The 243793-nt window shown below is 39.7% G+C and overlaps 4 protein-coding genes and 3 long non-coding RNA genes across 21 annotated transcripts; 2 read left to right on the forward strand and 5 right to left on the reverse strand.

Annotated features, from left to right (window-relative positions):
• Positions 1-81434: 81434 nt before the first annotated feature.
• Positions 81435-86263, reverse strand: DUSP6 (dual specificity phosphatase 6). Its single transcript, XM_064419676.1, has 3 exons — positions 85353-86263; positions 84352-84789; positions 81435-82935 (listed from the first exon to the last, which is right to left on the reverse strand). Exons 1-3 carry the CDS (start codon positions 85753-85755, stop codon positions 82628-82630), a joined length of 1149 nt encoding a protein of 382 aa, XP_064275746.1. The 5' UTR covers positions 85756-86263; the 3' UTR covers positions 81435-82627.
• Positions 86264-86406: 143 nt separating this feature from the next.
• On the forward strand, positions 86407-99818 carry LOC135300330 (uncharacterized). Its single transcript, XR_010362197.1, has 6 exons — positions 86407-89714; positions 92086-92159; positions 96389-96565; positions 97561-97666; positions 98989-99130; positions 99768-99818. It is a non-coding gene; the product is annotated as an uncharacterized LOC135300330 (long non-coding RNA).
• Positions 99819-102137: 2319 nt separating this feature from the next.
• LOC135301350 (uncharacterized) lies at positions 102138-106104 on the forward strand. 2 transcript variants are annotated; one of them, XR_010363109.1, is made up of 3 exons: positions 102138-103851; positions 104527-104710; positions 105870-106104. It is a non-coding gene; the product is annotated as an uncharacterized LOC135301350 (long non-coding RNA). The 2 variants fall into 2 exon arrangements; XR_010363110.1 differs by lacking the exon at positions 102138-103851 and adding an exon at positions 104016-104271.
• Positions 106105-122866: 16762 nt separating this feature from the next.
• Positions 122867-167099, reverse strand: POC1B (POC1 centriolar protein B). 6 transcript variants are annotated; one of them, XR_010362198.1, is made up of 13 exons: positions 166967-167093; positions 158642-158813; positions 157698-157877; positions 156326-156433; positions 155347-155462; positions 154857-154990; positions 154033-154101; positions 150957-151109; positions 143750-143836; positions 135508-135672; positions 131984-132112; positions 131064-131099; positions 124247-124368 (listed from the first exon to the last, which is right to left on the reverse strand). XR_010362198.1 is itself a non-coding variant. In XM_064419679.1 (12 exons), exons 1-12 carry the CDS (start codon positions 166979-166981, stop codon positions 122884-122886), a joined length of 1395 nt encoding a protein of 464 aa, XP_064275749.1. In that variant the 5' UTR covers positions 166982-167099; the 3' UTR covers positions 122867-122883. The 6 variants fall into 6 exon arrangements, 4 of the variants coding, with proteins under 4 accessions (XP_064275749.1, XP_064275748.1, XP_064275751.1 ...); XM_064419679.1 differs by lacking the exons at positions 131064-131099; positions 131984-132112; positions 135508-135672 and adding exons at positions 122867-122985; positions 166651-166735 and having other exon boundaries at positions 124195-124368; positions 166967-167099; XR_010362199.1 differs by lacking the exon at positions 135508-135672.
• LOC135300333 (uncharacterized) lies at positions 128261-131049 on the reverse strand. The gene is made up of 2 exons (XR_010362200.1): positions 130930-131049; positions 128261-130338 (listed from the first exon to the last, which is right to left on the reverse strand). It is a non-coding gene; the product is annotated as an uncharacterized LOC135300333 (long non-coding RNA).
• On the reverse strand, positions 161536-166171 carry GALNT4 (polypeptide N-acetylgalactosaminyltransferase 4). Its single transcript, XM_064419677.1, has one exon. It carries the CDS (start codon positions 166169-166171, stop codon positions 164420-164422), a length of 1752 nt encoding a protein of 583 aa, XP_064275747.1. The 3' UTR covers positions 161536-164419.
• Positions 167100-181160: 14061 nt separating the features above from the next.
• ATP2B1 (ATPase plasma membrane Ca2+ transporting 1) lies at positions 181161-241350 on the reverse strand. 9 transcript variants are annotated; one of them, XM_064419690.1, is made up of 22 exons: positions 240964-241121; positions 214902-215313; positions 209967-210164; positions 208893-209147; positions 208687-208812; positions 208165-208308; positions 205817-205855; positions 205313-205474; positions 203755-203969; positions 202283-202525; positions 199687-199928; positions 196793-197030; positions 195738-195917; positions 195562-195649; positions 195114-195220; positions 193393-193584; positions 192981-193194; positions 192638-192849; positions 190672-190779; positions 188668-188850; positions 188211-188364; positions 181161-184080 (listed from the first exon to the last, which is right to left on the reverse strand). In XM_064419690.1, the coding sequence occupies exons 2-22, from the start codon at positions 215104-215106 to the stop codon at positions 184055-184057; spliced, it is 3531 nt and encodes a 1176-aa protein (XP_064275760.1). In that variant the 5' UTR covers positions 215107-215313; positions 240964-241121; the 3' UTR covers positions 181161-184054. The 9 variants fall into 9 exon arrangements, with proteins under 9 accessions (XP_064275760.1, XP_064275761.1, XP_064275755.1 ...); XM_064419691.1 differs by lacking the exon at positions 240964-241121 and adding an exon at positions 240640-240861 and having other exon boundaries at positions 188251-188364; XM_064419685.1 differs by lacking the exons at positions 188211-188364; positions 240964-241121 and adding an exon at positions 241211-241350.
• Positions 241351-243793: the final 2443 nt, after the last annotated feature.

The following is a 243793-nucleotide window of genomic DNA, read 5'->3' on the forward strand; positions in this document are numbered from 1 at the left end:
GGAATTTTAGGGTAAAATAGTCATTTACGTCACTTCTCAAGCCTTAGGATAGAAAATTTCACTGCCAAGACAGTCCTAATTGTAAGGGGCTGTAATGCCAGCTCACTGCACTCTCTACATAGACACCAACCTCCATGGTAACAGCTGGAAAAACTATTCAGTAAAGTCATCTCAAAATTCTCCCTGGGCTGTGAACCTTGGAAACCCCTTGGGAATGCAGGACATAATCCCCAGCAGGAATCCTTGCAACATGTTTGTTGTGTATGAAGTATATGTGTATAAGCCCATCTTAGATGATAATATATGGAATCAGTACTGCAAAACATCAGTGACACTAATTTCTCTGTTAGACTGCAGAACCTCTCAACATCTTCAGTTAGGCTTTATGAAATTGAATGAGGACAGAATTTGGCCTTGTAATTCTACTCCCTAAACTGAACAAAGCCCAATTACGACCAGAAATATTAATATTGTTACCCTTATTCAAGACATCCAGCCACTAAGGGGCGTAGGGATTACTATTCATCATTAAGGCAATGTATATAATTTTGTACAGTTATTTGCCAAAGTAAATATTTTTAACTCCATGTGTGCATGTGTATGTGTGTACATGGATTTTTCCTTTCATATTGGCTGGATTTTCTTCTTTCTTATTTTGTTTTTCCTAATGCAAATAACTTGCAGGAATAAAATGGAGTAACTTTAAAGAAAGTTTCACTTCTACCTTCATAACAGACAGGAGTTCTCAGAACAGGCAATACCCCTACACAGGACTTGTACTTGCACATCCAGCCTCAAGTCCCTTCTGTTCCCCAGGCCTGTGAGGTAATGAGATGAAGAGCAGTTGTTGTTAGGATAAAACCCAGCAGCAGAGAAAGATGCAGTCCCCTGTCCCTACCCCACATCATGAGTTCCCAGATCCCTGAAAATAGTTAGCATCAGGCTAATAGCCTAAGCACCAAAACCTTTTGTCCTGTCTGTAAGCTGTGAGCAGTTCAACAGCTGCCTCCACCTCCTCTATATTTATCCACAGAAGTCTCGTGGATGTCCCAGGATGCTTCTCGGTTGGTTGTGCAACACTCAAAGCCCCTGTTGTTGCAAAAGAGACTCTTTCAGTTCCTCTCAGCATGCTGTGGGCCTTCAAATCAAAAACAGACTTATCTGGGGTTCCTCTTATTCTTTTTAATGTGCCTTCTCCCTAGAGATGCCTCCCCACATTTAAATTGCCTTTCTTCTTTTGCCAGTGTTAATGTTATGCATTGGATATTTGGCACAGATGCAATATATATTTCCTCCCTCCTAACTTCAGCCTGTCTTTTGTTCCTGAATGATAGCAATCTTAACAGCATCCACCCCATGTGGCCAATCTCTCTGTGCTACACCTGCTTTCACCTCATGCAAAACACAGGGAATCATGAACAAAACATCTCCAAAAATGCCAGTGTGTAAGTTAGAACACCTTTAATAAATTACCCATGAAAGTATGGCACTGCTCTGGGGTCCCTGCTCATGTACAAGCAAAAAGTGTACCTGACATGAAGGTGTAGAGGAATGGGTTGCCAATACTTGAGAAGGATTTTTCTGGATCATATTTTTTCTGGTTTTCAAACTGTTCTTTAGATTATTAAGACATTTTAGTTCTATTTCACCTTTCAGAACATGGGCAACATGATATCCTAAGCCTCTTTTTAAAGTCTCACAACTCTAGAAATAAGGTGATTATTCTTCACAGAACACTTTGTTTAAGAAGTTACTCCCCTCTTCGTGCTCCACCTGTGAGAGAAAAATGAGTAGGGGTTGTTGCAAAATGAAGCTCAGACAAGAAGAATCTGAGGCAATATTGACAGCCACTGTATCATACCTCTCCACGATATCACTGCCAACCTGGCACGTGCAAGACCTCCACCACATTTACCACAACTGAACACATCAGGATCATTACAGACAGATGCTGAAAATGCTGAAATTCACCTAAACTTCAAGATTTCTTATGAAAAACAGTGTTTTTTCTTATCCCCTACCTCCAGCAGCTTGCAAAAAGCTGGACACCTAATACTTGCTTTTGGTAGACTCTGCAAGTGTGTTTAGGTATTTTCTGTTGTTAGTATGGTGTTTTGCTTTGAAAATGAGATCTGCACTATTATTTTTGACTCTTACTTTTTGCCTTTGAGGAAGTTCTCACTGCCTTCATTTGTGTGAAGCAGGACATCACCATGTTGTTCATGGGCAGCATGTAAAAATTAAGCATTTAGTACACAAATTGACAGGGTTGCCAATGTGTAAGAGGAACTATGCCTCATTTTGCAGATGGGGAGTTGAACTGTAAGAAAATTGATTTAGCCAAAGTGCAGTTGAAGCCTGATCATATTTTCCTTAAACAGTAAGAGGAAGTGGTTTCATTACAGATGCATGGATGGTGCATCACAGAATTAACTAGATTGGAAGAGACCTTTGAGATCATCAAGTCCGACCTATGACCTAACACCACCTTATCAACTAAACCATGGCACTGAATGCCACATCCAGTCTTCATCAGTTTGTACATGTGCCCCTTGTATTGAGGGGGTAGAAGACATAAAGGTCCCTTGGGGAGCTCTAACACCAAAATTCTAACTTCTGGAGGTTAATACTACAGCAAACTGATTTCACCAATAATATAGAGCCCCAGTGAGTGCATATGTCCACTTGAGCTGCTAGAGGCAAGGCTCAGGGGGAGCAGTTTACTCACAGCTCAATGGGAAATCAGGCTCAAGCAGCAATGAGTCTGCAGCAGTGCTCAAGGATGTGGTAAATGATCTGCAGCAGCTGGAAACTGGAAAAAAATAGTGTTGATTTCAGAAAAAAAAAATAGTGACTAGATTTCAGAGAAGTGTTTTAAGGTGGAATTTTTCATTATAAAAATATTCAGATGTTTGGTTTATTATTTCTCATTTACCAAGAAGGACATGAGCAGCACAGCTGGTTAGACAGCTTTTCTCAATGTTTATCAGTTAATAAAAATTCATCAAATGTGTTTGATGTTTCCTGTTAGTGTCTTCGTGTTTCTATAGGAGATATCCAAATCTTGCAAGTCTTGAGCCAAATATTATCTGTATAAAATCTTTGTCCTAGTACTTCATCCTCCCTTGCAACATCATTCACATGTTAGTTGTTCTGTTGCCAAATTCTTCAAAACTCTAAGTAACATCCCTTTTACTGACTCTCAGCCAAATCAAGTAACTGAATGCTTGCTCTGTTCTTTGGATTCAGATTGTAAACTGCCATACAATGCTACTGACTAAATTTATTTCAGTTCTCCCATTTCCCCTGACCCTGTCATATGGGCCAAACTTCCCTTCCTTTGCTGCTTTCCCTTACTCCCTGGGTGAATAACAACATATGTCTCAGTGAAACACAAACCCACCTGTTTTTAAACACTGTTTGTCACACCTCCTCTCCCAAACTCAATGTCCCAAAGTCCACATGTTCTATGTAAGGTAAAATCTGGTATTGATTTTGAATGACTGGTCACAGATCTAGGCTGTCTTTTTTTTCCAGTGGGAGGGATGGAGATCCATTATAGTTGAGACCATTGGCATAAAAAAAAGGCTTATAAAAAAATCACAAAACACTGACAAAACTTTGCCATCTCCAAGAGCACAGGAGTTGAAGGGAAATGGAGAAAAAAAATCAAAGGTCATTGAAGTAAAGCGCAAGTTTTCCATCAATTAAAAGACAGTCAAGGCTTCAGAGTCCAGAACAAGCTCCATTCTTGGAAAGAAAAGCTAAGGCTAATTTGATGAGACTTTAGATATAAAAAAAGTCTCAGACCTAAAAGAGAAGACAAAATAATTTTTCTTTTTTCCTGAGATGGACACAACAACAGTAGCAGTCCAACAAAACAGGGTTATTTCTGGAGTCAAGTTCACCTGGGAGGAATACCATTTACTCAGGTGTCTGTGACTTCTGCAGTTGCTACATTAAATCTGCCCCAAAAATATAATGAATTCAAGTGGTATCAGTGTGTTCTAATAAAAGTCCATTTCTAAGATCTTCTTGTAAGAAAGTATCAGTGATAGGGATCCTAAAAGGACAAACCTTTTCCTGATAATTATTTAAGGAACAAGGAAATACAAAAGCTGCAGATGAGGAGGTAAAAAGAAGGAACTAATCTCAGAGCATTACAGCACAAGTCTGTTGTGGAAAGGAATATATGGATCCAGTTAGGAAGTTTGCCTCTGCAGATATGCCTGAAATAAGCACGAACACTAATGCCATTACAGTTCCCCTCAGATTTAAACAGTGCAAAATAAAGCAGTTTATTTTTTTCCTCCAGAAATACTGCTACTATAGATTTGCAAACCAAAGAGGAAAGGGTACTGTTGGAAAAGGCAAGAAGATAGACATTTGTAAAATACTGGCTCCAGAAAAAGGAACACACATTTTTAGAAATCCCTTCAATTAGAGGGTATAATTGTGGATTACATATATTAAGGCACAGGCTGAATCTGTCAGGACTGTAAATGCGTCTGCACTTCAAGTTCCTAAAGACCCATGCATGCTCTACATGTGGAACACATCTCTGAGATTAGGCCTTTAAGTTTTCATTTTTGTGAGCAGAGATAATATACGGAATTGTTAGGATGTGATGAGCAGATATTTCAATCATATATTGCCAAAGTGTAAATGATTGTAAGAGGACTAAAGTGGTAAAAAGCATGGCTGAATTATGATAAGTCTGAACACATATACGAAAAAGCCACCTTATACAGGAAATTCATACTGAGCTTAGTGTTAGTGAGCAGAACGCAGTATTGTTCAAGCTCTAACCTTCACGAGTACACAAATACACAGATTTTAATGGTGTCTACAGCTTTCTAAACACACCTTGAAAGATTCAGCTTCAACCATGCTACATCCAAACTCTAAAAATTCTGTTTGATCCAACTTTACTGTTACAGAGCTGTTCGACCTGTATTAGCCTAATGATTTTCATGCTTCAAAAATATAACTGTTTTAAGAGGAATGTGGGCTGTTTGCTCACACCTACATAAAAACATGCAGATGAAAGAGAAAATGATATCACATAATGTATCATGCATCATTCCCCCTGTGATTATTAGGGTTTTTTTCCTGTTTGCCAGTCATTCAGGTACCCTCCCTGTCTGCCTGTAATTCTGGAGGTTCACTGAATGATTTAGATGGACATATCCCAATCTGCAGATAATCTGCCAGGAGAGCACTTCAGCATTAATCACTGTGAGCTGTTAGTGGTAAGCAACATGCTATTTAGGCTATATGGTTTACTTTGTACTATCTGGTTGTGCAATGGCAATGTTGAAATAATGAATGATGAACATACTTCCCAAATGAAGTTTCAGATGAATGACTATTCATGGTAGCTACCAAAAGAATTTCATTATTTACTTATGTTTTCCATGAATATGTGTCTTCTCATCCAAACAATAAATTCAATAACCAGAAGAACAAACTTGTTCTGCAGATTCTGAGAAACAGATTCAGGTCAAAAGTTCCCTAAGCTTCAAGCCCTTTTCAATAGGCAGAAATTAATTTCAGCAATTACAAAGCAGATGAGTGCTCCATTTCTCCCTGGTTTTTCGTGCTTGGGGTTTTTTTGTGGTTTTTCTCTTTTTTTGTTTGTTTTTTGTTTTTGTTTTGTTTTGTTTGGGGGGGTGTTTCTTTTTTGTCCCTGGGGGGAAAAAAAAAGTAATTGAGTGAAACTGTTGGGTTTTTTCATGAAGTTTCACAGGAAATGAAGTTTATGAACAAAGAACTGGAAGACAGAAGCTCCTGAACTTTAAAACCAGCTCCGATAACAAATTTTTCTGTGACTGTTGGTCAATTATGTGGTATGACACACCAAGAGTGTTTGTTTGTTTCAAGCTATTAATGGGTAAAAAATAGCATCTCTGATAAAGTCGGTCTTTCATTTGTGGAAAACCTATCATCTGCTTTCAGTTTGCTCGCACTATTAAACTTATGCCTTGCTCTTTTCTGGATTTCAGGGGGAGTGTTTTTGTAACTGTGAAAGGAGCACAACATAGCCTTTGGAAGGCTTTGTGGTCAAAGGTGTTGTATAACCACCAGTTATTTATTATGAAATGAATGCACTCTTCTTCTAGTGAATTCCAGCATGAATATCATATGACATGACTGAGAGGAAGTTTGTTTATTCTACAGACGAAAGTAGTATTTGTCTTAATAAAATGATAACATTGTTCATTTTTCTTTGGAAACTTAATCTGATATATCTCTCAGTTAAGATTTAGGCCAGATTTTTCCACCCTGATTCACCTTATCAACTATATTTTTATGTGAACAGGCCTACATAAAGTCAGGTCATAGTGTGTGTGAAAGAAAAGAAGGAACAGCCATGTCTCAGGGTCTATTCTGGGCAGCCCTGAGTCTAGCAATGATATTGATTGGGAGTATAACTGAAATAATCTAGACAGTAATATTCTTACACTGGAAATAAGATACTATCAGCCAAAAGAAAAAACAATTAGATTTAATTAAGCTAGTATATGAGAAAATTAGAGACAATGGCAGTTTTTCCCTTTGAAAATATTTCAAAGTGACCCTAGCAAAAATATACATAGAAATAGCTTGAATAAAAAGATGTTTGGATTATTCAAATATTCTTCTAAATATTTAGAAAACTAGATTAAACAAAGAGTAGTAACTTTGTTGTCAGCCTGCAGTGAGAGTGAGTTACAGAACCTTCTTCAAGTGTCTTTTCTGTGTGGTAGTGAAACAGACTAGTGTGTAGAGGGTAGAATGTACTTTTCCTCACAAAAGTGTATTCTAATCTTCCAATACTGCTTGTGCAAGATCTGGAATGCTGTACCCATAATACTTCAATGAATGACTTTCAATCAACAATCATTGACCACGATGTGAGTCCGAGCGCCATGGCCATCACAACAGTTAGGAAATGGCATTTCTCACTAAGTCTTGGCATACAAATCACAAAGGCATGGAACACATGATGATCAAAACGTCTTTCCACTTTCCTCTGAGAGGCCATGTCCAAGCCTGTGCTTGAGCCAAGACATAAGACTAGACAGACCAGCAGGGTCCAGCTCATGTAGTAAATTCATGTTGATCTGGATTTGAACTGTTTTTTCCGCACACAGCCTGCAAAAAAACTCACTCTTAGCACAGTTTGTTACTGAGTTATCAATAACAATGGCATCTTGTATGTGCTCTCTACTCTCAAAGCATCAAATTCAAATATAATAGAAAATAAATATATCAAAACAGAAAGGAAAGCAAAGCAATCTGGAAGAAAGCTTGCATGATCTTCAGTAGGGCCAAGTTTATTTTTGTATCTTAAAATTCGTTATATGAAAGTCTCAAGTCTTTCTGATTCCTATGCATGTGTGCAACATATAGCTCCAATTGCATCTTACAAAAACACCCTTCTGATAGCCTCCAAGCCAGTCCCCATGTTATTTTACTTTTTCAACTGAAAAAGCCCCCAGATAAAGCAATTATTTTTCTTTGATATTATTTTGCAGTTATTTGCTCCTCCACACTCCCAGGAACTTCACCAGAACAATCCTATTTTATTCAGCATTACAGATACAGTCCCCATTTCTCTATTCTCTATTTTGAAATTGAGTGCTTACAAAAAAGTGACTAGCACAGTCATAAACACTACATTTGCATGATTTATAATAACTTAGCAACTCTCTTTTTGAGGAATATCTGGATGCTGCTGTAAGTCCTGGCAAGATTCATTCCAAATATTTACAGCACTACAATTCAAACTGTGGCTTATGATTTTGGTTCTGGACGTCCCAGCTTTGGCTCTCTGCATTTTGTCCACCAGGTGACTGCTGTGTTGTAAATCCACCTGGAAATTTATGGCCATGCAGTGACACAGTCATGAATGTGACTATAAATCTAAACCTGAATGCTGTCAGCAAGCTTCCCTTCCTTCACTGCTGCATTTTTAATGCCTGAGCTAACTAAGATTATTCGAATTGCTTCAACCATTTAAAATATTTATGCTGCTACGGAAGTCTTAAGGTCATAAAGAAATGGCTACTAATAGAAGCAATGTATTGCTAGAGTCAGTGTTTGTGATTCTTAACTTTCTCCTGCCACATGACTCACCCCATTCAGTTATTTAGAAGTGAACATTTTTTAAAAGGACTGGCTCCCTTACTGAAAGGACTCTTTGCTGAGATACAGTCACTACTAAACAGATCCAAGGTTTTGAACTGAGGGAATGAAACAAAAAATGAAAGTATAAACACTGGTTCCTGTACGATTATTTGTAGACATTGGTATTGCACTATATGATCTGCCAGAGAAAGTCAAGGGAAAGACAACAAATACAAAAATGTGCATTCAAAATCCATTCAAGACCTGGCCTGGAAACTCAGTTTCTAAGATAGCCAAGGTCAGAAACATCTCTAAACTTTAAATTGGAAGCATCTGTGAAGAAGCTGCTGTTCATTCTACCACACTGGCTCAGGAGGGAAAGAAGGGAAAATTTGCCTCCTGGTGCAGACCTGCATTTCCTAGTACTTTCCCCGATTTTTACCTTTATCAAACCTAAATCCCAGAGCCTAGGAGGCAAGCAGAAACCTGGCTGTGTACAGATTCCAGATCTAGGTATCTGCATTATTTGCAGTTTGTACAGATTTCTAATTCCAGGAAGAAAATACTTGGGGTAGTTTTCAGACATGCATAACACTGCAGGTTAACTTATCATAACCATTTTCCTGAGGCTTTTCAGGGTACTTAATCTCAATTTCCTACTTTGTCTGTCTTGCTTCAAGTCCCTGCTCAGTAAGCAGGGCAGGGCACAGTTGCCCTGTTCTGCACCTCACTATCAGTACAAATCAATTTCTAGTCAGACACTTTGCAGTGGGACTCAAAGTCCTAAAATATTTTGGTGCTTCTAAAATATTAAAAACATTTGAGTAGAATTCTAGAATTATTTGTTATTAGTGGAAGTTTATTTTTATTGGAGAAATAGAATTATTTCTGACAGTATAGTGAACTTTGTTAATCAGTAGATTATTTTTGAAGCAGAGGCTAAAGAGGGCAAAATGTGGTGCTGGTTTTTTAATTTCTTTTACTAAATCTAAAAACAATTGTGAGATTTTTGATTCTACAATATGTAACTTATGGAGTTAAAATAGTTATAGCACAGACACTGCCACTCAGTGTAGACACTATTTCATAATTTCAAATCTGTTTCCTACAAAATCTTTCAAAGCTCAAAAATGTGGTACATTGGTGACTTTTTAGACAGTCTGACACGAGTCATTTGCAACACTGTAAACCTTATTAATGTTGGCCTGTAAGGCTCTGTTTATTTTTATTTAATAATGGAAACCAACATGGAAATATTTAAATTTTTAGAAAATATGCCTGGGTTTTTAAAGTCTGTAGCATAAGAGATAGTTCATGGTATATTTTTTCCCGGTGGCACTGCTGTTTTTAATGAATGCGTATGTGATGCAACCCATCAGGTTGCTGAATCCCAGCCTGGCTTGAAATGTTTGCGCTGCTGGAACTTTAGGACCGTATGCCCACAGGTGATCTCAGAGAGCTGATTACCACCGTGACCCAACGTACCCACCTCTGGAAATAAAACACATTAACCAGGTCTGACTGTGCTCCTTCCTTGCCTTGCAGAATGTACAATATTTATGATTAAGCTTTGTAAATGAAAATCAGAGCAGTTTCTTTGCTCATTCGAGCTGCACAGCCTTATTCAGGGTGATTCATTCATTGAGTCAGGCAGCCATGCATGCAGTCATTCATAAGTAATGCCACGCTTCCCTTCAGCATGCAAGAATGATTTACCTCCCTGCTGCCTTTCAGTGTTTGTTCAGCAAACACACTAAGCTAGAGAGTTCCTTTTTCAGGCTTTGTTCTTATTTTAAAGAAACAGGGCTACCTAAACGCATGTGTTCAGGGTGCTGTACATGGAAGTGAGCACATATGTCTGTAAGAAATGGTTGCAATCCATAGCATCCCTCAAAAAATATTCTGTCTTTTCCTGGTATCCATGAGAAGATGCTTGTATTTACAAGTAAGATTTCAGCTCTTTTTATACTCATGCCTTGCCACAAGTAGGCCTATAAAAACAGAGTCTTTTAAGCCTTCACCAGGACTCCTAGAAGAGGACCAATAACATCCAAGCCTCATACAAAGAAACCTGAGATTTTCTGCATCAGATTTTCTGTTACCAATATTTTTTTGCTAATTTCAGCACCTAACAAGAAATAAAAGCAAAGGCTATTAGGAAATAAAAACATAGGATATCACAGACCAAGGAAAGGCCTTTGACTTGTGCAATTTTTAAGGACCTATAAAGAATGAAGATCTGGCAAGAGCTGAAGATGAGCAATAATGTGTGCTTGAGTCTTGTAGATTCTCAGTGTAGGGGATTGACCTCACTCAACTTTATGCAAATAGAAGAGAGGTGATAGTGTAGGCTAATCATTTTAATATTCTCCCCACTTCAAGAGGGGAGTGAGAGTAAGCTTATGTGGAATTAAAGCACTATGGGACACTGCCTGTATGATTCCTTACTATTCTGCCACTAGCTGATTTCTCTTTATAGTGAAATTACAAGGTCAATGCAAGTAAATATCAACAAATACACAGCTCAGGGCAGCCCTCACAACTACCAAAATTCAGAGTGCAGACACACTGGGTGAAACAGAAGGGTTATGCAGCATGGGTGCCTCCTCCCCTTTTGAGGAGAACAAGGGACTTCTTTTTCCTCATTTCTAAATAGACTTCTGAGCTGTTGAGAAAGCTAGCCTTTGAAAATGTTGGTTTCTTTTGTTTGGGTTTTTGTTCATGTACATCCAGAGGAAAAAAAGTAAATGAAAGATAAGAAGTTTTTTAGATGTTACATGTTCATACCTCCCAAACATCTGGGGTATCACAATTAGAAACCCTTTGCGAACATATTTTCATTAGTCACAGAAAAAGACAACTCATTTTTTCCCATTTTCTCAAGGTTTCAAAGCTCTACACTGTACCCTTAAACATTAGTCATAAACTATGTCTCAAGCTAAAGGAATTTCATGCTTTGAAATTCTTTTGAAGTCGGTAGATTATTTTGTCTCTTTTCCTTTTTTAATTTTGGTTCTTAAAAAAGGAACTTCAGTTTATCTTCCATTATTGTTCTATTTTCTAGCTCATCAAAGGACACCCTTATGAAAAGGTACATATTCACATTAAAGAATAATGTTTTGAAATTCTCTGCTGTATCTTGCAATACCTGGAAACAGCAGGACTTTAAAAATACCTATTTAAATTATTTACCTTTCTTCTTTTTAAGTAGATTTTCAAGGAAATCAGAATTGTTTTCTTTGAATTTTTGCTTCTTTACTTTACAATGTATGTAACATATTGAACTAACAAAAAAGCATTAATATTGGATGTCATTTTTCTGCTGTCTTTTAAGTTCTGAAGCATTTTAATTATAAGAATTTTCACTATTTAGGACACTGTGTGGCCATTATTTCAGGTAGAAGTCTATTGCTGACCTTAACAGTTTATAAGAAAAGAAATAGCATTTGCAGACAATATAGGCATTGCCATGATATGGATTTAATGAAATGTCTGCCTGAGAATTATTTTTAAAGAAAAAGTGAATTTTTCACTAAGCTATAATTTCTATAGAGTGGTTGGTTAGAAAGTAGTGACTGCTTCTCAAAAGAATCAAATACCCCAAAATCTGAAATACTTTTTTTTGGCATTGTTGGGAGTTTCAAGGAACAAGGCACTCTCATATTCACTCTGTTTGTAGTATCTCACTCCCTGCTAGTCTGTATCAATTTGTTTGCTATATTACCATTTGGTTTGCTTTATTACTATTTGCTTTGCTCAGTTCCCTTCGCTCAAGGAGGAGCCAAACCCTTATGGCTTATCTGAAACATAAGAACATGCCCCATTTCCTAGGATTCACCAAGACAAGCCTTCATTACTTGGTTTCTCTGTACTTAAGAATTTTGAGTTACATTTTGTCCAAGTAATTGAAGGAAAGTTGCATGCTAAAACTGTGAATGTTTCATTTTTTACTTCAGAGAATTTCATCCTGGCATTGTGCTGGAAAAGTAGCCTTCCATTGCAATCAATAAATAGACTCACTTCTCTGAAAAAGGTCTCCAACTCACACACAGTGAAGCAAATCAAGGGACATGGCAAAACCAGATGCTGATGTGGATAGAGTAGGAGGAGGATAAGCCTTGTAGTGCAGCCATGACCATGGGATTTGACTAGTCGCACTTGGACTCAAGATTTATAACCCTATATACCCTCCATAAACTTCTCTGGACTCTGCATATTCCAAGCATTAAAATCCATTATACTTTACCACTTATCCAGGACACAGTGCAAAAACTTGCTCCACATAATTTATATGTTTAATTCAGTATTATCTCATATAAAATGACAAATGCCACAGTAAATGCAGTAGGTCCTTTCCTACCCTGTGTTTTTTACCCAGCCTGGCTACTTTTCTATGTAGCTGGGTACTGACCTACAGTCAGAGCATGGAATGTAACCTCTTCCTGATTAAACAACATTTGTGAAAAAAATATTTACCTGAGGGGTTGACACACTGGTTTTACATATCTACCTGATCAAAGAGACTAATGTTCTCTTTTTGTCTGAGGCAGAACAGTGGACCACAATCAGCTCTCAGTGTGTCTCCTTATGTTATTTGACACTAATGCAATTATTAACTGATAGAGTTAATAATTGTGATGATCAGTTCTGTGGGTAAGTGTGAGACTGGATCGTCCCAGCATGGGAACAACTGGACATGATTTCAGTCCTCAGCATAAACCTCAGAACCATAAGTTGCAAAAAAGCATGAGTTTTTTAATTGAATTCATTTTTCAGAATAGGACGAGACAAATGAACCTAAAGTGTGTGTCAGCATCAAGAAGTGAACACAGAGCATGTGATTTCACTAAATCTCTACAGTCTCACTGTAGGCCAGTGCAATCTTTTCTAATTCATTTTTATTTCTTTCATTCACTTTTCTGAAACCTCATCAGTGACCCCCTCCCTCTGTTCTGACCTTGTGCTCTCTGTAGTATGGATGTCTGAGAAGTTGTCTCCAAGTTAGCTGAATGCAAATCCACTGTTTTTTTTTACACAAGAGAGAAGAAGCCAGACATGGCTGAAATGTAAAAACAGACAATAATTCTTTCTTCACAAAGGACCTGCTCCTGTTCTTTATGGGCAAATTAGACTGTCTACACTAACCTCTTATGTAAAGTAGAATCTCTGATTTCCATATACTGTATAAAGGTGAGTATTGGAAACAACAAAGTCTACAAGATACCATTCTTTGGCAGGATTGAGCTGATGAGAACTACTGGCTACTAAAACTGCTCTAACTCTTTAGTTTGTCTTTGTACTTCAGCAAGTGTCCCTTTATTAATTCATTGCCTACCATCTAAATCTCAGGTTGCAAGACTTGTGGAACAGATGTTGGTGTAGGATTATTCCTCAGGACAGCACAGAGGACATCACATCCTCTTCAGTAGCCTGACCACAAGAAATATAATCACCATTCTGAGTCTACAGAATGAGCGTGGTTCATATGTTAACCTCCACAGAAGCACAAACAGCTCAGTCATCAACATGCTGTTCATCAAGGCATTTCCAAATAACAGCTTCTGTAAGAACCGGGATATTATGGATTGAATAGTGTTTCTGCTCTACTTTTCCCTTTCTCTTTAAATTCATTTAGGCACCTTGAAGCCACATGTAGAAGTCGCAGTGACACTCACTGGAGGAGGCTGAGCTGATTAGTTTCTGCTTCATGGTCTGCTGAGACTCCAGGCACCAGGTTCTTTATGGTACTGATCACCCTCACATTTTAGCCCATTAAGCATTGCATATCTGCTGAGCTATCCAACTTTTATTCAGAAAGCTAAAAACCTGTGCCATCATCCAGCACTCTGCAGATGTCCCAGATATTACAGCAGCACAATCACTCTACTGTTTAGAGTACTTTGTTCCTGTCTGTGTGAATTATAGGGTGTCACATCATTGCATGTGTGCTAAAGTAGGAGGTAACCCAGCATGACGTGACATAATGGGATACAGCCTGTGGGCTCTAGGAGAGGAGTGGGAAGGGAAATACAACTAGATCCATATCTGATGAAAAATCAGTGACCAAAAATTTAGCTAAGCAGTCACCAGTATTTTATCACATTATTCAAAATAGAATCCATTTTTTGTTGCACAGAGTCTTATAAGCAAAGTAATTTGATTACAGAGCTATAAAAAGTAGACTCAAAATCTTTATTTGTATTTCAGTTAGCTCATAACTTCTGCTGATTCTAAAGATGTCCCACTTAGCATTAACAGCCTCTGTAATTTGAAATGTTCTGCAGAAGCCCTTCAGTTTCATCAGTCTGGAAAAGACATGGGATGGGGTTCAAAGCCTGTATGTTTCTGTCAAAAACACGTTTATAATTTTCTGTCAAGCTCATCTCTACCCATTCCTCCCAGGCTTACAGCTCCTTGGCATCAAAAGTCTTCCAAAGTCCACCAGTCTGTCCTAGGTTCAAAATTCCTTTGTCTTCAAAAAATCATTTTAGCCCTTTTATTTCTCATTCTACGTCAGAGCAGAACCCAATGTTACAGTGACAAAATTATTTGTGGAAAGGCTATACCTCTCTCCACACAACTCCACTCAAAAGCTATAGAAAGAACCAAATTAACAGCAAAACTGCTGTTGCCATGACACATAAAAAAATTTCTTTGGGGATATTTAAGGTTTAGTCACACGCCAGGTTCCTGTCCCTCTTTTTGTCTCTCTACCTACACCTAAGTATACTCAGCAACAGCAGTGAGGAAGAGTCTCTCAAGAGAGGGGTATATTATCCTGCAGCCTTATTGTTCTCAAGGGAGAAGTACTTTCCCTGTCCTAGAGTAATTGTTTGTAATTGCAAAACATCCTCTGACTAAATAAAAACAAGATTCCCCTTGGCAAACTCAGACAGGCCAATGGTTATTTATTGTTTACAATATCATTACACATTTGAATTCAGGCATGAATCAGAATCCTAAGGGCCAACCTGCTCCATATAGATGAATCTAAATTTATGGTTTTATATCCCTCCATTTATGACTAAGATTTTTATAAGTGGGTCAGTGAATTAGAGAAATGCAGACAGCAAAAAAAGCACTGGAAAGCCATTCTGGGCAAAGTACTTGTCTTTTATTAATGTGATACTTGTTCCATTGAGTATTTTTTGAGCAATATGAACAGGGTTAGTTTCTGAAAGCAGAAAAAGGGAGCAGAAGAAATATTTTGAATGAAAGTTTCAAAGAACAAACAACAGTCTTTCACCTGCTAATTAAGAAAAAGCATTATATACTGAAACCTTACTGGATGCAAATGATTATGTTCTTATTTGGTGCAACCCTTGTTTCAGCTATGGTTTTAGTATTTTCTGTTAAAGTCCTGAATATAAATCAGGATTCCCTTCCATGATTTATCAGGTTGCTGGTATCCAACCTTTCCTTGCAGCTGTTTTCTTGTTTCTGAAAGGTGACTCACAGAAAAAGAGCTATGTGTTGGTGTGTCCCTGCACAGTTAATGAAGACCTTTATTCCTCTGTTCCAAACTTGCTGGCTCCATCAGGTGCACATCAGAAGGATTTGCTCTAGTTCCCTCTCTAACTGCACCCCTACATCAATAGAAAAATCTCTTCCTAAACATTGATTCCCTCCAGAACAAAGAGTTTAGTCACTGTATGCTTTCCCTGCAATCTATGCATTTATAAAAATCAACCTAGTAGACCCACAAAGTCTATCTGTAAGGGCACTGTCTGATAACTCAGTGCATGATACAGGTGAGAAATGAGATGGAACAGAATCAGCAACTCACTACATCTTTGCTGAAGGTGTCATACCTCTGAATATGAGAAAACACAAGTAAAAAATTCAAAATATATCTCCCTGCTCCCTGTAGACAATTAACTCAATTCAATTTTAAAGAAATATTAATGGATGTCTTCCTAGATGCATTTTAAAGAATAAGAGGTAAACTCAGCAATGGTTTATGCTTCCTGATTTAACCCCACAACTCTTGACTTTGCTTTTGTGTGAAGATAGATATAAAAGTAGTAGATATAAAATTTGTTCTTCTATATTTTACAGTCTATTTCCCAGTTTTTATGTGAAACTTTGCTGTGGTTTGAAAATATTATCAACCAGAAGTTCCTTCTGGGTTGATTTTTCAGTCTGAACAAAGAGAGGATGGATTTTGGTCTCATGGCTCTGAACATGTTTCCTCCAATGGTGGGGAAAGGTTCTCTCATCCCCACAAGTATCTGAGACACACCACAGAAAGGGGAGGGGAAAGAATCAATTTTTTTCAGATGCCCAATCTGCAGGTATTGCTGCAGGCCCAAGGACATACAGCTCCCCAAATTCTGAGTCAGGGAGGAAACTCCTTATTTCATGTTCTTCTGAAATTTGAGAGGTTGAGAGGAGTAAATTCATTCACCCTTTTGTGCAGCATGGTTCATCTGCCGCTATGATCTAGGCATCTTTTAAATGATACTTTTCTTTTTCAGCACTAGTGACATTTTGTTCACTTGTATCTTCAGACAATGACAAATCTGGAGGGGTGTTTAGTTCAGTTGAATTTTGAAGTATCAGATCTGACTGAAGCTTTCATAGGAATGGAGAGTGCTGTGTTAGACTAGGTGAAAGTGCTACTGAATGAAAGCCCAATAGCCAGTTTCCTGCAATGGCCCATCATGGATGTGTAGGTGGGAGAATAAGAACAGCATAAGCATGTGTAGAGATATTAACCCACAACATTTTCCCAGCCTGCAGAATTCTACCATACAGGGGCTTCTGATCCAGAAACACTCTTTTCATGTTTAGTAGCAGCCCAAGCTCACTGGAACTTCAGTTAATTAGATATATCCAGCCACTTTAACGTCTCCAACACATTCACAAGTGGCAAGGAAATCTGGCAGTTCCTACTGGAGCAAAGAGTATTTAATTTAACAATTAGATATTTAATTCGATAATCTTTAGTAGGTTTTTGAATTTAAAATTTGAGAAACCTCTCCATGTCACTATTAATTGTCATCTTACATCACTCTCCAAATTAAGGAGAAAAATTTTCTGCCATCAAAATTCCTGACATTCAATTTTTTTTTTTTTAATATGTAAAGAATTGTGTGTTGTCTCTGCAAAGCAGTATAGAGGAGTAAAGGCTACAATCCTTCTAAGGATTGTATACATATACTGTATTTGTTGTTTTTCACATTCTCATGGCAGGATAATATAACTGGACCATTCCCCACTCTTTTCTTTTGGTCACATGCAGATTCTGAATGGACTTCTCTTGGATCAGTTGGAGGAAATATTAATTTACCAGGATGTGCCCTTTCCTCAGGGTGACAGGTTATATAGAGAGATTATTCGTCAATGTGCTTTATTTCCTGCCAACCATATGGAAAGCAAGAAGAAAAATCTGGACTTAGTGACTCCTAGGAGACTTAAAATGGAGACAGAAGGGAAAGCACATCCATTATAAGTGTTGTTTTTAAAACATAGTTTTACAAGACTCTCAAAATGTAAGAAACTTAAAATTATATTCAAAAAACTAGGTAGTCAGGTATGTAAGCATATGCGATTTCAAATATGATATTTTGAAGATAGATTTGTGGGTTTTAAGTTTAGAATGGGCTTGATCACTTCTCTGCTATCCTGCATACTACAGATGGACAGATGGGTGGGGGGAATCCACTCCTTCTTTAAATCTAAATTTATTCAGTGTGACAACAACTGGTCCAATGCACCTGATGATCTGAAGGGTTGGCCAGTTTGGAAAAAAAAGTGTGTGAAATTTTACAGCTGGTTTTAAACCAATCTTTACAATATACAAAGTGCCTAAAATAATTTTTTCCCCCAAAACCAACCAACTTTATCTCAATTGTTGGTGATAGTGTTGGATCTCTGATATCTTCACTTAAATATGTATGTCCTGCCAGTTTTAGTGGTGCAGCCATTATTGGGTTGAGGTTTTTATTTCTCAGTAGAGATTTTTGTTTTGGTAGTTCAGTATTATTCTTAGTATATAGTACCAATGATGGAAAAGATTTCTAACTATCTGTTTGGGGACTCTTTCTCTGGGGTTTAAATGCTTGCTATAAATTTATCCCAAACAGTGTGGAAGACATACATGGCAAAAGATAAAAAGCAGATCACATTAGTAGGTTTGAGAGGGTTATGTGAACTTCCCTCCTTCTATATTTTGACCAAATAATTTTGTTTGGTTTGTTGTGTAGTGTAACGGACTTGAAAAAATTTAACCGTGCCTTGAGAAAAGAGGAAAACAAAAGAGACTTTTAGATCAATCCATCAATTATACAGCAAATGTCATTGCATATTCTCTGGAATATTCTTGTGTATTCTGCTATTAGAATGAAAGTACACACAAAAGTTTACAGATTCTTATACAAAATCAGTAACTGTCCTCACTCTAGGACTTTCCTTTTGAGAAACTAAGAACTCTGGACAAGCAGCATACACATGACCCTGACTATCACAGTGAAACTACACCTCAAACAGGAGCCAGCAGAGCTTGGGTTATGAAGGGAGGAGACAAGGATCTCTAGCTTCTGGTCATCTCTGGCTCAGCATATGTGATTCTTCTACATTTGAGATCTTGCTCTCACATGCCAGGAGGGCTGCTCCATTCCTCCAAGGAAGACTGACCCAAGAGGACACCAGCAGTGGGATCCTCATAGTCCCTCTGCATCTTTGACCCTCTGTTATGGTTTGACCCTGGCACAATGCCAGGGCCCCCATGAAAGATATATTTCCAAAATGGTTACTGTGAGATGTGACCTGGAAACAGAACAAAGCAGGCTCCCAATTGGGGATGGAGGGAAAAACACAACACTTTAATAATCTACAACACAGAAACATAAGGGAAAAAAGGAAAAAAACCACACACAACAATCCACAACGGAACACTCCCAAAACACTCCTCCTCCCCCCAGTCCTCTAACATTCAAATCTCAGTCCAATACCCTCCTTCACACAAGCTCCCCCCAGTTCGTCAGGAGAGAGGAGTCTCCCTCTTGCACCATGGGCCTCCCCCGGCAACACAGTGAAACCTCCTGTGCTTCTGCGTCATACGCGGCAGCCGCCCGGAGAGAATCTGCCGTGGTGACCATCTTCCTTCCATGTCCAGTGCTCTCACCACCGGCCATGGATCCAAACTGCTCCTTAGGCCCTTTTAAGAATGCATCACCCAGTTCCAAGAAGTGGCCGTCTCCTACCATTTGGGACACCTGTCCCCCCCATATTTTACTCCCTTAGGGCCTGGGTCTCAAGAACAGAGCTCCTTCGCTGAAGGCAGAGGGCTCCACCACACCCTCCCCCTCAGTCTCTGTTCTCTCTACTTCTCCTCGCGGCCTTATCATTCCTGGCCCACGGCCAACCGCCTCCCCCAAGGATGCAGTCTCTGCATTATCGGAAGAAATTGTTTTCGCCCATGGCTATGTAAGAGAAAAGTCCACTCCAATCATCTCCTCCATCTAGGGCACTCTCATCTGCTGGCATTTTCTTCAGCTACTCAAACTCTCTCTTCTTTCCCATCCTCCCCTCTAGACTCTCGGCTGGGGAGGATCAGTGTTTTACAGCTTCCATTGTTTCAATACCAAGAGTTAAAAGCTCAGCCTGGTCTGCCAGGGGCTGGGCACCTTGCCCCCCTTCTCCTCCTGGCCATGGTGCCGGCACGAGATCTCAAATTTCAAGCCAGCACAGTCTCTATCATTCTCTCCAGGGCGGGGCTGACCAAACCATCCCAGGTCTCCTCCTCTCCTCCACCCCTGCTTCTTGCAGGGCTCCGGCCTCCCTTCTCTCAGGCCACATGGCCTTCCCCTTCCCCACCCAGATGCAGCTGGGCAGGGGGAGGAGGTCAGACCAGCTCACCTGCCGGACTCCAAAAAGGAGGTTTCTCTCGGAATGCTCTGCTTTTAACCCCTGTGTGTTCTCAGAGGCGTATCCAAATCCTCAGTGGCCACATCAAGTGCCAATTTCAAATCTCGCCACTGATTGGTTTGACCACAACTTTTCCAGAAACTCACTTCCAGGTCAAACCAAGACACCCTCCCAACCTCCACAGATTCCCCTACATATCAGACATGAAGCAACTTTGCTCTGCTCAGGCACCTTGCTAGACAAGTGAAACCTGGCTGGGTGAGGTTGTATTCTGGATGTCTGGATGCCATCTCCCCACCACTTGAAACAGGCACTGTACAGGAGCAGGGATGCAGTGGGGCTACTGGTGCTCCTCAGGGTCAGGCTGGGTAAAGTGGCACTAAAGAGAAGGCACTATCACACTGCCAGCCTTGTAAAACTGTTTTTTTGGGTAATGTGCATATTGTAACTCATGGGACACCTGACCCAGCAAATACTGGCCACATTGCCTCTCTCCATTCTGCTTCCCAGTTATAAGTGAAATTTCTTGAATCCTTCTATAAGATGTTCTACAAATAGAAGTTACCCTGTGAAACAAATGTTTCTTTCTTTGCTCTATTTTTTTCATTATTCAGATCAAAAGTTGTTTCTCTTTCTCAAAGGATCAATACAATTCACCAGGAGAAAAGTCCATAGCAAAGAAAGTATAACCTCTCAGGTCTAAGTATGTGGTGGGCTTGCAGACAAGGCCATTTTCACTAACAAGTGAACAAAGATCTCACTTTTCAGAGTATCCCAGCAATCAAGGGGAAAAACTTTTCAGAGACAGCCTGTTTCACTAACTTCAGTGGGAGGTGGCACTTGCCTGCATCTGAAAAAAGTGAGGGTGGATTTGAACCTTAGATAGCAAGTGGTTTAAGTCACCTCTGTTTATTTTGCACATAGACCACTATCTTCCTATGATCTGTACCAAAGGCAAATTGTTTTTCTGTGAGCACACTATTTATCTTAACAGTATTGCTCAAAACAACCAAAGTTCAAATAAGAAGGCAACAAAATATATCAAGTCAAATAACATTAGAAGTTCAGAAAACCCAAGATATGGACATCTGTGGATGAGCACAACATTTGAGGTCAACGGTCAGAATTGTGTTTGAAATTCCTCTATTGGCTCATGCACTGGAGCAGCAATCAGAATTTATGAAAAATTAAAGGTCAAAATGACAAATGTTATAGTGACAGTAACTCATGCTCAGTGGTAAGCTAACTAGCTATTTTAAAAGCTTTTTTTTTTCTGTTCCCCATCAATATGCAAATATTAGTCTTAACAGCTTTAACAGTCCTAACAGAGCTGGAGAGCCATAATTCTTAACAGAGAAATTTTCCCAACATGAGAAATTGCCCACATTATGTTCCAAAAGCCTTATGAACAGGAACCATGAAAATTTTTATAGTAATCTACAAGCAGTCAAACCCCATTAATTTATTTTTATTTCTTCAATGTAAGGCTCAAACTCACAGTATTTTATATTACAGGGGTTTCTGAGGGGTTATGGTATCAGTGCCACTGTGTCTGTATATGCTAAAAGCACAAAAACTACAGGGAGTCATTGACCTACTAAAAGGCATAAGAATACCTGATATAAAGTGCTTTAGGGCTTTGAATATTTTTCAAAACCAACACCCAGATCTACCCTCAGCATGAAAGCCTAAGGCAACAAGTTGTCAATCCACATGGCAGCAGTGGGAAGAATGATTCCTAATAGCAGCCTAAAAACTGGGACACAGACTTTCGGAAATCCTTTCCCCTGGGATACCATGCTAATATATCTTTATAGCTCAGCTTTTTTGGGTATCAGAGAAGGTCCTGCTGAATAAATGAAGCCACAATAGCATAGCCCATGCACAAAATCCAGCTTGCTTGCCCAAATTATAAGGAACTGGGCAAGGATAGGGGCAAGATTTCTGAATTTCTTCCATGGAGTAACATGGAAGAAACTCCAGGCAAATTTCCTGAGGAATATCCTTGTTACTGAAGCCTGTTCCTGTTCAAGATCTTCTGTTGGAGAGGGGGTCAAAATGTGTACCCAGAGCTGCATCACCTATGTCCTGATTTGTCTCCCTGTCCAGTCTGTGTGAGAAACCTCACCACCACAGACAAACCCACCCAGCAGGCATCGTGCTGTCTGAGAAGCTCAGTGTGGAAGGAGCCAATGGGGCCAGATGGACACAGTTTGAGAGACACTTCTTCAAGGCAGCCTTGTGTTGCCTGAGCAGCTTTTGAAGAGCAGAAGGACAGCCTGCACACATGCTGGGAGGGAATGGACAGCAGGACAGTTGTGGTTTTGAGAGCACCAACAGACACTGTGGTAGTGACAGCTGTTCACATCTTTCAGGACTCAAACAACTTGACCTGGTTTCAGATAGGGATGACAAACCTCACTCTTTGTCCTCAGTGCTAAAAAGTCCATGCTTGTAGGTAGCTCCCACATGGTAGGATGTGCTGAGCTATCTTGCAGCATCGTCTGCATGAAAACAAAACATTGTACTTCCCTGCCCTGAAATAAACCAGGCCCCACCAATCACAGATCCACTGTTAACAGCTCCACACTAATAACAGGTTTGTTTTCATGAGTGACAATGTTTGAGGCTTTGAGTATTGGTGAAGACAGAGAAATTTGTTTTACATTGTTTCACATAGACAAAAACAGATGCACTAGCACATTCAGGCTCTTAGTTTATTTTCAGGTCTTTTGGAAAAAAAAAATTTAGGAAATAGTTGGAATTTCAATGCCGCAATTTTCTAAAATGCTTTCTTTCTCCTGGCTCATTCCTATGCCAGGGTTACTCTGCCTGCTGGTAAAAGAAATGTCATCTCAGTCACACAAGTAAATTAGCAGTCTGGTTCTCATCTCCAGAAGTGGTTTTCTGTGTCTCTTAGTAAGTTGTGCTCTATCATAATTGTAAAAAGAAGCTTTTTTCACAACTGAAGCCCTGGTGTACCCTCCTCTGCCACAGGTGTACCTCTGCAGCACAGTGTCCTGCTATCTGGCCTGCATTTTCAGAGGGAGAAAAAGGAATTATCTGTCAGCAACAGCAAAATATATGGGAATGCTGGAACAGGGACAATTGTGCTAAGGACAAACAAATTTATACAAAGTTAGTGTATTCATAGATGTACTGTGACAAGGATTTTCAAGCCAAAGAGGACAATGGCCTTCCGGCCTAAAAAATGCATTTTACCTTGTAATCAGCACTGGAATATTTCCTATAGTGTTCTGTGAGAAATGCTGGTGTTTGAGCATGAGGGAAGATAGCAATAAGTAAAATATTCTGTTTGGAATAGAACAACTATTTATGCTACAATATGGTGACATTATTGTGGCGACTGGATAAATAACCCATGGCATTTCCAGAAGAACACCTTTCCAGTCATCCAGACTTGTCTTAAATTGGATGAGCACCATGTTGACAAAAGCTCACAATGTCCCTTTGAAAATCAGCCTCGAGTCAATGGCTTCCAATGAGTTGCAGACCAAATTACTGCAGTAGCAAGTCCCTGTACAATACTAACACAAGACAGAATTTTCCAGATTTTTTTTTTTATATGCAAGCACTTTTGATTGAAATTTACTTGGAATATTTTTGATATTATTATCATTTGGACAAAGTACTGAATTTATAACGTCTGTAGCACTCTCCCTGCCGCACAAACTGATGTTTGATCATTGGCCCATGCCTAAATAGCAATGTTAACCTAAAGCCCCTGGGTTCTTTTCTCTTTATGCATAATTCTTGCTCACAGATCTTCATGCAGAGGTGCTGAAAAGATGATTTCCAATAGGAAAAAAACCCAAAAGCCTTCTAGAGGCAAACAAACCCAGAGTTTTTAATAACAGAGCTGTCATTATAAAATAATAAACCAAATGAACCCAGGAATATTTTACACAATTTACAGTCTTAAAGTTTCCAATAAGGCCAGATAGTGTTAAAGAGACATGGTCCACACATCCAGTGTTTTAGTTAACCTTCTATGAATTATTAGCTCACTGTTGCCTATAAGGAACCTATCCAACTGGTCTACCCTAAGTAATTTACATTATTTAGTGTATTCTAAGCCATGGCTAAACGTACATTGAATATCTGATTAAACTCTGAAACATACTCTGGTATGATCTACTAAATAAAGCACAGGACCACGATCCAACAGAACTGAATTCTGCTCTTGGCTAACTCCAATGTCTAGCTCTCACGTCTGTGCCTCAGATACTCAATTGGTAATACAGGAGAACAACTTTGTCTAAATTATACTCTTTAATACAAACCAAATCTCAGTGCTGCAACTTGCAAAATATTTAGGGTGTACCTGCCTTTGCTAGTCAGAGAATGGCAATGGGATGTCTTTGTTTCTGGTGTGATCATCATTAAGTGCAAGTGCCTCTTTACTGCTCCCCTGTGCATGAATGACTAAGCCACTGAGATACCAAGAGATATAATTAGCCTCTTCTGCTCTCTATCAACAATGCAACCTTTTCCTTGTCTGTCAGTAACCTGCTCCTTGTTTCAGGAAAACACCCTCTTTCTGCAGTGCTTATAAGATCTCTTGCAGAAGCAGTGAATGGAATTTAGCGCCCAATTTTAAGCATAGTGATATTTTTCTTCCAAAGCTGTTGTTTCATGTGTATTACACCTTTTGTCCATCCCTTCATTTGTTCCTCTTTCTGTACCATCTCAACTCTCCAAGTTTCTTTTTTTTTTCTTTCAGCCCTGCTTTCCCAATACATCTCATCCATTTTAAAGACTCCTGATTTAGTCAAACACAGGTATCAGAGAATATCAGCAGCTTTTTACATTTTTTAATCAATACTCTTGGGTTTTTTCCTCTGTCCACTGTGTTCCACGGGGTGGAGCTCCTTTAAAACATCCCACAAGAAAATTCTTTATCCAACCTGAACTTACTTTTGATGCCTGTAAAAAATGCCACACTTACTGTGCCCTTCATACCAATGCCAGCTTGAGCTTGCCATAGAGAACACCATCACTAAGAAAGGCACTTCCCTCCCACCCATACAGATCACTACTTTTCTGGTCCCCCGACATGTGCCAGCAGAAACAGTTGTTGGCAGCACAATGAAGAGTCAGGAAGTTGACACGGGTAAAAATAACTATATTTTGCTCTGTTAGCTCTTTTCTGCTTCAATGCTTGTGCTGGGCTAAAGTAGCTGGTGAAGGGAGGGTGTATAGTGGATGCAGAAGCCAGAATAATCAACCAGAGAAAAAGACAGGGCAGGACTGTCTTTTTTGGCAGTGGTACTGGTTTCTGCTGGCTTAAACTGCTTGTAATGTCATGGTACCAGGCCACTGGCCCCACTGCCTGTCATGCAAAGATGTATTACTTCACTGTTTCCTTGTACTCTTTTGTCTACTTCTATCTTGCGCTCTGACCTTTGTTACAGTGGAATTTCAGAACGTGTTGGCTTTTGTATACTGATTAGAAAAAGCAATAATAGTTGCATTCATAGGAGAAAATGCATACAGTAAGAGAAATTAACTTAAACTCCCTCACAAAGCAAGAAAGCTGATTCAAGTTTCATTTTTGGGGCATAAGTATACCTTGTTGGGGGGGGGGGTGGAGTGGGTGGGAATTGTCCAGGAATCAGATATGCCTGCACCAAAAACATTCCTAACACATTGCATGTCTCTGCTCATTGTAACATATGGACTCTCCATATATGGACTGTTGTAACATATCACTCTTGCAGAACTTTTTTCTGAATTTTGAAGGAGCTACCAGCAGTTATTCTTCTGAGACAGAATATTATCCTTCTAAGAGTGACAGGCAAGTCTTGTTGTCTTAGAAAGCCCTTTCCCACAGGCACAGAATCCACCAGTCTGAAATGCTCCCGAAAGAGCTATAGTAAAGCAACACCTTTTGTCACTTCCCCTCAGCTGTTTTCTCTCAGCTGCCTGAGGCTTTGAAGACCCAGAAGGTGAAATAGTATCTAGAAGCACTTAGACACAGCTGTGGCAAGAGAGAAGGGACTTTTCAGGCTGAAATAACAGAAGAGGATGCACGTAGACGTGATGGAAATCCTGCGTAACTTGAAGCATCTCTGAGTATCTTCAGTACACTCTACTCCCTTCCTTCCTGATGAAGGGAACAGAGATTGCTCAGGTCCTGTAGTCCCTTGGGAAGATTCACAAGGCTAGAAAGTGACCTATAAAATCAGCACCGACAGGCTTATCAACAGAACTTCCTCATTCCCTGGCAATGACGCTTGGAGAATGATCCCCTCCTTGTCTCCTTTCTTCTCCCACCTACCTACCACCTTTCTTGTACGCTCTCACCTCATTGTCAAATAATCACAGAAATGGCCAGCATGAGTGACACCAAAAGACGACTGTGAAGCTCTTAGAGGTGTACAGGAATTTCTTTCCTCTTTGTCTTCAGGGGAGAGGTGGACACAGGCCACTTTCTTTGGGTGTGTAAAGAGCCCATGGCATTGCTGCACCCCAAATAAATCAGTATAAAGAAATCTGCCATAATGTTGCCAATTTGGTGTGTACTTTCAAGTGAAACTTGAAATACATTTCAAAACTTACTATTAAAATTTTTCATGTTCTCATTGGTATCTTCCACTAATTGTTGATAGTCAGTAGGAAAAAACCTTCTCCCTTTCACATTTATTTTGATGATTTTAATGGCACTCTCTTGCTTTGTTAACAACCAATTTAAAACTTCAAAGGGCAGATTTAAGCATGGGTTACGCACACCTGGCTCTGTAATCAGTGTCACTAGGACTTAGTGATTACTTTTCCTGAGGTTTTTCCCTTGTTTTTCAGAAATCAACAAACTCATTTCTAATTCTTCTTGGTTTCATATAAATATCTGATCTATGTTAGAAAACTCTCACTTTTCTGTTGTTACTGGAATGTCAGACCAATACCTTTCCCCTCTAAGAAGTCACAAGCAACAGGCAGAGTACCAGGAGTGCAAATGATATTTGTTTAAGGACTCTATCTCAGTTGAACCAGAGTGATAAGGCAGCAAACAAAATGAGCACTCTGGCAGAAAGCTTATCTTTGAAGGTATATGATGTCACGTAAAAATCAGCTACAGAACATTTACTGATGGCTCAGAAATAATTCTCACCTCTGTCTAAACGTAGCACACTTGAAACAAGAGAAGAGGGACTACCTCACCAGCAGGAAACATTACATATATAATTACTTTTTTTTTTGCACAAACAGTACTGACCCAAGTTTCTTACTAATATATAAAATAGGGTACACCTGTCATGTTTTGAATGAACATGAAACCAGGACTTCCAAAGTTAAATACATGTGAATAAATTGTCTCAGTTTCAAATTGGAAGTTATATTTGTAGTGAATAGTCATATAGTAAGATAAACAGTTTATGCATATGTGTTGTAAGGCAGATTTCAGTCTCCATCTTCTGCCTCAGAAGCAGCAATAGTATTTTGGCATAAGAGCTTTTGCTGAGGGTAAGGGAATCAATATTTTTAACTTAAAACATGCCCATGGCCCCATATTCTTTATATAACACATTTAAACATCTTTTGTCCTAAAGGTCACAGGAGTGAGAACTGCTGGCGCTGGGCTCCAATTCTAGCTTGCATCCACTGCAAAATCTTGGTCAAGATAAACACAGTCCTTTTACAGTGCCTGAATCTGGGATTTTTTCCTCTCTTGAAACAAGGTACACTTTGAATAATTTCTCTGTTGTTCCATTCTGTTATATTTTCTTTTTGTTCTCCGGTTATTTCAGTCTGACAACCCTCATTGTGAAATATGAATCCTTCCCAGGGAACACAATGAGATTCAGAGAGAAATAGTATAGCAAGTTTTCAGAATATTCTCTTTGCAAAATAGGAAGTGGTTTCATAGCTTTTTAAATAATACCATGGAAAAAACATTGCTTCTTCTCCCAGACAGTAGGGTCTTGCTAGAAGGAACTCACATACCATCAGCTACAGAAATTAAATATTACCAATTAGCCAGCCTGTGACTTCCTAAATAATCAGTGGGAAGAAATGGCATCCTCCAGTCTTTGGAAAAATAACAAGAAAAAAAAGTATTGTTAAACTTATTTTTTTTATAGCAAATGACACAAGACTGACCAGTGTTTAGGATGGAGAGAGCATCACTCTATTTGTAAGATTTCTTAATGCCAGTGAACCCAGGAAGCTGGTCCACTCCTAATGTTAAAAGTTCTAATGCCTGCTTTGTCAGAGTTGTCTGGCTTCACAACTGTCTTGCAATTTGGCAGCAGTGTAAATTAAATAGGGGTAAGAGTCACCAGAAACCTGGACACCCGTGGCAAGGCAGGAAGCCAGGATAACTTGTGCAATCATCCAATTTTAAAAGAGAAAAAATTCATCAGGAAATGGGAAGGCTGGGATCTGAGAAATGCCTGTGGGGTCTTTTTTTTTTTCTGAATTGTTATTATTATACTTCAAGAAGTAAAAGATCACTGATCTCTTAATTCATCAAATATGCTGAATACTCTGTTTTAGTAGAAATGCTTATAGCTCAGCCATTACTGAGCATTTGCTGCCCTTTTCCTCTATTGTATCTCTCAAGTATGTTTCAATTCTTTGAAGAATAATGAAAGCTCTCTCCTGGGAAAAGGAAAGTCATGAGTGATAGAGCCACTGAAATGGTACCTGAGGTTGGCTTGGCAGCAAGCACAGCTGGTGAGCTCATAAAGCCAACATTTCTTACAGATTTTTTTCATTGTGGCCATGTGATAAATGTCATTCTATATCATCTCCAATTCTTCACAAGGCAAATAGAAGGTTGGAGTATTTTTGGAATATGCCTCTGTCAGAACAGGCTCACTGTCTACTCTAAAAGTCCTTAATGGAATGCACCTTCAAAGCTTGGAATATACGACACAGTGCACCTTGATTCTTTGGTAAGAAGGATGATTACAGGCACAAAGAAAAGGTGCTGATCCATTAGATCAACACAGATGACAAACACTATGGTAGGGAGAGTTTCATTACTCAAATTTCATTAAGAAAAATATTAGGGCTTTGACTCTTCTTTTTAGAATAATGTCAGAGTGTTCTCTCAGTTTCTATGGCATTGCTAGCATTGATTAGACAGAGAGCCTGGGTTTTTGAATCATAGATTATTTAGCTTGGAAAAGACCTTTAAGATCTTAGGTTCAGCTATTAACCGAACACTGCCAAGTCCATCACTAGACTGTGTTGCTAAGTGAAGTGTCTACACATCTTTAAATACCTTCAGGGATGGTGACTCAACCACTTCCTTGGGAAGGCTGTGACTATTAGGAAGAAATTTTTTCTAATATGCGATTTAAACCTCTCTTTGTGCAGCCTGAGGTTAATTTTCTCTCACACTATTTCTCGTTACCTACGAGACTGCCCCCCACCTGGATACACCCTCCTTTCAGGTGGTTGTAGACAGCCATAAGGTGTCCCCTGAACTTCCTTTCCTCAGGTTAAACAACCCCAGCTCCCTCAGCTGCTTCTTATCAGACTCATGCTCCAGACCCTTCACAAACTCCATTTCCTACTAGTTCCATGCTCTAGCATCTCTACTGGGAGGGGTACAAAACTGAACAGAGTATTTGAGATGCAACCTCAGCTGAGTACAGGGGGACGATCCCTTCCTTTGTCCTGATACGGGCCAGGATGACATTGTCCTTCTTGGTCACCTGGGCACACACTGGCTCTTGTATAGCCAGCATACCCAGGTCCTTCTTCTCCAAACAATTTTCCAGCCACTCTTCTTCCAGCCTGTAGTTTTACTGGGGTTGTTGTGACTCAAGTGCAGGACCTGTCACTTTATTTTATTGAAAGTCACACAACTGGCCTCAGCCCACCAGTCCAGCTGTTGCATATCCTTCTGCAGAGCCCTCCTCCCCTCCAGCAGATCAACACTCCCACCCAACTTCATGTCATCTGCTTACCAAGGATGTCCTCAAACCCCTCCTCCAGATCATCAATAAAGGTATTAAACAAGTCTGACCCCAACAGTGAGCCCTAGGGAGCACCACTGGTGACTAGTCACCAACTGGTTTTCCCTCCATTCACCATCACCCTCCAGCCTCAGCCATCCAACCTGTTTTTCACCCAGTGGAGAGGGCATTTTTCCAAGCCACAAGCAGTTTCTCCTGGAGAATGCTTTGGTCAACAATGTCAAAGGCTTTACTGAAGTCCAGACATCTACAACCCTCTTCCACCTTGTTATAGAAGAACATCAGATTTGTCAGGCGGGACCTGCCTTTTATACATCCATGCTGGCTGGTCCTGATCCTCTGGTTGTCCTGCTGCATGATGGCACTCAGGAATATCTGTTCCATGAGCTTTCCCAGCGCTGAGGTCAGACTCAAAAGCCTGTAGTTCCCTGAATCCTACTTCCAGGCCTTCTTGAAGATGTGCAACACATTTTTTAGCTTCCAGTAAACTGGCACATCCCCAGTCAGCCAGGTTTGCTGAGAAATGATGCTGACTGACTCAGTGAACACTTCCCTCAACTCCCCCAGTACCATTGAGGTGGGTCCCATCCAGCCCCACAGACACGTTTGTGTGTATAAGTATAGAAGGTCACAGAACCACAGAATATTCTGAGTTGGAAGAGACCAACTTATTATTCTGCTGTTCCACACATTCCCCACCCCCGCATTGTTTTTCCAATAAACTGAGGAGTCTTTCAGATTATCCACAAAGTAGATCAAATAGAATGGCTTGAAAAAGCAGACTGCAGCATCACAGGGTTTGCATCAGCGAGTTTCCATAGTCACAATCAGGTAGTGAAGAAAGCTTTTGTAAGCACATCTCAATGTTCTTTGTCAACATCTCCCTTCCAGTGTTGTATGGCTTTCTTAAACATTATTTGTGTTTCATTCTGAATTCTTTTCACCACCCAAGTGAGGTTACAGATAGGTTAAAATTGATTAATGTATCTTGCTCAAGAGTTAACAGGACTTATATTTGTAGAATGCGTGACAATCTTGGAGAAGGCAGTGACTGTTTTTGGCTGCCCCAGCTCAGGCTGCCTAGAAGTGCTGGAATAGCCATGCATGGATTGATATCTTCAAGTGACTGCACAGCAAGACTGCAGCTCAATGCAGTGTCTACCACCCCTTTGACCCAGGTGCTGGATTTTTCTGTGCTGGAAATGTAGTTCTTTCTGTACAGGAGGGAACTTGAAATCTGCAGCAAGTTGTAGGGGCATTCACTTGCTCTCTCTGTGTCCACATGAGTCAGGCCACTCCACCACCTGCACAGACAGTTTCTGTCGTTCACTGTGTGGTGTCTTAGTGCTCAAACACAAACGTCACCGGCTTTCTTGCAGTGGCCCCTTGAATACACACAGACTTTGCCTGCCTCCATGAGACAAGGAAATGCAGGTTTGAACCTTCTTTGTACTTGGAAGGAAAGTGTCATTGTTTTCCTGTTTTGAAAAGGGTGATCCACCATACAGCACTATCAGAACTGATGTTTTTTCAGATAATGAAGATGACTATAGACATATTGTTTCCACCCAAATCCTAGTCAAGAAGTCCTAAGCCCTCATCTGGTTTAGGCACCGCACCTTCACACTCCTTGTAATGTGAGGAATGCAAATAAGAAAAGGACAAGGCAGTGTAAGAAAAATCAATTTTGCTGCCCAATCAAAATGGATCATATTTCATTGAGGAAACTGCTTGTCAACAAAGTAGAGCTGGGGAAAACCCTGGAAAATCAGATTTGCTGATTCTTTTGCAAGAATAGGAGCAGTAACTGCTGCCCCTGGAAATTGCCATGTCCCAGCAGAACTAATGGCTTTACAATGTTCTGGCATCCACAGAACATGGATTAGTCACAAGCACTATGGCCAATTTTTTGTTCTGAGGTGCTGCTCTAAACAACTGCCTATGTCTAGAGGAAAACCAGTGGCAACCAGTGCCTGACACCAGTACAATTCTTCATTAAGAGGCAAAGAAATACTTAAAACTGTGCTGGACAGATCATTCAGGCCGTTTGCATTCTCTGTATTTGTGAAAGATTAGCAAAATTTTTCTTATTGAAAAATGCATTTTCAAGTTAAAAGAAACAATCTGTAAATCCATGTGAGGTTCTTCAAAGCATTTTAAGCAGATGAACACAGGTGGAATGTCCAAGAACACTGTCTCTTGGGTTTGATTTTTTTCAGAATGAAACATTGAAATATCAAACTGTGCTCTTGAAATGTCTTTAAATATAATTAAATTTTGAATTAGAAGAACTGACAACCCTGCAAACAGAACATTTTGTTTTATGGAATTTGTAGAGGCATTGCCCTTGGGATGCGAACCAGAGAAGCAGCTCTCTGTCACATCTAGAAGCATGGCTTCCATTCTCCAAAGATCAGGATTTTCTAGAAATTTGGTGTGTAGCTCAAAGTAGCTATAATGACCCAATTCAGGAACTGCATACCTCTTGCCTGGGCTCAACCATGGCTGTGGAAAGCAGTTGAACACAAGTTTTCAGAAATGCTGGCCATGAGTGTTAAATGCAGATGTAATCTGGTCCCTGATACAGGAGACAGGCAGTACAGAGAGCAGGAATGTGCTTGTGGTAGTGGGAAGAGTAGCAGTGAGACTGCTACTTTCTTATAACCTAATCTGGGAAAAATTATGCTTTCAAGATTTCCGCACAAATTTTCTTTAAGCTTTCTTCAGGTATTTCAGTGAAGTAGTTTAATATTCAAGGATGCCTAAATTGAAGGAATTCCTTCAGTTTTGAGTGATCTCAATGTTTTGGTGGGGTTCAAAAGTAAGGTTTTCCCTACAGATTTGAAATAGCTCTTGGAAATGTTGAAGCAATTTGGGTGTGCTAGACTCTAGCATCAGACTCTGGGATTTACACTGAAGGCTTAAAATTCTTCCATGGAATGCAAAGGGCTATAGGAGAATCTTTATATATTTTTTAAATTATTTTTCATTTTTCCATGTTTTCTTTTTTAATTAAAATGGATATAAGATATTCATTCTTGTTGAACTAAACACATTAAGAATGCAACATAAGCTGGTTGTTTTGGGGGAGCAGAAGGAAATGACAAAAAATAGAGATTTTTTCCTTAAGTAATAAAGTATACAAACCCCAAAGTCTATTGTGAATTCTCCAGATGGATAAATTTCTTTTTGCTATCCTGCACACAAACTCTAAGAGCTACTGATAATGAGTGCTAACTTTGTTATACCACATTTTAAGTCTATAACATGCTATAATTCGCTAATAAACTAAGAAAATAGCATATGTTCTTTCCTCACCTGCCAAACAGATGGCAAGGAGTGTAAATTCATTTATTTGACTTTCTTTTTTTAATTGCTTTGGGCATCTTAAATTTAAATAATCAGACTCAAAGTACTAACTTCAATCTAAAACAGGCATCTTGTGGAGAAAGGAAGGATCCTTTTTCAAAGGAAAAAAAGCTCTGGTAAACAGTAAGCAATTAGCCACAACATGCTGCTAGGGGCTGTTTAATTGAGGCTGCCATACTAAATTAACCAGATACATGCCCTTGAAAGGACTAGTAAAGCAAAACTACTTACAGATGTTTTTTATTATTCCATATTAAACCATGTGCTTTTTCTTTGATTTTATTTGTTTTTCCATTCCAAGAAGATTAAAATGCAAATCAAACTAGCCCAGTCCTTCTTTCTCCCTAAATGGTAGGGCTTGAATGATTGAATATTCGCTGCCAAATTCTCTCAGGTCTACTCTCTGTGGGTGGATTCATGAGACAGAAGTAACTTACATTTCTTGTCTGTCCTTAATGACTGTCTAATCAAGTTAATCTGCCCTAGTTTCAGGCTTTAAAGAGCAATTATGACTGCTTAGCTCTATATGTCCCATAGATGTGGGGAGCATCTGGAGAACTGTAAATGAGTTCATAAAGTAGTAGGGCAAGTGTCCTTGGTTTCACTTCCAGATAGAGTATTTCAAGTATAGAGAAGCTCTTTCCCAGCACTGAGCTAGAGGTTTTTTGATTCCTGGTTAGGACTGCTCCTTGGACAGTGTTGCAATCTTATCTCTGACTTTCCTTGCTTTGATTTTTTGGGTTTTGTGTAGATATCATTTTCAGGAAGTTATCATCTCATGAATTCCTGAATACCATGTGAACTTCATTTGCAGGCTAACAATAAATTGTCTGTCCCTCAGGGCAGTGTGTAATTAGGCAGTATATGTTTGCACTAAGGCTACATTTAATACACATAACCAGACATAGTTAATAAAGGAAATTATCTTGCTTCAATAAGTCATCAATGAGATGAGCTCAAATCTTATGCTTTATTTGGAAAGAAAAAACCTCTCATTTTTAACTTCATTAACAGTGGTGTAGCTGGTACCTAGAAAGGCTCCTGCAGCCTTATATGAGGTACCAAGGTCCCTGAGCTTATGTCCCAAACTCTAGGCAGCCCAGTGGATAGAGGTTCTGAGTCATCCTCTGGGACACCACACTATCTCCATGCACCACCATAATTTCTATAGTTTAAGGCTATGCACCTGAAATTCAGATATTCCAACACCCAAATTTTCTGTTTAATATACATCATTCCCAGCATAGTCCTTGAACACTGAACTAGAGGGTCACTGGCTGAGAGTATTGTGTGCAGCACAGAATCTGAAGTATATGGGGTCAACATGTGAAAGAAGCCAGCTGGGATGTGACTGTAACTCTGATATGAGCACTCTGCAGGTGGACCCTGGACTCTTAGTTCATTCTCAGTCCAATTCTGTACATTGTCTGATGGCTAGTAAATATAAAACACCTAGGCTAAGCAAAGTCTAAAACTTTATATGAAAATAAATTACGTCTTAATCCACAGTTACTCAAATCAAGAAATGATCATGTAAATTTGGTACAGACTGCTAACCTACAAGCTCTTAGAGGAGTACTAAATTAGGAGTTTATTTGCAATTGTCTTCTCATCCAGTCAGTGGTAAAAGTTTTGCACTTCCAGTGTAGAGCAGGAAATCACCAAGAGCAGAGATCTACATAAACACAGGACAGGCATGAGATGGGTCTGGCATGGGGCACGATCCAGCAGAATCTATCATCAGAGTGCTGTGTAAACTTATCTAATACGACTCAAAGTATCAGACTGTCATAAGCTGTTAAATGTATTATTTAAAAATGTTCATGAAATTATACAGAATCTAAAAGAATGTAGTACATAAGAAATAAAATGCTTTAATTAGGTGTTTAATATTTTGCTTCCTATGACTCCAGAAATACATAGTACTAATCTCTAGAATGAAAATATTTACACTATCCATTTTTAATTAACCCTTGCTCCAGAGTCCTCTGTTTCACCAAGATGGTAAACAGACTAATGATCAGTATATGTACTATCTGACAACCAGAATATAATGATGAAGGATCAAATGAATTCCTGTAGAATTATAAAAGTTGTGTGTCCCGTTATTTAGTCCCATTCTAGTGCAATATCTCAGCACTTTAACTATACATTGTCAGCCTAGGTTTTTGGGTGACTTACCACACAGCTGTCTAGCTCCTGTGGGCTTGAGTTTATCCCTCGTGTTATTTTAATGTAGGTTTGTGGACTCTCGTTTCCTTTGAGGATTTTATAGAAATAAAACTACTACCCAAATGCATTAAAAATATTAGACTCTGCAGAATAGGTGAGGGGGTTGTCCTGAAGCCTGTAAGCAGCTCCTACAAAACAGGAAGCCATTAACTGCCATGAACCTATATAATTGTGGATATATTACATTTATAAGATATTTACTGTTGGAGATAAGGGGTTTGGAAGCTGGCTTTGATTATAGAAATGCTGACAGCAGCTGTATTCTTTTTTCTTTTTTAAGACCTTATTAAAAAATAGAGAGAGGGGGAAACCTATGCTTTAGGGACAGTTGTGAAGATTTTTAGAGCTTGCAGTTTTAAAGAAGCCCACAAAATGGAAGGGGCCTCATACGAGTTATGAACGTGTGCAAGCTTAATTGCCTTTGCAGTTCCGAGATTCACAGCTAAGGCATGGCTTGTCCCTGGCTCTCCTGACCTTCACTTTTAGGAAAACAGATAAATCAATGTCAGTGCATGAAACACTGGGGATGAAACACAAGCAGCCATTGAAGAGACCTGGGAGATTTATGACTTGAAGGTGACTGGAATTTAACCTAAACGTGAGTTAGTCACTGCAGTGCCACAGGGTTAAAGATTCTTACTAACCTCCTATGGGCAAAACACTGGCATCTGCATCCACTGCACTAATTTAACTTTCTGAATGGCCAGAAGCCAGTTAGCACTTTCCTCTGACCTATAGCAGAAGCTTGAAGATGACTATTCACAACCATTATCATATCATGGAAGATTACAGTTGGAACAACACCTCTACAAGCTTGAATTTGTGATCTATTCCCTCACAAGGGATCCCTGAGTAAAGCAAAAAAGAAATAGACCACCAAAGCTAGACTCAAATTCAAAGAAGAAAATGGGAAGCTTAAAACAAGAGAGAATTCTTTTAAATATATCTGAAGTACAAAAAAAATCCAGAGGAAAAGTCAAGCCAGAGAAAAGACCATGTAGATCAATGAAAAGAAATATGAGACCTTTATAGACAGTCAGAAGATCATCAGGCTGTGCAGTCCTCCTGGCAGATTCTCAGGTTGAGATAGCTTGTCCTTTTCTTCATTAAATTTCCATTAAGGCACTGTCAGACTCCAGAATTTTATTAAGCATTTCTAAATTTAAGAGAGCAATCAAACAAAAAGCACACAAAGAAATAACAGCCTCATGACCCCTGGAAATTTAGTGCTTGCCATCCTGATTCTCTGAGCAGACAATGTGCTCCTGTTTCAAAGGATGTTTGTGCTGCTTGTTTACACCAGACCTCTGTTGCATTTAATGCCACATTTCAAGGATCTTCTGGAAACTTAGAAGAAAGAGAAGAAATTGCAGTCTTTCACATATTTTATACCTATGTTGGTGGGGTGAAGGAGAAGACAGCATTCCTCTGAGCATTCTGGTTTTGCAATAACTGCACATAGGATTTAGGAAAGGAGTGATGAAACACATGGTAGCATTCGGTTCCTGCTCTACTCATAAGACTATCATGTTCAGGATCTGACCTGTAAACTTATCTGCAACCAGAATGTAATTTTTCCAGGTCAGGCAGGAGCCTTGCTTTTCTTTGCTTTCTATGTCTGCCTTATAAATTAGCTAATGGAAGGTGGGGTGATTGCAGCCAGAGGGTAGTGGTCAGTGGTTCACAGTCCCAAAGGACATTCATGACAAGTGGTGTCCCTCAGGGGTCTGTACTGGGACCAGTGTTATTCAATATCTTCATTAAGGACATAGACTAAGGGATAAAGTGCACCTTCTGCAAGTCTGTGACAACACCAAGCTGAGTGGTGTGATTGCCACACCTGAAGGATGGGATGCCATCCAGAGGAACCTGGACAGGCTTGAGAAACGGGTCCATGGGAATCTCATGAGGTTTAATAAGACTGAGTGCAAGGTGCTGCACCTGGGGCAGCCCCTGGTATCAACACAAGCTGAGGGATGGACTGATGGAGAGGTGCAGGTGGATGAGAGGCTGGACACAACCCAGCCATGAGCACTCACAGCCCAGAAAGCCAAACGTGTCCTGGGCTGCATCCAAAGCAGCGTGGCATGCACAGGAGGGAGGGGATTCTGCCCCTCTGCTCCTGTGAGACCCCACCTGCAGGGCTGCATCCAGCTCGGGGGTCCCCAGCACAGGAAGGACATGGAGCTGCTGGACAGAGTCCTGAGGTGGGAACTAAGTTGATCAGAGGGATGGAAAACCTCTCTTATAAGGAAAGGCTGAGAGAATTTGGATTGTTCAGCCTGAAAAAGAGATTTACCTAAGACCCCTTCAGGGCCTGAAGGGAGCCTAGAAGAAAGATGAGGAGGGGCTATTTACAAGGGTATGTAGTGACAGGACAAGGGGGAATGGTTTCAAACTGAAAAAGAGTAATTTTAGATTAACTATTAGAAAGAATTTTTTTAGTGTGAGGGTGGTGAGGCACTGGAACAGGTTGTCCAGAGAAGTTGTGGATGCCCAGTCCTCGGAAGTATTAAAGATCAGGCTGGATGGGTCTGAGCAACCTAGTCTAGATGAAAGGTGTCCCTGTCCATGGCAGGGTAGTTGGAATTATGTTATTTTTAAGGCCCCTAGCTACCCAAATCATTATATTATTCTATGATTCTGAAAATGCTATTCAACCCTGTCAACTAGACAAAGTGATCTGAGAGGAAACATTTTTCCTGGTCTGAAACTGGTGCATGCACTTTTAAGGCACCAACTGCCTTTTCTTGTATCTACTCCTTCCCATTACTCTTTTAACAGTGGGTATGAGCTCCAAGTGGCTTGGATTTTGTATAATGTGGCAAAACCGTGGCATATCCACCCTTGTGGCAGCTCTTTTTTCCCAAATTTGGCTGCATTTTAAGACTGACCAAATCCATTTTAGATATTGCCAGTTGATTTGCTTAGTAGTTTAGAAAAAAATGTAGCAAAATTATGAGCAAACTGCAGGTTTGCATACCCAAGCTATGTGTAATCCATCCCCTACAAAGTCAATAAAGACAAAAAATATAATTTCTGTAGTCACTGCTCCCAAGGAGGAAGTAGGAGCTGAGAGTAAACAGCTGCCGCTCCTCATTTTTGGCAGAGCAGAAGCACACATCAGGAAGCCTCCTCAAAAGGGTGTAAAAGAAAAGTGAGTTTTCAACTTGCGTGTTCCTGTCCTAGCAAATATTCACAGAAGCTGCTGGTAAAATCTATGCCTCTTCCTGTTTTGATGATGGTCCACAGAGAATTAAGCAACCTTCTCCAACAACTCAGGTCTTGTTCATCTTCGTACAGCACAGGGCCACTTAAGATTTACTTGCTGTAACCATCCAGAGCAACAAAGCCTTCCAGTGTATGAGGCAAGAGGAAAACTGAAAACAGGAAGGAGATGGGAAGAGGCAAGCCATGATGTCCCTCCCAGTTCTGTGTTCTTCAAAGGGAAGAAAATGACAGCATCTAGATAGAATTGCCACTTTATTTCTGTAGGTTTTGTTGGCATAAGCCCAGTGAAGGAAGACAGAACCTTAAATTTGCCTGCCTTTCAGTAAAAGTAAGGTTTTCTGGAAGTATATATATATTGCTAAGATGAGACGTGGAGACAAACAGACGGTTCCAGTTTTCTCCAACAAGATTGTAAAGCATTTTGGATTGGGTTGACATTGCTTACCAAGGAACTTGTCACCACCAAACAACACAGCTATTAAATTAGAATTAAAATGTGAAGTGTACCAGCTTCTTTCAAGTTCCAGCATTACTTAATAATCCCAAGAATTAAGGACATTTTTTCAGGTTGTATTAAGTCAACCAGAGTGTCACCCTTTTTTAGGCTACTTTAAAACTGGTTGTATAGAATGTTGCTGTAAAACACACCCTGGTAGGACACTTCAGAACTAAAAGCACAAGGCTCTGTGTCCATAACACAAGGAAAATTGACTACAGGCCAGTAACAAAGGCCATTTTAACTCATACCTATGCTGACTGGCTGCCAAATCCAATTACCTGGCAGTGGCTTATATTTTCAGGTTATGCATACACTATTAAAATGTATGAATGACTCCTTAAAAGCAGGGTGCAGCACTTCTTATTCCTAATTTATTTTCATTACTGTCTGAAATGTCACTATTTTTTATAACATAACTGTATATTTTGGTTGTAGGACAGTACACCCAGAGACATCATTCCTGGAGAACACATTACTGCTGCAAATAGTCATATTTATAGGATTTCTCAATGGTCTACATTTCAGAGCATGGATTTTGGCAAGGAATAACCTGTGTAAGCACCCAGCACTTACTCTTGACCTTCTTAAGCTTCACCACCATTTCAGCTTCATTTGTCTTGTAACTGGGACGTCTTCAGCATAGATGGACTGTGTAGCTCATGTCAGACACAGACCCCTGAGGTAGTTGTGGTGAAGTCAATGAATGCACATGATACAGCATAGCACAGAGCAGGTTGATGTAAACACTTTCTTAGGGTGAAACAACCTGTGGATCCAAACTGCCTTCATTGGACAGGTAAACTGCCATCTTCCGTGTTCTCCCTCTGGCATTCAAAGTCAGTTCAGGATCTGCTATTAGGTTCTATCATAGGGATTGGTACATTACTCTACATGTAATATAACAGTGGTGGCAACAAATCCGCATCTCTTTTTTTAAAAAACTCTTCTAATCTGTTCAAAAAAACAAAGCAAACCATTTGGCCCACACAAGCAGATGATTAACCAGCAGCATTTGTTGTTCAATATTACAAAAACCTTCACATCTTCCAATCTATTTCCCCAGGATCTCCAGCTGAAATTGCTTCTTATGCCCCTATTTCATGAGTCACTAACACACTGGTGGCCAGGGATAGGATGTGGTACAGATTTCAGTGTCTTCTGCAATGACCATTATCTTCATACCCTGTCCTCCACTGCCACACGTAATGTTCAAGATGAAAAAACCTTTCTAGTGGAAAACTGAATGTCTTCCATGTGGCAAGCCAAGTGGTGTTACTTTTTTCAAGTATAAAGAGACTTCAAACAAAATGTTTCCTGCATGTGTGTCTGTTCCACAATGAACACTTCTTCATGCCTTCTTGGCATTGTCAATCCAATTTGTTATGTCTTGTGCTGCCCTGACAGCTCTTTGGGAGAAGCCAGAGACACAACTGTGCAATAGTCTGGGCACTGTGGGGGATGGACCACTGCTGAAGTGAGATTGATCAGAAAGGAACAATTAAGGTAAAAATAAAACCAACCATGATGTTTTGTAATGAAATAAGATTTCCTAATGCTGATTGGGCTGTGATGTAACTTCAGTTTAATTGAAAGCTATTTCTCTTCAAGAAGACCATTTAGAGTCTCAGTGTTGTGTTGATAGTCACTGGCTAAAACTGAAGAGGGGGTTAATTTTTTACATGAGTGATTCAGACTTACCCCTGTGCTTACAGAACAACTGACTACGCAGTTAGATTAGGCTCTGTTCAGTTTGTCATCCTTTGTTACTGTTTTTGTTGTTCCGGGGAAAGCATCACAGACGTGGGAGAGCTTTGCTGCGCAGTGGGATGAGAACTCTCTTCAAAGAGAGGAACTTGGTAGGAGACAGATTTGAGGTGGTGTCGGGAAATTAGTCACTCTGTTGTCTGGAACATTTCTGTTAACTGAGATTTTACAGATCTTGCTGCAGAGAGCATGGAAAGTTTCTCGGTCTCTCTCAAGAGGTGATATAGCAGCAGACCAATGACGTTTGAGATAGTTTTCATGCAAACACCAAGAACTGGGCCTTTCCCCTTACTCATTTGCACATTGCCCAACTTTTGTCCATTCGATTAATTCCTCTACAAGTCCTAAGTTACTGCCTCTACTAAAAAGTCTTACCTATGATGATCTATTCTTATCTCTATGTTTCAAATTCTGCTTCTGTATTTCTCTTTCCAGTCCCTCCAGATTTTGACTTCCAGCAGGGATGCTCACTGGGTAGGCTGTCACACTGCTCACAACCCACAGAGCTGGAACACTGGGTAGGGCAAAGTACAAGGAGTATCTGGACCAAGCCTGAAACATTAAAGGAAGAAGAAAGGGATCCCCCAAGCCATCAAGTCCCCACCCACCCACCTCAAGAAGGTCTGCCGTGATGGGCAGGTAGGAGTGCTAAAGGTATTTTTTCTGTCAGCTCAGAAAAACAAGGCTTCTAATTATCCAGCTCCACAGATATAGATTGAAAAGCAGAGCCCTGATCTCCATTTCTTCCATGTCAGATGAAGTCCTCACCACTCATTGGGCATCTTACTCCCTCTTTTTCCTTAAACATGCAATTGCATTATTCAGGTTAGTACAGTATTACATGCTTTGATGTGCCATGTGGGGCTCAGCTAGTTAAAAATCCAGAAGCACACAGCTGTGTAGTATGAGCCTCTACAAAGAGAAGATCATAGAGCATCCCACAGACACACCATTACTGCCAAATCCCTCAGTTACCCTCATGCTGGCTTGCTTTTTAGCCATCCTTAAAAAGACATTTATTGTGTAATGCAGCACTACCACATCTGAGCAACATCTCTCTTCTACTAAAAGGGGAGGTAAATGGAGGTTTTTTAAGTCAACTATTCTTGTCTGTTCTAATAATACCCTTCAGACTATTTCTATGACTTGAGGAAGCTCACAAATATTGTCAAAGAAGTAATCTCTGTCTATTTCACTTCAGGTACTTTCACCTGATGCTGCATCCTGATTTTATTTGATTTCAATAATTGTTCTCTCTACCTGTCACCAGTGTTTACATATGTAGTCCTTTTTCTGCTTTTGCTGTTGACTGACAAGCTTGCAAAGCTTACAAGAAAAGAAATTAATATCAGTTACTGGAAGCCCAGTCCCCCTCATTTTCCCTTTTGGGTTTTTCTTTAGCCTTTTCTTTTTGGGTATGATTTGGCAATTTTGTTGGTTGGTTTTGTCTTTGGTTGCTTTGGGGTTTTTTTTGTTTTTGTCTTTAATTTTTTCCATTGAGTGCTTAGGTTATAAATGTGAAGAACAAGTGCTTTAAAGATCAGCAATAGAATAATTTCTTTCTGTGTTCCTATATGTTTTTATCCTTTTGCATTCTCTGTGAGGATCGCTTTTTTCTCTTTGGTCAGCTTTGATTCCTATGACCTTAACACATCTTGGATAAAACCTGTTCATTTAAGTATCATCCAATTACAGAAGAACTGGTTATAATACAGAGCTCATGTTCAGCTTCTGAAAGTTCCTCAAGGGTCTTTTTCTTCTAGTCTGGTTTTTTAGATCATCACCCCTTGTATTACTCATATTGTTACTTTGCAAATTTTTGTTGTGGTTACTTGTGTTTGATTTTGGTTAAATTAGATCCATTTTTCATTCAGGAATTAATAATTTCAGTTGCTCACCTTAAACAACACTTCTAGTTTCTCAAGGTGCTTGTTATTATTTCAGTATAAATCAGCTTTTTATTACAGTCAAGTGAGATGATCCAATTTCCTTGCTGATATACTGAATTCTTGTTATAGCAGGAAACAAACATTTTCTTGGTAAGCTAAATTCATTTTTTACAGTGATGAATGACTCACTGAGCAATTGCTCTTGAATATGGCTGCAGCCATTTTTGAATACTATTTTTCTAAAAGAGGAAGACAGTGTTTAGTTGTTTTGGTTTATGGTATCTATGAGTATTATTAACATTTTATATCCTCTAGAAGAGAACTATGACATCCATACTAATATCACAGGATCTCATTTTATTTCCCATGACAGCTAGCAGGACATTTTGATCTCTTACCAGGCAGATAAAGCATATTTGTTCCAAAATGAATTTACCAGTTCACAAAAGAAAGAGTAACACTCATACTTACAAGGGGATGTAAGCAAATCCTTACTGTTAACAATTGTGGAGTGAATGACAAGAGCTGTTTTGGACTGAAACTTCTCTACAGTGTCTTCAGTATCAATATTTTTCCTCAGAGGCTAAACATTTGGAGAAGTGTTTAGATTTACGTCTTTTATGGAGCAGATTTCCATTCTGACATTTTCTGTGCCAAGACTTGTCTCTCAGAGGAGCCATCCATGCCCCTAAAATGTAAAGCTAATAGCACAGATGCTGACAGATCCTGATTTGTCCCACTATTCTCCTTATACTGTTCCTTATGCATGTGCCAGCATGTGCTAAGCCTGAACAGAGAGGAGAAAAAGATTCTGCAGCCTAAAAAGATTATACTTGAGAGGTTATTTTCATGCAAACTCATGCATCACTATATGATCTACACCACAAGTGTTTCCATACCTATTTGTAGGATTGAAGCTGTAGAGTCTGGCCACGATGCTTCAAGATGCCTTGTCAATTTGAAATAAATCAGTTTTACATTGTTCCTCTCCAGATCTCTTGAACAGAGCTGAGAGGCAGAAAGTGAGCATGACTTCAAGCAGCTGGGCTGAAATAGCCCAGAGGTGAAGCTTCAAAACTCTCCAGTTGCCACTGTGTTTCTAACACAAATGTGACTCAGGTGGACCTTGCCATGTCTCCAAATCTGAAGAATGATGAGCTCTTTCTATTTTAATGGACAGTTTTCAAAACACCAAATACCATTTACTGAAGGAAATAGCAAGAGGATAGTGGCCATGGCATCAGGACAGAGAGAGAAAGGGAAATTTGTTTGAGCCTAGGACAGAAGGAAAAGTGTGAAGTCTGAAACTGAATGAGGAGGAAGTTAAAAAAGGGACCTAAAAGTAAGGAGATGGAGTTGAGAGAGAGCATAGAGAGAGAAAGAGCAGAAAGGGGCAGCAGAAGTGGGATTTAGACTGGAAATCAGAGGACGGGAATGCCCTTGTCAACAGGCTAGTCCTCTGCTCCAAAGCCTAAAAGAGCATCTTTCCCCTGTTGCCACAGAAACAGTTCTTAAGCAAAAGCTTCATCCCTATCAAAGCTAATTTTCAGAGAAAACTACATACTTCATACCCTGACAGCCTGGTACCATTTATTCTATTCATTCCGGAGGCTCCACTTCCACATCCATTTGCATCAAGTTCCATGGGATGATGGCAACTGAAGGGAAGCTGAGCATGTTTGCAGTGGGCATTGTAGATACTATCTCTCATCATGGCCCAGTAGACTTTCACCTCATCGCCTTGTGCAGCAAACACTTCTGTGTAGATGTGACTCGCCTCTGCAATTACAGTACATGTGGAAGTGTCTTTACCATTTTACCACTTTATTCAAACCTTCTTCTCTGTATCCTGCTCGAGCCTGCTGTCCCCTCTCTCACAGTTTCCAAATCTGAGAATGGGCAAACTCTTATTGTTCAGCTAAAGGAATGACACAAGCACACTGCAAGAGAAAGCCAACATGCAACTGTTGTAGCAATATCAGACATCTCAAAAATAGCCAACAACTCCATTCTAAAAACAGTACCCAAGTCTTTGCCTTATTCAGAGTTTTATCTTGTGTGATTGTATGTCAGAACTGGCAAGGATAATCTCTGTGTGGGAGTATTGTGGGGGTTTTGAATTAAATCATATGAATTCCTCTCTTTTTTCACATTATTTTTATTTTCCAGAAGAGTAAGTGGAGACACAGTCAAGCTGGATGGAAAAGGTGTTACTGACTCATAAGGATGAGAAACAGCCAGCCTTAAGAAGACATTCTGAATTTATGCTTGCTGATTCATAACTTCCTACATACATGTGAGGAAAAAAGTGTGGATTTTGCCCTGAGCTATATTCTGCAGGAAACCCGCCTTCCCTTCACTAAGTGAGAAAGTAGTTTCAAAACTGTAGGACTTCAACTCCCAGAAGATGTTCCCTTGAAAAATGTTTAGAATAAAGAACTGAAAACATTATCTCCAAGCACCAAGTTCTATTTTCTCTGCCTTCACAGAGACGTTGAAAACTATTCAAAGCTCAAATTTCCCAGTTAAATCATCAGGTGAACCAAATGTACCAATCAAACAAATAACAGAAGAGAGTTGCATAAGGAAGGCATTAAGGGATTTGTGGAGAAATGCTTTTCCTTTTCCATGTGAATGCTACTAGATCAATATGTCCCAAGCAATTAAATAATATAAGAATATAAACAAAATCAAGAACAATAAGAAGATAGCAATTAAATAAGTTTTTGCAAATAGTGTTTAATTTCAAAGGGACTTTAAACTCTACTTATATCCAAACAGTTTGTTGATTATCTGTGTTTTGTATAAGGACCCAATACACAGAGAGTCCAGGTTAAAATTTTGATTGTAACAACAACTTTTTATGTCATTCTTCTACCAAGAAGCCCAAAAGAATCTGCTTGTCTCCACAGAATTGGGTGACAGAATTAATGGGCATAGTGAGCAGGGTCCTTGGCTTAGGATGTTGACTGATTCCCCTGCTAAATGGTATCTATTGCAAAAGGGTTTTATGGAAAATGGTTGGCAAGTTCCTAAGTGAGATAAGGAGTCACTAAGGGCAACAAGACACTATCTGAAAGCCTTAGTGAATGAATTCAGTAATTGGAATGATATGTGTAAAATAAAAACAGAAGACAGGAAGGGATGTGCTGCCTGTTAGCTGCAATATGAAAAATTGAAAACTAAGGGGCTGAAAGGTTAAAAGAAGAAATTCAAAAAAGAAAGAGTAAATTTTCAACAAAATATTGAGAACTAAAGGTAAGTTAAAGGCTAGCAGCAAGTCTGGGAAAAAGGTATATTTAAAAAAGAAAACTCCACCAAATAAAATTAATGCCACAGGATATAAAGAAAGCAAGAAAACACCAAGAAACTGAATTACTGAAGGTAGCAATCTAGACCTCATAAAAATCTGCACAGATACGTATGATACCAACTGAGATGGAGATGTTTGGCTAGATGGGTCTAATGAGGAAGCCAGTAAAGTCAAGTCAGTAACTCTGTACCAAACCTGATTAAACAAGAAATCATTACTGATGGCACATTTGGAAATGAACCAGAGAGATGGAATACTTCTAAAGTTCATTATTTTAATACAGATGCTCTGTGAAAAATACACATAGCCTGGGGAATCAATCAACATTTGTACCAACTGTGATGTGATAGGGCAGAAAGAGAATCTATTTGTGACAGAGGCAGAAGATCTTGCAAATTTCCTCAGCCTCCAAGAAGATGTTAGTCAAACGTTATCAACTGTACCTATTAAATGGGCAAGAAAGGTCCAAGAGCAAGACTGGGGTGAGGAATCCATGTTACCTAGGCAGGGCCCGGAGGAATTTCAGGGAGACTGTTACAAGTGGCTGTCCTAACACTCCACTGAGCCAAAGCTGAATATAATTAACCTCATCCTTGGGATATTTCTGCTGCCTCCTCCAAACTGAGATCTGTTGGAAAAGGGAATGTGGGGCTAGGCAAATTAGTTTTTATACATCTATATAATGCAATACCTGTGGAAACCCCCTTTCTGCAGGCGCTCCCATAAACTATTTTGTAAATGCAAGAACTATGCCCTGACACTTCAGACTCTCAGTGGTGCCAGGTCTTAATCATTTTGGCCTGACCCAGAAGTTGTGCTCCATGAGACCAATGAACTAATACACTCAAACAAAACAAGACTGTTAGAGGAGTTAGCAGCCTGAGAACAGGGGTACCCTAGTAACTTACTTCATGTTTATAAATGGTAGGACAAGAGAAAAAGGCCTCAAGATGCCTCAAGAATCCTTCAGATTGGATATTAAGAAAAATTTCTTCACTAAAAGCATTTCTAAACACTGGAACAGGCTGCCCAAAGAAGTGATTATCTCTGGAGGTCTCTAAGAAATGTGTAGATATGGCGCTTGGGGATAAAGTTTCATGGTGAACATGTCAACTTGTCAGTGTTAGGTTAATGGCTGTACCTCTTGATCAAAATGTTTGGACTTCATGATATTCCAGCCTATATGATTCTATGAATACAAATACAGAAGACTTTTTGTCAAATTCTTGTTTTAATTTCATCCATGTAAATCTATTATTCGCAATCTCTGCCTGCAAGCTAAGTGAATCAGGTCATGACTAGCCTGTGGAAATTTATTATTTATTGCTGTGAAGCCTGCTACAAGTTCTGCTAGTGCCTTTGAAGTCCCCAAGGGACTGCATTTTTCTCATGGAGTCTGATAGAGTCTTGGCTCCTATCACCATTTTAATGAGTAATCTTTTCCCATATGTGGTTACTCTTGAAGAAGCTAGAACAGCTAAACTATGTTAACTGCATTGAATGGCTTTATGAATGAAGACAGTGAAAAGGATCTGTGATACCACTTCTGTTCTGCAGTTTCTCAGAACAGCATTGTCCTTTACAAAGGAGGAAGGTCAGAGGCAAAATTCAAGTTAGAGATCAGGTTTGCAAGTTGCCACAATATCTGGGATTGTTCAAAGACGAGGTTTTCTTTCAGGCACCTCTAGCTAAGGAATTAAATTGTTTACTTTCAATGCCCCTGATGTCAACAAAGTAATTTTGATGTTTAGTGGCTAACTTGAAAGATGTACAGTGTGCCAACAAAACATTTGAAGTGAACATGGTCTGTTTCAAAAATAGACATGCATCAATAGTGCCGGATTTCATCAAGAAGACAATTCCTTTATTATGTTAGGGAAGGCATCGTAGTTTCATTAGTAATAAAAGAAAGACTCCCTTAGATTTTGAAGCTTAATGTATTAGTGTTTATATTACTCCTAAGGAATTGATATTTAGGTATTTTTCTTGGCTTTATCATAGTTGCTAGGTAACAGAGATGCCTGTGACATGATAATCCTTAGGGATCAAGATGGAAGAAAATTTTATCCAACAAAGTATGTGCAAATGATTGCCTTTTTCTAAGCCCCACTCTAGGAAAAAGAGGAGCTGGAAGAACACACTTCTAACTGTTCTTGGAAGGATGCTGTCAAGGCTATGAAGAATTCTTCCTGGTCCCCTCTACTAAAGTTTTAACATCAATGGAAGTCATTGGAATAATCAAATTTTTTTCTCATATTCCTTGAAAGTAACTGAAAGCAGCACAAAGGCAAATGCCACCCCATTTGTCCCTCTGTAGTAAGCACTGGGCTCGTCCCCTGTTCTTTCAGCTGTCTTTCCAACCTCAACGGCCTCGTCCCTCTTGCCTGTGGCAGTTTCTGAAGTTCCTCCTCTCCTTTGACTATGGAGAAGAAGAAAGTACCAAGGTCAGAGGTCAGGTGGCATGGCTGCATTTGTGCTCCCTGGTATCCAGCTGACAGTTTAGCTTTCAGATTTACAGGTGAGGCAGGCAGCAGGGGGATGTTCTTTTTCCACTGTGCTCTGGTGACCTGTCAGTCACCCATCTAAGCTGATGAAACAGTGCTAGAAGCAGGTTTTATTATCATCAAGCACAAGCCATTAGCCTTAACTAGACAAGAGGAACAGCCTTCAGGGACCCATTGTTATCTCTAAAGGAGACAGAGGAAATGAAAATGTAGCATGTCTCTGTGGGGCCTGTAGAGATCTGTGTTCATTTCTTTTAGTGCCTTAGGAAAGGAAAACAAGGATGGATTTCAGCTTTTAGTGCTTTGCTACTAAGACTAATGGCTTCTAGTGCTTGTAACAACTATATTATTCTTGTAAAAATAAGAATTATTATCTAATAGTTTTTTGCATTGTTCTCCCCTTGTGCTTGAAGCTCTAGTGTGTCTGTCACATGCTTGGTTGAAATAAGAATAATGTATGGGTTACTTGACAAATTTCAAATTTCAGCTGGCAAAGAGCAAATGTCTTTCTCAGGTAAAGGGGTAAACACAGCATTTGGAGGGCTATCTCAACTTGTGTTGATTATGAATTATGTTGTTCCTGTCCCCTTGTTCACATGGTTTTCAAAGGTTTTCACAAAGTAAAGCAAACTCATTTCAGCAGACATTTGCTTAATTTGCACAGAGACATCTTAATTTGCAAAGAGACATCAGCAAAATGATCAGACTAAGACCATCTCTGAACAGTTTCTTGAAAATACTGAAATGTGGATTCCACCATGTCCTTGTAACAGGTTACAAAAGTCAAGTATATCACTTTTGTTCCATAAAAATAGCAGTGCAACTGCAAGAATTACACTGCAGTAATAAAGATTATTCTAATTCAGGTAAAAAGAATTGTATCATTATTATTTTATAACATCCTGTATGTAAGGATTCATGCTGATTTACAAGTAAAAAAAAAAGAAATTAGGCAGATAAAAAAGCCAAATCTTTTTGTATTTATACAATTTTTTTGTATTTATAGAAATTTTGTAGCGAAAATTTATACAAAAATTTAATACAAAAATTTATACAAAAATTTTGTAAAGAACCTTATCTAAATAGAGGATCCAATTCATAAAGTGCCAAGGCACATTAAGTCAGGTATGCAATGCCTGTGCTGTGTTTTACATGCCTGCTTCCCAGAGGGAAATCCCAAACCCAGGATTAGGTATTTACCTCTCCTAAGCAACTGACATTCATTAAGATGAATTCCAGCTCTGATTAGGCAGTGACATAAATCCAACCTATTAGAAACTGCACAGAAAACTGTCTCAACTCCTTCTGTTTTCGGAAGCCGAGATCCTACTTCAGAGCTAACAGCAAACAGAATCTGGAGCCTCCATTTTTTCTCCTACAGATCTCTTTTCAAAAACTGTCTTGGTTCTGGCCAGGACAGAGTTAATTTTTGCAGTAGCCAGGACCAGGAGTGGAGATGACCTGTATCTTATTCTATTCCACCTCACATATTTTCTGAGGATGGGGAAAGGGCTCTTTTCCAGGTCTGGTCACCCTCTGTCATTAGTCCTGTTGCTCTTACTGTTCATTTTCTTATCTCATTGCTGTTTCCAGTAAATTGGTTTTATCTCAACTAAAAATTTTTCACACTATCTAGTGCAAATACAAACAGTGACACAAAAACCAGATTGTCCTGCTTATATCTTACCCTCATTTTTGCAAGGGACTAGGCATTTCTTACCTAAGGAAGCTGTTAAACAATTCTGTATTTGTCATGTTATAGGAGACCAGTATTGCTGTCTGATGGCATCATTCTAAGGGCTGCTGAACCAAGCTATTCAAACTTAGATTCACAGTGGTTGACATCAAAAATGCAATGTTTCAACTGTTTTTGTAATAATTAGTAAACATTCTGCAATCTTTTTCCTTGGTCTAAATCTTGTTTTCCAATTTTGCACTTTCATAAACATTCAATACTGGTCCTCATTTTTCTTCCAGGCCATTGAGAACAGTGATAAATTTGCCTTAAGATTTGCTCTTAAAATCTTACACCTCTTTTTCTTGAGCCTAGAAGTGTAGGCTAGGTTGCCATGCTGGAGGAAAAAAAGTCATTTTATAGAAGGCAGTGTTGTCTGAAGTAGCACAGGGGTGAGTTGGTGAGCATCATGCTGACCAATATGCCTAACAATGCTCATCCCAGAAGAGCTCCCTTAGTCTCACTTAGTTCCTGAATTGTAGATTAGTGAATCATAGCAGGTGCTATACCCTAACCTGTGGTAATATTTTACCATGATTTGAAGGACTAGATTATTTCCTGAATTGATTGGGAAAGGCTTTTGTTATGACCTGAAATGCTTTTGTGCATCCATAAGCTACCCTCCTCACAAGGGGAGATACATTCCCACCTGCAGCTCTGTGCGTGGTTCTGCGGCTTTGTGTTCTCTGCAGCATACAAAGGGCATGAAACTGTTGGAGTCCAGAGGAGGGCCACAAAGGTGATCAGAGGGCTGGAGCACCTCCCCTGAGATGACAGGCTGAGGAAGTCAGGGCTGTTCAGCCTGGAGAAGGGAAGCTTGAGTGGAGACCTCATGGTAACCTTGCAGTGTCTGAAGGAAGCCGACAGGGACTCTCATCAGGAACTGTAGTCATGATACAAGGAGTAATGGGTACAAACTGAAAGAGCGGAAATTTAGGCTACATATTAGGAAGAAATTCTTTACTGAGAGGGTGCCAAGATACTGGAACAGGTTGCCCTGGGAGGGTGTGGATAACCCAACCCCGGCAGTGTTTAAGGCCAGTTTTTGGATAAGGCCTTGAGCAACTTGGTCTAGTGGAAGGTATCTCTGCCCATGGCAAGGGGACTCTGAGTAGATTATCTTCAAGGTCCCTCCCAACTCTGAACATTCTATGATTCTATGACCTGGATAGAGGAGATTTTGCTCTTAGACAAAATGTTCATGCTATTGTTCCTCTGTGATTAGTGACAAACCTGTCAATTAATCTTCTGAAGTACCTAGTAACAACAGGTCAGCATTCATATGTGACACTGGGAAAAATAAAATTCAGTGAGAAGCCAGAGGAGTTTTCATGTTCATAAGTGGGAAATCATTTTAAGCATCCTGGAAAGTACTTTCACCTTTTCCTTTTCACTTGCTCTGATTGATTTTGTGACTTTCGTTCTCCTAAGGATGACCAGAGGCAAAAGCAGATGACAGAAGATTCTCATGTCAGGCAGAGCAGGTTCTACTGTCACAGAAGAGAGACATAATGAAAGCCCTATCACTAGAATGGTGCTGTTATTTGTCACACTGGAGAGATTCTTCAACACAGAAACATTTGTACTGTCCGTTTGTCTAAGTTCAGGGACAAACACTCAACTGTGCATCTGCAGGCAATTTTCACAGCAAGTGTTGATGTCAATTGAAATATGAATGCACCAATCAGTAAACTAGCAAAGTCCTGTTGCCAACAGAGAGAAATTTCTGGCTTGAAGGAAGAGAAAATTTATAAATTCTAGATTATCTGATCCTGGAATTATTTTTATACCTTGCCTGTGATGTTGTAACTCAGGTTATAATTTTCTGATAAAGAATGAGATAGTTACCACTCTCTCAAGTGTGAACTTCAAATTAATTCTTGAATTTAAGTAATCCTGCAACTAGCTTTAACTCTTCTTTGAATTTTACAGGTTTATTACAGTAATGTATTTAACACTGGTTTTAACCAGCAAGTTCAGAACCTGGAATAGTCAAAATTTTCTTTTGGAGGGGTGGCTTTTGGAGTTTGACTTGCTCAGTTTGTGAAACTTGCATATTAAGTCTGTTTAATACATTGTTCTAGTTACCATGACTACATCTAATAAATGTTTGTATACCTCAGCAGTGTCTACATCCAGTTAAAACCACTTTACTGACATTTGCTTCCTGCTGCATTTGGCACAATAAACTGAAGTCGGGAACAATTATGATTTTAAAGGAAACAGATATTCCATGTTCACACTTTTGAACCTGTTTTTTTCAAAATCCCAGGTGGTTAGAGTAGCACATACACAGTTAAAGCATCCACAATTACTTCAGTCATTTATGGAGCAGCTGGTAGGAGCTGATTTGTGCCCACAAATGCATGCTCAGGCGAGATTCAGTATCCGGCTTGGTAGTGTTAATTGTGATCAAGTACAGATTCCTATCGACCTGGAGCACAAAAGGTTTTATAAGTTCTACTTCACATCTAATTATTTTCCCTGGAAATATCACAGGTAATGGATACAAATTGAGACTGACTTGGAGAAAAATGTTCTTTGCAAGAAGGGCAGTAAAGTACTAGAGAAAGGCTGCCCACAGGAATGTGGGCTCTTCATCCCTGGTGGTTTTCAGTCATAGCTGACCTGATGTGGTGGCAACACACAACCACAATGGGAAGGAATACACATGGACCATCAAATCCTCTTCTAAGCAACATTTTAATGACTTCTTTTTGGTTTTTAAACTTCAGATACTCTATTATATGCATTGGATGCTGTAAGTTTAATATTCCAGTACATTCACATATGCCTCTATCCATGCACATACGTATATTTACACATATAAAAATTGCTGGTAGAAATACAACCTGTACTTTTAAGAACACTAGCTATGCATGCATTTTCATTCAAACCTCTGCAGACAAGTAGGTCCCAAAACAGGACTTCTAAATATCCGCTTGACGTATGTGTGTGTATTAATTTTGCACAAATTGTGGTTGTGGCCTCCTCTGGGGTTTGCAAGATGACTCAGGGAAGGGAGGATTGCAAAACATAGAGTGCAGCTGTCAGCAGCAGCTCAGGTCCTCCAGGGTGGAGGCATGAGCATAACCAGCTGCTGCACACATTTTAGCTGGTGCTTCCTCTCCTGCCCAGAAGGAACTAAACATCTGCTGGCTCAGGAGATGGCACAAAGTTAAGATAAGATAAAAGTGTGTCACATTTTCTAGGGTTTTGAGAGGTACCGATGCTATCTGCCTCTTGAAATGAAAGACCTTTAAGTTTAAATGTTAGATGCATTGGATATATTTATTAGAACTGGATTCCAAGCCTCCTTCCATGAGGGTAGGATGGTTTGGACAACAAGACTAGATTGTGAGTAAGGAATGCCTAAAAAGGAGCAGCTCATATGAGCAACACCAATAAATCTTTGGGTATCTATAATGCCATGAGAAGGGGAGTAAGCCTCTGTGGAACAAGACAAATCTTCCATTAAGTGAAATTTGCTGAGCTGGGTTGACGCCAATTTGTCGTGCACATTTTGATGGGAAGAAATCAACATTTTAAAAGAAGAGTTGGTTTTGCTCTACGTTTTCAGGTACAGCAATGACACTTGCAGACAAATTAATCTTTGGGCCACTACTTGTTCTTTAGTCAAAATCAAATACTTCTGAAAGTTTGATAAAGTCTACTTTAGGAAGCACAAAGAACAGACAGAATTCTGCTTTCAGAATCCCTACTTTCAGAAATATTTACTAGTCTCAAAAGATACTTTTTATAAAATTTACAGTAAAAGAAAAATGACATTTAGCACACTCACTAGCCACCATATTTGTGGCCATTGTGTCTGTTTAAGGATGAGTTTTGGACTTTTCTTACGCAGAACTCTTCCAGCTGCCCAGTCAACAGAAGTGGCAATGTAGCATAAAAATTTTTCAAACAATGTCTAGCATTTATTCTTGTAACTAAAGTGTAACACTGGACAGAAATATATTATAAATATATTTGTAAAATTCAAAATTTACTTCCATTGTTCTAAATACTGTTTGTTCCCATCTCTAATTCCTTCCTCTCAAATCCTTCTGTTTCCTGTGCTCTACTCTCAGCCAAGACATCCTCTGCAAAAGTGAAGCTTGGCCTCTCTGGTGCACACCAAATCACACACCTTTTCGTTCACCTCTCCCTGATCCCTGTTATGTCTGGCTCACTGCCCAGAGCCTGCTCTTTCCCAGAGCTTGGTTTTCCAATACATCTCACCTACCTCAGCTGGTTTTTGGCAGAAGGGGGACAGTGGGAACAGACAGCTGGCAAATAGCACCTCCCAGCAGATGCACGGTGCAGGGAAGGAAGGAAATTCTGTAGCAAATGGTGCAGATGGAGCCTGACCTTATTGTGTTCACATGGCCCTGCCATTCAATGAAAAAATCCTTTCCTTAGTCCTGAGCAGCTCTTTCTGTGGCTGCTGCAGACCCAAGGCCAGTCAACATCTCATTGCACAACTGAACACTAAAATTTGCTTTCTTAAATGTAAGGCGTGCCACAGGTTTAGTCTGTCATGAGGAAAAATAAATTCTGCATGTGTGAAGTCACCCTTAGAAACAGTAAAATTATGTGAAATTCCTAAGATTTACTTTAACAACATAGGTAGGAAAGCATTTCCAATGAAAATGCCTGAACATCTCTTTTTTGTTTGTTTTTTTAAAATTAACACTAATTGTTCATTTTTAATTAGCACTAATTTTTTAATTGCAATAATTTTTAAATTAACCTTATTGCCACAGACGCTGACAAGCAAGGCACACAAGACTATATGCAACAAACTGTGCTAGCAAGCAAAAAACTATCCAAAATCTGTCTTTAAAAAACATGTTGCATCTTCATAGAATTCCCTCTAGGACAATTTATTAAATTATATTTTCTATCCAGTCTCAGCCTACAACTTCCTGTTTACTTGGAATTGTTGTGTGTGATTTATTTTCAGTCTTGGGTTTGTTTTCTTTTCTATTTCTTTTTTCCAAATTATTTCAACGACTTGTAAAAGCTGATAGAGAAGTTCATTCCAAGACTGAAGTTAATGAAGGCAGCAGATCTTGATTCCTCACAAAATTAGAAAGCTGTGGCCATGGAAACAAAAAGAAGTAAAAGCTGAGATTCTGGTTTTTTTCTCTGCTGTATGATGTGATGAGAAATAATCAGTTTAGTGATATCTGAGGACAAATATTTCATTGTAGAAATTCCAAGACATGAGGTGCCAGGAAACTAGCACCAGACAAGCTCCAAATGATGACACACACTGAAAAGTCACACCTGCCATTTCCCCAACTTATGTGTCTTGGAGTGCAGCCTTCCAGCAAGTAACCCTAATCTATCTATGTATCTGTAGGTTTGTAGCTATTGCTTCAGCACAAAACCCAAAATTAGTTTTGGTACTGGCTCATGAAAATATGTCATGATAGCTCTTTATGCCACAAGCTAATGCATTACCACAACTTGCTAATGTTGCTATTGTCCCAAGCTTTGTTTGGGACTTTATCTCCCTCACACAGCTACTTACATGTTATTTATTGAGATCTAGAAGGTGACAGCACATTTTGTGATGATATGTCAGCAAGCCTGATCTGGGGTGGTTTTTTCACCAACTGTGTCTTTATGCTCACAGATTCTTTAATTTTCTATTGAGAACTATGGGCACATACTAGTTTCCTCGCTCCAAAGAACATTATATTTATAGTACATACTTTTTAAAATTGTTTAAAGAAATATCATCTTAGCAGGATAACTCTTCTTTCTCACTTCCCTCCAACATGACTCTCAAAAACCTTGTAATATGTTTCTTACTTGTTATTTGGAAACATCAGCCTCCTATCCATCCACTTTTCCCTAGAGAACACAGACCTTCTTTCCCTACTCTTTTTTAATAGGTTTTTTTTTGTATTGCTTTTGGAGCAGTCTACTGAATCTTCTCTTGCCACAGATAGAAGCCAGCCTCCTCATCTTTAAACCCATGAAAGTTTATATCTATTTGGTAAAGTTGGAGGAACGATTTAACGGATGAAGTCACAGCTATAAAAGATGAGTCACACAGAGGTGAAATACAGCCCCCACCTCCCCCACATATACCCATGCATACTGGTCATGAACAGAGCAGTTACTAAAAATTAAGCCTCATCACCTACTCCAGGTACAGTTTTGCTCTCCAAATTTTCAGTTCTTCTGAGCTGGGTCAGCAGAAACAAACAGCCCAAACACGATTTTGATCAGTAACTCAGACTCCACAAGACAACTACACATCTACTGGTTTTCTCTCTATCTTTTCAGCCAGTCCACCCAGTCCAGCCATTCATTCCCTCTTTCCTTCCATCAACTGTCTCAGTACCTCCTATAAAAGCAACTCTGCCTGTTTCAAATACACAGCTCATTTATCCAGGTCTATTTTATTAATGCCACTCCAGCAACTTTTTGAAGCCTGACTGACTCTACCTCAGAATAACCTGAACAACTTGATGATGAAGTATAAGTCCAGCAAATGGTCAGTACAAGAAAAGCAGTAAGGTCTTCTCTGGTTTAAAAATCAATTTTTAGCTTGACCTAACTTGGAAAAATTCCTGTACTCATCTGGAAAAATCCCTAAAGCTGAATCTAGAACCAACAAGACAACAGAAATATCTTCTAGGAACACAGAAAAAATCCCTGTATATGCCATGTCACTGATTAATTTCCTTTGCATAGACTTCAACATATGTCTTACCCCCCACCAAAAAAAACAGAGACAAATACTTTTCTTGTAGCAAGAACATATTCTGCTAAAAATGGCCTATAATCATACCTTAAAGAGTTCACCTTTTAGATATCTTTGGGATATCTTCTACATTAAGTCCTTTAATAGAAACTACCCAAACACATCTTCACACTATCTGAACGTATTTCATTTCTATCCTTAGAGAGTCATTACCTTAATTGAAGAGTCAGTGATGTTTGGAGGGGGCTAAACAGCACACCTCCCAAACTGGAAGCAGCACTGTATGCTAGGATACTGCAAGGCTCCCCTTGGGCTAATTAACCCTGATTCAGGAGCGCAACAGTGTGCTAATAGCTGTGCTGCTGGTGGGGTCCCCAGGTGAGTCATACAGAGCTAGGTTATGTACCTGTGCTCTCTAGACAAATCTGTAGCATAATTTTTCACTCACGTTCCAAAGAAAGATTTTTAGAAGTCTAGGATTATGAAGTCCTTGGCTTTTCTTTAAAATTCTTTCTAACAATTCCTCCTGTTAGTCATATGTCTTCATATTTAAAGGCTACAATTAATTAATAATTTATCCTGTGCTTTAACTGTGATCTATAGGACCAATTTAGCTTTTCCTGGCTAGTATGGCTACTCCAGTCAATACTTTCCTCATTATTCCATAAAAGCAATTCATATGGTAAAAGAAAGATTAACTTCCGGAGAGCGTTGAAATATCCCTCTTTCGAAAGAGTGGTTAAAGTATTTAAACTTGTTTCTTTGCCTGGGGACAAGAAGAAATCTTTCTCTTACAAGACCTTTATTTCTCCTAGTTTGGTTTTACTTTCAGCTTGCTTCTAGTAACGTCTCAATTTTTTTTTCTTTTCTTTCCTTCTTCCTATAGAGGAAAAAAAATAATCCTATATCTACCCCTTTATTTTTCCTTATATGGTGAAAATTGCTGTAATGTTCTAGCAATGTCTTTACAAACAAAGACATTGACACCTTTTGGAACCTTGATAGTCTCTTTCAGATGTTTCCTGTTTTCCTATAATAAAATGACATGATGTGTTTTTGATTCCTGTGCAGTCTTGTTTTCTGTTAGCACCACCTGGTTTACAGCTATGCCACCATGTCACTCCTAAAGTGACAGTCTGCTTGAGCTGACTGGTGGTCCTGAAGTACAAACAGACCACACACACAGAGTACCAAAGGCTAAATACACTACAAACTTAATTGTGACTACTCAGGAAAGTTCACTCAGAGCAACCCACAACCTTAATCCATAGAGCATGCTTTCATTGTACCATTGCTCTTTTTAATTTTTCCATCTTTAAGGTCATTCCAGAAAAATTTCAGTGCCTTCCTTTGTCCTTTAACATTTGGTCCCTAAATTGTGATTACAACAATCTGAAAATCAACTTTCAAATTTAGCATTGTTCATAGTTTTCAGCAAAGGCACCAACAACATAGAATGTAGAGTAAAAACAAGGAAGTCAAGTCTTCTTTGGCTTAATTTTTGCATTTTTTCTTTTTAAAAATCTTGTTAGCTTTTTTAATTCATCACAAATTATTAATCCTTTTCTCCCCCAGTTGCTTGAAATGGGTCTTCTCTAACTTCTTTTCTCGTCCTGCCCAATTTTGCTGCTTTTAGAATTCTCTTTCATGTATATTTCCCCACCCTTGAACAAAATGGTTAACAGTATTAAGTTAGAGATTTGCTTAGCTGTAGTCTTGGTTTATTGGGATACTCTTGATCAAAGTCCATATTTTAGCTTTCTTGATGACTTCACTAATATCCCATTATCTATCTAACTGTTTAGCAACAAGTCATCATGTTATCAGCTTGAATGACAGTTATTTCCTAGGCTCATAAGTTTTTTATGGCGGGACTCTCTGTCTTTCAGTTTTCAGTCTGCCGTTTTTCCACATTTTCTTTGCCACTTATAAAAACATTGTATGGGTAAAGTTGATCCTTTGGCAGACAAAGAATAGAACATTACAGTATAAGAAGTGATGTGCTTTGGTTGTTCAAAAGTCAACCAAGCCAAATTTACCAATCATCATAACACATAGCAATTGTTGTTTAAAATAGCAGAAGCATATGCAAATAATTCAGTGACCTTTCCCAAGGTATCCAGCCTGCTTCTGACAGTCAGCTTACAGATTTCCTGAGCCAGAGGTTCCATCTAGTAGACAAGAGCCTAGGTGCAAGGTTTTCTCTGATTCTTTTTAGAACGCTTGCAACCATTTGGCTTTCAGAGTATCCTGTGGCAATGAGTTCCACTATGCATGCATGTGTTGTCTAGAAACAACATGGTGTGGGGAAAATTCCTTTTTGTGTGTGTTTTAAACCCAGTCACTTAACTGGGTATGCTCTCATTTCCAAATTGCTACACATTAAATTATAGTTCCAAGTTTTTCTTCTCTTTGCTATATATATTTGAACTTTGTCCATAAGCCCCAGCTCCTTTTTAAACTCAAACCCTCATCCATCTTCCTTTACCTGGAAGGAGGTGAATAACCATTTCCAAAAGGCATCCAGGAACACTTCAAGTGAACCTACAGAGTATTTGATTTGGGGACCAATGCTCAGGTTCCAAACACTACCTCTCAGCTGTAAGACACATAGTGATGCCCTGCATCACTCTCCAGCCACCTGTATGGCTCACTTTTAGACTTTTTACAAGCTCAAAAGAGTGGGGTTGCTTTTCAGTTTACCCTGTCAAAGGAGACTTGCAGCTTTAAGCTATGAATCAGAACCTTTAGCAAAAATTTAATGCAGCACAACAAGGCAAGGTCCTTCAGACACAGGACTTTGGAGCATAACTGAGCTTTTGGGACACAGAAGTAAGCAGCCAAGCAAGAACTTACATAGTACTCAACCATCTCTCTACTGCCACATTGCTAAAGAAAAACGTGCAACTACTCCAGCAAGAAGTTTTACATGATATGTAGGCAGACTGTCTGTGCTACGCTTTAACAGCCTCTAGCTATAAATAACATTATTAGGAAAGCACATTGCCTTAGAAGGAGAGAATAGAGATAATCACCTTTCTGACTGTCTAGAAACATATTTAGATTTCATGTTTAAAGATTAAAAATAGACTCAACAAATGTATTCAGTTTTTGACACTGGGTTAAGCTTCTTACCCAAAATGATACAACTGACACAATAATGCCAAGAGTTTATTATAAGTTTTAAAACTCATTAAAATTCTAGTCAAAAATCTGAAACCTTAAACGGCTTTTTAATTAAAAGGTGAAAATTAGGACCATGACACGTGTCACTTTGTCCCAAGAGATAAAACACAGGCAGCTGACACTGCTTCTCCCCTGCTGTGTGCATTTACCACCCTCTCAATGGACACTGCAGCCCTGAGCCTCAGACAGCTCAACTGCCACAGATTTCAGCCTGGGTTTCCATTCGATATTGAGAATGGTCTATGTAAAATGTCAGCCTGCAAATTCTGTCTGACTTTAAGGGACATTCTGCACGAGTCCCTGACACATCAGGGATATTATGGGCGGAAGTCATGTTCCTGCTATATTCAAGGATCAGATGGTGGGGTTACTTGGTATGTGCTGCACTGTGCTCTTTCTGAAGCAAAATATGAAAGCAGTGGCTGTAGCCTAACTCTCAGATTTTTTCTGCTCTCACAGCTTCAATTCTTCCTTCTTAATATGGTAGAAAGAAAAATCGTGAGCCCTGTGGCTCTGCTTTTGCACCACTGTGCCACCTCACCCCTGTTCAAACACCATTGGCCCATGGACATGCTGGCCTGCTGGAAAGGCCAAGTGTCCCCCATGGCAGAGCCTGTCCTGGAAAGCCTGACAGTCATTTGGCCATCAAGCACTTCCCCAGGAAGCTGTGTAACCACACAGCATGCAAGATAGATATTCTAGCATACGTTCTGACCCAAAAAACTGGATACAGCTTTGTGTTAAGTTAAATGAGCCAGTGCTCACTGAATCCTGATTAACCCAGCCACTCTCCCCTCTTTGCAGTGTGTGGATGTTGATGCCATGGCCTTCATCACTATTGTTAGGATGCACAGAAAGCTTGTGGCACATGCCATTGAGGCCATTACAGCCCTTTATGTCGTTTCTTTTTGTTTGGTCCATCAAAGCTCCACGTAGCCTCAGAAATAGCAGTATTGCTCCAAAGCCTCCCAGCCTGACCTGTGGCCAGCTGAAACCAGCAGCAGGTGGTCAGGTGGAGTTTGGCCAGGCAGATATGCATACCTCTGTGAAAAAAACTTCATTGGTCAGAGTTATTGAACTAGTGAACTACCTATAAAACTAGGTCAACTAAGCTGGACTTCCACTTTCTTTTTGCAGAAATGCAAAATAAACAAATGCACACACTGAGCCCTATCACTTTAGGAAATTACAAGCCAAGGACGTAACTGGTCTCCAGCCCACACAGGGTTTTCATTCACACAGGATACCTGTATTGAACACTCCTTGCTATAAATTTCGTTTTGGTTGTTTTCTTGACAGAAGGTTAATCCCACACCCAGGCACTCCCCATATGTTCTCAGCAAAGTTGTAAAACAAGCTCTCTGAGTCAGGAGTTACACACTGAGAGTAAATACACCCAAAACAATACATCCTACAAGGATATTTGGTATGGGACTTCATTGGCATGAATGCTCTTGTGTAAGTGTCAAATCTAGGTGGGATAAATAATTTTTATAATTTATAAGGAGTATAAACAAGGTAAAACAATCTTTATTTTTGTCTTCATAATTTGATTCCTCTGAAATCAAATATTTGCACTTTCTGTTGATTATCACACACTTGCTTTTGCCAGTTCACCTACCTAGGACAACTGATTCTTGATCTTCATGCCTTTCCAAACTTTATAGTAGCTGACCAATTATGGTATTTTATCTCAATTATTTCAAAGAGAAAATGGCCACAAATAGAGATGTGTCTAAACAGAAACACTGAAGACATAAAGCACCATCTTTATTATAATGACTATTTCACAATGCTAACTGAGTAGTTGAGAATACAAGTAACATCCAAGTTAAAAACAAACAGCTTCATTACAAGCTGGGCAGTAAACAGACAGCTGGCTTTTAAAGGATATTCTACTTCCTGCTCCTTTCCACGTATGTAATGTTTATTTTAAATTTCTGTGAGCTTATGCAAACTGGACAGCTCTACAAACTTCTGATTAGATTGTTTAACTTTCTGGTGAGTGAGTGGTACAAATCTCTCTTTGTGACAAAACCCAGAAGTTAAACATATTGCAGACTCCTGCCATAGAGATTTGGCATCCTAATTTGTACTGTAGCAGCCCAAGGTCCTGGTGTGATGGTGAAGAAAGAATCATCATCCTTGCTTACTCACAACATTCAGCCAGTGGATAATATTTGCTATGTTAAATTTTTACTCATGTGATTCTCAAAACATCCACTTTGCAATTACTAAACAACTAGTTTAGTAACTAGAAGTTTCATAGCAAGACTTTTCTTTAGTTAAACCAATTTCTCTCCAGATGATGAGATCATTTTGACAAAACACCGTACCACTAAAGCAAGGTGGAATACACAGTGGTTTTTAGCATGATCATTTCTAATAGTGTTTTTTAATTAGTTTTAGTTGTTATTCAATACTATGAATATTTCTGATCTAATCCCCTTTCTCACTTGGGGCATGATCCAACACTCATCAAAATAGATGGGAACCTTTACATTAATTTCAGTGGGAACTAAAATGATCCCTAAAGATCAATTAGAAGACCCTTGTTTAGTTATGTGTGAAGTTCTTCTGGGATAGATTTTACAACTATTTTGTTGAAGCATCCAGAAAGTGGAGATTTGTTTCCTGTAATTTATAGCCCCATTGGGCAATGCAATAGAATGCATTATGGGTGCTAATGTGAGCACCAATATCTAGACAAATATCTTGTTTATTCAGTGCCATCAGGGCTCTTGGAAATAACACCCCATAAATTCTTAATGATAAGTACCTAAAATAAGTGTCACTGAGACATGCTGGCTCAAAGCAGAAAACAAGCATGGTACTATATTCTGAGATCTTTAGAGCAGTGTTTAATTATTATACCTGAACAGAGTTCTCTCCTCTAAAGGTGACATTTGCATAGGTCATAAAATAATGGCACCCAAATAGAGTAGATGTGGGGAAGACAGTGCAGGGAAAAGGTTGTCTCATTTTTTTGTACTGCTTCCCAGCATAGGGAGTTAAACATATTCCAACATCTGGATAATCCACCTTTGTCTAGAACCAACTACCAACACTTCTCATGTTTTTCATTGAATCAGCAATGGTATCTAAATAGTATTTTGAAGAAACATTGTTAGCTATGTGGGGAAAAATGAAGAGATCAAGTAAGGCACAGCATATGTTTACCATGCCAGTCTACTCAGATGTCTTTACTTGATAACTGTCTTTCAGGATGAATGAAAGGTGGATAAATTATTGGAGGAGTGTCACAGGGAAACTATTAATTCAACAAAGAGATAATGGGTAGTGTTGAAAGGGGAACTTCTGGCTAGAGGATGACTAACAAAGGAGTTTCTAAAAGATCAGTCAGGCCCTTCTAAAAGGGCCTATCTTCAATACTGTCATCAGAGAATTTGGCACAGAAATAGAAATTACCTATTGAAATGTAGTTACAATACTAATTTGAATGTATTTGTTATTACAGTGAGGAAACAGGCTATTTTAAAGGAAGAGCTGGACAACTTTGAGGGCCAGAGTATTAAAAATGACACAAAATGCAATATTATTATTGCAAAGCATTTCAATTACTAATGAGATTTTCTTTTTCTTAAACACAGTATACTTGGAAGTAAATGAGACAGAGAAATAACTGAGAGCATGAGTTGCTCACAGGATGACTATGATCTGTCAATATGATCAGACTCTGAAGAAGGCAATACCCATAAATCTTTTTTTCCAAGAGAGATAAGAAACCATTAATGTCTTTGTACTTGTGAAACCTCCAATGACTTCTTGACTTCAAGAAAGTTGAATGCAAGCTGAAAGAAATATAGTGAACAAAGTAATGACAAGGAACTGAAAGCAGTTAACTTTTCTAAAAAAACAAGAACTGTGACATGTTTGCTGAACCTCATGGGTTAAACAGAGGAAAAAGAGAAAAGTATTAGAGCTAGACAATGTGGGGATGATTAAAATCGAGTATAAACCAGCCATGGGTGAACACAGCCTAGAAATTAGGAAAAATTTTGGAACCATGAGAATGTTATCACCTGGAACAGCTTTCTTCATGGAAGTGTGGAACCATACTTTTGCAGCGTCTATAAAGAAGAGAATATAATGTGGCCACCTGAGGTAGCAGAGATTTGCACTTTCTTGCCAAAGTTTTATACACATTGATTTTGCTCTTCCCTTCACTTAAGATCTCCTGGAGTGGTTTTGATTTGTAGTTAGGTGAATCTGGGTCATTCATGGGCCCAGCTGTAGTTTTACCACGAGCCCTTGAGGCTGATGAATGGTTATAGCGTGTTCAAGAACAGATTAGCAATCAGACTGTGAGCCAGAGGTGGGATGGATGCAGCTTTTGCTGGAATATTTTCATTTGCTGCAACACCATACAGAATGAACTACATTGAACAGATGGAACAAATTCTTTTTTCATATTTACCTTCATAAACGTAACCCATTACATGGACTCATGCACAAGTATTTTCAAAGGAGACAAACAGGGTAATTCATACTCTCATCTTATTCCTGCTAACACATGAACCTACATTATTCTCTGTGAACATTAAAAAAGGTTTATAAAGGTAGAAACTGTAGTGATAATGGGGTTTTTTTAATAAACTCTTCTTGGTATCACTAATACTTCAGATCTATAGTTTTGCTGGGGTTCTGTGTGGTTTACCTGTAGAAGCAAAGCATCTCACAGGTTGTTGGAAGGATTCAAATACCAGCAGTGATTTTTGTACATTTGTACATTTTACGTTCATTAGCAATCTTCTCTTTTGCTGACCTTTATGTCAAGTACCATTCATAGTGTTGTGTGAAGTACATTTCAGCCATTGAATAAACCTTCACTTTCATCTTAGAAAACTTCAGCTGAGGCTACCAGGGGTTCCTGCATGTAAATGCTAATGAGATTCATGCCTGGAATAGAAACTATACAGTGAAGCCAGGTACATTTCTCACCTGTGCAGCTGAAATGACAAACAAAAAGCCATCAGTACTTCCTACAACATAGAAGAGATGTAGCTACAGAAGGACTCTTGGCACTGAAGCCTGTTAATTTTGGCTTTCTGAATAAAGGCTTGTGCTGTTGTACAAAAAAAGGTATTCTGTTTCTGTTGTACAAGGGACCACATAACAAAGGACCCAGGCAAATACACAAGAGAGCTTAAAGAAGGAAACCTCTTAGGCACTATGTGTTTCAGATCTTATCAATGATTTAACTTGTCTGTGGCAAGGAGCTGTTGTTTATAGACCTCATGTTCCTCTCTGATGAGTGATTTGGGCTGTGTTGATTTATAGAGTGAATGGTCTGACTATGTTTTTGAGTTACCTGCTTTGCCTATTTGCCCTGTAGGAATCACCAATAAGTATTTCCACTGAGATAGATACTCTTTGTCACTTCTCAAGCTTTGGTTTATGTCCTCTGTTCAGGCTTAAGCACCTATTAGAAATATGGGATAAGGTTACACTCAAGCTCCTTTTAGGGTCATGAGTCTGTAAGATGCCTAAATGTCCAGGACCAGCTGCTAGAGTTACACACCTCGGACAGGGAATCCAAAGAGCCCACTTGCTGAGCCAGTCATTTATAGTTAATTATTAAGAAACAATGAAATTGTTTCTGTATTTGAAATCACCTTTTCATTGAGCTGTGTCTGTGAAATATCTGCAGGCAAAATTCTTGCAATATCCTTGAGATCCAGCTTCTCACCCATGGACAGGGTGAATATGCATTTATTTCTTACATGAAGAAGGAAATTATCTTTTCTATTACTGCCTAGTTGTTCTAGTGTCTTTTTTTTTCTTTATCTGCAGAGGATTAGAGCCATATCTCCCCAGCAAAGTGGAATTACATGGGTAAGCATGTTACCTATTAAGCTGGACCTGAGAAGATTCCTCTCCACCTCTACTAATTATGAAGCAAGAAGTAAAGACTGGTGGGAAAGGGAAGGAATGGCTCTGTGGCCCTAGTAGTCAGCCTGTCCCTTATAGGAGAGCTTTGCAAAGTGACCATCATGAAGTCACTGCAGTCCTGGTCCCTTGCAGAACGGTGGCATCGACATTCTCTTCTTGTGAATGGGATTTAAAATCTCTAATGCTGAGACAGAATCCAGATCTAGAGGGAAAATGTAAGCCATTACAGAAAAGCTGGACTCCTATATCTCTAGGTTTTCAGAAGAAAAGGGCCAACACTGTTTTCTGAAAGCATTTATGCTACCAGAGTATATTTATCAGCATGACAGTCTCACGAGGAACTTGGACTGTAGAACAGCTACTGCTGGTCTCAGATGAGACTTCTCAAGACTTCTCATCTGAGAAGAGAGATGTCTCATTTTCTCAAATGAGATATCTGTGAAAAAGCACAAGCATATAACTCTAACCACCAGGAAATTTCAGGTTAAAGAGGTAAGGACATAGCAACAGCATTTTTTCTACTATCATGATTTTAAGTTAACCTCCTCAAAGGAATTTTGTGCCAGAGAGAATTTTAATCCTAAAGAAGGAACAAAGATTTTGGTCCAGGCATTGCATTAGCTGTAATATCCAATATCAAAAAATAAGCACAAATTGTCAGCTTTGTCCACAGAAAAGGTGCAAATGCAAAAGGTCTCTGGATAGTGTTCCTCTGGAACTGTGTCAGATTTTGGACCCTGCAGACCTCAGATGCATGTAACTGATACCAAATCTTCACCATATGCATCTAAATGGCTTTGCTTTATGTGCATTATCATCAGTTAACTCACCTCAGCTGACTTAAGTATTGAAGATGTAAGTGGGGCTAAAGTGGTGAATAACTTTTGGCTACACAAAAAGCCTCTTGGCTTAACTGTTTGAACTGGGTCCTTTGGTACTGGGGATGTCACAGTGTTGTTTTCTTCTGGACACTGTGGTGACATTCATTGCAAATACACAAACCTGATAGGAAGGCATAAAGAATCACACTTAGAGGAACTTCCATTTCACCCTGGTCACACTACAGTGGGAGAAAGCAGCTTTGAGAAACATCTTTCCCCTGCTTGGCACCTGTGTTATCTGCCAGCTGCCAGTAGAGATCCAAGGTGATTTCACCACCACTTTCTTTATAGCCTCATTTCCTGAGGAACCTGAGCTTCTCTATTGTCTTGTCTTTCCATTTATATTTCAGTTTACTTGTTATTTGCCTCCTACCCTAGTAGCTTTTAAATCTGACAACAGCTCACAATCACACTGGGCAAAAAGGGAGAATTTCCTTTGAAACTTGAGTTCCTACATGTCTTGTGAAAGCCAACAGGTGTGTAGAAGAAAATAACTAATACAAATTGGAGAAAGGAGATCCAGAGAAAAGTTTCAATATGAGAGTCCCAAAACCTTCTGGCTGGACAATCACCTTGCATGTGTCTGCTTTCTGATCAGCATGCAGATGGTCACAGCATCTGCAGCACTGCGCTACCTCAGCCCATAGTTAATGGGCAGGGGCCTGAAATGAGGTGAAGAAAAAACGGGGAGATGGAGGAAATGGATTAATGTGAGGATGTATAGCAGACATGAGGGAACTGGGGAAGTCTTACAGACTTTTGACAGAAACTGTGATTATCATGGGAAGGTCAGATGAAACTCCATAGGAAGTTGAGCTTCCTTTTTCTGCTTTTCATGAAACAGGATATGGAACATATTTAGAATTGAACCAGCTCAAAGTACAGCAGCAAAAATGCAGACTTTCAAAGTATGGCCAAGCTATACTTTCATTACTGTCTTCATTCCAGATTAGGCCAAATTTGACAACAGATGTAGCTGTGCCTGTGGAGTAACCATACTTGAAACAAAAGGGACATGCAGCTAAGCTTCCAATAAAGGCCCTTGCTGAGTGGCTTCACTGAGTATGCTGAAAACTGAGTATCTGAACTTAACTAAAGAAATGTTGGCTGCATCAAGTACTGAATGTTGGTTACTTTCAAGCATAAATTATACCCTTCCCATAGTTGAAACAGACTCCTGTCAAAGATCAACAGATGTCTCAAGAGTTACATACTTCAGCTCCCTGTTTGCTGCCAGCATCCGATCCACTAATCATTCATGCTGCATATATGCCTACTCCCTCCCAGGCTCCCTTCTGAAGCAAAATGACTCGTTTCTTGGAGAGGAAGTCTGGACACAGTTAACAGAATAGTTTGCTCCAGGCTCTACTCCAGACAGACAAAATGGACTTGAACTGCAGCAAGTTTAACTTCCTCAGTCCATGACAGTTGTCTGATCTTACACCAATAGGCATTGTGTCCTCAAATTCCCTACACACTGTCCTGGGATAGCACAGGCAGGCAATACATGCTTTGAATTAGTAAATCACAACTGCTTAATAATTAGCTTGCAGAGTAATATGGGGCCAGCAGAGACCTGAGCCAAATACTACCCCAGATCTGGCCATGCTGACCTAAAGAGAATAGTTACTTCTGAGCCATGTGGACAGGAGCTGTCTTGCACCACCTGGTCTGGGTCAGAGATTAGCCTTGGGGCAGCTGCTCTGGTAGCAGTCACGGCCCTTGAGAAAGCCAGGGCAGAGGCCGGAGCTCTCAACAGCAGGACTTTGCCTCCAGGCTTACAGCTGGAATTTGAACTATTCACACTGATAGGTGCCACCCCTCACCATCAGCTCTCACCCGGGAGACTAGCGTAGCCCCTTCAGCCTTTTTCCTCAGAGGCCAGTTAAAATATTCTCTCAAAATAGATAATGAGGTAATAATTTTATTTTCCTAGTTGCTTAAGGAGAGTGTTAGAAGAGTTAATCCAGGGATCAAAGGTCTTTGTTAGCAGAGAGTCTTTTGAATCCCATGTGTGCCGGTCACAGAAATAACAGTGAAAGTGTACAGACCTGGAAATGACAGCCAGGACGAAAACCAAATCTGCCACAACCTTCTAATGGCATTTAGTGTCTTTTAAATGTTTGGGTCAAGTATGATTTTGCTGGTTTATGTAGTCTGTTGTGAGATTTAGGCAGCTGTTTTAGCTTTCCATGCAAGTAAAACTTTCCAAAAGGGCCTTAAACTAGTGACGGAATACAGTTATTTGTATGTCAACTGCAGCTTCTATTTATAGGATGATGAAAATATCCCCCAATCAGTAACTCTCTAACAGAGAGGCATTTCATAAAAATAGATTATAGAATACAAACAAAGATGAAGGCATGCTTTAGGTTAATCAAAACACTCATATTCAAAACTCAAACACTCATATTCAAAACTCTTCTCATAGCCCGTATATTTAAGACATTGGTAAATTCAGACAGTAAACCCGTTCAGACACAAACACACCAACTTTACATAGGATAAGGAATTTGGCTATTCAGGGAAAAGGGATATTAATGTATCCTACAGTGAATGAACACAATAATAAATGGAGGGGTCTAATGACTCAAAATTAACTGTTTCCTGTGATACCCAGTAGAGCTTGCATGAAGGCACTTACCAGAGGTGAATGTGCTTTTAAAGGGCGTTAATTTAAGACCTGAATTGTTTGAAGATTGACTTGAAAGAATTTCAAAGGATGTCGTTTAATTAAAAATATTCCAAACTTTTCATTCCTGGCAAAACCTTTTGACCTCTTACGATATTTAATGCTCAAATGTGAGTTGACTGACTGCTACTCACTTCACTAAAGGCACTCAGGATCCTTCCCCCCACGCCACAACCATCATTAATTGTTGATAGGTGCTCATTACATCGACCTAAAGCCAGTACCCGGAGAAGCAGCAGTTCGGGAAGTGGCAGGCACCCATCTGCAGCACCGGGGGTACTTTCCCTGGCTATGCGTCAAACGCGGCTCATCCTTTCAAAAAGACCCAAGAATAGAGTGTACACCGGAAGGTCTGCTCGCTGCAGCCATGGCACAGCCTGGCATTCCCAGGAGGATCAGCCGGAGCCATCCCCAGAGGCTGTCGAGGAAGCCTCGCAGAGACCCCTCGAGGCGCGCTGCCTGTGAGGAACGGCCTGCTGTCACCCGCTCCCAGGGGCCTCGCGTCAGGCTGTTTGCATTCAGTCAACACTCTGCTTTTATAGGCCTGTGGAGCCAAAGATTGCTAGACTTTTGAACCCCAGGCTAACTCCTGTCTGGCTACAGCCTCATTTTCTGGAGCCAAAATCTTTTTTAACAACTACACAATAACAAGTAATTAGGGTAAAGTCTGCTAATCTTCTCCTTTGGGCCTGGAGGTTGTGTATTCAAAACCAGCTGAAGGTAGAATTACTGCCATCAAAGCCTGAGGTTACTTTGTGAAAGGGGTTGAACTCTAGGTCAAGGAAATGTTAACTGGACAAAGAGAGATCAGGCAGATAGTGTTAAAATTAAAACCGTCCTACTGAGATAATGCAGAATTGACTGCTTTTGCTCTGAAAACTAGCTGAATGAACAACATGAAGGAAAGGCTAGAGCAGTTCTTTCAGAAAGTGAAAACATAGCAAATAAAGGATTTATTGACTTTCTTTCATTTGGGATTTTTTTTTGTAGTCTCTTTATTCAGCAAGACAAAGTAAAATATATTTTTTTATCTTATGTCACATAGCATTTAGGCCACCCTGTTTCCTAAATCTGTTTGATTTACTAAATTGAATAAGTTTCTTATTATTAAATTGAATATTTCTTATATATCTTCTCTCTCCTCTAAAAGCCCCCATGCAACAATTCACTAGAAATTTAAAGTTTTCTGCTCTTAAGAGTCCTGGGGCAAACAGAACTTGCTGGCAATAGGAAGGATAAACAAGCACAGACACATGCTTGAGAAGGAAACATGCTCCAGAAGAGAGTGGTGTCCATGAAGTGCCCTGGGTAGGGCACAAGGGTGGATTTTGTGTCTCTGGTACTTGCATATAACAGGAAGAGACTCCCGTTTTTCAAGGGATTAGAGCCCAACCACTTAAAATCTTCAAATGTTCAAAATAAAATCACAGTTTTTGGCTGCAAATTCGTCACAGAGTAGGACAGCCCTCATTCCACCACATGGAGTCATTCCAAAATTAAATCCACACACTGCTGTCAACAAATACACCGCTGTCCCCTCGCCAGTATCAAAGCTGACAGCTCCAACAGGACCGGCAGCACTTTGTTCTCCCCGGTGCTGTGAGGAGGCTTTTCCCTGCTGCTGCCAGTGGATTTCAAGCCTGTCTGTGGGAGTGGAAGAGCAGAAATGTTGAAGCCAGCTATTTCCCATGCCAGGTTCTACTGGGCTCTGTTACAGCACCACTGCAACCTCCCTAACTCTTGGGAAATGGATGGAAATACTTCAGCTGACACAGGCAAGGGGCATCTTTGGAAATGTGATGGCAATTACCACAGCAATGTAATTACCTCACAGGACAATTCTCAGGGCAAGATGTATTTAATGGTGTTGCAATTGCCAGCTGGATTAAGCCAAGCACAGTAAAGTGGACACAGCTTTTTACTTCCAAGCAGAGCTGTCAGAAGAATTCTCTTGTGGGGTTACTCCAAACCTGAAGGCTTTCAGAGCAGCTGGTACAGCTACCATCATGGGAAGAAAAAGTGTTTTGCAGAAGATCAGTGGTAGCAAAAATAATCCTCAGCTCTGAGGTGGGACACTTCAATGCATGGAGAAAGACAGGTCCAGCCCCACATTTTCCTCCCAAGGAGGTAGCATCCTGGAGCTCTCCCCTGAGCTATGGGTAGAAGGAGAGTTTCCAGCCTCTCCAGGAAAAAGGCAATAGCCAGTGTTGTTTACTGCACATTTTATTGGCATTTCCAAGGAGTCTTAGAAACACCAGGTTGCCATTACCTTCATGAGGATGTAAACTTTCTCCATGCGTGAGCTATAAGACACAGGCTCATCAATATTAGCTTGTTTTCACGATGTGTATGTTTTGCATGTATTTTCCTTTAATTATATCAGAAAAAAAAAATTAGTGATAATGACTAATCATGGCATAAACATTTTTTTTTTCCTTTGAAGCATTCTTCTACTTTCTGGAGACAAAAAATGACAAGTGCATTTTTATGTTAATTATGGCCATGTGAATTACCCCAGATAGATGTCACAACATCAATGCTAAAATGCACCAAAGGGATGCCTGACTTTTTTTCTAAAACTTAGCACAGGAGTAGTGTTCTTGGTACAAGAGGCATTGGAATCTATTTCTTCACATTTCAGATTAGAAATAACTATTCTCTGCTGCACTAGCAACAGTACCAAAACTGGTTAAATGTTGCCTGGTTTAAATGCTTCACAGGTTAAACTAACCAGTGTAGCTATACTATGAAGCAATCCTGTATTTGTGCAAATATTAAAAATCGGTCTTTAGTCAGATATTTATCAGACTAAAAGGCAAGTCTGTCTCCTAATTCAAATACCTCCATCCACACTCTTTTCTGTTTCAACTCTGCAAAATGAAATTTTGTAGCCACTATTGAAAGCTGCTTATCAAAATACCACATAATAGTGTTTCAATTAGGACAGCTTTTGGTTTTAGGATAAGCTATGTGGAAATATTGTGGCTGTTTCACAAAATTCTGTTCAAAATGGGAAGAAAATGATGCTACAGAGTAAAAACCTGGCCACCTTCTGTGAGGAACTTGTGGATTTGCACATAGATGTTACCCTGTTGGACAGCTGGCAAACTGGTTTGGGAATCTCCCTGGTTTCTTTCCTTTAAGAAAGAAGTCAAGTATGTGAGTCGGGTGCACGCTCTGGTAGCATTCCTTTTTAATTCTAAAAGATTTTTTTCCATGACCCCAACAGAAGCAAACATCAGGAAGCACTTTCCTTGCTCAGACACCCCACAGTTTCTTTCCAATTCTATCCACAGACATTGGGGCCATAGTTGGGTTTTATAGCTATACCAATCACAGCTCAAATGAATGCCAAATGATTCATTTCTATCCATTAGTGCCATTAATTCATCCTCCTCTTCCCAACATTGCACTGTGTCTGAAGCTTTTCTGACCTCATGGTTTGCCGTGCCAGGGCTAGATCGCCAGAAGAAATATTGATACATTTCACAGAGCTTTGCAGACAAGCAAGTGCTTAAAGCAAAGGAAGAAACAAGAGCACATAAATGAAAACAAAGGAGAAAGCAAATAGACTGTCTTTTCAGAGGCAGCTGGTCATCTGATTGCCTGGCCTAGCCTCAGACTGTGCACTCCACCCTGACTGTCTGCTCCATCTCAGTGTGATGACCATGACTCTTTCCCTTCTAGGCTGGTGAGTTTTTTCTTTCCTGTACAAACAACAGCTTGCCCATCATACTCTTGTTTTTGCATGCACAGAGCAAGTATTTTAGTACTGCTCAAGCTTTGCCATGCACTCCTTGCCTTGGGCTATAACCCACATCTGCTTTCTACTATCACTGTATGAAAGAGCAATTATTAAATGCTCTGGTACTGAGTCTGAATGAAACAAACCCATTGTCTTTATCCAGGTCTGTGATTATTAACAGTTTAAAAATTTGCCTGTCAAAAACTGAGATTTCTAGGTAGACACACAAGACACCAAACCAACTAGAAGCTTCTTCAGAGAATGAATCAGTCTTCATCCTCACTGTAGGTAGAAGGTGCAAGGAACAGAATCATCTGACATTCAGTTTGGAATAATACAGGTCCATTTCTATGTTTCTTGACTAACAAGAATACATTAGAATTTTTTTTTTTTCCCTAAAGCAATGACATTCACATGCACAACTCCTGGGCCTGATTCATCGCTGCATTACTTCAGCTTTATTTCAGGAACTCCATTTATAGTGCAGCAACTACATGAACCATGAGTCCTGTCTGTGACGCTCTCAAAAGCAAAAGTGTAGGATGGTCTTTTAAGTGGCTCATGATATAGGACTCAATTGCCCCAGTTCCCTGTTTGATTCTCCCCTGTGGAACCAACTCACGAGGGCGTGAGGGCTCTGCACCTCCCCAAAAACCTGCTTCTTCTTCCCTTATACTGAGCAGCCAGAACAAAAGAGCATTTAGCTCCTCAGTTAGTTTGGAAATCTCTAATAATGTGAGAAATTGCCCTGCCCAAGAATCCCCAGCTTCTTCAATCATTAGTGGATATTATCAATTATTGTGCAGCCAGTGGTGTGCAGTGTGTTTTCACATGCCCCAGCATCTGATTTTGCCAATGGTTAAACACTTGAGTAACTTTGTTAACCAGGATTAGCCCACTAAACTCTGCTGTAAGACTCAGCAATCCAAGGATGTAGACCAGTAATTATGGAATATAGCAACATGCACTTTGTTTAAGTCAACTTGCACACTGTACCTGGCTGTGCAGGACTCAGGGAAAAAGGAAATTTTCTTTTGACCTCAGATAATTATTATGTTTATGATTAACATCACAGTAATATCCCATAGTTGTAACCAGCTCACAATAGCCAAGGCACTGTATAAAGATACCAGATTGATTAAATCCTTGCCAAATGAAGCTTACATACATTTTGAAACACACACACACACACACAAAAAAAAAGGAAACCTGTTAATTTTATTTCACCATAATTGGATAATTGGCAGAGACTTTTAAAACCTTAATTCTGTAATAACAAACACTGCTTGAGTGTGATCTCTGCTACTCTTGTGTAAAGCCATAGGAATGTCATTCATTTACATCTCAACAGAGAAGTTGAAATATTATTGCTGGCACAAAACAAAAACACTATTAAAAGAATATTATTAAGGTTGCAATGTCAAGCACTTTGAATCTTACAGAAGAATGTATAGACCTGGCTGTCACTTGAGATGCTTCAGCACATACAAAATTTAACTGACAATGAAGCCCAGAAACAACTACATTTTCTCATCTCTTGCCTTTCCAGCAACATCACCAAGGTGCTCTGCTTTCTGTCGGTTGACATGTGTTTTCTTCTCTGCCTAACACCAAAATTGTTCTTAGTTGACTGGCCCCATTAACATTTTATTCAGGGAAAACAGAGATGTAAAGGGTATTTATACTGCACAGTGCAGGGATGCTGGAGCCAGATGTGATTGATACTGCTCAGGTAACAGAAGTACAGTATAGGTCTCCAATCAAACCTACCAATTTTGGGGCAGACTTACTGCACAATCCTGCACCTCACAGACACAGCATCACAAATCCCATCCCTCCTCAGAATGTGCTATGCTGTCCCTGCTTGCAGGCCTGGCAACTCAGCACCAAGAGCAGGCTCAGATAATTTTATCACTGCTAACTTATAAAGAAAGTTGCTAATGAAGATTCAGTTTCTTGGCATGTTCAAACCACCATCTTCCAACAGCTCAAAATCTTGGGCAAGAGGAGCTATTCAGGGGAGCAGCACCAGGCACATCTCAACACACCCTGCCAGATTTCAAGTTCCTTCCTTCAGGCACAGAAAGCTGAGGATGTTCAAGGAAACAGTAAAAGATTTTGTTACACAGACAAAAAACAACGGATTTTCTTCAGGAAAAAAGGGCCAAGTCTTTTAGGATGACATATTCAGAGGGATATTAATTTCTTTTCATCTTTTTAGACTAGCCTGAGGCATTTATATTCAAGTCCAAACAAAGTCTAGCAAAGCTGTAAACCTCTCAGAAGTTTCTTTCAAGAAGAATTGGTGCACATTAATAGAATTGGTGCACATTAATAATAGGCATTTTCTACTCTCTGCTCTGAGAGCAATTTGCAAATATAAAAACATTTTCTTCACATACAGTAGCCTGCAAAATTTCACTGAATCAAAAAAACTTAAGTGAAGGATTGTAAAGGTGTGTGAAAGCCTAATTTGTTGTACCTGATTTGTATTCAAGAAATCAGACACATTTAGTCTTTATTTATAACAAAAATATCCTGTACAGAACCCAAGTGTTACTCAATTCCTAATGCTTAAATAGAATATCAGCTCAGTGCTGGGCTGAATTTCAGACTAGATGAGAGGTGCTGTACTAATGTTTCTTCACAAAGAGCCAGGCTGGCCTAGAAACCTCTCAAATAAATTCATTTGACACTGACACAGAAAATGCAATTTAGATCATTAATAACACAGGAAATCCTAATCAATCAGGCAGTAGTTGATGTCTCAGTGGTCATTTTTTTTTTTAATGTGAGTAGGTCCCCAGGACACTAAAATTCTCTTTTTTTATAAATTAGGAAAAATGTTCTCTCTCACCACATTGAGACATCTTGACTTTCTAGCTCTATATCTGATTCAGAATACTATAACATTACTGTATGCAGGGGAAAAATGAACTAAAAACCCCACTTACTACCTTAATGGTCTCCAAACAGACATAATGTCTTCAAGGGGTTCAAGAGTGTTATGAACACCAGTCTGTGGCAAAGCCTAACTGGTAGTCTCTACTATTACACTGACTCATATAATTTGGGTGTCCAATGTACCTACTGAGCAACTGACATGATTTCACTAATACTGAATACTAGTGTTTCAGTCTGGTTTTGGCTGGATGTCATTTCCCAGCAAAGGCAAAAACGACCTCCTTCAAACTATAAAGAACTTTTGCCTTGCTTAAACTGTCTGCCAGCAACGTTTTTCAGATGGCTTCACTCACAGATGAGAATCCATTTCCTATAGTGTTGAGGTCAGCAAGAAAAAAAAAAGATGAAAAAACAGACTTCCATAATGCCCCAAAACATAGTTTTAACAGAAAACTATAAAATTTAACAGAAAATTTATTAAAATAAAAGTCTGGAAGTTAAGCAAGGACACTGCCCTTTTGGGAAGATGAAAGATCTTGGGAGAACTTTGCAAAACACTTGTGTCTCTGGCAAAATGAGCAAAGTGCTTCACAATGGTCTCCACATTATGGTAAACAGACCTCCCATGTAGCATCATTTTGGTGCTGGTATCTACAGTGCTAGAACAGCTTAGGGATGGGAGAGCGCCAGCATTTTCGTGTGCTTCCTGCATCCTGGGGATCGCAGCTGTGAAGGAGAGCAGGGCGCACTTTCTGCTGCATCTCTCAAATATAGTCCTGAATGCAACATCTGTCATTAAGAAATATTTCTTAAGCAGACTCCATACCCCCCTTTTCCATCTGATAATCATCTCCTTGTGTTTGTGGTAAGTCAACATCCTTCATCTTTGCCTTATGAGGAAAAGCTATGGCTGTGAGCACTTCAAAATTCCCTCAGCGCCTGCAGATCCCTACGATAACAAACAACAGAAAGCATCTAACACAGTTTTTTCCTTTCCTTACAGAGACAAGCACTTTGCTCAAGAGGGCAGCTCCCATACCAGCCTTCTGTCTGTACTATCTGCTAAGTTCCAGCACATGTTTATCTCTCAAATTTGGCAATGAAGAAAGGAGATGTATGATGCTGCACTCTCCGTTTCTGGCTGTTGCAGGGGCAGGAAAGGGCAGCCTTTGTATAACCCAAGTCATCACACTCCATGGAAAAACACTAATGGGTAGCCCTTATTTCCTTTTGGCTATGAGGTGTTTGGAGCAAACTGAGACCTTTCCTGAATGCAGCATCTCACTGAAGTCCCAGAGCGTCCCATATGTGCTGCTACAAAATGGAGGGGGCTGGCCCCATATTTGTGTCCATGGGGTAACTGAGCAATGCTGAGCACGCACACCCAGGGTCCAGGGGGGCACAGAATTGAGCTTAGCAATTTGTTCCACCATCTTCACTCAGGCAAAGCTTTCAGTGATTTATAGCAGTGTGGAGAGAGGGCTTAAGCTGTAGCTTTGTTTAAACATTCACATACAATTGTTTTTCCTGGAGCTCTGAATAAAGTGTCATCATGCTTCTCAACAGGAAAAAAATTTTGGATAAGCTTTTCAGAGAAGCTGAAGAAATGTTATCCAGACACGATTGTTAAACCTGGCTTCAGTTTTGATAGCAGAGCTGCCTTTGTTGGATACATTTTCCATCTCACCCCACTTTCCCCACCACTCCCCTCTCTTCAAATGGGGAGTCAGTGCCCTCTGACATTGGATAGGCCCAAAGGAAATGCTGCTTCCTCATGCCTGGCTTCTCTGTTAGCAGCAGCTGCAGAGAGAACCCAGGGAAGCCATGTGGGGCCAAATCTACACAGAGACATGGCACAGAGATGAGAAATAATGTCATCTGCTAGGAAGTGGCAAGAGGGCAGCAGTACTGTTTTCTTACTTTTTCCACTAAAATATACCTTTCCTATAGCTCACTATAACTGACTGAGTCCATAAGTCCATGTTTTTCACTTTGAAAACAAAGACAGGCTTAAAACTGGCAGAAAGATGAGTTGATTTAGGAAATATGAGGAAAACAGAACAGAATAACTGAGAGGGGAAGAATACAAAGGAAAAGTTGGAGCTACGGAGCTTAGAAAAAAACTGGAAAATCAGGAGGCATAGGAGGAAGAGCAGCATTTTAAAAAACACAAGAAAGAATATGGGGAAAATTATGGCTACTGCAGCAAAAACAGAGAGAGTTAAGACATTTTGAAAGGAAGCATAGAGCAGTTTGAAAGGGTGTGAATGGGAAAGAGGAAATGCAAAAAGGGGAACCAACACAATGAGTTACATAGTGTTATTGCACAGAAAATGAAAAGTAAAGTGTGCACACAAACACAAATGGAAACCTTGACCTTGCCACAGCAAATAGGACAGGATGCCACAGGACAAAATTTCATCCTTTATATTGAAGGTAGATGGGTCGTGAGAAAGCTCTGATCACTCCTAAGAGTACAGTTTTCCTTCCTAGAATCTCCACAGCTACTGAAGCATTTCCTTACCTCACATTACTACGTTATAATATGAAGAGGCAGGTTATGATCTTGTTAGCTGCAAAGGGCGGACATTTTTCCTCTTTCCTCCTATACACACCAGGCCTGTCCCTACAGGCACAAAGGATTTATTCTTCCCTTCACAAATTACTTTACCAGCTGAGCAACTGTAATGGCTGCCAAACCCCTCAGAAGTCTGAGACCTCTGCCCCATCCCAGCAAGGACTCAAATGAAGCAGGGGACAGAGGAAGTGAATTATTTTGAAATAAGTGCTGTGGAAGGGATAGATGGAGTAACCAGGACACATAATGCAGAAGCAAGCAGAACCCAGGCTGAGGAAAGCTGGCAAGTGCTGATGTAGGATGAGCCATTCCCTGCACCACGCTCAGACAGAGTTATTTGGAAACCTCTGTGGGGAGGGTGAACATTGCAGGTTAGAGTTTTCATCAATTTTCCTCCAAACCCCTTGTAATTCGGAGCCAGCCTAAGACTGCAAACACTCCCAGCAAAATCAGACATTGAACCAGGTTTTGGGTTGACTCCACTTGTGATTTGGGGTTGCCTGTGACCAAAGTTGCTGTGACACAGTCTTGTTCAAGTTCAGCCGAGGGCCTGAAACAGCCCTGCATCGGGCCTCGCTCAAGGAAAAATCTGGAACAAGTTTTCAGCCTCTGCTGTGTGTGTGTCTGTCTGTGAGCAAAGCTCCTCTGTGCTTGCTTGTCACAAAAAATGATGAATTGCAGAAGTACCCATTTGGTGTTAGTCATTCAGTGCAGCAGGAAGGAAGCAGGAAGCCCTTGTGAGCATTAACTTTTCAAAGCAGTTTGCAGAAAAAGCCAAAGCTCTCCTCCCCTGGGCTACACAGCCACACACTGATCTTTACCTCCTCACCTTAAGGGGCACCTAGTCACAACTAACATTCCCAACTCCTTCAGCCGGAAGTATTTGCCCGGTGCAAACAGCTGAGGCATTTGGTGCCAGCCCTTTCTCTGTGCAAGGCGTATGAAAAGGGGGGAGGGAAGAGGAGCCTTACACTTGCCAAACGGGAGAGGTCTGATTGCACTCAACAGGTTCAGTTCACGCTGTGACCCTGCCCGGCTTCCTGCTATTCAGATGTGTTACTTCCCCTTTGTGGTAATGGCCTGTGGCAGCCGGCCAGAAAACACTATTAATTTCAGAAGTGGCCTGACAACAAACCCATAGCGAAACGAGAGGAAGTGGCGGGGAGGCCATCTGTTAACTTCAGCAGAACAGTAGGGACACAGCTATGTAGATTCTACAAGGAAAGCAGATTAATAATCCACAAAGAGGAAACTGGCTAAAATTATCCACAGACCATATTAAAAAAAAAAAGAAGAAAAAAAAAAACAACCAGAAAACCAAACAAGGGAGTCACTTGAGCTGCAGCTGGACAGGAAATTGCTAGAGCTGCTTGCAAATCTCCACTTTGAACAGAACAGCATAGGGAATGCCAAGAGCGGAAACCGTTCAAAACTGGATTAGCACAAGCCAAGTTTAACTGCAACCCACTTCTACTTTCACAGTTTATGCACTCAATCTAGGCCACTGCATGAGACACTGACTCACTTTTTTCCCATGTTTTGTTTGCATTTCATTTCACACACTTGCAGTTTCTAAAATTACTTCAAATGTGCTCTGGCTGCCAGGAGTTCTGCAGTACCTCAGCCGACAGCCCCAGCCCCTCACTGTGGTACTGCACACAGATTTTGGCACCACCCTGCCTTGGGCCAGTTATCATCGGGAAGGATGTTAATGAATGTAAGTTGCAGCAGGAAGTTTTGCAATTGCTATAATCCCCCTTTTTCCTTCTGCAGAGACAGAACTGCTCCAAGGGTCCAAAGAGGAAATGAGGTGACTAAGTGTATATATAGACTTTTCCTCCTTGCCTTCATTAAGTTGCAAGGTGGCTGAATGGCAGCAGAAAAATCATTTACAGGCTGCAGACTGTTGATGAATCTCTGTGAAATGAGTTCCTGCCAGACAGCTAAGCAGAGCATGAACCCATCTCCTGGCATCTGTAATAGAGTGACCAGAATTCATAAACAAAGCCAGAAAACAACACCTCCTTACTCTTAGTAATAATGAGAAAAAAAATTATGGCCCAGAGTCAGGTGCATCCCTAGTACAGCAAAGAGATGCTGGAATTTTTTGTAATTAACCTACAGGCCCTCAAAAGCATTCCCTTCACCAAAGCAAGATGAGAACCTAGCACATTCACTGTTCATTCATTTAGGCACCAGTGGACCGAAGGGGAAACCAAGGTTTTATTGTCTTAGGGGATGTACAAAAGCTATTGAGAGCAATTATTGCCTTTAAACATAACCATATGGGTATGTGCAATTAACCACAACTACACAGAGGGGAAAGGGGGAATAAACCAGCCAGCTTCTCCATAGCCAAAAATAGTTATTTATTTATTAATAATTTAAGGTTTTACATTCTTATAATAAATTCCATCTTAAAACTTTTACACTGTGGATTAGACTCTCCCTTATTGGCAACCATGTGCAGGTTCACTGTGCGTACACACAGGTACAGATGCTCGCACATACTTCCAGTTTTATACAAAAAAAAGACGCAAAATATTGCATTTGAGGTGAAGCTCCCTGAAGAATTTGTACAGAGGTAATGCACTGTTTAGCACATCTGAAAGTTTTAAAAAGTCATCAAAAATCTTTCGCATTCAAAGACAAACCTCCTCCCAGATGATCTATTTACAAAAGGTAAGGCAAAAAATTAATTTAATTTAAATATATATATAGTATATATATATCATATGGAACCTACATCAAAAGCATGTGGAAAAAAAAATCACCAAAAGGAAAAGAAAGATATATGAAAGAAGAGACTCTACTTGCTCACGAAACCTGATCTGCAAACTTCTCACCATTGCCATTTCTCCCTCATGGAAAGCTTGCTTCAATAAAATTCAGCATGCTGCAAATATATTCTTTGCAATTAAAACAAACAAAGCAAAATTTATGAAAAGAACAAAAACACAGGTGTCCCTTGGATTGATTTCTTGAGTACATGTGAATTAAGAAAAAAAATAAAAGCAAATAAATTTAAGGTTAAAATATTTACATTGATCAAGTAAAATACTACCAAGCTCCTAGCAAACAAGTACTCCAAATACACTAAGCTGAAATCTCTTTCTTTGGCTCCTCTAAATTAAAACAAACAAACAAAAATAACCAGTCTTCACTGAAGACAAAGATGTGTGTCACAGATCTGAGAGCAGAGGGCAGAAGGACAGTTCCAGCCCCTAGAGAACACGTGTCCAGCTTGTCCAGCCTCACCTACCACACGGCAAGTCCTCGGACCCCGGCTACTGCCCAAGCAGGGATGAGCGTACTGCCCACCTGCTGCCGGGCACTACGGTGCTGCCCAGAGAGCTCGCCAGTCCCCTCCCTTTGCAATAGCCCATTCCATACTGTGTAACCTTTCCTTGCCTGCACTGGCAGCTGCTTGTTAACAGCAGAGGCCAGAAAAAGAGAAAGCTGCATTTCTTTATCACTGCCAAAGAGAAACCATTGAGGAGTGATCCCATGAAATGGACAGAAGGGAGGTGGTGGGAGCTCACGTGGACTGCAAGGAATCCACCTGGAAGACGTTCTGGTTAGAAGGGGTGGTGAAGTACAGCTGCTGGTTCGGCACCCGATTGTCACAGGGGCTGCTCAGTCCCAGAGTCCGCTCAAAGTCTAGCAGCTGACCCATGAAGTTGAAGTTGGGTGAAATGTTGGACTTCTTCATCTTGACAATATCATAGGCATCATTCATGGACAAGTTCAGCTTCTGCATGAGGTAGGCCACCGTCACTGTGACCGAGCGGCTGATCCCTGCTAAGCAATGCACCAGGACACCGCAGTTCTTCCCCCGTGCTTCATCTGTACAAAGAGGAAGAGAAGGACACGTAAGACAGAGGGTTGATAACTGATCTCTCAACACAAATGAGATTAGTATCAAGTAGGAAGAAAGTACAATTCTGATCCCAGTGGCCAGCAGTGCAACTCAAGAGTTAACTTCAGCGGCTTAAAACCAGGACAAGAGAGGAATCCACTCCCCCTACTACCCAAGTCCAGGAGCTGAGAAAACTAAGAATGAGACAAAGGGAGCAGGACACGCTGCATGACACTGTTTTAAAAGTCAGGTTTAAAAGACAGGCTTTTGCCTGGAGATTTGCCTTTAAATTCTTACAGTCCCCTTGCCCCAGCATGGAAATCCTGCAATATGTCACTGAAAGGCTTTATACAGACCCGCAGACTGCAAAGGTCTATTAAATTATTCTCCCACTGTTGTGCAGCTAACAATGGAGGTATTCAGGCATTTTAAAAGAATGAGGGAAGTCACAGGGGACAGCCCATTAGGAGGAACAGGATGTCAACATTGGTTGAAAATGGGTTCCTTTGTAATAGGAAATGCATTACAATGCCTGGAGATTAGTTTCTTTGTGGCTTCTAGCCCACATTTCTTCCTGCTAGGCTCAGATTACCTACATTCTCCACTATTACCGGTATCATTCAACCGGATTACAGCACAGCTTCCCAACAGATAATGCAATGCCCACCCCACGGTACCCAGATGGGGCAATTTGAGTCCTCCCCAAAACGAAGGAGAGCTCAGATTTTAACCAGAACTCCTTGGGCCCAAGGGTACAGATTTCCGTCTGAGGGACGCCTGACCGAGGCACCGAGCCCGAGCGGTATATCATTATTACCACGAGATTTAATTTAAATTCCGGCAATATATTTGCCAGGGACACCGCTTATTCATAACTTGCATTTAAAAGCTAAAGTTAGATTCCCAGATAGTTTCTTTTTATTATACTGCTGTTCAGTAACCTCACGGAAAAAAGGGGAAAAAACCCAAACAACCAAAAGCAAACAACCCCAAAACCCAACACCAACAAAGCAAACGATCAAATAAGCTATCGACCCCAGCCTTATTTGCCCCCCACCCCATCCGCCAGGAAGTGGTTTAAGAAGATCCCCCAACATGCGCAGGGCTGAGTCCCCAGATCCGACACCAATGACTCAAGGAGGAATTCCACAGCCAGACAAATCAGGTATGCCTGTGCAACCCTGCAAAGGTCGCTCACAATTCACCGGAACTTCTCAATAACCCCCCACAAACAGTCCCCAACAGCCCCTCAACTTAAGCCGGCTTTAAAATCAGAGAACGGGGCATGCCCAGAGACGGCCATAAATGCTGCTACCGCTTCTCGCCCGAAATTCACGAATTCTGCAAAATATAACGAATTCTGCCCTTTGACATGTAGATGTTAGCAAGTAACCGGCTCTTACCTATAAAGGAGATGGCCTCAGGAAAGAACTGAGACAGATTTTGGCTCCAGTGGTCAGAGATCGGGATCTGTTTGTACTTGAATTCACCGGCGTTTTCGAAGAGATTAGGCAGGTTAGGAGTAACATTCAAGATATATTTAATGCCGAACTCTTCTAAAACATCCAAATTAGTGGAGTCCTTGGCACAGCCTAAGTAGAGGTAGGGTAAAATCTCCACCGGAAAGGAAGGCTGGTTGTTGGAAAGAGGGCTGCCATCGGAGTCGGTGGCACTATTGGGGTCTCTGTCAATGTCAGATTCAATGTCGGATGATGAATCGGAGCTGATTCGGAGGCCTCCCAAGCCCAGGACTGGCAAAGGAGGAGAGCTGCTGCTACACGAACTGTCTAGGTTAGTTTCACAGTGCAAGGCGAACTCGGCCTGGAACTTGCTAAAACCACCTGGAGAGAAAAGCAAAGAGGAGAAAATGCAACCTGATATAAGATGGCATGTCGACTTACTTCCCTGGTACAGCCCTGCCTGCAAAGGAGCGTCTCTTTTGCACCCTCTCGAGCTCCGGGAAAAAGGAGAAAAATGTCACACTCTCAACGCAGACAGACTAACTTAAAGGAAGGGTTAGGAAAATCGCCTGCTGCGGTGGAGGGCTCAGCACATTCAAGATTAAAGCTCTGTACCGCTTTGCCCTGCGGGGACCGCTGGAGAGGTGTCTCGGAGACAATTCCTTCTGCCAGGCTCATGTCGGAATCCCCGTTAGCCCTGTCCTCCCCACGCTACCATAGCGATTTCAAACATCAAGGTTTCTTTAAACAATGATAAGGATAAGGATGGACCCGGGGTGGGGGGGGCGGGGGGAGCGGTGTAGAGTAGGAGGAAAAGCCCCCTACCCAGGTCGCTGCTCTCCTGGCGCATCAATCCACTGCCCGGGGAACGCTGCAGACCGCATCCCCGCCTCCCTCTTACCCGGGCAGAGATCTGTCCCCTAACCCTGGGCAGCCCTTCTCACCTTCCAGATAAAATGCCTTGCAGCCTTCATCTTTGAGGCGCTTGAGGAGCAGCCCCAGCACGGACTCGCCGCTCGTGTTCTCGTTCCAGTCGCGGCTGTGCTCGTCGTACAGCACGACGGTGTCGGTGCCGCACCGGCGGGCGAAGCGCTCCCGGTCCTCCTCGCTGCTGGCGACGAGGGACCGCAGGGGCAGGTTGCCCTTCTGCAGCCGCCGCAGCATGATGCCGGGGATGGCCACATTGATGGCCGACTCGATGTGGGACGACTCGTACAACTCCTGCGGCCGACAGTCCATCAGCAGTAGCCGGTCGTTGCCCATCTCCAGCTGCTCGTTCAGCCACGCCACGGATTTACTAATCGCCATTTCCGACGCGAAAGGGACGGGTCTGAACGTATCTAGCATGAGGAAGGACGGGGGGAGCGGAGCGTGCTCTGGAAGCGCCCCTGTCTCTCACAGAGGCATGCGGCTGGCTCGGCGGGCGGGCTGCACCCCTCTAACTCCGCACAACTTATCTCCCTCCGCCCCAGGAAAATGAATCACGCAGCCCCCCCGCGCCGCTTCCCCCGCGCCGGGCGGCGGTGGAGTCACGGGGAGGGAGAAGCAGCCCCGGCCCGGGCGTGTGTGTGAGTGTGAGCGCGCGTGTGTGTGTGTGTGTGCCTGCGTGCGCGCAGCCAGCCTGCCCTGTCTCCTCTCTTTTCTGTCAATGAATCCCTGAATGAACCTGCCTAATCGCCGCTGCAGCCCGAGCCCTTGGGCTTTTCCTCCGCCACGAGTGAATGAAATCCAATTAACGTGCCGCCGAGCGGGGCTCCCCGGCTCAGCATGGAAGCGCTGCGGCGCTGGCGGTGCCCCTTGCCTGGCGGTGCCCTCCTTTGCTGCGCTGCCCCTGGGCCGCGGCCCCGCGCAGCCCGGCGCCCGGCGGCTCCTCAATGGGTACAACCGCGGCTCCGCTCAATGGATACATTCTCCGCCGCAGCCAATGGGGGCGCGCGGAAGGGGCTGTTGCCGCGGCGACGGGCCGGCTGGAACAGGTTGTGTTGATGAATCGTTAATGAGTTTGTCATTCACAAAAACGGAAAGGAATTTCCGCTCCGGATAAGCCGAGTGCAAACAAGCGGCAGCCGCGGCGCGGCGGGCGGGGGCGGCGGGGGCAGGTGAGGGGGCGCGGCCCGGCGCTCCCCCCGGCGCTCCCCCCGGCCCTCCGCCAGCACCAGCCGCGGGGCGGCCGTCGCAGCCGGCGGAACAAATGGCACTTTTTCTTTTCTCTCCCTCCCTCCATATTTTCGCTCCCTAAGTCATACCCCGTGGGGGGCGGCCGTGTTCCCCCCAGCTCCCCCGAGCTGATCGTGGCCCGGCTTTTCATTAGGGCGTTCTGGGAATCCCATTTTTAGGGAGGCGGGTAGGCTCTGTCCTCGGCTGATCCCTACGGGGGTGAAGAGTAAACCCCGAGCTAATCTCTTCCTACGCGGCCCGGCTTTATTCGCTCGCGCAGCGCAGCCGGGAGCCGGCCCCGCCGCAGGAGCAGCCCGCAGGCGCTCCCGCTGCAGCCCGGCGGGCCGCCCCACAAACGCGAGCGGGGAAAGTGGCCCGGCCGGCTCCTCCAGGCAGCCTGCGGCTGAACCGCGCTCGCCCGGCCGCGGCCGTAATCCGCCGCCAGCAAGGAGCCCGCAGCCAGTCCCGGGAGCGCCGGGGCCGCCGCCAGCTCGGCGGGGTCCGGTGCGGGCCCTCGCACCTGGCAGCGCCCGCACTGGCGGCCCCGCCGCCGCAGCGGCTCCTCCTGCGGGTGCGGCCCCGCCGCCGCCGCCGGCCTGCGCTTCCCCCGGTCCGGCGGGGCGGAAGGGCGCCGCAGCCCCCGCCGTACCGGGAGGCGGACGGGAGGGCTGGGCTGCGGTGCCCGTCCGAGCGGCGCCGGGGTAGCCGGGGACGGGGACACCTGGGGCCGGTGGGCTGGGGGCGCCGCGGGGCCGGAGGCTGAGCCGGGAGCGGCGGTTCCAAGGTGCGGGTTAGCAAATGGGTAAGAGAAAAGCGAGGAGCGACAATAAATCAGGAGAAGCCTGGCCTCAATGCTAATCCTGCCACCAACATCTGCTTTGAAGCAAAATTGTTGGGAGAGGCTAATCTCTCTTCAACTGCTGCTGCTTTTCAGGGCTCACTGTTTGTAACCCCAGCTGAAGGAGGTTCTTTAGGTACTGAGTGGCTGGAGAGTGTGACCCTGGGAACAAATAGTTGCATGGGCAGTCCTGTGTGTTCCACAAAGAAAATACCCGTGATGTTAATTAAAGTTGGCACATCAGTCGCTGCAGTTTCAAGCAAGGCTGACACCCAGATGGCATTAACAACGTCCTCCCCAGCAGGGATTTTGAGAGGTTCCCTTCTTGCTACCTTTTTTGAGGCTTGAAAGTGGGACTGAAATGTTATGCAAACCTTGCCTCGCCCCTTAGTCGTGAGATTTCCTTGAACTGATGTTCAACTCACTGGGCCCGCCACACACCCTGTCCCATGGCTCAGCGCGGGCAACTTGTCCAGCTCACCTTGCCCACTATGGACCTGTCCTCTCTTGTTAAAGGCTTTCCAGCCTGTTCTTACCAGGTGCTTCATTTGCTGCTCTGATGTGTTCAGAGTATACTATTTAAATGTCCAGAGCAGTAGCAGATCAACCTAGAAAGCAGAAGCCTTAGGTTTTATTTATTTAAGCATTTTTTTGGATGGTAGTTGCTAGTTGCCTAGTAGTATAAAAATACTATTACAATAAGTAATTATAGCATTTAAAGACTTTTTTTTTACCATTAGGACTCTCAATTTTGATGGAAATGCTATGAATGTTCAAGGGTAAATTTATGAAGGCATTAAGATGTTAGCTAAAGCATACTGCACTGAAGTGGAGCTGGAGACAGACTTGTAATGGTGGTAGCTGTAGTCTGCTCAGTGCATGGCAGCAGTCTGAGGGTGGCATTTGGTGATCTGGGACCCAGGCAGGAGATTTTGCACTGCAGCAGAGTTAAACCAGTCAAATACAAATAGCACCCTTTGAATTTGTAGTAGTACCTTCTTCAGCACACACCAGCTGAAAAACTTTAAAGAGAATGAGAGCTGTGTGCCACCTTGTTGTCTTTCTGTTTGCATGCATATATGCACTCCCTTTTCCTCTTTCTGCCTGCACCACTCTGTCCTGTGAGTCACTGAGGGATGCTGAAGCAGATTCAGTTAACCATGCTACCATCTGATGCTTTGTCAGAGACCAGATGTACAACCCAAGCTTCACCGGGAGACTAATTATCTTTCAACTTCCAGAAGCTTTTGTAGTTCCTCAGTAGTGAGAAGAGCCTATTCCTGTCAGCCATGATCCCTTCATTCACCCTGCCTCTAGCAGTTAGGTTTTCAACTCTGAAATGTTTATTTCTGGATAGGAATGGACATGTGTTTATTTATTTTTATTTTTGTGGGTTTTTTTCCGCTTCCTTGTCTGCAAATAATTCTTCAGTCCAGCTCAAAGCTTATTAGTAACAAATAGCCTATTTTGCTGGGCTTTTGGACCATTTTTCTCATTTGTAACATGTGTAGAGGACCCAATAGATCTCCATGAGTGCTTATGACCTGAGCTTGTCTTGGCCAGACATGTAGGACAAGAGCATTGCATGGATGACAGTGATTAAAATTTAGTTTTGTTTTGCCCAATTTCTTCATACCTCTCCCTGTAATAGAAGCTCTGGCCCTGAATTCAACAGACAGGCTATCTACATAGTGTAATGGGAGAGAGAAGCACCAAAAAGGCAGGTATCTATGACATTTTGAAACTAGGCCAACTGGGTCACTCTGAGACACTTCACAGTCTGGAATACTAAGGCAGCAATGTAGAGGCATCCTCAGAAGGCTAGGTACTGATGAAGAAGTTTCTTCTTGCATTAGACATCAGGGTATGAGAATTTATTTTTTTTTATATAGGTGCTTTCTTCCTCTAAAGATTTAGCTTCATGCTTCTCTTCTACTTAATTGAAGTAGAATTTTATGGGAGTCTGTCTTTCTATGAGAAGATAGGCATAAAATATATAGGAAAGGGTTTTCTGCTTCTTTATTCACTCCTTTCCCATGTTGCATTAATCAATATTTATAAAAGCAGCCTTCATTTTCCACATCCCACTGGTGATCTGAATCAAAATAGCAGGGACACCTTCTGTATCTGCAGTGTTTAACTTCAGGCAAGCAAAGAACACTCTGGGACTGACAGCTGGAGAAGACCAAGGATCATAACACATGCTGGCATCGGGATTTTGGGTGAGATGCCAATTCAACTCAACTCTGGAAGTGCAAGAGCTTGGAAAATGTAGTGAAGACAGGTTTCTCCACTGGCAGGTCATACTTAGGTATGAATTTTGAGGATTATGACTATCAGCTTTGACTGAACCAGCAAATGCCTGAGATTCAGCTAAAAATCATTCAGCTTTAGATGGTGGAAGTTAGAAGTTCACATTTTAACCTGCTATTTTCCTCTCATCACTTTCAGAAGGTCTTCAGAGAGGACAAACTGCATTCTCAAATAGCTCAGTTCCCTTTGCTGTGTCTAAATTGTGCCTGGTGTAACCTGTAATTGTTTTAGGTGGAACATAAAAGCCTGTACTTTTACATGCAGTCTGTGATTCTCACCTTCAGGTTTATCTCTAAGTCCTTTATACAGTCCCTTTTAGTTTCAGTAAAAGTGAAAAATCAATGTATGTCTGTGTTGGTTTCTGTTAATGATCTGTTTGAAAATAGAAATACACAAATCATCCTAGACCAAATTGTCCATAAAGTGGAGTACCATTGGTGTAAGTGTAGTTAGTGCAAGATGTCTCAAAGAGAGAACAAAAGTGTCCTATAAAACATTTTATGTATGTAAAGTACAAACAATTTATGGAAATGACATTTAATGGGTTATTCAATGTCCAGTTATTCACATCTAAAATAATCCCTGAAGTTGGAGAAATAAAACACTTCAATGACTCCATTTAGGAAATCCTTTTGACTCAAGTGTTTTCCTTGAAACAGCAAATAGCTGGATGACTTCAAGCACATATTTAATTGTGCCTTGTAATAAAGTAATGTAATTAGCAATTACTTAGGAATGATGCTTTAAAATACTTAACAGCTACTACAGACACGCAGCTTTTTAGGAGGACTCCTTGTGGTATAAACAAGGTTCCCTTTTGAATGCAGCTTGTGAGTTCTCCAAATTGTTCCTTAGGGTGTGCAAAGGTGAGCAGTTTTGTTTGACAGCAGATCACTACTGGCTGTTGGATTCTCTTCTTAGAGGAAAAAGCTAAGCTTGTGGAGGGCAGTGCAAGGCCCACGTTTAGCAAGACTCACAGTGTATTGGACAAGCACAGAGGCAAGTGCTGTAATATTTTTTTCTTCTTTTTTTGCTTCCCACCACATGCTGCCATTGCTAGTGACGCTTTTGGTGGCACTGACCTGTGTATCACTTCGCAGTGATTTACAATCTTCTGGCAACAGAAACATAGCACAGGTGGGCAGCTGTCTGTTAAAAATAATAAACATGAAGAGAACAGAAGGCTACGTGTCTGCACACTTTTTTTATAATTACATGTTAATTTGATAGCTTTCAAATTAAAAATGGACTGTATAATAGCGGCAAAAACCAGAAGACTAAATTATAAAAGCAGACTAAATTCTAATTTAGCAAACTAAATTATAAAAGTTGTACTGTGTGTGATTGCATGAAAATACAGATATGCCATTATATTTGGTGGCAGTGATTAAATTAATAAATTTTCTTACTGGTTGGAATGTAGATTTATATGGTTCTGTTACCTTAGCTAAGGAATAGAGCAATTCCTATCTAAAACTCCTGATCCGTGGTGCAGAAATATCATGCTATTTGTATACAGATAACAATGTGCTTATATTATTTCTTTGCCAATACCAAAGAGTTCAGTAGTGTCCAGAGAGTGTTTTCATGTTGTGCAGGCTGGTGTTTCTCTCTGCTGTTGTCTGCTGTTCAGTGGCAGCGTGTATCACACTATACTGGGCACATACATCACACCAGATGAGGCTGCTGAGAAAATGCTATAATGTCTTTACAGTGCTGCCCATTTTGATTGAAGGACTAACTAGGGACTAAAATGTGGACTTACCTGGGGAGGCATAGTGCTGTCACCAAAGTATGTTCCTTCAATAGCACTGTCCCATTTTCGTCCTGTTCACTCATCCTACAAGGAAGCAAACCTGACAGCATCAAGGAAGCTGTCTCTTCCCAATGCTAAAGATTTCTTTTCCTCTGTGTTTGCAAAATCCCCTGCTACCAAATCTCTCTGTTCTGACCATGGGAATAAACCCTGCCCCTGGGATGACTGAAGGCTTGTTCTAGACCATGAAAAGAGTAAACAAGGGCTGCGTTTGCACAGTGCAGGGTAAATCAGCTGTGCAGAGAGCAGAGCAGGGACAGAAAATTACGTAAGAAAAAGATTTTCATCCTGGGACAGGCATATACAGGAAAAGAAATGCTATGCAGCTATCTTATATTTTGTTTCCAAAGAGGCAATTAGTAGTTCAACCAAGGGATGAACAATTTACTTTCCACTGTCTGTTTTCTATATGGCCACTGAAATGTGTCCTGGGGACCCCATGGAGCTGAGCACACAGTTTGGCTCCAGGATCTCACAGGGGGAGACACATGGACAATTATGCATCCTGACACCTGCAAACTTCCATTTAGCACTTCTGCTTTACTCTTCACAGATGAAAAGTCCCTCATGGGGACTTCTCCTGGGCTAGGCAGGCCTGCACCAAACTAGATACACACAGTGGCAGAGGTAAGAGTTTCCTTATTGCTGAGCCTGGAGCTTTCCCTTGTGACCTGCTGCTGTCAAAAAAGGCTGGTAAAAGCTTGTGGAGGGGGAAGTATCAAACTGATGGCTAGACCCAGGTGCTAAAATGTCCTATTCTGTTTAAAAAAAAAAACAAAGGACTCAGTCACAAGCTGAATTTGAAGCACCCGTGGTGCTGTCTTCCAGGACGTGGAATGTGATATAAGTCACACAAACCTTTCTGGTTTAGTTTGCTACAATTTGCACCTCCATCCCCCCAAAACAAACAAACAAACAAATAAACAAACCAGAATATAAAAATAAAGTTGCCAAACTACAGTGGTCGGTCACTACAACTCCTAAGTCCCACAGATCAGATAGGTTATTTCATTTGGAAGCTTGAGAGACTTTAGTTGGTAGGAGAGGGAAACCAGTAAAAAGAACTTCATGTAAATAGAACAAGTGTTCAGGGCAATATTGGGTTGTTTACATTACTAGAAAAGTATATATTGAAGGAACAGAGTCCTTTTGAAAGGCATATATATCAAAGGAAGCCATAAATGGGTGTGGTAGTTCTTTGATTTGGTATTTAAGAGCTTTGCAGTATAAAATATACCTCGAAGGCTGGGTGTGTACAAGTGCAATCTCTGCAAATGTTGGCAAGACAGTTACTGTTGTCAAGTTTATTCTGGCTTTAGTGTGCTTAGGTATTTATGAGGACTTAATAGCAGAACTGTCACATCCAAATACCAGGTCATCACTGGGTATGTCAGAGCACAATGACATGATGATTACAGTACTGTTCATGGTCACAGTTTTTGTCACTTATTTGGTACACTGGTGTCACAAACATACCACAAAGGTAAATTATATTAAAATACTGTGTTATCTGAGTAATTTTTGTAGCAGAACTGTAAAGTATAAACCATTTTCACAACATTTCCTATTCTGGCTAAATTGAGGGCACAGATCTCTGTTCAGGGGTTTGCAAGACACTGTTGTAGAGACAGCTACAGCCCTATGCTTTCCAGTGGTACACTGCAGCCTCCCTGCTCTTTCTTAGAGTTTTTTTTTGGTTTTTTGTTTTGTTTTGTTTTTGTTTTTTTTCCTGGTAATCATTGTATATATTAGTTGGTTATTTTCTTTTTGCTTCTAGTCCCAGTTTGCAGCAATCTGCTTCATTTCATGTGGTAGTCCCCTCAGACCAGAGAAGTTAAGCATTTCTGGATCACAACAGAATTTGAATGGGAATAAGAAAAGTGCAGGAAGCAGCCTTCAGTGGTTACGTGCTCCCTTTCTAGTCTGTACCAGATTAGTGCTTTATCACAAGGTTATGATGAGCTGCATGGAGACATGCATGCATGCACTTTTCTTCAGATAACAAGGTTTATGGCTAGCTGTGACAACTGGATTCAGAAAGGTGAATGTTACACAGCAAGAAGGTTAAAACTAAGTGGGTTGCAGGTACAATTGCTTCTGTATTGTGTTTCAACAAGGAGAATCCTGCAGACCATGGCCAGATGCATCTAATCCCAGCCTTGCCCTTGTATGGGGCTCAGGCAAGTCTTTGGAGAGTAGACACTGCCTTCAGTGCTGCCATTTTTGGCTGCTTCCTCTGTGATTGGTGGACAGGATCCCAAAGATATGGAGAGGTTTAGGTTTTTTTCCTTCCCTGAGTGAAGTGTAACTTTATTTAATCAGGGAAATCACATTAGAATTATGCTATAGATGATGTATCCTAGATGGTTAGGTCTTCAATACGTAGATGAACACTCAGTGAGTCAGCCCTGCAATTTTTGGTGGAGTAGGTCTATTCCGGTGTGTGGGTGTTTGCAGAACAATTACGTAAGTGTCAGGGTAACGAGGAACTTTTGACATTTCTGGCAGCTTAACTGAGTTCTTTTCAGTCAAAAATACACTAATTGTTGTTCTCTTGCATTAAACACACATCATTGCCTTAACTGGATTTGGGAGGCTTTTTTTTAAGCATCAGTTGTCAGGGCAAGACACTGGAGCAGTTTTATTCTTGAGAAAAGATGAGATTTTTCACCGTTTCAGTGAGACAAACATTTATGAGAACAATTTAAATCATGTAAGAGGGTGTGAAAGTTGATATGCCATATGCCTGGAATTTACTATGGTAAAGCTAATTACTGCCACTGAATGCAAGGGCCCATCAGCATTTTCATTACACCCACTCTCAACACATAGTCTTTTTTTTTTTTCTCAATTTTTTGAGTTTTAATTTGCCAGTGTTTTTTGCCTATATAATTTTTTCAATGGAGAATGATAATGCAGCCTCCAAACTAACCCTTGCAATATGTTATATCCTATATTGAAGGTGAGTATGTTCAGTACCCCACTGAAAAATGGTGTATTGCACTGCAAAGGCAAACTGCTTTTCTACATTACAGAGGGACAGAAGAGCTGGTTTGTCTGCCAAGATCAATATACCGAAGTTAGTCAGGCCAGGTCAGTGTCCAAATGACACTTTCAGAAAAGATTTCTCTCTGCAGATTAAATATGAAATAAACATAAACTGGTAACTGTTTTCTTTCTCATTTAATCCAAACTGTGCCTTTGGTACTAAAACCTGTAGTCCAACAGGTCAATGGGATTTTATTTTTTATCTGGATAAATATTAAATATTTCAAATTATCATAACCTTGATATACTGTCTCTTCTTCTACATGGAACAATTAACGAGCCAGATCACAGCTCTGAATAGCGCTGAGCATCCTGCTGACATGCCTGAACATCTAACAAAACAGCATTTGTCAGTGGGTTTTGGAGAGCCAACTAATAGCTGCAGGATGTTTTTAATCTAAAAAAGTGTATTTCCTGAAGTCAGTCAGAGAGAGTGACTCTGTTACATGCTGTGTACAGCATGGTTCAGAGGCAAGCAGCCTACCAGCTGTGTTGGTGCTTGTCCACACTCAGTGTATTGGCTGTGTTATCAAGTCCTTACTAAGGCTAGAAATATGTAAGGTGAGAATTCCACCAGTGACACTATGTGGTGAGGAACCACCAAAGTACCTGGGTTCTTTGGGCTCACATCAATACAGTTTTGGTCAGGAATTTTTCTAATTAGTGAGGACAGCTTCAGCCTAGACATTCTGTCTTAATATCATTAAGATACACTATGTGAGGGTAATAATTGGATACAGGGGAGCATGCATGTTCAGAGGGTGTGTTGTTTATTGCTTCTCTTTAAAACAGCAGAATCAAAGTTTGAATCTGATTTTGCTGCAGTCCCATTTGCTTCCCCAAAACTTAGAAAATTCTAGAGGTCTGCAGCGTGAACTGATTGCCTTATATTGCTTGTAGCCTGGTAGACTGAAGGGATTCATTGTTCTGATATGTGCAGGAGGAATTGCTTAAATCCAATGAGCAAAAACAAAGGAACTCTCAGTGCCTCATATTTCTTCCCCAGGATTTATGCAAAGAGGAACCAAGTCTTCTGCACTGAGATTTCGAGATGAGAGTGCTCTTCACTTTAGCTCAGTGCCTTCAAGTGCCACCCCTGTTGATTCATGTAGTTATTCAGAGAAAACTGGAGGCAAATAAGCATGAGTTTTCGCATTCAAAGGGCTCTCTACACTCAGTAATAAAATTAATCTCTTTTGGATTCAGAAACTAATTATTTAAAAACAATTGCTCCCACTCCTTTAAATACAGCAACAACTTGTGATGCTTTTGCTATTACATGTGGACAAGAACTGTTAGAAACAGGTAGGGAGAGGTCACCTACCCACATCACTCAGCTTCAGAGCAACTCAGAAAGGTACCACAGGGATTTTCTTTGAGCCATTTTGTTAGCTGGAATTTTTATTTACTGAAAACCTACAAAGGTAAATGTACAGATACTGCGTTATTAGTTGGTAAAGCTAAGAGATACATTGTTATGGGAAAATACTGATTATTACCTGTTAATCATCCCCCTCTACTGAGGACATACCACTTGATTCAATCACTTTGAAGCTATTTACCTCATCTAAGTAAGACCATGAGTGGTGTTACTGCAGTTTTTCAAGCTAGGTGTAGCTGACACAGCAAGGCAAAAGCAGTGCCTGGGATAGGACCTATGGTGTGTGTTGATTGTCTTTTTGCTCTTAAAAGCAGAGCCTATATTGATTTTGCAATTGAATCCCTGAAAAAAATATATTGTCTATTACTTTAGAAGGTAAATGAGGCCAAAATGGCAGAGAAATTAACCAAGGACTTTTTATTCTCAGGGTTTGGAATTGATCAGTTACTCTGATCATCCATTAAGCTGGGTTCAGCACATTGCCTTCGGAAAGAAGGGGAAGATGAACTTCTGACCACAGAGACAGTAGAGATGAGACAGGAGAAACAAGCCAAAAGGAAAGGTCCAGCTGCCTGGCAGGCTGAGCTCCAACCAGACATTGCAAGTAAGGCAAAGATGACCCCAAAACTATCTGTATGCCAACAGCTGCCCTGTGGACTTGTACAGGTTCAGCCCCATGTCCCTCATCTCCTTGCCTCCCATATTCCCACCTGACCTTCATACTCAGGTCTCCAAAAACATGAGACTATTCACTATGGTTTGAAAAGTTTGCCTGTGAGCAATTCCCAGGCATCTGATGCGTGTCCTGCATGGCCTGTTGTGAGGCACAGTGATGGGAGGGCTACATGTGCTGGGAGCTGGGCGCGGCATTTGCTGAGACTGCTCTTGCCTAAGGCCACCCCTTAGAGCAGGAATATGTTTGGGAGCAGTCAGGAAACTTTCTGCTCACTTGGGTGGTGTTATGGACTGTGGCTGAGGACAAAGAGGAAGGAGCAAGGTCTAGACAAAATGTGGCTGCCAAACCTGAGAGAACAGCTCCCTCTGAAAAGTGCTGCCTCTGCTCTCTCTGAGAGCAGGTTGCTCATCAGGTCTGAGCTCTTCTTATTGGCTTGGGGAGAAAGTGCCTTAGCTGACATATTCTTAGATAGAGACTGTTTTCTTTAGCTCTGTAATTTGTCCAGCCAGGCCATTTGTTGGAACTCAAGGGGTCTGTTTTTGTTTCTGCTGCTGGGTGAAAGTGCACACCACACTTCTTCGTGGGCATGGCCATTTGGAGGAAGTGAGAAATGCTTCTTGAGAAGTGGCAGAGGGGACTTTTTCCTGACTCCTTTTCTTCCCTCAGGTCAAAATAACAGTTTTTAGGAAACAATTTATTGTTGTCAGTTTTGGGTTTTTTAGAAGACACAGCACTTCTAGGAACTTACAGTCACCGTATACTTGGAATAGAAAAGATGGGTGTGTCAAGTGTTTCAGAAGATGGATATATATATATTTCATTCATTCAAAATGAATTTCCAAGATTGGTATGTCAAAGATTTCTTCCAAGGATTTCCTTAGCACAAGGTACACGTTTTTCTGAAATTTTGCATATGTTTTCAGAACCTTCATAAGAACATGTGGCTATATTTTCTATGAAGTGGCCCTTGGACCAAGGTGAATTTTACCTTCCAAAAATCAACTTCAGCTGAAGCAACTCAAAGACCAGGTAAAAAAAAAAAAATTTTGCCCCGCTGTCAGTGACATTTGTGAATGATGGAAAACCATCCATATGGCTAAACAGACTATCTGCACTCCCACAAGTAGTCACTGAAAGGATGAAAGTAATATTCAGCCAAATCATCTGGTTTGTAGCAGGATATTTATCTCAAGCTTTCAAGAATGTCATTGTTATTGGGGGAGGAGGTGAATGGGCAGTAAGACAGAATCTGTAATAGGTTATCAGTGTTGGGAAGTGAATAAGCTGGAGGGAAGGAAACCTGCCTGAAGCCCATCATCCACCAGCCCTGCTTTTGCCCAGAAAGAGGCCCGTGATAATACAAGGGGAAGGAGAAGGAGGAAGTTTTCCCACAGTGGTCAGTTAAGAATTCAAGGAGAATGAGTGGGGTCTGAAAAATGGTAGAATGCTGAAAGGGAGGGGTAACACATTTAGTGTGTCTGAAGAGAGGATTGGTTAAAACAGGGAATAGGGACAAGTCTGTAAGATTGTTTCTGTAAGCACATCCTTGAAAGCTAATCCAGCTGCCCTGCAGGGAGGCTGGCAGTGCCAGGGGCTGCATCTCAGCTCAGGGACTCTGGTCCAGTTAAGCAAATGACATGGTTCTGACTGATAGTGGCACAGAGTATGACAGCCTCTGGTTGTGGCCCGGTGGTTGTGGCTGCCTAAAAACCACCTAATTTAAGCTCCATTTCTGAACTAAGGAGCATGAAAATTTCAAAGCTTTTTTCTTCCAGTAGAGACTTCCAGGGGTAGTATTAATAGCTTTGGTGAACTGTGCTCCATTGATTTAAAGCACCTGTGCTTCTGAAAGTCAGGATTTTATCAATTTTTTATCACTTACACAGGAAGCAGTGCTGGGCTTAATGCTATTTATCCAGCTGGACATATTGACTTTGACTTAGGAGATCAAAGCATTTTGGTTAGGGATTGTGTAACATCTTCCTATAAGAACTGTCAGGGGTAAATTTACCAAAGCCTGAAACTTTGATTGATGATCATTCTGCATGAGTGTTCAGCGTCAGGAAGCACACAATAAACCCTTTCTCTTAATGGAAGTACAGGCTATGGCCTCTTTAAACACACATATTTTGAAACACATTTCATCACCTCCTTGAACATAACAGTACACAAAACCCTGGAGGTGCACTTGAAGGTGAGCTGTCCCTCAGCTCCAAGGAGGTTACTCAAGATCCTTTATGATGCAGCTTTGTATAGTGCAAACCTGGAGCCAGTAAGGAGAGTAAGTTGTCTTGGCATTTTTTGTTTATTTTCTTGCCCTTTGCCATTATAATAACAGCATTTTCCAATAGGAAAGAGGTTGGAAAGTGCTCCCTCAGGAGCTCAGAGGTTCAGTCCTCTGCACCCGTGAGTCCTCCTTGCAACACTGGCAGATAGATCCAGCCCCTCCTTGAGGCTACATGGAAGAGACTTGACATCTTGGCTCAGTTTAAGGTACACTTATCACCTTCTGTGAACCAACTTTCCCCAACTATTTCTATCTGAGTGGTACTAAATACACTTGTTAAACACTTTGACATCTTATATCACCAATTACTGAGGGCTTTTTCACATACTCTAACTTTTAAAGGCAGGACACTGTGCCCCTTCACTAGGGTAATGAGAAGAAACTGCGGAGACAGGAGCTCAGCAAGGGATTCTAACTTAGGGGTGCTAGCTGCCCCCTAACAGAGAATACCTTCTGCTGCTGACTGTAAAGGGAAGCATGAACATTGATCTCCCACCTCTGTCTCACATGAAGCCATGCAAAATATCTGTCTCAGCCTAAATGTACATGAAACAACAGTTGTCCCCTCATCAGAAGAGGTGTTGTCAGCATGGATGTACTCTTTGAATAGTGGTCCTTAATACAGTAGCAGGGGGCATGTACAGAATTAAAATAGATGAAATATGACAGATGGTTGCTTGAGTTTTCCTCTCATAAAATTAAAGCCCAATAAATAATGTAGTATTACACTGGCCTTATTGCTGTCTGTCAGTGGGTCTCAAAGTCAGGCAGAGCTTTGATCAGACTGAAAATTATTGCTGTTGCACAAGACAGCAATAAAAAACACTCCTTTTTTTTCTCTAGGTGCTCAGACTGCAGATTGGGCCCAAAAGATGGGCCAGCCCTCCCATGGCCCAGCACATCCTCTGCTGTGTCCTGCAGGTCTGCTCCAGGGCTCAGCGTGGCTGTCAGAGCCCTGCTGGCTGGCACTTACCCATGATCCAGGCACCTGCTGGCAACTTGCTCCTGAGCACCAAGGCATTTTGAGAGATGGTGAAGTTGCTGCTGCCACTGTTTTGTCTGGTAGTCACAGCCTTTGTCCTGAGCATGCCACAGCCTCTGTGCAGCTGAGCTGTGCTACTGTAGTGCTCAGGGGTCTCCTTCTTGCAGAAGGAAATGTTCTCTGGGCTTTTCCTTTATTTTCCTTTTTGTTTTTAGCTACAAACAAACACTAAATATTTTGAGTGTGGATCGCATGGCTCAAGGACTTGGGATGATTAAAAGCAGGAGACCTAGAGACATCCAGAAATTATTGTTTTTAACGAGACAGGAACTTTGTCTGAAAACAGGATGACCTGCTGCAAAAGACGCCGACAAATCCCTGTAGAGCTTTAGGAAAAACAAGCAGGCGCCTGAATGTGCTTTGAAAAAAAAAAAAATCCTGCCTAGTAATAAAAAGGGATGTGAGGGTAAACAGGAAAAGAGCACTCCACACTGTGAGCAGCCTAGAGGAGGAGAGGCTGGGAAGAGCACTGATCTGAAAACCTGATATGGAAGCTAAAGGGAAAGATTTCTTGCTATTCCTCAGGACAAATTCCTTGGAAAAGCCGTGATGCAGCTTTAGTGGCAGCTGCCCACTAGTTCTGTGTGCCTTTGTTCTGGTACTACAGAGGGTGTGGGAGGGTAACACATGCCCCACATGTTTTGTTGGCTGGATTCCATGGCTGTAAAGTGTCAATTCTGACTTGCTTGAAATTCAGGCTTAAGAGACAGTTCTACTGCATAACTGTATTTCCTGAGGATGAAGTGACTGCAGTTCTGCACACCTGTGCAGTTATACTGCAGTACAACTCACTTTTCTAATTTTAGCGTGAATCTCATCACATATGTTGTTTTCTGATAAACCCTAGCTCCTCAAGTTTTTCAGTTTCATGACAGTCTCACTTTTCATGAATCTGAATCCAGTCTTTCTGGCCTTCATGCCTAAGAAAGAAAAATCTTGAAATCAAAGGCAGCATAGCATAACATGTAAAAAAACCCCCTATTATTGCCATGTTTTGGGTGGTGATTTTTAAAATCAAGTACTACTTTGAGAAATTAGTGTATTGATATTTCGGCTTGATCACATTACCTTTTCTGCTTTTTTGGCAGAATTTTCAGCCTTAAGTACTCAGCAGGTTTTCCATTGGAGCTGGCATACTGTTAGTGGGACACCTACAGCGATAAAGGGGATGGGATAGGTGTGCAGCAGCAGGCATAGGCCCAGGTGTACCAGAATCATAGGATGGATTGAATTAGAATCGACCTTAAATATAATCTAGTTTCAATATCTTTGCCATGGGCAGAGATGCCACCCACTAGACTAGCTTGCGTAGGGTGCCATCCAACTTGGTCATCTTGCAGGGTTGGAGGGCATCCACAGTTTCTCTGGGCAACCTATTCCAGTGCATTACCACCCACTGAGTAAGGAATTTCTTCCTCGTATCTCATTTAAATCTCTCCTCCTTTAGTTTAAAGCTGTTTCCCCTGGTCCTCTTACTATCTGTCCATATATTCACTCTCCCTCTTTTTATAAGCCCCTGTAAGTACTGGATGGCCACAATGAATGGCAAAATTCTTTGCAAAAAGTTTCTGCTGCTCCAAAGTCAAACACTTCTGCAGAACTGAAATAACACCTTAGTGGTCAAAGGGGGATTCAGGGTGACATAAAATGCGCTGACAGTAAAATGTTCATCCTCTCAAATGTAGTTTCCAGTACCTACCAAAATGCAGGTGAGTGGTTTGGGCTGGTGTCCATAGTTTGGCTTCACATTGAGGCTGTTAGGATGGAAGTCACTCCTCTCTGACCACCAGAGAGTTGACACTGTCAGCTCTGCCACAACAGCCATGCTGCTACCATCGAGGAAAGAGCACAGCTTTTCTCTTTCTTTGAGTCCTGCGCAAAATACAGCAATTCAGACAAATGCCTGTGACCTTACAGGCACTGATGGGAGACACAGAGAGGCTTTTGGATCATCTCCCCTGGATGCAGCCCTAAATCCCCAGGGATGAATATTGGGTCCTCTGGCGCTCCTCAGTCTCCCCGTGGGTGTTTACCAGCCCTGGCCTGGGAGTGCCTCCGTGTTCCTCTGTACAAGGCTGTTTTCCAGAGAGTGGCAGGGAGCAGGGAAGCAACGCTTGTTTGTGAGCTTTTCTGATAATGGAAAATACATTAGTCTCCACCCTTTTCTGGGTATTGCTTGAAGGCAGACAAAGAACAGCTTCTCCTCACCCAGGAGAGCAGGTGCTGGAACAGCCCAGCACGGGGGCTGCCCTGAAGCTGGGCATCTTGGACTGGGGGCACTCTGCAGCCTGTCACAGGGGTGACAGCTATCCCTGCACACTTCCTCATCCCTGTGGCTGATGCCAAACACCTCCTGCTCTGGAGCTGTTTGCTTTCAATTTGCAGTTGGTTCACCAGAAGCATTTTTTTGGTTTTGCACCAGCTTTCTCAGGCAGCCTGGTACATTGGGCAGGGGTTTTTATCCAGTCACTTTTTTATTATATAATGGACTTGGGGTTTTTTTCTTTGCTTTGGTATAAATGAAAGGTGGTTTGCTATTCTTAATGTATGTGGCTGCCCATAGATCAAACACTGTAACCTGCACCCTCCAGCACTGCACTGCTTGGGACTGAGTTACATAGTAGAAACTTTGATCAGAGAAGTTTCCAATTTCCAAGAAATGAAATTAAAGCCAAACAAATTTTTATCTCCTCAAAATGAATAGAAATACCAGCTGCTTACTCCACTGATTACCTCATTATTTGATACTCATACGCCTGCTCAGAGGAACACGGCTATAGCAGTATGCTTCAGTTTGCCTCTCTAACTTTCAAATTCACAATGAATACAGAGTACAAAAACCTACTGGCAGGGTGTAGATAAGCGTGTCTGTGTAAGGATTTTGAGAATTTTATTTTTACAAGATGTTAATTTCCTCCTCAGACAAGCAAAGACATGATATCATTTGTATTGGCCTAAGAAAAAATAATTCTAAGTAGACAGACATGCCAACATGGTGACAGCTCAATTCACAAATGTTTGTAAAATTAGTGTGCAAGATACCGAACTACATTATTAGGGGGAAAAAAAGTTAATTCCTTCTCCACAAGCAAGAGATGCTTAAACTCTGCCCTAAATGAATCCAAACTTAGTATGATGTCCCAGGTTCCAAATTCAACTCACAAATTGCCAAAAGAGCACACCAGAAGCAGAATCACTGAAGGTGATAGCAAAAGATCTCTCATTTCTGTTAAAAAATGGTGAGTTCAGGGCAGCTACTTATCTTTCTACATTTTTTTCCATAGCTCTGTCCTAAGTTAGACCTACCGACTTCTGTTTGTCACTTTTTATTTGAAGTGAGCTTTTTTTCCTGGTGTTGGCATCTGAGGACATTTTAACTCTTGCAAATGAGTGGTCATCTCAGCCTCTTGGAAGGGAGTCTTCGAAGACTGATGCCATTAGTGCAGGATAATTTTTAGGCTATTCATTCTTTAATGGACTATGAAATAATTGGCTATTTTGGTGTTGCCCAGCAGGGTTTCTGGCTTGGCCCAGTGTTGCTCCCTCAATGGCTGCCATGCCTGCACCCCACAAATGCTTGGAAGAACAGACTTTCTTCACTGACAAAAAAAAAATGCCATTCAAACCAGCTGTTTTTCTGTAAAGAAAGCTCACTGTTCTGGGCAGTGAAAACACAGCCTCGTTGCAATACCACCCTCTCCCCAGGGGAACAATGCCACTGCAAGAGCCAGCCAGGCAGTAGGAAGGTTGTGCTGTCACAGATAGGAGCAGCCCAGTGGCAGGGGACTGTGGTGACTCCTATGGCCACCTGAGCTCTCTGTGGCAAGGCACATTCTGGGGAGAAGACAGCAGGAGGAGAGCAGCAGGGAGGCAGTCTGTGATAAGGTGTGGAGCAAAAGGGGCTATTTGAGCAATAGGACAAGGATGGCAGGGACCTCTGGAGACCATCCAGTCCAAGTCCCCTGCTCGGAGCAGGGTCAGCCAGAGCAGGATGCCCCGAGCCAGATTCTGTGCCTTGAGCTCTGAGTCTGAAGTTGGAAACCTTGAAGGGGAAATTTGGCATAGCACAGCTTATGCTAGACTTGTGCTGAGAGGTTCTAAGCTATATGGGATGGTGCTCTGAAAAGATCATTTCAATGAAGTTCTTTGTCTTTGTATTCCAATCAGTCACATTATTTTTTTTCTTGCTCCAGATATTGTTTTGCATCATCCTTGCCATATGGAAGAAAGGAATGGTGCTGTTCTGATCAGCTGCCATAAAAATATGAAATGTTTCATAAAAGTATGAAATGTGTGATCTTCAGGGTAGATTAAAACTGGGAATTCCGACTTAAAGGGAATTTTCAGCATGTTGAATTTTATTTGCCTTTTAATCTAGCAAGGTATAGTAGTGTCAAATTTTCCTAAAAATTAGAAGTCTTGTCAGAAATGGATTTGTATAATATATGTTTTCTTAGTCTGTATAAAAACTGCTTCAAAATAAGACATTAACTGATAATTTCCTTTTCTTATTTTAGATATTTCAATTTGTAAAACTCAATTTTTTTTTTCACCATCTAGATGCTGAAAATATTCAGTGAGGAAAGTGTCTCAGAGACAGCCTTACTGCTCCCTCTGAAGTCCTTCTGGACTTCTGGGAACAGAACATGACAAGATTAAGAGTGCTTTTAGCAAATCCAACACTGAAGGATGCTATTTAGCACCAGGAGTTAAAACAGAAATCCTCTGCAGATGGGAGCTGCAGGTAAGCATCTCTCCAGTGACACGTATCATCTGTGCTATGGTTTAGCAGTGAACAGCGGTTTTGGTTTACAGTGATTTCGGTTTAATGGCTGGGCTTGATGGTCTTAGAGGTCTTTTCCAACTTCAGTGATTCTATGATCAGGTGCACCTGAGCTGCAAGGCACGGTGATGGAGGAGCCAGTGCAAGGGTTACTCTGTTGTCTGTTTGTCAAACATTATAAAATGACATGTGGATTTCCTTTGCTGCTCCTGGTAATGGGAATAATGCAGGTTATACATAATTCCCACAGAGGGCTTAGGTATCCTGTCCTACTTTCCCAGTACTCTGGTTTCTGAAGAAATTGAGTGGCGTGGTGGCAGTGAGCCAGTGGTCCCCAGGCAGGTTCTGTGCTCCAGCTAATAAATCCTTTGGGAACTGGGCCGGCAGCACAACCTAGTGAGCTGGCATGTCTGGCTTGAAGAAGAGCTGGCTTGGGTGTATGGTTCATACTCCAATGGAACCACACTGGAGACAGCCTGTCTCTCTTTTCTGTCTCACGAGGTGATACTCTCATGTCCCAGGCAGCTCTGTGTGAGCTGAGGGTTTGGGCTTAGCCCCATGGGGACACAGCCACCCTACTTCTGGCTTCATCTCTGGAAGCAATACAGGCATGGCTGTGTTGTGCTGCCTACAAGCCAGGAATCCTGGCTGCTTTACACCATCATCCTGATGGCACTGTTTGTCCCCCAGAGAGATCAGCAGCCTGGACACTGGGATGGAAACAGATTTGAAAACATTTGGAAAATGATTTGTCACCATTATATCCCTGTAAGAATTAGAAAAATTCATTATTCTTATGGGGGCACCTAGAGTACAGGGGAGATTGGACTTTGCATCACTGCATTGACAGGCTGTGGCCTGTACTCTGGAAGCCAACCCCCACATGGGAATGGATTCTTACTCTTCCCATCTTCATTTCTTAATCAGAGAGAAGCAAAGATGCAAAGTAAAATATAAAATTATTTATTAGGGTATGTTATACCAGTACTTAAAAACAATGCAGCAAACACTACAAATAGCATAGAACTTTATCCCTGTGTATTTTGGATAAGATTTTATGGTAGCACAGGAAAGTTTCTTAGGGATTTGACATAAAAAGTGCATCTTATGGCCTTTCCAGGTATGAAATTCAGAACATTTTCAAGGTTTGTTGGCAGTGCAAATGGCAAGTTACTGTGGACTAGATGAAGTGATGCTGCCACAAGTGGGAAGAGACAGATGAGGAGGCAACCACAGCTCTCAGGGTGCAGACGGAGGCACTCCACTGCAGCACAGGACAGCTGTATTTTGTTCAGTCCAAAATTGCTGGTAAGTCATCCCGAGTCACTGCTGAGTGAAATAAAGCTGAACTGATTACTGACACTGAGTGTCTAGTCCTTTTCTCATAGTCTGAATCTGTACATCATAGCTCCAGGTTAAATCATATCTGTTAGGAATGAACATAAATTAGGTACAGAGCCCAGAAGTGCAGATGACTGGGGAATCATATGTTAATGAGATAAAAATTGTGTTTTTCATCCCAAATGCAAGTGAACTATTTAAAGAGGAGAATTTTCCTTGGGGGAAAGACCATTTCTGAGAGTTTTTTTCCATTGATTTTCAGCATCATTTCATCCCAGTCAAGGAAGCCAAGCTACCAGGAACAGGGCAACCACCTGTGAGTGATGCAAAAGCAGCTGGAGAAGATGATCAGGGATTAGCTGCTATGGCATTTTGGCAGGGTATTGAGCTAGCTCCTGAAAACAACCAGGCAATGTTCAACTGGAGTTGAAAGCTGCTGCATGAGGGACAGGAAACTGGGGTGGATTCTCTTTCCCAGAAATGATCCTATAGTAAAAGAGGACCAGTAACTGAGAAGAAAAGAAATATAAGGAAAAGTGAAGAAAATTCTTAGTAAGGGACAGAAAATGCCAGGTCTTTTTATGGTCCACTTACTCCCTTGCCAAGCAGCTTTGCCGTGCTGCAGAAGGATAATCCTGGACAGGGAACGGCCAGCCACGGAAGGCATTTCAAGAGCAGGATATATATGATGCCAGTACTTCATCTCCAGACCTTGGTGGAAGAAAAGAAGCAGAGAGAGTGTCCTGATGGTAGAAGCAGGCAGAGATGGAATGTTCTTTCATCATACTTTTTTATGGTGTGGCACCTGGGCTGAACACATTTGTTTGTATTGCACTGCACAGTGTGTGAATGCTTAGCAGACATAGGCATGTATCTGAAATCAAGGTATTAATGGAGATAGGAGCAGAATGACCTAAATGTAATCACAAATAAGCTTTAGTATTCCACTGCAGGACAGTGACTCCCACACTGAAGCAAAGAAGGGATTGGAATACGTGGGCTGATGGCTTCATGCACTGTGGCAAGGATCTACACACTGATGTTTTATAAAACATCCTAAAGAGTGTCTGCAAATAGCACTGGGCTGCAGCAAGGGCTGACTAGCTCTCCAACACATTCCATTTGAATTTAGGGAGTGAGGGACTTGAACTGGGTTTGGGCCAGCCAGCAGCAGTTCAAACCTTGTCAATTGTGCCAGGCTGCACACATGTACAGACTTAGCTTGAGCAAAGTACTGCACTGGGGCTACCACAGCCTGGGCAGCCTTTGCTGGTGGGACTTTCTGAAAAGAGTGGAAAAATACTGAGCTGGACAAGCAGGGCGAGCAAGGAGGAGACATTGAAGACTATTCTGTATAGAACCCAACTATAGCAAAGTGCCTGGAAACAAGCTTCCTGAGAGCAAACTGTTGCACGTGAAATGCTGTGCAAGGATAGGGAGTCGATGATTATTGACTTTGCAGGTGAATGACCGAAGTGCCAGCATGAGAAAATGAGCTCTTGGTTTGCCATAGAGGTATTTGTTAAGCTTTCATGTGTTGAGCAACAGGAATGCAAAACTTCTTTCAGTATGGTGACAAGAGGCATCAGAAAAGTAGGAGTACTCATCTGAATAAAAAAATCAACTTTTGCTGTACTGGTGTTCCTGGCAGGTTACACCTGCTTCCCACCCCATGCCTCGCTGCCACTCTGTCTGGAGCAATGTGCTCTTAACAATAGCTGGTGGCTGGAAGGTACAGCATGTGCTGCATGCTCATTTCCCCTTCCTCCCACCCTGATTGTTATTGCAGCAGTCGGGAGCAAGAAGGGCTCTTTAACACCCTTAAGCTGTGAGGAACCGCGGCAATGAGGACCTGACTTCATGAAATCTGAAGTTGAAGAAAAATATTTAACTAGAGAAGATGCCTTCCTGTAAGTACTTTGTACTGTAAAGTGTATGTATACACACAAATACTCACATGCACGTGCATCCAGGAGGAGGTGTGTGTCCATGGGGGGAAATCCTGCCTGCACCACTCAGTGAACAAATTCCCACTGCCCTTGGCAGAGCAAAGCTTCTGCAGCTCTCTATGCATGTGGTGGGATCTTGTGCCCACTGTGAGCGCCTTACTCCCTGTGGTGCTGGGGGATGGCACCTGGGCCATACTGGCCGGGCACTGAAATACAGTGGGAGCCTGCCCTCAAGCCCAGGCCCACCCTGCATCACCCTGCATTCAGCTGCCTGCCTCACATCTGGGCTGGGGCAGCTTTGCCTGCCCCCAGGTCACAGGAGCTCTGCCAGGGAATGACCCTGCCCACCTCAAGGAACCGGCAGGGGTCTTTGGTTGCCTGTTTGGTTTTGGCTTGGGGACTTTTTCTTTGGGTTTTTTTCTTTCCCCTCCTAGTCTGTCTTTTAACATGTGTTTGGATTAATCTAAAAATTGGTGAACTGCCTTCATTTAGTCTGTTCCCAAAATAGGTAGAACAGTTTTTGAGGGTCAATTAGAAAGGCCAACAAGCCTTTGGATAATCCTGACACTAGATTCACTGATTTCATCTAGCTTATTTTACCCTTGGGTCTGCCTTTGGGGAGGCAGAAATTCAAGAAACCCACAACTGACTTTAGTGGTTACTGACTTGAAAACTACTATTTTAAGGTTGATTATAATTCTGTTCCAGTTAATTTTTTTCAACTGCTTTGAATTTGTGCAGCTCCAAGCATATTTCAGTGATAATATAGATGGAAATTTAAGATACCAGCAAAATGAATATAAATCTGGGTTTCCTTAGGCACTATTTGGAGATTCAGTAAAAGCAATTTAGGGCACCAAGGTTTAAAGACCTGCTTTAGTATCTTTAGCTACAGTGTGCCAAAACTGAAGATGCTATTTTCACCTCAATCCCTGCATGCAGTGAGCCAGCCACCTGATTTTAGCAACATAAAATGAGTGTTCATACCTATCATTTTCTAATAGCTGGATTCTCCTTTGTTTTGGCCTTCTTTTGCACCACAAGTATCACAAAACAGCATCACCATGTGTGACCAGCACTTAGCTGCCACCTTCATCCTGACTGCCCACTCCAGCTCTCGGAGCATGGAATTTGGGGGCTCCCAAAATCAGAGCTGTGATTCCTGCAGGAAAGCATTATGTATCCATGTCTGGGACCAGATCTGGGGCAGTATGCCAAGCTCTTTTGTGAATTTAGCCTAAACTGTAATTACCATGACTGATGGCTGCCTGCTGCTGAAAATCTGCTGCAGTGTTACGGGTGCTGAAAATTTGACAATCCCAAAATAAAGGCCAGCCAGTCAGTGCAGTGCTGCCTTGGTTTGAGGGTGACATGAAGGACAGCAGGACAGGGGCCAGAGCTGCTTGTAAAGGAAAGCAAAAATGTGTTTAGAGTAAGAGACACTCTTTGTTCAAGATTCCAAATATCTGGTGAAACCAAACCAAAACAGGAGGATTACTGAAAAATATCAAGCATACTTATTTTTGTGTAAAAATAAGTATAAAGTACTAAATCACTAAATCACTTCCACAATAATCTGGGGTACCTTTAAGACTAGCATGTTTCCTCAGTCCTCAGTTTCTCTGGAAGGGCTTTGAACCAAGAACCTTCCAGTTGCTCTAGACAAATGCTTCCATGTGGAGCTGGAAGCATTTTAGCCATGCTCTACATTTCACTGGAATGTTGCTGGGAACTTTGCAAGCTGATGAAGAAGAAAAAATGCAGAACTGCTTTGGAGCTCTTAGTGAGTGAAATTCATTATAATTTAATGATTTTTTCCCATTCTTTTTAAAAACGTGTATGAACTACTTCAGGATGTCATTATCATCTGCTTTTTAATTTTTTTTTTCATATTCTACTATACACTCTCCCCTTGGCACACCCTATATAGGGAAGTTTGTACAGGATAACACATAAAGGACTGTAATAACCACTCTATAAAAATGTAAATTGCAGACATTGCCACAGTACCTACAAACTATATTCTATCAAATTTACCTTCAAACAGTAATGTCAGCTGCCCCCAAGTGTGTTTGGATGACCCCACATGTGTTAGCAATACACTGCAATGACACACATGTGTTCCCACACAGCCCATTCCTGCACTGGCACAGGTTTCTTTGTTCAGAATCATATTATGCATGTGTTTGTTATTCGTGTTTCTGCTCCCCCAGCCTTCCTTTGATGTAAATTTAATACAACTTTTTTTTTTTTCTTTTTTTTTTCCCCCTGTCATTATTTGAAACAGAAACTCTGGGACAATAGCAGCATTAAATATTGGATATATGGAAAAACATTAGGCAGTGTGTTATACTTTTTCTGCAAGTCTAAGCCATAATAAAAAATACATATTTCTCAAAAGAAAAATAATAGGCCTGACATTTTTCCAGGAGCTACAGACTTAGAGTTTGAGTCAGGCTGTGATGCCATGGCACTGAGGTGGCCAAAGTCTACTGCAGAGCCTTTGTGTCAGGGGTGCCAGGAGGAGACTGATTGCCTACAACACTGTTAGAGACATTTTATTTGAAGTGGGCATTGGCTTGTAAGTCCCTTGCAAATCCTGTACTGTGCCACATACAGTTTTGGAAAATGAGTGAAAAGACTTATGTGGAGGTTGAGAAAGATGCTTAGCCTTAAGCTTTGCATTCCTCTTTAAATGTTTCTGAGCAACACTTTCACCCATTATTAGCTTTCAAAGTGTATGAAGATCATGCTACTCTGTGCTTAACCTTTAAACAAAATTTCTGTGATCACTGGCCCTGGTTCCCAAAGCGACTGTGAGAAATGAACAGGACAGATGGTAGCAGCCTTCCCCGGTGGATGCTACAGAATATTTCTGTAATGATTTAAAGCCATGCTAAACAATAGCTTGTTCACATTCAAATGCAGAGCATCCCAAGATGCTTCATGAGACAGGGGAAAGAGCTGAAATTGCTTTTGCGGTAATGCTGGGCACAATTAAAGGCTTATGTCTGAATCTTACATCTATCAAACTGCTGTACAAGGGAAACAGCTCCCTAAGTAGCTTTTTACAAAACACTAAATATACTATCATAACAATAAAACCTAACTATCCAGCTGCTGGTGAATTATGTACATGTGGTACTGTGTCCATCATGTCTCCTCTCCCCCCTTTAATCCCTCCCTTCCTGCTACTGGAAAATAGCAAAGGTCCTCCAAGGAGCAGCTGAAAAGTTTAATAAAAATAAGTCAGAGCTGCTTAATCTGTTTTTGTGATCTGGCTGCACTTTTTCTGAAAATCATGATTGTTCCTTTGGTAAAGTTCAGTGCAAAGTGAGAGCTTTTAGTGTGGCCCCAAAAGAAGGAGGGAAAAAAGCCAGTTGCTGTCTTCTCTTTTGACATGGCAAATCAATGCAAATGTGTGAAGGTATTAGAGCCCCATTGCAGAGCAGGAAGAGGAAAACAAATGACACCACGCCATATGCCCATAATCCCAATTAAAATGCATTCAAACACATTTCTCTTCTCCTCAGCTTACCTTTTCCACACCAGTGAACAAGCATGTTTGACAACAGAGTGTGGGAATTTCTAGTTCACTGAGCAGGATTCCTTTCTCTTTGCTCCTGCATCTACCTGAAGCTGCAGCTCCAAACCCTCACCATGTGCTTTAAAGCAAGCCCTGTCTCCCCTCGCCACACAGCCAGGCATGCACACATTGCCAGGGACTCCAAGGGAGCCAATTGAGAAGCAACAGACACAACTTGAGGTTAAACATTCTCAGTGGCCATGCTGGGCTTTGTAGGAAATAAAATCTTTTAGGCTGCCTGATGATGCTGTGCTTAGCTCAGCATTTTTCCTAGGTATGGATCTTCCTGTGCTTGAGCAATAGAGCAGGAGAAGCATTGAGAAGGTGAGCAGGACCTTCTGCCTTCAACAGGCATTGAGAAGCAGGCACAGCAGCCAAGGCACTTCTCAGTGCCACTGCTGAAGAAGGGGGCAGGGGGGAAATGCTGCAGGGTGCTTAGAAGACTGGAAAATACCTTGGAGTCAGTGGGGACATGAGTACATGAGAGGAAGGCAGCATGAGCTACTTATTAGAGGCTGAATAGATAGAGATGGGGAGAGAAGGGGAGAGAATATTAGTGTGGCAAATCAATCTGCAAGCACCAAAATTATTTTGAAAAATGCAAAAGGATGCACTTGAAATTATAAAATCAAATAGGAAGAGCAACAAATAAACATGGTCTATGAGTCATAAAACCATTGTTAGATAGTCAGCAGAATCCTTTTCTCAGGCAGGAGAACAGGCAACTTCAGCTTTTCCTCATTTCTACTTTTTACAAGATCCTTCCTTGTCCTCCTCATCTTCCCATTGACATAAAAGCTATTGACTGGACCTATAAGCACGGCATTGCTTTTCATTGTCTCTTGATTTAAACTCTGTTGCTTTCTTCCTTGGGTATCTCAGATCTCAATGAGAATACAAAAAACTTCCTTATAACTTTGCAGTCTCCAGGTTTTGGGTTTTACATCCCCCTCCTTTCCAGCCTTTTCAGATCTCCATCTCACTGCTTCCTACACAGAGTACAGCTGCCAGGATGATGATACAGATGCAGAGATAAAATTCAATTCTCAAACGCTGGCTTAGTAAAACAATTTAAACATACAGTTCCAGATAGTTTTCTCTGTATTCATTTTCTTTATGATTTTAGATTCACAGCATTGATCTTTGCCTCAGGAACAGGTGAAGAAATCAACAGCACAAGCAAGGTGTTAGCCTCCATGCTTGCTCATGCCACAGGGAAAGTGAGCAATTGGGGAAAATACTAAGCAAGTGGCTCAATAGTTGTTTAGTTGAGCAAAAGGCTGCTCTACAAAGTGCTAGGAAACAGGATCTAATAGACCAGACCATTACTTCCCTTTGCCCTGAGCCTGACTTCTCTCTCCCAACACTAAGATCTGATCAGTCCTTCTCCAGACTTCTTGGTGTCTTGTCCAGCCCCAAGCCACTCTGTTTCTCAGATCTACTCTTTCTTCATCTCCTTACCCCAGTCTCATCTCCATGCTGAGCTGGTCTTCATCCCACTGTAGTTGCATTTGGTCTTGGCTCATTCACTGTGACAGCTTTCAGTGAGCTGTCTGCCTGTGTCCTCATAAGAAATGTCTCCTGCACTAGTTATTTCCCATCAGCTTTCTGATGCCAGAAAGGCTCCAGCAAAGGTCTAAAGGGGGAGGTCACATATTATCTTATTCTTTAAAAAGGCAGAGAATTTCTAGAAATATTCACCCTGAAAAGGATACCAAGCACGGAAAATGTCATTCAAATATTGTGAAATGTATGCAAACAGCCTCTTACAAGAAGAAATGAGGAAAAGGATGGCTATTTGTAGCACACCAAGTCTGTGACTGAAGTAATTATGTGAGCTTTTTTCCACTGCTTTCCTAACCAGGAGTAAGAGCTCCCAAATGAGTTAAGTGATTCTCTATGTCAAGCCATATTAGCATTGTATGAACTGTAATATTTGTTTAAAATCCTCTTACAGACAATGTCCTGGTTCAAACTGGATTCCATAGCTGTTGCAAACAAGGTCATTATTATACAGCTTGTTATATCGTGACAGCTGGCAGAAGTGACCTTGGTAATTCACATGCAACTTTGAAAGTGTGGCTACACTTCTGTTCACCCACCAGAACTTCTCAATGGCTGCTTGGACAGGCTTCTACCAAACAGGATTGGTACTGATGGTTCAGGCCAATGGAAAGAAACACGTGAACATGAGGTAGGTTTCTCCTGGCATATGTTGAGGTTATGCCCATGGTCAACTTTTTGCTGTGTGACTGTGAAGACCATGCTGACTCTGCCATGAGAGAAATCTACAAGAAGGTACAACATTTTGAGGTTTCCTCATGATATTCAGGGTTTGACAGGCCCATTGTTTATATAGCATTAATACCAAATTGATGCTTTTGGGAAACTCCACCCATGAGCGATCCAGAAAATTTCCTGATATGCCCAACAAGACTTCAGCCAAGTGCAGTAATTGTAGGTTGCAAAATAATTTTTCAGCGGAAAAGGATGGCAGAGAAGAGAGGGTGAAAACACAGAGCAGAAGAGATAAGCAGAGAACTGATGGGCTGCAGAAGGACGGACAATATAGGCATGACAAATATTAGTGCAGAAGGAGGCAGAGTTTGTCAGTCCATTTGTGAAGACTGTACAACCATATCATCAGAGGCTGCATTTAAGCAGAATGGAGTTCATCTTATTCCTCTCCCTGTCTCTCCCTCTGCCTGCATTCAACCTGTGCTGGCATTGTCTCTTTCTCTCACACCCTGAAAGCCTCTTCTCCTTGGAAGTTTCAGGGTCTGGCAGGACTTAGAACACTGCCTAGAAAATTACACTGGAGCACATAACTTTCTTTCCCAATTCTTTCTATAGCTCCTGGTCATGCTGTGACAGCAATACAAGGCTGATCTTGTTGGCTGTGCCAGCCTCTTGAGCAATCCACTTTTGGATATAATGGGTCACTGATTGAGAAACTAAAACTCAGAGGTCTGGAAAAAAATTATATATTTTAATGCTTAAAGAGAATATTAAAATGATGCTTGCAGCTGGATTTTGTTTGGTAACACCAAGACCAAGCCAACTTCAGAGGTTAAATCACCAGATCTTCTTGATGTTGACCAAATGGTTCTCCTCAGACAAATGCTTTTCAAAGCCAAGGTAACCCAGGCACACAGACACAATTAACACACTGATGCTTATGAACTGAAGTCAAAAAACAGATATAGGATGTTGTTAAAAGTTAAGAGTTTGGAGTACAAAGGCAGATAAAAGTGACTGCCTATGACATGAGCCCTGAGGTGGAAGTTATCTGCCTTCCACAGCTTGCTTCGCCCATTGAGCCCCCAGGATTCCAAAACATGCCTGCACAAGGCCCTGTCCTCAGATAATTAAACATTAAAGAGAAGGAATGAAACATCCGGCACCCCAGGTGATTCAGACTGAAGTGCAGAGAAATATCTCTGGCTCCAAGGGAAGATGGAGCAGATAAACCAGGCAGCAGCAGCCAAACCACCACCAGCAGCTGGCCACCAAGGTGGCTTTCAAGAATATATCTCTGTGTCCCAAGAAACCACCTCACATCCACAATTCCAGCAGCCAGAATGACCAGAAAACAGCCAGACTCTGTCCCAGAAACTGGCCTGGAAGAAGTGAGTGAAGGAGACAGAGCTGAAGGGCACTGCTAGCATGAAGAAACCACAAGGCAAGAGGGCATTTTTGAAAATAGAAGAGACAATATTGGCACTGGGAGGTCTCCTGAAAATGCTTAGAAATGAAGCTCAGTGTGATATGAAAAATATTTCTCTTCCAAGGCAGTTTAACTGAAAGCAGCTTCTCAGGAAGAGAGGAAAGCTGGGTCTCCCACATAATAAAACATGGGACTGGGCTATGCAAGGTCCTTAATATCAAAATGCCTAATTCAAGACAATCAGAAAATGCCAAGCAGAGCCAACGTGTATTTCTGTCAAGACCTTTTCCCTCTAATTAAAAAAAAAAAAAGTCAAAAAATAAGTAAAAGAAGTCAGGAAGAATGACAGGTTCAGTCCAGAGCCATCCTGGAGCCGTGGAGCCTGGAGAGCTGCCAGGCAAGCTGGCAGGAAGTCAGGCGGGCTTGGGATGGAAACCTGCCCTGTGTTTCATCGGAAGTTCATTCAAACAGAGACACTTCTGCAAAACATTTTGCTTACGACAAATCGGCATTCTCTGACAAAAACCTGGGCTGACAGAAACCTCCTAGCCCCTGTTCCCAATGGCATAATCATTCCTTACATAATAATAATAATTAAAAAAAAAAACTAAGGAAGGGGAAATAAACTGGGTGTGTCATAGCTAACGTTAACGGGCTACATTTTATATAGTTTTGTAAGTGTCTCCTTATATGGAGCAAATCTTAAAAATGAGTTCTTGAGCATTCCAGTCTGATCTTCCACAAGTGCTGAAGGCTCAGCTTTGTTACCCTACAATGTACACAAACATAGAATTAACAGTGAGATTTTGGGTGAAGATGGAGAAATTTTATTGTATCCATCATCTTTCCTTTCTGAATAGCATTTTTCAGATATTACAGATTTGTTAGCTATTAATTCCTCCTTGTTCCTACTACGTCCATTAGATAGGAAAATATTGATAACTTCTCCCCTAAACACAGATTCTGTAACAAGGGCATAACTCTCTCACTTTGAAATTACTAACTAGAGCATTTAGAGTAAAGAAAGAAATGTAGAAAATATATACACAACTTGGGTTACCTGCATGGTTGACAGCATTTTCCTTCTTCAAATAAAAAAAGACAGGATGAGGCATATTTCCTCTTTTATGGTTTTGAATCATATTGGAAACCTCTCTTGGTCTAGCATCTCTTCCAAAGGAGAACCCAAAAGGTGTAGGAGAATGTCTACATACAAACTGGGGGCCTAATCCTACATTCTCTTCATTTACATGAGAACCAGAGCCAGAGCTGGGAGGCTCTAATCCAGATAGCTGTGAAATAAATAGCAAAGTACCCTTTCAAACTAACCAGAAGCTCAAGTTAAGTGGCTGTATTTGTTTTTCATGTACCTTTAAAGGAAACAGACATCAGCTGCAATTCAAACTTTCTTTCTTTGCCCCCCAGTTATGTGAACACAGTGCACAAGATTAAGACATTTCCAGCATGTAAATTCAATCATGTGAGAAGTCCTACTGATTTCAGGCAGTGACTTCCTATTGAGTCAGCAGAGCACTTCTGTGATTTTAAGATGACTAATCTCCCTGGCTGTGCCAGGCTGGCGGGGAGGTGCATCACAGGATGTCCTGCAGCCCTGGCCCCCAGCAGACGCCCTGGCGATGTCCTGCCTCTGGTTTGGGACAAGATCGGTGTGACCCTGAGTTCCCACACTGTGCTGTGCTTTCGTCCCTGTGTGCAGAGCCAGCAAGAAGTGCACTGTGCTTTGTGAGAGCCTGCAGCCAGGCTGACAGGGGGATGCTCAAGGGGGGCATTGGTGCTGCTGCATGGCCAAAATCCAGCTTCGTGCTTAGGCTTACCCACATGCTGAAACTCTTTGGTAATTTGGAGTGGTACTATATCAGCCCTGGCTCAAAGGAGACTTTCACAACTTCTCTAATGAACCTCTTACAGTCTTTCAATAATGCAGCTATTTATAGGCGAGGTCTATACTGAATAGATTGCAGAAGCTGCACAAAAGCTCACAGTGTTTCAGCAATGAAGCTGCAGAGAAACATCAGAGCAGACTGAAATCACTCAGTATGGTTACATACAATCAAATATCATCTGTGTTTTGCATGATTAGGCTCATTGCTTAACTGAAAAGTTAATGGCATTTTAACCCATGCATATAATTTTCTTAGAAGTGAGAGCTGTTTTTGTGAAGTATAAAAATTTTCAAGTCTTAGACTAAAGGCTAAACCCTGCTCTTGATCACAATGTCAAATTCTAGGTGTGGCACCACTGAAGTTTAACAGAATACCCCCAAGCAGTCAGAGCAGAAATTGGACATTGTCAGAAACCATCACAAACCATCTCATCTTTCTCTTACAAATTACTCCTTTTAGGCTTTAGCAAACATCCTGGGTCTTGCAGTTCCAGTATGTATCAGGAAATGAAAATATTAATTAAAAACTGTTCAACCAGTGCACTCATAGGAAAGCATTGCTGCTGTTCTTTTTATCACTCAAGCCCATTTCATCTTAAATGTTTCTGAGATGTGCAAGATGAAGGTAGCACAAAGCAGCAGGACTTTGTGCATATGGCTTGCCTGAATCTTTCTTAGAAAAAATCAGAGAAAAAATTTTACTGCTTTGACCTTCCCAGACTTGTGTCTCTTTGACACTTGTTCATGAAGTCCCAGTAAACAGCAGATTTACACAAACATACTTTGCTTATGAATGTTATAAATCTTTTCCTGAATCTTAGGGGAGAATTGACATTCAATGCAGGTGTTGGAGTAAGCAATGCAGGCCTTTGGCTTTCACTACTGTGGCCAGAAGAGGGTTTAGTGACACCCTTTAGCACAGAGACTCCCAGCTCTTGCTACCTTCTGTGAGCTAAGGTTTTATCTCTCTAAAAGGAGCAGGGATTTCCTCTGGGGATTATGAGGAGATAAAAACCCAAGACAGAGCTACTATTTCATTACATGACAAAGCACAAGTGGATGAAAAAGACAGTCAGTGATTGTCTTTCCTTTTTGTCTTTTGGCAATTGATTCCTCTTTAGTGGCTCTGAAGAGAAATAAGGTCCCTCTTTTTTCATGCAGGTCTCTAAGGACACAGGCCATAGATGGACTTACAAACTCAACTGCTACTGAGAGCTGCAGAATTCTATATTTGTACGGCATTGAGACTCTCAGTATTTCTTCTCAGTCCATTCCTGCTTCTGCAAGTGCAGTGAGCAGGTCCTTGCTACAGGCATGGGAAAATCATATAACCCCAGCCACCAGCAGTCTCAGTACCCTCATTAGTGCCAATGGGCCATCTTGAATAGATTTTCCTGCGCTGGTTTAGACTGTTGATATACTCCAGGCAGAGGAATTTCACATCCAGCCCTCCTCAGACTTTTGACGGATGAGGTTAGGCTAGGCATGTGGATCCAAACCGAAGTTCCCGTTGCAGTGGACTTGTATGAGTAGCCTAGAAATTCCCAGAGACCTCTGAACAGGGCTATTAAACTATCCAACAGCAGCTCTTTTGACCTTGACACACCCAGATAGTTTTTTTTTCCCACCTGCTTCATTAACTTTTGCTTCTGAACTGTGGGAAAGAAGCAAGGCAAGACCTTGACCTGATTGTGTAGCTTCATGGCAGGAAATGTGTTGGCGAAAAAGCCAATATTTCTGCTTTAAGTTTTATTTATAATTACACTGGTGGTACCTTGTCTAGAACTGCTGACTGTCTTAAAAAGAAATAATTTGGAAAGGATGACACATTTTGTCTCATGTAAGGTACCAGTGCTCACCAGTAAAATTTGACAATATCAATAAACAATCAAAGATTTTATTTTCATATTAAGATGTTTAATTGTAGGTACAATATTAAGTTATAAATATGCTCTGTGACAGAAAATAAAAGCAGCTTATCACTCACTGACTAGTTTAGAAACTCTTTTTTTCTGCTGGATTTAAAATTTCTGGTGAAATTGGTGAGCAGTGCACTCAGCACATCCTGTTAGCTGAGTCAATTGAAATTGCACCTGTTCTTGGATGCAAGTCCTAACAAATGCAACCCATATACATTGTAAAGAAAAGGACTTGTATGCACTTTTTCCAATTAACATCTGCCTTTTGGCAAGTCATTAACCTATTTTCTCACAAAGAAACAGCTTCAATTGTATTATGCATCCGAAGCGTGCAAAAGTCCCTGAGGGGCTACTCTGACAAAAACATACTGTTCCTGGATCCAATGTGAACATACATATTCATTAATTGTTTAGGGCAATGAGTACAGAATTTCTGATTTTTACAAGTCCTACAAGGTAAACAGGTTACATAAAGCTATGTCCCTGGAAATAGCCACATCCTGGCCACTGTTGCTCAGTAGAAAAATCAAGAGTGATGCTGTGCTGTGATACGGCAATTAAAATAATTCAGCAACACTGTAAAAAAACTTCTAGGAAGAGAAAAGAACATTGTTTACCCTAAAAATAGTACAGCATATTTATTTATTTAAAGAGACATAAATAAAGATGGCAAATTGTATTTTTCAAATCCCTCATGCTATATGGATCTGTTCAGGACATCGTAAAATGGCAATGAGAACTTATTCTACCACCATTTTTCCAGCTAGAAGATTAATATGATCAAGATTTAAAACTACAGTTTAGATTCCTCACCATGAAGATGATGATGAAAGAACTAATTATTATCTTACATGTGTAAAAGCAAGAAACAACAATCGTCCAAAGATAAGGGAATTGTTCAGATGCATTCACCTCTGGGAACTGATTTTCCAAAACTCTAAATTTATAAAAAATATATCAATAGCAAAAAATGAATGCTGAAGTAACAACTGGTAGCATATCTTCAATTTGGAAGAGCATTTTTAATTTGAAATGTCTGCTGAAGTACATTGCAATGTGCTGCTGAGCTGCTGCACAGCAGCTTTGACACTTGAGGAATTTGAAGTTGGGTTTCTCCAGAGACAGTCTCCCAGCAACAACTATTCCTGCCACCACCTTCTCTCTCTCAACACACAAACCTTGGGAATCTACTACATGTCATTCTTTTTAATAAGTAATTGAGCCATTTTTGCAGTAGCAGGCCTGAAAGCTGGAAGCAGACTTTCTCCAGCAGGGGGGCCTATTTATATTTAGTATCAGAGGGATAATTTAGCCTGAGGGAAACTGTACTGCATCAGGAATATTGTTCAGCTTGTTTAGAACAAGTTTGGGCTATCAGTACTTCAATGCAGTCTCCAATACAAATATAATTTTAATAATTTAAAGATCCATGCAATTATTTTTTCACATAGTGCAAAAGCACAACTAAGACTAAACAGCAGTGATTTTCCTCTAGTTTTATAATTCAAACTAGTCAAGTACACTAGTTACTTGACAGAGTACAAACCCTAAAGTAAATGCTTCTGAGAGTTTAACAGCCTTGGCAGGTGCTTTTAAAGGAAGTATTCCTGTTCCAAAACTTTATTAGAAATTATCTGGATTAAGAGAATAAGATAACTAGCCCACATCAATGCTTTTTTGAAAATAAACATCATGTTAGATGGTTGTGGCTGTGTTCTAGGAAAGCCATCACAGCTTGAGGAAAATACATCCATCCTGTTTTCAACCAACCATGACCAGACATCCTCCCAAGTGTTATCATGTTGAGTTTCAGTATCAACAGAATGACAAGAACATGTCTTAATTTGGGAATGTTATGTTGGTTCACCAGATGTGCAAACAATGGAGGAACAAACTGGATTAAATAGTAAATGCTCCAGATAATAGGTACTGAAAAGGTAGAGGGAATAGTAACAGGAGCTAAGGCAGAAGGGAAAATTTCAGCAGAGATTTTATTTAAAAATGTGGATGTAAAAGAAATGTCCAAATCTTATTGATAAATAATCCTGAAAAAACTCAAAAGAAAAATCTGCAGATTTAAGACATATATATATATACACACTCCACCAAAAACAAGAAATAAGCAAAAATTTTAATAGCTACATGGTTTTGTGTCTTCTAATGGAGACAAGAAAAGGCAAAAACCACAAGAGTATTTGCAAATTCATAAAGTGAAGTACATTTGATCCAAAAGACAGCATTTACATAACTTTGTGTTATGTAGTAGTATAAACAATTGCATAATCAAAGGTCAGGCTGGAATACATATGACCATTCTTTAACAAAAAATCTGTGGTTAGGATGCTGCCTAGAAACAGTTGCATCCAAAAATTTTATAAGAGACTACTTCTTTGCCATAACCAGTAGAGCTCAAGACTGAGCTGCAAATATGGAGTACCTATTGGTAAAAATCAGAGTTAACAAAGGGAGTGAGGTGATATCTGGCTATCTGAAGGTGGTTGCTGAGAGAGAAAATAAGTTATACAAGAAAAATTGACTGCACATTTCTGTGGCCTGAGCTGCAGTCATATTTATACAGTGAGCCTGTGTACTAAAGTTGAGCTCTGCTGATGTTAATGAGGTTCAGCCTGGGAAATGGGCTTTATCTATATACAGTCAGTTGCAGAATTGGATTAAAGTGCTTCCCCATTTCAAGTGTCCTATTTTTCAACATACATGTAAAGTTACAGAAACACATGATTTCCTAGTGTTGACTGTGGATTTACAACAGGTGTTCTGCACTTGTCATTTAAAAAAATAACAGACATAAAGAAAATAAATGTTTTTCATTAAAAAATAAGACCCAAAATCATCTTTCTAAGAATTGCATTTTTATTTAAAAAAAAACCCAAATCATCATACACTGCAAAGTTTTTCCTGACTTATGTCTGCATTCACAATGCATTACTTGATGGGGTACATTCACAGCATGCAAAGCTTGAGCACACATGGACATTCTTACAATCTTTTGTATTTATGACCTAGATTTTGCATATTTTTCTGTTTGGTTCAAATATATTCTTCAGAAGTATAAAGTTGATTTTTATTTTTGTAAATATGAAAAGTGAATTTTGATGGGGATACAATAAGCAGAAGTGTTCAAGTGCATGAAAACTCATGTTTTGCAGCTGGATTCACACAGATGCAATTATAGCTTCAAAGTTTAAGTGACTTAATTTCTGCATTTGTAACTAAATGTTTTCACACTACATCTTTTTGCAATCATTACTAAAATGTTTAGAAGATACAGAATAACACACTACTTTTTGGTAAAACACTTGAGAATATGTAAGGGACAAAGAACACCTCTGGCATATTTATATTATGTCTTACTTAATTTAGGTGTTTAAGTAATGATGTCTTAGCACAAAGAACATTATTTTCACAATCATTGACTGAGTTTAAAAATCTGCACAGTGGTAATCTGCATAATAACTGCTATTCATCTAAAAATACATGGTTAATGCCTTACAAATATCTTGTTAGGTTGAAATAAGAGTTCTGGAATGTTCAATGGAAATTATTTAGAAAGTACTAGTTTTGATTGGGTTACACTTCATTGAATAGATAACCAGAATACCTGCTTGCTACCAATGTTTGAATTTTTTTAAATTCCTTCCATTTTTATTACTTTGATTTGATGCTTCTGCTTATAGCAAAATCCAGTGAAGAAACATTCCTTCTGATTTTGTGAAACATACTCATCAACACAGTTCACTTTCTTATTTTATTAGTTCCATTTTCCCTTAAGTAACATTTTTTGCTGATCTTTTACGCATTCTTTCAATTTATCTTCCGTAGAAGTAAGACGCTGTTCCAGGACTGAAATAGTCTGCAAGAAGAAGAGAATAATTTCAGTTTGATTTATATTATTCACACAGTATTATAAAAGCATGCAACATAAGAAAAGGGATTTTAACTCAACAGGAAAAAAAAACTTTAAGATGGCTTTTCCTTAGCTATTCCACTATTTACAACTGTATTTAAAAATTATGGCTTTGCTTCCATGGAGATTGTCCAAAGGCTTTTGTTTTCACAAAACATTTTCACTGAGAAAGAGAAATACATACATGTATAATGTAAAGTACTCTGAAATACTATGTGAAAGTTGCATCCATATTCCAACAGAAAAACAGCCATCACTGTGACCACAAATGATACTTTCAAAAAACTAAAAGAAACTTTTAAGGCATCCCCAAGAAAAGTAAGTGAGAAAAAAATATACTATTACAAGGCATTTAATCTCCATGATATTATCTTCAGTGGAAGAAGTAGGTTTTTGGACCTAGGTTGGCAGTTTCTTTTACAACTTACTACACAAATAACTTACAACTCATGACTTGACTCCATACTTCCCAAATCATGTTTCTTCCTACTTAACATGTATATTGCAAAAGAACGCAGGGAAAAAAAAAAATAAAACTTAGCTGCTCCATTTTGAAGTGATTTAATGTCAATATATTACAGACTACAAAGAAGTATCTGAAAACATAAGCTAAATCTGGATTAAAAAGATGTATTGAGCACTTGCAAACAAGTGACTCAGAGTCACTGACTGAGACTGAGTATTTGTGCAGTTTCATTGGCACAAGGACTTACTGCACTGCTTGGATTCCTACCTAAGCCAACACCTCACACACTAAGTTGGGAAAGGGATTTAATGGTACATTGCCAATTTACTTTTTTCATCGCCTGTTAGTGTGTGATTGCTCCAGCTGGAATGTCTGCTAAACAACTGGCTCCCGACAAAACTCCTTAGATCTCACTACTGAAAAACAGCTATTCTCTTCAACCAGAGTTAAAAATATAGCAACAATCTTTACGATTATGTACCAGGAAGCTTTCACTTTGGCAAACACAATACATGCAATCAATATTTTCTGAAAGGAAAACACCAAAAGAGTCACTTGACTATACAGCTGTTCAAAATAACCCCATAGTCTTTAATGTTCTGATTTATGAACATGGCTCCAGGGTACTGTTGCCCTTTGACAGCACTGTCATTTTGCACTGCAAGTGTCACCTGTTATTGCATACTTACTAGAGTTAACATCTCCAGCTGCCCCACAATGTGGTCCAAAGCACAGTCCACGGAGGAGGAGATGCCTCTGGGCTGTCCCACAGCTGACCCACTCTCACTCTCTGCCTTCCTTTTTGAATTTCTTGCTGAGGAAGAAGCAGAGGGACTCGGCAGTTCTTCACTTTTGCCAACACCCTTGAATACAGAAACATAATTTGAAGATTCAACTGCCTTTGTCTTCATTTAAGTAGAATCACATCATAATACAGACAAGATAGCCAAAAGTCAGGCTTTTAATTTTAAAAAATCTACACACACACACACATATATATATGCATACACACAAGGACCCTCAGATTTGCTTTTTGTACCAGGTCCAATTCATAACACTTCAATTTGTTCTGACCTAAGAGAGAATTCCAGCTGTGATGGACGAGGCAATAAGGGAAATCTTAGCAGTCTTTATGTTTCAAGTACATATGACTGAAGAGCTACATGCTGTACCACTAGGGCTTGAATTAAAGCTTGGATAAATACAATTAATGTGAGGCATCTTCTTCAAAAAGATAGCTCTGGTTGACAAATTCACTCAAAGTAGTCATATGGATGAAAAATCCATATGTGACTAAACAACCACAAGTGCTTCTTCCAACTTCATAGTATGAAACCTTTGTTTAGTAATAATTAACCTCTTATTTCAGCTTTAAAAGAAAGTAGTTTTCAGTTGTTTGTTCAGTGATGGTACTTTTTGAAAAATATTTTTCAAAAATATTTGAAAAAATAAAATGGGAGAAAGAAACAACAGAGAAGATCCACACAATGCAACATTGAGAGAAATAACTTTGATGTGTAAACTTTGCTTCAGGCTAAGTGAGAGAGCATGATCTTCCCCATCAATTTAGTTTTGTCTGTGCCTTGAAGTTCTTCATGGTATTTTTGAGTCATGAAAGGTTAAATCATCACTAATTCATTAGAAAGTCCTTCACAACAACTTTACCTGAGTAATTAATGACTTATTGAGATTTCTTTGAAAATTTCTTATATCTTCAGACAATTTCAGTTTACTTATACACTAAAATAAATTGTGGTATTTCTAAGTACATTTGATGTATCTACATTTACAAAATAAACCTTTTAAATGCTTACAACTAAACTATTTCTCTGGAATTTACTCACAGCCCATGAAAATATCCATTAGCTATGCAAAGGGGAAATTTTAGTCTCACCTGATGTATTTAAAATACACAATATTTACAATGTGTCCAAAATATATTTATATTGTAAGGCTCAACAGATTTTCAAAAGAGAAGGTATTAAAATCATTGTCAAACATTAAAAAAAATATATCTCCTAAGTCTCTAAAATAATCTTGTAGAATGTAAATTGCTGGCCAGAATTATTAGCAGAATTTTACAAGATCACCTAGATACGTTGATGAGTTTCTGTCAAGAATGATTTACATGTAGTTGACCCTGCCTTTGAATCACATAGGATCAGAGACTGATGGATTAAATACTGCCACGATGATAATGTAACTATTTGAAATTTAAGTAATACTAAATCATATCAATATTATTGTGAACTTATACTGCTACATTATCCACACTAACATTCCTGTGTCTTCAGTGCCATCCTGCATGGTCCTGTGTGGTGGGAAACAGCTGAAAGCAGACTGTGGTGAGGTAAGAGAGCAAAGAAGAAAGTCTTACAACCTTCTCTGGGTTGAAAGTTCCATCGTGCAGTTACATTCTGCAAGGACAGGTCTCAAGCCCACAGGCAAGAACCCATGAAGTGCAGAGCTTGACGTTAGTAGAGACAGGGACACACACCCAGGGATGTATTTCACACCTTTAATGACAATGCTACAAAGCCAGAGGGAACCCATCTCAAGGTCTGATAGTACCATGGTATTCACTGACATCACTTCCACTGATTTTTTTATCCTAGCATTGTCAGGTAAAGTTTGAAGTAAGAGAGATTATTTCAACCCATGGAGGAAAGCTACCAATTCAGTAAAGAGAGCAAATGCTAAGCTACTAAAAGTCTTACCACTTTTTTCCTACAGTAAAATTGATCCAAACTTCAATATATCAGACAAATAGACTGTGAAAAAATGTTTTGTATCTCAGTAAACTGCCACAAGCATTGCAAGTCAGAGTAATGGAAAAATCCTCTTGTAATTTACTGGGTTAAGCAGCAAATTGAGATTTTTCTGTTACATATTCAAAGACTTAGAAGCACAATACAACACAAAAGCATTTACAGAAGTAAGGCAAAGACCTTGATGTTTGTCAAAACTCAAACAAGATAAGCAAATAACTGAGCTTTCAAAATTTGTAAGAGAAATGAAAAAAGTCCATTTCAAATTTTCAACTTATCTAACTTGTGTCCAAAATGGTTATTTTTATCATATTCTGGAAATCTGTAGATACTTTTTTAAACACTGTCAGACATCAAGTATGTTGCTATAATTTTAAGGTTATCTGCTTTATATTTTAACATTTTCTAATATCTAGCTTTACAATCTCCTCCAGCTCAGCAAAGGGTCCAAAATGGCTGAAATCTAACACAACACTCAAATGCCAAAACCTTGCTGTAAATGAGTGACACTAGTCTCAAAATATTTTCTTTACTTTTGGATACCAGTTAGTTCATGTCCAACACTTTTATTCAGCACAACATTTCACTTTAAATGAAGTTCCTTTTAAAGAAAGTCTTTCTACTCAAAGTCTATTTCAAATGAAAAGTTTCAAAAATTAAATGTCTTTCCTTCAAATTAGCCCTTTTCTAAAGTACTTCAAATGCTACCAATTCATAAACAACAATTCTGTATGTCACCAGCAATGCAGTAAAAATGTTTAAAAAACCCTCAAACTATTCTGAGAGTCATCAGAGCTATAGCTTATTTTGAGAGAATAAATTTTAATAAGGCAATCAATTTTAAATTGTTACTTCTGAGCAAAGCAAAGAAGAAAATTAAAATGTGTACAGTGTTTCCATTCACAGACTATTAGCAATAACATAAACTCACATTTGGGCAACTTCATACAAGTTACAAATAAGGAGGAGAAGGAACAGATTTAATTAATCAATAGGAAGTTATTACCATGACATTACCAGCGGATGTTCAGCAGAAAATTAAATTTAGCTTATAAAATGATGTCACAAACAGCAAACCATAATTTCTCATCTTTGGATTCTGTCAAGCAAAATAGCCAAAACTCTGTGGGTGGTACTTGATCAATTTGTGAAAAATCCTTACACATAACCTTATCACCTCTGCCTGTTCCCAAACATTTTCCCATGAAACATTCACACAGCCCATAGACACAAACACTGCATCCCAGTCTCCCTTTGCTTCATAACTGTTAAGAATAGAATCTGAGTAAAATGCATCCATATATAAGGATGCCTGAGCAGTTTTATTTATAGAAATAAAAAAAATCTCTCGAGGGAAACAAGAAAGAAAGAAAGAAAAGATCCAAGTCTCTCTCACACAATTGCCTATCAACAGGCTTCCATCCCCTATGAGCTCCAAATTTGGAAACTACAGACCAGAGTTGCTAAAAGCATATCTCAGAGATCTTATAATTAAGATGGGCTTATAAAAAAGCGACATTGGTAAGCTTCCTAATGAATCATAAAAATTGGCATGGTCTGCTTTTTAAAAAGAAACCTTTAAATTTTGAACACATGGTACATTTGCCTACTAATAGTAAAATATTTCTGATACTGTGATTAAAACAACTACAAATAATTAGTCATTAGTAGGACATTAAGCTCAAACAGATCAAAGAGCAAAGGCATAACAGAGTAGCATCCCACCTTACCAGATATTAAATTCCTGTGTCTTTTGGTCATTTGAAATCATGGGAAATTTTCAGGAGAAATAGTACTATCGCTATCATTACTTTTTTCCTCCTCTTGTGAACCTACCCTCATATAAAAATGGTTCACTGTGGAAACGCTAAATTTAACCATTCGTTATATTTTCCTTCTTTTTTTGGGGGGGGGGGGCTTTTTTGGTGTTTTTTTTGTTTGGTTTGTTGGGGTTTTTTTGGGGGGGAGTTTTGTTGTTTTGTTTTGGGGTTTTTGTTGTTGTTGTTTTTTATTTTTAGAGGGTTGGGTTTTTTTGTAGGATATAATTACTCACAGATCACTTCTACTGCTTTGAAATTATTTTTTCAGTCAATGAGTGATCCACATAAAACAGCTCTCTGATCTATTAGTCGAACACTGAGTATGTTAAATCACAATCTGTTTTATCAGCTCCTACTGAAGAAAACTTCCCTCTAAGTTTCAGCTGATGACAGCACTCTTCATTTCCTCTCCTCTTACACGCACATGAATCAGCACAGCAACAACTTGCCATGTGTCAACTGTGGCTTTCTGCCCCATGTCATCTGATGAGGTACCTCTGGAATCATTTATTTGCAAATTTTAATTAAATTTTGCATTCAAGCAGTAAAATACAGATAAACTATGTGGTGCATCCAGAGCAAAGTTCTACTAAGCATTTCTAGCTTGAAGCTTGAACAGTCTGCTTTCAGAACTTGTAACACAGACTCGTACACTTCAGTCGAAGTCTTTCATGTTGTACACATCAGAGTCTTCTCCAGCTTATAAAAAAATGCCCAAGCTGAAATAAAAAATTTAAAGTGCACTTAACAGAAGTGCATCACATCCAGTCTGACATGGAAACACCTTGAAGGACCCCTGAAGGTAGTAGCACACCCTTCAGTTTAGAGCCTGATCACAAGCAGTGGTACCAGGTTACAAACTCATGGCCAATAAAACAGGCCAAACTATCAGACTTTAGCAAAACAGGCACTTCCACCTTAGATGGAAGAGCATAACGCTTTAAGTCTGGAAAATAGCAAATTCAGCCTGAAGCTGAGTTTATAGAGGCCAGAAGGCCAGTACAAAGCAATGAATACTCATAGCTTACTTTGGTGGGGTTTTTTATTTAATTATCTGCACAAAATTAACTGAAATCCTGATACACTTATAGCTATGGTCCTATTAATCAGATTTATTTATTTCTATCAGGATGACAGCTATATTGAATTTAGTAATCCTGTGACAGCATGAAATAATAAACTCCCCTGTCCATAGGCACATCTCAAGGTATCCTGAAAGTTCTAGGCAAAGAAATTACATCACATTTTACAAGTATCCTTTAACACACATGATGAGAAACTGACTACATAGTTTTCTTAAGTCATCTTTTCCCCAGAGTGCTGCTTCTGGTTTGAGAAAACCCTGTAAAACAGAGTAGAGCTAATGCACTCAGTATTTTATGATTCCACATATACAAAACGCAGTGCAGAACAAAAATATTTTCTCTGTATTCCATCCATGTCAAGAAAGCACTGAAAATGAACACAGAATAAGCCTTGTTTTCTCCAAGAAACATAAAAAAAAATATTTCTATTTCCATAATAAAAACCTTTTAGAAGTCCACAGATATTTGAGTGCATCCAGTTAGAAATAAATAATATTCCTGAAATACTTCTTTCTAAACTCTCAGATCATCAGTTATAAACTTTGCTTAAAACCAGGTGATTTTTTCTTTCTAATTTGCTCATTGATGTTAATTTCTAGCATTAATAGTACCCTGTACAGAGTCTGCATCAGTTTAAACTTTTAGAAAAAGCTAAGGATTTCCTCTCAAAAAATAAGCAATATGGTGAAAAGTTAGGAATTGATAATTAAAAACCAAATGAACAAAAAAACCCTAGAAAACAACAAAGAAACAAACAAAAAAAGCCCCCAACAAAACAACTAAATAAACCCCAGACCATATCATGAATATACTAAACAAACCAAGCAGAAACCATTGGAAGCTGAATTCCCAAAGGTGAGAATCCCCTGTCAGGAAGTCAATTCTAATGTAACAGCTCAGGAAGACAATCTACTCAAACACTTTCATAAGTTATAAAAACTCTTGCACCACAGGCACCAAAATATAAAAATGTACCCTGTAGAAGAAAGGTAATCAATTACCTCCAATTTATCTTCAGCTTCAGCAGAAAGCTTTGGTAAACTAAGGAGAAATAGCATGACACTACAGAAGCATTTCCTACTATTCACGATTATGAAATAAAGTGGCCAAGTTTAATTTAGGCAAATTACTTTGGACTGCTTGTGTGCATACCCAAGAGGCTGAAATGAAAAAAAAAAGGTTTCCATGATGGCTTCTTTTTACCTACAGAAAGTCCTAATAAAAATTATATTACAGACTCTGCTTGAACTTTTTATCCATTCCAGGGCAGAGAAAAGCTAAAGGAGGGCAGGAGGAATACTTGCAACAGAAACTGGAAATATAATGAAATGCTTACTTGAAGGAAGTAACAATAGAAAATTAATAACTCTATGTAGACAAGGCCTCTTTTCTACCACTATAAATAGAATATTCTGCTATTTTTGATATTACAAATGTTAATTAATAAAAACAAAGGTATAAAAACCCTAGGACTTTCCTAGCATGTGGGCAAACTCCCTGTACTTCAAATAGCAGATTGTGGGGGTTCCCAGAGGGGATCAAGTACATGGGAGGAAGGAGGCAGGGTGTGAGTGAGAGTAGAGCATCCTCACCAGGAACATATTTGATCAGAGATATGACAGCCATTCTTCTGGCTTGCCTGCTCATGACTTCTTTCTGTCCTCTTTCCCCTACCCAGAAAACCTGAATGAAAGCCTTTAGACCAATACCTAGCTAGAAAAGTCTAACTGAACTTTACAAAGAAATAATACCTGGTAGCAGTGAGTTTGTTGTACAGAGTCTTAAATTATATATAAAGGACAGCACTTCCTCTATCTCATTCAAAGTCACCTATTATATCCATATTCAACATGAATTTACAGCCAAAAGAGGTTGATCAACAAACCAGAGGAATTTCTTGTTCTTGAAGGCATGTTTACTCCTGAGAAAAAAATAAAACAAAAAAATATACTTTACAACATGCAATTGATTTCTCCTAGATAAGGCTTTCATACTTAACCTGTTGGGGCAAAACTAATCTTAAATAACTTACACTGTATGTAAAAGAGAAGAACTAAAGGAATACACTTCTGTCTTAAAGCCCACTTCTCAATAAGAATGAACAAAAAATTACTGAATAGACAAAAAATCCAGAATAGACAGGCTCTGCCAGAACAAGAACTGAAGGCTGTGAATAATGTTCTCCTCAGCCCTGCAGAAAGCTGACAAGGGCTGCAGTCCCTGGGCTCCAGCAGGGAGCTCCTGGTGCTCCCCAAGAGCAGGAGGCTGGTGCAGGGCAGGGCTGCCTGTGCTGCAGAGCCTCCCTCCATGCACTGGCACTGTAGCAGAGCCCTCTGCTGCAGGAGCACATTGGAGCTGTTTGCCAGCCCCTCCATAACTATGTATTTATATGCATATCTACACACAATTTACTTTCAAAGCTATATGCAAAGCTAAAATAAATTCCTTCCTGCCACCAGAGCTGCATCTGTATCAAGGTTTTGTCAGGATAAGTGTCAGTGCTGTGGCACAAATTTGCTTATTGTGCTACCTGGTATCAACATAACTTGTGTCGTAACAAAACTTTGCTGCACAGACAAACCGTAATTGCCTCCTATTAGGGGATGCTATGGGGGCAGGATGTCCACACAAAGATTTCACAGAGAAATCTCTTCCTAGCTGAGATCTGGCAGCTTTCATTTCCTTTCAGAGCAGCAGTAACCACAGGTGGTTATACCACTTCACCAGGTGGCTGTCGACAATACCACGGAGTTTGTTTACTCCATAGAAGCAAGTGTCAAATCTCCTCTAATACAAATTACTTACAGGAAAATATCAAAGAGTTAAAAGCATTTGAAATTAAGTTATCAATCCAGCATAGCAGACTCCAAAGTTAAATCCAACAGGGCCAGCACAACTGCTTGAACACTTTGCCAAAGAGACAGATACTACTATCTGCAAAAGAAAAAAAAAAAACAACCAAAAACTCCTATATTTCAGAGCTTGGAACTGAAATCCTCCAACTATAGCCATGAAAAATATATTTTACTGTGTAACAGAAGAAACACAGTTCTTTAGCATTTTACAAGGTTTTTGGTAATGAAATGTTACCCCAATAGTGGATGGTGAAGGTTTCAAAAAAACTTCAAACATTTTCATAATAGTGCCACAAAAATACTCCCATAAGGATAAAATGAAGCTTCAAAATTTTGATTGAAAAGTCAAATTTATGCACTTTTACTAGATTTCACAAAATACCTGGAGAAAGTAGCAAAAGTCCATCCTGAGCTATTTCAGTGCTCAGCGTTATAAATATTCAGAAGGTTTGGATAAGCTGTCCCATTTGTCAAGGGAAAAATCTGCTTTGTTCAGAGGTGGGAATGTAAAAAAATGCTTTGGTAGCACCAGAACAACTTTGCACTTAAGTCAGTTGAGTTTTACAATTTACTGTGATAGGAATCAAATTAGGGAACAGCAGAAACTGAGAAATTTTAAAATTACATACAACTATCCAAGAAATGTTAACTTTGGATTGGTCTGGCAGGCCTGTTTTACTTTTGAAAAATTATTTCTGTAACTCAAGGATTATTTGTACTTTAAAAGTATCAGAAACAAAAGAAGCCCCAGCAACAGCATACTTACTAGCTAGAGATGTTAAAGCATTATGCATATTTTTAATGTGTTTAATGGGGTAATCTTATCTTCCATTTAAGAAGATAATAAATGTTGTATTTCTGGCAAAATACTTTCTACTCCAACCACAGCAAAAAAGACTATTGGTTTGGAAATAACTTCACAAGTCAGATAATGATACTGATTTTTAATATATCCTGCAATAATGGAGAAAATAGCAGGGGTGTGGGGAAGATGAAATTCCATCAGTAATCACAAAGGATAAACAGGAGAATTGCATGGTGACAGGTCACAGTCAGCATGAGAACTGCGTCAGGAAAAAGCCAAAAAATCACTAAAATATTGACTTAGGACATATAGAGCAAATATTTAAGGCTTAACGTCAATACAGTTTGAGGGACAAAAAATAAATGGTTTATCAAACTGAAGACCTTGCTAATGAAACTTAGTCAACTTGAAATTTAGTCAAATTGTTACTGACAAAATCATCCTTTTTTAAATATCCATAATATGCATGCTACAAATTTATTACTGCATTTTAGGTTGTAATGCATCATGAACTCAATTATCTTGTTAATGTATCTGTAAAAACAATTAAAACAGAAAGACACTGCAGAATTATGCTGGTTTTAGTAACTCCATTGAAACCTGCTCTTGTTTTAGTACCATACAAAACATACCAGCTATCTGGAAAATCAAGTTTATAGGTGACAAAAAAGGCATCCTGTAAACTATTAAAATAGGGAGACTTGGCATTCTGACTTCATTCAACTGTCAAAATGCAACTTTATGTATACATGCAAAGCATCAGAGAAGAATATACTACTGAAAGCAGAGCTGTTGAAAAGATCTACAATGACACATAACTGGACAAAATGATAAACCTTTATGATAAGGTTACTGAGTAAAGAATTACAGTATCTTACATGCAACTAAATGAATCTGCTAAGCAAATAGTATTGTATTATTTCACTACACTAGCAAAACTTGTAAGTACGGACACAGAATTCCTTTCCTAAGAGACACATGGAAGGAGGAAACATCCTGGAAGAGTAACCTTTTCCATGAGGAACACTTGATACTGGTTAATCTAAGAACAGCTTAAGGATAAAGCAATTCTTTCAAACCGCTGATTCAAGTAAGGAGTCTTCCTTTACAATAAAAATACTGCCATATTTAACTCAGAGTTGCATTGCAATGCCTTCACTTCAGGATCTAACATGCAGAGTGGAACTCACACTTTGGTGCACAGGAAATACCCATGAAGTAAGAACATGCCAGAGGACAGCATCTCTCCCCTCCCCACCTCCCTCCTTCAACCAACCCAAACTGCTACAACCAGAGTACCATATGTCAGGGGATACAGAGAAAAAAAGAACAAGCCCAAACCCAACCAGCCAACTCTTCAAAGCAGTAATGCCACATTCCTCCACCAATGGTGTCACCCACAGAGCTACTCATTTTTTCTCCAAATATTTTTTATTGCAAAATACAACAGAATCCAGTGTTCCTCTTCCAGAATCACTAACCATAGAGTGTTTCTCACTTTCTTTCCTCTGATTTCATATACTCTTAGCTTTTACTTTACTGTGTTTCAAATTCAAGCAGAAAGGATGGAGCTGCCTCCATTCAGTCTCAGTTATACCTGCTGTTTACATTACAGCCACGCAGACAGAAAAAAATCTGAATCCTCTCAGGCTGAAAAAAAAAACCAAACCTGAATCCAATATATGTACTTCCTGAACAAAAGGAAACCACTACTACCACCTCCTTTGCTCCTATTTTTTTCCATTGCAACTTAAGAAAAATATTCAGCTGTTGCATGCATGTAACACACCTTTTGTATTACAGCACAATCACGTTGGATACATGGCTCCACAGACATCAGTCAATACAGCTAGGTTACAACCAACTCTGATCTACTCCTTCATCTCTAAATAATTTTTTCTCATTATTTCCTTTGTGCTCCTATTAGTGTTTGGACAGCTGAACAGATCAGGGAATTGACATGGATGAAATTAACCAGATAAAAACAGTCATTAAGTTGAAATTACTGTGAAATCATCCTTCAGTATTGTTCTACCTAATTTCTAACCCCCACACTGTTTTGGTGGAAGATAAAAGCCAAGATGTTTTTCTACATCAAACATCTATCTGCTGAAGAAAATATTTTTTCCTTAGTTGCTGAATTTTATTTGAAAAATCTCATTTTTTTCAGTCTTGTTTTAAGCAACCTATGTAATCTTTGGATGTGACTCAGTGTTTCCATTATCTCACATTAAGCAAGTAACTACATCTCTTACTGCAAACTTGACAGTAATGAAGCATGGCTTCAAGGAGAGATGTGTTGTATTGGAACAACTCATATATTTGGAAAACACTCAAACAAGCTTTTAGTCAGAAAGCATCCTCTGGGTTTAGATATCACTCTAACCTAAGTGATAAATAGAATTTGCTAGCACTTGTTTAAGCACTGCCATTTAGGAAAAAAATAAAATTTTGAAGCAGTATTCAAGTGTTTGCTTTTATAACAAACTTGCTTTAACAATTTTGAATAACATATGGGTTTTATAAATACATTTCATTCAGGTATATATATAAATAAATTATACATAAATTTCAGTCAAGTTTCTACCACACAATTGCAAGCATGCTGTACTAAACTTATATTCCAGTTGTATGAAAGAACAAAGAGTAATTCAAGGGCAGTATTTTACCTTTACAATCTTATCTTCAGATATACTTGATCTGTAGCTCAGCTTTATTATGCAACGTAAACAAAATCTTGCAGCCTTCTCTAAGAAATGCACATTATGAGCTAAACTTTGCACGTTTTGTGGGACTAAAAAGCGAGGGAATGCAACCTCAGAATTCTTAAAGTCCTGTGAATAATAAGAAGTTGAAAACTTTATTTGTACGACTGCATTAAAAAAGTAAAACTAGGTGCTTGCAGGGTAACAGAACCACTGAATGATAACTTCATTAACTTCCACTAAGCTAAATGACTCACAAATGGCATTTAGATCAGTAGTAAATCATCATCTAGGTCAGCAGGAAGCTCATTACAGACTGACAATCCAAGTGACAGAAACACTTTTCTACAAGTGCTATAGCAGTAATTTCCTGTGTGAAAGGCTTGCTGCTGTTCCTGCATTCCTCAGGGGACACTTCTTCTCAGAGGATGTTACTCTTCCCCAGGAAGAGGAAGGAACCAGTTGTTATTGGATGTGTGGGCTGATAGCTGTCGGGCATTTTCTGCATGCCGCAGAATCAGCTGTGAGAACTGTGACTACAGCTTAGATTTCCAGTCAAAGCAGAGGAAAACACTGCTTGAGCAGACAAGGTCACAATGTACATGTACAGTATCTCAGGAAACTGAGAGAGAAATAATACCTGGAACTTCCATCCCTCCAGTTCCCAGAAATGTGCAAATGTGCTAAAGAAACAATATCCACACATGGATCAACTTGAAAAACATTCCTGAAACACAGCTGCCCTGAGAAAGACCCTACACAAAGTAAAATTTTGCCAGTTTTAAAAGGCCTGTGTTCTTATAAAATATTTGTGTATGTGTGCACGTGCACAATTTTTTCTTGTTAGGTCCCTCTCCTGGGCTTCCTGTTCTATAGGAACTCAAGCTCCCTCCATATGTGTTGAGACACTGTTACAGGGTGGGTCACCACTAGCTACTCCATGCCTATTCCAGTATCACATGCACTGACTTTTTCTTAAGTGATAGCACTAATATGTTTCCTTATTCTAACTGCTTCTTTCCAAATTTCATTAAAAAAACAATCCACCAATTATTTTATTATAAAATTATTAAGGAGACAGAACAGTGACAGACAAATAAACAGTACAATCTCATAAAGTACATTTCCTCAGGAAAGCAGGCTAAAAATAGGATAGGAAATATTATATTCTTGCACTCTCTAGTGCCCAAATTCAGAACTCAGTCTCCAATAAAAACCTGACTTTCTCTCCAGCTCACTCAGAGAATATAATCAAGACCATTAAGAAACATCAGGACATGTATTATTACTTAATTATGTAGAGGCACAACATACTTCCTGTTCTCTCCTTGTAAACCAGCAGTTACATGCTGTGTTAGAATAGCATCACCACAAAATGCAAGGACCATTTGGATCATATTCCTCTTTTATGACATGTGTTGGGTTCACCTTTAAGCATTTGATCCTTAAGCTTTATTTGATGTTAGTGGTATCAAAACATACTAATTTTAAGATTATGTACACAAATATTTTTAAACATTCCTAGACATCGACAGCAGCTCAAAATGCAACTTTAGAAATTCACTGTTCAATATGCAAAACACTTCATCTTTTCTGCATTTGTGATGAGTCATTTTGTTCATATACAACATAGCTTCTTTAGAAGGCTCTTAGCTGGGCAACAGAAGAAGCTGTCTCTACTGCTTCATGCTTATTCCAGATGGATTAGGAGTAGCCTTTGGGGGGGTAATGGGAGACATTCCTTCTCTGAAAGCAGCTGAACATGTTTAGCTGCAGAGTTTTGGGGAGAAGGCAGCCTATCCTCTTGCACCAGCCCCACACATTCTACCTGTCTAGCATGTAAAGAGTAGAAAGGTCTGTTTAAAGTGTACTATAAGCCAAGATGACACCCAAAATTGCCTGTCTAAAAGCAAGATTGGACAGAGAGGGGGATTCATTTGCAAAGACAAAAAAGCACAATTCTTATTTTCATTGTGCTGCACTGAACACTTCAGACTTCCTCTGAATTTGCAGTATTTATTCTGTGTTTGTATAATGGCATGAGCCAGTCAGAGCCTGCTTGAGAGTTTTTTGATATGCTCATCTATGAAAAAGGTGCAGATGACTTTTCCTCAAAACTTTGGAGACACAGGATCTCTTCACACTATTTCTTAATTTAATTCTGTTTGTCATTGGGAGTTCAGGGAGTTGACAATTCAAATAAGCATTTACTGGTAATCAGAAGAATGGCAGTAAAGGAAAAAAGTTCATAGCTATTCAGGGAGTGGCCTTTCTTATTTCCCTGTCTGGGAACAAAGAAGGTAAGGTGATGGAAGAGGCTGGGAACTGTCAATTCTTATCAAAGCCCTTTTACTCATGGGATCACTCCCCAGTGCAGAGCTCAGTCTAACTGGCAACTGAGTTTTGGACAAGGAACACAAGTGGGGCAGAGATTCCAGTCTTTCTTTCAAAGGGAATACTGCTGAAACTTTTCTTTGGTAGAGAAAAATGTATGCATACCATGTAATAATCAGAGTTTTTGTCTGAGAACATTTGGGAAAGCTGATATCCATGAACTACAGAAAGCTGTTTGTTGTGCTTTCAAATGATCCATAAAAAACAGCAAAGGTAACTACTCTGCACAATGAAGCGACATATGAGTTTTGTTCTACCAGCTGCTCCCTTCTGAATTGGACTTAGGCCCCAGAGGAGATGATCTATGTATAAAATTGCCATTACTTCCTTTCCTCTTTTTACCCTCCTCTTAACCTCACTGAAGACAGTTGGTGTTTATTTCCTTGTAAGGCTGAAGCTAGCAAAAGACGCAAATCAGAATAAATTTGAAGTTGCGTGGTAAGGAAAATATGAAGTGTCTTAAAAATTAGTTTTTAAGATACAATTTCTATTGTCATCCTCTCCTACTGGATTCGGGAGTTATGTTAAGGAACAAGGAAGAGACATTACTGCAAGAGCTTTTCAAAGCAAATTTCCATGAGGAAGAAGAGTTGACTAAGCCTTCATGTATGCAGAAATGGAGGAATACATGCAAATGTTTCATTCATCATTGCTGTCTTTCCAAATACATGGGGTGTTTTTTAATTGTGGAGCTTCGTTGGTTTTTTGGTGCTTTTTTTAAATTCAAAACAAAGGCAGAGAAAAGCGTATCAAAAATACCTAAATCCTGAAACACAAACTGTGAAAGCGATGTGTACTGAACAAATTGAGAGCACAGATACTTCTACTTTTTGCCTCAAGACAGCTCCATAAATGCAGTACACATAAACTTTCTATTTTAAAACTTAGTATGTTCTTTTTGCTCCAAACAGAAACAATCCTTAACTTTCCTTACTCAGTAATTAACCCAGTCTTAACTTTGCAGGAGTTGTACTGTAAATGAACAATAAGAATGTCTTGTTTTTAATGTTAAATAGCACTGGAAGAAAAAAAACAGCAAACATCTCCCAGCTACAGCAGACATTCTGACTTCCAGATTACAGTACATTGCTTTGCTTCCTCCAAATCCTGTTTACATGAGCAAGGTCAGGGGATGAAATATTAGAGAGCCTCTACAGTGATTTCCTGCTTCTGTCAGTAAAAAGTGCAGAGACACCATCAACTTTCCCTTGTTTCTAACAGCTTATCAGGGACCGGAGGTTACCAGTGTATTGCACTGCAGAATTGAAAAGGCCCAACCTCTCTCATGACTAAAACTAAAATTGAAGGATGAAAAAGAAAGAAGTAGTCCCAAAGAGAAACAAAACTTCCAATTTTTCCTTTTCAATAATTCAGAAAACAAAGGCAATGTTAAGTTGCTTGACACATGGAGGAGTGGGAGAGAGGCATTAATGCTTTCGGAGTCTTCAATGAAATAGAAAGGAGAAAGAAGCACCACCCCCACCCCCAGATTTGACCCCAATTTAGTGAATATTTTCAGAGTACAAAAGGCTAGAACACACCTACTTTCTAGTAACTGCAACATATGAGAACTCTTATCATTGAAAAAGTCAGGACATTACACAAGTACCAGTTTGTTAGGCATTCACAGCTAATTTTTACAGTGCTTTCAATAATACACAGGAGAACTGAATAAATGAATCATCAAATCCAAAGCTATTTCCTAACCATAATAATATACAAGAATTCTTAATGGCTTCATAATTGTAGTTCAAAAGAAAGCAACTCCATACTGAAAATTTCACTGAAATTTTTACACTGACACAAGGATCATACTCCCTTCACTGAGTTTACAAAATAGTTGCATCAGTAGGAACCTTAGATGAAAAAAGATTTTTCATTCACCATGTTCAAAACAACTGGCCTTAGTACTAAGCTAGAAAAGAAGCTGAAAAGATAAAGTGTTTACAATTCAGGCCGTTTAATAATGTGTTTTTAGCAAAATTCCTGTAAGAACATTCATATCTGCCTGTCTTAGCTTAACCTCTGAAGCAAGAAAATACAACTAAATTAAAAAAAAAAAAAACACCCCCCCCCAAAACCCAAAAAACTAAAACAAAAACAAACAACAACAACTAAAAAAAACACAAACAAAAAATAAAATTAAAAAATAATTTAAAAAAACAACATAAAAGCAGGCATTTTAAGTCTGGAATCTGTGATGGATTGTTGGTCTTGATGAAGGAAGAAATTAAAATTCCTTGAAAAGAGGAGAAGTAGGAGGAAGAGATAATACTAGTATTTTCTTAGCTACAGCTCTAAATAAATGAACTGCTAAGAAAATATCTAAATATATATTTTAAATTCACAATAAAGAATCAAGAGTGTTATATTTTTAAATATTTGTTTTTAAAATCTTCTCTAGGCAGACTGTTGTCAAGAACAGATGATGGTGATACTTTGCTGCACCATCACTATCTAGAGAAGTGTGTCCTCTTTTGGGCTTCTTGGTCCCAGACAGACACTGACATCCTGGAGCAAGTGGAGAGTGAACAAAATAACAAAGGGGCTGGAACTTGATTCGAGAAAAGACAGAGAAGCAGGTTTGTTCTCTGGAAGAAAAGGTACACAGAGACCTTGCTGCCATCTCAGATATCTAATGGGTAAAAGAAAGAAGACAGACACACACAAATTAGAGGACCACTGCGAATTGAAGGCAATAGATATGTTGGAACATAGGATATTCTAGTTGATATTCTAGTTACATATTATGAAAAAAAAATATTTTTGTCAAACATTAAAGCAAGGTGCCCAGAAAGGTGGTGGAATCTCTATCCTTACACATTATTAACAAATGAACTGGACAAGGCTTATAAGAACCTGTTCCAAGCTAGCCTTGCTTTAAGGGGAAGGTTAGATGAAATTACTCCAGACATCCTCTCAACCAATACTATATCACTTTCATTAACAAATCTTCAAAGAAGGAAGGAAAAGGAAAAACCTTTTTTGTTTATCACAAATCATCTTAGGGGCAGTAATAATATATTTCCCATAAAGGAGTAGAACACACAATTCAAGCTGAAGAAAAGATTCTCAATAAGAAGTGCACTTTCTCCTGTTGTCCTAAGACTAAGACCTATAGAAGTTTTTGACCACCTACTGTCAGGAATTTTGGTAATTTTTCAATGAAACATTACAAGGTTTTGCATAGACTTTCAATCTTCCTGAAGGCATTTCAGGGAGCTTTAAGAAACTCATCAGAGATCCTACAGAAGTTTCAGGGCTGTTACCCCAGAGAAAGTGATCCACAAAAATCCAAGTCTTTAAATACAGCCTTTCTCAATTATCTCTCTCCTTCAGCAGAAAAACTGAAGTAAATATGTTGATTAACTACTTCCAGTGGTCTAGGGACTTGCCACTATGCTTTGTAAATAACTCTTAAGATCCTGCTGTGTTACATGTGTGATAAACACATTGAACAAGAATACATAAAGATACCTAAATGCAGACTACATTTTTCTCTCTGCACATGTCAGAAGGGCAGAAGAACTCCTTAATGCAGAGCCTTAAAAGAGTAAGTAGGTATAGATACAATACATGTAAATTAACCCGACAATGTGATCAAAAATTTTTGTTATTTGAACAGTGTTCTTTCAGTAGAAGTAGTGCCAAAAAGCTATAAACAGGTTTAAAATGGGTCTTGGAATGTTTGCAGGGGTTAAAAAAGTACAGTGATATTGTCTTTGACAACCAGTAGAAAAAGAACAACCCATTGGGGCTGGAATCAGGGATATGTCTGAGGTAGAATGGCAACCTCAATTTGAAAAAGGACTAAGAAAAAAAATACAAATAATGCACAAAAGTAGTATCATTCAATTGAGGACAAACTGGACAAGAGGAAATCTGTCAGGGAAGGTGTGACAGAAATAAAGGCAGCATCTGCCCTTTCCTCTTTGCTTCTTACGAAGAACACATCATGCCTCTAGTAGACAGAGTATGCATACATTAGGGAAACTGAGAAGGCTTCAGATAAAAAGGTCCAAGTCACTGAGATCCAGAACGCTCTAGAAACAAGACACAAAGAGTCTAGGTGGCTGGCCTGATTAAGAAACAGGTGATAATTCCACAAATTACAGAAGCTGGTAATGTGGTAGACAGACACTGGACAGGAAGATGATACTAAAGGATGAGCTGACATGAGAAAGTAGGGAGGACCAGATTGGTTGGCAAAGTTGGAGAATGTTACTCACTATGGGAGAGGACGGATATTAGTGGCAAAGAAAACATGCAAATGATTCCTGAATTTGTGAGAACAGGGTTAGGGTTAACCTATGTTGAACAGGACAGTTGCCCTTAATGCTACAATCCAAGTAACAAGGTTATAGAAATGTTTCTAGATGGAAAAAGAGGCAGATGGGGAATGCTGAAATGCAACAGTGGTGAGAACCAATAACTGATAGACTGAGATGCTGAGGAGGGAAAAAAATAGTGATTACTGACACAGTCAAAAAGCATAAATTCTGAAGCAACATTTTTATATTGAAGATTGTAAAGCCAGACAGCAGTCAAAAAACCGCTGTACTTCTTGTGTCAATGTACTCCTCTGAGTTCTGGGCATGAAGTTTTATAAGGTGCTTTGATAGGAAACGAATTAATGGAGACTAAGTGGTTTGCAGGTATGTAATAAAGAATTACAGTGCAATCACACATTTGAACTCTGTGATGAGCAGAATAAGTAATGAACACAGAGTACTTAAAAGTGATAGGTAGTCAATAAATTTTATCTACCACAATCCGCTGTCTGTGAAGCTTACTAAACAGATACCTATAAGTCTACAAAGAACCACATTTCCATTATGAAAACATGACAATGGACAAACCTTAAAATATATAATATTATCACCTTTCAAATGTAAGTTATTATATGATTATTTGTTTTCAACTAAAGGTTTCTCATCAACCTGTGCAGCATGATCTTCAAAAATAATCTTAAAGAATTTTACATAGTACCTTCATAACACAGCTTTCATAAAGCATTCATGATAAAATAGAACAACAGAAACCTGCTGCCTATTCATAAGTATTAACCCTTCAACCACACAAACTTTTTATGGTAACTAAAATTGCTCAAGACACAATTTGTGCATTCACAGGAACAGATTCAGAGCTAAAAGAAAAATTCTCATTTTAACCTAATTCTAGAACAGCATGTCTTTTAGATTTCATACCAGGAGAGCATATTTCTCCTCCCACGAAACTGCCACTAAAACATTGCCTTCTTCTCCTCCCACATGCCATACCAATGTCATATGTAAAGCCAACACTAGAAGACTCTAATCCTATCACTCTGTCTTCAAATATATCACTTTTCTTTTTTTTTTTTCCATCTAGGGAACTACTAAATGCCTTAAAAGGAGAAATAATAAAACATCACTTTTTAAATTGTATCAGTGAAACAATGATTCTTTAGTGTTACCATTACTTGCAGATAAAGACAGAGTTACAAAAAGTGTTTGAGAATAAGCCAGGAATTTTAACAGTAATATTTAGATGTACTTAGCATGGGCTTATAAATAGAATTTGTGCTTAGTATAGTGGTAAAATTGCAGGTATAAAATTAAAGCTTTGCTATTACACCATCTTCTGGTTAGATTGGGAACTGTGACAGAAAGTTTAAATTGAGAATTTAGGATATTGAGCTCTGAGCACTCGACAACTCGACAATTGCTAGAAAACTATTTCATTCATATAGACAATAAAAGCACATTTCCAGAACATGTTAGCTATACCTTACCCTTTTTTTTTTTCTCCTTTTTTTTTTAAAGTAACTTACAGGAGTACTGAAATGTGAAGATGTTCTAATATCGATGATAACTGGGTCAGGTGTTTCTATATCAGGCACATCAAAGGTAGGGTCGACCTGTTGAAAATAAATTATATCATTATTTCAGCACCAACAGAAAAAAGGAAATAAGGCTGAAATAAAAAGTGAGAACACACTCAGCAGCCCAGATCATTTGGTTCCCAATCCCTATTCAAGTTCCTTAAGTCATCCATTACCAACAGACTGTCGATATGCTTACTTATTCTGTACCAACTCTGACTGCCAAAATAACTTTGAAAGTTCTTCTGTGGAAAACATGTAGTAGGTAACACTGAAGTCTCTAATAAGGTAGCAGATCAAAGACAAAAGATGTTGCTCCTGAAACCACAGAAAAAACTGCTTTATACTGGGACAATGTCAGAGGCTGATTGATTGGCTAGAATGATAGATGACAGAATGTCATCACAGTATCTGCAATTTTTCTCTAAATATCACAGTTACTAGTTGATTTTATTTTTGGCTATAGGAGTTAATCTATAACTTTAGCAATATTTTGCTAATGTCCTTTCCTGAAAGTGAAGCATTAAGAAAGTATCCAAGAATATGAAATTTGAGAAAGCTCCTACTTTTATCTTATGGTTTCACCTAAGGATGAGAATAACCTCCCCATAAAAATCTGTGTGCATATTATCCCTAGCATTATATTATCTAGGTGTATCACAGCCTAAGATGTTTGCCTTCTCAGAATGATGCATGGAAGTACTATTCTTAATATTTTATGAACTGGCAAAATTTACAGAAAGACTAGATGGCTTTCAAATCACCAAGAAGTCTGATGCAATATCATCAGCAATCCAGAGACAGTATTAATTCTGCTTTATTGGAAGCAGAAAAAAAAAATCCCAGAACCCTCAAAGCTCACACTTGCCCAGTGACAGGGTTAAGTTTAGTCACCGAAAGTTTCTTAGTTACAAGGGCGATTTTGACTTCTTAAGATCCTACTATTTCACCTGAAGACTGTCAAAACTCTGGTTCAGCCAGAGCTGCTCACTCAGTAACTGCTTCAGTGCTACTTTCACAAGGAACAATCCCTGATGTCCATACATCACTATAAAGACCTTTAGGTCAGAGACATGTTTGTTAAATAGCTAGAATACAATCTTATATCTGGAATTAATAGCCATTCTTCATCTATGATCTTTTTTTCTGTTTTCTAATTACAGGTGCATACGCAAGATTGAGCAGGGACTCAGGGACAATCAGGAAAACCCATTTAGCTGTGACACAGTCATCACAACTGAACACTTATAATTCTCCCTCATTTGTAGACATTAGGATCAAGTCTTGTTTTCTTTAAATTTTGTGAAATAGACTTGGAGGAAAGAAAGGGAGTGAGGAGAACCAAAGCCAGGTAACATGGTCTATGTAATAACCTTCTATTTAGCTGAAAATTCAACCATTTTAACTGGACTTCTCCTTTAGCATCTTCTCTGCAGAAACATGGTTAATCAAAACCTCCTCTGAATACAGTATTGCTTAACACTTTTTCACTATTAAGGTGAGCAGGAAAGGAAGTGCAAATTTTACTGTTTTGACTCTATACATATTATGGCCATTGAGATTACACAGGCAACTGTCCACAGATTTGTTCAGTGCCTAGGATAATCAGGGCCAGTTGCTTCTGACATTGTCAGCCCTACAATAAATATAATTAATGCTTTATCCAAGTGCCAATCATACTATGGGCAGGTAAGACTAAAGTCATTTTCTGACATGCATCATTTGGGCACTGAAGAGAGGACAATGCATCTGCAGGATTCTGCAGCAGAGGGACAGTAGATGCCAGCAGATGCCTACGACCTATCAGTACTCTAATGTGGAGGAACTACTTTAGTATTATCACTAATAGCTCTTGAAACATCTTCTTTGAGATAGTATCTTTTTGTTGCATACATGGAGATATTGCAGAATGAGTTAAATTCTTGATACAGGTTGGTAAATAAATACAGGTTGGTAAGTAAATACACGGTATTAAGTTTAGAAAAATGTTCTTTTTGTAGAAGTGTCATATCCTGGAGCTAGAAGGAAAGTTCTTCTGAGTATACTTCTTATTGCTTTATCAGTGATAAGGGGAGGATGAAGCCACTGTAAACACTGATTGAGGGTGGAGGAACTGTCCTAAGACATACTAAAATAATTAAATATAAAATTATTAAGCAACTAGTCAGAAATAGCATCCAAAAGGTGTTTAAAAATGCACAAAAATATAAAGGCTGTAGTCCTTCATACAAATATTAGTGTTTAATATTGCACTAAAAATGAATGAGGTAACGGAATGAAGCTAAATGTAAAAGTTTCAAATTACTTGACATTTCCTGACAAGGTGATGTGGTTTGCTGTAAAATAATCTTACCAAGGGAAATCTTCAAAGGAAGACTTTGAAAAGATTTAACTTTAAGAAACAACACAGAAAAAACAGAACACTAAAATGCAAGATAGGGAGCACTGTCACATATTACAGGTTTTCAAAAACACTCTTTCAAAGCCTTGCTTTAATTACCTGGTAAACTGATACCTAATTATTTTCAATATCATCTTCTAATATGATCATACAATTTACAATTATCACATTTTAATCCATAGTACAATAAAATATATTTGAAGGGAAGGTCTCTACAGAATCTTTTGTGAATTAGAAAAATAAAGTTAATAAAATTAAAACAGGGAGTTTTAAATGACTCACAAAGTATTTCTTAGGAAAGTGATTTAGCTACTTGTGAAATAGTATCTCCAAACACAACAAGAGAAAATTAGCTTTCAATTGGACAAATGTTTTGACTAAACACTGTTATTTGTTCTAGACTGGGGCCCTCAAACCAAGCAAGCCATATAATCTTTTTTCTACTGCCACCTAGTGTATATTTGAATTTCCTTCATCTGAGAAAATACTTACAACTGAAAATACACTGAAAATTAAATCAATAAAAGCTCTTTGTGCACAAGAGATAAACTCTATGCACCTTAGTATGTTCAAACCTCAAAGCTGTTTTTAAAAAAATTAATTTATTTTAAAGAAGTCTTTAGAACATGAAAGGTCAATTACTACAAACATGGCAAATTCAGAAATACAGTTCTCACCAAGCGGAATGCAGTTTTTAGTATATTTCACTAAAATTATATAACTGATTAAAGTACTATTTTCAAACAACTTCACAAGGTCTTTATGTCAAACAGAGACAACTACTGGGATTTATCTCAGCTAAATTTAGACATACTGCTAGACACCTGTGTTTCAGCTGGTAATCACCTAAGATTATCTCTGTGACCAACAGAAAAAAATAGGCACCTTTAGAGAACAAATAATTTATTTACATTTCCAAGTTGTCTGAAAAATTTAAATTATTTTAAGCATGAAAGCTCTACTTACTCGAATATTCAAGAATCACATCAATGAGTGCAGTTGGAGAACAATTATAAAGTTTTGCAATTCAAGAACATGAAATTCAACAATGCATTAAAATTCAGGCTACTGCTGGGCTGAGAAGATACAACCAATGATTTTCTTGTAAAAGTTAATTATGCCTCAAAAATAGGTAGGTAGAGAGAAAACAAAATAGGGAAGGTTTCTGAAATTTTACTGGTTCAATGTATAACTTTCAAGAGTGAATAAGAAAAAGTAATCAGAAAAGACAAATTCACTCAAGCATCATCTTTCTGTCAATATCCTGAAGGCAGGATAGCGCAATTCTTAATGCCCTTGTGCCAGCTGCTTTATTCAAAACAGCATTTCTAACAGGTGATGTGTGGAAACATTGCAACTGTGCCTCTGATCCCAGCTGAATAAATTCTAAGCCAGCTCCATTTTTGTGTATACTATTCGCCCAGAATATAGTTCTGGAACTACAGGGACTTTGCCACACTGAGACAAGCAGGGATAGAGAAGCAATAGGTAACCAAAAGCAGTAAAAAAATAAATAAAGGAAAGGTGTGAAACATTAGGAATTCTTAAAAATAGGGGGCAAATTACTTTCCTCTTGAGTTTTGCCTGTACATCTGTTGAACCTTCTGTGTTGTAACACCTTTAATTTTATCCTAAGGCAATGCCTCTTCAGTCCTGTTGTAGAGGTGACTAAACCAGCTGAGCATAACTCAAGGCAATGTATTACAACACATCTCAAGCACTTAGATGACATTGTATTGGCTTGTAGCAAACCTTAACAGTCACTGATACTTCGAAAAATCCCATCTCCAAACTGCCTCCTCTGCCTGCCTGTATCTCTTGTATATGTCACCAAGTCTCATAGAATACTGTTACTTCTGTTTAGTTAAGATGAATTATCTTACCATGGTCACATAGAAATATGATGAGAAAGGAATAAAATAAGAAAGGAAGCAGTTCTGTATATTATCTGAACTGAGATAGATGAGATAACAGGAAAACATATCATTACAACTGCTATGCTGTAGTGGAATAGATCACACAGAGAGATAGGGGAATCTACAAACCTCTTCAAGACCCCCTAACAGACACAGCTGAACTGATGTACCACTGATAGGAAGAATATATGATCTCTAGAAGCTCCCTCTGACACGCCTGTGATTCCATTTCTCTTTTCTCTTATATACTGGAAACATGACGAGCCATTGAAAGATGAGGGTAGGATTGCAGTGGAACAGCGTAATGCTAGAATTCTCTGTATTTCCTCTGGCTTAGAAAGAGGTTGGCATGTAAAAAAAAAAAAAGTTTTAACTGAAAAAGGACAAAACCACTTTTTTTCTTTTTTCCTTCTCCAGAGTACAGCACAGCGAGCCTAGACATTATGGTTTTTCTCAGTTATAAGAGGAAATAGTTAAGAAGATGGAGCACTGAAAAATTTCAAGCACAGTGCTACCTAAGAATTAGTGTATGCTAACTAAAGCGTGTTACTGCTGGTAGTAACCTGATACCAGTTCTGTCTGTATAAATTATGGTTTTGTTCCAGTTGGTGAGGTCTATTCTTCCTCATCACAACAAAAATCCCACAATTTTTGTTGAGACAGACAGGAGGAGCCATAAAAACAAGAAAAGACAAATGGAGTAACAAAATGTGATTTCACCTTAACACCATCTCAATCATTATGCCATTACATTAATTTTAAAAATTAGCTGCAAAAGTGATTCTACTATATTATTTAATTTATAATATGAATATATATATTACGATAATGTTTTGTTGAAACTGTCAGACACTGTTTTGTCTCAAAGAATATAATATACTAGATGTTTACTTGAGAGAAAGATATTCTAGTGACAATATGATGTTAATAGAAAACTAAATACAGCAACTCTTGTTAAAATCCTGAAATCAGGCCAGAAATATAGCACATAGAGTCTAAAACTTTGCTATAACAAAGCCACAGAGCTCTTTCACTACTACGGAGCAGCCCAGGAGCCTGTCAACGGCTACAAATGCTGCAACCATTAATAAATGCAGACATAAAGATAAGTTAAATCTGTCAAAGCTAACTAGTAAAGACTTTCTTGACATTCAACTAGTGACTTTCCTTGATGAGACTTTTCAGTATTGATAATGAGGCTTCCTAGCCTTGGTTTAACTTTAGCCTGAACTCATCAATGCTATTCCAGAGCTTCTCAATTACCCAGGACCAGGAAACAGAAAAAAAAATTGAAAAACTGGTTTAGAGCATATTCACATCTCTAGCAGGCATGTAAACACCAGAGAGGTCTGGAAATGTTGACCTGAAAAGAAGACAACGGACTCCTGCAGCTATAAGCCACTGTGTTTGTTTAGTACATGTTGTAACTGGGTGCAATTTGAATGGTCTTGAAGAAAAATGTTGCTCCAGCAAGACTGGCTTGAATCTGCTGGCAAATGCTGTGATTGAGTTTGTTCTGGCACTGACCAACTATACTGAAGGCTGGTACCAGTAAACTGAACTTCATTCATTTACTGTACAACAAATATGAAAGCCCAGCACAGAAGTTTGTTTGTGCAGCTTGTTCATTTATGAAGCTTTTGGTCAGAACAGGATGCAGTCATCCTGTTCTGACCAAAATGCTAAGCATTAGAAAGCTTCACATCTGACTTGGCAATAGAAGCAGGCACAGAAGAAATCTTATTTTGCCACAGTTCTCTTCCTCCAGCAAATGTTCTCAATCTCTGCACCACTCATTTGCATGTATTCATATTGCAAACACACCCACCCACCCACCCAAAAAAAAAAAAAAAAAAGCTCAATATCCCTAAATGTCAATGTTTTAAAACTCTGAGCAGGAAACAAATGCCATGGCAGCAGTATCTATGTTTTCTATGGAGGCAAACAGGCAATAGTGAATTTCTATAGTACTCTGGTAGCATATTACAGCAATCAGAAAGTTCTGATTGCTGTTCTAGATTTATCCCAGGTAAATTCTTCAACACTAGAGGAACCTGGAGACTATCAAAAAAGAGAAGAAAATACAGGTAATTTCTGTGCAGAAGCCAGCCAGCTCTATCAGGGACTGTCAAAAATACAGAATAAATAAAATAAAATACAGCCTCATTGAAGGCACAGTACTGTTTACCTATTGAGCATAACATTCAGACTATATGACAAACACAAGATTTTTCCTAACACTGACACAGAACATTTGACATTGCACTTTGATTCCCTGATTTCCAACACTTTCAATAGATGCCAGTAGATAGTTTGACAGGAAAGTAGCTCAAGAATGAAGTATCAGGAAATCAGACTACATAGTGCTGTAAAACACACTGCTAGCCTAGAAAGTCTTTTAGATAGGTATCAAGACCTACTCACAATACCTAAAGGTCTTGGAAAAAGGGACAGCTTGTAATAAGCAAGTATTTGACTTTCAGTAATATCACCATTTTGTTGTCCTTATATATTTTGATGAGTATTGTAAAGCTCATTGGAAATTCAGATACCTACTGCAACACTTGCAGTGTTATTTCAGAAACCAGATTATCACTATGTTTTGCTTGAATGAGATGTATAGACACAGAAGAAGCATGAAAGTAATTTCAGCATAAACCTGCCAGCATCAGCTTGCCTAGTAACCCTAATGAGGATTTATAAATTATGGTTGCTTCAAAAGTATTATACATAACAATAACAAGCTCCCTGGTAGACATAAAACATATTTAACTATAAATGTCAGACAGTGTTCACAGAAGCTTCTTGCTTCCTATATTAGACAATTTATTGCACTCACCTCAACTGATTCACATTGTTCATCATGTAAGTGAGGTGACCTTGGGTAAACATCAAGAAGATGAGGAGGATCATCAAGATGTGTTCTTCTAAAATTGTGTTCGAGAACTTCTTCGTAATCCAAAGTATCAAAGTTGGTTTTCCATAGTAATACCTACAAGAAATCTTCATATCAGTAACTACTTGAAGGCTATTCAGTGCTCAAAACCTAACTATTCAGTAAAGTCTGCTATTACTAGTAGATAACTGCATCATAACAATACTGCAGCGATGTCTTTGTCCAATCTCTACTGCATCACAGGCACGTCCCTAGAATATCTTTACTTCAAATTTAAAAGATGTGGTTCAATCTATTAAAAAAATAACCTCTAAAACACATCTATAATCACAAAACAAAACAAATTCCTGTCCCACTGAACTGTCCCAAATTACTTTTTTGCCAGATTAAGGGATCATATACTGTTAAATTTCTGCCCCCTATAAAGGCTTGCAGGTCTAATAAGAAAGTTTGAAGGAATAAGAAATGAGAGAGTTCCACGGAACTCTAAAACACCTGGTTCCAGTGTTTTAGCAACAGGAATCTCTTTTCTGAACTTTGTCTAATTATGTTCTAGGTAGAAACCATATACAAGCCACACAATGACCAAATGTAGAAGGCCATAGATACAGAGGTATCTGTACAGAGGTACAGTCTTATGAATATTCCACATAGGCTACTACTTTCCAAACAAACAGGTATAACTTTGCTCTTTCACATAAAAGGTCTTATGTTTTCCATGGCAACAGGTTAATGAAATAAATTGCAATGTGCACATACAGCCAAAAACGTGAGGAACATGACAGAATGCTACGCTTTGAGATCTTTTTTGTTTGAGGAATGAAGCAAATAGAAAGAAACAAAAGTATCCAGTGTTTGTCTCAAATATTTAACCTGCTTCTGAACAACATTGTCAGCTGGTTCCACACCAACCAGAAACTTGAAACAAGAAGCAGAGATACTGGTTCTCCTTCTTTTATGGAAAGGTGTGGAAGGATCTGCTGACTGAAAATGTCTTGAAATAACATATGTACGAAGGAAGCAATCTTCCATACACTTAGAGTGCATCAGCTGCCTCCAGTGCATGCTGTGAACAGACGATATATTTTGGGTACTGCATGAGGGGTAGAAGATGATACTCTTATGGCCAGCCTCTCCTCATAAGCATGACATTGCCAGCAGAATTTTTCCAACAAATACACCCTACAATTACAGTAAACAATAATCACAGCGAGTTGAGAAGTCCTACAACCATCCTCCTGGCACACCTGGAAGAAGGCTGTGGACAGGTCAGCAAAACAGGATGTTTGAGAAGTACGTGTGTATACACCAAAAGAAAATGGACATTGAAGAATAAAGTTATAGATGAAGATATACACCTTGGTAATTACCCAACATTTTAAAACTTAGAAAAGTGAAAGTTGCAGCAAAGTAAATACTCCTCTCCCACCAAAACCCTCATAAAACAAAGGGAAAAACTTCAACAAACACAGGAAGGCCCATTTTTAAGGCAATTGAACAGTTATTAGATCTGCTATGACTACTTTTTAAATTCAACATTTAACTAAGGAAGTGTTTCCTGATGAAACTGGATCTTCCCTCTCATATATTCCGCATGAACCCCCTGTATCAAACTGCTGAGGAACATAAGACAGATTTTTAGTTACTTTCTCCATGCTCTCATGCCCCAGAAGCTTTACAACAGAAAATCAGGGCAGGAAAAAAAGCAATGACATGACTGTGCTGAACACACATGTCATTCAGAGGGCTCTCAAGTCAAAGAACTTTGAAGTAAGACAGGCATTCCCAAGATGTGTTGGCATTCAATGGGGAGGCTGTAAGAGGCTTAATACTCTAAGTCCTTGCCTTCAGCAGATCTTCTCAGATTAATCTTCTGTCACGTGAATACATGCATTTTTGCTCCTCTCAAGTTAAGTATAATATACCAACAGTCATAAAACTCAAAATAAAGACCAAAAGGTAAGGTCAACAATTCAGAATCATGTAGGACTAAGTTGCATTTTGGAACTTAAAATCTTATTTAAAACTTCAGTATGGAAAATCAAAGTTCATACTAGTGAGTCAAGAACTAAATCTTTCCCCCATTCTCAGTTGGCTTTTGTAGATTTTTTCCCTGCTTGTAAAATTACTATTACATGTTTGATAACATTTTCACTTTTCCAATAGCTTCAAGTCTTGGCAGTACTTCATACTTTGTGAAAGAAAGCAATTTTTTTTTATTTCCCAAGACCATCTCTGCTACTAGCTGGAATTTATTTCAAAGTCCACAAAACAGAATATAGCCATGAATTATGGTAAACTCAAAAGATCTTAATTTCAACAGCATAGCTTTTTATACCTACATTGAGCTTTCAGCTTTTTGTAAAAGGAAAAAATGAAAAAGACAACTAAGGAACATTTCAGACTGAAAATTTAAATCTTGTGCTACAAAATTTCTTTCTTTTTGGAAACATTATAGACCTGATAGAGATGATTCCAAGCTTGATAGTATTTGTTCTTAATTATGAAATGTATTACAGCAGATAGAGATCAATTATAAGACTTACTGTTTAATATTTTTTTAAATGCTCAAATGAATCTTCTTCCCTTTATAAAATCTAGTACTTTACTATTTCAACAAAGCAAATTAGTAAAGGTAACACCAGGGGTTCTTTTTCCCAGTTTTAACCAAAGTTTTCCCAGTAATACAACTTAATACCTACAATTACAGAATAAGGACTTTCAAGGCAGTGAAAACCTAACAAAGCAGGTGCCACTTAATATTAATTGCAACATAACTACTTCATTGGCACTGAATTGCAACACTTTAAATATTCTTAGTTAAAAACCATTCATTTATTTTAATATGTGAAATAGCTGTGGTTAGTCTTCTCCTCATCACAACATCCAATGGAAAGTCTACATAACACACAAGTAGACAGAATGCATGTGAATAATTAGCTAGCTATTGTGACATACTATATTTAACTCCCATCCACTGTAACAAAGACATTTCATTTAAGGAAACAATACCACAAACCTGAGCATCCACTCCACCTGAGGCAAACTTTTCACCACCTTTTGAAAAAGCCACACAAAGTACAGGTCCCTGGAAAACAAACAGCACACAGTAAAATTAGGCTATTACTGTAATTATGATATTTTAGTACAGAGAAAAACACCGATGCCATTACCTAATGTAATAGATTTTTCAATTTTAATAAAATAAGGAACAATTTTACTGTAGTGAAATTTCTGCAAAACTCCATCGAAAAGTTAATATTGCACATTTTAGTAAGATGCTACATTACAACTACAACAATCTATGCTAGGAAAATAGTGGCATTATCCTTAGATTTTATACTCCAGCTTTGAAATGAAAAATTACAAAATATATATTACATTACTCAAGGCAATATGTTTGAAGATTTATTATCAAAAATAAGGTTTGTTTGGCATTAAGAGGAAAATGAGGAAATGTTGCCATCCTTCAAAAATTTATCCTCTGTAAGCTTCCCCCTCCTTAGAAAACACTGCTTTTCAATAGACAATAGTTTTTCAATACTGAAGTGCCAAATAACATGATTTTGAAAGTCAAGTGAATTATTAATGAATTCATAACATAGCTTTTACTTAACATCAAGTGTGTAATATTGACAGATAAAAAGCATGGCTACAGGTAAAAACTGATGCATTTCCTTAAGCACTTGTGACAAAGTGCATTAACACAACACCTTGGTGTCCACTAAATTTCATCTGCAAGTTGCAAGATAAAAGACACAATGGCATAAATGTTACTTTCCCTTCGTAAAGATACTGAACAACCTATTAAGATCTCCATTTAAAGAGGATTATTGTGTATACCTTGTGTCCATGAAGAGTGTAAATAAGTCTTTCTCCTAAGAGGTCCAGAATCTTAAGGGTACCGTCAGAAGAAGCAGTGATGAGGTAGTTACCAGAAGGATGGAATGATATACAATTAACCCCTGCTCTGTGAACTGATTTACAGAAGACAATATTCAAACGCTGTAGGTGTCTACTAAGAGGCTATGTACACTTTATTTCTTTGCTCTTTTCTAATTCCCAAAGTACTACTTCATTTAAGGGAAAACAACAAAAGTGCTGAGGCATAGAAGACTCGTCAGAGTATTTGCTTAGTTCTAAAAACTAAGAGAAGCAAAGAAATAAAAACAATTCAGACTGGATTCTTGAGATTGCTAGACTACAAAAAGATACTTACAACATGTCAATATGACTTGTTTGTCAACTTTCCCCAGTAATACTCTTAATAAATCACATTTCATTGCAAAGAGTCCCACTGTAAAGAAAATAAAACACACTACATTGTTTTTACCTTTGAAATGCTGCAGTAGCTTGTTTGTTCGAATATCCCATAGTTTCACTGTGTTATTGGAACCTGCAGAAGCTATACATGTTCCACTTGGGTTGAAATCCACATAAGTTGGAAATCTAAATATAGTTAATAAAAACAGATTTAGAATGTGTTTCCACAGAAATATTTAGGTGTTTGTACATATAGAAAGCCCACAATATTAACACTGAGCTGCCACAAACTGGTGTGAAATCTACATGTATGGCAACTCAATTAAGGCATTTCAAGTAACTGAAATAAGCATAAGAAAACAAGATGTACGTTAGAAATCGTAATCTCACTTTTGTTGAAAATACAGTATAATTGATCCAAGTCAAACCTTCAGAGTTTGTGCTAGAGTACAAAGTTCCTGGAAGATAGTACTGCAAAGAGTTTGTAAGCAACAAATAAAATAATTTTGTCTAAGAACTGACAATACTTTGGACTCGAAAAAGATGAAGGCAGCCACGAAATCTGCAAAGCACATATACAAGATAAATATTCCACTGACTTCTTAACTAATACTCTGGATCCAAGATGTTTAAGAAAACTGCATATACATAAAAGCAAGTATTTTTTAAACTTAAAAAAGGCAGATCACTGAAAGTAACAAAATACTCTTTTCATCAACAGGTGGAAAAGTCTTCAAGCTTTCTTCTTGTTGAAGCATCCAATATCAAATAGCATTATTAAAATTGAGGGAAAACGTGGAAACATTCCAAAATCCAAGAATAATCTCACGTCTGTTTGGATTATCTTTTGATTGCTGGAAAACAGCTGTATAAGTGCAGCCAGTTAACCTCTTTAGAAAAACATTATATGAATCATTTTAGTTGACATAGGTTGTAGAATTCTGATGTTTTCATATTTAACATATATAGATGTTAATACCACAGAACATTAAATTAATGCCAGTAAAATTACATTATTACATTTCTCCTTTTTTTTCTATAAAACTTACCCTTCATAATCTGAGAAGGTATTAACACAAATTTTATTTCTTGTATCCCAGATGTTAATAGATTTGTCCTCACCACAGGATGCTATTATTCTTCCATCACATGAAAATCTGGAACACCCAAGTGTATACATTACTTAAGAGCTGATTCTGCCTAGATTAGCATTAGAGACATAAGCAGCAAAACAGCAGAACCAAGGAAGCCTGTTTGAAATAAGGATGCACAGCATTTAAAGGAAATTTGAACTTCTAGTATTTCTCATGGATTAATAGAACTGAAAAGAAAAGCTTCTCCCCCTATTCCGCTCTAGCCCATTTCACAATCAACTACAATTAAAAACAGAGCCATAAGCAAGAGGAGAGGGGGCTGGGGGAAAGGTATCAGCAACCTAAGGATGTCACTTCAGATGACAGAGATTTTTATAAAAAAACTACAGGTAAAAAGACAAAGGAGGACACGGTAGAATCTTGTGTTCAATGTTAACCTATATTTATGTTATCTGAGTTCTTTCTAAACTTACAAATAGTGGGTAAAGCATTCACAATTATTCCTAGACTAGCAGATCAGTTTTTTAAAGAGAAAAATTGACTTGTCTGTAACTTTCTCAATCATTATTATTTCACTTATTGAGCAACTGCACAATGACATTGAAAAACTGTCCAAGAATTTTCACATGTGATTTCCTAGAGCTTTTCTTTTTCTTTTTAACAATCAGATACTTTGAAACTTTGTAGGGGTCTGCACCTCACTAGTGTTAAACTCCTTTCTCAAGAAGCTTATTATATCGGGACTCTCCTAGCTGCAGATTTTCTATTAATATGGAGGAAAGCAAAAAAAAAATTTAAAAATCAGCAAACAATCTTTTCTTGTCTTTGAAGAGCTGTCCTGTCTTTAAAGAGTATGACTCCTAACATGCAGTCCAAAGGCCATTTCTTTTACCTTTTCCAATTATGTAAGTTTAACTCATCTGGATTCATGACCGTTCTTTAATGCCACTACTATTCCAAGAATAGTTGAGAAAACCCCTACAATGCATGATAAATCCAGACATGAGTGCTGGGAAGTAAGTTAATACAACAATAAACCAAACAAAACTGGGGAAAGACAGGATGCTGACTGAAAATAAATACAGAAGACCCCATTTGTCCTTTAATGTAGTAGAATGAAGACAGCAACTGATGTAGTATGTACACATATTAACACAGAGCAAACTTTCATACTTCAGCTAGGTCTATACAAAACATCTGTGCATAAGATTCATTTATTAAAATTTAATTACTGGTGAGAGACTTTTCTTCTCTTATTTCTATGCTGGGATATAAAATCCCCTTTGTTAGGAATTCTACTTTACCAAGAGAATAAAACAACACTTACTTGGCACAGCGAACCCAACCAGTGTGTCGGAATAGGGTAGACAAAAGGCGCTGATAGCTAACACTCCATATTTTTACTAATTTGTCATTGGATGCTGAAACTACAGAGTAGCCATCATGGGAGAAGCTCACACTCCGAACAGATGCTGTATGACCTTTCAGCACTGATGATTCTCCGTGACTAAGGGGCGAGCAAAGAAAATGAAACAAAACCTCAAATGTCAAGTCACAAATCACAATTATATTAAAGAGCTTAAATACCCATAAAAATCAATGTTGGCATATTTAGAGTCTTACCCAAATGAAAAAGCAGTATTCAGAGGCCAAATCTTAATGTCACCATTATCTTTTTACTTATTTAAATATTATTAAAATAACATTCCTTAAGTTGCATTTAAAATGACCAATTTTACAGAACAGTGCAATTAAGTAGCAGAAGTGGCCTTTAGTCTCATTAGCATTAGTATTTGAAAGAGAATTTTGTATATAGTACTCTATAAACGCTTGAAAGTTCAAGTAACATCAGTCTAAGATCGTACTGAATTACTCATAATTACTACTACTCAAGAACAGTCTGATAAAGCAAGTCAATTAATTTTTTTTCCCAAAAACTATTGTTTTCTTCATCACTAGTCTCCCCAAAATAAAGTGCAGCCATACAATCCTTATTAAAATATAATCTTTAAGCCAGAGAAGTATTAAGAAGCATAGCTCTACACACATGAAATTGTGACCTCTGAGTTGTTATATTTTTCTTTTGAAACTACAGAATATTCAGAAAAGAACAAAGTAATACAATAAAGAACCATGTTGCTTATGGTCCCCAGTCTCTGTTTCTGTCAAAGCCCAGGCATGTGGGAAGGAAAAAGAAACTTGAGTAAAGTGTCCAATATTCACACTGCACAATAATGAAACACATCTCCAACACTGCTCAGTTATACTCACATGCAAGGAATCCACAGCCTGACAGTGTGATCCCGAGAAGCTGAAGCCAGCACCCGCCCATCTGGTGAGAATTCTACACTTGTCACCTCTTCCGCATGGCCCGAAAATCTGTAGGCGCTGCACTGTGTCTTCAGCTTCCACAATATGAGAAGCCTATCCACAGAGCAGGTAACTGCAAGAAGTGAAAGACATTAGGAGTCTGCTCACTGCTCTTAAGAAAGTCAGAGCTAACAACTATGGATTTGGATTCACCAGAGAACTTCATGGGTATTATGGGAGGGAGGAGTTATTAGGATTTAATGGATACTTAGCCTAAGCAGAAGCATGGTAGCAAGTGATGCCAACACCAGGCTTTCAGAAGAATGTCGCAAGACACAAGACTGGGAGAAGTAAAGGATAATTCTTAACAGGTAGCTCTCTCACATACTAAGCCAACTGGCTTACAAGTACTTTGATGATAGAGACCAAAACATTCAAAGCTGAACACCAAGCACGTCAGTAGGTATGAATCCAGATTTGGTTTTACCAAATCCTAAGAACAATAAGCAAATTCTTCAGTAATCTCATTTTGATCTCTGAGATGGAATTTGTTTCAAGTATCAAGTGTTTAACTCCAAAAAAAAGTCAACTTAAATTGAAGACATGACTTCTAACACTTCAGATATCTACACTTGAGTGACAATATTGATATATCATAATTCTATAATCCTATTTAAGTACCAATTTTATAATACTAACATTTGTCTAGTTCAAAAGAGAACAAAGCTGCCAGTCTGAAAATAGAGCATGCTTGAGGGTAGGTTTTTTGCAGCCACTTTACAGGTGAACTATACTATCTACAGTCAAAAAGGAAAACCTAACTTTTACCAGAGCTTGATCATTTTCAGGAAACTATGAGAAGCAAATTAAACTGGTACATGTGATTTTCCTACATCCTATCATCTTCATCGCTGCTAAATGTTAGTATACAGGCATAAATAAAACAAGGTATTCACACTCCCATCCCTCAGTTGTCAAATTCCTAACCCTAGTAGAGAAAGGAAGAGGAAGAACAAGAGCCTCCTGGAAGTTGGAAGAGTACATGAAGAAGATGGCTTTTCTCTCCCCAGTTTCTTTCAAACACCAACACAGCACAAAGAAATTGAGTTTCCTTATTATCACATGTCAAGGCAAGCCTCAAACAAAATATTAACATATTAGAATATTAACTATTAGATTCCCCTTATGAATTTGCTATAAAGATACTGTTTTTATTCCTAAAAGACTAGCTTCTGCTAAAAGATGTGAGACCAGACTATCCCTACGCCTATATCAACAGGCCTATATTTGAAAAAGAAATAGAGGATATTTTCCCCCCACTTCAACTTTTCAAAACCCTGTTTTACAGCAGGGTCTTTCTAATTGTACTTGAAAGAATTCCTTCTCCCCTTTGATTCTGAAAAGTGATCTACAGTGGAGTAAAACGAAAAGGAAAAAGTGAAATATAAGCTAAAATAGAATTTGAAGGCATAGGGCTGGAAATGTGAAACAGACAAGACTGATGGCTTCTAAAACAAATTGTTGATGAGCTACCAAATACCTGTGCAGTATCAACTTTCAGTTCTAAAAATTGAGGGAAATATTCTTAGAAAGATGACAATACCATTCTTTCAGAGCCTGGTTTCTTGTACTTTGCTGTCTCATAGATGGGCTGTCCCAAGGTAAATGAGACAGAAGCAGTGACCTGAAGTTCTCCTTCCTGTGGGACATCTGTGGCCATCTTCCTTATTTTCCCTCTGCTCTCCCTGCCACCTATGCAATACTTAAATATTGGATCAGAAAAAAAAAAAAAAAAAAAAATCACAGACTGTCCAGAAGAATTTTTTCAGGATGTGCTGTAGCACAAATAGGCCTATTGCTCCTCAGAGAATACATAACATAACCAGAACCGTGATTAGAGGTGAAAGACAATTTGCCCTTGCTATGATCAACTGAAAAATACCACTAAAATGTAGAAAGCTGAAAATTCACACAGAGCTGACTCCAATATACAACTTACTCCAGTTTATAACCTGAGTGCCTTTTCTGTTTTAAAATCAACGCTTCTGTACACACCCACATATAGCAGACACATCACTGGATAATTTGCTTTTCTGCTGATGAGTCATTACAGAACTGAACACCAAAAAATAAAGAATTGGCCTTATGTAAATGCCAAGTTGAGAGATCTACAGCAAAGTGGTGTGCAACAGATACTAGGCTTCACATATGCCATGAAAAAGATCTTATGGTATTTGCAATGAAACAAAGTTCAATTTATGAATTGTGACTATTGATGGTATACATTTTTATATATACACATGCAAATATATGAACACAAGTTGCTGTAATACAGAATTCCCATTTCACTCTCATTTCCCACAATAACAAAGTGGTGACTAAGAAAGTTGTGCAAAGATCAAAAGAGACAACCTCAGACAGGCTTTAACAGCTCGATGTACATCTCTCAAAATACTGAAGCATCTCCAATATAATTAATCACTCAGTGCAAGAATTACAGGGCAGATGAAATACAGTGCACATGATGGGTGTGTGAATATTCAAACCCTACCACTGCCAACAAACCCCCAACTTCACAGGAACCCTGAAGCTCTCAATGATACAGTACAATGTCACAATGTAAACACATTTTGTAATGAATTGCAAGGTTTCCTACTTGGAGAAAAACTATTATTAATTGAACCTCTGTCAAAAAAGCCAATCTGGAATTCTAAGCACAATGGATAAAATACGAAGAACTTTTAATAACTTCTATCAATTCAGCTTATTGGCAGTTTATTATTCAGCTTTGTTGCATTCTGTATGCGTGTACACAAGAGGAAAAGAACTGAGACAAGTCAGCACACTAGGCAACGTTTAATTTTCTGGATTTTATTTTTTCAAAAGAAATCCCAAAGCCCTCCACATTTATTCAGTGTTAAGGTTACATTCAATTTCTTTTAAGTGACTTAGAATCAGTAGTTTAAAATATATACAAGCATTCACCAAGTCTTCAAATTCTAACAAGAATAGAAAACTATTCAGATTTTCAGATTTTCCAGAAATCTGTACATACTGAAAAATAATTGCATAAGAATATTGAAATGGTAAGTTGTTGTTTATTTTTCTCTACTTTCTTTCTCTCTCTTTCTCTAGTCCCTCCTCCTTTTATTCACATGTTTTTTATTCTCATTGGGAAGGTTTTGAATTTTTTTTTTCTTCTTTGTTTTTAGGGGCAAGTAATTTTGGTTTTTTTTGTTCTCCCCAGTTTGTTTCTAAATAACTCCAAAAACAGAAAGGGAGGTCATGGGGAGGAGGAAGGGTTCAGATACATAGAAAGAATAACTTTTCAAACACAGAGGCAGATTCACTTACAATTATTGCTTAAATAGATAAGGAACACTTTGAATGCCAGGTTTAACTTGAAGGTATTTCTTTATACAAAAAGCAGTTTTTGCCAAGTGCTAAAAAATTAACTGTATAAAATTTGCATAGTCTGTATTCACATCATTTAATTACTTTCATCTGAAGAAACATGCATTGCACATACTATTTATGATCTGCCACATAAGAGAACCTAGGCCTTTTTCCTGTCATTTCTATTGAATGTTAACAGCTTACAGAAAGCTTTTCACAAAAGCACATACTTTATATAATTTATTGCCCCAGTACATAACAACTGGTTATGTTTTAAAATTTGATAAATTGTTCATAACTTGCAGGTACACAAAAGAATTCCTGCTGCAAAGTGGAATGCAATTTTTCAGGAATGCTTCCCTTATGTAGTACAAAGTTCCCTTTTTTTTTTAAACAAACAAACAAAAAAACCAACAACAAGCAAAAAAAACAACTTAGGGAAAAAAGGAAGATAAAAAAGGGAAAAAAACCAAATTGCAAGTAACTGCCTAAAAATAAATTAAAGTCTGAAAAGAATCCATGCCACACAGTGGCAAGCATTTTTAGCATCATTCAATGCTTCATTCCAAGCTCCAAATTTTCTTCTGTTCATCTTCTATGGCAACCTGTTTCCACCCAAACCTCTCAAAGCTTTCAAGTCTTATTTTATTATCTTATTTCAAGTCAATAAGATTTAAGAATATGTTGTAACTTACTCTTACTTTATTTTTGGCAAAACTTCAACTACATCAGGTCTCTCTTGTCCCTTCTACCTACTAAAACCTGTAGGAAATGCATATCCACTACGGTCCTCAAACGTCCAGATAACTAATGCTCACTAGCTTAAGTTTCTACCTACCATCCCCATGTAAAGACTTACTACACTATGGCTACTGAAGAACATTTACCACTTCAGTGAGAGTAATAAAAACAGCTGGAATGCCCAACACATTAAGGAAAGTGTTCAACTTAAATCTTATGAAACTAAAATACAGATACTAATGCAATTTTTTTTCTAGTACACAATATATCTGTCACATCTACCATCTATAATCACAATCAAAACATATTAGTGACACCAATCAAGATCACTAATTCAAGAATCAGTATTCTTCAAAAACTCAGGATAACAGAAAAAAGAAAACATTCTAAAAAATAATTCTTTGAACCACCAATAAATCTTAGTTTCCTCCAAGCTGTCCTTGGTCTTTTCAACTCTTCTCATGCCAGAAACTTCAGCTTCCCAGTCTTACCCAAGGTCTTCAGTGGTATTGTTTTGACTGGAAACAGGCAGCTTATGCTGTATTATTTCAAAACTCTTCCTAGGGCTGACCCATGCCAGCTGTTGCCAAAACACAAAAAACAAAATAGCCCAAATGTTCCTCTATGTTACCTTTCTCTACCCTGCTGACAGACCAAATGAAAAAGAAAACCAACAACAACAAAAAACCCAAACATGGTCTAGATCACATAACTTTTGTGTCCATAAGACGTGGAGCTGAACACAGAAAAGCTTACACCGAAGTAATGCATACATTAAATATACACCTAAGAAACAACAGTAGCTAAGGCAATTTTGTGATTCCTTTCCTTCTCTATTGCCTTTAAACAAAATTCTTACTTGTAGCCATCCCTATTTCTTCCATTTGTGATATCACCAGCATGTCCTTGGTTGCACTGCTACCACACTCTCCTCTAAATGTGTGAGAGCTCCTGATGAAGCCCCATGGGGTAAGATTTTTACAATAGGTACAAGACTGCAAGGCAGTGCCAAACCCTTCTAGTGAATAAACTTCCTATTCTTCTGTACAATATAGTACCCTTAACAGCGTGTACATGCCCAGAAAAATGCAGATCATTACAAGGCTTAGATTCAACTTTCCACATCAATGTCTATTCAATCACATGCTACTGTAGCATTACTTAGAGTGTTAGATACATATTTTATAATGTATCTGCAACATAGCTAATACCACTGCAAGAACCTTAACTTTTACTTCTGTAAGTAAAAATTTTTTGTTTACATGGAACATTATCTCGCAGGATTATTGCATAGTTTTAAGATTTAAAAAATCCCTCTTCAGTCCCCTCAGAAGCCTTTGTTTTATAATCAAAACTGAGGAAAGTTATAACAGATCAAAATTTTACAAAAATAAAAGGCATTCCATGTTCTAATCCATGTTTTAGAAACCAAACCCCACTATTTACTTTTGCTTTCCATACAGTTCATCATAGTAGACAGTTTCTACACTACTACAGACAGAAGTGAAAACGTGTCAAGGTATTTGATCAAACATTGCTATCTGCTCACATGTGAAAAAGCTGGGAGATCACAGTCCATCCAACTCATACTACCAGCAGTGATTATTTCTCAAATTGCCAAATCTGATTTTTATCTCCAGCATTACAAGTTCTCATTTGCACATCAGCGTGCCCCTCAGCCGTACGATAAGCAGTAAGGCATCTCCCTGAATGAGGATGATAAATAGTCCCATCTTCCTTGAAGTGCCAGATAATAATTTCTGGGACAGGAGATCCATCTTTTGGGCAGCTCCTCATACCTATGAAGTCTTCACGCTCAGGGACTTCAGCGCATAGCTCAGTTACAGAGTTAAATCTAATCTCCTGATTTGATGTATATTCAAAAAATTGGTTGCCTCCCTGACCATGACAGCCAAAGAGAGAAAGGTGAGACCCGGTAGGATTATGTTCCTGTAAGACATAGTCAAGGCACTCTGAAGGTATTCCTGTGCTGCGGATAGCACCGTGCCAGCCAGGGCGATCCTCTGGTACATGCAACTCAGCAAATACATTTTTTAAATACCAGTGAAAACTCTTGCATTTCAAACGCTCCCTAAGAATCTTTCTTTCAGAAATGTCTCCATAGTTTTCTTTCCTTGCTGAAGGATTTCTGTTGTAAAAGTGATCTTTGAACTCATCCATCCACACCTCAGCAGCACGTGCTGTGTTCTGAAGGAAATTTGGTCTAGCATAGGGCGCACGCTTTGGAAACACATGGCCCACATGGGAGCACGGATGAATTTCCAACATGCCTCCACACTGCCAAACCCTAAATGATAATTCTAAGTTCTCCCCTCCCCAAACATCCATTCCTGTATCATAGGTTCCCAGGTACTCAAAATACTTCTTGCTGACAGCAAACAAGCCACCAGCCATAGTTGGGGATCTGATTGGGTCGGTATCCGACTTGCGCCTGAGACGTTCGTGTTTCGGCACTGAGTGCCACTGGAACGTCAGCCGCCAGTCAAACCCCCCAATCATGGGCTCCGCCGTCTGCATGTAGTATTCAAATGTCTTCCAGTCAATGGTGTCAATGACAGGACACACAATAACAGTCTCATTCTCAGCAATCCTCTCGAGCAGTGGTTCCAGCCAGCCAGAAACACATTCACAGTGACAATCTAGGAATGTGAGAACATCACCGGTAGCAAAGGTAGCGCCAATCAAGCGTGCACGAACCAATCCTTCTCGCTTGTTAGTTCTTATCAAGCGAACTCTTTTCAGACTGCTTATGTATTTTTCGAGTTCAGCCTTCAAATACACTTTATCACTCAGGTCATCCACCAGTATAATTTCTTTCAGAAGCACTGAAGGTGATGTTTCAAGAACACTATGTATCGTTCGCAGCAGTGTTGACCAGGCTTCATTGTAGAAAGCAATTATAACAGATGTTGTGGGCAGTCTTCTGTAGTTGTAAGATTTAGTTTTACAACCACTCAGTCGATTATCTTCAATGTGCCGGTGGAGAGAAATTTTATCACTTAAATAAATATTTATTGCATACTTCTCAATCAGCTCTTCCTCCTGTTTCTGTTCCTCAGGACTCAGCTGGGGGCGAGAGGATTTACCCCATTCTCCTAGAGCATAAGGATCAGGTGGAGGCTTGTCATAAACTGGACGAGCCAAATCGACAGCTTTTTCTGCCCCGTCAGAAAAGCGCCTCTCCCATTTCCCTTTAGTGATGCTCTTGCCGGCGAGGGAGACACCGAAGGAAGAAACCGACAGCTCGACCGCAAAGTAAGCGATCATTAAGAAGCCGAGGAACATGCAGCTTTTGCGGATCCACGTCCATCTTCTCGCCAGGCGAATCCTCATCTTAGATAGTTAAAAGGAGCTCGTTAGCAGAGAGGAGTCCGTGAACTCCTGCCGGCTCTCCCACGCCCCCAGGGAGGATGGGGCTGCAGGCACTCGGGCTCGGGACGCCGGCAGAGTTTGCAGCCAGCCCTCCGTGGTGGGCCCGGTAGATCCAGGGGGACCGCGGGGGAGGGGGGCGGCAGCGGAGGCACGGAGCAGCCCCTGCCCCTCCGGCCGCGGCGCTCCCCTCACTTACTTCCTCCTCCTCCTCCTCTCTCTCCGCGGGACAAACCCCTCCTCCAGCCTTGTGGTTTGCTCAAAAAGTTGTCGCTTAAGGAAGGGGAAGAGACTCCTTAGCCCGCCCGAGGGCGCGGGGGCCCGCCCCGCCTCCGCGCCCGGACCTGCGGCCGGAACCGCCGGGCGGCTCCGGGGAGGGAAAGAGGGAGGAGGGAGCGGGCTGCCCCGCCCGGAAAGCCAACGGCGCCCGGCCCCGCACTCACCCATCTCCGCCGCGTTCGCATCGAAGGCGACGCCCGTCACCGCCGCCGTGTGGCCGCGGAAAGGCCGGATCAGGACGGGGTCCTCCTGGGGAGAGGGTGCGCACCGTCAGGCTGCGGGCGGGGGCGGCCGCGCTCGCCCTCCCCCGCCCTTGGGGGCCGCTAACGCCCCGCGCGCGACGTCCGGAGCGATCCCCCCAGCGGGGGCGGCCGCCGGGCAGCCCTCGGTGCCGGGCGATACCCTCCGGCCGCGGCTCGCCTGCCCGCCCGCCGTCCTGGCTGCCGCGGCCGTCGCCAGCGGCCGGGGCCGGGCCCTTACCAGCGGGGAGGCCATGGGCGGAGCGGCCCGTGAGAGCCCCGCGCTCCGGGCGCGGCCTGCCGAGCCCCGGATTCATCCGCCGCGCCAAGAGCGCGGAGCCGCAGCCGCCCATGCGCGCCCGCGCTGCGCGGGGCGGGGCCGCAGCGCGGGCCCCGAGCGCGGGTCGCTCTTAAAGCCGCAGCGCCCCCGCCCGCCCGGCCCGGCGGGGCTGCAGCGGGCCGCCTGCCGCAGGCCAGACGGGAAAGTTAAACCCTCCGGGGCCGGCCGGTGGGCACAGCGGCTTAGGGGCTGCGGGGCTGAGCTCTCAGCGTGGGGCATGCCTGCGGAGCCGCAGACATAGGTGGAATGCCCGGCTAGCGGGAGATCTGGCCCATGTTACCTCGATTTTGTGACTTACAAATTCATGAAGGGCAGCTGTGTTTAAAACCTTGGACTGATTTTGTATTAAGCTACCTTAGATAGTTTGGCCTCTTGGTTGTTTTCTTATTTTGGTCAGACTTTCTAGATTTATAAATTGGCACTCGCGTCTGTAGCATACAGACCATTAATGCTCTAACAAACTACACCAACCTTAAACAAAATTAAGAAAACCACAATGCTGTAACATTGCTGTTCGTAGTGCTGTTAATGCTTATGGAAAGCTAGGGGAGGGAAACAACCTCTCCGGAAAAGCACCGCTGCCATAGCTTTGCTAGTAAAAACAGGGTGACAGCAATTAGCAAAAAGAATGGCTGTGATGTCAAAGCTGTCATTCGATAGGCGAGTGTTCCTGAAGAAGTAACTCATACTGCAATTACCCTTCCTTTCTGTTTTAAATCCAGTCTGCCTTTTACTGGTCGTTCTGACATTAAACTTTTACATCTACAGAATCAGGTCATTAATTAGGCCAACATATAAGAATTGTCACTTATAGGACAGTTCCAAATAAATTGTGTTTAACCATGAAATGCACATTTAAAATTATAACTTTGGAAGTGGTGAAAAAAATAGGATTATCACAAGTATATAAGGCAGTTTCCATGAAAATCTACTAACAGTCCTTACATTGAGGTTATTTAGGCTGATAATTTGCCATTTTGACTTCATAATATGAACCCTTTTCAAAAATATAAATGGTGGCACAGGACACATTGCCTTTAACTTGGACATAGCAAAAGCTACAGCATTTTTGCCATTATTTGTTTTTGGTTTGGCTTATTGGTGGAGGTTTGTTTTGTTTTGTTTTGTTTTTTTCCCTTCTACACAGCTCACCCTCCCATCCTTTTTGTTTTAGTCCCTATGATTTAGATCATAAAGTAAAATGTAGCATTTTAAAAAGTTAGTAATGATGAGACTTAAATGTTCTGCACTCTACCCCACTGCAGGAACAGTAAGTTAACTAGTTAAATTGACCTCTTCACCATTATTAAAGTCTTCCAGCCTTTCTCAACTTTTTTCCCAGCTATTTTCTTTCTGCCAGGTTTTTTTTAGCTGTGAATGATGTGTCTCATCAGGGAGACTACATTTAGATTCTGTCCCTCTGGGCTACTATGAAACTTTGTGTGATCTTAATTTATTCTGCATCTTTTTATCTCCAGAATGGGAGAAACTACTTTCTTTGCTGCTTTAATTGTGTGCTGCGTGTTTTGGATATTTCTTGTACCTTATGTTTTTGGGTTTGGATCTGTTCTGGAAGCTGCTTAAAACCCAGTGGTCAGAAACATGTTACTTTTTTTAGAAACTGAGCTGAATGACAATTCCCAGTCCTACTGAATCCTTTTCCTTTTGCTTTCTTTAGAGCAGGTCAGTATATTTTACTAATTTTGGTATGCTAACAATAAACTGTAATCTCTACCTGCCCACAGAATTTCTGGACTATAAATTGCCAGGTGATAGGCATAAAGCAAAGGAAGAGCTGTGATTTTGGAGAGAAGGAGGGTGGCATCCCTCTTTCTACAATTAGATAGATAGATGAATGTTTCTCAGGTTGTAGGGCTTACAGAGTTAACCTGTTTCTTGCTGTTTCTCCTCACCTGAGAGTGTTTTGAGGAAGTATTCCTTTACTGCAGACATGTAATTAGCTATAGTGGCTGTAGTTATAAAGCTGGCAGGTAATAGTTTTTATGATGATTATGTTCCCTCATTAGTATGTATAGATTTTATTTTTTAAATTATTTTAAGATTATTGTAATCACCTAATAACACAATTATGAGTTGCATTGTCTTTTTAAGGTTGTGATATGCAAGAGCAATTTACTGCAATAAGTTGTTGTGCACTGTGATGACAATGATAAATGGTGTCTCAGAAAATATGTTCCAAGCATCATGTGTCAGCAGGCTGCTGTTTCAGCAGCTATGGAGTTGGTTTTTTTTTTTCCTCAGGCACTGTGTTAAGGTAGTATATGTCCAAACAAAAATTGTATCTAGAGAAAAACACTTTAAGATGGTAATTCCAGTCTTGTGCTGATTGCATGGTCACTGCAGGAAAAGAATTAATAAAAGGATGTGTAGAATTCAAGGACACTTGGACAGACATGATGACCTCGGTGCATGATGCTGCAATGCACACATTAATTACACTAATCACATATGGTTGCATAATGAAAATTGATGTAAAACAATCATGAGCACAAGGGGCAAATATACCGTCAGTATAGTAGCCCACCAAAAATTCTTCCATGTCTAAAATTAGGTATATTAACTTAGTGTTAATCCTACTTTAAAATAAAACTAAGAGCCCCAGCTGTAGTTATGTGGGATCCTACTGGGAGCAGCTGTGGTAGCAGCAGAGCTGTCCAGGCTGCTGAGACGCCTCAGGAGGTCGTACTCTGTCACTAGAGGGGAGTGTGAGATCTGCTTTGCCAGCATGGTGTTATTCCACCACGTGGGTATTCATGCACTTACATGCAAGAGGAGAATATTAACTGCAGGCTGTCTTGCTGTCATAGAACCATTATACCTTATGATCTTTCCATCCTCTGATCCTACATTTTTTTTCTCCTTCAGCAAAATTGTTATGAAAATAACATAAGTATTAAAACTATGGAATAACTTGTGGAGTAGTGTTGGTTTTTTGCTTCTGTAAAATAAAATAAATAAGAAATTTTCTTATCAAAATCCCATTAAAGTCTGTTTGCCACCAGCAGCAAGAGAATGGAAAAGAAAAGAACATCAAGTAGGTACATAACAATTTGAAATACAAGGATGATTTGGAATACATCTGATGTTACTTTTAGTCTAAGAAACGTCCTCGGGTTCTGAGGGAATTGGCAGTTGTAATGGCAGAGCCATGTCTCCATCATATTTGAAAAGCCTTGATAATCAGACTGTGACTGCCATTCAGTGACTGGAGTGACACTGACTACCTGTAACTATCTCAGGCACTGAAGGGAAGGGATCATCACACCCAGCCCCTGGGAACTGCTGGCCAGTCAGCCTCACCTTTGTGCCCAACCAGATCATGGAGCAGATCCTGCTGGAAGTCATGTCAAAGCATATGAGGGGTGATTGTATGAAGGTGATTAGAGACAGCCGACATGGCTTTGCCAAGAGCAAATCATGCCCAACTAATCCAGTGGCTGCCTATGATGGAGTGACTGCATCAGGAGATAAAGGAAAGATAAGTGATGTCACTTCTCTAAAGCCTTGAATACTGTTCCTTCCAATGCTTTTCCCTCTAAATAGATGTGGATTTGATGGATGGACTATTAGATGGCAAGGAATTGTATGACTGCAATGAGTGCTGAGTGGGGCCTATAGTATTTAATATATTAATGACATAGATAGTGGGATTGAGTGCACCTTCAGGAAGCTCATGGGTGACATCAAGGTGAGTGGTTCATTTGATCCAGGGGAAGGGATGCCATCCAGAAGACCCTGACAGGCGTGAGGAATTGGCATGTACAAACATCATGAAGTTTAAAATTGTTCTGCACCTGGCTTGAGGCAATGCCCAGTGTCAATATACACTGGGGGATGAATGGATTGAAAGCACTGGAGAAGGTACTGGGAGTACCAATGGATGAGAAGCTGGACATCACCCCGCTATGTGCACTTCCAGCCCAGAAAGCCAAATGTGTTCTGGGCTGCATCAAAGGTAATGTGACTACTGGTATTACTAAGGTAATTGAGAGGGGTGACTCTCCCCCTCTTCTCTGCTCTCATGAGATCCCTCCCGGAGTATTGTGTCCAACTCTAGGACACACAACATAAGGAGGACATGGACCTGCTGGAGCAGGTCCAGAGGAGGGCCACAAAAATGAGTAGTCTGTTGATGCAGATAGATGTTCTGAGATTTTTCTTTTCCAGTGTAGGGATTGTATTTGTATGGAAGGATAAATAAGAGAATTTATCTCTTATTACTGATGCCTGAAGGGAAACACGTGTGACAGAAAACTGCATAATTCAAGACCAGCACTTTAAAGCAAATAACCATCTGGATTAGAAGCTGGGAGAGACAATTACTCTGCCAAAGAACCTAAAGTCATTAGAATTTGTATAAAAGTGGGTGTGTTATCCAAAGGTCCTTTTTTATTTTTTTCCTTTTAATTAGATACTTTTGTGTAAAAGATACATATCTTCATAATGACTATGGGGATTAAATCCCTTTATGTTCCTCCCTTAGTACCCAAACAGCACAATAAAAACACTCAGCATGTGTTGAGCTGCATTTAAGTCTCTTAGTGTTACCTTAAATGCCAGATTATAACTCTTGCCCTCTATAATATATGTGCATTATTTGAATCTCATAAAGTTTGCAGTCACTAATTGTTTTTGGATAATTGAACGAGTTTTACTATGAAATTTTCTGGGATAATCCTATTATGGTGTTTTATATCAGTAGCATTGCTATGTGGATGAATACCCATATGCAATTCCAACTTTAAAGAACATCTTCCTTTTTTTCCCTCCCTAATGTTTTAATGGATGATCAATACCAGTAAGGTGTCCTGTGTTGCCACGGCATATCAGTAAATACATTTTTATTTCTATGCACTTTCATCCAGCTTTTCTAAAAATAAGTAAAGCAGGTTTTTGCTAAATAGATATGTAGTTTGGTGTCTCTTTGCCATACAATTCCTGAAATTCTGTCTTGTTGCAAAATTCAATGTATTGGAATCAAGTTACTTTAGCAAATTGTTTGGTAATGTTCACTTTAAAATTAAGAACTATTCCTGTGTCTTATTGAGTTTGTTAGAGCTAGATCAATTTTGGCAGAATTTAGTACAACATAGCAAAGGTTAGTACAAATTTATTAATACTTCAGAAGGTGCTATATAGAGTGATTTAGAGCACCTTCACTTAGTACATCTTATAACAGGATCATTCAGCTGCTATAATGTGGATGTTAGCTGCAAAGGTGAATCAATGAAAACTGGTGAATTGTATGGAGATGCCTAGTTTGGTAAAGTATCTCTTTAGGTATGTACTAGAAGGGGACATTTCACCTAAAGGAGAACAATCTAGGGAATAGAATAAACATGAGCAAGGAATCTAGAATAAGAAATCTAACTAGAAAAATGAGCTCTTGATATCAGAGCTCATCTAAATTTTCAGGAAAAAAATGAAATTGTCCAAGTGGAACTATATTATGCACATATATAGGTAATTTTAGCAAGTGGCTTTTTTTTTAAAAAAAACCCAATTCTTATAACTCTGAATTTTATTTCTACATAATTTTCAGGGGTAAGTATTCCCTGGAAGCACACTAGTAATTTCTTGGAGAGCTGAAATAAGAATTGTGAGCTAGACATTAATCCTGTCTCTGATTTTTCTATAATCCTCCATAAAATTAGTTTATTTAGAGTGCATGTTTTCAACAGCAGTCTTCCAATAGCAGTAAAGCTAAAATAAGTGCTTGAAGCCAATGTCTGCAACTGCCAGGTACAAAGTAAGACAAATGATAACAATTGTAATTACAAAAATAAGTGAGGAAAAACAATATGCCACTATTATTAAAAATAAGGAACTTAATGGTTCCTGAACAACCGCAGCTACAGCATCCGTGATGTTAATTTCTTCTGCTAATTGCTTTCTGAAGGGTGAGGTCTGACCCACCAGAGACTCCAGGTGCTTAGCAGGGGCTGTGCTCTATGCATTTGTTGGGCAATGTCATAGTGCAAGTCTCCCAGCTCCACACCCCCCCTGCATCCTCTAAAAGGATCCTTGACTCTGCATCTCATGGCTGGTCCAGAAATTACTTGGGTGCTGATTCAGAAGTGTCACTGCTCTCTCCTCTGCTGATGCTTTGTGGCATCTATCTTAGGAGCCAGTTTATTTTACCAGGGCTGAACCAGACTTCTGTTAGTATGTTTAAAAGAGCTAGAAGATTTTGGTTCTCTTAGGTTAGCTACCCATCCAGTGGGACAGGAGTCAGGCAGCACTGGCAGCTGCTTCATTTTCAGGATAGTTGCAGAGAAGATATGAGAGACAACATTACCAATTACATCTGTGTTCATCACTACTTTACCAGAGTAGGGCAGGGACTTGTGTCTGGTCAAGAAAAGCCTGCATCTGTACTCTTTTTATTTTTTTACTTCCTTTTTTTTTCTGTTGCAGCATTGGCTGCTTGGGCAGGAAGAACTTTCCAACATGACAGTTGGCAAACCCGCAACATGACAGACTGCCACAGATGCTTCCTGCTGCTACCATATAGATTTTCTCTTGACCATTACTTGTGTGGCTGATGCAGAAAGAAAAATGAAGGGAGTGGTAGTAGTTTCAGACTCTCTTGTTTTACTGTTACATGCATTATTCTGCTTGTGTGCCTGTATGAAGTACAAAAGCTGCCACCATAGATGAGATAGCTAGACACTTGTCTGATTCCAAAATGAGTGGTGTTGTTATGTCTTATCAAATCATGCTTATAAAATGGTAAAAATCTAATCAATAGGCCCTATTCCACCGGTGAGGCTTGCACATATATAGTGGGTCATTTGAGGGGTAGAAAGTCCAAACTGCAAATACCTTACCCATTCCATGCATTCTTTTTTAAAACTCCCTTTCCTCTCTTGCAGGAAGGCTGTATAGATACATAGCTGTATGTGTCCGCTTCTTGCAGTGGGTCAATTCTATGAAATTTTATGCTGATCTGAGCATAATGACAAGTCCTGTTTCAGAGAAGGGCAATTTCTGAGTGACAGAGCAAGCCATGTACTGTAGAGTAGAGTAAAGCAGAAGGGGGCATCTGCTTAATATAACAAAATGAAGCCAGGAAGAATGCCCCCAATTTTCTCATTAGAGCAAGTTTTCAGAAAAACCTCTCAGGCTTCCTGTAGCATTCTGTTGTATCACAGAACATTAACAGTTTTTATCATCTTGCACATTACTAATTGCAAGCCTGCAACAGATGGACACACTGTATGTAGAATCTCCATTACAATCCAGTTGCAATTCCCCCAGGTGTTTTACAGTGGCAATTAGCAATACAGGTACTATGGAGACTGCTCCTAGCTGCAGGGAGAGCCAACAGGGACACAGAGCAGACAGGGTATGCAGCAAATTGCTGCACTTCCTTTTCAGTTACCAGGAATACCTGGGTGCCACAACTTTTGCAGGAATTGCCAGGGGAGCATGGTTTGGTGGTTTCTGCCCATTCAGAACAAAGCCAGGCAGTTTTCCATCAATATGTTGTAAGGCTGCAACCTAACAAGTGATTTCACACCACACAATCTTTCTGATGGAGACAAAATATTCATTTCAGGTTAAATGATCAGAAGGAAGCCTGTTGAAGATGAGAGCTCTAACTTACTGTGTGTAGTCTTTAATTTTTTCCCCTAATTATTACTTAGAAATTGTTTGCTGACTACTTTCACTCTAGTTTAAGAGAGTTCATCTTTAACTAGGTTTATATTTTGATGAACATAGCATGTCATTAGTGTAAGCAGCTTATTCTTGCATCCATAAAACAGACACTGTTTTTTTGAGTTTCCCAGCTGTTGCCAGAAAAGGGTCTTACGTGATTACTGCAAAAGCTGCCTTCAAGACCACTCCTGCTGAAAGGAAGTTTTCCTGCATTAGTATTCAATATGATCGTGAAACTTTGTCTTCACTAAAAATATGTGAACAGTTGCAGATAAGCACATTCTACTGTGACATACCACTTAATTGTATTATCCATGTTTAATTTTGGTATTTTAAATAAAAACCAATAGATTTTCTTGCATCAGTTTACCAAGAGCAGTTGGTGTTCTAGTTTGGTTACGCTCCCTCAAACCTATCATCACTTACATGAAATTCTAGAGTGATCCATAGTGGTTGTCAAATTTTGATATTCAGATTCACAGCACAGATCATCATTAGTTTCCTCTTCCAACCAAAACAAGAAGTAAAAGTGACTGAAATACTCTAGCATAAGTAGAGGGCATAATTTGTAGTGCTTCTGACATTACTGCCTCCAGCTGGATAACTGCTTTAAAACACAAGCTTTTCAACTTGTATATTCATGTTTTCTGCTCTTCTTGCTCCTACCCTGTTACCCAGCTTTTCTTCCCTGAAAGTTTTCAAAAACCTTCTCGTTGCTCATGTGTTTCCTTGCACTCTCCCTTTTCAATTCCTACTTCCTTCATCTGCAGGTTGTTAGTTCCCTGAGCCGGGCAGCGGGAGTCACAGGGGGAGCAGGTCTGTGTTGGAGTTGTTGCTGTGCAGGATCCCCACCCACAGCAGCAGTTTACCCAGAAATGGTTCCGCTGTGGCTGACCACACTGTCACAGGAGCTGTTGAAATGGCATGACAGAGGGAACACTGCAGGGAGAGAGGAGTGGAAACCTGGGCCAGCATCACATATACTACACCTCCACTCTGTGAAAGGCTCAGTTTCAACCCAGTCACATCCCTGCAATGAGGCAGAGCAGTTTGCTTATAAAAGCTATAGTATTGCTGGAAAGCTGACAAGGCTGAGTGTACAGATACTCATAAGTTGAACTTGTCTAGGCTCCCTGCAAAAGAGATCCCCAACACCAGATCCTCCTTGGCAGGCTTCTTAAAAATGGCCAAGCCCTTTTATTTCATAACATAAAAGCAAACTACTTGAGCTGAATAATTTTATTAGGGTGCTGAGTACCTAAATAAATTTTTCCATGAAGTTTCCACTAAGGCCTGATTTCTAAGTTACAGCAAAATCATCAAGACTTGCAAGACTAAAACAAAGCAAGAAAGCCACAGGAGCACTTCTGGGTTTTTTTGGCAGTATCTCAGATGTAGTCAGTTTGGAAATAGCTATCTATGGCTTAACTGTTGGACTTGGATTGATTCCAAGTGCAATGTGCCAAATTGGGTGTATGATAGCATGCATGAATGTGTCCCAGTATTTCAGTCTTTTCAACAATGATTTTCAGAGATGAAGCATGACCTTGGAAAACAAACACTGAGGGGTCTATTGGTTGTGCTGGTTGCCTTTGGGAACAGTAATAAAGAAAAGCAATGGAAAATCATTTTCTCAAGTGCTATTTTATCAATGGTATTTTATCAGCTCACACTCATCATCCCATGATCAAAAAGCTTGTAGCAGTTCTTCATTCAAATATGTAAAATGCTGATTGTGTTGATTGGTATCATGCTGGCACTTGATAATTTAGTTGATATTCAGACTTGGACTGTTTATGGCCGTTTTGAAAAAGACTGAATCAGTGAGATTTAAAGCTATAGTAACTGTATTCAAGTACTGACATGCCTACAGAATTGGCTGGGCATCCCAAGCTCTTTAAAAACCGCAGTTCAGAATACCTTTAACCTCCTGCTGTAGAGTTATCTTTTATTGAATCATTAAGACTTTTGAAATGAAACATGCTTCAATATGTTGACTCCACAGATGAAAATTCTAAAGATTCCTGCACCTTTGAGGTAGAGAGCTATTACAGAGCATATTGGAAGTTAGTGCTGTAGGCACTCCCCTGCATCCTCTAAACATACTTGTTTTAAATGTGTTTTAGTTTCAAAGGAATGTGTTATTTCTAACAAAAAAAGACCATGTTTCTGTTTTGCAGAAACTCAGCTATTTTTTTCAATCATTAGAATGTCAAATTTTGGGTTGAATCATCTCATTACTGTGACATTTGATCAGCCAGGCAGCTAGTTTTACTATGCAAGTTATGCATGGACTCTTTGAAACTTTTTTGTATTGCAACATTTTAAAGATCAGAATGGCAGTTTCATAATGTCTTCCTACATTAGCATTAAAGTTTTATAGACAATTATGTGAGAACCAATAAAAAGAGAATCCAATTCTGATATAACACTAAGTTCTTTAAGTGTAGCAAAGTATTTTTGCAACTCCAGGCAGAAGAAGGGAGCATTTGTATGCAAGATCAGAACTAATATGACATTTCATTTAATTTCATCTATACTTTGCTCAATTAGATAAATGCCTGTAACACCACCACTCCCCAAGTGGAGAAAAGGAGAAAAGTTTGCTTCTCAATTCTGCTTAAATTATAGTCTTCTATGACTAAAAACATACTTTTCAGTGCTCTTTGTCTTGATCCATTAGAATAATATAAATTTCATTAACTTTATATGCCTGCAAGAGAACCTTCTTTTTTTAAAAGCTGATCTTAAACACTTGAAACCAGGAAAAAAAAATAGTAACTTTGAGAAAAAGGACCAGGTTCTTTCAAGAAAATCCTAAGTAGTGAGCAGGGCAATGAAACCACACAAATCTTCAAATAAGCTGGAGTTCAATATCCCTTAGAAACAGCTACAATTTTTTTCTTTCTACACCTGAAAGAGGCAAATAAATTGAGAAACCCTTTCCTTGAAGAGAAGCTGATTTCCACAGGTCTGCAGCTTTCTATAGGTCATGTTAAAAACTGTGGGCTTTCCTATGAACTGCACATAGTCAGTTATCATGCAAAAAGGTTGACTAGAGCAGAAGTTAGCCAAGCTCTGCTATCACAGTAAGCATTACAGCAGGCGAATATCAGCAAGCCTTTTGGTCAGGTCAGTTTAAGATAAGAGAAAGAAAATAGTCAGTTGCTTCCTTGCTTTGCTTTAGGTTTGATTGTTCCAGCAACTTATGTCTGTTGAATTCCATCTATGTATAGAAATAATATCTATGAGGATAATGAAGAAACCCAATAGAATTACAGAATTTCAGGATCAGAGAAGTACTGAGGTTGGCAAGGGCCTCTGCAGGTTATCTACTCCAAACCCCTGCTAAAAGCAGCATCAGCTGCAGCAGATTGCTCACGGCTGTGTCTAGCTCAGTTCTGAGTGTCTCCAAGGATGAAGACTCCCTAACCTCTCTGTGTGTTTTCTTGTGTTCAGGCAGTTTCATGTGCTGTCACTTTTGATTGGCTGGGAAAATCAGAAACTCATTTCTTATAATGGTATCAATTTATCTATGTTCTGAATCTTTATGGGCTAGGTAACCAGCCAAGCCACTCTGGTGATATTTGGCCTGAAAATTCTTTTGGGCTTAAAAATTTTGTAATGAAACTTATACTGTTGTTTTTCTAATTGGGGAAAAAAGCTGTCTGTCTCTCATTCTTTATTTTTCCAAAGCCAGTTCTTTCCACAGATTGTGTTAAAAGAGCTCTCCTATGAGTTGCTCTGGGCTACAGCACCAAAAGCTGCTACCATATAAAAAGTACTTTATTTACTCAGTAAATAAAAATTTACTGAGAGTGGATGAGATCTTGAAGAAGATAGCAGAAGATCAAAAGGCAAGATAGAAATATGATAAAAGAGACAAATCCACAACAGCACATCTTACCCCATCTGTCCTTCACTGACTCCCTATAATCATCCCTGGCAGACTGGAAGTGTGAAGACAGGAAGGAGTTACCAAGTTGTAATTTATGTCTATATACTGCTAGATTTATTAGAGCAGAGCCCACTTGATTTGGCAAAAGGAAAGAAGCTAAGAATGACCCATCTTTTGGGGAAATTAAAATATGACAAAAAAGTACCTTTTCCAGAGGTTTTTTTTTATTTAAAAACATTTGTTTATTAGAATGTTTTTTGAATTATGATCCTCAATGAACTAAATTGTTGCACTGATCAGAACATTAATGGCCAATACACGGCAAGTGATTAAATCTTCCCATCTCTAAAGCAGTGTTGTCCAAAACAAAATCCTGGTTTCTACCAAAATATCAGTTGGAAGAATCTCCTATTTCAAGCATTCTGTGCCAGACTCATGTATCCTTTTACAGGTCCTATTGCATGGATCTGAATTTTGTAAATTGTTCATTTTGCATTCTCTCCTAAAATACACAAAAAATACCACAAAAAACTATGCAGTAGCTGCCAGCACAGTATCCAAAATAAGCTATGTATTTCCCCACAAATATCTGCCAAACACAGGCTTACCTTCAGATCTTGCAACAACCTTAGGTCATAACTGAAGAGATTTTGTACCTAGCAGCTATCAGAGCAACCAACTTGTGGAAAACTGAGAAAGCCAAGTTAAATCCTGTATTTCTAATACTGAAATTGTCAAAGATAACAAACATATCTTCTAGGGTTTATTTGTAGAGTGGCTTTGTGGTTTTTATTGTATCTTAAATCAAAAGCTTTGGGAGGTTTTTCACACAAAGCATTTGAACCATACACCGTAACTCTCTACAAGAGACAGAGCTTTAAAACAGGAAAAGCCGGTATTCATTCTGTGCCTGAGCAGTTGCCATAGAGTGAATCCAAGACTGTGCCTTTGCCAAGGAGGAAGACACAGAAAAGTTTTCTGTATGGTCATACTTACAGTCTTTCAGCATAATTCAGCTTCATACCCTGCAAGAGAGGCAGCCTAGGACAGCCAGTGGAGATGCTCAGAATAGTTAGATACTGCTACATGTGCAAGGGCTCAAAGGGATCCAGAATGCAAACTTCCATTTCAGTAAGCAACTGCTGCTTCAGGTTTGGATTGACACTTGTCATTACTCCAGAATGTGAGCTGATATTCCAGTATTCCAGAATCTACACTTCCACCAAAAGCTGTTAATTCCCAGAAATACTCCTGTTAGTTACTCTTCCAAATTTAAATTCCCACAGTCTTCTATTTGGGGCAAGCCAAGGAACGTTTTCAAACTGCTAATTATATAGATTTTGTAAAAAAACTCTACATTAGGTGTACATAACAGTAGTAAAGGGTCACTATACAGTGTGCTACCTTTTACATGCTGTCTTTTCTCAGTTGTCTAAGCCCATCCCATCATTTTCTTAGCAAACTCTCATATTTGAGCACAAAGGACAAGCAGTACCTGTAGAAGGCTTCTGTTTAAGAATCTAAGTCACATCTCCTTGATGGATGCTGCAACCTCCTGAGAAAGGTGGCTAGGTATTTCTGGATAAAGTTCAGGGAAAAAGATTGGCAGAAACAGCTATAAGACTCTTTATTCTGGCCCGGAATTTCTCATTACATGGTCCTGAATAAGCAGGCTTAATAAGTCTGGACATAAATTGGAGTTGGACCCTTCATGCTGGCCAGGCTCAATGAACAAAGTTAAGGTACTTCAGTGAGGGCTTGAAATCTGTAAGATCAGAAGAAATGCACTGCTGGGAGAGAGGCTGGAGGTGGAAAAAAGGAGCAACCCTTGAAAACCAAGTATTTGCATCAGAAAAGTAGTACAGACATTAAGATATTCTACTTTAATCTATGTACTGCTTATTATGATCTGGATTATTCTAGAGCTCTGCAGAGGCTAGAACTACTAGCAGTAGAAATTGAACTTATCAGGCCTTTGGAATCACTTTCCAATACTCTGTATCCACAAGTTATACTCCCATGAATATTACATTTGCTTGCTTACTTCAAAACACATTGGAAAATTTGCTGTTATTCTAAGAAAGCTTTCAAGTATGTTATTTCATATTTTTGGCTGCTTGTACTTGCTATAGACCCCTGCATTTACCCACTTATTTAGCATTAAGGCATTTGTTTCCATTATTCTCTTCAGACTACTCCATGATGCAGCATTTTCCTCTTATATTAATTACTGTTTTCAGCCCTCCTTCAGAGCCAAGTTGAGGTGTCCTAACATGTACACAGCTATAGCAGACATCCCACCCAGGAAACCACATTTTAAGCCACTCCAAACCACATTTCAAGCCGCTCAGTCTAGAACTGAGTTTTTGTTCCAAGTCACTATTGCTCAAGCATGTATATATATCACACTATATACCATGACCTCTTCAAAGCAAATGAGCATAAAACTGGCATGCATTTCAGGTTTGAATCAGTACTGTACTGACATTCAAGAATTTCAGTCCCCATACAGACTGAGATGAACAGCACTTTTATTTATTTCAGTTACAAGAAGAAAGACAAGTAAACCTTACAACCAGAAAGGCAATGAAGGCCTCATGAGCTCAGTGAAAACCATTTCATAATCTAGGCAATGTTATGATTTCTTGAGATCACAAAGAAAGCATACCCCCCTCTTAAACAACTTTTCCTTATTTCTGTAAGGATGTTTCCTGCAAGAACAGCACACGGATGTTAACAGAATCAAGAGGGACCAGCGATGTACAAAGCCTATGTTCACCATCCCACCCCCCACAAAAGGTTTAAGTGTAGATTTTATTCCAAAAAAGATTAACATGCAGTCATGATCACACCTAGAGAAGAGGGGAAAATGAAAGTTTGTTTTGAAATGAAGTCAAATCATTACTCATTAACAAAATTAAATGAAGATACTTTTCCACATGGCAGTGTACTTCACAGATAAAGAAAACTCCCTTTATTTTAAGCCAGTGCTTATCTGACTTTTGTAGCAAAGAGAAAATAGCTTACATAAAACCTGACCCCCCTACCAAGCACTCTAGATAAGAACTATGATGTAAGAAAAGTGCTAGAAACGTGTGGGAGAAATCACTATACAAAGTGTCAAGTGCAACCCCCCACCCTTGACCCCCTTGCCCAGAATTCAGTGTATTTACTGAAGTACAATAGAAAAGATGGAATTCAGGAGTGGTTGACAGTGGGATACAGTGCCACAGGTTGAACAATATCCACTAAAGGACAATCCCAAGCATGCATGCACCCCACCACAAGGGAAAGATGTGCTTGAGCTTCCCAACCTGCTCATTTCTGCAGTTAGCTCCACTATAATTTCCTTCCTCATTACCAACTTAATTCTTGCAGTCCTTTGAAGGGACCACTTTAAAAAATGTCCATAATTCTGGATTATTTGACAAAAAAATTCATTTGCTATTTTTAAGAATACAGAGGTGGAAAAAGAAAATCTTACAACTCATGTCTTCTGTGGCTGTTTTAAGCAGTATTGGACCAAGAAAACATGAGGAAGTGCCAGAACAGCAAGTACTGTTTCATCATCCTTCGCTGTCTGAACAATACAGCAGAGGCAGACCATAACTTCTTCAGTCAATCTGTAGTTCATCAGTTCTGGTGCATTTCACCTGTGCTTTATGTCAGTTCTCAGTCTCCCTCACTTAAGCAGTCAGAGATACATTTATTACACGGTACTCACAGTAAGTCTTGGAATTTCAGGCAGACCTATTAATTCCCCAGGAGTATCCTTTTGGATCAGTGAAGACTTTTGAGTACCTTAACTTACATTCATTCTGGAGGCAGCCATCATGATATTCCATTTACCTTAGTGCTATTTGGAGTGGGGCTGTTACCATCTTGAAATTGTAGTTTAAAGATAACCAGTAACACAAAAGAGTACCTTCTGTATTTCCAGTGAAGGAGCTGAGAAAAAAAATTCTGTAAGAAACCATTGCTGCAATTTTATTTTAACAAAAGGGCAGATTTATTCATGTTTACAAACAAGTTTCAAAAACAAAAAGGAGAACATGTATGCTACCCACTAACAACCTTTCAAAATGCCAACAGCCCTCATGCTGCATGAAGGATTCTATAGATTAGAAAAAAATCACAGTTCCACTCACAGTTCACCAAGACAGCACTAAACTAACATGATTAGACAAAAACAAAGGACTAAGATTCTGATGTATTTTGATTTAATCCATTTTGCCCGAGATAACAGAAATATTTCAAGCAAGTTCCATCACGTATTGATGTCCTGCATTAAACAATCCTACTAAGTTCTGAACAAAAGTTATTCATTAAGTTTCTCAAAATTTTTAAAAATTAAACAGTTGTTTCAAAACCATTAAGTAGTAAATGTATTTAAGAAACTAATTAGGACAGAGGCCATAACTTCATTAGAACACCACTGCTCATGTTTTTACAAAGCATTAGTGTTATCTATTTGGCTATTAGTAGTAGCAATTTATCTACAATATTTAACAAGGTAAATTGCAGGCAAAATTTAGTACAGTTTCAATAGAAACACCCTTTTCCTGAAAATACAGCAGTATTTGAAGGACTAGTTTTTTTGGTTTTTTTGTTTTGTTTTTTGTCTTCTCTGCATCATTTATAAGGAAGCTTCCCATCTATGAACAGGAACAAAAAAGTATCTACAAACCTTGTAAACAGATCTGTATCATTTATAAACATAAATAATCCAAATTATTAACAGCCAACAGCAGAAATTAAAGTATCAATTCAATGATCCAGGGCCTCCTTGCCCTTCCCAGCTTTCCCCTCAGAAAAGGATCATGATAAACTAAAGCTCTGCTAACACACTCTTCAGGACCATTCTTAGTACAACAGATGATCCACAGGTCACTTATGCTGAGTTACTGTTTATCTGTCAGAGTTCATTATTACTCCCACCCCCAGAAAAGCACCCTCCAGTCTGGCAGAAAGCTTTTTTTTAAAAAAATAAATCTACATTCGTACAAGTGTTTCTTCTGTTGAAGTCCAAGACAAGAATATCATCTTGTCCATCATAATGTGTGAAGAGACCCAGTTTCAATTTCTTTACAATGCAGCTAGTGTGTTAACATTCAGCTTACAATCAGAGTGATGTTTCCAAACTATGTAGTGGGCTCCCTGGGGATGAAGAGGTAGCAGACTTGTTCTTGTCTGTTGTAAGGTGAATTCCACTGTCAACCGCATTGTTATTTCTATTGGGAGAGGGAGGGGGACTAGAGTTGCGTTTTGTTGGAGCATCATCTTCAGCATCAGTATCATCAATAAGGGGAATATGAGGCTCGGAGTCTTCTATTCTAAACTCAGGATGCGTCATAAAATTGTGAATTGAACTTCGTGTCTCAGGTTTCTCTAGCCCCTCGTACAAGGAGCTACGAAATGCATTCACCACTCGGATCTGTAAACGAAGAGAAAGTATTGTTAAATTGCTGCATATTTACTGATAATGGCATGGTTCGTATGAGTTTGAATCCACAAACAGCTAGACATGAGTGAATCAAATTTGTATGATGCAGTGGAGCTTGCAATAAACTGTAAAAAATGAAGAGCATTTCAGTAGAGCACTGCCAGTCTACACAGTAGGAATAGAAATTGTGAAAGTACTGCAAAAAGCTGAAGGGCCCTAAAATTCAGACATGGCACTACAGTTGTTTACTTGTTTAACATGGGCTAAGCATTTTTCAGAAGTGAGGCCAACAAATATTTACTTATTCAAAAATTAAATAAATCTCAATGAGTGTTTTATTGAATATTTGGTGAGATTGGAGGGAGGGAAGGAGGGGAGAGGCTGAAATAAATTAGGGGGTAAAAGGGTCACTAATTCTCATGCTAGGAATTAGGATGTCAACTGACTATGAAAAAGCCAAGCAAGTGTAAGCCAATGTCACAATGAACGAACATTTACGAAGTCATGCAAAAAAAGGATACCGCTGTAACAGCTGTAAATATTCGAGTATATAGCCATTTTCCACTCTAGAGAAAGCTCCTTAGTGAACAGTGCTTTGGAAACTTAAGACCAGAACTAGGAAATTGAATACTGTATTGTACAGTACAGTAGCCAGGACAGGCTGTAACTTTGAAGACACTACTTAAGTAGCGCCAAGTATGAGAAAAGCAGGATGATCGGCCTTTGCGCGAGTCTTCGATTCACACTGAATTCATGGACACAGTTCCCATGCTGAGGACTGTTTCGTGTCTTTTTGTTGTTTAATATTTTTTTAATCAGAAAGCTAAGCTAACAGAATTCATAAATAAACCTTTCATAGTTAAAACAGATAAAAAACAAAGTACAGCTTTATTTTGCAAATTGTGCATGTCCAGGCTGACTTGAATTTAAGCTTTCCTAACTATTATTTGAAGGATGAAACTAGCTGCCCACACCCCCTTCTCCCATGCCTTGTGTTTCCTGGATCAACCAGAGAAATTGAGGATCCATTCTTGAACTGATAAAACAAGTAAGGTGAGGCAGAAGTCATTCACTCATTTATCCAACACTCTTCCCGAGACAGTTTTCCCCTCCTGTTGACTCCTTATTCAATTCTCAACATCCCTACCCTGAGCAAGTCTCCAGCAAAGCAGTGTGAAATAGTGTTAAATACTAAGCAGCAGAGCAACTCCGTAGTAAACAAGAACTTGCTGTTACAAACAGCAAGTCAAATTTAAAGCTTTTTTTAGCGCATCCAAGATGAATTGCTTCAAGCTGAGAAATACATCATGACTAGTGCTTCCAGAGTTCCTCAACAGAAAAAATAAAGTGACTTCCAGGTGAAGGAATTAAGCTGGGAGGTCAAGCAGATCAAGAGCAGAGATTTCAAAACAGCTAAGATACACCAGGGAAGTTCACTGTAAACAGAGAAGGGTTCCCCAAAAGCAATGTGTTAAATCAAATTGGTTAAATAAAACCACTGCACATGATAAAGTCTCATGTCTCAATTGTGTTCTAGAAGTAGCATCATTTCCCCACCTCTGCACCCTCAGACCACTTGCATGAAGAATTTTACTGCAAAGTGATCATGTCCCCATTTTTATACTACAGGTACACGCGGAGCCAAATTAACCACGGAGGCAAGGGAAGAAGGCACAGGGAATAAGGGGAAACAGGGACGGGGCAACGATCAAGGGGGAGGATATAACTACCAGTAAGGGGAGGACAGAAAAGAGAGTCAATGTCTAGAGAAAAGATTACAACAGCAGCTACTACTTTACTGTTCATTGCATGAAAAGAATTGAGCACACTGTCAAGCACACATTATACAAGGTTTAAATAAGTCCAGCCAGCTGCCTAAACTGGATTGGCACTTACCAAGAAAATTAGCAGTGACAATACCAGACTGAAAGTTTGCAATGACTTTATATGGCATGTCGCATCCCACTATGCCATTTATGTGGCAAATGAAATATGAATGTCTCATGGGACTGTTTGTTCATTGCTTACAGATGAGAATTTGGAACATCAGCAGCAATGAAAAACAATTCTGGCTTAAGAGGACAGCTGTAATTATGATAGAATAAGTGCATACCCACAATAAAGGCTTGGTTCCCATGCAGGATGCATACTACACAAGTGGACTAGACACTACAGCAAGGCCAAGATGCTCAAGAGTCCAGCCAGAAAGGCAGAAATCAAACTTTCAGCACTTTAAAAAGGGAAAATCTAGTGTTTTGAAGGCTCTATTTTCAACCACTCAAGATAATTAAACTAGAGGGATAACTATAAATAAATCATGTAAGTGAAGTGCAAACAGGACAATTTGTTAAGTGTAATTCATACTGTCATCAGGCCTTTCTCATATTAGTACCAGAATAGCAAGGAATGCAGTTGGCACTCCAAATCCTCCTATCCAGATGGCTGCTTAAGAGTTGCAACCTTACTTTATAGGAACTATTTTCCAACAAGCAGCTCCAAAAAAGAGACAATAACACATCTGCTTCCCATTAATCTGTATTAGTTCTCAAAAAGCTGCTCTTCTGGAGGATGTAGCAGAAGGCTGTAAAAGTGAGAATAAAAAAACTAGTTCTCTGCTATGGTAGCTCTGTATCTGCATTGGTCATTTGATGCAATGAGATGCTGCAGTGCCCAGTAGATTCTGCTCAAATAGCAGCATGGAATGACATTGCTCTCTAGAGGATTCTGAATGTCTAATTAATGTTCTGGAGTGTAGTTAGGGATACAGGTTACTAATTAGCATTTTAACTAGGAGATGCAATCCTGTGCATCCTTAAGTGTCAAATCTACTTTTCATTTTGTGTTCTTGAGGCATGCAAATTTGTGAGCCGAGCCTCTCAGTACTACTGCAAGGTAGGGAAATACCTGTCTCACCACTGAAGAACAAATACAGAGGTAAATACTTGTGTAAGCTCACACATGAATTCTGGCCAAGCCCAAAAATAATAAAAAAATAACTTTAAAAAAAAAAGTCTGAAGATTTCACCATTTCGCTTGAAACAGCTCCTGAAATTAAGGGTCTTCATCCATCTGGTAATCTGAAAGTTTAAGCAGGGAGGGGAACGGGGAGAAGAAGCCCTCTCAGGGTTATTTTAAAAAACCAATTGTTTAACCTGTCTCTAGGAAGTTAGAGAAGAAAGTTAAACATGTATTAAGATAGAAAACTCTGAACAAAGATATTGGCTATCAGCATTCAACTACTACTACTATGCATCTTCTGGCTCCACAGTTTAGGCCTACATCCAAGAGTAAATAAATCTCCTGCCTCTACAGAGAGGAAGGCTGAAACTGAAATGCCACTTAGAGCACAAGATAGAGATGGTAGAATTGAGGTGAGACAAACTTTGCTGTCACTGATGGCTTATGAACTGCTCCCAGAAGAACCTAGAGAGGAAAAAGAACCCTTCAGATTTGAATGAAAGTTTTGCCATTTAATGCTTAATTTTTTTTTTTCCCTTTTTGTATCAGCTAATTTGTATTTCTTCTGACTTGTATGCATTTTAGAAGCCTTGTTTCGCCACCTAAATCCTGATGTTGAAAAAGTTGTTATTCAATAAATAAGGTCCAATGAAAGCAGAGTTTTATAAAGTTCCTTACAGGGTATAAAGAAAAGGCATTTAGTGCTCCACGTTCTAACTACATTGATATCTTCAACATACCGTTTGCTTACAAATCAGCTTGCTTACTTAAGTATTGCTTGTGCTGCAGTGCAGGAGATCTATTTTTGTTGACCTGGGTCCATGATTATACAGTTAATTCACTTATTCAATATAAGTCACCCTAAGAGGCATATACTCGAAAATTTACAACAGTTTTCCCTCTTTATCTTAAAAATCCCTCTGTACACGAATGGATGAAGGCACAGGATGTGCAGGCTCACAGCTTTCGCAATAAAGTCTTTTGTTGAAACTGTTCCACCTGTTCTCAGCCCTCTAAGAAAAAAAAGTCTTGAGGACTCCACTTTGTGGAAGAGCTCTATAAAAGCCTGAACGGTGATTTTAAGTACTAAGGAGAAAATGAGAAACGTTAGGTACGTGAATTAGGAAATGTTAATTTCATGCACTTTAGGAACACACACTCACACCCCACAGTAGTAGAAGCAGTAGTAGAGGAAAACACTACATGTGTAGGGGTAGAAATATTTGTTACATCATGGTGCTGGCTGGCGATGGAGGGTTGCCGCCTTAGAGCCCCCTGAATGGTACTTCCACTCTGGAAAGCATTCACTACATCCATCTGCAAGGAATCAGAGATTGTGACAGCTTGCTCAGCAAGAGAGAGAGAGAACAAGAGAAAGGACCATCCCATCTATAACACACAAAAAGTAAAGAAAAAAAGGCACTTTTTAAAAACAGAGCAGATAAAAAGGCAAGAGTTGCATTTAAAGCTGAAGAAAACAGAGGACCCTGAGGGATTACACATCCATCCATACCCCCTTTTGACAGTCTCAGTCAGACCAGTTAGAACAGCCACCTTAGTCAAAAATGGAGACATTTCCCTCATAACACCCATTGCATCCTACCTTTTTCAAGACCATACCTGAGTTTGTATCCTGTTTAAGCCCCTAAACCACAAGATCTGACCACGACGCAATTCCCTCTCAGCATGATCAATCTCCTCTACATCTTCTGCTAGTTCTTCTTCAGGAATCTCTTCCTTTTGTGTTCCATGACCAGCTTCTTTAAGGAATTTCAGTCGGCTGGTTGGAATTGTTGAAATCAACTAACAATGGATGAAATACATAAATCAGGATTATTCTTTATTTAACAACAAAAAAAAAGAGTAATACCACTCTTCAGGCTTGACAGATATCCGGCATACAATTAGCAAAGTTGAAAAAACTAAATTACGTAGACACTGATGAGTGCATCAGTGTGAAACTGATCACCCCAGCTGAACAGCTGCAAAGCTGTGAATATACTTACTACCTCAACCAAAGTGTGAAATTAAACTTGGACTACAAAACAGCCTTGCCAGGACAAAGAATTCCACATTAACATTACTTTACAATGCCAGGAAGAGCAGTACTGAAGCTACAAAAGCCATTAATCCTGTAGATTGTACTTGTATCTAGAGCTTTTAGAGTTTCATCAGTTTGATGAGCATGGCGCGTCACCTCAAGTGGGACCTCCATCACCTAAAGTAACCACAGTTAATTCAGAAATACAGAAGAGCCATTCATTCCTTTGTGACCTGGGAGATATCAATCAATTTCCAATGCAAGTGATGTTTCTGAAATTTTATGTATCTCAGGCTGTTACTTTGTCACTTGGTGTATAGCAATTTATGTATCTTAAACAAAAGATATGTGGTTAAGGGAAGTCATCTTTTGGTACATTATATCTAGCACATTCAGATCAATTCAGATCAATTCCAAGACTGCTTTCCTTGATCATCACAAACCTAGAAGATCATTTCTGCAGCTGCAGAGGAAAAACAGTCTGCTCCAGAAGCAAGATAAACAGCCCTTTATACTGAAACTGCTACTGTGAATGCTCCCAGCTCACACTTCAGTTTCTATTATTCTCAGAAAATTAAAGCTTTTTCACTTTAATGAGATGCTAGAGCAGCATGAATGGCAGTAGGGAAGCTTTGCCCTTGCAAGATACTTTGGGTCAAAGGTATTTCAAGCCATCTCGATTCTCTTCTAGGAGTCACCTCAGAGTGATTCTATTTGATTTTTTTAAATAATTAATTTTCCAGAGAACCTTGTTAAAAAGCTTAGTCACTTTTAGAACACATGTCTATGCATGTATTTACAACTAAAACTCATCCTACCAATTTTATGGTGAAACATGAAGTGTCTTTTACTTAGTGGAAGGAAAGAAACTGTAATGGAAAACTCTTCATGTGGTATGAAAAGTTTAGACAACTATGTCATTAAATAATAGAAAACTCTGTAGCTCTAAAGTTTCACGTAAATAAGCTTGCTGCTTACAAGCACTGTTGTGCATGCAATAGTAATGACACTCTGGGGGGGAGGGGAAAGGAAATAAAAGTCCAAGTGTAATGGCTTACTAGGTGGGAAGACTAAACAAAGATTAAAGAGAAAGTTGGTTTGGGTTTTGTTACATTTCTTGCTACCCTAGGAGGCTTTTACATCAAGAAAATATTGTCAAATTTAGCAATTCTGATTTTTCAAGAAAACCTGTAAGCACCAAGTTAAATGTATTTTAACATTATCATGTTCATTGCATCTTGTATTCTTACCACATTTTCTAGTACTCACATCTGGCTGAAGATATAATTTCAAATTTAAAAGGTAACTACAGCTGCTTTTAGTTAAAAATTGCTAAACAAACCAGCCACAGGATCTAGTTATGAAATGTTAGTAATTGACCCACTCTGAGGAAGGAATATTCAAACGTAAGACTTTCTATATCTATTGAAGAAGTCCATTGTGATTAATATTTACTGTTAGTCTTCATACATTCATATAGTCCACTTGAAAGATCTGAATGCTAAAGACAGTGTGTTGGGTTTTTCCATTTAAAATACACTGTTGGAAGTAGATATTTGGCATTTTGAAAAATCCTAATTTACCTGGCCCCAAAGTAGTGTGCCCATGCCCAGGAAAATGGACCACAGCCACTGTTCAACTGAGAGTTCTGAACAACTGAAAGGCTTTCCACCAAACTGCACAATAATTATCTGTGGAGAAAAGCACAATTAAACATGTATCAGTGACCTGTTACTAGAAAATTCCCTAATGCTTCAAGATCACAACAGACTGCTCTGCAAGAGAACATGGGATTTCCCATCTTCCTTTCACTGTCTCAGCAGTTTGAGCAAGTTTCCAAACCTATGCCATATTCTTCCACTTTTCAGCATTTCAAGAACTACCCATTCATTCTTCAAATGTCACACTCGTGAAAACTAGCTGACTCCTCAATTTTGCTTGAAGTTTTTTTCCCTTCATTTCACAATCACAGCACGTATTTGATGCTACAAATATACAGTGATTACTTTTGCTATGAACACCCATCTTGGAACTATGTCCAAGATTCATAAACATGTATTAATAGAATTCATAGATCCATAAGACATTAAATATCTCAGAAGTAATTCTACAGGATATTACTATGTATCCCATCAGTGTTAAATATCAGACTAAAAATCACCACATGTAGTAAATCTCAAAAGCTAATATAAATGAGCTCTTACTGCCTTAACTATTACAACAAGCTGTATGGGCCCTAATGAGCAAGGTATCCCTCTGCATAGGAATTATATTCATGAAAGTCTGCCCTGGAGAATCAACAATTCAAAACAGCAGGGCAGGAATGAAAAGGAGACAGTATTGACCATTAAGTAGGACACCTGACAGCTGAAAAACCAAGGAGTATCTTCTGCTATTAACTCTGAATAAAACACTGATATAATAAATCAGGAATTGGGAAGGCATTCAGTCTGCCAAATTTATAAAGGGAACAAACACAGTGGCAGTCAGGAGTAATTTCTAAATGTTTGGCTTGGTTGCACAACAACAGTCAATCTGCTGCATTCATAACCCCAAAAATAAGAGCAGTTTCTGAAGGAGTGTCATCTATAAAAATCTAAACCTAAGAGAGTAAGTTCCCTGACTTAATGTGAAGTAGCAGTGTATACATTTCCAATGCTTGAACTGGTATAACTTCCATCAACTTAATGAATTATCAAGCCTAAGGAGAAGTTTAACATGTAGGTTATATATCCCAAATAACTTAATCCAAAATGAAAATGGGTTCCGAAATTAAATAGTACACTGATTTGTTTGTTATTTCTTCTGACTAATTAAAGTGAAGGCTATTTAGAGGGTGAAAATAGTTCTTGTAAGCTATTTTCTGTAGATTCAGTTTTAAATTAGTGTTTCTCAACACCAGCATATGAACCCGATCAACCGAAGATAATTTCCTTTGTTAACATGCACTGAGTTAACTAACTAGCTTTTATGAGTTCCCCTATGTGCTGGAACAGAAGGACCCTAGACATCAGGTTTTTTCACTTAAAACAGCACCTCTATAATATATACCAGTAGGTAGGTATCAATGGTTCCTGCACCAGCAAGGTAGAAACTGGTACTTAAATTTCTAAAGCTTATTCATGTCCTAATCTCATTAAGAAAATAAAAAGTCATTCTTTTTCTATAATTGTTTAAATGGACTCTCATTCAGATATACAGGTACCTATTATAAGAAAGATTTAGGGGCAAGGGGTGAATGAACAGATGACACATATAACTTCATATTTTGCAAAGAAATTAGAATACTAAGATAAAATTGAAGAAGTTGAAAATTCAAAAGGTAACTACAAATACTTTCATACAAATACAACATTCCAGCATTGCCAACTTCAAAGAGGTTTGAAAACTCCATCAAGCTGCACTTACAACTTACTTATTGTGTGCTTGACCCTGGAGGTTTTCCACATTGCAGAAATTAGATCTCTGGCACTAGCTGACTGGCTAGGTCAGCAAGTACATCAGTGCACTAAATGCATTTTCCCCCCCACCCTCCAAGAATCTGCTTACCTGCACAACAAATGTCCCCAGCACAATAGAACAGAAGATAGCGTTGTTAAAGATTCCTTCAAAAACATTTCTTTCACCATGAATCTTTCGAGCATTGATTTCATTAAAAAGCTGCATCATCACAAATGTATTAAATACTATAGTATAATGCTCTGAAGGAGGAGCATGCAGAGGTGCATTTCTTCCACTATCTATATCAAAAATTTTCTCACCTGTATATAAAAGACATTTATGAACAGCTTGATTAGTGTCTTTACACACACACTACAGCAAAAAATAAAAAATTTAAAAAACACCTCTCTACAACATTCAGAATAACTTTGTAAAGCCTCAGTATTCTTACCAGCAAACAGGAGCGTGAAGACCACTACAAGCTGGTAGAATGCATGACCCAAAATGTTCTTCATCATTGTACGAGAAATCAAAGGTTTGTTTCTACCATAAGGCTTCCGCAGCAGAAGAGCTTCAGTGGGTGGTTCTGTTGCCAGGGCAAGAGAAGCTAATGTGTCCATTATGAGATTTACCCACAGCATCTGCACAGCTTTAAGTGGAGAATCCTACAATAGATACACAAACACTCCAATAAAAGTGCAGAAATTACAGCTGTTAAAGGCATCTATCATACAATACCGACATGTTCTGAAGAGCATTATGATCTTTGGACTACTGTTTAAGTGAAAGTTTGAACTCGAGAATTAATCAATTGTGACTCTTTCAACCTTTATTAGCTGAAACAATTCCCCACTGGTACGTACTTGTGTTATGCATGCTCCTGTAAAAGCAACAATTACTGCTACTACGTTGACAGTAAGCTGGAACTGAAGAAATTTGGAGATGCTGTCATAGACATTTCGTCCCCACATAACTGCTTTAACAATACTGGTGAAGTTGTCGTCTGTAAGGATAATATCAGAAGCTTCTTTAGCTACGTCTGTTCCAGCAATACCCTGAGAGAAAAAGAAAGACATTATGAAATATAACAGGATGCACTGACTTTTTATGACAAAAGCAATTATGTCCTTGGTCAGCATTCATTTGGATGCACAACATCTGAAGGACTCCTTTAATGTGAGCATATAAAGCCTATTGAAACAAGTTCTACTTGAAAGTCTTGGGAAAATGAAAACAAAGTAATGATCTCTTTAAAATAAAGACCTTAATATAAATTTGGACCTTAATATAAATTTGAGAGTTGACAGTAAAGACACATTAAGTTCTCCCACAAAGAAATGTTACTGAACCCTGTTCAAGCTGAAGGCCACCAGATGGTGCAGTGCTACAGTTCAAGCTCTGCCCTAATTATTTTGTTGTATGGATTCCAGCAGCAGGCAATGTGCTTGCAACACAGTAGGATGATAAACACTACCAAAAACCTTTTGCAGAAAGGCATTAGCATTGAACAGTAGACTATGCAATGTCATTGCATATGCATTGCAAAGCAACGTGACATTCTTAAAATTTAAGCACCTCTAGTCTCCTACAGTACCCAAACAGCTGTGTTCTGTGTAATGATGCCTGAAGACAACTGCTTAAAAAAATTTTAATTTTTCTTTTGGCATTCCAAATCCACTAACTCAATAGCACATTTAATGATCCCTATTCTTGATATATTATTTTGTCAAGGAAATGAGTCACCTGCACAGCTATGTGTACACCTTAAAAGGTACCTTTAGATATCATATGGTATATTTTAAGTGCTATTTAGGTAAACAGTTAGAGAAGATATTTCCTTACATAGATGAACACAGACAGCAACTGCAGGAAACATTCAAAACAGACAAACAAATCTGCCCCTGACAGTGGCAACTACAGCAGCTATACAAAGACACTTGTTACAACAAGACTGTTACAGTCTAGAGAACATTTCATATGTAGCTGTCTAATTTTAAGTTATGTTTTTGAAAAAAGCTCCTTGAAAATGATATGAAATCTCTTTCCCATCTTTTCTCTCAGGAGTAGAATCTGAGTCAGTGTTTCCTTTTCTGCATATGGATAGGAGAGTGTGATCTTCATTCGTTCCTTTTAATTGCTTTAAGACTACAGTGAGCTGTCATGACCAAAGTGTATCTCTTACGTTTAAGACTGAGGAGGAATCCTGTGGCAAAAGGAAGCTTGAGGAATCTGTCTTACTCTGTGTCTTGAAAGAAAGCTGAAGCCCGCGTACTCAAAGCATGAGTCTATGCAGTATAAGCACTTAAAAGCCAAGACTGTTTGGCAGCCACGTGAAAGGGTAGCTGAGAAAGCCATGTAATCTAACAAATAATCCCAACAAGTGCAGATCCTACACTATCATAAAACGCTGTTGGCTTCAACTGTACTTCAGATGTACAAGGTATGGCCTCCTAAGCCATTCTGAACATTCACTGGCAGTCTCTTTCATTATGGTCTCCCTGTTGATGAAACAAGGATCTTTAATCTGAAGTGATTTGATAAGTCATTGATAAAATACTGAGGATGTTAAAAAAAAAAATCCTACCATAGCAAATCCAACATCTGCCTTCTTCAAAGCTGGACCATCATTGGTACCATCACCAGTTACTGCTACAACTTGCCTCTGGTCAAAGACAGTGCTGTCAATTATACCTAAAATGAAATGACATACAAGTGTATAAGTGTTACAGTTCTAAATTAACAACACAGAAAAGACTTAGCCTGAAAAAGACAAAAACTGGGTTTCTCTATCAGTTAAAAACAAACAAAAAAAAAACAAACAAAAAACAAACAAAACCCCAAACTAACAAAAAGAACAGTCACCAAAAAAAACCCTTTCATTCACTCAATCTCTCAAGCAGAAAAGAAAAAAATCAGTTGGAAACAACTTCACAGACATTTCCCATTGTTCAAGTCCTATTTTTTTTCCCTAGAAGCACAAGGGAAAAAAAAAAATCTAGCTTTACTTAGAAGCTCAGAGTATTTTTACCTACCTTTTACTAGAGTGTGTTTGTCAGTGGGAGAAGATCTTGCAAGAACACGAAGCTTTGGCCAAATTTTATCTATTCGCTCTTGCTCAATCTGCAGGAAGAGCATTGGTCATATTTTACACATGTAAGAGACTTAGACTACATGTTGATCTACTTGATGAGAGAGTCAGCATGCTTACCTCTCCTTTTTCATTGCGTATTCTCCTGTTAAAGTCTTTGCCCTCTAAACACAGGAAGTCTTCACCGGGATTCAGAATTCCACATTTCAATGCAATAGCACGAGCAGTGTTAATGTTATCACCAGTGACCATACGTACAGTTATGCCTGCACGTTGACACTTTTTTATTGCATCAGGTACCTGTAAGCAAGAAAAAAACCCCACGGGCTCAGAGACTGTACATTAGTTAAATAAATCTAGACACGTGAGTGAAAGGAATGTTTATGGCTCCTAGTACAGGATAATTGTTATTTTAAAATGAAGACTGTAGTTATGGAACATTAAAAAAAATTAAGTAGCATACCACAGTTCTTCTCCTAAAAACCACACAAATTACAATTCTGGCAAGAGGCTTGTGCCACTGCTATGTCTGTTCCCCTCTCTCCTGCAATTTTTCAAGTACTGCAGTATTCAAAATACCACAAAAATCCTCATAACATATTAATTGTACTGAGTACTCGCATTTTATTTATAATTATGTGAAATAAACTACAGCTCATACCCCATTACTTCAACAATAACTTTTATTGTGAAGTGACAATAGAGCAGCCCCAATCTCACACATGCATGTGGCATAAAAGCTTTCACTACTGAAAAACCTTACACCTTAACCACAAGCCATACTTCTTGCCCTCAGTTCTCAGGTGACAAGCTCAGCTCTCTCCATCATTTCCCATGAGAAGCTGGTAACAAGCTCAATGGCTAATCTTATCCAAATCAAAAGTCCTGCTACCCCAAGTGGTAAAATAATAACAAATTGTTTCATTTACTGAGATCCCGCACAGTAAGTACCTTAAGTTATTAGTTTGTACAGAGCTTCAGCAACACAGCATAAGTGACATTAAGTAGTTTTAATCTGCTTTTATAGCTCCATTAACTTTCCCTTCAAGAAATTAGATTTTCATTTATTAACTATGCTTAAGGCATACAATAGCAGTTCAGTTCCTTGTACTCTGCATGATGAAAAGCACGAATCCCACGTTACAGAATCACTGCAGCTTAGCTGGTGACCCTACCTCAGGTCTCACAGGATCTTCAATCCCAACAACAGCGATGCATGTCAGTCCAGTAACGATATCATTTTCATTGTCCCACTCTGGCTCAGGCTCCCCTGCTGGGAAGTCTCTGAATGCCAGGCAGATGGTTCTGAGACCTTCAGAAGCCATTGGCTCAATTACAGTTTTCACGATATCATCACGGTCCCTAGGTCTAAATACCTTTGGTTCTCCATTAGCACTCAGTATTTTGAAGCACCTGGAAAGAAAGGTTTAAAGAGTTACCAAATTTTAACCAGAAGTTTGACTCTTTAGCTTATCAGTCAACTCCAATAAGTTTCTATAAGCTGTGTTTTTGCTAGACCCAAACACACAGGCACAATTATCCAGTAGGGGTATCTCTAAGGTAATCTTCTCCAAATGCACTTTCTTCAGTTGCAAAACATACTTTCTGTAGTAAGTTAAACTGAGCCAGTCATCCTGAGATGAAAGTAATGCCCAACCAATTTCACATACAAATATCAGTTACCTCCCAGAGGTATCCGTTTCTCCATTGTATGTAAACAGACTGGTGTCTGCACTGGTTGAGTCAGACAATCCAGTTTCAAGCTCAGCTCACCTTGTTAGCAGCAATACCGTTTCAGAAGCAAGCACACTTTCAGAACACACATGAGCTGCTTGAACAGCTGCAAGCACTAAACCTAAAGCACTATAAGCAAACTTAGGTACTGCTACCCTTAAGAACAAAAAAGTTCACAGCCCTTCCCCTTCCCTCCCAATTTAAATGCAGAGAATTCCGAGAGCATCTGGTATGTGAGGCAATGTGAAATCTAAAATGAAAACCAAATATGGAAACTGATTAAAATGTTTGTATAGGAGACTAGATTCATCACTCTGCACACTAACATTTCAATACGTGCTCTCCTAATTGTTTCTTCATGCCAAAGATGTCCCTGCTTTCACAGTGAGAGAGCATATATACTTTAGTAATATTGATGCCATGAATACAACACTACCAATGATTTTGAACAACAAATTAAATCTTGCTCATGTGCTCTTTACAAAGTTTTCCCATAAAGTAACATTATTATCCATTAGTTTTACAAATTAGTACTACTACAGCACCAGAAAAAAATATAATTCAATACTTCCATTAAATATCAAATTCAGACCTTGCAGACCTGCAAAGATGACAAGTGTTACAGTTAAGTGTATAGTCCAAGGATTTAGGGAATTCCCTAAAAGTTTTCACCTCATACGAAAAATTAAAATGAAGCAGTCCCTTAGAGGGACATTCATATAATAACTGAAATTTGAAGTTTATGTGAATTTTTTACTTATCTGTTAAAATGTCAGCAATCATTAAGGATACCTAATGTTAGCTGCAGTCGTAAGGCTGGTGACAAATTTAAACATTCCAAAATGACTAAATACACATAAATAAATTCTATTCAAAACCACACTGGAACTCACTTCAAAGATGACCCAGTGATACAGAAAGAAAAAAGAAAATGCTCTACCTGCAAATGTTTCTGCATTGCTAGTGACTCATTTGTGTCTTCATGTAATAAATCTTCATGTTTAAGTTTTAGTGTAAGTGTAGTTATATATGGTATAATAGGGAAGTAGCAGCACAACTGACAAACCAGATTACAGGTACTGCATAGGAAGCAGATTATCATGGCTAAATCTTTGTCCTATTCAGTGCATACTCTGAAGTAGCTTCCTATTTGGACACTTCCTGTAATATCCAAGTCAGTCTAGGTTTTCTTCTTCTTTGTCAAATGTCCTTATCATCTATTTTGTTATTTCAATTACTAAGTCAAGTGGACTACATGAGTCTGGGATGACTGAGTTCTAGCAACTTCTACAGTTCAGCTTTCCAGTATTATGAGTTACAAAATATCTCAGAAGATGGAAATAATGTGAATAAAAGGCACATCTATTCATTGATAAGTTTGGCTTAAAATGTAGCTACGCAAAAAAAGATTTTAGTTTCATATTAAGAACAAGAGTCCTTTAAAGACTGACATTTTGTTCTCAGCACAAAAGCTGAGGAGAAGGAAGAACTCATATTTTTTCTTTAATACATTAGTACCTTCCTAGGTAACAATTTGGGGAGCTATTAACAAACAAAAAAGTACATTTAACTGATGAATATAATCTGTGTGCTACTCAAACTAGAAACAGTTTGACATCAGCACCAAAACAGGTCTGCCTACCAACTGCTGCTCCTAGAGAACAAGATGCATACATGTTTGAGTCTCTCCTCACCTAGTTAGAAGTTACCACAGCTGACTTCACACCTATAAAAGGTTTGTCCCAGTGGTACCTAATCGCTCACTAAGTCTAATCTCATCCTAATAAATCCTTTCTAGGTGGGCAGATGGATAAGAAAGCAATTGCTTTGTCACATTAAAACCCCTCAAGCTGATCGAACTTTCAAATTCAACCTCCTGTAAAAATGAACGACTTCAACAGAAAGTTACACAGTCTAAGCAGTAACATGCTAAAAGTAATCACTTTTCAAAGGTACAAGCCCTTCCTGGAATTTAGGCATATCAACTGATGGGACTTTTCTGTAAGATAGGTGAGCATTTTGATCAACCATACCTAAAAGAATTTAACTAAAGCATGAGACCATCTCTTTCTTTTTTCTTTTGTTTTGAGGGATAGGGCTGGGGTGTTTGAAGTAAAGTTACTAAAGTGCTAATGGCCCATCTTACTGTAGAAAGTCCAACAACTGAAAGAGACAAGCTGTGAAGCTGCAGTCACAAGGGTATAGAACTACCTGTGATTAGAGAGACAAGCATTCCACAGACTATGTCACAATATTGTTTAGCATGTCAGTCTCTCCACCTATCACAACATTTAGCAAAAGTTAAGTGCTGAATCACAGTAGTAGTTGTTCTTACTTTTTAAGAACTATCTCAGAGGCACCTTTACTGAATATCCGGAAACTGCCATCAGAGTTTTTCAACACAGTACTCATCGATTTTCTAACAGAGTTGAAGGTGTACACTTTGTACAAATCCTCTTCTGGTATCTCATTTCTTACATCCTGATAATCACGTTTTAAATCCAAGAGCAATCCCAGCAAGGCACATTCAGTTTTATTTCCAACATGACGCGGTAGGCCACCTTCCTTTTCAGGAGGCTGCAAGAAGAACAAGAGCCATCACCGATTAGGTTAACTTATAAACCACTGAAGCACAGCACTTAGAACACAAGGAAGGACAAGCTTAGTTCTGGGATGGGGAGGTTTTCTTTTTCAATAATTACTTCATAAATTCCTATGAGTCATAATCCAAAGTCATATTGCTGCTTTTTAAAAGTAACTTCTGTACCTATTTAGGATCTTTCAATCCTTCAGAAATCACCCATTAAGTTTGTATCAATCCCAACATGACCTTTCTAAAAGACATTTTCCATTACTTTAAATATTTATCTGATCAATTGAGTGTAGACCATGAACAAATGTTTCGGATTTTAAAAGTACAGATAAGTTCACATGTACTGACTTCAGCAAGCTAAATGGCATTATTTCTGCTAAATTAAAGTATCCTCTCCTGTAATAATTCTTCAATGACTTAGACTATGACCACATCACCTGTTAGCCTTCTTCTGAACAAACTAAGTCTTTAAGCTTCTTAAGTCTCACTACAAGTTCTGTTTTCCAGGCCATGGCCTATTTAACTTGAAAGAGTTCAGAAACAAGTTTCCAATCCTTTAATACCAGAAAAAAGTTTCTTATCTCAACAATGTGGGATATGCACATACTAGTCCTATAAACAAAGAAGTATTTCTTTCAAAATATTTGAGTTTGTATACTCATAACACTACAGTATTTTTTGCAGCAAAATATGGAAAAGCACTTTCTTCATCTGACATGTCTCAGGTGATTAGAGCTGAACTCCATTAAACATAAATCAGTGGTCCATTTTCATTGTTCACAGCTGCAAGATTTTGAATTTGGCTGTACTGAATACTCACACTTTGAAATCATTCACTTTAATGTGCAGTTTAAGACATCCAGTCCTGGGTGCCCAGTATGAGAGATATCAGTGAGTAAGTGCATCCATGGCACACAAAAATAATACAGAGACTCAAGCACCTGACATATGAGGATGAGCTGGAAGCGCTGGGACTATTCAGTCAGGAGAAGACAACACTCTGGGAGAGAAACATTTTGGTGTGTACTGAATGCCTGAGTAAGGCACGTTGTTGGAACAATGGCAAGGTCTGTCTAGCCAGACCTTCCTAGTGGTGCCCAGTGAAAGGACAACAGGCAATGGATACAAACTGAAGATTTTGAAACTCCATTTTAAGATAAGGAAACACCTTTTACTCTATGGGTCATAAAATACTTGATCAGGCTGTCCAAAAGGTTGCAAAGTCCCCATCCTCTGAGATCCGTAAAGAGATCCTGAGTGAGTGCCCTGAGCTACGAGCTCTGGCTGACTCTCCTTTGACCAGGAGGAGTAGATTGATTGGAGGTTCTCTCAAGAGGTCCCTTTCAGCCCTCTCTGATTCTGTAAAGCAGCGTAACTCTACTGCAGTGCACATAATTCAGTTAAAATGGTAGCAATAAAGGACTTGGTCAGCTTACATACAGCTACCTTGTTCTTGGTATAGAAAGAGCTTTAGAAAACAGACTGTGAAATTCCTCACGTGCTGTAAGTCATTCTAGAATTCCCATCTTGTTTCAGAGAAATCAGCTGTCAAACTTTATGTACTGCTGTTGTGGAAATTCTTGCAGACATACCATTTTTATTGGCTGATAAGTAGCTTCTGAATGAGTTTTCACTGCTATTTGTGTACAAAGTATCCATAGTGGGGGCTTCTTCAAAATCTTGAAATGCTAATTAATTTACTAAATCCTACTTATTATTTTTACTGCCTGAAGAATAGAAGTTATACAACACGTTGGAATAACTACAGCAAGGAAGGTATTTTTAGAGTTTTAGAAAATACTAAACGCAAAATGTTAAATAATCCACTATGTAAAATGTGTAACAGTTCATTAGTCTTTCATTTCAAAACATTTTGCAAGTTTCAAACAAGATTTTGGCAAATATGTTACAATTCTAAAGCTTACAAACTTATACAGCAGTATCTGGAATAAAAATCCATTAAAATCCTTACCTGTAGTTAAATTTTTCCATTATATATTATTTAATGTACTACTCTTAAATTTAAACTGTTTAATGCTTATTTTTAAGTAGTGCTCAAATCCAGGCAAGACACCCTTCAAGTGTCGTAAACAGCCCCACTTATACAAAAAAACAGCTTTGAACTTGAAAGGAAATTATCTTGAGATTTTGTCTTTGAATTATCGGTTCTAACTGAAATAAGCTATTTTTTTCCAATTGAGTTTCAAGTGAATGGTTGAGCAATTTATAGCAGGTATGAAATACCATTTACACTGAAACTGCCTGTGGCCATCAGACAATTTGCATCTTTTAAGGAAGTTACTCAGCTATCTTGATTGGAATGAAGAAATCTACTTACCAGTATTTTGGAAGTATAAGCACAATTAACAGAAATTCCTGTCACAAGATAAGCCATAGTTTTCTCTGGAATAGCTTCTGGTTCTGGAATTTTTTTATAATGTTTTTCATTGATGTAGGCTTGGACCACGGTCATTCTGTTCATAGTCAATGTTCCCGTTTTATCTGAGCAAATAGCCGTGGCATTGCCCATAGTTTCACATGCATCCAGATGTCTCACCAAGTTATTATCTTTCATCATTTTCTAAGGAAATAAAAGCAGTTAACAGCAATCCATGACCATTACTTCACTTCAGAAATTCTCATTTATGGGATCGAGTCTTACACAGCACTTTCAGAAAACACAGTCATTCATTCATCTGGCATATTTCAGAGGAAGAACTTGCAGCTGCCACTTTCTGTATAGATTTCTCTAAGTCTATTATGTCACAGTAAACTTCATTTTGAACAAGATATATAATACATGTCAATCTCCTGTACCTGCATGTCACACTGACTATTGATACTATTCAGACTGTTAGGAGAAAAGAGTTTATAACAATATTTAAAACATATTTAAAAAATGAGAAGAGGTAAGGTTTAGAGCTTTACCATATACAATGTGGTAAATGTAATGTAATATTAAAAAGTGTTTCTGCTTACAAGTCTAATGCAGCTTATTTGATCTGTCAGAAATCAGATAATACAGATCTCAAGGAACCTAGACTCAGACTTATAATCAAAGTGGGAACCTAATGTTTCAACTAAAATAGTGAGGGTTACATGAATTACATAGATTAAATATAGTTTAAAATTCTTTTCTTAACAGGTTTTTAGCGTTTTCATCTCTAAGCAGAAGACGAATTTCAAATTATATAATAAGGTCACTACTAGTAAGTGCTGTAAGCTATGAATTGAGAACACAGCCTAAGCACCCATCACATTTACAATTAGATTTTAGACAAATAATCATTCTCAGCATGTGGATGCAGTAAGAAAATTAAGAACCCAAAGAGCTTAAGTTAAAAAACATGCTGCATAGTAAGCACAAAACAAAATGCTTTACACTATTCAGTCTTAAAAAAAAAAAAAATCCATCTAGAAGCTTTCATAGCAATTGTTTAACACATCAGCTAGGTAGAAGTTCAGATTTACAGAAAAGTTTGTTATTTACAAATTCTAAAACATCTGTTTATTGTAAGCAAATGTTACAATGGTACATACTGAACCCATTCATCTTTAGCTGGTGACAACAGGCTGGCAATGCTCACTGTTCTGGTCAGTGTGTATTCATTCAAAGATGAAGAAAAGTACTGCAGCAGAATTCTTATGCAGTTCAGAAAACAAGGAAAGCTTCTTCCCAGTCTAACATATATATATATATATATACACATATATATATCTCTGTAATGCAGCATAACTCTGTATTTAACAGTTGATGAATATGCCCACCTACCTTAAAAAAAAAAATCTACTTGCCCTCTACCTACTTACCTTAACAGAGTAAGCCAGAGAAATAGTGACTGCAAGTGGAAGACCTTCTGGTACTGCCACCACCAAGACAGTAACTCCAATAATGAAGAACTTCACAAAATACTGAATATAAATTGGGGTACATTCAGCAAGCCAAGGTCTCTTCTGAACCCAGAAGGTATCAATTACAAAATATAACACAAGGATAATGACTGTGATTGCAGACATCAACAAACCTTGTTAAAAAGAGAATAAACAGTTTTAAGAAATTATCTCAAATATTTGGCAATACAGACTGCAGATACATGCAAATACTTCTGCCCTTATACAAGCTAGATTAGGACTAAGGTTTCAAAGAGGCAAGTCAAAACACAGAGGCAGATCTCAGAGGTGTTCCAGTTTCCAATGCAAGTATTTCACCATGCATTTCACCTAGAAGTGCCTAGAAATCTTTCTTTCTCCAATTTAATTGAAAAGCATGGAGCTAATTAGTAACAGGACAGACCAATATGTAAAGTCAATTGACTAAGCAGAACAAGAAGTGAGAAAATTCAGGAGGCCTTCACCAATTTTATGCTGACTGATTCAGTAGAGTGCTTCAGTGTGGTCTCAAAGCAGGAGGACAGGAAAATCCATGCATGAAGTAGATGAGTATTAAGGCTGTGTGGGGAACTACAATAGGTCAAAAGGTACATAAAGGAAAACAACCTCTTGGAAGAGATGAAAAAAAAAATCTTTGACCAGGACAATAGTTTACAGTACACATATAATGGAATTTGTTAATCTCACTGAAAAATTAATACCACCATACACAACTGCAAAGTGTTACTGCTAAAAGTTTCATTCTCCATTTCAGACTGTAACTGTGTAATGATACAAATGCTAAAGTCAGCCCTTCTTTGAGCTGTGGGTTGGGCTACAAGCCTTCTTGAAATTCCTTCCAGCCCGAACCTTTCAACAATTCTACATGGACCAAAATAAATCCTGAAATATTTTGATTAAACCACTATACACCAGATAATATAGCCTACATTTTATACTGAACTTCACTGTTGTTTTAGCCTTTCAAGCAGCAACAATCTACCAAATATTTTGACAAGGCAGCTAAATATTAGCTGCAGAAAAGTAGGAAGTCAATAAACATGTTATGTATCAGCAAGGCATATGTTAAATGCAAAATTCTAAGCCTCTGAAAGTACTAGACACAACCTCGTTGACTGTACCACATTTTCCAGGCTTCACTCAACTTAGAGTTCTCCATTGCTAAATGCTCTATCTAACCTGAAAAGATCTTTCATAACAGTTGTCCAATGTCATGAAGTTGGAATTTTCCCTCCTAGAAGCTGGCACTTGAAAGCCTGACTCTCTTTAAATTAGGGAAAAATAAAAGCCATCCACATGACAGAGCCTGAGAGGCCATCAGCATACTCAGGCACAGCAGCATACTTACATGCATTACAATTTTGCACTTAAGGAGCCAGCCTTGAGTGGTTTGATTATTTTATCTCCTCCCAAACTATGCATGTTCCAACTTTTTTTAACATGACATCATCATGAGGAGAGTACTGAGACATTGTACCTGCTTTGCCAATCTGAACTGCGAGCTTTGTGAGTTTGCCTTGGAGAACTGACTTTTCCTTCTTTGGCAAATTTGCTTTCTTCTTGTCTTTCTCATCTCCATCTCCACCATCCTCACTCTTCAGTGGTTGCATTTCCATGGCTGCTCCATCCTGAGCTTTAGCTAGAAGTTAAGATCAAAAAAAGTTTAATCATTGGTGAGTCTTCCAAATCAAAGATATCGAAAAAGCTTAATACACAGCTCCACTAAATATAATAGCACAGAGAATGATCTTGTATCCAGAGAGGCCACATTTCACATGAATGTTTAAATAAGTGTATTGTGTATTGGTGATAGAATATCAGGTTCAGTGAAGCATTTGTTTTGGGCAGATTCACTTATGCCATCTTTACCATAAGCACTTTGGATATAAGCATTCAATACGCATTTTTATAGGGAAGTCTGTATTCGTCTATACTCTTAGAAAAGAGACTTGTAAGAAAGAATCAGAGAACCTGCATTTACCTTTGTTACGGTTTTCAACAGCTCCATCTTGCTTTTTACCTGTCAGAAAGGGAAACAAGTTGTGTTTTAAGCTGGCTGTGTAGAATTCATTATTTTATTTATGTTTTTATATAATAACTACATTACTCTGCTAAAACAGGAAACTGCATTAAAAAAATAAAAAGAAAAACATTTAAGTCAGCTCACAGAAACTGCTCATGACACTCTTTGGACTTTACTTTTCCCATACAAGACTGCTGCAGTGTTAATCTACCATGGCTGAGCATGGTTGCACAAATTACTGATACTGACATGGCTTGTGAAGAAAGCTTTACAAAAGACTTCCTGACACACTTTTCTAGGAAAGATATTTGTGACAATTCAGTGATTTTGGAAGCCTCTATTTTGCTGTAATCTTCCAATACTTGCCACCAGTACCTGACTACCTCTGTAACTAAACTGCAAGGTCTCACTTTGAGAATCAGTGCTTTTGTACAACATTGCAGAAGCTACTGTGGTATAAAATATTCATAAATCCATAGCAAAGCTTAGTGGAGGCACAGCACTGGATTACTGGATTACTATTTACACAAACCTGTAAGCAATATACCATACATCATAGTGAGAATAGCTCAAGTGCATAATAAAATATCACTCCTACCTGTGTTCAGAAATGGGGCTCAACAAGAGATCATAAAGGACAGTGAAATAATGAAAGAATTGAACAACTGAAATATTAAAGGTTGGAAGACTAACACGTCATGTGTTGTTTTTGGGGGCTTAGAAAGTGACCAACTTTATTTCTAAGTAGAGAAAGCAAGGGCTATAATTACTGTTTGTGATAAACTGAAATGAAAGCACAAAATTGAGCAACTTAGAACAAAACCCAAACATTTTCAGTATTACTGGTAATTCACCAAGTCTTTGGCCTTAGGTTATGTAGACCGAAATTTTCAAGAGTACTCAAGTAGAAGAAAATCAAGTTATCAAGCAGCCTGTCTGGCATGACATTTAATATCTCCACTACACCATTACTGTAGACACAGTCTGATTTCTATACGTAGGATTTCCCCCAGTGTTCTCACAACAGCTGAACAGAAAAAAGAAAAAAAAAAAAAAAAAAAAAAAAAAGAAGTATGTTCACTCTGTCCAGAAGATGCCACCTCAGACTTCTTAAGAACTCATCATCATTTCCTGATTTTGTATTTGTTCTCCCCAGTTCCCCTCTTCCTCTTTCAAGAGCAAAATTCTACATTTGAGTTACTTGTAACTCCTTCTACATACATTTGCTTTCACTCTGAATCGTGCCATACACAGCCAGCTAAATATAGTCCCTTTAATCTCCTTAACATTCACGGAGAAGTTAATTTAGTTTAACCTGAGTTTTATCAAGGAGAATCTTATTAGGCACCTAACTTAAGGGAAAGAGGAACCTATCTATCTTGGGAGACAAAAAAACCCCAGTAGTGTTTGGGTCCTAGGATACACCAAAACACTACTTGTCAAAGACACTTCTGCTTCTAGAATAATAAACACTGGCAGAATATTAATAAAAGCTATAATCCACTCCGTATCTCCTGTAGCAGCTGGTACTGTTATTTGTTTCCTTCTCCTTCCTCTGTAAGGGGAAGGCACAGGATGGCAACTTTCACACTAATGACTGCAAGTGCTGCAGGTCAGCTTTTTCTTTTCACTGTCAAACTTGAACTTGAAACTAACTTAGAACTTTCAATGCTTCTTGTAACAATTTTTCTAACTTTTAAAGAAACTCTCTAGTTTTTTTCAAGTTTCAAGAAGGGTCAGAATTGTGGGTTAGGACAAGACAAAAAAACTTCAATCTCAATTCCGGCACAGAGCACACATTTTAGCAATTGCCTGTTGAGTGTGAAAGTCCCTGAGAATCTTAAACACATTTCCGTGTGAATGTTCCATTATTGTCTGGTATCCCTCTGATAAAAAGATCACTTATAAGTATCACTAGATACTTATTAGGTTGAACTTCATAATAATTTGTTTTCCATAAACAAGTATTTGCTATTAGACATCAATGTTACACAAGATGAGAGTTTAACCATTTATACATAGTATGTACAGCTAGCTAGCAATTGCAAACTTTCCGAACTCTGACTGATCAGTGGGATCTGAAGTTTAACTAAATTCCACGTGACGAGAGTTAGTAGTCGTGGTGCACTCTCAGGTCACTGGACCTAAGCTGTTTTTCCTGTGAAACCTACAGAAGGCATGAGTTTTTAAAAAAGCTTTCTGGCTTAGGATAACTGGAACATGCTTTTATCCAGTAATATTCAAAAGTTCACCACCATCCCCCCTCCAACACCCCCAACCAAAGTATTTAAGATTAATATGCCTACTTTTCTTTTCCTTCTTTTCTTTTTCCTTCTCCTTCTCCTCTTCATCTCCTCCAGCCCCAAGTAAGGTAAAGATGATTCCAGTCTGAGAGTTCACACCTACAGCAGTAACCACCATTCTTCCAGAGCCTTCCATCACATGTGTACCTGAAAGATTGAATCAGGATTTCCATTGAGATGTGAGCAGTTATATGGCAGGGCATACAAGTACTTTGGAGAAATAAGCTTTTAAATCTGACTTTGATAAAACTCTGAGCTGTGGATATGTACCACTGTGCTCCCCTAAAGCTTTAGCTGCCAAAGCTATCTGGAAAGCAAACCCATAAGCAACTACACAAAACATTTGTCAATTTTACAAGACTGATCACTCCAACAAAGTTCTGTACTCTTTTGACTGGTTTGGGATATTTCTAGGAGATAACCTAGATAAAGAACCAATTTGCTAGTTTCAACCACAAAATTTTTAATAACCACCTTACTGCTGAAACAAACTACTTTATTACAAAATTGTCAAATGTTACACACCTGACAGCAGCATAGGATCTCTGTCCAGAGATTTCTTAACATGATCAGATTCTCCAGTCAGCGAGCTTTCATCAATTTTGAGGTCATTTCCCTGAATGAGTACACCATCAGCCGGTAAAAGGTCACCTACGAGAGATCACTGGGTTTGTTGACTGCAGTTCCTTTTTTAAAAATAAAAGAAAGTTCAACTTTAAAAATATGTTTACCGTATTTCACTTGTGCAATATCTCCAACAATTATGTCAGCTACTGGTATTTGGATGACTTGGCCACCTCTGATGACTGTGAATTTCTGTTCTTGTTCAATACGGCTCTGCAATCCCCGAAATTGTTTCTCTTTACTCCAGTCATTGAAAGCTGTTACTAATACCACACAAACTACAGATAGGAGGATTGCTGCTCCTTCAATCCAACCTGCTTCAGATTCCTCCTCTTCTTCACCAACATTTACTGATCCACATACTGCAGAAAACATGTTTTAGATTTAAGAAAGTTCACAAAGATATTTCAGCAAAGAAAGTTTTGGCAAACAAAAAACTCACAGCTGCTAAACATTTTCCATGCTATTTTTCTTTGCAATTTCACCTTTATTTCCACAAGGGTTACACACAAAGAAGCTAAAGAACCTGAAAGCTAGAGCAACTTGAGGAAGTTAAACCACGCTGCTTATCTGAACACGAGAGAAGTTGATATAGAGTTTCCTGTCCTTATTTTGTTAAATGATGGCATAAGAATGTCAGACTGGTAAACAACATTCTGCTTTGTCAACATATCCCACTTTACATTTTTCTTAACAAACCAGGTATCACTGCAAAAATTCAGTTAAATGAAGTCCCAATCCCTTTATTTTCTGTTTAGAAGTATAAATATAGCTTCATTTTAAATTATAAAGTTACCAGTGGCATGTCACAAATCAAGGAAAATTTAAGACTTGCTGACTCCCCAAAGAAAGACCATGACTGCAAATTATAAATTGCTTAAATATTTGAGGCAAAGCTAAAAAAAAACCCACTAGCACAGAGACTTGATTTCAAATAAGTCCTGTTCCTGCTGCTTGCAATTTACCTTTGGTCAGAATAATACCAGATCACGACCAAGGAAATCGCATGTTGCCCTTTTAAGGCAAGGTAGAGTTTTAATAATGTGCTCTCAATAAGGAACAATAAGCTGCTTTTCCACTGACTTACTGTCTCCCATCAGGTTTACAGTATAGGCATGTTGAACCAGGAAAGTCAGTAGTATAATAATAGTAGATACCTACTTTTGAAGAAGTTTACTTACATGATTCATTTCCTCCTGGAGGCTGGTAAAAAGAAAGGCCCAAGGATACTACGGCTGCAATTTCTAATATAATTAGTGTAACGTCCTGTAGTGCTTCCCATACTAACTGAAGAAATGTTTTTGGCTTTTTAGGAGGTATAAAGTTCTTCCCAAAAACTGCTTCTCTCCTTTCTATATCTGCTGGATTTCCACTTAAACCTATTTAAACAATAAGACAAAGTTAGTGACACTTAGACATATTTCACTCTCACATTAGAAGTGACTGAAGTTTCCCACTCATGGAATCAAGTCCCACTCCATATTTCAGTAACAAAACCAAAAAAGCCACATCTCAAACATAATTATGGAAGTAATACCCTTAAATCAGAGTCACTATAGAAAGCCAGCTATGTTTTACAATTCTCACCTTGCCAAAATAAAGTTGATGGTCTACCTGTTTAATATGTCACTTAATATGACATAGGAACAGAGTAATAATAACAACACACATACCTTCGTTCAAAGTAAACAAGTTTGCAAGACAAGATCATTAGTAGAGTTACTACTACTGAGACTGAGTAGCACCATAAAGCTTTAGCAAGACCACAGCCCGTGAAGGCAGCTCTGGCTCCCAGTGTAGGGATTCTGTATTCAGACACAACATCCTAGGATCCTAAAAGTAATGTAACATTTATAATGAGATGCTTATTATAATTAAAAATGTAACTATTATCATTATGATATTTCAAGACTAATTATTATATAAAAAACTAATAAAAATCGTTGAAGCTCTCTTCAGGCATCATGTTGGAAAGATGCAACCACTTTATGATGCTGTTTCCACCTGGAGTGGTGTTAGTTATTTGCTCTTCTGAAGCTTCCCTTTCTATCTCCTCTCACACAGAGAGAGCCCATGTTCAGCACTATGCCATGTCTGTCACCTCAGTTTTGTACCTATCTTCTTTCACATAGCCATATCTGAGTCCTCCTCTGTCTCAATTCTGATACCATCCTTAAGGGACACTAGCAGACAGGAGTGAGGGGTCTACATGAAAGACTACAGCATGTTTTAAGAGCTTGCCAAGATCTTAAAAATAATGGAATACCGAGTATTTTCAGGGCAAGGTCATGCACTCAAGGTCCTCTGTGAGCACATCTCCTGGCTACTCCAAAAAATTTCCAGCTGACTAACCCACCATTCAGAATTAAGCTAATTTTTCAAATCAAAATTGCCAAACTTCAAGGCATGTTCAGAGCAAAGGTCTGGGTACTTCAATTATATTGACCCCAAGGTTATGATTAGCACCAGCTTAAAGACAATTATTTTCTTAGTAGCAATTTGTTTAGTAGCTAACCCAACTGCTTAGTTATAAAGGCATTGCAAACATGCTATGTAGTAAATAAGAACAGTAGCCACTGCTGCTGGCTTTCATAATAAGGGGGAGTATTTAACACATCTAACAGACATTTCCGAGAATCGTCACATATTTCGAGACACTTTGCAAAAGTTACTGAACTGCAAAGCTCAATTTTAAATGCTAACAACTGCTATGGAATCACTTAACTGAAAAGCAAACTATATGCAGATCTGTTAAAAAAATAAATTCATTAAACATACTCTGTGTATATGATAAATTACATTTATTCTAACAGTCTTCAATTCACCTTGAATGCACATCTGTGAAGGTTTAATAGAAAGGAGAAATTGTACTCATTAGCCATAACCTTACACTTGCAGTTCAAGCTTTAAGGTGCTTACTTTCACTCTTAATTCAAAGAGCACTGCAAGACTATTTTAAAAATCAAGCTATACATTACAGTATCTACAGAAACTCAGGACAGCATGGTCATTCCAAAAGGCTGGGCCATATTGCTATTTTGCAGAAGATACTACTTCTCTATTCCTTTAACATGGCAGACTTTGGAAATTTATTTACATAACAGCAACATCACTCTCTTCCTCCCTTTCCAGGGTACTACAGTACACATCAGAAGTGTCCAACAAAGCTCTTTGAAAATGAAAAACGTTTCCAAATGAGGCTATATAAAGTCGAGCTATTATCAGAACCACTTAGTGAAGATTAGTAAATAAGCCTAGCAAAGATAAAAACCATTTGTATTTTCATATACACTATAATACACCATGCACCATTTCTGAACTTGCTACATTTACCAGACAGCTGGCAATTTCACAATTCACAATCTACAGTCCTGAGATCAAAACTACTGCCATTATATTCTTAATTATGCATCTTAACTAGGGCAGTTTATATTAATTGGGGTTAAGTTTGGAAAATATTAGACAAGGGACTAGTTAATGCTTCATATTCAAATTTTATTATAAATATCTATATCTGTCCAGAATATTAGACAGACTTTTGCTACTAAAGATATGTCAAACATTCTTTTTGCATATTTGCATACTTGTAAGCAGTAAAGTCTGCTCAGTGTCCTTTTTTCAAGTAATACTGCTAAAGGTCCGTTCCCATTTCTCACTTCAAATCAGATAAGTCTGATCCAAATTTTGCCTGAAAATAGATGTTGTCTTACATTGTCAACAACTTCACAGCAAGAAATGGAACAAGCTGAACTCATGCACTGTGCACCATGTCAGAACTACCTGTACTTTTCCTGTGAAGCCCCTGGTAATTACATAGTGGTAAGAGTGTCATGTCATAAAGGAAATGTGATTAGGAAAAAGTGTCCTAGGGCCTTGCAGGAATACACACGAGGTTTTAGAGAGCTGGTATTAGCATAATACATAACAGTTTTCTGCAAGATCTTCCCTAGACTTTTCTCTGTTATTATGGTCTCCCTTCTATACTTACGGTTAGAATTTGACAAAAGCAGAGACCTAGTTCTACCTTTACAAGAGCTCTCCAGTACTACCTCCAGAAAGTTTATAGCAGGTTACCTAGAAGAGAGGCTGATTCTCTAAAATTTCATGATGTGGTTTAGAGTCAAAATGACACCTCTGCTGGATGCTGTTCTAACTCAATTAACCTTTTCTGATCCTGTTAACATGTTCAACAGTTGAGTCTGTAGTGTGTTTATGAGTTTGTCTCACACTTAATAAAAGGGCACCATCCTTTTTTAAGTCAATGACTGTATGTAACTGATTTTAGTATACATCTAAATGTCAAATCCTTTTGAAAGTGAAAGGCCTTGATCACACAGCCCTCAGTACAGCACAATCAATCTGCAGGAAAGGGCATCCAACCCTTGAGTTTTAGTACACTGACACGTGACATGTTTAGTAATTTGCATGTTTGTTACATTAAGAGACAACGTGAATCCTGCAGTATACAAGGTATTTGGTGCTTAGTGCATTGTGGTCATGTAAAATTGTATGTCCACCAAGCTTGCACTAATAATGGACCTTTAGCTTTGCAGATCACTGTACAACAGAATTCAACTCTCGGTTCAATTCCCAGCTGTAGAAAACTATATCCCTTTCATGGAGAAAGGAAACTGCCTTTCCATACTATGCAACAGGTCAACAGGGCAACGAGAGCCTATTGCTCCTGAGATGTGTTACACTGCTTATACACTACAGTGCTCCACACACATGCACTGTACAACGGCCAAGGGACAGAAGTTTGTACTCCTCGTGATTTACAAACTTCTTCATCCTGAAATTGGTCTACTCCCATTCACTGGTAGTTCGGCCATGTCAGCTGGCTACTTTCAGTTTGGTAAGAGAAACACAATTCATCTACTGATAATTTCAGGAGTCTGGAAATCTGGCTTCAAAAGCAGATCAAGCCAAAACATGCTAAATGCAGATGTACCCAGAGGTACCTTACGGCATTAGTAGGCTGTTCTTGGTCCAAGAAGACAAATCTTTCCATAGCATTTCTGAAGAACAGAAAGCAACGGCTCTCCAGGATTAAGACAGCAGGTACTTTGCTGCTACCGACATGACACCACACTGGTTAAAATCTGTGTGAGTCCTTAAAAGCAGAGACACTACAATTTGCCAAAATCTTGATTTTGGTAATTCTCAATTGCTCTCAACAGCAGGACTTCACAGTAAGTTTCAGTTAATGATTTTACTTTTTTTTTTTAATACAGTTTACTGCAAGTACTACAGTATGTAGACACTACAGTACTTTATTGGAAGAAAGCAGTAAAAAAAAGCCAGGTCTTAAGGAGAACTTCCGCAGGGTTCTTGAGAAGGAGACTTAATAAATTTATTTACTTATTTCTTCACATTTGTACAGTCTATCTTGGAGTAATAACTCTAGATAGCAAAAGCATGATGTAGCCACATTTTACAGAACGCCACTTAGTCAAACAAAGACTCCATCAGAGATGCTTATTTCTAGGGAGTAAGATTGTGTAATCACTTTGCAAACCTACCACTAAGAGTAAATGTCAATGCTTCAAGTTATATTGATAGTTATTTTGCATAGCTCAAATGAAATCTACAGAAATACTGTGGATTTAAAAACTAGATCCTGCTATTAAGAATCCAACGTAACACAAACATGTAATCAGTTTTAAAAATTGCTGCATTAGCAAATCCAAGAACTAGGTAGCCACACAGAAGCATTAATAAGCCCTGCATTAGAATATTAAAACCCTGGGCTCTACAACAGCATGATCTGAACTGTGAACTATAGGTCATATGAACTATTCAAAAAACTGATGCTTTCACAATCAGTTGAACACTGCTATGTTGCACTGCTGTTTCATACGTGGATGTCTACATCAATGAACTCTGTTCCAAGTGCAGCTTCATTAATACAACATCTCACATGCAGCTAGACCAACTGAAAAAAAACTCTTGCTTACTTATTACCATGGAATATGTCTGTCTTAAAAGAACAAGAAGCAATATTTTGTTATGGTCACTAAAATGCTTTTACAAATTTTGTTCTATTAAAAAAGCAGTTTGCTGACTAAGGCTTTTCATAAATGGAGTTTCCTCAATGAGTGTTAAATTTTACTTACCTTCATTTGGTGAAGTTTTCAACTTTGTACAGATGCCATGTACATCACCATAGCATTCCTGTATTTTATGCAGTGCATCTGCAGCTCGAAGTTCCATAAGAGAACGGAGCTCTGCAAGAGTAACTCCAAAATCTCCATGATTAGCTTCTTTCACAGCGTTTTTTACGCTGCTATATGCAACCGAGTTGTTTGCCATGTCACCCATGATGCATGCAGTCTTTAGCGTAGACAGTTTCCAGCAAGGAACAAAATTTCAACTTAAAATATTTCCAAAAGGAAAATAAATCCTTTGGGTATGAAGACAGTCAGGAGAGCAGACACATCACCCAAGCAAGAGAGCCCGTCTGGAGAGATGTCTTTGAGGTTGTCCCATGGTGTGTTCTGTTCCCCGAAGCCAAAAGGCATGTACAGTCTAGGGAGAGAAAAAATACACATTCAGTTACATAACATCTATACTGAAATGCATTGTAAGACAATCCCTACTCTCTCTACTACGGTTACAGAACAAATTTCTTCTTTAATTTCCTATGATATTTTCAGTTTGCATTCCACAGGCAAGAGTGACAAGGAGGAAAATGGATGTTTCCCACCCCAAAACAACCTTGTATTATTGGATTTCCTTAAATCATTAACTTTGTAACAACTGTTGCCTTTAACACTGGCATTTTCCTTCAAATGTCCATATGGTTCATCATCAAGCAGCAACCTTTAAAAATACCTAAAATTAAATCTGTTTCCAGGGAAATGGAGCTTGTAGCATGCACAAGTGACGTCACATGGGGAAAGAACATACTCAAGTTAAAAATTCCCACTTTCCAATGACGCCCTCACCTCAGAGTTTGGGAAGAGCAAATTTTTTGTGCTCCCATTAATTCATTTGTGCAAACCTCAAGAAAAAACTTCAACACTAAGCTAGCCTACACATGAAATACTTTTGTATTCTAAGTAGGATTATATCTTCAGGCAGACCTTAATGAATTTTTCACATCCATACAGTTTTAGCCCTGCTCTAGCCCATTTCATCACAGCTCAAGCCTTGCAGAGGGTCTCCATTTAATTCTTTGAAGAGAGGGAAAAAATTGCACAATACCACCTTTCTGCACAAGGGATGAGCAGACTGAGAGCAGTTCTTCCATCTGATGATCAATGTATTGTAGCTGAGTAATTGTCATCTAGCCACAGGACTCTATACCTAATTCCTATTCCTAATCCCCATATCTCGCACACACACGTAGCTACACAACAGTGCAGTGCACACACAAACTCCTCATGCCTGTGTGAAGAGTTGCTGTGTGCCAAAACCAGACTTCTGATCACGAAAATCAGCTTTATTGGCATAATGAAGTGCAATGAGCATGTGTAACAACATATTCCCCCACAAAACATGACTGCCAGGCTCAGATGAACAATAACTTGGACACTTTCAGGTCAACAAGACCCTCAGGTGTAATATGCTTAGCAAAGGCAAAAATATCAAGGCAAAGCATCAGCAAACAAAAGATTTCTAGTTACTTCCCTGCCAGCTTAGAGGACTGTTTGGCTGAACTGCTGAGTCTATGTTGAAGATATAAGCACCCAATTACCAGAAATTTAAGGTCTTGGTTCCAGGAAAGACTCAGATTTCTGCTCTGGAAATAATCAGTTGCAGTTATACTAAATCTACCATTTAAAGTACCATGCCACACTACTTTGTTTGCCCTGAGAACAACCACTGACACTGTAAACCCCTGAACTGATGCCACCTAACCACAAGTGACAGGCCCATCTCTGGCAGAACTACAACATCTACAACTGCAAGTGCTCTTCTCTTCCTGTCACAGGAGATTCTGAGAAAACCACTGTCTATGGCTGTTTTTCAGAGAGTGACAAAAAGCATAAAGCAATCAATATTCACATGTATAAAACTTCCAACATTCTATAACATCAAAAAAGCTCTTAATTTAAAAATTAATTTTAAATCTTCATTGTTTTCTCTGTTACTTGCAAGAAAATGTTGCAACAGTTGAAGAATGCATGATGATAGTGCTAACCTGCACGCTAAGATAAAGTTTTGATTAAGACTCTAATGAGTTCTGTTAGAGTATCCTGCAAGTGAAGAATTCAATGCAAACCATGTATGAAAGTTTTCTTTAAAAGACATGCCACATTGTTATCTAATACCCAAAAGCTAGATGTTGTTGTCCAGCTGGTAGCCTAGGAGGATTTTTCAGCTAGCATCTGATCATAAGCTATGACAGTATAACAAGAAGCAGATCAGGCAAATGAGTCTGTATAGCTATGGAGAAGATGCTGCAGCTGCTAATTAGGCAAAAATAGACCAAGCAGAAGGCCCCACAACCAATTACATCAAACTTGATTTAATTTTAATTAAGCAAAGCTCTGTTCAAGCCTCTAGCAGGGGCCCTATACTTGATGCCCAACTACACCTAAATCCAAGAGAAAAGTATAGGAAAAGCTACAGCTCTAGTCACTGTTCACTTGTCATCAAAAAGTTTTAGGACTTTCTCTCTCCATATATATGAATAGAGGGGGCCAAACTTGCTTTCATATACAACTAAACTTAAGAGCAGTCGCTCTGCTTAGTCACAACTCAGCGTGCTTTGCACTCCAGTTCTAACCTCTTCATGCATCTACATCAATTTTTACTATTAAGCAATAATCCAAATTAGTAATTAATAAGTTTATACTGAAGGGAGTCCTCCTGTGCTCTAAATGCCATCCTAACATGCCAATGGTCCCTTAGGGTTCACAGGCAAATTCAATAAGCATTCATTAACTACAGAAACAGTGCAGTTATACAGATCAGCTCTAGTAGTGACACAAATTATTTGGTACATCCATGTTAGCAAAGAACTATGGAAAATTGAAAGGAACAGTGTGAAGACTTCAAATTCTGAATATTGAACAAGTGCAGTGTTGCTCCAGATCATAAAAATTTGATTAAGCATTATTAATTTTTACATAAAATCAGATCAGGATCTGCTTCAGTAGTCCATTTTTACCAGACATTTCAACAGAGAGCACAATAGCTTCTTGTCATACAGGTACAGGATGGACTTAGTCTAACACAGATTTTTCTGTAGCAATGAGCAAAGACACTTTCTTTAAGAAATATCCTTAATGCAGTTTTGATGTAAAATGTTGCAACACTCAATCAGTTCCTGTTACAGCAAGTTCCAAGAGTCCACTTTTGTAACATTAGTGGTGATGCATATTGAAACTATTACGACTGAAATTTAGTAGCATAAAAAGAAGTGCATTTTAAAGCTAAAAGACCATCTAATAATATTTATCTTCTCAACTAATGAATTATTTTATTTGTTTTGACCTGTGTTTCAGTTCTCAGTTGCATCAGTCATTTGAAATAAATTAATAGCATAAGCTCTGAAGCACTATAGTTTAAAGCAACTCACCTCAAACTTCCAATCTGTTAATATCTCAAATTTTAAATTCAGGAAACAGTTATCAAACTTATTATACACCAATGCTGAAGTTCTAGTCTATTTAAAGTTTAATTCAGTTGAAGTTTTGTGTTAGTGTCCAGCTTAAACAAGCTGCATACAAGCTTATTAAGACGTTTACCTTTCATTAGATACATCAACTTTTGGATAATACTTTATCACCAACACTTGGTTTATCCCTTTATATCACTGAGACTAGGAATAACTTAAAAGCTATTCTCTGTCACACAAAAATGACTGAAAAACTTGAACTGAAGAGGCAAATTTCAGTAGCAGCACATACTCTCATAGATAGGATTCAGATACTTATATCAATACCTCTGAGAAGACCTTGCTGCCCTTTGGTTGTAGTAACTTCACTGACACATCATATCATTGTAGCTGCTTATGAGGAATAACTTCCTTACCCAAATCAAATCATCATTTATTGCTAAGGGACTGTGTTTTGTTACCAGACAAAGACACTAATTCAAACCCATAACCCATTAAACAAAGGTTAGACAACTTTGCCAGTGTTGGGAGTTCAACATCATAAGCTTCTGTAGTTGGACTGGAGAATGGAAAAGCTCTAAACACAAGTCTACATGTAAAGATGCTCACCAAAGCATGAAGAAACTATAGATTACTTATCTATTTAGTGCTACCACAATATTCTGCACTGACCAAATTAGAAGCTGCAACATGTTTTTTGAAGTGTTCCTCTGGTGGCACAATTACTATTTCCCAGATGCACAGGACCTAGCCTACCTTAGACCCCTATCCAAGCTTTTCCTATGATTACATTTACATTTAATACTTGCTTCACTAACCTACAAGGAAACACAATTTTCTTAATATTAAATCACTTAAGCACACTCATGTCTCAAGAGTCAAAGCTCCAGCAATTATAAATCTTGTGTCATTCAATTTAATCTATACATCTGCTTGAACAGTATGCATTCAGATATTGAGCATTAGCTGATAGCATTTGACCTTCAGCAACACACTAAAACTGGGCCCTGTAATATAGGAAAGGGCTTGCAAAGTGATTATCTCAGGAAAGCCTTTGTTTAATCTAATTAGTTCAATGAATACCAGACAGATCTGCATATCAAGAAGCTGTTGAGATAAAAGCCGTCCCCATATGTTTCAGTTGTCATGCCTTTTAACCTGCCTACAGCTTCAAAGATATTGAAAACATATAATATGCTTTTGCATACTTCAGTTTGGGTGTGATCCACAGCTTCAAGCCATCACATAACATTGCAGTGGTGGGGGGAAGAAAGAAGGGAAGTTGTCTGCAATATTATTATAATGGAATATTATTACAATGAAAAGTAACTGTAACTGAGAAAGTAAGCTGGAAATCAAACTGAAATTGACTGATGCTCTGAAGGGTCAAATTTCTTACTGTAAGAGACAGATCGTCCCACCTACTTGACAGGCTACAGAAACTCACCAGCTGTTTCACAAGGAATATGAATGAATTCTAAAGAGGCAAAACATAAATACAGAACAGTATGCATTTGCAAGTCACTATTCTGTAAGTTAAAATGTGCCTAACTGGACAAACAGGAGTTAATAACTTCAGTGCCATGCTATTGTTTTAGAGCAAATATCTCAGACAGCCTGGTTTATGAAGAGACACGTAAAGGTAGACTGAAGAACTAAGAGGCAAAGGGCATGAACAAAGTTTTTAGCATACCATCTTCAGCCTATGCCCAACAGTGTTGCAATGGCAAGTTTCAGTTATTACAGCTTATGTGCTATAAACAGTAAATTCATCAAAGGTCACGACTTTTGATTAGTTTTCAAAGAGAAATCTGATTTAATTCTGAAGCCTAATCTCCTGGGAAGCAGATGTACTTACCTATCTGAAATAAAAACTGGCCTACATTCTGCATTGGATCTAAACACTGGTATTGTCCCTGCTCGTTGCAGGGAGGTTAGACAAGATGACATTTACAGGTCCTTTCCAACCCAAATTATTCTGTGATTTATGGCACTTAATCTAAGGGATTTCTGCTGCCTACTGTGGTTGACACTTGTAGAAACCGTTTCATCCACTGGTGGCTTCTTTCCTTTAAGACCCTGAATTTATTTCTTATTGAAATTATAGCAAATTGGGACTTCAGTAGTCTGAAGTCAGTTTGGTAGTAGTACAAATTAGCAGTGTTCACACACTGGTTCTGCACAATTTTCCTCCTGTTTTGGTAGTAGCAAGGAAAAATTCTACAAGCCTTGAAGGTGAGTTATTATGTCACAAAGGACATAAGCTTCTCTTACAAAGCAGCTTGGTCCACAGCCTCTGCCAGGAGCCCAGCAAGCAAGCAGACATTTTGTTATGCCATCAACCATCTGCCAGACCTGTACTGCCCTACCTTGTCCAAGCCATGGCCTCTCCCCACTCACTAAACAACTCAGCTCCAGCTGAAGTGACACCTGGATTATGAAACAAAATCAGAAAGTGCTGTACAGAATAGTCTGAGTAGGAAACTATTTTATCAAGTGTTTAAAGTAATCATTACCTTACTGAGGTAACCAAATAGATATTACTGATCCAAAAATAGACAGACTAATGCAACAAGAAGGGCCTCACAGAAAAAACTATGACCACTTTCAAGGAACATCAGACTTTGAGACACACTGGAAAGTCCCAGAAGACAAAACCAATGTGATCATCATTAAAGAAAGCAACAAGTGTTCTCTGTGTTGGCACTACTAGGGTTTCATAGTCACCTATTTCATATCACATTGCTGGCTTGGCCACAAGATGACAAACACTTAAGACAAAACCATGCAAAAGTGTCAAGTTTGTAACCACTTAAAACACTTTTCTGCAGTCCACAGCTCTGATCAACACTCAGGCAGCTTCTGTCTTCTCTACCCACAGGCCCTGAAGTTTCCCATTCTCTGTACTTCTTTTTCCTAAACTCATCTACTTTGTGCTCTGTGATGACACTAAAAACTAAAGGCCACATTCAAGACGACTGTTTGCAATAAAAGGTTACTCTAGTTTAGGATTATAATCCCAGTAGAAAAAAAAAATTAACCTCTAGATGGTACTCTGTCTCATGCAGAATCATTTTGAGTGTGTTCAAACACCTAAAATGCATTTACTGTGTGTGTCAGCTTCCTCATCTAACTTGAGGTAAGCGAAGCTGCCAAAATTTGGACTAAGGTAGCTGATGGCTGAAGGCAAACCTGCTGGTATTTAAAATGCAAGAAAAAATGTTTGCCCAAAGCCCATCAATATTTTCCTTTCCTTCAGATCCACTGAGTTCTAAATAAGATGACTAAGAACTGCAAGTCTCTTAATCCTGCACAGTTTAGGATAATTGTGCTGTAAACTAAGTTCTCTTAACAGATCTGTCATATTAATAGTTAACTATATAAACCTAGAAGTGTTTTTTTCCTAAATATGTAGTAAAGTAATCCATTAACAAATATTCACATGACTAGGTTCATTAACAACTTACCACACTTTTCCCATCAACATTTGTCAAAATCATATTGACAAAAATGACAAGACAAAGCTGAACTTTTCCAAAAAGAGATAGGGTGGTAGCATGGCAACCAACTCACTAAAATTATGCATCATAAGACTACAAGAGTTTACTGGCATTCCCAAAGTGCAAAATGTTTTCTGGTCACAAATCCTGACAGGTGTGTGTTAAATGAGGCATCACTGCATGCAACTAAGTTTCAAGTAAAGGTAAGGTGAGATGGTACCAAATTTCATCCAACAGAGATGGAGCTGGATTCCTGGATTTCAGCTACTTGTTGTATTTAGAGCTCAGCGCAAAGCATCCAGCTGGTCACTTCTGATAATGTCAGCAAACCAGCAGCTGACTTCATCAGTTATTCCTACAGGTATATGACTTGTCTTGAGAAATTTATTCACCTTTTTTTTTTTTCCCACAGAACTTATATTTACCATTTCATCCTGATTTGCACATTCCCCATTTTTTATTTCAGAAAGTATTCTTTTATGCTAGTATCCATTTATGCAGAGCAGTAGACTTTTGACTGTGATCATGCTTCATGACATCAAAGAGATGCAAAAAGCTTTTTAGATTTATGAGCCTTCAGGCAAAAGGCAAAAGTCCATTCTTACCTGATTTTTCTTGTATTCAGAAAACTTCAAAAAGATATTTAAAGTTAGTCTCTAAAACTATTAGGAAATATTTATGCCTATGAGATTGAGCCGAATTACTTCCATAAAGACACTATATATAACCAATTCCTTTCTATTAAGAGCAATAAAATTAACTTAGGCACTGTTTTAAGGCTTTTCTTGCTACTTTGGACTAGTTTACTGCTAAGCACAAACAGTACCACAAAATAGTCTATATGCTCATATACAAATATGTAGGTAATATACAAATTGTGATATTAATGTGGTAAAGGATCCATTTATGATCCTCAAAATCATCATTCCAACCAAGCAAGTGTCTGGAATGTAAGAAAAATAAAACAAAAACCTCAGGTCTGGTCACCCATCTCAATAAGCCCACACTACGATGCTAAATTGGGTATTTGTTTTGTCCTCTTGTGGTCAAAGTTTAAAAAGCTTCCCTCTTGGCCTGTAACAAGGCAGTTTGAGAACCTTCAACTTCAGATTTTTCACAAGCCTTTTGGAAATACCAGACTACAGTATATCTTGTATCTTCAAACCTTTAAAGAGCCTTACTTCTTCAGAAACCTATAGTTTAAAAGCTATGCTAGCTTGAATGTCATTAATTCCTGCCTGCCAGAAATACACCAAATAAACTGGCTAAAAGAGTCATTCTGAGAAAAACTGCAATTATGTTTGCCATCTTCTCTTCCTAAGGAGACAGAGGGTTTTAAAGTTCAACTATCATAACTAGTCCACACTTGAGCAGCACTTCAAGAAATACTTCACAAGTTTGCTGCTCTTGCTAGTTATGTCAAGAGGTTCAGGGGTCCCTTTTTGGTTTGTGTTTTCTTTTGTAAGAAGTAAGGGGTTTTTTACCTCAATATTTAAATTTGAGAATCCAGTGTATGGCTTTGCAGAAACACAAGAGTGAAATCTCACGCAGAATTCTTTACTATGATTATACTGGCCATCCCTTTAGCTCTCTTTGATAAGTTTTGAGAGTTTAACTCACCAATCCATTCTACTGGGCCTCCTCTTTCTGGTACAGTGTAAGCATGTTCAGTAGGCTTCACCTTATGGTATTATCTGACATTTTTTATGATTTTGAAGGCTACATATTGCTTTATCCTTCAGGGACATCTCCAGTTTCAAAACTAGTGATAATACTTTTCCATCTCTCTGATGTCTGACACCCACTTAAAGGCTAAGTTGTCATGCTCCCTGCATTGTCACGCCCTTCTAGCTACTGCAAAGTTTCTCATTTATGCAGGGTTGGTTGGTGGTCTGGGATTGTTTTACACATAATGAAGCATTACTGCATTATAGCTGTCTGTAGAATGATGGCAAATTAACTTGTCTGTGATCAGTACACACATGACAATCCCATGTCCAATATAAGATGGATAATACTTCTTTAACACAGGGAATATATAAGCAGCGTTAGCAGACAGAATGCACAAAGCTGAGATTCCCACCACAGCACTTTGTAACTCTAACAAAGCAGCAAGTCTGTCACATCCTCAGGTGACCAAAGGTATGGCTGTGCTACAGTGACATGGTGTAACACTCCCACTCACAGAGGTCCTGAAGCAGCTTTCATTATTTGACACTAACAACACTGCAACTTACACCTGCCACCCTTATCCTTTTGCATCGGGAAAAGCCACCGACTCTGCCAAGTGCATTAATGAAGTAACAGAGTATGGGAGCTCTGCTGCTGCAGCAGGCACATAGGCAGCCTCGGGCCCAGAACACACACTTCTTGTGTGCTTCTCTACTCTTCTTTACAGCACCTCAGCCTCTGAGGGAAGGAATTTCATTTTGGGTCCTGTTCTAAGTTCATCTCTCATGGGATACACAGCACTCCAAACGGTTTTGGCACTTCTTCCTTTACTTTTTTCTTTTTTTTTTTCTTTCTCCATGTACTTCTATGATCTTTAAAAACAAATAATTCTTGTCCTAGCCCCCATCTGGATCTGCTCCCATCCAGGATCCAAGGAACAAGAAAGCACCATACTGTGGTCCTAAGCCTCCACCCTCCCACTAGCTGTGATGGTAGCCATGCATTTCATGGTTCTACACCTGTGAGTGGGCTACTTGTTGCTGTGTGGTGCAGAAAGCTGTCATCCAAAAATGATCTCCCCCACCTCAGAGGAAATATTTACATAGCAGCATTTCTACCGTCTGAACAAGTTTTTCCACAAGACACCAGGAGGGGCTGATTTATTTGTAAAGTCACACAAGTAATGTGGATATGCCAGCTTAAGGGACAAGACACACAGCTAATGCTAGAAGCATCTTTATCATGGAACTATATGGCTGCCACCTTTAAGATAACATTAAATCTTCCTTCAAGGGGAGAATCCTCTTCCCTCGGTCATTTCAAGTTGCAGTGGGTTGAGCAAACCCAGGGCACAAGTCAACTGACTGGCAACTAAACAAATAGCATGGTAATTCACATGATTGCCAGACAATGGCTCAAACAGATTTAGTAAATTCAATTAATTTCTCAGTTTGGGTAGGCTATATAAAATTGCCATACAAACTGGCTATGTGTAAATAATAATCACAACTTCATGTCTGAAGTCTTCTTTTATTAAGTACTTCATTGTGTATAACTCTTTAGGTTTCTGAGATTACAAAGACATCAGTGGTTGATTAATTACTCAGGAAAAACGAAAATAATACCATGCTCCATGATAATATTTGCAAGTCCTATGCCACACAATAAAGGAAATCTCCAGTTCCCATAAGCCAAAGGCCTTAAGTCTTCACCAGCATCAGTGGATCCTAATGCACTTTGCAGACAGCTCTGCTTCCAGTCTAATCAGCAATCATTCAAATTATGAGGTGAGCTAGGTGTCTAATTTAGCTGTGGCACAGCTCCCCTAGGCAGAGAAAGGCCATGCCTTGAAGAACTTCATCACAACCAGCTGAACCTACACTGTGCTGAGGAACAGCTACCAGATTCCCATTGCTCCCCTGCCCTATCAAAGGCCAGCAGAACTGAAGTGGCAAACCAGCAGGCACTCAGATGCCTGCAGCATAACCACCTTTGGCACGCACAGCGAGGTGTCAGTCTTCTGATAAAGTAGCTCTGAATCCTCAGCAGCAATTGCTAGTTTAACAAGCTTAATATCTGTCCTTCCAAAGGATGGTATCTGGATTGAGAGCCTAATGCATTTAGCACAGCTCAATGCTCATAGTTCAGCAGCAGCTGACCCTCAGGCCCAAGAGACAGTCCACCCATAAAGACTACAGGTCATCATTCTGTCTCAGCAAAGTCAGACCTATTTTGTTCCTTAACTACAGAAAGCTACTTCCCACAAGTGTTTGTTTTACAGTGGCACATTTTAACAGTGTGCAGCTTCAGCAATCATGTTGTTTCTAGTGATACCAAAAGCATACATATCTCTGAAGAAAGGGAATTGGGAAAGGCAGTATCAGCTTCTGCACTCAAGTGACAAACTTCAAGCATCCTGCTAAAATTGTGCATTGTAACTGCTGAAATTGTGCATTATAACTGCTGATGGCACAAACTCTTTAAATAACCAAGATTTGTACGTTCAGCTCATGGCTTCCAACAGACTTCCTCAAAGGACCAGCACCATTGCACGTCTGACTGTATCACACCTCAGCTCAGCATGAGATTCTTTCACTGTACAGTTGAGTAGGGGTTCACAGACCTTGTTAAGTCAGAAGCCAATTATATTTTTAATCTAAACCCTGCAACTCACAAATTTCTCTTATGCAGTATGCAGGTAAAGCAGAGTAAGGAAGACAAGAGCTTCCTCTAACTGAGGCTAGTGATACTCAGTGAAGTGACCGAGACAAACAAAAAATGACACAGCACTATGAAGCAAAATGCAGCAAAAATTACCCAAACTCCCACAGTTAGGGAGTCAGTTTTTCCAAAGGTAATTTTAGGAGACTCCTTCTCTGGTCCTATTGCTCCACTTTTCTAAGCAAACTCCTGTATCCCTGTTTTCCTCAAAGGATGTCATCAGCTGGTTTCTCAGCACTTTCAATAGACTCTTAGGCATGAAGGATGTGTAGCATTTGGAGAAGAGAAAGCAGACTACTAGGAAGCAGCTGTGCTAGGACTGCTCTCCAAAAATCTGCTTTTCAGTCCCTTTAAGGATGATTTACTTTAATTAGTTTATCAAGGGAAATATAGAAAGAAGCCATCTGAAAACCTCTATAATTAAGCATTATTTTAGTAGCCTTTAAAAAAAAAATCCTACTTGATATAGACAAGACTTAGAAAAAAACTGGTGCGAGTATGTAATCTGCTAGTAACAAGTAGCAGACTTGTTATTCACACTTTCAGACCTGAGGTAAGAAAAACACTGGTAAGGAAGATGAAATGAAACTTAATGAAAAGTCCTACACAGTGAAAACCAACCATACACCTCATTTCAAAGTTGTTATGAATTTGGATTATTTGAGTTACACACAAATTCAAATCTGTACACCATGACAAACAGATTGACATCCCCGTTCTACCATGGTCCCCAACCTATTAACTTTTTTGTTTGATTTTACAACACTTGTTTTCCATTTCCTCCTTTTCTCAAGGAAAGGGATGCTTTAAGAGAGACAAAAATTTATACCAATGGACTCCTAAATCTCCTTCATGTTTATTCAAACATAGCAGCACAGCTTATAAAAAATGTTCCCAGTTCACCTTCAGACAAAAGCCATGGATTATGCTGAACCTTTACATGTAGTTTTGCATGTTGCACTCAGACCTGTTACCAGTATCTAGTAGCTTGCTCTGGATTACTAATAGCAAGTTGCTACTTCGAGTGTCATACCCCTGCTACAGGAGTCAGATTTTTGCACATGTATCCACTGCCTTTGATATCTTCTGCTCTAACCAACACAGCATGAAATTAGGGTAAAGGTTGGTTTGTTTGGGGTTTTGTTTGGGGGAGTGGTGGAATAACTAATTTTGTTGATGTTTGAACAGTTATCTAATAAAGGAAGCCAGCAATGTGATCAAAGAGTATACAGTCAGAATCCAGAATCAAACTAAGTGTAAAAGAACAAACAATTTTAGGCAGTTACACGGCTGTCTGTCAAAGTAACAATCTAGTTTGACGTGTGATGCTTCAGGCACATAATTAAGCTAAACAGCTTTCAAGACAGCTTTCTTCCTTAAAATTGAAAAAGTAGGTAGTTACTAAAACTTTACCTTGTTGTTGAGCAATTATTATTAAAATAAGCCATCAGCTGTCACAAAGTATTTTTCACAGAGCAAATATTTTCAAGTATTTAAACATCATGGCAAAATTGCCCACAGGAAGCCTAAAACAAGCTATTTTATTATTTTAAGATATTTTAAGATCAGGATTCTCTGACTCTTTAATTTGGAGATTCTGAAATGTACTATTAGACGTTCCTAAAAAATTGATGCACTTTCCTGTGCATGGAGAATCCTCCATTTGTTCTTGTTTGACAAGACCAGGGTTGAAGGCAGACATGGCCAAGCTAAATTTAATGGCCTATATTATGGAGGTCCACAATTTTTGGTTTACTTGTCCATTTACCTGATTATTAAAATGGAACTTTGGCAGTAAAACTCTGCATTCTGATCATAAGCCCAGTCATGGGGATAAAATTCAAGAACTTAATCCACCATAGCAGGGGGAAGAAGAGCATATTTGGTAGGAGGAACACACTTGCTGTGAGAAGATAACTTGTTCTAACCTCGGTGTGAAGGACTGGGCAACTGTCTGGATTTTTGCAGCCAAAAAACCCCTTCTCAATACAGCAATGCCTAAAGACATCTGCAGAGAGCCACGGGTACACCCAAAGAGAAATTCAACAGGAGGAACTACAGTGGCTGCACTGAATTCTTAATTGAGTTTGCTCGATTTTTTAACTGTTCTGGAATATTTGACAGTTATGAATTATACAAGTAAAGTGACTGGACAAAAGACTGGAAATGTATTTTCCAGGGTCAAAAGTCCAGAAAATCTCCTTAGACTTCCCAACCAGAAGCCAGACTCCATGTTACAAGGCTCAAAGGTTCTTGTTCAGAGATTTTTAAACTGGCAAATGTTAAAAAGACAGTTTGGGTTATTATTCCACTTACCTGGTTACTGACCAGTGTATTAGGGTGGGTTACCCTTTTGGTTCTCTGAAACTGTTAAACTCTCACTGAATTCAACAAACTAAAGATAACCAGAGCAGTGCTATAATAGAATAATATCAGAAAACAAGATAACAGAATGAACTACATTGGCATGTAAAGATGTCTAATGATTACTAAGTGCAATTTATTTGATTATGTTCAGAACACCTATACCAAGACTTCGTTCAAGCCCAAACTTCTTCCATTCTGGCTGAGCATTTTTATATTGAATATCTCTTCACACAGAAAGAAACAAGTAGTCTCAGAATAAGCAAATAAAGGTATATGGCACTCAAATTTATGGAAGTAGATAAGTTTACTTTCCCCATGTGAGGCTGCTAATCATAGCTCTTCATGTACATATAGGACACAATACCTATAAGAGAGGAGCTTAGCTGAACTAGATGTACAAGTATTTTAATGGATAGCCCCATCCGATTGTTGATACACAAAAACAGATCAGACTACAATTACAAAGGTATATACAACACCAGTGTTTACCATTATAGCATGAGATAGCATCTGAGACACCTGATTGGCTTTCAGCAACTATTTGTTGACCCATTTTTCAGGAAAATCCCTCTTCTATTTATTAAACTGTTCTTAACTCAGAATTACACACAGGCATACTTGTAAGAGGTGCTACTCAGCTATTTAAGCTCATGAAAGCTACTTTTGCAGAGCCAGCAGAGGGAGTACAGACATCATTTTACTTATCAGCTGTGAAAAAGACACCTTGTAAGAAAGCACTAAAAGAGCTGTGCCTGCAAATCTAATGCACTTAGTTTAAAGCATGCCAAGAACTTCCTCGGTCTTTCATAGACATGTATGTCAATGGGCAGTGGAGTTGGTATTTCACTTCTGATCCTCAACCAGCTGTCACATCTTAAGAGTCTCATACCTGATGAATGGCAGGAGCAATTCTAACAGTACTAATGAGTACCATAAGGTCTGATGCTTCAAATGCATTTAAAAAAAAAAAATGTAAAAACCAACCAAAAAACTCAACAACCAAAACCATCATATAGATACAATTCAAGTTTTTATTCCTATGGATTCCACTGTTTCACAGTTTCTGAAAAACTAAACCCTTTTCGTTGTTCCATTTCTTAGAAAACAACTTCACCTGGAAGACAAGGTGAAAAATTCAAGAGTTCAAGACAACCTCAAGCAAAGGAGCCCTGAAGGCACATAGCAGTGTTGGACTAGAAGGTAACAAACAGTGAGCCTTTCTGCTGATATTCACAGAGGCACGCACCTCCTGGCAAATCTGGTTTTACACAGCCTCTGAGGCAAGAGCCCTGCTGCTTTTTTTAGCATTTCCATTGATCAGCCTGCTTTGGAGTTGACAATTATGACTGAACAGTGTTGACACAGTGGCGGGTGTGGAAACAGTTTTGGAAAGAGAAATAGGCTTTGAGCAGACAGATTGATAGCTTGTTGCCATGCTCTCATGGAGGTGAACCCAAAACTACAGGCCAACATGAGACAACATACCTTCCTGCCAAAAACTCCACAGACACCCACGTTTTTTAGTCTACAAAACCGACTGGATTTTTTTTTCGTAAATAAAGTTTGCATTTCTTAACTTGTTGGTACAAGGCTCAGCTTATATACAATTCTTTCCAATCTGAAGCATTCATCAAATAATTTTTGGAGTGGCTATTTTTAAGTTTCACTATTTAGAAGTCTGTATATGAGAAAGGCATACAAGTGCAATAAATGAATGCCTTTGTCTTAAAGTTTCCTCTAGAACAGCAGCAAAACACTCCTCCTCCCAAAGAAAAGATAAATTTCCATCATCTTAAACTTCAGATGAACTTTAAAAAGCTTTGACAGCTTTAATCATTAGATTTTGATTACTACCTACCGAAGAAGAATGTGCCTGTAGCTACATAATTTAGCCTTCACTTGTTTCAGGTTTTAAAAATAGAAGAACCACCCTTCAGCAAATTAGATGGCTGTTTCTTCTCCCCATCTACAAGAAAGTGGTATTCACTTCTCAGCTTCATTTTCACATGGCAGATTCACAAAATTAGTAAGTCAGAGTGGGCTGAGCTGGTTTCCATCTTACAGAGCTTACATGATATTTCATAATGACTAAAAAGGTTTACCCCTATCATGCAACAAAGCCACCTCACAGTTTTGCTGTTGAAACTCAGAGCTCCTGCAGTGCTCTCTATTTGTGTGCTGCGCCTGGGTGGTTCCCAGGACTCCAGCTAGGCCACTCAATACGTTGCTCTGCTCAATATGCAGAGCAACCACAGCAAGGAAAGCCATGCTTCTTCCATCACAAACATGCTGATGATCAAGTGTCAGGACGCATACCAACCACTCTGACCATCCCTTACTTCCCCAAGTTATTGCAGTCTCTTGTGACAACAGTGAAGTTCCTGCGGGTACACGGAGGCTTATACAGATAGTAAAAATGATTTTTCTTTTCAGGCAGAATGGTTATCTAACCAGATTCACCACACAGATAATCCAATGCCAGTGCCAACTCAAAACACGGCAGAGAACTACACTGAACCTGTTTGAGTGAAGCAAATATGAAACCACACTTGCAGGAAATACCCACAAATTCTAATTCATCCGGCAACTAGCACCTTGCTAAGCTCCCGACTAACTATGTTTATAACACACTTCACATTTGAGAGGCTGACATTAGCGTTCTAATGAGCAAGTTAAGACACATGATCTGTTTATATAAAGTAAGTAGGGTGTGGGGGAAAGGGCTGAAAAGCCCCTTGAAACATGAGCATAATCATTCCTCTTGGTGAAGTTTCTACAGCAAATTCCACAGAATTTTCTACTTTAGAATTACCACAGCTACCTTTAAGGATCTACAGAGGCTTGTTGTTATCTCAGTTTTTAACCTGAAACCCTTCCATATAGGACACAGCTGAACAACTACTGATTCTAGCATTAATCACGCCCCATGATTTAGTACTTCAATAATTGGTATGCATGCAGCAGATGCAAGAGCTTTTTTAGAAGACAGTGTTGAAATTCTGCTCTTTCACATCACCTGTTTTCACCACCGGAAGGGTCTATCTCAATTTCTGAAGCCTGTGTGCATTTCATGGGTTAAAACTTTACATTCCTTCCATCATATGCACGATTCACCTGACCAAATGGGAAAACCTACCTCTGAAGTAGGCACTTCGGGCACTTTTTGTAAACAGGCAATGGATAAATTAAAACATATATACCAAAATATTATATTTAGCCATCCAGGACATGATCTAAAATAGCCACATGCATCTCAGATGCGCTTGCGTCGCTTCAGCAACAGAAGCAGCGCAGAGTGACTACTTTCAGTTTTTTAAGACGCTTATGTAAGTGGCCAGGATTGCTCTGCCAAAGTTAAGCACAGTCGGCTGGGCTGAACTCACATATCAAGCAGCTGCACTACCATGTCAGAGCAAGAGGAAGGATGTGGCTTCACAGTTAGTTTAGGAATACCCAAGCCTGTGCTACTGCCAGAAGGTACAGCCCTGCGCCAGCACCGCCGCTCACCTGACCTCAAGGTCAGGGGACAGCCCTAGATGAGAACCGGTGACAAGCAAGACAGCAGCAACACCTGCGGCTCCTCCTGAAGGTCACACAGTGACAGGGACTGCCCCTTCCAGCCAGCACAGGCCTCACCAGCTCAAGTCAATCATGGAAGCTCTTCTCCACACCCCCACGCTCATCCTGGGAAAAAGATGAGACTAGCTGCACCTTTGCTGCAAAGCCCCACTACAGACCATCACCAGCATCCCTCTTCAGCCTTCCCCCTTCCAGGTCAAGCAAAGCCACCTCGCCCTAATTCTCTCCACACACCACAGGACAGCCCCATATTGACTGTCAGGAGAGGTGCAAAACAAGGCACCATTTTTGGATGTGGCCTCGCAAGAACGACTGAAGGCAAAACCCACTGGTCACACTCTTGCTCCTGCTGCCCAGCACGGGCCAGTCCTTGCCAGCACAGGAGAGCCCTGCAGCTGGCTCAGGCTCCCTGTCCTGCAGGGTGGCCAAGACCTTTCCTACAGGCATCCCTGTCCCCATGGTAGGGTAGAGGTGCCAGCCAGCCTCAGCTCTCCTGCCTCACTCCAGGAATGTAGGCCATGCAGTAGCCCTACAATCATGTCACCATTTTCAGCTACTGCCAACTGTGACAGTGAAGGGGAAAGCCCATCAGAAATGTTTTTACTTTGCCAGCTCAGTAATGCTTAGGAGGGACTTTGGGCAGCTCCCCATCAGGAGCTTGAAATTGACCTGTTATACAATGGCTGCCTCAAAGTAACATGTATGAACTTTGTCCTGTTCAAAGCATTTTGCCCAGGGTTATATATAACCTTATTCTCCATAACAATTTCTGTAGCCTTAGATTTGACTATCAATAGAAGGTAAATATAAAGCTTTGAGCATATGCAAATTCAGCGTTGCAGTTTTGGAATGAGAGGTTCATCTGTCAAGAATGTTCAACTATCTTCCCAAAAAATATTAAGTGCTCCCCTCAAGCATACATCCCTTGTATTTTTTCATCTGGTAAACCAATTTTCAGTGTTAGAAGGTAGCACAACACAGCTTTAGGGTGTCAGACTTCTCTCAACCAAGACAACTTTTTCTAAACCATTTTGCTAATATGGTTTGGGGAGCTGCTGTCCAGTGCCCGGCAACACCAGGATCAACAAGAAAAAAAGAAAGCCATACACAAATCACTCACTCACAAACAAGACTTAGCGTGTTATATGCTGGCATTTAATTTTTGGTGTGTGTGTTTGTACCAAAGTTCTTTCAAAAGGTTCCCGTAACCTGGTATGCATTGCAGTGAGTAACTCTACATGAAGGATAACTCCACTGTAGGCGCCTCCATTACCACTAAACAGCACACAAAAACCCAGAGAAAGAGACCATGCCTTTATCAAATCCCAGAGAATTTAGTCCTTTATTCCCAAATCTCTTTTAACTCAGTTGAGAAATATAGCTCTAGTTCAGGAACAAATCCTTAGATCTGCAGGTACCACAACAAGATCCACCTATTAGCAAAATGCATCTGAAAGCAGACTTTATGAAAATGTCAAGATGTTCCACTACGCAAAGCAAGCTCATTGCAGAATAAGAAAAATCACTGTCAATGTTAACTACTTGGATTGCAGAGCAGAAGTAGGTAAACATGAACTGTAATGATTTGTGTTATTAATAAAGCAGAAGTAAAGCAGTTGTGCTAGCAGTGGTAAAGCACCTTCTCTACTCTCTCCAGCTGTCAGTCTCAACTATGCATATTTGAAAGCCATTTGGAAAAGACCCTGACAGCCAGTTTAAATCATTTCATGTTTCATACAACCTCAACTGAGTGAGACTGGTAGACACTGTTCTAATTTAAGTATTGATTTGTATTATGTTCCATAGGCTTCATGAAGTTCTGCACCAGCTTCATTCCCAAGTGAAGAAAAATTGGCAGATCCAAACAATACAAAGCAATTTGAAGTGCAATATCAATACTGATAGCAGTAGCACCTGGATGGAAGTGAAAAAACTCCTGTTCAATATGCATATTGAGATCCTGATCTACTATCTACTAGATCTAAACAACCAGAAGAGATTCAAAAATACCACCCTTTCTTAAACAGTTTAAGGGCTAACCATACCTGCCACCTTTTCTACCTATTTATTGTTACTACCTGCTCAGGCTTCTCTATGTAAAAACATCAGAAACCAAGTCTGGATGCTCAACACAAGCAAAATTTATTTAACTCCACTGTAGTATCAGAAACCACATCAGGCATATATCAGGCATATAGTTCTTGTGTTTAAACCCAAATATACTTTTATAGAATGCCATTAGTTGAAAAGTGGCACTCAAACCTCTCTCCTATCAAAGCAGTAAGTTCAAGTTCTCCCATGTGAAAATGTTAATACCCTCCAGGGAATGGTTTCACGTGACTGCTGCACAAGGAGGAACATTCCCAACCATCAATCCAAAGATTCATGTTGCATTCCTCATGTGAGCTTTACTTCTCACCTTGGAGAGACCAATTTGTGCACAAAGATTGTGTAACAAACCATCTAGTGGTGCACTGAGTAGACTCACAGGGGCAGAGATGGCACAAAAGAGGGGGGAATTATTGCAGTTAGGCTAAGATGGAAATGAAAGTAGCCATAAGGTCACCTCAGCCAGCCAGTGAAACTTTGCACTCATAGTGATAAGCCAAATAGGCAATTACAAATTATGCTCTCTCTGTTCCCAGCCTCTTGGATTATGCTGATAAACCAGCAGGTTCAGAAGGCCATCATAAAACTCTCACAAAACTTTAGACTATTAAAAAAGCATCAAACATATTAATAGAAGTGACTAACACATCTTTTGATGGGGACTTGAAAGACTCCTATCTCTTGAAACACCTACCATACAAAACCAAATGTTTTCCAAGCTTTTGGAGAGTCTCAGTGATCACCTTCAACTTTTCAGCACACTCTACAATTTTCTTTTAAAAAAGTGTGCTCTAGCTAGAAGACTTCTTTATTGCTAGTGGCATAAGTTCCTTATTTCAATAAAGACCATAGCACTATGGTTATTTCTTTCTACAGTGGAAAAACTCCACCAAACACAGCTAGTGACTCTTCCTCCTATCCCCATATGAAGTCACCAGTTGTTTAATTTTAAAATCTAGACAGAAGCCAAAATACACACCACAAGCAACACATCCTTGTATTTGCTGAGACATGGGCAATCCTGGAAGAGTCATGCAGGCAAGCCACCAGTCACTGGTCAAATAACAAGTGCACAAAAAGTTATGTGATTTCTACATAAGGGCACATCTGTAACCCTCCACTGAAGAGCACTTCTGTTTCTTTCACTGGTGTACGTAATGCAAAGGTGACTAAGTTCATCTTTGATTCAGAATGTTAAAATTAATATGAAAGTTTAAGTTTTAATGACGATGTAAGCAGGAAAAGAGCACACTACTATAACCCTTGGGGCATGTCCCAGAAGTTAAATAGTTGCTTAAAGCAGAGTGAGCTGAATCATCTTTCCTGCCTTGAGTTGGGGTTTGTTGCTATCAACTGTGCAGAGCATGGTACATCCTGGGCCTCCTCTGTACAGGACCAGACACTGTACACCAAGTGGTGAGAAACCAATAGTGTTGTTTTCCCTGCTGCTACCTTATCTTTCTGTGAATATAAGGGCACAAGTAAGGGTAGCAGATTACAAGTGATAGGCTCCCAGAAGTGTGTTTTAAGAACATGGTGTTTCCTGTACTCACTGAGAATTAAGACAACATCCAGCTCATACACAATATTATGAAAAATGAGACATGCAAACCACTGAAGTTCACTGTAAATAGGAAGCCATGCAGAAAATTACCTAACTCTCATCTAAAAAGCAGCATCACATTATAGCCAGCAAGAAGCCAGGGCTACCTACCCTAGCGCTGAGGCTTGTCATGCTTTAAGTGGCAGAACCAGCCAGATTTAATGCCCAGCACCAGTTTATCAAATGTCATCCTCAAAATGGATCTATACACTCTTTAACTGCACAGTGCAGTTGCAAACATGAAAGCAGAAATATATTCTCTTTCTCAGTCCATTCCCCTTCAAAGGCAAGGCAGATGTTATTTGTCTGCTCTGTAACAGCAATTACATATTATCTCTTACTGGACAAAAAAATAAGTTATATTTATTTTCAAAGCTACTTCTGATTTCTTTTTTAAATGCCTCCTACATTTTCCTTAGATTTCTTCTCCCACAAGACCTTTGAAATACCAATGGAGAAAGCCTCATACCTACTTTGCAATTCACCAAAATTAATCTAATAACACCTCCTGCTGTCATCTGTCAGTTAGAGTAAGATTTATAAGTGGCAGCAGAAATAATTTTCATAACGTTTACTGGAATACCAATACCTTGAACAGACAGCTCCTTCAAAGATACTGCTCATATCAAGTGAAATCTGTCACAAAAACTAGAAATTCACTTTAATTAACTGTATTTGAAAGCCTGATAATTCAAAAATAAAATACAAACTGGACAATACCATGTGTCTGTGTAGAAATACATTCTGTCTGAGTAGGTGCAAGATGTCTTAGTTTAATATTTTGCCTGTTGATTTCATTGTACATGTCACCTCCTGGAAATCCTCCTTCTATACTGCTCATTATCACTGCTTACATCTTCTGTGTGAAACTGCTGAACCCATTTTTATTTTTCACATGCATTAAGAGATGTTTCATGAACAAAAAAAATCTTACTTTTTTATCACTCTGCTGTTCAATTAATGAACATGGTCTTTTCAGCTAGCTGAAGCCTAAGTTAGGAGAACTTAGATAAAGTACCTAATATTAGGTATTGAAAAGTGGATGAATCCAATCTTTATAAAGGCAAGCTATTTTGAACAAATTAGCAAATCTTAATGCTTGTGAGAAATATCCATCCTCTATATAAAGTATCATAGGTTCACTTTTCTTTCAACTTCAACTTTCCTGCCTTCCTTGTTCTTCAATCTGTTAAACTTTGCAAGAAATAAAAATGTCTTCAGAGGAAATTTAACAGGTTTGTATAAAAAAGCCAAAAAACCTGCTTGAGACCGTTGCACACACTCTAGAAAACCAGTAGGCAGAGCTAATCCTAGCTTTTTAGACAATTCTGCAACTCCTAGATTTTATCTGGTTTTTAATTAAAATATTCCATAGACAAAGATCCTTATCTGCTGAATTGCAACTTTTAACAAGTCTTCTTCGTATTATTACTTAAGACAAGTAGAGAATACTAGAGAATACAGATTTAAGATTATTACTGCTATTTTATTGATCCTTTTGTAATAAGGTAAGCATGCATTTCTATTAGAGATCTTTTACAGATTCAAGCAGTCTTCTTTATTTCTCAAAAGATATTTACTTTTAAATGCCCAGGACTCATCATAGCTGTTTGCTATTCTGCATTAAATTTGGCTAACTGAAATCTGACTTCACCTTTAAATAAAGTGTGAATCCCTTTTTGTACTAGTATTATTTTCTCTTTAAAAACAGAGAAAACATATATAAAAATGAAGAGTTCAAACACTGAAAGACATTAGTGAGGTCACATTTCAGTGGTAAAGAATGCCATTAATATTTAGTCTACCTTAATGGAAGAAATTCGAGTTAGAAGATACTTTAGGTTATCTTGTCCACCCTCATGTCAAGGGAGACTTTCTTGCTATGGCATATTATTGATTGTTTTGCCACATACATTTTGAACTTGCCAGTAAGTTCCCAGTTTTAAAATCTTAAATGTTGGTGAAGCTAATTTCTTCCAAAGCATCTGTTTTTGAGGTGGCTTTAGCAGATCCAGCCTATGTCTCTTCCTTCTTAGTATCATCTCATGATTACCACCCATTTATCACATTCTTCTTTCCTAGTAAATTCAAACAGCTAAAAATAAAGATAACAGAAGTAATTACTAGACCTTTGTGCCTTTGCTACAGGACAATTTCAAGCCTCTGAATTTCCTTGGAAGCTTTCTACAAAACAGTTTAGATGTTTGCAATTTTAACAGCTGACAGAAGTTCTCTATATTTTGTGGTCCACAAAAGAGTGACTTCCTAAATGAGACTCTTCCTTTAGATTACAGTGGACTTCAATTTGCAGGATTACCCCCAGATTATTAGCAGAATATGTATTACACGAATGGGGATCCTTTCCTTGTACCACTGTCTGTATGTAATGCAAATTTGTGTAAGAAACCGACACAGTTTACTCTGCTAATGTGACAGAAGTCTTGTTTTTCTCTTTAAATTTCCAAAACCATTTGCTTCATATGCAGATGTTACAGCATGTGTGCTTACAAATAGCACCTTCACAATTCCCTTTACAATTAGTTTTGACTTGTATCATTTGAATGATCCACACAGTTTTCCATGTGTTTTCCTTTGAGTGGATAGAAGTAATAATGTTGCAATTTAGCACTGACATAGGAACATTGATTGGGAAAACCTGCAAATATCTGTACACAGCACAGCATTCACATTTCCTTCAGCAAACTCAGCCTGGGTCGGTTACCATAATCATCAGTAGGAGCAGCAATAAACCGAACCACACAATGATGCTCTTCCAGACCAAAAATTTCACAGTGAAGTGTGTGAGTTTTTTTCCTCACTGAATTCAGTGACCACTTTTTCCACTGACACCAAGAGTTTCCATTCATTATGCCATAAGTATTAAAGCCCTAGTACATTGGAAGCTATTCCTGCCAGAAGAGCCAACAGTTTAAAGATACACAAGTTTACTTCTATTGGAATTCACAATTTGTGGTGTTTGGAAGAAATCCTTGAAAAGTGCCAACAAACAGCTCAAAAAAAATGGCCCCGGCTATAGCTACAGCTACCACCTTCTGAACACACATTATCAAGAACCAAGGAATTGGAAAGTTATCTAACCAACACCTTTCCAAGTACCGAAACACATTATTTTAACCCAAATTCATTGGGATCCAGGAATGTTTTAGAGATGCAGTAGCTATCCTACAGGAGGTAGTTTTCCAAAGGCACACTCACTTCGTTCCCCAGGAAGTCAAGATTGCCAACCACTAATGATGAAGATATATCACAGGTACGGTGGGCTTGGAACTTGACTTCTAAGAAGGGACACGATTTGAATAATCACCTAGCCAGTCACCTCTCAAGGACCAGCAAACATTCTCAGAATGAGGGTTTCAGGCACAGCATAAGATACTTTAAGGATTTCTGTAATCTGGATGTTAAAATGACAAGAAAAAAAGCCCCCGAAATTTTGTTCCTGTTCTCGTCACCAGCCCCTACAGTTTAATAAGTCAAACGTAAAAAAGATTTTTGTGGGGTATGGATCAGGCACAGCACCACATAACCGCCTGTTACAGCTGAACTCATACACTGTCCCTCAGGCTGCGAACCCTGGGACAGACTCAACCACAGCTCTCCGTTCCTAAACGCTTCGCCGGGCTCAGGCTGAGCCCTTTCCTGCCCCTGGCGAACACCACTCGCACGGCCGCTCTGAAGGAAACGCTCCCGGGGACAACAGACCGCTTTTCAAGAGATCTTCCTCTCGAAATCATAAGTCCTTCCGACTTCAGCCTTTACCGACTGACCGAGGGGCTCGGCAGGAAGCCAGGGCAGGCGGCGGCGCGGACACCCACCCCACTCCTCCCCACTGCGAGCGCTGCCTCCCGCGCTCGGCACCGGCCAGCCATCCCCGGCGGAGGCTCCAGCCCGCTCCCAAACTCACGTGGTGCACCAGCCAAAGGTTACACGCACCGCCGGGACGAGGATGACACCGCCGTTAGAGGCGCTTCCCACCGCGGAGCGGCCCCGCGCGGGGACGGGCTCACCCGCGGCGGAACGCCCGCGAGGGCTTCGCTCTCCCGGCCCCCGAACCAGTGCCGCATCCCTTCCTCGTCCGCGCCGGTCGATGAGCAGCCCGGCTAGGCATCGATAAATCAAACCAGCCCGTCCGCTCCGACGGAAAGCGGCGTACGACTCAGCCGCGGTCAAAAACACCGCCCTGGGGGCACGGCGGGCGGGCGAGGCTGCGCGGGTGCCGGGCTCCCAGCCCCCGCGGGGCGGCGAAGTGCCCGGGATGTCGGTGTCGTGCTGCCGCAGCGGGCTAATCCCGGCTACTTAACCCGGCGGGCGGCGGGGGCTCAGCACCACCTTAATCCACGACGTGAGCGCGCCCGCCCGCAGGAGCTTGCAGGGCCGTGGCGTGCCGGCCGCGTCCAGCCGCCACCTCGGGGTCCCCGACGGTGTGGCTGTGCGCTCCCGCGGCGGCTCAGCCCCGCATCCGCTGCCCTCAAGGTCACGCCGTGCCCCGGCTGCACGGAGGCGGCCAGGTGCACGCTCCGGTTACCTGCGGGGAGAACCGGCGAAAGCCCAGGAGCGCGGCACGCAGCCCCTCCGGCCGCGCCGCCCCCCCGAGCGAGCCCGGCCACGGCTCGCAGCCCCGCGGCGGGAGCGGAGCAACGCTGCACCTGCCGCCGCGCTGCTGCCCGGTCTGTCGGCGCGCCGGGAGGAGGGCCGCCCCGAGCCGCCGCCGCGCTTACCTCCGCGCCGTGGGGCCGCCACAGCCGCCGGTCGGGGGCCAGGACGAGGCGCCCGTAAACCTGACGCCGCCCGCTCGTTCGCTCGCCGAGCGCACAAGGTCCCCGCGCTCCCCGCCCTGCCCACGGCCGGCCGGCCCCGCCGCGCCGCCCCCGCCCTGCGGCCGCGCGAGGAGGGCGGGAGAGGGGGCGGGGGGGTGAAGCGGCGACCGAATTGGGGAGGGAAGAAGGGAGGGAGGGGGCACCGGCGCGGGGAGAGCCGGGGGAGGAGAAGGAAGGAGGGAGGGAGGGGGGCGCGGACCGCCCGCCCCGCCCCCGTCGCCTCACCGGCAGGAATCAGCGATTCGCCCTCCTCGCGGGCGCTCCCACCGTCGCCGCCGCCGCTCCCCGGGGCCCGCCCGCCTCCTTTCCCCCGCACGCACCGGGCAGCGCCGAGCGCGCCGCCGAGCCCCTGCGCCGCAGAGCAACCGCTACAGGAGCCGGGCGCCACCGGGCAGGGCGGGGCGGGGCGGGGCGGAGCGCAGCGATCCGCCCGCCTCCCGCCTCCGCCCGCCCGCCGCGGTCACTCACTCACCCGCGCCCGCCGCCCCCTCCTCTCCCGGCGCCGCGGCCGCCGGTCCCCGCCGCCTCCCTCGCCGCCTGCGGAGCGCGGGCCACGTGACGGGGCCCCTCTGTCGGCCGAGGAAGGGGGGTCTCGACGTGCGGAGTCTTCAATGGGGGAGGTGGAGGCGGGGCCCCGGTAGGCACGGCGCCCGCGGAGGCGGAGCCCCGCGCCGCTGCCCGCCCGCCGCCGCCGCCGCCACTGGCGGGCGGGAGGCTGACGCGCTTGTTTCCATGACGTCGGCGGGCGGGGCCGCGGCGTTTGATGGAGCCCGGCGGGCTTCGGGGGTCGGTGACTTTGCCACGAGCGGCTCCCGCGGGGCGGGGCGGGGGCGGAGCGAGGCGGGCTGTGGTGTCGCGTCCCTCCGCCCGTGGGTCGCGGGCCGCCGCCAGCGGGGACGCGGGCTGCCTCGAAGGGGCGGGGATCCCCCGGCGGCCGGAGAGGCCGCGGTCCCACGAGGGAGGGGCGGCCACCGTCCGGACCGGGGCCGTGCCCGGTGCCGTCGGGGGAGGAGCCCTGAGGGACCGCCGGGCGCCCGGGGCGCGGTCCTCCCCTGCCCCAGGGGGCGCGGGGGCGCCGTGCCGGGCCGGGCCGGGCCGTGCCGTGCCGTGCCGGGCCGGGCCGGGCCGTGCCCGCCGGGGCAGGGGCGGTGTCGCCCCACGGCCTCCCCCTCCCGAGAGCAGCCGGTGGGAGCCGCGTTGGCGGCTCCTGAGCAGCGGGCGCGGGGAGCGCGGCGCAGCCTGGGCGAGGCGAGGCTCTGTGTGCCGGGCTGCGCTGCAGCAGGAGGTCCCTGTTGCGTGGGGCCGCTGGCGGGTCCGGAGAGGCAGGAACCAGCGTGTCGCTCGCTGCCGACCGTGGGGATTAGGGAGCTCCGGATCCAGCCTCCCGTCAGGCGTGTCCGCCTCTCGGGGAGCCCTGGCAGCTCCCCCAGGAGAACGGGGAACGTGTAGGGGCCGCAGGTGTTCAGTGCTTCCCAGTCTCCAGCCGAAGGCTCTTTGATTGGAGAAAGGAAAACAAATGAGGTTATCAAGGTTTGAGCCCGAGTGAGCTGTCCGGAGAGACGCTGGAGGTGAATAACAGGACTGAGAATTACACTGGAAATGAAAACCCTGATTTCAGTTCTCTTCCAATGCAGTAGACCTCCCACTGCCCCCTCCCCCCAACGAAAAATACCCATCCATAAACTATGTCATTCTGTAACCCATTTGTGTGGGGGTTTGAGATGTGTTTTGACACCCTCCACTCTCATCTGTTGGACATCTCGCTCGAGTGACTGGCCAGCTGCATCCCAGGTTGTCAGGTTCTTTGAGCCTGCCATAAATACCCTGCTTCACCTTCATTATCGTTCAAATCCTAGCGCTGCAAAGGAAATGAATGGAGAAGCTTATGCAGCTCTACAGTCGCAGACCCGAGATGATGCAGAGCCTAGAGGGTTAAAGCAACAGGATGAAGTCAGCACAAAGCAGCCCACAAGGACTGGCAAATAAATAAATCATCCTAACTACGCTATTATTATGGCTTGCCTGAGGTTCATTGTCTCTTTCTTTTTTACCTGAATGTCTGTTACATTCTTCTCCTTGCTCAAGAGAAGCAATCAAAAGGGATTGTGAGCAGTAAATGGCTCCTGCCCATTTTGAATGTTGCTAAAAATACTACCTTACCTCTCCATATCTAGAGGTCAATTGAAAAATCAAAATAATGAGGTAAGCAATCCTGCAGGCTGTTCTGTTGAGGAGATTTCTTGCATTTCTTCCCAGAAGGAGAATATAAAACTATGTGAACATACATAAAACAAATTCTCTTGCATTCTGTTTGCAGTTCAGCACCCTCCTCTGCACTTATGGCTGTAGCTCAGTGAGGCTTCCTTCCCCAGGCATTTGGAAATTACATTTCTCAATACAGCTTTATAAGACTGGCAGATGTGTTCTGCACAGTTCTGTCATATCTCCTGGCTCTCAGGCAGATAAAATTAGCTTTGGTACAGCTAAGAAGGAGATGATGTGTTTAAAGCACTGCAGTTTGGGTGCATGTCTGTACCTGCTTCCATTTGTCTTGAGGGAAGGTGGGTAGGTTGTGCTTCAATACTTTTTCTATGAAATGGGAATAATGTCCTATTTTATTCACAGGAAGGGAGCAAAGGTGGGAGGGGTGCACATAATCATTATCTTTTATGACAGAATTCTCTAAGTGGATACATTTTTCAAGGTACACAATAGTCACTTAATGTTCCTTTTCATTGATACACAGGGATAGCATAAAAACATGCAACACATTGACTGAAAATAAGGAGGAATTTCTTATATCTCCACATAATCTTCTCCCTGAGGATTTAAAAATTTTCCAAATTAATCCTCAGTATCCAACATGCTTCATGATTTTTTAAATTTTATTTTCTTTTTGTGAAAAAGAGGTTCTCCTGCTGTTTCTGAAGATTAGGACGTATAATTGACTAACAGAAAACATTCTCCATAATGTAGGTCACCAACAGTATAAAGCAAGCAAAACCGAGAAGCAGAAAGGACTATTTCTGGAGATCTTTCATTTAACTTTTGGAGA

The sequence above is a fragment of the Passer domesticus genome, chromosome 5, assembly GCF_036417665.1.
Source record: "Passer domesticus isolate bPasDom1 chromosome 5, bPasDom1.hap1, whole genome shotgun sequence".
NCBI classification, from domain to species: domain Eukaryota; kingdom Metazoa; phylum Chordata; class Aves; order Passeriformes; family Passeridae; genus Passer; species Passer domesticus.

Excerpts from the sequence above, each read along its gene's own strand:
- POC1B (XM_064419678.1), bottom strand. The coding sequence starts at position 167,078 with ATGGGCGGCTGCGGCTCCGCGCTCTTGGCGCGGCGGATGAATCCGGGG. Across the intron at positions 157,878-158,641 it reads AGGCTGTGGATTCCTTGCAT|TCACGGAGAATCATCAGTGC; the intron begins GTGAGTATAACT and ends CTCGCCCCTTAG. Across the intron at positions 122,986-124,194 it reads AGCTGGAGATGTTAACTCTA|ACTATTTCAGTCCTGGAACA; the intron begins GTAAGTATGCAA and ends TTCTTCTTGCAG.
- GALNT4 (XM_064419677.1), bottom strand. The coding sequence starts at position 166,171 with ATGAGGATTCGCCTGGCGAGAAGATGGACGTGGATCCGCAAAAGCTGC.
- DUSP6 (XM_064419676.1), bottom strand. The coding sequence starts at position 85,755 with ATGCTAGATACGTTCAGACCCGTCCCTTTCGCGTCGGAAATGGCGATT. Across the intron at positions 84,790-85,352 it reads CAAGGCATTTTATCTGGAAG|GTGGTTTTAGCAAGTTCCAG; the intron begins GTGAGAAGGGCT and ends TTTTCTCTCCAG. Across the intron at positions 82,936-84,351 it reads TGAGGCCATCTCCTTTATAG|ATGAAGCACGGGGGAAGAAC; the intron begins GTAAGAGCCGGT and ends CTCTTTGTACAG.
- ATP2B1 (XM_064419691.1), bottom strand. The coding sequence starts at position 215,106 with ATGGGTGACATGGCAAACAACTCGGTTGCATATAGCAGCGTAAAAAAC. Across the intron at positions 203,970-205,312 it reads AGTTCAGATTGGCAAAGCAG|GTTTGTTGATGTCTGCAATC; the intron begins GTACAATGTCTC and ends CTTTTTAACAAG. Across the intron at positions 188,851-190,671 it reads GCACACTACTTTGGGGCCAG|TTGATTTCAACAATTCCAAC; the intron begins GTAAATTAGGAT and ends ATCCATTGTTAG.